At 42.3% G+C, this 285,730-nt stretch overlaps 9 protein-coding genes and 4 long non-coding RNA genes across 31 annotated transcripts in view; 6 read left to right on the top strand and 7 right to left on the bottom strand.

Moving 5' to 3' along the window:
* The window catches only part of LOC134175611 (uncharacterized), a 14,143-nt gene extending 5,014 nt beyond the window's left edge, over nucleotides 1-9,129 (top strand). The window contains exon 4 of the long non-coding RNA XR_009969074.1: nucleotides 7,993-9,129. This is a non-coding gene — a long non-coding RNA (uncharacterized LOC134175611). The remainder of the gene's footprint in view (nucleotides 1-7,992) is intronic.
* Nucleotides 9,130-16,973: 7,844 nt separating this feature from the next.
* DLL1 (delta like canonical Notch ligand 1) lies at nucleotides 16,974-25,986 on the bottom strand. The gene is made up of 11 exons (XM_062641653.1): nucleotides 24,872-25,986; nucleotides 24,344-24,655; nucleotides 24,000-24,060; nucleotides 23,470-23,727; nucleotides 20,986-21,046; nucleotides 20,383-20,513; nucleotides 20,089-20,258; nucleotides 19,733-19,949; nucleotides 18,225-19,017; nucleotides 17,993-18,107; nucleotides 16,974-17,612 (listed from the first exon to the last, which is right to left on the bottom strand). Exons 1-11 carry the CDS (start codon nucleotides 24,929-24,931, stop codon nucleotides 17,607-17,609), a joined length of 2,184 nt encoding a protein of 727 aa, XP_062497637.1. The 5' UTR covers nucleotides 24,932-25,986; the 3' UTR covers nucleotides 16,974-17,606.
* A 6,116-nt stretch (nucleotides 25,987-32,102) lies between these two features.
* Nucleotides 32,103-84,766, top strand: FAM120B (family with sequence similarity 120 member B). Of its 8 annotated transcripts, none has more exons than XM_062641913.1 (11): nucleotides 32,103-32,160; nucleotides 35,109-36,158; nucleotides 39,154-39,330; nucleotides 45,973-46,065; nucleotides 52,174-52,346; nucleotides 56,445-56,537; nucleotides 73,237-73,443; nucleotides 76,379-76,487; nucleotides 77,733-77,846; nucleotides 81,323-81,401; nucleotides 83,563-84,766. In XM_062641913.1, exons 2-10 carry the CDS (start codon nucleotides 35,135-35,137, stop codon nucleotides 81,382-81,384), a joined length of 2,052 nt encoding a protein of 683 aa, XP_062497897.1. In that variant the 5' UTR covers nucleotides 32,103-32,160; nucleotides 35,109-35,134; the 3' UTR covers nucleotides 81,385-81,401; nucleotides 83,563-84,766. The 8 variants fall into 8 exon arrangements, with proteins under 8 accessions (XP_062497897.1, XP_062497900.1, XP_062497898.1 ...); XM_062641914.1 differs by lacking the exon at nucleotides 32,103-32,160 and adding an exon at nucleotides 32,215-32,234; XM_062641910.1 differs by lacking the exon at nucleotides 32,103-32,160 and adding an exon at nucleotides 32,276-32,528 and having other exon boundaries at nucleotides 81,323-81,380.
* Nucleotides 84,767-113,339: 28,573 nt separating this feature from the next.
* LOC134175619 (uncharacterized) lies at nucleotides 113,340-124,233 on the top strand. Its single transcript, XR_009969078.1, has 4 exons — nucleotides 113,340-114,406; nucleotides 114,508-114,610; nucleotides 117,024-117,185; nucleotides 124,064-124,233. It is a non-coding gene; the product is annotated as an uncharacterized LOC134175619 (long non-coding RNA).
* LOC134175620 (uncharacterized) lies at nucleotides 114,259-115,225 on the bottom strand. Its single transcript, XR_009969079.1, has 3 exons — nucleotides 114,935-115,225; nucleotides 114,488-114,588; nucleotides 114,259-114,318 (listed from the first exon to the last, which is right to left on the bottom strand). It is a non-coding gene; the product is annotated as an uncharacterized LOC134175620 (long non-coding RNA).
* Nucleotides 124,234-141,874: 17,641 nt separating the features above from the next.
* PSMB1 (proteasome 20S subunit beta 1) lies at nucleotides 141,875-148,491 on the bottom strand. The gene is made up of 6 exons (XM_062641760.1): nucleotides 148,296-148,491; nucleotides 147,178-147,285; nucleotides 145,810-145,891; nucleotides 145,254-145,383; nucleotides 143,636-143,742; nucleotides 141,875-142,151 (listed from the first exon to the last, which is right to left on the bottom strand). Exons 1-6 carry the CDS (start codon nucleotides 148,394-148,396, stop codon nucleotides 141,966-141,968), a joined length of 714 nt encoding a protein of 237 aa, XP_062497744.1. The 5' UTR covers nucleotides 148,397-148,491; the 3' UTR covers nucleotides 141,875-141,965.
* Nucleotides 148,492-149,213: 722 nt separating this feature from the next.
* TBP (TATA-box binding protein) lies at nucleotides 149,214-159,076 on the top strand. 4 transcript variants are annotated; one of them, XM_062641756.1, is made up of 8 exons: nucleotides 149,214-149,344; nucleotides 151,058-151,300; nucleotides 151,945-152,282; nucleotides 153,628-153,715; nucleotides 155,715-155,806; nucleotides 156,938-157,105; nucleotides 157,396-157,490; nucleotides 158,405-159,076. In XM_062641756.1, exons 2-8 carry the CDS (start codon nucleotides 151,247-151,249, stop codon nucleotides 158,482-158,484), a joined length of 915 nt encoding a protein of 304 aa, XP_062497740.1. In that variant the 5' UTR covers nucleotides 149,214-149,344; nucleotides 151,058-151,246; the 3' UTR covers nucleotides 158,485-159,076. The 4 variants fall into 4 exon arrangements, with proteins under 4 accessions (XP_062497740.1, XP_062497741.1, XP_062497742.1 ...); XM_062641757.1 differs by lacking the exon at nucleotides 149,214-149,344 and adding an exon at nucleotides 149,421-149,545; XM_062641758.1 differs by lacking the exon at nucleotides 149,214-149,344 and adding an exon at nucleotides 149,889-149,998.
* A 1,646-nt stretch (nucleotides 159,077-160,722) lies between these two features.
* On the bottom strand, nucleotides 160,723-167,037 carry PDCD2 (programmed cell death 2). Of its 3 annotated transcripts, XM_062641753.1 has the most exons (6): nucleotides 166,704-167,034; nucleotides 166,372-166,629; nucleotides 164,366-164,551; nucleotides 163,212-163,327; nucleotides 161,832-161,948; nucleotides 160,723-161,150 (listed from the first exon to the last, which is right to left on the bottom strand). In XM_062641753.1, the coding sequence occupies exons 1-6, from the start codon at nucleotides 166,999-167,001 to the stop codon at nucleotides 160,953-160,955; spliced, it is 1,173 nt and encodes a 390-aa protein (XP_062497737.1). In that variant the 5' UTR covers nucleotides 167,002-167,034; the 3' UTR covers nucleotides 160,723-160,952. The 3 variants fall into 3 exon arrangements, with proteins under 3 accessions (XP_062497737.1, XP_062497738.1, XP_062497739.1); XM_062641754.1 differs by lacking the exons at nucleotides 160,723-161,150; nucleotides 161,832-161,948 and adding an exon at nucleotides 164,095-164,200 and having other exon boundaries at nucleotides 166,704-167,037; XM_062641755.1 differs by lacking the exons at nucleotides 160,723-161,150; nucleotides 161,832-161,948; nucleotides 163,212-163,327 and adding an exon at nucleotides 164,111-164,227 and having other exon boundaries at nucleotides 166,704-167,037.
* A 726-nt stretch (nucleotides 167,038-167,763) lies between these two features.
* On the bottom strand, nucleotides 167,764-188,033 carry GNPAT (glyceronephosphate O-acyltransferase). Of its 2 annotated transcripts, none has more exons than XM_062641718.1 (16): nucleotides 187,773-188,033; nucleotides 183,982-184,173; nucleotides 181,327-181,503; nucleotides 180,346-180,475; nucleotides 178,332-178,459; nucleotides 177,804-177,879; nucleotides 177,073-177,224; nucleotides 176,852-176,982; nucleotides 175,966-176,189; nucleotides 173,897-174,142; nucleotides 173,135-173,214; nucleotides 170,578-170,718; nucleotides 169,570-169,669; nucleotides 169,383-169,476; nucleotides 168,156-168,217; nucleotides 167,764-167,849 (listed from the first exon to the last, which is right to left on the bottom strand). In XM_062641718.1, exons 1-16 carry the CDS (start codon nucleotides 188,016-188,018, stop codon nucleotides 167,806-167,808), a joined length of 2,223 nt encoding a protein of 740 aa, XP_062497702.1. In that variant the 5' UTR covers nucleotides 188,019-188,033; the 3' UTR covers nucleotides 167,764-167,805. The 2 variants fall into 2 exon arrangements, with proteins under 2 accessions (XP_062497702.1, XP_062497703.1); XM_062641719.1 differs by having other exon boundaries at nucleotides 183,982-184,170.
* CUNH1orf131 (chromosome unknown C1orf131 homolog) lies at nucleotides 188,025-195,812 on the top strand. Of its 2 annotated transcripts, none has more exons than XM_062641728.1 (7): nucleotides 188,025-188,133; nucleotides 188,277-188,536; nucleotides 191,779-191,835; nucleotides 192,932-193,027; nucleotides 193,681-193,767; nucleotides 194,770-194,816; nucleotides 195,481-195,812. In XM_062641728.1, exons 1-7 carry the CDS (start codon nucleotides 188,073-188,075, stop codon nucleotides 195,608-195,610), a joined length of 738 nt encoding a protein of 245 aa, XP_062497712.1. In that variant the 5' UTR covers nucleotides 188,025-188,072; the 3' UTR covers nucleotides 195,611-195,812. The 2 variants fall into 2 exon arrangements, with proteins under 2 accessions (XP_062497712.1, XP_062497710.1); XM_062641726.1 differs by having other exon boundaries at nucleotides 194,767-194,816.
* A 5,578-nt stretch (nucleotides 195,813-201,390) lies between these two features.
* On the bottom strand, nucleotides 201,391-241,987 carry TRIM67 (tripartite motif containing 67). Of its 4 annotated transcripts, none has more exons than XM_062641656.1 (10): nucleotides 240,759-241,987; nucleotides 234,395-234,490; nucleotides 230,553-230,675; nucleotides 229,172-229,282; nucleotides 226,914-227,073; nucleotides 219,704-219,861; nucleotides 216,522-216,660; nucleotides 215,181-215,484; nucleotides 206,715-206,877; nucleotides 201,391-205,204 (listed from the first exon to the last, which is right to left on the bottom strand). In XM_062641656.1, exons 1-10 carry the CDS (start codon nucleotides 241,659-241,661, stop codon nucleotides 205,139-205,141), a joined length of 2,223 nt encoding a protein of 740 aa, XP_062497640.1. In that variant the 5' UTR covers nucleotides 241,662-241,987; the 3' UTR covers nucleotides 201,391-205,138. The 4 variants fall into 4 exon arrangements, with proteins under 4 accessions (XP_062497640.1, XP_062497642.1, XP_062497641.1 ...); XM_062641658.1 differs by having other exon boundaries at nucleotides 219,704-219,849; XM_062641657.1 differs by having other exon boundaries at nucleotides 226,920-227,073.
* A 10,190-nt stretch (nucleotides 241,988-252,177) lies between these two features.
* Nucleotides 252,178-268,255, bottom strand: LOC134175609 (uncharacterized). Of its 2 annotated transcripts, XR_009969072.1 has the most exons (4): nucleotides 266,033-268,255; nucleotides 258,423-258,574; nucleotides 256,030-256,098; nucleotides 252,178-255,061 (listed from the first exon to the last, which is right to left on the bottom strand). It is a non-coding gene; the product is annotated as an uncharacterized LOC134175609 (long non-coding RNA). The 2 variants fall into 2 exon arrangements; XR_009969071.1 differs by lacking the exon at nucleotides 266,033-268,255 and having other exon boundaries at nucleotides 258,423-258,710.
* Nucleotides 268,256-268,509: 254 nt separating this feature from the next.
* Nucleotides 268,510-274,817, top strand: FAM89A (family with sequence similarity 89 member A). The gene is made up of 2 exons (XM_062641979.1): nucleotides 268,510-269,085; nucleotides 272,852-274,817. Exons 1-2 carry the CDS (start codon nucleotides 268,525-268,527, stop codon nucleotides 273,008-273,010), a joined length of 720 nt encoding a protein of 239 aa, XP_062497963.1. The 5' UTR covers nucleotides 268,510-268,524; the 3' UTR covers nucleotides 273,011-274,817.
* Nucleotides 274,818-285,730: the final 10,913 nt, after the last annotated feature.

The following is a 285,730-nucleotide window of genomic DNA, read 5'->3' as shown; positions in this document are numbered from 1 at the left end:
CAGAATTTGGGTGAGCCTCAGTGAATATTGGGTGAGCTATGGGGTTTAGGGGTTTGGAGTTTTGCAGTAATTGGGAATTACATGAGACCACCTAGTTCATTAAAACAAAATGAAAGACAGAGTCAAAGCCAGGCCTGCAAAGGTAAACAGTGCATGAATTCACTGCCTCCATATTTAAAGCCTTCAAAGCCTTTCAGTTAAAATCCTTTTCCGCTCTGGATCTCAGCATGAGTCTGGCTGCGGGGAGGTTTTGTGTGGTGGCCTGTCAGCTTCCATCTCCAACACAGTGAAATTCAACTAATTGTAAGTGCACATTGCTCCAGGCGCATACTGCACACTGCCACTCGGGCCATGCACACGCGCTGTGACCCCTTCTACCTACTGTAAAATATGGTATTCTCTCACCACACACACTCTTTTCTTGATTTTTACTTGTAATCAACAAAAAGGTGGGAGGCCAGCGCAAGGAGCAGAGATCTCATTGTGTTCCTGCAAAAGTCGGTGTGGAGGGATTCAGTCCCACCACTGCGTGTGTGCCAAAAATTGCAGCAATCATTGGATTGTGCCTCCATTAATGAAAAAGGGTTGGCCAGAGAGCACAGTGTGGGACTGCATCTGTCTTCAGACTTTGACCTCACTGCCACGTCAGGCTCTCTGCATTGCAGCTGAGGGTCAGAAAGCATCAGGAGGAAAAGAGGAATAGAAAAATAGGAAATACCTTACAGTTGAAGACCCTCTGTGACCCAAAATAGTCTCTGCTAGTGCTAATCCTCAATTTCTTGTGAGGTTCTGCAAGGTCAAGCCTAATTTGCTCCTTATGCAAAACTGTTTCGTTCCTGAGCTTTCATGGCACATGTGTATAGTCACAGATGACTGGCATGTGATGTTCCCAGAAGGCTTTTTTTTTCAGCACATTCTCATTCTTCAGAATTTGAAATCTGAACTTCACTGAAGTCATCAGAGTTTGTTTCTGTTTCTGGTTTTGGTAGGCCAGGTTTTACTTCCATCAAACTAGGGCTTGTTTTCTTACTCCTTAAACTATTATTTTTGGCTATCAGCTTGTCCATCACAGATTTTTAGTGATGTACTAGTAGCATGAATGCCATCTTCTTCAACTTGACTCTCTTCTGGAGGTGCGATGTAGGAGTATGTTTAGCTTCCCCCCACAAATTTCCTAACTTCCCAACTGAGAGGATAATTTGCATCACTTTTGCTTCTGCCAGTTGATCGACAGACTATTATGGCTGCAAACCATACATTTCACCTTTCCACACTTACTTTTGTTGTCTGTCTTTGTGCACTCAGTAAGGTGTGCAGTCACTTGCTCCACCACACCTAGCATCATTTTTAAGGGCCTTGATGCTCTTCAGTGCATTATGCACAATCCAGATTCACCAAGAGATCAGCTCTGTCAGGGTACTCAGGCAGAGCATAGATGTCTCCAAAATCCAATGAACTTGGCCTGGAGGCAGATGCCTGCCCCCAGGATCCTAAAGCTCCTGTGGTGATGAGGGAATTCCAGGGAACTTTGTGATCCAAAGCTCAGAAGCTAAATGATTCTAGGTGCTGCCCCAGAAATGGGAAACTAGGTTTCTGAATTAATCTCTTTGTGCCTCAATCTTGTTTAGCTCTTGTATAATGTTCTGAAGATGTTGTTTCAATCCCACCCTGTGTTTTTGTTTCAATCCCACCCTGTAGCACTCAAGGTGCTACAGCTAAATGAGTCATATAAATAAAGATTAATATTCAGTTAGTTGTTAGCACAACTCACCTTTCAGGCTGATCCTCATGAAGTTCTGAGCAACCTTCCTGATGTGACTAGCTTAATTTTCATACTGCGGAAGTGTTTCTTGTCCTTCAGATCACCTGCTAACTCTGCTCTCATGTTCAGTCAACCTATGAGACTCTATAATTTAATGCTGCTTCAGTGACAATAACATTGAAATTCAACTGCACAAGATCAACAATTTAAATAAATAGTTCTGACTGCTCTCAAAGAACTTGTAATCCAAAAGACTTTCATTGCCACTCACACTGAACCTCACCACTTAGGCTCACCTAATCATACAACACTTTTCTTCCCAAGCCATTGCTCCTGAAGTGCTGGTTATTACTGTAGTTGAAGTGCTGTGTGCTCTGAAGGGTTGTTTGTGGTCTCTGTGAGGTTGCCACTTGGTTCTTGATAGAAGCAATCCCATTGCTATTTCTACTTCATTTTGGAGGCAATGATTGAGGAATTCATCCACACCACCACAAGAAGCACACCAGTTCCCTTTTTGGAGATGGATACGTTAAAGGAAAGCAATAGCCAAGAATCATATCCTCATTTCTGGGCAGTGTGAAAATTATGATCCAGGAGTGCCAGACCCCTCTCCTGGCTGTGGGAGTACCCTTCTCGGAGAGTAAACGCTAGGCAGGGGAGCCCAGAGGAAGATAATAGCTGCCACTAGCTGCCTGAGGAATTAATTTGTTAGAGAGAAGACAGTCTCAAAAATGCTTGAAGGAACAATTTAGTTTCATTAAATAATTAAAAAAATCTTAGAAGAGTTAATAGAAACAGAGTATGATGATGTATGTGGTATATGTGTGCATGGGTGTCAGATATAGATAAGGATACACATATGGCTATAGATACAGATATAGATGTAAAGAGATGTATATACAGTTTCTTCCTAACTGAAGTATTCTCATTAGTTTTATTACTTCATTTCTCTATTTCTAGGTGTTTTCGTAATTTTTTTTTTTTTTAAAGAGGTCATTTCAAATAATAGAGTCAAGGGGGACCTTTCCTTGGACCTTTTAAGGTTGATTCAGAATGCACTGGCTTTTTCTAATAGAGCAAAGGCAGCAGCTGCACATAAAGCCAGAAGAAACCAGTGTGCCAATGAAGTCCTTTTTTGAGGACTTAAATGAAGAGGAGATACGGCTTTTTACTGCTCTTCTGCAAGACATTGATTCCATCCACAAGGCTTCACAAGGTAAAAAGTGGTGCCATAGCAAACTGGAGGCACAAGTATACCTCTCCTCACTTGGCCTTAAACGTCTTACACGTTTGAACTCGCATTTCCAAGAAGAGATTACAGCTAGGAAGAAGCTGATTAGATAGAATTGAGTGTCTCAGCTGATCCTGACATGTATTCTGATACGTTTTGTGTTTCTGGAAGTAGCTATTCAAGAGAGTTGGGGCTTCTTCCTTTAATGGAGACTGTAGGTCTGTTGTATCAGATGCGTTGTCTCAGAGCACCTCACCCACCTTGTGGGCAGAGAGCCAGTCTCTAACACCAAAGCACAGAGGGAAATGTTGGCAACATGGCCCAAAGGAATGAAGAAAATAAATAGCGCGTCCTCACATGTCCTTCCTTACAGAGGGACTCAAGAAGGGCCAGACCCACAGTTCTCACAGATTTCTGAGTCCTGGCTCCCATTTCCTGCCTTCACACTGTTTTTTGCAAAGGAACATGACATTTTGCCAGCCAGAAAACTCTCAGAGGATGTCCTCTTCTGCCAGCTGCGCCACTGCTGGGGACCAAATGGATTCCCACATTTTGAATTCACAGATCATCTGCGTACAGTATAGCCTGGGTTTTTCCTTGAGCATTCTGGATATAAAGTCAAACCATTTTCTCCCAGCAGTATGAATTTGCTTGCCTCTTTTTCCCTGCAGTTGCCCTATGGTTTCTCTGAGGAACCAGAAATGCTTAGAGCAATTGCTAGGATGGTTGATTTTTGCCATATTGCCAGTGATAGTCATTAGTAAGCAAATACTGGATTCCTCATGTTGCAACTTTCTCTTGCAGCTTAAAGACATTACTGATTTCCCTGCTCTCTTTCCTGCTATGCTTCTTCTAAGTTACGTATACGGTACAAAACTCACAATTATTCTACCATTCTTCTATTCCTCATGTTAATAAGCAGTAGCAGCTGACATGTAGGGATTATTTTTGAAGAGTTACTGACAAGTCAGGAGGAGCTGTTGGTTTGAGGTGGAGCAGAAAATCGTTAACCTTCAGCTAGTCATTAATCCCCAGGAAATGTCCACCCTGCAAGTCATTACTGCTTTTAGGATGAAAAGTGTGATATAAAAGCAGAGTATTATTATGAGGTGCGAAGAGAGAGGAGAGGATGTTTTTCTGAGGGTAAGTGGCCTCCTAATTTTATTTGGGTTTGATTTCATTTTCCTTACAGTTAAATTTCAGCAGAATGAGCACTGAGTTGCTTTAAACCATCTCTTCCCTCATATGTAACTCAGTTTGCGCAGGCATGTATATTTTTATTTTTTCTTTTTCTCTGAATACTGTTTATTTAAGTAATTGTTGGCTCTTTTCCTGTCCTTTGTTGACCCCAGGAAACAACTTTTTTTATGTGTTTCCATTCTGGGATTTCTATTATCTACTGACTTGAGCTGGGTGTACCTCCTTGAAAAGGTCCAGAAGAGGAGAGAGCTGAAGTTACTCTTTAACTGAAGTCAACCTGTCGTCCAGTCTGAGGCCCGAGAAAACCATCATTTAGAAGGTAGTTTACAAGTCTGTTCCCCAAGAAGAAATCATGGTGCAACGTTATCACCTTCATGAAGTTCAAGGAGGTGGTTTTACAATTTAGTGGAAAGAAGTCCTGCTGTTAATTAGTCACATTTATTTGACGAAAAAAAAAAAAGGTGGAGGGTGAAAAGGGGAAAGGAAGTTGGGAAAGCAAAACAGAACAGAAGGGAAAAAATCTTTATGATGAGGTGCTCGGCAGGATGAAGGAACAAAAGGAAGGCTTTCTGCCTGTCTCCTGATATTTTCCAACTCAGCAAAAAAATCCATTGTGTAGCTTAAGGGGAAAAAAATGTTAAAGTTGAAAGCTTAGTGTGTGAAAGCAACTGCTCAACCATTGTGTAATATGGGCTAATGTAATGTCACTGTTTCCCCATGATGTAAGTTGCAATTTTTGTTCCAGTTGCTGTGGTCAATGTTATCGCTTTCACTTTTCAAAAGGGGGCAAAGGGGTGCGTGGATATGGTATTTCTTTATACCCCCACCACCCCTTCCCCACCCGAAACAAATACTTCTGTTAGGAAATATCAGTGCTGACCAGATGTCACTGACTTCTCCTTTTTTTTTTTTTTTTTTTTGCATGTGTCCCTTAACAGCTGGCAAGAATATCAGCTCAAATTATTCACCACAAGCACACTCTTTCTGTTTGCCTCCAGATAAAGGGATTTGAAATCCTGGTTGTCAGGGAGGGATGCTGAAAACTGTGGAATGGATTTCTTTGGGCAGAGGGAATACTTCTTGAAGATCTTGAAACCAGTCAGGGATGGTCATGTCTAGTATGTAAAACCAAACAGATCCATTAGGGTTGGCACCTCATGTTCTCAGAATCTGTTTTAGCTCAGGATGTGTTCTTGGAACCTCTGTGAAGTGGCTTGCTCATAACAATCGATAAATCTAAATGTAGAGGCACTTTCTGTTTCGGTCATGTCAGCTGAAAAAAAAATTAGATGTGGTTACAGATGAGAAATACAGTAGGAGGATGATAAAAACAGACTGCTGTGCATGGATGCTCTAGAATTGCTTAGGACCATAGCCATGTGTCTGTGCTACCTTGAACTACAATCTCTACATCTGGCAAATGGGCTGAGGGCACAAGACAGCCCTAGGTTTGTAGTGGGAATGCTCCACACACTTCGTTCTTTGCACTGAAGGGCTCAAGAGGATGGCAGTGGTGATGCAGTAATTGGCACTCACTGCACACCCTGGAACCACACTCAGTGGGTACCACTGTCCACAGTGGAGAACAGGAGGTGATTTAACCTCATAGTCATAAGTTAATGGTCCTTGTCACCCATGTCAGTAAGGACCATTACCTTCTGCCTAACCATAACTTTCTCCTTCTCCCCCCATATTTACAGTTATACATGCTTTTCAAATCTATCAAATCTGTACAACTGGTGTTGTGTAGAATACTGCTAGGTTCTTCCCCAGTTATGGCTCCATTGCAAAGTGTGTTTTCCTTATATGAGCAAAGAAAGATAATTGAGGAGCTGGGTACATGGAAGTCATAGCATGATAGCATTATTTTTAACATCAAACGAAGACAACTCAGAATTTCTGACAACTCCCAGACAGCAGGGAAGCAAATCTCCGTTCTTCACTTCAGTTCTGTCTCTAAACAGTAACAAATCAGTGTTTATTTAATACTGGTTTTAAATAGTCACTTTAAAAGAAAAAGGCAAAGATTTTTAATGACCAGTAAGGACGGCAACTAACCTTGGAAGAGTATGTAACACATGACATGGCCCAGGTATGTCAATGCTATGCTTCGCATATTAAGGTTTGTATTCTGTTACTTATCATCTCTAATGTAGCTGCAGAGATCCTCATTACTATATGACCAACAATGCTCATCTAAACCATACTAAGGTCTTTAAATTACATCACTGGCACTAAATTCCACTGGTGAGTAAACCGCATGTATTCAAATCCTCTTATTTTGCCCTTTTACAGCAAGCAAGTAGAAGCCAATTTACTGTTCCATATTTATGATAAGAAACCCTATCATTTTATCATGACAAGGAAGCCTTTCCATATGCCTCATCACCTCCACTGTCAGTCTCTGCAATTCATTCAGCTTTGAGCCTACCTGTTCTGAAATGCAGAGACAGAAACTGACTGTGGCTTTCTCTTCAGTTCAGGATGCAGGGAAATGGGGCTCTAGACTAGTGGAAAGGCCTCTTTGGGTTGCCTTGATTTCAGTAAGAAATCCTTGCTCCGAGTCAATACCAGTATTGCCATTGACTTCAAAGGGGCCAAGATAGCATCCTCCTGTGCCTTTATTTTTGTGCTGAAAAATGGGATATTATGCTACTTGCCATTGTTTCTGAAGTGGGTTAAGATGCATGTAAAAAATAAGCTATTAAATTTAAAAAAATATATAATTATTACTGCATTTTCCATATTGTTTTCCATCATACTATTTTGTTTGCTTCTCTGATGGCCCCAAGGCACAGAGCAGATGTTTTCATTGAGCTGTCCTCAATTACTTTTAAATAACTTCATCATTGAAAAACGGCAACAGTGCCAGTCTTTCTGTAACATTCAGTCTCATCATCCCTCATACGCTTATAAAAGGCAACTTCGGGGACATACATACATGGCATCAGAATCACCATCTTCAGATAACTCAGGCAAACAGTAGGAGGGAGATGGAGAGGTAAAGGTAGGCAGGGTAGACTTAGAGAACACAAGATGGAAATGAGCAGAAAGAAAGAAAGGGACAAAAGGCAAGTCATTTGTACAATTGAGAAGCATTATAGTTTGGCTTTTCCTCAACTATTGGTGGCCTGAAACCCAATATTGATTTAGCTTGATTCTTGAATCTGTTTTGCCTTAGAAATAATGAGGGAGCACTTTATTAGAAAAAGGAAAAATCATTCCTCAAATGTCTGACAATAGAGCATTACTGAAAACTTCTGATTCCCCCCAACAGAAAACCTCCTTTAAAAAAGACAAGTCATTAATCAGTAACAGAGGCTCCCAGAACCTGTTATTTATTCCCATCATTAACACTTCCTTTAACATTTCTGACAGAAATGGGTATCTTTTCAATCTAATAGAAAAGTGCTCTTTGGAATATCCCCAGAACTTGGTGGCTGTGTTGGATCTACACTGTGTGTTTACAGCTTATCCCAGCGTGGTATCGTTTCTTTTTCACTTGTGGGTTGGGTTTTTTTCTTTATTGTAACTGCAGATTTAAAAAGCACTGAACATTCCATATCTTGTACTGGATGCTTGTGCAACCTCTAAACTTTGGTATACCCTGGCCAAGTGGTTACACAGGAGCACACAGTGACTGTGGGGTGTGTACAGGTGCCAAAGGACTCCCAGGCACCACAGCTCCCCTATGCCTAAATCTCACGGAGGCAAATGGAAACTCAGAGGGCTTACAAGCTGGGATTTCCGTGCTACAGGTCTTGTAATGTTTCTGTGTCAGTTTCGCCTTCTTTTGCAGCCTTCATCTCCCTGCTGAGATCAAGCCAAGCCATGGTCCCCTGCAGAGCTGGCGTGGAGGTTTCTCATCTGCCTTCACCCACCAGCACAGCTCTGTGAGCCCCTCCCCAGCTCCCCACTGGCATCAGTGGATCCATAGCGGCATCCCCAAGCACAGCCATGCCCTGCCTTACATCTTCCTGCAACAGCTCCTGGATGCCTCTTGCCCCTTCCCTTCCCAGTGCAGGAGGCACCCAAACCTCTCCCTCACGTAGCAGAAGGAAACGGAGAAGATTAAACAGCAACAAGCATTGTTTAGAGGCACCTTTCCTTTATATTAATTACCTGCAGGCTTCCAGCACCAAAGATCAGTGTGGGAAGTCCTGCTTTTCACCATCATCCAAAACCCTCCTGTGCACGTGCAGAAGTGAGCTCGGAAAGGCCAGCTGGTTCTAGCAATCCTGGTTTGAAAACCATATGATAAACACTAGTATATAATATAAAAGACGTGCAGATGTGGTGCTTAGGGACATGTTTTAGTGGTGGATTTAGCAGTGTTAGGTTAACAGTTGGACTCGATGACCTTAAGGGTCGTTTCCAACCTAAATGATTCTATGATTCTGTATTTCTAAATATAGCTAAACACATCAGCAGCAGTGAAGACATGCAAGCATATCTGTTATATTGCTGCTCATTGTTTCCTTTTTTTTTTCCAACTCTCTCTTTCTGCTTAATAAATATCTGCCAAATCTGTTTCATGGTTATTCACACTTTAAACATTGAGATTTGTAGTGGTTTCCTACCACTGTTAGATGTTTTTCATCTGAAAGCCACTGTTCTCATTTAGGCCTGTTGAAAGTGTGGCAACATTTCTGTTAGTCTTGGGGTTTATAATGTTGTTTTAGTGAAAAGCATGCATGGGTTTGGATTTAGGAGAACATTGTCTCTTTAATACAGATAGATAAAGAAAGCAGTGTATTGTATTTATCAAAAGGAAATGTCAGCAGAACTTTATAGTCTGGTAATTAGATAACGCAGATAAGTCTGCTGAGTTTGTGTGCTCACAACTGCCGTTCCAGATAACACTTCCTGAAGTCAATTATAAGAACTTACTTACTCAATATGGTAAATTTTTTTGTGGCTACTTTAAACTGTACTGAAACTGAGAAAGAAAGAGAGAAAGAGAGAAAGGAAGAAAGAAAGAGGGAGGGAAGGAGAAAAAAGAAGGGAGGGGAAGGGAAGGGAAGGGAAGGGAAGGGAAGGGAAGGGAAGGGAAGGGAAGGGAAGGGAAGGGAAGGGAAGGGAAGGGAAGGGAAGGGAAGGGAAGGGAAGGGAAGGGAAGGGAAGGGAAGGGAAGGGAAGGGAAGGGAAGGGAAGGGAAGGGAAGGGAAGGGAAGGGAAGGGAAGGGAAGGGAAGGGAAGGGAAGGGAAGGGAAGGGAAGGGAAGGGAAGGGAAGGGAAGGGAAGGGAAAAGAAAGAAAAGAAAAGAAAAGAAAAGAAAAGGAAAAGAAAAGAAAAGAAAAGAAAAGAAAAGAAAAGAAAAGAAAAGAAAAGAAAAGAAAAGAAAAGAAAAGAAAAGAAAAGAAAAGAAAAGAAAAGAAAATAAAAGAAAATAAAAGAAAATAAAAGAAAATAAAAGAAAAGAAAAGAAAAGAAAAGAAAAGAAAAGAAAAGAAAAGAAAAGAAAAGAAAAGAAAAGAAAAGAAAAGCACTGGGCACCTGACTTTTCAAAAGACGCCCACAATCTCGGCAGCAGCAGCAACAGCAACAGCTGTGCCAAACCATCACCATTGCAGGCAATGGAGAATTCCACGGGCCCTTTGATTCAAACCGAGGTAAAACCAGACTGAAGCAAGGGGCTTACATTTTTCAGACAGGTGGCCTTTGTAAACACCCATGTTTGCATGTATGGGAAAACTTGTAAAGGAAAATCTTAGTGCCTTGAGCAGGAAAGTACACAAAGCCAAATTATCTTGGATGCAGAACTTGGATCCACAGTTGGAGGCCTGATTCTGCTCTGTACAATTTTTATTTTCAATGTAGACAAGGTATTTTGACTCTATGCCTATAAAATATGTTCTGAAGAGGTTTAATTTTTTTGTATTAATGGTCTTAAAAATAGCCTTTTATGCTAGGAGTTCACATTCTTTGTGCCTCATTTAGTTAGTTGTTCTTGAGGATACCAGTTTTCTGTGTGCAGGTCACCATTAAAAGTATTTTCTGACATACAGCCAAATCCTGCAGTTTGCTTGTGGTAAATACAACCTTCCTCAGGCCACTAAAATGCTACTTAGGGCTAGAAAATGGGACAAGAGGGAGAACTTACCCTTGAAGATGTTCACATTCTAAGGCAAAATCAAAAGTAAAATGCACAAAATTGTAATGACATGAGATTCCAAGATAAATTCCATTTCTGCGAAAAGTAAAGAAAAGGAAAGGAAGTTTTCAGCTAATTTGCTGTCTGCCAGGAAACACACACTTGTGATTTTGCTCTATTGCTTCACAGAGAAAGTGAAACTCACAAGAGCTTTTCAACATGGTATTTCGGTTTACCATAGCTGAAAATCTCCTTCATAAATATCTTGACTTTGAAGTGTTTTGAAAAAAAAAAAAAATGTAGTTTTCTGTTGGGTAAAACTTCTGGATAGAAACAATCATCCATTGTGAACATCCAGGCAGCGGTGGGAGCTGGGTGCAGAAATGGCTTTGCAGTACATGTCCTCCCCACATGAAGCGCTGGTCAGAGTTGTCTATCTGCTCTGTCTTTTCCCATAGAATGCGCTGCCCTCACAAAGTTCTATTTTCATGTTACAAAAGAGAACACAGGAGACCCCCATCCTGATCCTTTCTCCTGCTCAGTCTTCAACACCCTGGGAAATTACACTGTGGAGATACACAAGCTAACCATGAGTCCCGAGCCAGCACAGCTGTAAGTGCTTGAGCCTTGTCCAAACAGCTATGTATTTTCTTAATTATACCTGCATGTATATAGCCACATAGCCATGCTCTGCAAAACACAATGGTATAATACTGTGTGTGGAACATGTGAGAAAACGTGTGGAGAACACAGCAGCAACATGTGCTCGCAGCCCAGAAAGCCAACTGTATCTTGGGCTGCATCTAAAGAAGCACAGCCAGCAGGTCAGTGGAGGTCATTCTGCCCCTCTGCTGTGGTGGGACCACACCTGGAGTACTGTGTTCGGTTCTGGAGTCCTCAACACAGAAAAGACATAGACCTGATGGAGTGGGTCTGGAGAAAGGCCACAAAAATTATCAGAGGGATGGGGCACCTCTCCTGTGGAGATAGGCTGAGACAGCTGGGGTTGCTCAGCCTGGAGAAAAGACTCTGTGAAGACCTCAATTGCAGCCTTTTAGTTATTAAGAGGGGTCTACAAGAAAAACAGGGACAGACTTTTTAGCAGGGCTTGTTCTGATAGGATATGGGGTGATGGGTTTAAACTGAAAGAGGGGAGATTCAGAATAGACATGAAGAAATTTTTTACAGTGAGGGTGGTAAAAGGGTGGTGCAGGATGCCCAGAGAGGTGGTGGATGCACCATCCCAGGAGACATTCAAGGCCAGGCTGGATGTGATTCTGGGCAACCTGGTCTAGTTGTAGATGTCCCGGCTCACTGCAGGGGGGTTGAAATAGATGACCTTTGAAGGTGCCTTCCAACCCATGCTATTCTATGAGTCTGTGATTCTTCTACTAGCTCGGTTTGGATAAACAAATAAGGGAAGGTATCTGCACTGATGTACATGATCTTTCTTTTGATGTAGCTGCATCTACACGGGCCGTTTAACTGGTATAGTTTTATACCATGTAAAAAAGAAACTTGCCTGGACATATATAACCCATGCACAGAGGAGGCTTTAAAGTAAGCAATGCTAGTTTATATAGTTGCCCCTAGTAGGTGACATGAGTCTGCACTGACACTCACAGTTACCCCCACAGCTAACACATGAGTTCCTCATCTATGCCAAGGAGTAAAGCATTCCTGAACATGACACTAAGATGCTCTGGATACACCTGTGCTAGGAAATTAAACAGCTCCTGGCCTCAATCATCTGTATTATTGTGTTGCTACAGGGGTCCCTGCCATGCTTTTGTCCCCAAAGTTTGCAGTGTCCCAGGTTCTTCCTAGGCACAAAGCATGGGCCATCCCCAACAGGCAGTGTGGTTGTGAGCAGTCAGTTTGGGAGAGTAAGGCAGTTTAACACTATGGACATAGACTGGTCCATACTGACTGGCTCTGCAGGGCCAGAGAGCAGCCCCAACAGCCTCAAATGTATTGGTGCAGAAGATGGGGCTGCAGCAGCAGGAGAAAAGACCAGGGATGTTTCTTTCTAAGAAAAAACCCAGCCTGTCATGAGGATGCTGTGGCCTCAGCCAGATCTCCCTTGCCTCCCTGCCCCATTGACCAAGCAGCAGCCCCACACAGCAGTGGGGCTGTTGTCCACCTCTGCCCCACTGCAAGCAGGAGAATCAGCCATCAAATTTTTACAATAGGCCCCATGATTCATCTGCAAATCTGCCTCATAGAGCACATTGAGTCTTTCCTGGTCAGCTTCTTGATTTCTCTGACTTGCACAGTAGGTAGCAGAGACACAGTCAGGTGAAGGTAGTGGCTCCTGAAGAGGGGAGGGAATGCAGAGCTTCCCCATTCATCTGTCACGAGTACATGTCAGCATCAGGACAGGCTTCTACTCAGTCTGGAATCTGGGCGAGAAGTAGTTCTCAGGTCATTTTGTTTGAAATACATGACTTTGAATGTTAAGCCATACAAAGGGAGGTTTCCCAAGGTGTGTATCATTCCTGCAGCTTTCCTCCTTGTCCCTCATAGTCTTAAACCAAGTTGTATCTGTATCTCTACCTGCAAAATGGTTTTCCTGGAAGATGGATGGCTACAGCAGAGAGCCAGCTATAGCAGAGAGCTTGAGTGCTAATCTGTGGGAGGAGGCTGACGGCACCATGGCCCCCCATGTCAACACTGCCGTGTGTGGCATCCTTTCTGTGCCATTGGCCTGCAGCTGCATCACATCCCCCCTGCACACACACCAACAGAGCTGCCTCGCTCCGGGTTGTCTCCTTGCTGCCAGTGCAGGGTTTGCATATCCTCCCTGCAATGATGGATGTTTCAATTGTGAGAGGGGTCTTCATTCCATACAAACATCTGAAAGGGCTTTGCAAAAAATAGCTCCCCATCTCGCAGACAAGCAATCTGACATGCAGAGATAGGAAATAGCCTTACTCGCCTTGGAAGGTATTTTAACATTCACCACCACCACGGTATCCTCTCACACACACACAGATGACCTCCTCCTGTTAGCACAACCAGGAGGCCCCCACTTTCCTAAGGTCTTGGAAAGATTAAGTGACACAGGTCCAAGGTCGCACAGGAAGTCTGGAGGGAGAGCTGGAAATAGAAGGTGGCCCTCCTGAGTCCCTCAACAGCGCCTTGACCACAAGACCATCCTTCCTCTCCCAAGGTTATACATTAGGTCTGTGATGGAGACAGGAATAGTACCCAGGTTTCCTGACACCCAAATTGTCCTGCTGCACTGTGTACAAAGTAAACACAAATATCAATTTAAACCAATTTATAAGCCTGTGTCTTGCAATTAAAAGGAAGACATGCTGTCTGAACCCAAAGCTTCCTATGTTTCAAAAGCTGTAGCACACTTCAATTAAAAAGTCCCCTTACACAAGCACAGCCGCTATTATCTCCCCACAGCTAACCTCTGCTGCTGTTTCAGTGCCTCTGAGTTCCTAACATGTCCCATGCATGCCAACTTTTCCAATGCCACTTGCCACAGAGATACTGATTTGCAGGCGGAGACATGGGGTGATGGGTGCCCTCTCCAGCCACCCTGTTGAGACCTGGCACTGAATGAGGCCAAGCCCTCCCTGGCTGCTCCAGGGCGGAGGGAAGAAGATGTTGCACGTCAAGGTGGGAACATGAAGGGATGGTGCCACAGCAATGGCCTGGGGAGGGACCCCAGGCGCCTGAGGTCCTGGCACAGTGGACAGACTAGCACCGGGGGTATGATCCACCCAGGAGGCAGACCTGGGTACACCAGCCATGGTCTTTCACGTCTCCTGCTGCACCAGTATGTGCAGCTTTCCCGGGGAGAGCCAGAGATGTGCTGTGTCAGGAGCGGCACGGTGCCATGTGTCCCCGCAGCTCATTGGAGTCTTTCCATTAACTTAATGGGCTTTGGATCAGGCCCGGAATTCTCAGCTGTCCTGGCTAAACGGCCTCCCCAGGCAGGCTCTCCTCTCATTTCAGAACCAAGAGGCCTTTCGGAGACCCTGCTGACAGGGAGGTTCCTGCCGCTTTCTGGCAGCAGAGCTCGATCTGCAGGCAAGCACTGCCCTGTCAGGGCTGAGGCAGGCAGGCACCCTCGCTGCCCCTTGCCCATGGTGTGCACCTCCTGCATCACAACACGGTACCTGCACATGCCACTCTACCTCAAGCGAACACACACGACTTCCCCCTGCCAGATCATCCATTTTTTTTCCCCAGAAAGGCCCAGGTACTAAATGTGAGGAGTGTGGATCCGTTGCTCCACACTACATAATTAAGCCTGCTATGGCCACCAAAAGCCCCTGTATACACACACAAACACACTAAGGTTTGGGGGAATTACTATTTCTGTGCAAGAGATAAATCCTGCAGTGTGGCAGTAGCCTCAACCGTGCTCATGACAGAAATGCGAGAAGCCGTTGGGCTCATCTGTGTAGCAATCATTTCAGAAGGTGCTCTAGGAGGACAAGACAATGGATTCATAGAATCATAGAATAGTTAGGGTTGGAAAAGACCTTAAGATCATCAAGTTCCAATCCCCTTCCCGTGTGCAGGGACACTTCACCCTAGACCATGTCAGCCAAGGCTTTGTCCAACCTGGCCTTGAACACTGCCAGAGATGGAGCATTAACAACTTCTTTGGGCAACCTGTGCCAGTGCCTCAGCACCCTCACAGTAAAGAACTCCTTCCTTATATCTAACCTGAACTTCCCCTGTTTAAGTTTGAACCCATTGTCCTATCAATATAGTCCCTAATGGAGAGTCCCTCTCTAGCATCGCTGGCCTTCTCTTTGCCCACAGTACATTTTCCTTCACTCACCAAGCTCAGCACTTCTGGTAATTAGCACACTTGGACAAACTGAGCTTTCTGAAGCTTTTATATTTTTAAGCAAAGTTAGACAGATGCTAATGTTGTGCCTCCAGTGTGCTTTTCCAGACCTTTACCTGACTTCATATTAAAGTAGCACTTGCTATAGCACTGAAGACTTGTATTATAGAAGCACTCAGCCATCAATGACCTTCCATTCATTACGGCTATTTCTACAGAAGCAGCATTAAGAGGGCCCAGCTGAGACCATGGCACTGACTGCACAAAGTGCAGTGCATCATAGGAGGCAAGCCTGCTCCAAAAAGCCTGGGAAGAAGAGGAAAGAGGGAGAAATAAAGTGATTTGCCCAAGGTTCAAGAGCAACTCATCTCTCAGCAACAGAGATGGCAATAAAGCCTGCCAATGCTCCCTCATTTGTCCAGCCTGTGAGATTATGTTGCTGTGTGAACACCTGCTGCCATACACACTGTTGTGCCTCGTTTAATATATGATGCATTGACTGGTTATCAGCAGATTGTTATGTTACTGCTCAGGTGGAAAGCGCTGTTCAGACCATCACTGACAGGCTGGTTTTTAACACCTCGCATCACTCTCATGGAAGCTTTCCCTAAACAGACACTTTGGGATAAATGAAGAGGCTGACCCTGCTGGGTCACTTCATGAGAAGTGAGTTAGTAGATCTTGTCTAAGGTTTGGCTTAGCGAGAAAGCTTTATAGGCAGACAAGCTCCTGCAGTCAGTTTTCCACTGACCTCACACCAAAGTCCAACTTTAGTGGTTCATGCACTTATATATGCTGGAACAAGGGGAGTACATATATACTTTACAGTTGTAGATCACCAGCTGAGATAATAGCTTGATTATATCTGCTTTCTCACTCTGTATTTTGGATAGCATCCCCCTCTCCTGAAGTAAATGGGAACAGAGGATTTTCGTCTGCTCCCTGAAGCTGCAGGAGGTGGACCACAATGTTTTGGGTTCAGATTTAATGGGGCAAAAAGGAAATTATTTCCTAGGTTTTCCTTTTTTTTCCTGAAGTGGAAGAACACTTTGCTTGTTTCTGAAGAGCAATTAATGTGCAGTGCAGCCTGAAGGACTTAGGGCAAACTAAATTGGGGAAATTGCCTTAGCATTGGAGCCAAGCCACAGGATGGGATCACCCTGCCCTTATATGAAAGCAGCAGGCACAAGGGGCAGAGTGAAAACCAAAGATGAAACTAATCCTTCAGACAGGTATCATAGCCAGGAGAGTTGTGGCCACCATTCAATTAAGTGTCAGTCTTTCCTGGAGAAGGAAGAGCCGCCCCCCAAGCAGGCGTGACTGGGGGAGCTCATATCCCATGGGCATACACTAAGGACCTGAACCAGGGACACTCGCTGGCATGCCCTGTGTGTCCCAAACTTGCCTGGACTCCAGGCAAGTGTTTGGGGTTGGAAGGAATGAAGAGCTGAGTCATGATGAGCCCTACATCTGGACTGTGATGGAGCACACTCCTATGGCTCTTCCTCTGGAAGTGAAGCCTTATATTTATACATACACTGCTGAACACGAATGAGCAAACATTACTGTGGGTTCTAACAGGCATTTGCCTTTGGGGTAACAGGGAGCACAACCTTGGGGTCAACAGTTTAGAAGGTTATGAGGGGGAAGAGCAGGGTCTACACAGAGCAAGTTGTTCCCCACTCTTTATGATAGGTCTTGGTACTATCCCATCCACCTGCAAATCCATGGAAGTCTGTCAGATGCCTGTTTGCAAGGTTCAATCAGTGCACCATTGGTTACAGAACATACAGAGCACTCTGGTTATCATTAATAATATTTATTTTGGAAAAATATTTTAAAAATGAATCTTCATTAACAAAACGGTAAAAAAAACTCAAATAACATTTGCACAATATTCCATAAATACATTTATATACAAAAAAATATAGTCACATAGACCCGAAGTGCCTTTGTACATATTTACCAAAAAATTTAAATTATAAAAAAATGAACATCACAAAATACTCAAACTTTACAATTATCATGAAAATATTTTTACAGATTCAAAAAAATAACACACTTTTTCTCACCTAGTAAAAACACATTTTAGTATCAAAAAAGACAATAAAGGCAGTGTTTGTGTCTCTAATTCAAGAAAAGACTGGCTCATAAGAATCCAAAATATACACTTCAGGCAGTGCATGCTTCTTATGTAGTAATTAAGTCCATTCATTTAAATATATATAGAAAAGCAACTGACCATAGTGCAATGATAAAATTCATAAAAGGCAGTGCAACAGTAATCTTTGAACACAGACCCTTGCCTGGTGTCCATCTTGTTTCTTTATTTTGCAGTCACTTTGCTAACTTCAGTAGAGAACCAGCTCAAGCCTGAATTTAGTTTCTCAGCAGCAGTCAGTGAAGGAATCTATATCCCATTCCTCTTTCAGCAGCATTCATCGGGGCACATCTCCTCTGAAATTGTTCTGAAAAACCACCTTGCCATATCGCCTCTGGTTTACACCTGGTGGGACAGAACATGAGCAGAGGTCATGAGATGGTAACAGAAAGTAAGAAGAGGGCTGTAAGGCTGCAGAGCACTCTGTCTTTACACAGGGCAAGAATGGACCAGGCATGAAACACACTAAAGGGTTGGTCAGAAGACCGCAACCACACTGTCACTGTACCCTTGTCTGCAAAGTCATTGTACATGTAACATCCACAGCAGCAAGCCACTGAGCTTGTCTTTATAACATCCACAGCACGACAAACTTGAGCTGGCTAGATTTCAACAGGTATGAATCACTATGGTACGATGGAAAAGGGTTTAGCTGCCCTGACGTGTTAGATGAGGTCTGCACATCAAGACTCCTCTGCTGCTCAAGGGCAAGGCAGTATACTAACCTCAGTTGCTATGATGCACTCATCTTTCTCTTCTGATATGACATACACCGACTGGTACTTCGTGTCCTTTGAAGTGGAATATACTGAATCTGGTCTTTTCCTTTCAGAAGTATCACTATTGAAGACAAAAAGAGACAACACAGGTCAGATGGCTGCTGCTTAACGCTACCTCTGAGACACACACACATCTTTCTGAGTCAAGCCACCCCACCTGCTCAGATGTGAGACATACCTCTTTAGTTGTACTGCACTTTTCTCCTCTGCCTCTGAATCATATGTTTCACACTTGGCTTCACATTTGCTGTGCTCCTCTTTAACAGAGTCCTCATTCTTGAGTTCATGCACCAAATTGTAATCCACTGATGGGTATCTGACTTTGTAGCCATTTTTATCAGAGTTATCACTGTGAAAGTCTACTTTCTTATTCGTGTTCTTTATCTGAGTGGCACCAATGACACTTATGGATATGTCCTTCTCGCGCTGGCAGTTGGCTAGGTTGTTCATGGTCTCAGTCTCACTCCTGCAGGCATCAGGCTGGTGGTGCCTCTTCTGCACTCTGAGCCTGACGCAGACGACCATAGCAGCACACCCCAGCAGCAGCATGAGGACCAGGATAATCCCAGCGCAGACAGCGATCCAGGGGAACTGGGCATTCTGGCCTTCCGTGTACTTCTCAGTGAAGTCCACAATGACCGGTCCCTGCGGCGGCTCGGGGAGCAGGAACTGGCAGTTGAGCCCACCGTACCCCCGGGCGCACTCACAGACGTAGCGGTTGTTTCTTTCATGGCAGGTGGCCCCGTTGTGGCAGGGGCTGTGTTCGCATCTGCTCACTGGGGTGCTGCAGTTCTTCCCATTGTATCCCGGGGGGCAGGTGCAGGAATAGTCATTGATGCCATCCTGACAGGTCCCTCCATTCACGCAGGGGAAGGAGGCACAGTCGTCCACGTTGTCATCACAGTGTCGCCCAGTGAAGCCAGCCTGGCACTGGCATATGTAGGAGTTCCCCAGATCAACACACTGGGCTCCTACAAGACATCAAGGGGACAAGTGCTGAGCAGTGGACAGAAAGACCCAACAGCCTCCCACCTGCTGCTTTTCGGGGACTGTCACAACCAGCAGCTGAGAAAAGCTTTGGTTTTAAGAGGTTAGCTCAACCATGGCCAAATCTGATCCACCATAAAAAGTACAGGGTGTTTTTTTTAAGGAAGATATTTGTTAATCAGATCTATGTTTCATTCTCCATCCTATTCCCTTTTTAACATTTCACTTATCTCGGACAACAAAGCTAGTCCAGATCAGGTTAATATCACAATCTCACATTAGAGTTTGAGTGGCAACGAATAAGGAAGACTGCTGTAAAGAAAGTCTTCACTAGTTTAATGAGAACAGGAAGATTACTGTCAATAGATTACAAGTAATAATATTTAACGCTTGCATGGCATTTTGCATCCACAGACCTCAGAGTCTTTGCAAAACATCTGCAAGTATAATCCTTCAGGGTTTTGTGCAAGAAGCTTCAGCCCAATTTACCTGCCCAGAGCCACATTTTGAAAAAATGGGATCTTCACCAGTGGCCCAAACAACACCATTACTTTTAAAGTACAGATCCTCCATCAAGTACACCATCAACGTATCATGGGCCACGATTGATCAGTGGGCCTGGTTATCAACTCCAGACCAGAAGCCAAAGCAGCTGGATGGTCTCCTTTTAGAAGGTCACTGTAGAATATTTGACCTTACCATTAGCACAAGGGCTGGAGCTGCAGTAATCGATTTTCTTCTCACAGTTGAACCCAGAATAACCCAGTGGGCAGCGGCAGCTGTATCCCCCATCAGGGTTGTCGGTGCATCGCCCACCATTGAAGCACGGTCCATCAGCACAAGTCATCGCGCTCAGCTCACAGTTTTTACCATAGAATCCTGGGGGGCATGTGCAGGAGTAGCTGTTCTCAAGATCCTGGGGGAAAGAAATGAGAAATGGTCAAAACATTTACCTGAAGCTGCTCTGAAATTCACAAAGGGATTCTGAAAAATCAGTAAAACTGATGTTAACTCCTCCCTTGGGGGTTCAGATGTCACAAGCAACTCAAACTTACAGTGCAGCTTCCACCATTCTTGCAAGGGTTGGCATCACACTCGTTGATTTCAATCTCACAGTTGGAGCCTGTGTACCCCGGTCGGCAAGAACATGTGTAGCTCCCCTGTCCAGTGTTGGTGCATGTGGCACCGTTCTTGCAGGGCTTGTGGTGGGTGCAGTAGTTCAGGTCTGTAAAAGAGGACAGTCAAGACACTTGCTAGTCTATAAGGCTAGCACAGGGTGAGGGAGCTCAAAAGAGCCACTTGCTCTCTGTGTGTTAAAATAGACACTCAGGCAAGGGCTGAGAACTCACCTTGGTTGCAGAAAAGGCCACCCCAGCCTTCCTGGCAGTTGCACTGCCACGGCTGCTGACAAGTACCATGAAGGCACCCTGGGTATCGGATGCACTCATCACAGTACCGGCCCTGCCAACCCACTCTGCATCTGGAAAAAAAAAGACCAACAACAAAGTCTCGTCAGATTTAGACTTCTCACAGTTGGAAACCCTATCGGAAACTCTGCAAACACACTGATGCCAGGAATCAAGTTTCTTAAAAGCCCTCAGTGATCCTTCATGTGAGAAAGTCACCAAGTCCAACCATAGCATCAGCTTTCATCAGCCCCAGCTATTTCTTCCATTTCCTTAGATAGAACCATGGTTCCAGGTAGTTCATTTGTTTACTCTAACAACAAACAGCTAAACCTTACACACAGCACTGTAAACTCATCAGGTTAAGCACTGTTGTTTGACTTGTAGATTAATACTTTGATCTGGCATCACCTGGATTTCTCAAATTACCATCTAATATGAAGAAAGGCATTTAAACCAACCCTCCAAATGACCAATAGCTTATTTAACACCATAGCATCAACGTTACAGACAAAGAAGGGAGCAGGAGGAGAGTGGAAAACTTACTTGCATTCCCCAGGTTTGTCGCAGAAGCCATGCTGCTCATCGCATCCAGGCAAACAAATCGCTGTAAACAAAGCAAGCAGGGAAAGACATCAGCACTGGGGCCAAATACCGCCCTTTTCCAAGTCCAATCCTGAGAGCACCTTGCAGGTGGGGAGCGAGCCCCTTTTACTAGGTCGGGGCAGTTAAGCACAGCTGAGTTAATCTCTGGAGTCTGCAGGAGTATTGATCTCGCCCTGTAACTGGGTACTTTACTTATCGCCAGGGATGAGCATTCTTCTTAATACAGTTGCACACAGACAAAAGAGGGCTCACAATTGCTCCCTTCCCCACAGCCCCCTACCCCCCTTCACTTCCCAGTGAGGGTCAGAAGTCCTTTTTTCCAATTCTATGCACACAGCTCCACCTCTTAATATCCCCCAAAAGTGTGTGTGCAGATAAGAGTGGACAGCTGGTGTGCAGGGTGCCAGTGCAAGACAGCTGCTCTATTGTCTATTCTCTCCCAGCAGCTGCCCCACTGCAACAATACCCCGGTCCCAGAGCCAATGGGGCCAGCGGCCGGCGGCCGGGCAGCCTATCCCTGCCCACAGCTAATCTATGGCACGCGCGTGATTTCGCTGCAAAAAAACTTTTTTTGTTGTTTCGTATTCAAATAAATAAGTCTAAAGTTCTTCCTCCCTCCTTCCCCCCCTCCTCCACCCCTCTCCGAAAAGGGGCGGGCGGCTGGGTGCAGCCCTGTTAAAAGAGGTAAGCGAGCCAGCGGGAGGGAGGATGAGGGAAGGGAAAAAAGGGACTTCTGCTCATTACTTCGCCTGGTTATGGAACTCATTAAGCAGGCACTGCAAAGTTTTAATTCAACAAAGCCAGCCGGAGACAATGGCATGCGAGGGAAAGAGGGGGAGGAGAAAAAGAAAGAAAGAATCAGTGCTGATAATCAGATCGCCTCCAAGTTAGAAAGAATGGAGCTGGGGGCAAGGCAATGGGAAGCAAACTGCGACTGGCGGCTCCGCTCACTAACGGCAAAACATTCTTTTTGCATGCACACATAAACACATCTCCCCTGCCTAGTATTGCTCCTATAAGCTGTTTTGTTTTTTTTTTCTGAGAGGAAAAACAGAGTGAAGAGCCTACGTAACGAATCAAGAAGGACAGACAGCCTTCTACTTTTCCATGGGAAGAGCAGCGATGTACAGGCATCCAAAAGTGCTGACAGCCCCGAAAGAGCTCATTATCAAAATGCTTCCTTTTTCCCCACCCCTTGACACAGCTGGGCTAGGCACTTTTGATCATGGAAAAGGTTATAGTTCCTATTTAAAACACTATCAAAGGAAATGTGAGCCTCTCTGCCTGCTGTTTATTGTGCAGCTCTGTACCTTGAACTGCTAAAAGCATCCTAGCAGTCACTAACAGTGTGAATAGTCAGTTTTGGCTCGGTTGGTAGCAGCTCAGCTGAGACCACAGTGTAGGTGGGCTTTAAGAAAAACAAAAACACAACATGGAGAAAACTGAGAGGCTGCTTTACAGCCTGTAACAGTTTCCTCCCTGCCTGCCTGGCTCTTTGGTGACTGAGAGGAGCACTCACCCAGTACGTCATCCATCAGCGTACTTCAGATCCATGTACACACACAAATAGAGAATGCCATCACACACTGCAGCAGGAGCTGTGTGCGTGTTTGGGTGTACACCGCTGGGTATCTACAAAGGGTATCTGACAACCCTGACTATCCTTGCTGTGATCTGTTCACTGTCCCAGCTTTTCCTGCTGTATCAACACATCACATTCCTCAACAACTTCAAGCTCAGGCATACTTTGAAACTCATATCCCTCACTACTTTATTAGTAGTAATGATCATGGCAATCGCACAGAAGAGAGATGGGGAAGTAGCTGAATGTTCTCGTGGCTCCAGGTGCAACAATGTCTGTTAGTGACAGTTTATGAGTACCCCAAATGAGAAATGTACGGTCTAGAGGCCACAGAGATTATCTTGCCCTCCCAATACTTTTCTCAGCACAAGGTGACAAGACATCAGACCATAATAAGCCTACCAGTAAGCCTGCTGCATGGATGTTTCCACAGCCTACCTCCCTCTCCTGAAGCCATGTACCCTGTAGATAATAATATTGGTGTACCATGGTTGAAGGGGTGGCTACATATAAAAAGTAAGCCTGATATATTTTAATAAATCCTTGAGCAACTGCTGAACATTTTGCTATCAGATTTGCTGTCTACAGCAATGAGCAGGAGTGTAATGCTGGCACTGACATTTTATTAGCTTGAGAAGGGGCTGCCTAGGTTAACTTCCTTTGGCAATGCTGAAGGCCTCCTGTCCCCTGCACCAGCAAAGCGTGTACACAGCATCAGACCTTCACTCACTGTAGCTTGGTTCCCCTCTTCCATGGGGCCTGATGTCAGAGAAATACCCCACAAGAACTCAGAGAACACTGCTGTAACCAGCACCCAGGGAGACAAGAAGGTAGACACTCACGCTCAGTGCAGTACTGGCCTTTCCAGCCCGGGTTGCAGACTTTCTCGCCGCGCTCTCCACAAGTGAAGTGACCAAAGGCATCATCTCGGGGGCGGCAGAAGACAGAGCAGCCTTCTCCATAGTAGTGCTCATCGCACACAAAGCGATAGGAGTACTTGAGGTCTGTGCGGCCACTGCTGTGCAGGTCCTGGGACCACTCTTCCCCTACTGCCAAGTGCCTCTGGGTGGCCAGGCGGCTGATGAGGCGCTCGGGGTTTTCTGTGTGGAAGTGGAGAGGAGAGGTGTGATTAGGGAACCCGAAGCAGGCAGGGGCACAGGAAGATGCTCAACTGGGGGTCCTTGGTTGGAGGGGAACAGCAGAGGCAGGATGATAGGGCTGTGTGCCAACAGGTTGGCCTCTTTTCCCACGGCCTTCTGAAGTGGAGCAGGGATGGGATGAGGGGAATACGCTTTATACTGCAGAAAGAAGGGGAAAGTAGGACTGCAAGGCTGGGATTATTCTGGGCAAGAGTCTGTTTCAAGATGGTTACCTGTGGTGAGGTCATCAGGAGAGTCCGTATGCAGAGCTTCAATGATGAGTGAGAAGGTGCCCTGGGGAAAGGAGCAGAGATAACCCACCAGGAGAGCATGAGAGCAGGTAAGGCCAGAAGGCAGCATCCCAAGCACCCAGGAACTATCAGTTCCCACCCCTGGGGGGATCAGTGGTCCCTTGGAAAGGGTCTTACCCAGCTAGGGTGGCCCAGGTGGATGGGATGGGATGGGATGGGATGGGATGGGATGGGATGGGATGGGATGGGATGGGATGGGATGGGATGGGACGGGGTGGGAGGGGATGGGTTGTGGACCGTCCCCTCCCTTGCCACCCCCCACTTACGGGCCAGGTGAAGCCGAAGGGGAAGCGGATAGGGTTACTGAAGGCCGGGTCCGCGCCCCCCGCGCCGTCGGGAACGCTGAAAGAGTTGGCACCGAGGACGGGGGTGATGGCGCTGCCGTAGGTGCAGGGCGGCTCGGGGGAGACGCTGGCCTGGTAGTGCTTGAGGCAGACGCGGAAGAAGGTCTTGCAGTCGCACTGCTGCAGCCCGCCGCCGCCGGGGCCGCCGCCGCGGCAGCAGTTGCGGTTGCTGAGCAGCCCCTTCTTATTGACAAACTCCTGCAGCTTCAGCTCGAAGACCCCGGAGCAGCCGACCTGCGGGGCGGGGACAGCGGCCGTCAGCCCTCCGAGCATCCCGCTCCCCCGGCCCGAGCCTGGGCACCGGCGGGACAGACACCCCCTCCTCCCCGCCTCCTCGGGAGCCGGCTGCAACAGGCAGTGGTAGTGCCCTGCACCGCCTCAGGACCAGCTCCCTCCGGATCAGGGAGCACTGAAGGTATTCCTGCCTCCCCTTTCCCCGCGGGCACCTACCTGGCAGCGGCTCAGCAGCACAGAGAGGAGGGCGAGTGTCAGCAGGAACCGACCTCCCATTTTGGAGGGGCAGCTCTGGTGCCCTCGCTTTCCTCCCCCTTGTCTTCTCCTCAGAGGGGAAAGGGGACAGTGTCTCTCGGGGGAAGAGTAAAACACAGCGGCCAGAGCCGCTCGCCCCAGCAGAGCTGGAAGAGTTAGTGTCACGGTCTCCTCCTTTCAGGAGAGCCTCTGACTTTTTGTCCTCCCTCTGTCGATAGCTCTAGGTGTAGCCTGTCGGCGGCTGACAGCTCTTTGGGATAGCAAAAGATTAAAAAAAAGGAAGAAAAAAAAGAAAAAAAATTGTTACGATTAATCTGCTAAATTCTTTTTCTTTCCCAATCCACGATGCTCCTCCTTTTCTCCAGGAAGAAAAAAAAATAAAAATAAAAAATTTGTTAAAAAGGCAACTTAATTCCCAAGAGAGGCAAAGAAAAGGCTTCCCAATGAAGATCAAAAATCGGCGATCTGGAAATCCCTGCGGCAGCGGCGGCAGCGGCGGTAATTCCCGGTGCGGTGCGGTGCGGGAGCGGCTCTGCGCGGCTGCGCTCGCCCTGCGCCCGTCGGGGCTGGTGGGTGTCAAACGGCAGCAGGTCACGTCGGAGCCTTGATCCCTTTTTGTGTTTTTCTTTTTTTCCTTTTTATTTTATTATTTTTTCAGAAGCAGCGGAGCTCTCTCCTTGTTGTGGGCTCACTTTTGTTTTTAGAGGAATCCCAGCCAACAAAAACAAGCTCGTGTCTCAACAGCGGCGCGCTGAGCGTGTCCGGGTGTGCTCCTACGGGGGACTGGGGGAGGGGGGGGGGGGGGAGGGTTGGGGGCTGCTCCGCGCTGCTCCGCTCCGCGCCGCGGTTCGGCGGCTCTCTCCGAGGGGGAAGCGCTAAGGATCTGCCTCTCCTTGGGTGCCTGCCTCCCTTATATCCCGCCGGCCGCCTGCATGCCTAATGAGATGCAAATGAGCAGCCCCCCAATCTGGCTAGCGCTGTCACAAAGGAGCCACTTTTCCAAACCCTCCTCTCAATGGATCGCCAAATGGTCAGTGAGCTGTAAAATGTGCAACCCTCCTCCCCCTCCCCTCCTCGCTCACAAACCGTGCTCATTTACATTCCTGCAAATTTGGTAACCGCAAGAATCCCCCTTCTGCTCCGGGGAGAGGTAACACCGCGCCGCACCGGGCAGCGGCAGCGCAACGCGCTCCGCCGTGGAAACGGCCCCGGGGACGGCGGCTGGAATTACCTCTCCAAACGTGCAAAGCTACCGCCGTGCCCCCCAAAAGTAACTCGCTGACTGTGACCACTTCCAAGGGGCATCTTCGGCTTTAACGGGAAGAGGGAGGTGGGAGCCAGCGAGCCGCAGCAAGGGGGATCTGATCCCTCGAAATGCACGCCGTGTTTCCCTTGGCATAACCGGGATAATCGGAGGGGAGTGGTGGTGATGAATTTGGGAGAACCGAGCAGGGGCTCGGTCTTCCCTTGGCTCCGCTCACACCGCCAGTCCCGCCGGCGGAGGGAAGAGGGGTCCCGAGAATCGCGGCGGCGCGGGAGGGTGCGGGCTGGTTGGCGGGTGGGGGGGACCCACGGAGGGGACCAGGCTGCGGGGCTCCGCGGGTCCCGTCCCCGACACCACCACTGCCGGAGAGAGTCACCGCTCCGCCCGGGTCTCGCACCCCTCTATGATTATTATCATCATCATCCCCACCAACCTCTCCCTCTCTCTCTCTTTTTTCCTCCTTCAGCTTAGTAAAAAGTGAGTTTGGTGTGTGTCGTTCGCGTGGCTGTCATTAAGGCCGTTTGTTATTGTGTGAGGGCTGAATCAGTTAGCTCTTTGTGCTCTCAGCTGTATGGTAATGTAGACAGCACCTGCTCCCTGCACAATGCGAGGGAGAGAAAGAGCTCCCCTCGGCGCACGCTACTGCCTCTACAACAATGTCCGCACATTTTTTAAAGAAATCCCTTCCAGCACTTCCCCTCTCCGTAGAAAAAAAAAATAAAAAAAAATACCCCCACCAACCCCACAACTTTGCACAAACCGGAAACTTATTATTATTTTTTTATATATCACACGCTAGAACTTTTGTTTTGATCTTCAAAACGTGGAAAGGAGTACACTGATGCGGTGAAAAAGGGATACAGATGATGACTATTTGAGTAGTATTTTAATGCTGGATGGAAGCGGGGGATAAAAGTCGGAGGGCGACTCTGGCACGTCCCTCCAAGCGGGGTTTTCCATTTTGCTCGGACCCCCTGTTTAAACACCTTCGGTAGGCGCAGGCGGATTCATTAGGATGCAAGGTGTAACTGTCTCTGTAAATGTCATTTTAATTGTAACAGATCATTTCAGCGCAGATTAAGCTTGTGTGCGAAAGGAGAGGATTTGGCCACAATAACCTCACTGTAGGTATGCCGTGCTAAAAGCCTTATTATGGCGACTTCATTGGGTTGAAACGTGCATTTGCATGGCAAAATGTGACTTTCATTGAAGCAGATGTCTTGATCACAAATTATCTTACAATGCGCTAGGAAAAAAAAAATATCTTAAAGACTTCTTAAAGTAAACGCATTGGGTAATACCAATTAAAAGAAAATCACTAATGAGTTCATTCAGCCCAGCTCTTCTTGACTGTTCAGGACTGTAGCTGCCAACGTTCATTTACTGCGTGTTGGTGGCATATACCCCAAACCCGAACAGGTACCCTCGGTACTTTAACAAATATACAGACTTCTGCAACTCAATGTGTGATCCTCTACATCTAATTTTGGTCGAACCAGGGGCTTGCTTACAGGTACTCTTCTCCCTTCTCCCCGCCCCTCGACGCTTAAGGGAAATCTTAAATGTACAGGAATGTTTGGGGGTTGCGTTTGGGGTTTCCCACCACCCCTGAGGTATATCTAGGCAAAGAGGGGAGCAGCGATCCCGCAGGCACCATGCGAGGGAGAGGGGAAGGTGGCGGGTCTAAGGCGGACCGGCCGCACCGCGCATCCACCACCCCACCTCCCGCCCCCCGCCCCCCCCCTCCCGGTGCCCATCCTCGGCTGCGGCGGGGACCGGGACACACAAGCACGACACCCGGGAGCAACGCCGGATTGAACTGTACATTACTTTTGCCACCTAGCGTCAGCATCTTTACAAGTGGCTTGCTGCTGCTTCTCAAATTTGGCTGCGGCGTTATCCCCGGGAAAGCGGGGGGGGGGATCACTTCGTATAGGAGATACAAAGCGAGTGGAGGGGAGGGGGCCTTGATATTTGGGGGTAGCCCCTCGGTGGAGGAGAGAAATGATATATCACGGCGAATCTTTTAATCTGCGAGATGGGGTCCATTAGCATCTTCTTGCTTAAAAAAATGGAAATAAAAAGTTACACGCGCGAGGGCTTTAACCCAGGGATAGGGAAAAAAAAAAGAAAAGACCCGAAAAAACTTGCCCCCAAATCCTTAACAACCCCCCTTCGGTACCGGGTATTTGTTAAATTGACGTGGCACAGATTTCTCGATTACCGCTGCTGAGCGTGACTGAAAGGCGCCGTGAGAGCCGGCAGGATCCTGCCCACGGCGCTCATTCTTCTCCCGCTTAATTTATGCCACGCGATTCTGTATTGGGGAAATCAAGCAGAAAGCTCCTTTTTCTGCTTTTTTCCCCCCTCTCCCTCTCTCTTTCAGATGCTGGGCTAACGGGGAGACTGTTTAACTTAAGTGTTTCTATAGGAGGCTGTTGTAGTTTAACTCCTGCCCACCAGTAGCTGAGGCGAACAAAGGAGGGACTCGAGGTCCAACTATTCATCCATTCTCTGCACTTTAATTTTCATTGATTTCGAAGACAAGGGGAGCCCTTAGGGATTCTCGCTGAAGGGGGATGACACGCCTTTAGACGCGATCAGCCCCCCAGCCAGCCATCTGCTCCCAACCAAATGGCGCTTTTTCGCTCCCAACCGCGTGTCTCCGCACCGCGCTCGCCCGCCGCCCCCCGCGCCTCCCTGGCGCTGGTAACCGCGCACTGACACCAACCCCCACGCACGGTGATGGGCCATCTCTCCCACACCGACGCCCGAGGGTCGGCCGCGCTAGCCCCACCGGGGACAACCGGCGGCGGGACCCCCGGGGGCAGAATGCTGTGACCCCGCACGGCCGGGGTACGGTGGGCCCGGCCACGGGTGGCAGCGACTCGCTGGGGCGGGTGGGGTATTGTGCTCTCCCTCCTGCCCTAATCGATACCCTCCGTGCAACCACTCCCCTGCTCTGCCCCGGGCGCGGGGGATTTACGGTGCGCCGCGCAGCACCGCGGCCGAGAGCGCCCGGCCAGCCGAAGCCCTTATTTCTAAGCGAGCCAGATGATGGGAAAAGTCACTTCAAAAGGATGTGCGTGTATGTGTGTTAATTAGGGCGACGCTCTGCCATCGCTGGCGCGCAACCCTGATTTTTCCCGGGACGGAGGGCTCCGGGCATATGGCGAACGGTGCGCCGGCGCAGGGACGTGTACGTGTGGAGCTATGTGTAGTCGAGTGTGCATAATATTTTAATTAGGTCTATAGTCCCTACGGAGGTATGTGTGAGCGGCTGCCCCTCCGCCGCAGCCCTCCCTACACGCCCCCTTCACCTGTCCCCCCGGGACGGGATGGGAGTGGAGGGCAGGGCGGGGCAGGCGGGGCGCCGCCGGGCCTGGGCTCTGCCTCCCCCTCGGGCCCCGCGCTCGGCGGCGTGCACGGGGTGTGGGCTCTGGCCGGGGCCCCGCCGCCGAGCGCCCCAACCCGACCCGAGTCGAGAGGGCGGGGAGCGCGGAGGTGCCGCAAGCGAGCTCTGCCGGCCTTGCCGTGTGCAGGGAGGGGGATTAAGAAGTTTAGCGTGTAGGTTAGCCCAAAGTTGCAAAGGCATGTGCTGATTAGAATAAGAAAGAGCAGTCGCGTGGCTCAGCTGGCACACAGCGAGGCCAGATGATAGATAAGCAGCTCTGGGCCTTCCCTCCCCCCCCCCCCCCAGCCCCCTTTTTCAAACCGCAAATCATCTGCTCAGGCCCTATCCTAGCCCCTCATTTTCATGACAATGGTTGTGTGTTTACCTGTGATCCTGGGACGGGGCATTCCTTTGTCTCCCGAGGAGATTACCGCAGCCAGCTGCTCTGCAACCCTGTCCCTGGGCAAATCCCGAAGTGGCCCCTATATGTGTTTTACTGATTGCACACGAGGAGAACGCGAAAACCCCCGTCCCGTCCCGTCCGGTTCCCCTGCGCTACTTGTTGGGGTTTGCTCCCTGGCTTGCTTCCGACGGGATTTTCTTCGTGGGAAACTACGAGGGATAAAATTGGTCACTCGTTTGCGTAAACTGCCGTTGCTCCGGGAGCAGAGGAGCACCGCCCGCTCGAGGAGGCAGAGCCGTGGGGCCTCCCCGCGACGAGGGTACATCAGGGGCTCGGGGGAAGGAGGCTTCTCCCGCCTTGCTCCCCTCGGTCAGGAATAGCACCCTGCGCTGAAGCCTCTCGTGGGTGCCCCCGGCCGGGCGCTCCCGCCGCCTACCCCACTTCCTAGTCTCTGCTCTGGGATGCAGCGATTCAAACGTTCCCAACACCCGCACCCTTGCCCCGCCAGGGAGAAGCGCGGCCTCGCGTTTTGGGGAGCTCTTTGCCCCCCTTGAACTCCAAGGACACCAGCGATCTTCTGTACAGTAGAACCCACGGATCGCGTTTGCATTCCTCCCGTGGTCCTGAGATCTGCCCTGTGCCCCAGCACCCATCACCCCGTTAGGCAAGCCTGGCAAAACCCTGTGCAGCACAGGGGACTGGTTGGTCTTGGCCATGGTGTCACAGCGCAGGAAGGGTGAACAGTCATGCTCCCGTCATATACATGGGATAAAAAATAAAACATGACGACACTTCTCAGAAAAATGTTTTGCATTCCGGCAATGAGATTTCACTGGATGGCTGGAAAGATTCCCTTCTGCTACTAACCTTGGTAGCAATATTCACTGTGTTCACCAGTTCACCAGTTCACCAGAGGGGAAACCCCTCTTCTCTTTTCCCTGGTTTTATTAATCATCATTTTAAGCCAGAACTCTATCATCGTAGCTTTAAACTACCACTCCAGAGAGTAGCTGCACAGGCCCCTCTCATTCTGCGACACCAGCCCAGCATTCTGCTGTACTGTACTGCTTTTCATGCGTGAAGGGGTTTTCTGTTCCCCTGTGGCCCGCAGCCCCCTTGGCATGGTGTGCACATCTTGTTGCTGTGCAAAACCTGCTGCTAATAAACTCTGGGGGTGGAGGGTGCAGTCTGAGTGTATGTTTCCAGGGCTTTCCAAGCCACTTCCAATTTGAGTCTTTTTTATCTCTTTCCTCATCTCTCCGTGTGAGGGGAAGGGGGGGGGGGGGGGGAAGGAGAAGGTGGGGGTAGAAACTCTTCTGCAGAAGGTGATTATAAGAAAGAGGATGGGTATGGATGGGGCGGGCCCAAGCTTTTGGAAATGCTCTCCCCTTTTCTGAGAGCATCTGCCCGGAGATGAACAGATGTGGGCACCTGCGGTGACAGGCCACATATGCTCCATCCTATTCACAGGCATTCAGACACGGCCACAATGGTGAGGCTTTGTGCACGCCAAGTCACCAAATATATTAATCTGCACTCCCCAGAGTACTGCTCTGTTTAATTTTTCACCGGCAATAACTTCTAATCCCCCACCGACTCCCCTGTGTCCCTCTTCCCCCCGAGAAGATGTGGAGTTATTCAGGTCTCCCCACCTGTTGCTGGCGGGGTGGAAGCGGGTCGTGCTCCCCGCATGCCTGCAGCCAGGCCAGTGCCCGGGGGAAACGGGGCGCCCCTCCGCCGGCGGGGGCCGAGCAAAGCCAAGCCAAGGCCCCGGCTGCCGGGGCAGCTTTGTCTACCCGATGCCAGCGCCACGGGGCCACATAAACCTCCGCTGGACGACTCGGTGGCTCGCAGTGTCGGTGCGCGACTCTTTCATCTCCCCCCGTGTGTCTCCCGCCCGGTCCCGACATGCTCGGTACAACGGTCCCTCCGGCCCTATTGTGGCCATACAAAGCCGAGGGACACCGGGTCGCGGGCGGGGCTCAAACCATCCCGGCCACCGTGGCCCCGCGTCGCTGCCATGTGGAGGGACCCGCTGCACGGGGGTGGCTGGGACTGGGAAAGGCCGCGGAACGGCTACCAGCACAACTGTAACACCACCTACAGCCCTGCCGCCTCAAGCACCTCAGAGCCCTGCCGCCAAGCGCATGCGTAGCCCCACCCCGCGGGAAGCCGGTGCGCAGGCTCGGGTCAGTGTCGGGGTGCTGTTCGGAGGGGCAGGCGGCTGCTTCATGGGCACGCAGGGCGGGCCCGGGGGAAGCGGGTGGGAGCTGGGGCTGTCTGTGGGTGATGAGGGTCACTGGAGCCCTGGTTCTCGCTCGTAGCGTGGCCCGGGTGCTGCATGGCCTCGCGGGGTGCAGGCCTCGGCCCACGCCTGTGAGGCTGCCCGGGACCGCAGGCTCCGGCCCTTCAAGGCAGCGGGACCGCGGGCCTGGCTGTGTGTCAGAGGAGAGGGCTTTGCTCCTCGTCCCTTGTGCTGTGGGCTGTTGTGAGGGCTGAAACTGTTACTGTGAACGTTGCTGCTAACAGCCCTTCGCAGTACTGTGTGTTCCCATGGGTGTAATAAACTTTGTGTTGTGATGGTTGGTTGCTGACAAAGTGAAAGCTAAGGGTATCATGAGGTAGGGGTCATCTCTCCAAAGTTTTGTGTCTGTATAAAACTGGGAATGAGAGGGAATGTTTTTGGTTATTTCAGTTCATGGAGAAAATACACCCCCCTTCCCCACTCTTATGCTTTCAATGTGTTTGATAGTAATATTAAAACGCAAGTAGTGGCCAAGGTGCTTGCTTATTGTTTGGATGTGAACTTGCTATTGACTAAACTAAAATGGATTGTTTTTTTTTTCCTGATAAACTGTATCTATAAACTTGTTTAAATTGTTAGGCAAGAGGACTGCTTCAAATACATGTGTGAGGACGTGGAAAAATGTTTGTTTCCACTTATTACAGTATGGTAGGTAACTGTATAGTAACTTACAGCTGGTAGTTGTTTACCACACTTATTGCTAGAGTCATGTTGCCGCTATGGGCAGAATCATAACTAAAGTTTGCTCAGACATGGCGTCTGATCATTTCATCTGACAGCATGTGTTAATGTCTGAAAGATGATGGCCTTCATACCCACTGCTAGGTCTCCATGAAAAGTAAGAACCAATAGCCTACCAGTTTTGAGTTAGAGGTGCAGCTTTCCTGGAAAAGCAAGTGTCTGGAGCCTTAAGGACACCCAGGTAACACTGAAAGTAACATTGTAGAGAGAGCAGGGTCCTAGGTTGTATCCATGTGAAGCTATGAAGTGCATTCGTACCTGTTTAATTCTGATTTTGTAACAGTGAGGTCTGCTGTACACTCTCAGCTTTATTTTGTATTTATTTCGTATTACACTGCATAAGGAAGGCATTTTTTTTATGATGAGGGTGGTGAAGCACTGAAACAGGTTGCCTGCATTGCCGGTAGATGTCACAGCCTTGGAAACATTCGAGGTGAGGCTGCACAGGGCTCTGAGCAACATGATCTGGTTGAAGGTGTCCTTGCTCATTGCATTGGGGGTTGAACCAGATAACCTTTAAAAGGTCCCTTCCAACTCAAACTGCTCTATGATCCTGTGATTAAAGACGATGGTATTCAAAAACTATCTGGAGATTATTAGTTGTTTAACCTCTGCAGGCTCAGGAATACCTTTAAAAGCTATCTGTTCACAATGTTTTTGTGAATTCAGCTTCCTTTTTTTTCGCTTTCTGAAAACCGTAAGTGTGTATCTTGTAATGTAACACTCTGGAGACAACCTGTTCTTCAAATGTCAGAAATTCATAGTGTGAAAACCGGGAAAAATCTGACCTGTTTAATTAAAACGTAGTGAAATCCTTCACTGTTTAGCTGAGAAAAGGATTTGACTTTTGAATAAAATCAAAATAAGCCCAAAATATTTTCTGAGAATAAAGAAGAAAACAAAGCTTGATGGAGCTTGTTACTTCTATTTTTCATTGGAAGGACCTGTAAAATAAAATAGTGCTGTGGTAGAGGAGACTGATGCTGTGGTAAAGGGAGGAGCACATCTGTGGTGGAGGTTGTGCCAAACTTGTGTTGTGATTTCTAGAAATAAAAATGGAGGTCATCAACATTTTCATTTTATCCCACAACTTGCTCTACAGAACCCATAAATTGGTTCATTTGGTACACTATTAAGTTTTACCACAGAATTCAGAGACTCTCTTCGTCAGTCTTTTGATATTTCCCAAACTGAAAATAAGCTTATTCCATTTGTAATTGTTTAATGTCTAGCTAATGTTTATATGCATGTCTTTTAAAATAGATTGGTTCAAAATGCTGTGTGTGTTAGAAATCCCATTTAATATATTAACCTATTAATTTTATTATTAATAATAACCAGATTTGTAGATTCACAAAATATAGGTAAACGTCTAATTCTTTAAACAGGTCTTGAAAATTATGTCTTCAAATGACAGAATGGTACAATGGATTGAGTTTCTGATTTGAAGCAGAACTGATACTACTAAAACCATTGCAGAAGCAGAGGTATTGCAACTAGTGCCATATCAGTGGACTACTGTCTATAAACACAGATGGTAACTGAGCCATTTGCATAATCAAGGCACAAGACTGATTACCAAAGCTACTAGTATTTTCCCACTGACTTCAGTTAAAGACATTTGTATCCTATTTAGTGTGAAAATCAAGCCGTTAATTCCTGTGTTGTACACTCAGGTAAGTTGTTATATAGCTTTTAATTATGTCTGTACTTGGTTTTCTAGCAGTTTCTATATTTCTGAATTTCTATTTTTTTTCTATTAATCTGAATTTGAGTTGTACGTAAGAAAACCTTTAGATATTTATAGTCTTCAGTGATAGAAAAACAGAATTGGAAGGCAAAGTGAATGGGCACTTACATCCAGTTTGTTGATTGGAAGAAAACTGGTTCAAACTGTTTAAAGGCCAGGGCAACAAAGCAAACTATCAGCAAAAGCAGAAAAGTAACAGTTCTGTTTCTGTGCTGTTTGGTTGTTATTTTTTGTTTGTTTGCCTTGTGTTTTGTTTTGCTGTATGTTTTTGTTTGTTATTGTATAATTCTGTTATGTTTCTCAGTATTGCATTTAGAATATTGTTTTTCTTCTTCTTTCAGACTGCTGTGAGTTTCAGATATCAGCCATGGGCATTAAAGGTTTGCAGGGATTTGTGGAGAGAGTTTGCCCTGATGCATGCAGGACTGTAGATCTGAGAGAAATGGCACAAAAACATTGCATCGATCATCCTGATTCTCCGCCTGTTATCGTAGTAGATGCCATGAGTTGTGTTAGATACTGGTACACACCAGAATCCTGGGTGTGTGGTGGCCAGTGGCGGGAGTTCCTTGCTGTTTTAGAGGATTTTATTAAAGTTTTCATGGGAGCTGGTATCAAGTTGGTGTTTTTCTTTGACGGAGTGGTAGAATCAAAAAAGAGAGATGAGTGGATCAAACGGAGGTTGCAGAATAACAAGGAGATAGCCAGAGTATTTCAGTTTATCAAGACTCACAGAAAACAACCAGGGCGAGAAATGTTTGTGATGCCTTCAGCTTTGCCTACTTTTACACGTTTTGCCCTGAAGTCACTTGGTCAAGAAACAGTATGTACATTGCAGGAGGCAGACTTTGAGGTGGCTGTATATGGTTTGCAACATAACTGCATAGGAATTCTTGGGCAAGATAGTGACTACCTCATCTATAATACGTGCCCCTACTTTTCCATTGGGAAGCTCCGTTTGGACAGGCTGGTCACTGTTATGTACTCTCGAGAAGATCTTTGTCATGCATTGGGTCTTAGTTTGACACACCTCCCTCTCTTTGCTTGCTTGCTTGGCAATGATGTTGTTCCAGAAAACTTGTTGGAAGGCTTTTGGCATAAATGTTTGGTCAGCAGTCCCCATAAGAATAACAGCTACAACAGAAGAACAAACATATTTTTTGCTGTAGCAAATTACATCTCAAAAGTTCCACAGTCATACAGCAGCCTGAAACACTTGGAAGACATTCTGCCTCTGGGATCAGACAAGACATTGCTTTACAGAGGAGTGGAGTGCTATCTTTTACCTGGGCAGCAGTCTCCATGGATTCCTCCCAAAGTAACAAGTTGCCAAATGTTTTCCCTTCAACAAGAAACAGCCATGTGTCAAGATGAAGTCTTTCAGGTACCTTGTTTTTTAAAGCTTCATGGTCACTTGATGCCATGACTATTTAGTGGACGTCAGTATTGAGTACACCGAACCTATTGATTGAAATTTGCTTGAGCAAAATCTATTGTCTGTTAAGTATAGCCATGGTTAGGACTGTTACATGCATCACCATGAAAGCAGATGATTCCTCTCTTTTTGAAGCATCAAGCAGTTCAAATAATGGGGAGCAGCTTCTGTATAGGCCTATAGATGAGCATAGGGAGTACTTCCCATGTATTGCACAATGTAATGATACAGTTATTCTTTGAGCATCCACAAGTCAGCTACAGCTGTTTAGTGGTCTGCTTGGCTGTACCTGGTACATGCAGTCAAAATACCAAAGGGAGCTCTGCTAAGAATGCAGAAGTTGAAATTGTTCTTGTGGAGGAGATGAGGAGACTTCCTATAAATCTGTATTTTGTGATTTTTGGATCAGGTTAATGATCATTCAGATTTATTGTCCCTGAAGGAGCCAAAAGCACTTGGAGGGGCTTGTTAATTCTAGAAGGACAGAGATGCACTATCAAGTTTCACTAATGGCTTCACATATGGGCAGAGATGCTCTGGTGTATTTTAGATCCTATATTAGTCACCTGTTGCTCCCTGTTTTGTTAGGTCCCTACAGACTTCAAATAGAGCACCTTGTTTTTCTGTCTGTTATGTTGAATATTTTCTTTAAAATTAGTTTTTCTGTTTTCTCATATTACTCTAATCTTAAAATTTACAATTTTTTTTCTAAAAATATTTTAAAACTGCATTGTAACTTATGCAATGCTCATTTCAGCTAAGCTGCAGATAGATTTGGGTGTTTTTATTAGCCACACATAGGCACAATACATGTCACTTTCAACTGAAATCGTTAAATAAAGATGTTATTAAAAAAAAAACCAAACCCAAGCAACAGCCCTGCATCTTAATAAAGTGTTGAAAAATACTGTTTACAATTGAAGTGCAAGGAAAATTTGGCCAGAATGTAATTATCTAGGTTGGATTGTGGCTAGAACAATAGTGGTAATATCCTTACTCCTTAAGAAAATGAGCCATGCGGTCTTTATGACAAGTGGTCATTATTTCTAGCCTTGATCTTTCATTTGAAGACTACAGTTCTCTAGTGTCATGCTGAGCTACTGCTGTAATAAAATAATAATGTTTAGAAACTCCACTGAAGAATGCCTCATAGAATGCATAATTCCTATGTTAAGCCAATCCTTTGGCCAGGGAAATTGCAGGCAGAGTTGTAAGCATGTTAACTTGTCGTTTGGTTTTGTTACAGGTGGTTAAATATTGTATGTGTAATGGGTGTGCTTTGCTGCATATTTTGAAAACCATATGTAGTTCTGCTTACCTTGCACATAATCTGAGCTGCATGTAAATGACATACACAGCTCAGTTCCAACTTTGAAGACACACTCCTGCTTCTCCCTGAAAAGAATATAACTTTCCGCCTGACTGTAGGTGTAAATCAGAAATATTTTTCAAGATACAGGATTGAATACAGCAGTTCTTCTGAAATCAGCTTGTATTTTTTCACTACCTAAGGATGTGTAAATTATTGACAAACTTGTGTTTTCAGATGATGATAAAAACATCTCATGGTTTATATGAAATGGTTCAATGCTTCCTTCAAATGATGCTTAGAAATACTTAACTATTTGGTTTTTGGTTTATACAAAAGTAGATTTGAGGGATTATATTGTTTACATATAGTAAGAATGAAGAAGTATTTATTCCACAGCAACCATTAATTTATTACTATAAAAAAAAGTTTTGTTGATTGGCATTATGTACGGAAGCCTACAATTCATTTTATGTGAGAATTTCTTCTGAAAGTATGACATTTCAATAGAATAAGTTTTGATCAGTAATGACCCATTAATCGACTGCAGCTTTGACCTGCTGGGTTCTCAGGTTTGCGGATATTGGATTTCTGCAGAAATGGTGAATTTTGAGCTGGCCAGTGGTCTGGTAATTTCTAGTGGCATAGCTGTATGGATGGCACAACCCAAATAATTCAAATAAGGTGACACATACTGGGAATGGAGAGCAGAGAAACTTCTGTGCCTGCTCACCATATAGCACGGGTCCTGGAGAATTTATTAGTGGTACTCCATGGAAAAAATTGGCTCAGCTCAACTGTTTGAACACTCCCATGGTTTTGGTCTGAGGTTGTGAAATAGCAAGTCTGGCTCTGCGCTTGGCCAGTCCAAGTTACAAGTGTTCTTGGTTGAAATTCTGTGCTGAGAGTAGCATTGTTGCTTCTGCGCCAGTGCCGCTTCAGACCAGCGGTCCCTGAGGCTGTAGCCAGCTGCTGTAGCCAGATGTATCTGCATGCGGTGCATGGTTAATATGCAGCCTGGGTGATGCTACAATTCTGCTTTTCAGCAACAGCCTGCAGGCCTGGTGTTCCTCACTAGAGTAGATTGTATTTCTTTTCATGGGGAAAAGCTATTGCAAAGTAAAAGTGTGGTGAAGGTAAGCATACTAATTTCACCACAATGTATACTATGCAAAGTCAGCTCAGGAAATAAATGGAGTTGTCTTACGTATTTCATCTTGCAATAAGTTTGGGTGACAAATAAAAGTTTGTTGTGCCTTCAGTCGCTATTTAAAGAGGGAACATACATTTTCAGATGACTAAAGGAGGGCAGCTCATTTCTCTGTGTCTGAATTCAGAATTCATTTTAAGAATAATTACTCTTTAAAAAAATGTCATTAACTCCCCCAAGTTTTAAGAATTCAGGGAGGGCCTAAGAAAGGCAATGATGGTTCTCCTGGGGATTCCTGTCCCCAGAAAGGTAGATGTCTGAAAGTATACTATACTGGTGTTACCTCACAAAGCACTTGTTCCAACCCTGGCCATTCGCTCCATTTACACTGCTAGAAAAAGTACTGTTTCCTTGAATAGTGAATACATTTTGTTAGTTTTTTATCCTCTTTAATTTTGGAGATAATGCCTCCTTCTTTCTTTGAACAGTTAGCTAAAGAACAGCATGTCCAGTCTGAAAATTACACGATCTTCAATATCCTGAGTAAGGGAGAGATTGAATGCAGCAACTCTTTGGAAGATGAATCTGATACAGAAATTCCTGGACAGGCACTTATCTACCGCCCTGCTCGTCAGCATATTTATTCTATCTTGTTGGAATCTAGAGAAGGTAAAGATTAAACTACTTATACCACTATTCAAGTATACTTTCAGTTTTGAAATATGAAATCTTGAGTTTATTTTTTCAGTGGCTACATCAACATGGAATTTAGGATAAAAACTGTGGGCAGCTGAATGCACTTATTCTTAAGGAATAAAGAGAAAATGTGACAATGAGATTGCAGGTTTTCTAAATGCTGTTCAATTTCAGTGATTTTAAGGAATTATTTTTTTTAAATTGGGTTTTTTTTGCTTGTTAAATGGGAAGCTGTCAGTGTTGTTAATGAGCAACAGATTGAGCAGAACAGTGACATTTAGAAGATTTTAAAAGTTTGAGAGAATGTGAAACCTTATGTTGTATTGATAAGTGTAGCTCCTGATGAATTAGTGAGTTGTTTGCACTTCTGCAAAACAGTAATGCACTGATAGAGTCTTACCTTCTGTTGATTTTAAATCTGCAATTTTAAGAACAGTGGATAGTCAAATATAGTTACTGTAGTAACACTAATGCAAGTAGTCAGGCCAGTGATTATTAATTCTTTTATCAAAGTACAAGAAAATACGGTTTCTTTATCCAGTGGTATAAGTAGCAGTTTTGTAGCAGTTGTGTGTATATGTGTGCTTCCATTCTTCAGCTTTAAGACAGAGAAACCTTTATTCACATCTTGAAGAAATTTTATGTTCTTAAGACTCCCATTAGTTAAATGTTATCTTTACAGTGTCTTTTAGGCAGTGAGTTGAAAATTAAAAATGCACTGAACTTTTATTCTTTTGAATATGTTGTTTCTTCTTGGTAGTCACTTTACATTTTATTGATGAAAGTGCACTGCCATCAAACCTGATATTCAAACTATGTGCTTAGAAAGCCACAGAAAGGTAATTAAATACCTGGCTTGCTTCAGCAGCTAGAGGTTGAAGTTTTTCCATAATAGGAAAAAAAAACACCAAACCCAAACAATAGGAAATACTGAATCAGAGTTTACATAGTAGGGATCTTGGTAGATGAGAAGCTCAACATGAGCAGCTTCCAGTACTTAAAGGAGGCCTACAAGAGAGCTGGAGAGGAGCTTTGTATAAAGGCCTGTAGTAATAGGACAAGGGGAATGGCTTTAATCTGAATGAAAGTAGATTTAGATTAAATACTAGGGTGAAATTCTTCACCATGACAGTGGTGAGACATTGGCGCAGGTTGCCCAGAGAAGTTGTGAATGTCCCATTCCTGGCAGTGTCAAGGCCAGGCTGCATGGGTCTTTGAGCAACTTGGTCTTGTGGGAAGTATCCCTGCCCATGACAGGGGGGTTGGAATTAGATGAGCTTTAAGGTCCCTTCCAAGCCAAACCATTCTATGATTCTATGATAGCCATTTGGAGAGAGTAACAGAAATCGCAGCAGTAATCATGCACATCTGTCATTTCTCATTTTTCGGCCTACTGCCTCTAAATTTTGTAGATAATTATAACTTGGTTGGGTTTTATTTATTCTTCTAAGTAGTAGGATATTCATTGATGCTTTCAGAAACATCCACACCAAAACTGCCAATTAACAATCGTTGCTGTGAGATGGCAGGGTAGTAGGCAGATTTGCATTTATGTTATAGTGTTTGTAGTACTCAGATAAAGAAGATTAGAATTGAAATACTGAAACATTAATTTATAATCTTGTTGAAAAGAAATTTGAATGGGAAAGAGGTCTTCTTTTATGAAAGTGATTTTAGAATAAAACCACAGTTAACATGTATTATTTGTTCTCAGTTTGCTTCAAATTCCAGAGTTAATTTTCTAAAGTAAATCATACTTGTGCACCCTCAGTCCTTAACCCTTCCCAAAAGGTAGGTAGAGTGTGTCTGCATGGGCACTCCTATTAAATTTGCATTTTTAGTGCATGTATTTACCTCTAACTGTTTTAACGACATCAGTTCCTAGGAGTTCATGGGTTGTTTTTCTGTTCCAGTGTATAGTTGTTTCTAAGTCAAGTGTGTATGTCATTAATCAGAGCCTGTGTGAGAATTCATAAGTAAATGTAATCATTTTTTATTTATGAACTTGCTGATGGACCTACATGGAATTTTTGTTCTTAAAGTAAGTAGAATCCTTTGCCAGTTTCCCTTAGATGAGATTAAGTTGACTTTTGTAATTCAATGAGGGGTAGGAGGGGAAGAAATAATTTACACTGTATGTAGGTTGTAGTATAATGTAAAAATACTTTGGATTAGCATTAAAAGAAGCTTGTTGGAAGGAGTCAGCCAATTAAATTAGTGCGCGTGGAGTCTGCTGCCATTGTGATAGAGTTGCTAACATAGATCATTTGAAGCTATCTTGGCTAACTCTATACAGTGTTCTAGTTTGCAGTGGAGATGTGTTAGTGATCCTCATTTTTATTCCTTAAGATTCCTCAATTACAAGATTGCAGTGCTGGAAAATGACTTCCTTTCAGTTTGCAAGTCTGCTTATTTACTGTTGAGTACTGTTGAATAGGGATAGCAAAGCAAGATAGTAAAAGCAGCAGTTACAGTTTTAGTAAGAACAGGCTAAAAGTAATGTAAACTGTTCCCTCTGTCCTGAAACAAGAAACCATTGGTTTTGAATGTCTAGGTTGAGAGTGCCTAAGAAACCCAAAAATCCACAGGAGATGGTTGTTGTCATATCCTTTGAAATCACCCATCTAGATCAAACCACATTGCCTGGAGCCATAGCTTGATACGCATTTCTATTGCTGTCAGTGCCACTGCTGTCAGTGCCAGTTTAGGTAAGTCTTTTGCACAGACACTTCAGTCTCCATGCAACCTCTCAGTTGTGCTGGTGCAGCTGTTTGTGCAGCTATGTGATAGCCCAGTTTGAGAACTAAAAATAGTTCCTCTCCTCTGTCTCTTCTCTCCCTTTCTTGCAGTCAGGTAACTAACATGCTTCTGTTGCCCCGTCTGACTCTGTGTAGCCACAAACAGCTGTGGTGAAACAGCCCAAGGGAATGGCAGGGAGTGGGAGTGAGCAAATCAGTGTCAAGTCACCTATAAAAGGTAGCAGTGCTGCTGAAAGAATTGCTTGTGAAACTATGCCTTTAGTGTAGTTTGGTATATGCTAAGCATGTGCATACCTTTACTCGTGGAAATGCTAGAATCACAGCTTTATTTTTGATCCTACAAAAATAAATAAGGGGTTGATGGTGATCCTGATAACATGGTATTTGTTGCCTGTGTAATTTTAAAAGTATCTTCAAAATGAATTGAGTCATTTCTGATCATTATGTGGAATATTGCATATAGTGATATATAAATTGTCAACTTTTAGCATCTTTCCTAGAAAAATAGTACTATTAGAAAAGTTCAAGAAGGACGGGAAAATAACAGTAAATAATGCACCTTGATAGTCCAGCCAGGCTTGCTGTTTTGTGTACGAAAAATTCAGAAGAAAGCCAGCAGGTTTAGGCACTATCGCAGTCCATGGAAGAAATACCTGCGCCTGCATGAGTGGTGCCAATCAGGAGGTTATGTAATGCCCCTCATGCCGCCATTGGCTTCTCATGGCCAGCTCCTGGAAGTTCTGTCATCACTCCCAGGTTTAATGTTAGCAGGCCACACTGATCCTCACTTGGACACTGTCAAAACCAGTCCATTAGCAGAATTTTTGCCAGTCACCACCAGTGACTTAGGAGGGTTTCAGGTGTAGAGGAGCACACATAACAGTATTTCCAACTTCCCGTGTCTGGATTTCTTCACATGGTTGAAATTTGCAGCTTCCACAGGTAGTTAGTTTAGAATCTATTTAAAGAAAGGAACTGATGGTTTTTGAATTTCACTGGTGATAACTCCGTATGTGCATTGTAGGAAAAGAAGTTTGAAAAATTGTTGAGGTTTTTTTTTTTTTTTTTTTTTTTTTTTCCCCAGAGATATTTCCATGCAGGGAGGGTTGGCATTTAGTAGTTGTGTCTGTGTTTTGTTCTTGGTATGTTAATGTGCTGTCAGTTTGCAGGACCTTGCTTTCCACTATATTTAATTGGCTACTTACGTGAACAGTAATGTACTTTTGTTACTAATGGACTGTAATAGTGAAAAGCACTCTGCTGATGGGGTGTTATGTCCTGTACCAATATTCACATACATTAAAAGAGCAAAACTAGAGGTTTCCTGCTGACTTCTGTATTGTGCTTGAGCTAAATGGTGATGTAAAAATAGCTGTAGGAATTTGGAATTGAGAGAAATTTTGATAAGTTGTTCTGAGTTGTGGAACTTACAAAGAGTGGCTCTCCATGCCAGCTTCCCCTAGCCAGTTCTTCTTCCTAGCATCATCTTCCTAGCATCATCTTCCTAGCATCATCTTCCTAGCATCATCTTCCTAGCATCATCTTCCTAGCATCATCTTCCTAGCATCATCTTCCTAGCATCATCTTCCTAGCATCATCTTCCTAGCATCTTCCTAGCATCTTCCTAGCATCATCTTCCTAGCATCCCCATGTCTTTGACAAATCCCTCCAGCAATATATGGTGTTTCTAAGTATGTTCCCTATTGCCTTCTGCTCTCCCCTAATGCCACCTACCTTTTTACTCAGCTCTATAACTGCTTGTATATTGATTTGCCATACATTCAGTGCATTTGGATTCAACAGGTGACTTGACTTTCCTATTTTTCTTTCAGTTGCTGTTCTAACAGGATCTCTGACAGCTGAGTCACCAGTTTCACAACATGTTTAGGATTTTAGTACATTTGAAATCTCTTCTCCTCTGTCAGGCTTAGTTGAAACAGAGCAGTGCATCCATGAATTAATTATAAGACAGATGTCCTAATTGTATTAGGTTTGCTTCTGTAAGAAGCCAGGCTAAAATTTGAGAGGCTGAGTGAGCTGAATAGATTGAATAAAGCAGAATAATTTACATGATAAATCTTAAACCAGAATGCTAAAATATCAAAATGTTTCTGAAAGTGACTTCAGGGTATTAAATTGGAGGTTTGGTTGGTTTTTTTAATGAAATGGCATTATCATAGGCAATGATTTATATTCAAGATGTGAGACTATTCAGCTACCGAAATGTGCCATTGAAGGCTTTTTTTTTTTTCCTCAGTGCAAGCGTTTTTCATTTTATTCTTAATGTCATCAGTTTTTGAACAGTGAAGCATGGCAAGCCAGGTGTAATGCTGTCCCTTAGAGTCCAGCAGTTGGTTCTTCAGCCCTCACCTTTATTGGGAGTTTGTGCTGCAGGTCAATGGGGAGGGAAGAAGAAGCAGGGCTGTAAACCAGATTTTGTTGTGTTCTTCTCCTCTGCCTCTTTTATCCCTTACACTACAACTCCATCTGAGGCATTTCTGTTTATTCATTCATGCCAACAGTCATTTGAGGTGTTGAGCTATGAATGAGATCAGGAAATTAACGTGACTGAACTTTTTGGGTGGTGGAGGGAAAGGAAGGAGAGTGTTGGAGAGGTTTGGTTTATTTTAAGCTAGGTGAAGTTTTTCATTAGGGTTCATAATGTGGCATCAGAAATAGTTGTGCAATAAAGTGCAGGGTGGTTGGAATTGATGATAAAAGGCAGAAATTGTAAAGAGTGCCCTCAGCACTGGGCAAGACCTGGAAGGAATTAGATACAACTCTGTGAATCTGGAAAGTGACTAGGGTGGGAAAGCTTTAAGATTTGCCTGGAAAAGATTTGAAAACACTACTCCAAGTGCCCAGGACTAGCTAAATCTGTCTGCTTCATACTGTTTACCAGACTACAGAGAGTGGAAATTTAGGGCACTGTAACAAGGTTACCATAAGCAGTATCTGTACAGAATGCAGAAGCACCATTCATAGCAACGATAATTATTCTAGGGTTTTTTAAGGGTGACTTGCATTGGAATGATTATGAGCTGACTACTGGAAATTAGGTAGGTTGCATTTCAAAAATTCTTAAATGTTTTAGTTTTTTCTGAGGATATTTTCTTTCCTTTTTTATTTTTTTCTTCCCTAAGCATCAAATAGTTAGATGCACAACTCAAGCAGTGAAATTTTTAATTTAAAAGGCTCCCTACTCTTTACTGGGGGGTGGGGTAGAGTTGAAGTTAGGGGGTAGGAAACCACTTGAGCTATTATGCATAAACGATCCCTTTATACTAGATAAAAGGTCTGGAACAATGAGCTGTAAAAGCTCTGCCTCTGATTGTGGGATGACTCCATTGCTGTCAGATTTCAAATAGCCATCAAGGCCTTATAAAGATTTTGTCTTAAACCCTGACTCAGGAAACGTCAGGGCAAGTTGGGAGGAGAATCATATTAAGGACTGACTGCAATATGTGGCAGTGTGACAGCCCTGAGAGACTGAGACAGCTCACATAGGTCCCTAAGCTATGTCAGATGCCTCCATAGCTTCCTGAACTGTCTTGAAATGGGTAGGCCTAAAATTGGCTGTAAGCTGTTTTAGAATGTTTTCCACAGATTAGTACTTACATTTATGGCTACAGTTCCCAACTCCAAACTCATGTTTATAGTGCATAATTCAAAGTTGCTTCATTTGTTCTGATCATTTGTTGCAAAGATGCTAAAACTATTTTTTTTTGTTTTTTAAGCTGAGCAAATAATTTCAAATGTCTTCCATTACTTTCGAATCCTTATCACTACTGCTTCCGACTTTTACACTAGTGTCAATACTTGCATTTGACTTACTGATCCAATTCTGTCTTTTTAGGTGGAGCCTATTCTTTCGTGAAAGAGTGGTTTGTCTTTTTTGGAAATCCTCTCAAACAGCCAGAGCTCATACAGCCTGTACAACCTATTCCAGGTAAAATAAAATGTGTTTAAATCTGAACTGAAATAATGCCATCACTACAATAAGGTTAGGCAATCCATCATCACATGTTTGATACGGAATCCAAAACATCTGTGAAGAACAAGGAGCTAAAGTAGAAATGCTGCATGCCTGTAATTGCTTTTAATTACCCTGTGTAATTGTAACAGGATTCAGCTTTGACCTACATGTTATTACTGTGTCCCGTCAAATCCAGTGCTAATTCAGACATCAGTTCTAAAATGCAAACAATTTCTTAGAGGTTCTCAATACTGCTTTGACGCTGGGATAAGTGGTATGTGGGGCCATATGAAAATTCTTCTGTTAAGCTGCTTGAGAGAATGTGTTAAGAAGACTGGCAGAGAAGATAAAAAGGGTCATTTTTAGATCACCTGTGACAACCCAGAAGGAGAATCCAGCTTTCAATAAAAATGTAACTAGGCTACTGAAGCTGTTTCTACTGTCTTAAGCATCAAGTGTTTTGTGTGTCTTTTACCTTCTTTCCTTTGGTAAAGGATGCATGAACACTCTTAATGAAATTAATGGAATGTGTTGCGTTTACAAGGAAGTATCTTACACATTAGTGAAAAGATTTGGCACTGTATACGTCACCAAATTGTATCATGCAATGCAAATTTAAGACAGGAAGTAAACAATACTGTATCAATTTTGTTATTTCAGAAAGAAAATTGTCTTAATTGTTCATTTGATCATGCTGTTGTAGTCATAACCCCTCTACCTCTACTGTTGCAGTACTCTCTGGTCATCTGCTTTTATGTGGATCAGGAGCTCAGAGGTTTTTAGTCTTTCATATGAATTTAATTAATTCCATTGATACACAATACCATTGATGTTAAGAAAAAATATTAGCTATTAACTTTTTGAAAGTAATTACCAATGCTTCTTTCTTCATTATCCAAATCTTTCTGTAGCAGTTCTTATTCTGATCTAGTCTAAATCCAGGTTTAAAAGAAGGTGGGTTTGTTGTTTGTTTTTTTTTGGGGGGGGGGAGGGGGTTGTGTTTTGGTGTGGTGTTTTTGGGGTTTTTGTTTGTTTGTTTTTGTTAGGGATTGCTTTAGAACCTACTTAGTTTTCATTTTCTAGAATTCTAGTAAATTTTTTTTTAAGGTACCCTAAGATTGTACATTTATCTTCATATTTGAAACTTGTATATTTAATAAGAGTCTTCAAATTCAAGGCTTAAGGAAAACCAATTGATCTTTAGCTATCAGCCTTTTCAAAATCCTTTTGAAAGAAACTGGAAAGAAATGAGTTATGTAGACAAAGTACAAACAAGGTTTCATTTGATATACAGTAGTTTCCCTGTCCAGTACCCTGATACAATATGAAGAGAGTGATTATCTAATTGACTTGATGATAGCATGAAATTGCTGTGAAATTTTCCAAATGGATATGAATATGCAGGGTAAAAATTAATTGGTCTGTGCTTTTCAACTGTGTTATTTCAGCATACAGTGGTCTGGTAACATGCATTTGTAAAACAAGCAAGCAAAACCCAACATAGTATAAACATGCCTAAGTAGCTGCATTTCAGTTTACGTAGCAAATATATTTTATTTGTTGTGAATTTTTCCTTCCCAGATAGTATAGTACCTTCCTCCCTTGCTGGAGAGGAATCCACTTAGTCTTATGTACTTTGTACTGCTCTGCAAACATGATACACATAGAACCCACCCTCATGTTGACAATAAACAGGATTTAAAATCACTCTGCGTGTTTGTTTATAGCAACCACATAAGAAGAGTTTATAAAAACAGCATCTTCTCAGCCATAATCTTTACTTACTCTGCAATGAAAGGCTATTCAAGCAGACTATTAAAAAAGGGGAGGAGGACTTGTAGTGTTTATTTTTAGTGCTCTGTTGTCATTCCTTCAGTGCACAAATATTTTTCTAAAATTTTTACAGTCCATATTAGTATGCCTTACATTCACTCATGCATCTTTTATTTTCCACAGCAGGACTTTCTAGTTCACCAAATAAGGTTCTCAACAGCACATCAGATTTTTCAGACAGGGATCATATTAAGAGCTAAATTTAAAGAAGTTGTTATAGGAAGTTAGAGTTCAAAGCTGTCAATCAAGATCAGGTTACTCAAAAAGAGGAAAAACCTTACCAGAAACTATTTAAAAAGTCACAGGTGCAATTAATCTGGGAAGGCTCTGCTTTATCTTTTGGGGAAAATATAACCTCATCGTTGCAACTACTTCACAAATGTGCTGAGAATACATGGGAAATCCTGACTATTCAATTTGATTTAGATTTAAAAGTCTGAAGAAAGAATATTTGATCTGAACTTCAAACTGCAGTGCACATAACCATAACTATCTTATATTTTGCATTGATGTAAAAAAAAAAAGCCAGAAAAGTAGAATTCCCACTGATTTTGTGTGTGTGTGTGTGCGTGTGTGTTTGTGTGTGTGTGTGTGTGTATAAACCAGCAGAACTGTCTTCCATCTGAAAAGCTTGTGGGCAATAGATTCAATGTTAGCTTTTCTTAAAAACGAAATATCGAATCCTAAAGGCTGTAAGATAATAAAATATATTTAAAATACAGTGTGTATTATGTATATATTATTTTTCTGGAGAGACAGTCTTCTGAATTGGCATCTATGCTTGCTTGCCTTCTCTCTGTTCTTCTCTTCCAGAATGTTTCTTTTCAGTTGAATGAATGTGATTGTTATGCTTCCCACACATTGACAGAGCAGCACTTAAATGATAAAAATGTCTCTGAGAAGTGAAATTTGTTAGAAGGCCTATGAGCCAAGAAAATACTGTTCAACATCCATATGTTGTGAACATAGCAGATCTGTTTGTTACATGTGCAGTTTATATGGAACAGAAGAAGTTTTAAAGTAAAGTATTTACTGGAATTGTGTGAATTCTGGTTTTCATTTTTTTTCTGAAAATGTGTAGGATGTTGTAGCTTCATACCACAGGACTTTGGATGTACATTCACTGTTTTAATCATTGCATCTTACAGGAATATGTCATGAATATGCTTATGTTCAAAATGCAGTTTCTGAAATACTTCTTTAAAGGTCAGATTTAATTGGCATTTGAGTTTATGGCATCTTTAAAACTAGCCACAACTGTTAACAAGTTAAGGTTCAGTGTTCCTAGCAAGTACATTTTTATAAACTTATTTTTATTGCTCAGTATTTACATGAGTTTGTAAAGCAATGAAATATAAAAGTTCTGTTCCTGGTGTTATAAAATGGAATTTCAATAGTCATTATTTTAACTACGCATAAATAGCTGGTATTATACTTTTATATCTATGTACACAATGATGACATAAGTTGGTATACATGTGAGGATCCCCTTTGTATAAGCCTTGAGTTCAATAATATCCTAGTATTAATGCATTCCACAACTTTTGCATGCATTGCATATTCATAAATCAGTAATTGAGGCTCAAACAAATGAAATATTTATGTATTCCGTTGAAGTGCTCATGTTATCATGATGCTTTCTATATGACAGTGTCTCTAAATGTGAGTAAAAAGGAAAATGCGGAAAAAAAATAAATGTTTTTTTCTTTTAACTTGCTGGTTATCCGTTTTTGTTTTTAGGCAAATAATATCTCTTGATTTCCAATGGAGGCTTTTGTGATGCTGCTCTTCTTGGAGTTCCCAAGGACTACAGTTTACATAGTACTGAACACAGTTTACAGTTTTATGCATGTTGAGAATGACCATAAGCATATGCAGTGTTTGAGGTTCTCTCCGTAATTCATAGGAACGTGTGGTTTCTACAACCCCAGTAGGAAGGATAATTTTCTCATGATTGATCTTTACAGTAAGGGTGTATCAATTATAAATATCTAGTATGTTTAATTCTGTTTCCCTTTTGGTGCTTAGTTTGGGGTTTTTTTTAGGTTAATTTAGTAAAGTAAATTTCTCTCAGCGATTTTCTAATTGCTGTAAAGTGTATGATGAGGGAACTAAAGCAGAGAACAGTTTTTGAGGACTACTGTAGGTCTCTTGTTGAGAGGAGAGTCATTTAACAGTGTAATTATTTGTTTTACTTATCTTTCATTTAAGGGTTAATATAATGTATTGATCTTAGTTATTACATGAAATTTAATTACTTGTAGAAGAAATCCTTTCAGAAAAACACTTTTGGTTGGTATGTTCCAAGAGGAGATTGTGTTAAGTCTTCTTTTCCAGAGTAAATAACTCATAATTCAACAGTACCTCTTTTTCCCAGGAGCAAGTAGATGTTGTTTCTGAAAGAGTAAGAAACTGTTTATAGAAGAGATGTCTTGAATTTTTTGTTGAGCTCTCTCTACATAGATATGTAATGTTGATTATTGATGTGGTTCATGGTTTTATTCTGAAAAAAGAGATCTATTATTAGGTATATGCCTGGATGCAAGTCATTTAAAGAAACAGCTGTACAGATGGAAAAAGTACTTTCCTTTAACTGGCTCTTGGCATATCTTTTCATATGCAGCTGATTGGGAAGCTTCTAGAAAGCAGAAACCATCACAACTATATGAGTTTACATATATAAAAACTCATATATATATAAAAAAATATAAAAATATCTAAATATAAAAATTGGTTCACACATTAAAGTTGCTTAGCCTTGATAGGAAAAGTTGACTTTGCTCTGCTTTTATGCATGTTATGTTTACTTTTCTCCTTGGAATCAGTCTCTGCTTTTCTTTTATTAAAGCAGTAATTACCAGTATCAAAATCAGTAATCTGAGTCTTACTGTGCTGTCTGTACTGGACCACTCACTGCCAATATTTATGTTATCACTAACCTGTATTTCGAATTAAAATCAAGCAACTCATATTTTTTTCATAATATATATATCTCTCCCTATAAAAGAATGTTTGAATCTCTTACAGTTGTATGATGGTGGTTTTTTACATGGTTAAAACTTTTGATGGGAGAGTTAGACTTAAAAATAGTAAAGGAAGCATCCATCACGGGGATTAAAAAAGAAAATCCTATCTTCTAGTTTCCCCCTCTCCAAAGAATTAGTACCATTTGGTTAATGGGCTTTCTTGGCTAAATAAACATTGTCTATGTAGATTTCAGCACCTTGTCACTTTAACCATTTATTATCACCAAGTGTTCCTAACTGGGCTACAGCTGCTGCCTGTCACACAAAAAAGGAAAAGGTGTTACCAAATGTAGCTTAATTAGTCCACATTTAAAATTCACACCTCATTTTATTAAACTACAGAAGCAGCAGTATTTTATGGGAGGATTCTGTCTTTAATTGGGATTCTTAGGCATAAATAGTTAGCTGTTCTGTTAATTCACGTGCATTAGTGTTTATTTTCATAATGGATTAAATGTAATTTAAATGGGGAGCAAATTTAACATTTGTTCACAAGTTGGGGATGGCAACATGGGATAAATATTAAGGATTTAGAGACCACCGTGAATGATACTATAGGAAGTCTGGAAGATATGTTGTACATAACTGATGGCAATTCTTCTGTGTGTGTTTGCAGCAGTGTTTTATGCAGTAGCCTAGGGAGTGCAAAATACCAGAGAGCCTTGTTTTCTCTTCCCAAACTGAAACCTACTGCAGAGGAGCCATACAAGCACAGTGTTTTGTGTAGGATGTATTTGCCAGCAAATGCCATAGGTGACCAGTTGTTCATTAAAACAGGTGGTTATTAGGGAAGCAGTGTGAGGATCCTCAAGGACCCCTGAGAGAGAAAGAGAGAAGAAACGTATGGTCGTTTTTGTCAGGTTTTTGCTGAATCGCTGTTTTATGATGAACCTAACCTTATTTAATGCTGTGAACCCCCAAGGAAAGAGTACACTTGTGGGCAGACTTTTTGCCTGCTGTCTCAAAGTTGTCTGCGTCTTTGTAACAATTGAATTCAGCCCACTCTGCTTAAACATGCCTGTATTCAATACAACTTGTTTAAATTACAGGCCTTTTTTTTTTTTTTTTCTCCACAAATGCCAAGTTTTGTCAAATACATTTCATTTTCAATTCTGTCGTTGCAAGTGCCAAGAGCAGATCAGTTGTTTCCTTTCAGATTGTAATGAGGTAGGCATGTTTTATCTTGTTGCTGCCAAGATAAAATAATGGATTTCTTTTGTAGGTGGAACACCTAATTTGAAAACACTGTGGTTTGCCAAAGGACCTGACGTGGAAAAGCAGCGATATAGTACATTTCTGGCATGCTTTCACCTTCACGATGGGATGGAATATCTCCAAGGTCTAGAAGCACCTGTTGCAGCATTCTGTTGCTTGCTGGTCTATCTTATGATGCAGGTAACTGGGACAGTTGCTTTTTCTTCAGCTGTCATCCCTGATAGATGTGATTGACTAATGAATTGTTTCTTGCTAGTCTGTGATGGATTTTTCTCTTAATCTTTACCATAGGCATAGATGCTCAAGTATAATAATACTGCATTACAGTATTTTTAATTACTTCATTTAACATGTGTCGTCCTGTTCAAGATGTGTTTTTTAGTAGCTTGTGTTTTTTAGTAGCTAATCATAACTTCCACATGCCCATGACAAAGCCCCTTGGGCAGTTTAACAAAGAGTATAAACTGAGGGATTTCCCCTGCGTTTGTGGTCCTATTTGTAAATAAAAGCTTCTCTTTTTGTGTTTCCTTTGTGTCATCCAAAGAAGACATTCCCTCAGGTGACTATGCAGTCTGTGCCAACAGACTATATAAATATTTAGTCAGCTGTCACTACTTTTTCACACCATCTTGCCAATCTACTCAGTTTCAAGCCAGAATTGAGGATATGGCTCTTCTCATTAAATTCTGAGTAATAGGTGATCATTAGGTAGCAGTTCTAATTCCAAGCATTTGCCAGCCTGCAGACTACCTTAATTGTAACATAAAGGAACACTAGGTGAAATAAAATATTGCTTCATTATTTACATTTCTCTTAGGTATTTAATATATTGTCTGTACTTGCCACCTTTCAAGTGTTGATCTCACAAGAAGATTTTCCTCTTTAAGGATGAGAAAATTATAATGCCTTTATCAAATCTGATAAGATCTGTTGTACTTTTCCTTACACTGCACTGCGTTTTGTCTTTCTGTTTGTTTTTCTCTTAGACTTTGCTTTCCTCAGATTTATACTGGTATATGTTGCATGACAACAAGTTCTCCCTGCCTTTTCCTTTCTTCTTCCTTTTTACAAGTTTGCTCAAAGTCAGTGCATTGAGGAAGTATGTATGGGAACTATACAAATTATCTATATAGCTCTTTTTTATTAATTATTATTTTTTGCATAGCAGAATATAGACGGAAAGTTTTTTAAAGATAAAACATAATTTCATGGCTTGCAGTTTCAATTCAGCAAGATATGTATCATATACTAAGCTTTTAAATTCCTCTTAACTGTTTTTTGTATTTGGATATGAAACCATAGTTTCATTTACCTATTTTCAATCTTTCATTTATTTATTGTGATACCCTGTATAACCTTTCATAGTATGATTGCTAAATTATTTTGGAGGGGTTTCTTTAGTGGGATTAAGAAGAAGAGTAACAGGATAGAACACCTACAGAAATGTGGATTTACTGAGCCTTGATCACAGCAAAATTAATAAAGTAGAAAAAAACCCAGCTTGTTAGGGATTTGGTTTTCAGAACTTAGTATTTTAATGGTGAATGCTAAAAACAAAGATGAAAACAGTTTTGCAGCTGATATTTTCAGTAAGAATAATAGCAGAGGACTTAGCAATAGCAATAGCAGAGGACATGCAATGGACTTAGTTTCATGGAAGATTTTTCATGGCATTGCCATCTTCTCAACACCTGTTCCATTTTCCTGAGTCCCTTCTGCCCTCTGAATTTCACTGATACCATCTACCTTGTGAACCAGACTAGGGAACTGATTTGGATTAAACTGTTTCTCACTGATGAGTTGTTTCATGTGTTGCTTAGTTGTCCATTTGTTTACTTGGGTGTTTAAGAGGAAAACGTGAGAGCAAGCGTGCCAGCATCCACGTTTCAAGCTAGCCATACTGCTTCCATTTGTTTTATAGCTAAGAAAACAGTGCTTGTCTAACTGTGGCCTAATTCTTGTCTTTACTTAACACTTTAGCCTTACATTTGTATTAGAGAAGGAGGGCAGATTTTTACCCCAAAGGTGATTTAAGATGAGCAACTGAAGGTTGCCTTGAAGCAGGCTAACATTATTTCCTTCAGCTCATGTAAGAGAGAAGTATGCTTCTTAAAAATGTCATTACTTATCATCTAATGTGAGTTTTGCAGGAGCCAGCATACTGACCTACCCATCTGGCTTCCTCAAAATTCATGTGCAAGTATTTAATGAAAACTTAAGATGCAAGTTTGGGGTTTTTTCCAAACAATAAAAAAATGTGAAATAAACAAATCTTAGCAATGTAAAGAAAGTGTCATTTTGAAGAGTAATCTTTTCCATGAGGGTTCTTTTCAAATATCCTCCAAATTAAGAACAGAAATAGTGAAAAAATTACAAAATAATAGGTCTATCTTTAAAGTTGTTGAAATTCATTCATTCAAATACCAAACTGTGGAGCCTGCAAAGAAAGGGGAAATTTTTCTTTCAAGCTCTTGCAGTTTTGGAAGAAATCTGACACTGGAACTACGACAACCCACCCACCTTGGTGACTGAATAAAATATTTCTCAAAAGAAGTGTTTTGGTATTTGTAAGTCTTTTGGCTTATCTGCTCTGTTAGAGGCATTTCCTTGCTGTTGTACTTGCAAGCAGTCTTGGACTTATTTTTCTTAGGACACAATTGTACGGGTATTAAGGGTTGTTTTGTGAGGAAAGTCACTTTTTCTGTTATTGCAATGCATACAATGTACAGGTTTAGTAAACCTCTCTTGTTGCCATCTACACAAAGGTGACATCTGACTTAAAATACAGGGTAAAGTAGGGCCATTATCAGATCTTAGCAGCCTGGTGGAGTTAATGAATACCAAGAAGCATTTAGAATGCTTGAAGTTTTTCTGATACCCCTCACATTGGTGTGCTTGATGCAAATTTTAACAGCATTGTAGAAGGGAAAGTATTTTACAGTAGAACAAGCAGCAAGGTATGATTTAAAAAAGAATTCTCAGTAATGGCCGAATAATTTTTGTCTTCAGCAGGAAAGAATGGGTCACTCTTCCTAAACAAAGTGATTCTAGATGTCTGCTTATTGTCTGGGGCTTTCTTGTTTGTTTTGTTGTTGTTTGGTTTTGGGTTTCTTGTTGGGTTTCTTTTTTTCTTTTCCTACTGATCTACATAATTTTTTTTATCCCCTTCATTTTTTTCTGTCACTTTTTGATTTTTAATAGCCTCAATAGAAACTCTTACCAGTTTGAAATGGGATGTACATAACATTCCCCAAAAATAAAGTAAGTGCAGAGTTTTAGGCAACCTTTTAACTACTGTAAGCCCACAATGCACATTTATGCACTTTGCAACAGAAACCTTCCCTCAAGTTCCAGCTGATAAAAGAATTGTAATGCTTTATGGATCTCACTTAGAGACCTCTTTATAGCCTCAACATTTGTAACAGATCTTTGGTCCTGGTGCACATGTATTATCTATAGTGTTCTTGGTAGAGGAAGCAAATGATCAGAAATGGACTGGTAATCTCAGGGAATCAGCCCAGCTGGTCTAGAGGCACTGTCTTTCTCCTGAGTTGATAATGTGCCTCTGTAGAATCTCAGACTACTTTTTCACAACAGTAAATGCCTCCATTCTCCTTTTTCTTATAGAAGTATTAGAGCGAACTGTTAATGCAAAGTTAGGATTTTTCCTCATGTTTTTCCCCTTGAACATTTTAGGTTTAGTTTTCTTATAGTTTTGACTTCTTCCAGCTTAAGTATGCAGCCTAAAACCTTAAACAAATCCAAATATGATTTTTTATATTTTAAAATTTAGCTTAAAGTGGGTAAGTGAAATATTTTAGATTATTTTAAAGGTTCCAACAGATAACCACGTAAACCTTTGAAAAAAATCCTAAGGGTGGTCGCGTCTGTGGTTCACTGAGGTGGTTTTCATTCTGAGTCTTGATTATAAAGAAATTTATATTTTTTTAACTGTGCTTAGTGTTATGGAGATGAAGAAATTTCTTGTCATTAAGAAACTCCAAGGGAAGAGAAGGGAATACACGAAGGTGGGCATTTTGTTTGCTGAGTGGCAGTCCATGTGTACGCACTTTACACAGGTATTGGGGTATGTGCTTTGTTCAAGTTGTGAAAGTATTTTGTTCCATTTAAGTGTCTTCTTAGATGATGTATTCATGGTGGTCATAATTTCATGAGGTTGTTGATTTATGTTTGATGTGCTTGAGCAAGAGGAGTTGATTTTCAGAAAGTTCCTCTTCAGAGCTTTCAGATAATGTGTTATTTTTTCATCTGTTTTAGGTCAGTAGCCTCTCTATGGAGGACTTAAATGCATTTGTGGCACTCGTTCTCTGCCTCAAAGGGAAGTCAGCTGCTGAACTGGCAAGTTTGCAGGTATGGACTGGATTAATTGAATGGCAAAAAATGTTAATGGTAACTGTGCGATAAATATCTGGGGGGGAAATTCTTCTACACTATGTTTTTTTCAGATACAAGAACTCGGTGTCGTGGTAAATATGTAGGCTTTTAATGTGCTACAGTTCATATGAATACTTACATTTGTTGATCAGATAAAAAAAGTAAACTACAAATGACATTGTCTGGTGATTGCAGTCCTCTCAGATTTTTTCCTGACTTGGCTTCCAGACTTCCAGCTGATGGAAAATTTGTAATGGTGAATCCTGTCGTGCACCATTGCTTCATTCTTTTTTTCTCGAGGATAGTGTTTGGGACATAATTTGTATGAAAATCACTGTATCATAAGGTTTAGTACTACTACTTGTGGGAGAACATAAACATAACAGAAACTAAAGCAAAAAAAATGTCGTTACCTACTGTGGCCTAATGTAGTGAATATCTTTTGTATCACACTATTCCATAATTTTTCAGGAGTTCTTTTTAATATTTTTATATACTTCCTGCAATCTGGTTCTTTTTTTCATTTTCTGTCTTCTTGAATCCATACGTGGAAAAACAGGTTCCTAGTTGGTTATTGCAGTAGAAACATCTAAATAGTTGTTGTTGCATATCTAATTATACGAGAGTATTTTCAATTGTATTCAAAGTATTAGCAGCTTACAGCACAGAGTGCACATGTCAATGGCTGTTTGAGTTGTAGGCGTACTTAAAAGTAAGGGGGAAAGGGTTAGAAATGGCTGGAACCTTAACACATTTTCACTCTGAAAATCTTCCTCAGCTTTCCAATAAGTTCTCTGTTACTTTGAAGAGTCCATGTTAAGAGTTGTAAAAGTACTTTTTGTTGATTGTACTTTTTGTTGATTTTTGTTGATTGTGGTTGGTAACCCAACCACTCCCATTACTATCAATTCATTTCTAGGGCACAGGAACCAAAATAACAAAACCAGTCTGATTCCCATTTCGTTATTTGGGGCATTATAACAGCCAAAGTCCAGTCTCCTATGAATTTTTTCAGAATTGATCACAAATTTATTCTACAGCTGATCAAGTATTAGGTCTGTGTAACAAAAAGAAATGAGTTGAAAGCAATATGGAAAACAGCAAAAATGTAAGATTTATTTCTGTTGTAGACATTATTGCACAGTGTTGCACTAAACATTGAGTATGTCATCATTTTATCAAGTCTGTAATGATAGTCATTCAGTAAAAGCATAAAGGAAGGCAAGAATAAGCAGGAAGTGTTGAAACAATTTGTTTATAAGTGCACTCACAGGTACTATTTTGTAAATGTTTGCAATGCTTGGAAGTTTATTCTGTTTGAATTATATGTCTTTGCATGATTCATTTGTGTTGTGGTTCTATGAAATTATAAATCTGAGTGTTGTATCTGAACACATAATATTAATCCATGTATACTGCTTATCAGCAGTCATTCTGTTAATTCAAAGCTGTTCACAAAATTTTGTAAGTTTCCCAGATTGTGAATAGGGCATAACACTTTCAGAACTTTCCCCCATTGCTTTCAGATTAACCTCGCTTTCTGTGTTTTGGTGACCTGGATGTCCCAGAGGAGAATAGTTGCTGTTTCTCGGTTGTGTATCTCTGGCTTGTCGAGCTATATTAAGAGAAGATGTTACATTGTATTAATTGTCATAAAAATACTTCTTTTTCTTTATATATGTCACCTATAATTTTGTGGTAGCACCTGGATTAAGTTGAAGATTCATATGAGGTTAATCTCACTTCACAAGAAGAGTAAAAAGTGGTTTATTTCTTGTTTCTGTGCTTCTGAAATGTGTGGAGGTGAAGTTGATAATGTCCTTTGAATTTTGTTTTGGAAAGGCCAGAGATTAAACTAATAGAATAATTTATATAAATATTCTAAAAATAATGATCAGTAAAGCAAGTTTTCTGAGCACCGTAATTCAAGCATCTCATTTTCATGATTCCATCCCAGAATAGCTTAAACTGGTTTTATTTATTACTATGTTTATTTGGTAGTTTTATAAAATTGAGTTATGCTGTTAAATTATTTTAATAATTAGTAAATATGGTACCAGTAGGTATTTAACAGCTTAATTTTCTATGTATTTGTGTTTAAAATTGAAGGATCCAAGTGCAGTTAATTACACTAACACATATCTGATTAGTATATTAGTTCTATAGTAGGAAAATAGAGGAATAGTCTGTTTACCATACGTGTTATTCTCCACTGAGAAGTTAAACTTGATCCCTAGAACTTAATAACTGAGCTTTCATGGAAGTTATGTTAAACTTAGTAAGCATCTGCAAAATTTTCAGTGTATGCTTCCTCATTTGCAGTTTTGGACTTAACACTGCATTATTATTTTAAATGTAGGAAAAAATGTTTACTCCTTGTAGACAGTTCTGTGAAGAACATTGATTTGATAAAAAAGTTGTTCTGTTCCTACAAAGGAATCCATTAGCAAATATGTTTTAGCAAAAGAAAACCACGCTTCCACTGTGAAGTATGAGAGAAAATGTGAATAGAGCCTGTTCTCCTGATAAGGCTGAACAGTTCTCTTCATCCTCACTTTCAAATCTACTTTCTGATGTAGTATCCATATTTCATAGTTAATGAGATCAATAAACCTGCAAATTTATGAAACTTAAATGTTCATGGTTTGAATAAAGTGAGTTGAAGCCAGAAAAATCCGTAGTTTAAATCATGCTGAAAGAAAGTGGGCTGTGGACATACAACTAAAATTCACATTAAATAGTATTTTCTGACAATAACATAATGTATATACATGAAGATTTGATTAGTTTTCAAGACTGACGGTTTCGAAATACCAAAATGTATTTTTTCCCCCCTGGTTGCCCTGTGCCTCCCTTATATGGTAGATTAACATTCTGCTTTGCCCAGGCCTCCCATAGAGCTTATACATAAGGTCAGAATGAAATTTTAGACCCCAGGTTGCCTATTTCCCTCCTATTTTAAATTGGTGTGTGGTGTTGGCAAAAAGCCCAGAGAGCCATCAGTCTAACTTTGAGGCCATTGTTGAAGAACAGAGACACCAGCAGTCACGCTTGCAGTCGTGTTTCTTGTACTGTGCTGGCCCTGGTTGTTTACAAGTGCGATTATAGATCATCTTTACCTGTAATGAATGTAAAATACTGGCCAAACAGGACAGACCATAATGACTTATAAACACAAGAACATTTTTTCTAAGGTTTTTCTAAATACATGAATATAGGAGAAAATTGTATTGGAGGTGCAAAGCTGTGAGTCACATCTTTTCTGAAAGTCGTGGCCAAAGATGAGATGGAAAGATTCCGTTAAAAAGGAAATATACCTGGAAATTGGTAGATGAAATTTGGGTCCAATTAAATGCTTTTAAAAGTAAAATGTATGTCAGAAAATATGAACTCAAAAGTTAACAGCAGATGCATGGTTGGACATAAATATCACTGCTGGAATTTATGGCATTTGCAAGATCTTTATAGCTTTGCCATAAAAAATAAAAATAAAAAATCCAGTTATGCCAGAATATCTGCTTTGGAGTAATTGCATCTTTTGTGCCACTTGTAAAAGGAACAGTTTGGCCATATATGCGGTATAAGAAAGTCAAGCGCTGAAGTGTATTCCTTCAAGTTTTCAAATGCCTTCAGTTATTTAAAAAGTATTACTGATGTAAGATGAGCAGTCATTTTAGATCTTAAATGGTAAGCTCCAGAGAGTCTTTGCAATTTGATTGTGAATTAACTTTCACAAAATACGTGTTAAGTATTACTTAGAATCATAAAATCATAGCATGGGTTGGAAAGGATCGTCCTTTCCTTAAGATCATCCATTCCCATCCCTTCAGCCATGGTCAGGGACACCTTCCACTAGAACATGTTGCTCAAAGCCCCATCCAACCTAGCCTTGAGCACTCCCAGGGATCGAACATTCACAGCCTCTTTGGGCAACCTGTTCCAGTGCCTCACCACTCTCACAGTAAGGAACTTCTTCCTTATATCTAACCTAAATCTCCCCTAGCTTTTGGAATGATAATAATAGAACAAATACTCAGCAAGCTAGTTAAATAGTTTCATGGGCAGAAATAGCTTTAGAAGAGTTGTAGTTCCATGGGATATTCAACTCTTTTGCATTGTACAATGCCATGGAAGCAAAATTAGCTTGGTAGTAGCATTATACTAATATTGCACAAGATTTTTTCTTTGAATATTTTTCTGAGGGATACTTAGCCACATTCATGTAATAAAGCACAACATTTTAGAGCAGTGTGTGGGTATCTTGGTTTGGGTCCCTCAAATTTCAGAAAGATTCTGCTAAATCTATTCTGTATTTTTAAACTTGATATCCTTTATTCCTTGCCTTGTGGACAGAAAAACATAAATAATACCCAGATTCTGAACATTCCAGAATTTCAGTCTTCTGACCTAGATAAGATAGCCAAGATAAGTTTGTCAACACTGTTAGATGGGATACTTTTAAGACAGACTCCAAACAGCCTTTGTGAGTTATCTGTATTTTTCAAAATATAATTGCGTAAAAAAAAATAAAAATCCTTTCTTCCCCAGGGAGTGTGTTTATTGTGCCTGTGTGACTGTTTCCTAATAAATATTTGCTTAAAGTCTAATTGGACTGGGTAAAACAGAAAATACAGGTAAGAATATTGTAAAGATCTCACAGATAAACCTCTCTTACATACTTAAGACCTGCTTCTGTGATGTACATTAGTATTAACTAAAGTGGAATTCAGGTGCATTGTCAATGCTTTATTGAGTCAGGATCCGTAATCCCACAACATCTGCGTCTGTGAAAGGTGTTTTTAAAATGACAGGTGAGATTGTAACTGGCAGAGTGTTGGAAATGTCAGGGATCAAAAATCAGTGCAAATACAATTATATCTTAGGAGCTGAAGTTACTCACTGCTTACAGCATTGCTGAAAGTCCCATCTCTACATTTGTGGCTATTTTCATAAGCATCTTTTGAAGTTCTGAAGAAATCCAAGTTTTCTTGGTCTTGTTGCATGGACAACTGTTCCTTTGCTGTCATTGGTTCGTAAATATATAAAAAGTATTTTTTAGGCTTACATATTCAACTTCCAGACAAAATTGCTGTTCTGCCCATTCTCCCCCATTTTTGTCTTTACCAAATTTGGTATATTTATTAGTATTGTTACAGTGTATTTCCCTGAACATTTTTTACAGTTGACATATACTCTGGTGTCAGGATTCACATAACTGTGTGAATTTTGTTATGTGTCACTGACACAAATACAAACCCCAGCATGACTAGATCAGCTCATTTACTTTCTGAGAAAAATGCATTCATTTAGTTGGATTCAGTTTGCTTATGGCAAAAATTTTGGGCAAGAGTTTGAGCAAGAGCCTTAAAAGAGAGGATTTCTATTCCTTTTGTGGAGGATGATGTTGCATTTTTCCTCAATAATTGTGTAAATTTGCTCTGCTTTTTTGTGAGTTTCCCCTTTTACTACCCTGTAGCTCATTATTAACAAGGTTTCAACAAGGAAATACCAGCAGTGTTTCAGTTATAAACACTTTTACAGTTTATATAGCATAAAGAATTTTTCAGGACGTTTCAGGTAAAAGACACTGGAATTTCAGATAACAAAATTACTGTTAATTTTTAATCCATACCTAATAATATTGCAGGAAGTGAAACATAATTATTTAATAGTGAAGATAATAAAGTGCTCCCAAAATGTTAAGCAAACTGACAGCTTTGAAAAAATCAGAGATCACTTATTATAGAGAGGAAAAATAAGAATAATTTCTGGTATCAGCTCACATTTTCCTGCCAAGTTTGTGTTGGTCAAAGTGTGTGTTTACTCCTGAGATAAGTAGTTTTCAATTCCTTGCGTATTGTATGTTAGAAGAATCAAGCAGTACATGACAGTTGGAGGTGGTGTTTGCATGGTGTAGGTGGGCTTGCTCTCCATTAAATTTAAGGGGTGACCTGTATCCCCACAGGGCAGGTGACGTGCAGGGGCTGGAGCCAGAGCGGGGAAGGGAGCATGCCATCAGGAAGCGGAGGCACGCATGCACCTGCCTGTCATCTGCTCAGGGCTGCCTGCACCTGCCTCTGTGCCCCTGTCACGCCTGAGCAGGAATGTGAGCTGCACATCTGTCTTGACTTTCCCTGGAGAAGCAGATGGCTATGTGTAACTTCAGAGAAGCAAAAATGGTTTCTGAAATGACCTAATGAGCCATTTATAGGTGGATGGAGAAAGAAGATAAAACAAGCCTTTAGGCATATGGTTACAGTGCTTTGTAGAATGTACAGGAATTTTTCAAATTGCCATAGTAGAAATGTTCATCTAGAAGATATGAGAAACAGCCAGGCTGACTAAGAACTGATTAGTTCTCTTTCTTTTCAAGTGTATTCTTGACTGACGTTATCATTGTCCAGGGGTTAAAAGTCAAAATGGTGTCCAGTTCCTATTTGTTGCTTTCTTTGTGGCTTTGGTCAAACTGTTCAGTTCTTCGTTGTGTGTTAGTTCTTACTTGTAACACTCATGCACCAGTACTTGCAATAATAGAAGTTCTGTAGCAAAAAGTGCTGTATAAATGTGATTTTTTTTTTATACATTCTTAACATTAATATTGATGTCACATGAATATTTTCTTCCCCTTCACCTCTTTTTTTTGGATTATTTCATTTGACATTCACTGAACAATAGCTGAGATGTGGTTAAAGTAGCTTTCTATAAAGAAATGGAACTGTGTTAGGAGGAAAGTGGTACATGTACATTGTAACATCTCCTACCAGCATTATATCTTAGCACCTCAAGACATCATTGCCCGTTAAGACAATCCTGTCTCAGTGTTGGAAACAAAACACAGGGATGATAAGCACTAGCTGTGTAAAGGTGGTTGTGTGTTATTTTTTCAAAAAGAATAATTAATGATTTATGGGGACATTTAGTTAATTGTTTAGGAATCTAATCAGATTGTTTATTGTCACTCCAGCACAGGCACATGTAGGAAGCATAAGCACATTAACAAGAAAGGTATATTACATTTAGCTAGGCTGCTATATATTCCCTGATAGATAAAAGAAGAGACATTCAGTTCTTTGCCAAATAGAAAGTTATGTGTGTATTGGTTTTAGTAAAGGCAGTTAATGAATACCTAAGTATAATTTCCTATTTATCAGTAGTTTTCTATTTACTTTCTGCATATAAGACACAAAAATACATCTTGGCAGAAAACATTCTATGCTAGGACTGAAGTCCCATAAATTCCTACTAAAGTCAGTGAGAGCTTTGCTACTGAATCTCGTAAAAGCAGGGCTGTGCCAATACACTTTTGTAAAACCATCTCTCAGTCTTCTCAGTGTTACTTACTTTTTAGCAAAATTATGGAATTATTGTATGTTGTATTTGTACCCTGAGGTGCAATACAACAGAGGCATGCTTTGGTCTAGCAACAATGGCAAGCAACATTTTTCTATTATAGGAGACTAAATGCGCAGTGGTTCTGCAGGATGTTTGTTTTGGCACAGCATCTTGTGCCAAAAAAAAAAAAAAATAATAAAAAATGGGTGCCTTTTGTTTTAAAATGGCTGTGGATCAGTTCCTGGGGCTGCAATGTCAGTAAATGCTTGTTTCATCAGCAAAGTGCCTGCAGAGTCCAGTGCTGGCTTAAGTGCTGCCATCCCAAAGTTTGGCTGATTACAGAGCGTGCATTTTCTTTTAAACAGCATTCTTCATTTTAAGTACACCTTTAAAAATGGCTGTTACTCTCACATATACCAATTCCCTGTTTGTATCAATTTGCTCTGATAGAGTGCTGATACAAGGAAATGTAGAATATTACACATAAGTAATGATATTTTCTTTAAAACCTTTATTTGTAGTTAGTTCTTGAATGGCTCAGAAAACCATCTGTATGTAATAGCTGTGTGCACCAAACAGGGATTCTCTGATTTCACTGTATGTGTTCATCTGAACTATAACAGAGTTGATGTTCTTATGGCAAAAGATAGCAGCTTTCAAGTATGGCAGTTTTCCCTTCCAAAAGAAATAGGTATCTTGCAAGTGGTACTCTCACAACCTAATTACAGATCAGTTCTTCGTGTCTTGAACATACCTGATCACAGATTGCAGGTTGGCAGTTCTTTTCATAGGTCATCTGTGTTACTACTTTATTGATTCATGTTTGATTTGTCTTGGAACTCGAGATTGTTGTGAAATAGAAGCAGACTGGTTCTTTTCTTCCTCAACTTGTGGACTTAACAGCTAGAAAACTGCTTAGCCAAAACTGTTTACCTTGGACCATATCACTTCAAAAGGTGAACTGTAGTATCAACAATCTTATTGTGCAGCTGCTTTGCAGTACAAAGAAACCTGAGAAGGAAAAACAAAACCAACAAACAACAAAGCCTATATTGCAAACAGTATTTGTTCTCCTGGATTTCTCTGTGCTAACCATCTTCACACAATGACGGTTTTATTTGAAGAGCCATGATAATATACCAGCCATGACATCAGTAACAGTCATCATAATGTTTCTGGAAGGTTCAGATATATTAAATTTTGCCTAATGTAGTTCTGCTGAGGTTTGCTGGATCAGGCTCTTAAAAAGTATATACTCAAAACAGCTTGAGAAAGGGAATGGTCATACATTAGGACAATTATATAGATCTTGAACAGCTACTCTGATTCTGGGGAGGAAAAAACCTCATTTTTAAGCTTGCTTAATTAAACCTTGGACAGTTTTAGTCATGAACTCCCATCTATCAAAATTTCTTTGTAGTCATAATGATGTCTTATTCCACAGCAGTGGTTTCATGGTATGCTATAAAAAATGTCCACAAGATAGTCCACCAGATAGCAGCACGCTGAGCAGTGGCACGCCTAACCAGCTACCGTTTGCCAGTATAATCTGCGGCTGTGAAAGGGCACACTGCATTAGCAAACGTAGCCAAGTATGGTCTGCTGAGTAGTTGTGTTGGTGCAAGGTTGTGTTGGTGGCAGGGTTTTTGCTCCCAAAACTTTTTTCCATGGACGAGTCCTGTGATTAAGGAGAAGGAAAGGGCTGAGCTAAGGTGTGGATAAGGACTTTAAATCAGGAGTATGGTCAATTTGCAGGTAGTGGCAAATGAAGCCCCTCATTTTAAAGATTTTGGTAAAGGAGCTAATCACTGTAGAGTAGAATACAGAAATATATATAGTGAGTGTCAGAAAGTAAAGGAGTGTGTTGTAGTTTAACACTGGCAGAGCATGGGAAATTGAAAAGTTGTTGACTTAGGGTACTTAGCAACAACTAAAACATCGGTGTGTTATCAGCATTATTCTTAGACTAAAGCAAAAATACAGCACTGCACCAACTACTAAGAAAATGATCCCAGCCAAAACCAGGACAGAGTGGAATAAGTTTGATATTTGGGGGCTTACAATGGAAAGTTACTGGTAATAAGAGAGGGAAGTGACCTTTTGCAAGCATTTGAAGTTATTCTCTATGTCCCCTAATAACTCTTAATATGTTGGCTAATCTCAGCCACATTTGACAGAGATGTGGGAGTCTCTGAGAGAAGTAAGTTACTGCCGGTTGTTTTAAATAGACAGCTGGGGATAAGGAGAAGACACTTTAAATTGCCTAACAGGAGGAACCTTTAATGTGTCATCATGTTATTAGGGCATCCATGTGAGAGGGACACATTGCTACAGGCATGGGAAAAAATTTCAGATAATTACTGAACCATTTCAGATGCCAATGACACAGCATATGCAGGAGCCCATCAGTTCCTGGTTCAGCCATACCAGGAGTCTGTTAGCACTTTGTCTTTCATCGGGGACAAACTTTATTAGCTGCAAGGCAGATGGAGCTACCGGTACTTCCCCCTCTCATGATTCCAGAACATTTAACTATGTTTTGGGGAAAAACAAAAAATGAAAAAGAAAATGTGATCTTAAGAGTTTTGAGAGTCCCAAACAAATTAAATGTATTTTGCTACCAAATAAATTCAGTATTATCTATATGAAAGAAGGGTAAGGAGGTTCAAAGGTTTGTCACCAAAAACACAAGCATGTATTTAAGACAGTAAAAATTAAAATCCTAATGAATCCATTCAGTTTTATAGAAAGGACAAATGGCTGCTGGCTGGGCTACAGTCAGATGTTAGACTGATGACTGTAGCTCAAAATTTATGCAAATGTTCTGTAAATATCCCATGTATTATCTACTGTAATTAGCCCAGTAATCATTTAGATCAGAGGCAGGCAGTTGTGGCTAAAGAAAGAAAGATAATGTTATTTTAATCTTTTTTTGCAGGTGCTAGTGTGGTATCTAGTACATAACTGTGCACAAATAAGCTGAAGGGACTAAACTTTTTAACTGGTGACACTTATCATCAGAGAAATGTCATTTATGCTGGGGTTCATTGTAGATATGATTAAGAGCTCTGATAAAGGCTGATATTTTTGAAAACCAAACAAGAAACGAGAAGCAGGCTTTTTAGAACTGAAGGAGATTTTTATCTGCTTGCAGATTGGTTAGCAGTAGTACTTCTGTGTTGTTACTTTCGAGGGTGCTAAAGGCAAAAGAAATTTGTAAGCTTTTTTTAGGACGACTACTTTGGAGTTTTTGGCTTAATATAAATAACAGTGTTGTTCCACAGAGAGGTATCATTTTACATCAAACTCCTGATAAAATCCAGTCAATAAACTTTCCTCAACATATAAATACTAAACAATTGGGTTCTTTACTGGTAAATATTTACTGCAAAGCCTTAGAAGTGTTTAAAAACTGGTTTATCTAGTTTCTGTTGCAGCAGATGCCCTCATAGGATCTCTTTTCAATCCTCATTTTCCTTCACACACACCTTGTTTAAGCAGGAAGAGCTTAATTTAAGCTGTAATCTTTTATCAGAATAAACCTTAGTTGTGTTTTCAAAATACTGGTGCTCTTCTCCCCACTTAATTTGCCAGGTCAAGGAAGCAGGTGATGTACTACACTCCCAGCAGCCTATTGCTTAAAACTGATTGATGCCAAGTAAATGTACTGTTTCACCAGCCTATCTCTGTAGGATAACAGTCCTTCGGTTTACCACCATTGCACTACTTTAGGTTATCTTTGCTGAAGAGCAAAGCATATAGCTCCAGTGCACAACATCTTTTGACAACTCACACCGGGAATTTGGTGGGGGGTGAGGGATTGGAACTAGATGATCTTGAGGTCCTTTCCAGTCCAAACCGTTCTATGATTCTTTGGTTCTATACTAATGGCTGAAGGCAGGAAGATTTGGAATACAAGAAAGCAGTCTGTATTTTGGTTGAAAGAATCTTTTTAGTGATACTTTCTATTACAGTGAATTTAACTTTAGTGAAGTTGTCATCAGTTGACAGTTTATCTCTTTATATTTGGAGCACAGTGTGTCTTACCTCTCCCAGGCAAAGCTAAGCCTTACTGTTTTAATGACAAGGTAGGATCTACCTGCTGCCTCTATTGCTCAAGCATAAACTGCCTATGGTTAAATATTTGATCATTTAAAATACAGGTGGGTTTGGGGAGGTAATGTAAGAAGTAGTATACTGATAATAAACTAACTGAGTTCAAATGAATCTAAAATAAACTGGTTAAACTAGAGAAGTATTCACATTATTGCTTGGGTCAGCTTTCATTGATTTTTAATTATTGCTCTTCAATTTATTAATTTTAATAAGAAATTAGCAAATAATACCCTGTCCTTAAGTGTTGTGTTTTGCTTTTTGTAACAGAGGGTGGCTGGGCTGAGGAAGGGGGGGAGTGGGATAAAAATACCTTATGTAATTTTAAAGTTATTATTTTAAAATTTGTATTTCAAAATGTTAGTCGTAGTCATATCTTCAATATTCAGCTCAACCACAGGCAGAAGGCAACAGGCAGGGAAAAAAATGCATAAAACCAACTTTCACCTAAGTAACAATTATTAATCCAAGTTTTTTTCATTGATAAAGTGTGTCCCCAGAATGTTGTTGAAAATCTTACTAAGGGAACCAGTTTTAAAGTGAATGTGTTCAGTGCATCAAGGTATAGATGATGTGTGAAGTAGCAGAAGTAAAGAACTGTAAAATTATTGTCATATATTTACCTTTCTCCTTGGTTTCTAGAAATGAAGACAGTGAGGTAGCTTTGCCAGTGAGTATGGTTCTGGCCTTCATCTGTGTCTGCTGACGGTTTAGATACTTGCCCTCCCATTTCAACTGTGGTAGAATCTATTAATCCTTTAACAGAATTTGAACCCTCTGAACTCCCTACTGTAGAGTGGTGAAGAAGTTGTGGGTTTTTTTAGTATGTTCCTGAAAGGAGGTTGTGCATCTTTCAAAACGCATAGGATAAAGTTTACACCTCTATCAAAAAATCATTTGTGAATCCACAAAGTCTTGGAGGACCAGTAGTATTGCCTTAAAGCATAAAGGTATTTTAACATCCTGATTTTTTTTATTATTATTATTATAGTTAGATGTAATTTGACCTTGAAATTCATGTTTTGCATACAAGATTTAAGTATTTTCTTCCTGTAAGTAAAATCTCTTCAGCAGGATATAGAGTCTCTGGGTCTAGATTTGCGAACTGCTCCTGGAGCGAACACTTTCCTTCTTGCAAAGCCTCCTTCTGCAGTTAGGGAGAATGCAGTCCAGCCTGAACTTGTGGTCGACAAGCTAAAGCCTTGTGTTTCTAGAGCAGAAAAAGGTATGATATGTCTATGAGGATGGCTCTGCTAGCAAAGACATTTCTCAGATTGATAGGATAGAAACCAGATATATTAGCGTGCTGCAGCCCTTCTCTCGCTCTTTTCAAGTGGGCTTTACCCAGTTCAGTTCAAGCCTTCTGTGCACAGCGTCACTAACCTCTGCTTCAGTGATACTAGAGGACTGTGAAGTTTGAGTTCTCTTCTCAGTCTTCAGTTAATGTTGGAAAATAGGAAAAGTAATCTTTTTCCCCAAATCCTAGGAGGATGGGGAGCTGCTGCTGTACAATCAGCAGCAGGGGCACAGTGCAGGCAGCTGGTGCAGGAGGAGCAGTTCTCACGCACTCCCTTGTCTCTCTCTCTCACAAATGTCATCAGCTGGTGGTAAGAGTAGCAGCAGCAGGATCACAGGGGTATATCTCACATGATTCACTGGGGTCCTGAGTTTATAAAAATAGTAGAAAGAACAGACACAATTTCCACTAAGAAGTAATCTCTAGGGTGTAATGCCCTGGAAGGCAAGCCTTCTTTTCTTTCGGAATTTTCCACTTCTCATCGTGACGTCTTTGCATCGCAGACACCAAGCAGTTGTGAGCATTCCCATGGCAAAGCAAGTCTGTGGTTTGCCATGTGCACAGACTCATTGTTATAGACTCACTGTGCTTTCGTTTTCTTTGCTTTTCATTGCCAGACGTGGAAAATAGAAACTGTCCTTTAGTGAATGTATTTCCTGTCTTATTAAAATAAAGAAATCACTGTTCATAGTTCTTGCCTTGGTCTTGCTAATATTGATTTCCATTGAAAAACAAGCCTTACCTGATAACCACTCCCCCACACGTGACACTTTAGTGCTTTAGGAAAGTTCTGGATTGATATCCCTAGACAATGAAGCCTTCTACCTGTAAAACCTGTCACCAGCAACATCACTCTATCTTCTTAATCAGTATGTCTCAAGTGTAGTTGAAAAGATCAGTGTTTCAGATTCTCATTTATGCACTTGTTCTGCAAAACCGCATGCATTTATTTTGCACTGACTTGAATAACGTTACTGGGGAAAGTTGCGTTAATCACATATTTGGGTTGGTTCTGTGCTTAGCTTTATAATAAAGATATGAAAGCTTTTTTTTAAGATTTGTGGTCCAGATGGCATTCAACATTCACATATAGTATTAGTAATCTGTTCTAACAGCTGTTTTACGTCCTTGGTACCAGTGGGATTAAAAAGGGTGGTATAAGCATCTTTGCCAATAAATGATAAAATGAATTAACAGTCATGTGGGTCACAGCCATTATATTAGAAGATGGGAAATTGCTTGCTGCATTTACTCTTTTCAACAGCTTAAATATTTGTTTTAATTATTCTTCATCAAAGTTTGTTTTCAGCAATTAAATCTTTTGATGTTATGCGTACTTGCTGTTAATTCAGTGACAGAAGATACTGATTTGTTTGACACGAAATTTCAGTCTGGTTTTGTACTGATCTATAACAAAGAGGCTACTGGTGGTATAAATCATATTGATATGAGTTTGGTCAAGTTTGATTCAGTGTTGGTGTGCTGCTGTTGTTGACCCCTACTGCTAATTGTAGCTTGACATCCATTTTCCTTGTAGCTTAATAGGAAAGCTGTACTGCTTGTCAAAATCCTCTATTTTTTTGAAGTTATTTAATGTTCAGTTTATTGCTGCATTGTGAACAAGACCAGGATGCGTAAATTCTGAGAGAGTTCCCTAGCTGGATTAGTTAACAAAAAAAAAAAAAAGGCGGGGGGGGGAGAATTCTGAGGATTCCCAGCAGTTCTTTCTCTTTGCATTTCCTGCTTGTAAAGTTTCACTGTGTGATCACAAACCAATCAGATTCCATTTTAAAGCTTGTAATGATGTGGACTCATTTCCTTAGCAGGTCTTAAGGTTTGATCAGAAACAGTCTGGCTAGTGCAACATAAGCATCTTTCAGATGCAACGTGGTAACTGGCTGTGTGTGTTCTTGCAGTCTACTTTAGTACCAGTAATATTGGCTCACTTAAACCTCATTCCTCTTTCAAGTACCTTTCAGCATTGTTAAATGGTTTTCAAAGGCCTGCTTTGCTTGCCAGAGCAAGAGAGTTATGAGTGTGCATGTAGTTACTAGTGTCAGCCAGCAAAATGACAGCTTACATCTGGAGACAGTAACTTCCTGAAACTCAATAGCCTGATCCCATACTGAAAATACTTTTGTTTTAAAGGGCGGGGAGAAGAAGGTCACTTTTACTCAAGTGTGAAGTGTCACGGTCAGAAAACGAATGGGCCTTTCGTATTCTAAGTGGATGCACAAATTAGCTTATATTGTCTACATTTATCTGGATGTCAGTAGTTGTCTTCAGTTATCTGTATTGGGTGAATTTCAAGTATTGAGTGTTGTGTTGGGTCAGTGCCCTGGTGGCCAGCTTGTTGCCTTTCCAGGAATCACTAGAAGCAGAAATTCTTCCCAGAGAGCTCCTAACCACCCTTCCTGGTATCTTTTGCCTGCGTTGTCATCTCTAGGTCCTCTTTGCTTTTGCACAGTGGAAAAAACAGCCAGTGGAGGTACACCTCATATCTTCAAGTCACCTTAAAAGAACCCTACTGCCCCTTGCCTGTGGTTAGTGGGAGCCCTCTCACAGAAGCCAGTTTCACATAGTCAAATTATACAACAGACTTCAGCTCATTTAATAATACAGAAAACCTAAGTCCTTGACCAGGGTCTAGCTATATTCTCCAAATAATTTATTGTTTGTCTCTTTTGGTGCAAGCTTTGTAGCTCCATGATGGTAGCAAAGATTTCCTGATTTTATGCAGGCCTTAGGGAGGAAAATGTTCTGACAGTACATTTCCTGTTGTCTGCTATTACTTGCCATTTTTTTTTAAATAGGGCACTGGTGCTGTATGTGCATACCTTTAAGTCCTTTGGGGGTCTTTCAAGATACAAGATGTTGGTTTTGTTAGTAATGGGCCAACCCTTTCCAGTGCATTTCAAGCAAACACTTCACAGTTCTCCAGGAGTTAGGACTAAGACAAACTTGAGCCACATTTTTGTCCTTTCTGTTCCAGACTATTTTGAATGCTGTTCTATTCCTAGTATAATTTATACTGAAAGGAAAACTGTACTGTAAGGGTACAACAATTGCCACAGATGACAGTATTGATGGCCACACTGTTATGAATCCCTCCTGGTCTTGACAAACTGCTTCAGTACAGACTGTGGAAGAGGCATTCCCCACTGAGGAGCTTTGTACAATTTACACAGTACTTAAAATCACAGTTTTCCCCATATTGAATTCAAGGCTTTTATAGTTTGCTGTTCTCTGCCACAGCAGGATGTTAAATTCACCCATCAAGTTTATTTTGGCCATGAGTTTTAATTGTGTTGTTGAGTTTCACATTTTGTATTTTCTGGATGTCTTCACACTGTTCCAGTATTTCTTCTGGAGACATCCATGTTGAAGTGAAATAATTTGACTTTCAGACTACAGTCAGAGGAAATTTTAGAGTGTTAAAAAAAAAAAGCCTGGGCACAACAAACTTTGTTCTGTCAAATCTCATAATTTCAATGATCTCTAAGTTCTGTAACATTTCCTGCCTGGTCAAACTTTGGAAGGTCAAGTGAATCACTGTATACATCATTTTATACTCCCAGCTCATGTTTTACATTCTACTAGCAGAATTCTTCGGGGGGGAACTGCTAATTCTTCAGAAATGCTATGGAGAATAGCCATTTATTTGTCTTTCCATTTTCATTCTGACTGTTTCTGTCTTAAAAACTTGAATAAGATGCTGTATTTATTAAAACAAACTTCACTTCCATTTTATTAAATAAACCTAGATACAGAATCCTTTGATGAATTCTACTGTTCAGTAGAGGACCATCATTGTCACAACTTTGGGACTGTTTATCTTTGCTCTTCTGCTTGCATGGGTATATGTGGTGGTAGGTTTGCTTATATTTCCTGATTTGTGAGGTCTCCCTTTTTTGGTTTCTCTTATGTGCACAGCTTGCGCAGGTGGACTCCAGAGGTGTGCATCTTGGTGCTGTCATTGTTCGTGGCCTTTCAACTTTGCTGATGGCCAATAGTGCCTGTGGCTTTCCATTCAGAATGGATGATTTGATGCCTTGGCAGGTGTTTGATGGAAAACTTTTCCAAGAAAAATACCAGCAGTCACATCGAGGTTGCTCTTTGGAGGAGCTTTTGGAAGGCAATGTGAGTAATTGCATCCTCTTAGACAGTTCTGTATTCTTTGATAAATGTACCTGTCCATGTTCGTTTATTGTTTTAATATTCATGTTTACACTGGTCCACTTTCTTTGTATTTTTCCTCTCTTCCTTATTCCTTTTTCGTCCTCTCCACTGACAAAAAAAAACTAAGAAGATAGAAATACTGAGACTATGAAGGAAGCTATGATTTTACCTTTATTTTTGTTTCTGTTGCTCAGAAAAATAATATAAGGAAGTGTCAAAATGCTTGTCATATTTCAAAATATGATAATTCCTGTAATAGTTTTCTCATACTAAGATATTAAGAGATCTTTTTCCTTTAAGATTTTAGGCAACATACTAAGAATGTCTTTCAGTAAACATACTGGGTGTAATTGTTAAAGTGTTTAAGAGTGTTATTAAGGAGCCTAAAGTTCTAGTCGAAGGTTTGGTGAATTCAAAGAGGAACTGGAAACTGGAGGAAGGTAGGTATCTAGGTATTTTTTCAGAATCTCACCAGGTACCTTCTTGTACCTCCAAGTACTTATGTAGCTCTCAATCCTACTTTGACAGGCTAGAGATTTGTACAATTTGCATGCTATATTACCATAAAAACAGTATTATTTAAAACATATCTGCCCAGGCCAGGCCAGGGACATAGCAGCAGAGTCTTGCTGGATATGGGCCACATCTGGCTGTGTTAGGGTGGCATCCTGGCCAGGCTCAGAGGTAGGGTCTGCTAGACTTTGGGCAAGGTGGTAGGAATATGCTGGTGAAGCCTTGGACGAGACCTGGCTCATGCTCCACTGGCACAGAGTATGTGGAGAGATGCTTGGGTAGATCTGTACTCATCGGTGTAGATAGCTCTTAAGACCTTTGATTAATGTGACTCTTTTCAGTGTGGTACTGAAAATCCTGTATCATTTAGTTACTTTTGAAAATTTTATCTTTGAAATGTTTTTACCTGCTATTACATGTATCACTTGAGGTTAAAATAAATAAAAGTGATTACAGACACAGCATTTTTCAGTTTTCAATGATTTTAATCTCATGCATTCAATACTAGTTGTACAATTAGTTTTCTTTTCTAATTTTGTGTCCAGTTACATACCATCTGGATCTGCAATGATGAGTGGGACATGTGTGGGTGGGTGGAATGTATGTGTTTTCAGCATGGAGGAGAAGGAGGATAATATTTTCCATATGAAATCAATCATATGATTAGGACTATAGCCTCTACCCAGATCCTGTGGCTCCCATTAATTGGTCAGTTGATTTCAGTAGATTTTGAATTGGGCCAGTGCTTCCTCCAGTTTTTCATGTAGGACTTTTGCAGTGCAGTAGAGTATCCAAAGAATAAATGGGAAAATATGAACCTGTACAGATCTATGTGAACCTGATAATTCTTTTCCATTTGGGTAGAATTCAGGTTAGTGAATAACTTTTACAATATGTGTCTGTATCTGTAGAAAATTGATATTCCCTGAGAGGTTTTTTTAAATGTGCTAGATCGCATGTTTTAGCCAGCATTTGAAAATATCTTGATATGATCAGGTTAAAGGAAGGAAGGTGCTTAGATCTCTAGAACAGAGTTGGAAATTTTCTTGATCAACTAAAATATCTGGCTTAGGGTTTTGAAAGCCTGATACTCTAGTTTAAACAAACCCCAGATAAACGGTTCTGTTGTGGGAAAGAACAGCCTAGCCCTGTGAATTTTTAGAGTAGCTTAAATACCTTTTTCTTTTTTAGGTACAATTTTATGGTACATATATGGCAGAGATAGCTCCCAGACCAATAAAATAGCTTTCCGTCTTATCAGTTCAAGACAAGAACTGTTTGGGGGAGAATTGCCAAGAGATGCCAGTTTAGCTAGGGACACTGGCAAGGCAACAAGCATATGTGATTGGTTTTTCCTATTATTATAAGTTCAGCTGGTACTTAGTCTCTGGCAGAGCTTAATGTACTGCTGGAAGCCAAGATCTTTCAGCACTTCTGTGTTAACAATCTGCCCTTGAGCACCATAAATCTAATCTGATGATAGTGACAGCATTGTTTTCAGAAAACAGATATTCTACATGGGATTTTTTTATTTTAGAAAAGATAAGTAATAGGATAAGAAGAAATTACTCCTTTTGGTGTTTGGTGCTTGTCTTCTAACTCCTAAGGCCCCTTCTCTATGATCTGGATAGTTACATTACTTCAGGGAGATCTCAGAATCATTGTTTGGATTATGATGGGCTTAAATTCATTTTATAGCTTTATGAAAATTGCAGTAGAAATACAATCTTGGTTAAACATTTACATGTATACCAGAAATTTTGAACATTTTAGGGTTTACTTCCAGCAGATTCTTTTACCAAAAGAAGAAAATGTATAAATTATATGCAGTTGATATATTTGTGGACCGGTTTTTGTGTAGCTGAGCTCTTTGTAGCCTAGCAGCTATTAAAGATAAAAAATGGATAGCTTCTGATAAGAATCAAAAATAGAACCATCTTGCTTTTAAAAAAAAATATGCTAAGCTCATCTTATCTAGTTCTCTGTTTTTCATAACAGTAATCATATTAGTTTGTTTATCCACACAGAAAATTGGATATAATAGTCTCATAAAGCAGTGAGGCAATGATGTTATCACATTGTTAGCCTTCTTATTGTGCTTCTCAGTAATGAATATGTTCATGATCAAATTTTTTAAATTAAAACCGAATTACCTAATGGGGTCAGTGTAGATGGTATGCTTTCTCCTCTACTCATCTCTCCAAGAATCCACTTTTAATACAAAATATTTGAACTTTGTTTCCTGAAAAAAAAATGTGAACCAGATCTACCACTTTCATATATACATGAGTGTGACTAAGTTGTGGTATATGTGATTTATTTGTGCTGCACCTGAAGAGAGAAAAGCAGCACATCCATTGATTTTTAACCCTCTTGTCTGCAGGAATCTTTGTATACACCCTTTGAGAATCTGAAGTCTTTCATTTGCAAGGCTTGCATGGCAAAGAAAAGAACAATACACAGCAGACCAAGAGGGAATGGATTTATCACAGGTTGGCATTGTGTTGATTTTCTCAATAAGTCAATATATTGATAAGCTCAATTATCTTTCAACAGCAGCAGCATTTACATAGGCAGCCCATCAAGCCAATGAAATTGTAAGATCTTTCTCCAAGAAACCAAAGGAGAGATCTGGGAAAATATTTTGTGGTTTCAGGAATTTACGTGACTCGGATTACCCAAGTTTGAATAGAATAGTATTTCCATCTAGCTACACAGGTAGTGAGATATATGCAGTAAATAAAATATCTCTCACTGACTGAAACATCACTGCTATTTACTCAGTGGCTAAAGTTAATTTATAGAAGGAATTAGATGACTCAGAGGTTTTTTTTTCTTCTTTCCCTCAGGGAAGCTATTTTAATGTTGATAGTTGAAGGTCCAAGTGAGGCACTGAAGAGAGAATACTCTTTATTGGACTGACTGATACAGGCTTTTGGGCAACCTGGACAATGCCTTTTTTTTTCCCTCTACCCAAGACTTTGCTTCCACCCCTGTCAACTTTATGGCTCAGTTTACTAAAGACATTTGTTTTTCCCACTTGATCTGCCTGACTTTTAGGGGGGAAAAAACATCTGAAAGGTTTTTAGCACCATTCACTGATCACTCTGAATGTTAGGGATTTTGAGGCTTCAAAATAATTCATACTGAATCACAGTGCTTATGCTGCTATTAAGTTTATTACCTGCTTAATACCTGATCAGGTGTGTCTGTGAAGATAAAAATTACCCCTTCAAAATTCCTTGAGCAAATTAAACAAGAGTGATTTTCTGTTAGTTCAGTACTTTGCATTACGTGTCAGTGATACTTCTGCTGTGGTACTACACCATACTGGTGCTGGACATCCAAAACTAAACGTATCTGTTGGTAATTTATGATACCAGACCTTGTTAGCATCTGCTATTGCTTGAGAGCTGTACTTAACCATTATAGTTATGATTTGTGATTTCAATTTGGACAGAGATTTCTGTTTGTTGTAATGACTGCAGTCTCCAAATCTGTGTCATATAATTTTGATCTGGTTTCCAGATACACTTGTTAACAGCTTGTAATCATGATGTGCATAGACGGAAGGACAGACCCATGCTTATTAGTCTAACTTTAGTTTGGAGAAATTGTAATTGTGCATAAGTATTTTGGCATAAAACTAAGAAATGTTGTTTCCAAAAAAAGAATGCTCTCTCTTTTATTTCCTTTAATCTTACAGTTAGAGTTGCTTAGTAAATACTGTTTTTCAGGAACACTGCAAAGAGAATTTAATCCCAGGTTCCAACAAATACACAGAAGTTCTTTTGTTCCTCCATATCATAACCAGACGAGGGGGTTCCTGTGGAGAAATCCTCAACCACAAGGTAAAAAAAAGGTGTGCACATGTGTGTATTTCGAATTGTCTCTATCAACACTGTGACAGCTCTGTGTCTATATGAGATTGCATTTATATGTATGCAGTTATCCTGTGACTACAGCAATCTAACAAAACTTGTATCAGCTATAGTTGTGTACTGCCATTAGCAAAAGCTAACTATGCAAGGTGAGGAAGAGTGTAGCATTATAATCTGGAGTCATCTTCTACTCACAATGTTCTGGCAAAAAAAAACCTTTTATGTATTTAAACTTTCCATGCTTGGTCTCAGCTGAATTATATTTAAAATCATAATAGTTGTAAAGCAAATTGGTACAGCTGTATGGAAGTGTCTGTCTGAAGTCTTTAGCTGCAGATCGTAGTTCATACTTCAACAAAACATTGAAGCATGTGAATAAAGTTAAAAACATTCTGGAGTGGTTTTCTAGATCAGGGTCTCAGCTTCCAGATCGTTGCCTAAGTAGTGCAAACGCAAGTTCTATCTTATCTTGGCATTAATCTTAAATTATCCACCAATCTCACTTCTTGAACAGAACAATCATTTCAGTGGAGCATCACTGTGGATAACACTGTGGAGCTGTCATAATTCAGTTTTTTTCTCATTATTATGAGTTAAAGCATATACATATAGATTAACAAAAATAAAAGAAAGAGAAGTGTCTAACAAAGGTCAAATATTTTATTAAGTTTGTAGAGCCTAAATTTCTTCTGTGTTTCTGGGTGAAGTTTGCAGAGATTTATGATATAACTAAAGAAGGCTAAATGATAAAAAAATCCAATAAAGTTTAATTCAGCTGCCACTGTTGTAGACTTGAGAGATACTATCATTTGATTCACAGAAAAAGACTGATCATGTATGTAAAATGTAAAGCTAAAATACAGAGTATGTATGCTGACCAGGAGCAGAAACAAAACTGATCATTGGTATCATGTTCATCTCAAGAAGCCTGCTGTTCAGGGGTTGGGTCATCTCTGACCAGCTCCAGAGATATTATAACTACATGTATTTCACAAAGCATGTTCCACAGTAACTGTGCTGAACAGTGTTATGAATGTGTTTCAGTAGCATTATTAAAACATCTTGGCTTCTTCTACACTAGACCTATTTACTACCCTCAGGATACTCTTAAAACATGATCCCATAAGTGCAGTCAAATTGCCTCTGTTATAATTAACACAGATTTATTGGGAAAATGTATCTGTCCTTACAAAAGAGCCCTGCGATGTTTTAGAGCTCCTTTTAAGCTGATCTGCCAAGATGACTCATTTTGATGAAGTTTTTTTCCTGGGTTTGCTAATATTAAGACAGCAGTTGCAATGAGTTGCTTATGAAGCAATGAGTTGCTTCATTATGTAGCTTTTTCTCTGCTATATGTATGTGTCTCAGTAAAGAGAGAGAAAAAAGAATGAAAAAGTAGCGATTTTGTGTTCCATGATAGCTTATGTGATAAAACTTCCTAGTAAAATTACCTATCTATCCCATCCTTTATGTACATTCCCATGGTATATTGTTATGGTTCCTGCTGTTGCATAGTATACATAAATCATCGGATTAAATGCAGTAAAAATTAAAGGACGGGACCCATATCTTCTGTGTCAGAAGCGTACCTAACCATTACGCAGCCTTTGCTCTCTCTTATCTGTTAATGTTTAAGGATTTTGTGACATGGTCTCAACTTTAACAGTGGAGGAAAGAGAGCCTCCACCCAGAAAGCATAAAGCTAAGAAGCACTGGTATTTCTCTGAAATGATGTTTTGATTCTGCTTAGGCAGAACGAGAACTGAACATAGGCTTCCCTCATTTTATGGTGAATACTAAACTCTGATTTGTTGTAATTAACATCTCATCCTCTGCCTGTATTTTGAGAGAATGGAGTTCAGCTGTGGGATTTTTCTGGTTTCGGGTGAATGGGGTGGTTTGGGGGTTTAAAATATTTATTTATTGTAAGTTCTTTTCATAAATTTCTTGTATGTGTGTCACAAATGGAGAGTGTATCCATGTAACCCAGAGCAGAACATCTAAGCCTTACAGGGAGGTAGATTTTCCTTTAGTGTTTCTTGTTTGTTAATTTGGAAGATTTCCTATTTAGCATGTTGGCTGTTGTGTATCCTATTCTGAGTGTCTGTCCTTTTCTGATGCTTGTTAGACAGATCTTAGGTATCTAATTTAAATTTAAGGTTAGGCTTCTGTTACTGAGATATGAAACTGCATTGCAGCACTTCATAATCTTTGAGTTTCAAAGCCTTGCCCAAGGTAGCATAGACGTCTGTAGCAAACCATGACTTTACAGATTCTAGTTTCATGGTTGAAACACCACATTTTATGCCATATAGCCTATTGGCAGACAAAACTTCATTAATTAGAAGTTAAAACCACTAATACATTATTTTGAATCACATCGTTACCTCATTCTACAAATAGCTGAAAATAAACTGAGCACTAACAACTGTGGAAATCATGATATTGGCTATTATGTGTCTTTGCCACTCTTCCACAGTCCAGCTGATAAACACCTATAGTGTTTGTCATAGCATATAAATTACCCCCTAGATCTAAATTAACATAAAAAAGAAAGGGAAAAAAAAATTCATTTGCTATAAAAGGGGCTTATAAGAAAGATGGGCCTTTTGCAATAGGGTGAGGGGTGATGGTTTTAAACTGAAAGAGAGGAGGTTCAGACTGGATGTGAGGACAAAATTTTTTACAATGAGGGTGGTCAAATTCTGGCACAGGTTGCCCAGAGAGGTGGTGGATGCACCATCCCTGGAGACATTCAAGGCCAGGCTGGATGTGGTTCTGGGCAACCTTATCTAGTTGAAGGATGTCCCTGCTGATTTCAGGGGGGTTGGACTAGATGACCTTTGAAGGTCCCTTCCAACTCAATCTATTCTATGATTTTGTGTATTTAATCAAGGCTTCCACACTTACGCTGCATACTCTGTGTTCAAGCATATTTCTGGTTAACAAGATTTTGATGGAACTGGAAAGTAGGTGGGACTTGACAGAATTTTGGTGCTGAAAAAAGATTTCATTTTGAGTTTTGAGTACTGCTTTGCTTATAGAAATCTAACTGAAGCAGCACTGTACACAGGCACACTTAAACCAGTATGAAAACGTTTGTTAATACAGCTTAAGTCTGACACTAAATAGTATATTTTACTTTACTGAATTCACGTGGTCTGATCTATCAGCCACACTGTATGACCTGTATGATTCACTATCCCGACCCATGAGTTGGACTAGATTTAACAGTTGCAGTGGGCCAAGTGCTTTAAGAGCAATGCTGCCAGGGACTGTGCTCCAACATCTCAAAATATAGCCATAACTATACATGAACTGGAAAGGGACATGTTCTTTTTTTAATATTTATATAAATGTAGTTTTTCTTTCAGACTATCTGAATAAGCTCTTATATTCTTGCTTTAATCTTAATTAAAAACATTTAAATCCTCCCCTCCCTCCAGGTAGAGAGTATAGATCATGTCATCCAGACCGAAGGAGAAGATTCCATGTTCCTTCTCGGTGAGGAGTACAAGTGTTCAGGTAGCAAACTGAGATGATGGGGTAGTTACCATTGAGATATTTTTTGTTTATGAGATTGTCTTTTCATGGACTTTACAGAATAACTGAACCATGTGATTGTGGAGGAAATAGCTCAAAGCTGAGGCTATTCAGCTTGTTAATCACTTGTTACATTAGGTCTAAGCTTGCTATGAGATCAGAATCATTAAAACTGAAGTTAAAGGCACCAGCTGAAGCAAAATAGCATCCCAGTATAGCTACATTTTTTTGTCCATTTGGCACTTCAAAGTCTGAAGTGTTTTTATATTGTTAGATATTCCTGATTACAAGCTTTAAGACTTAAACTATAAGGTTTGCATATTTTTGTTATAGACGTGTATTACAAGAGTTTACTTACCATGAATATCCCTGCTGAATTGTGGTTCATGTTAATTCACAGCAGTTTGTGTCTTAATTGTGGATTATATCTTTAAGTGTTACACCATTGTTACCGAAACCCATTGAAAAATTTGAAACATGATATTACTGATGTCAACATCATCTACCAATGAACCAAGATCACCTTCCTGTTAAATGCAAAAAAAAAAAAATTGCTATTACTTTTGGCACTTCTAGTTAAATACCTTTGTCTGTGTATCTCAGCTGACTGAGAACCACAGGGACCCACATCACTGCTGAGGAGAGAAAGAATCTGTCATACTTACTTCTGTAAACTTACTTAAGAGAGCTAAGTCTTCTTTCCTGTCCAGAATTCTAATTTAAACACCTTCAGAATTATTTCTTAAAAGTTGCTTTATTTCACTTTGTGATTTCATTTCATGGATGTGTGTGTTTTATTATAAAATTAGTTCATTATAAATGGAGTTATATAAATAATGCTAAAGAACTGTAAAATAACAGAGCACATGCAATTTTTAACAGCACCATAGGATCATATGTTGGTAAATTGGTACTACAAAAGCCCCTCTTCAAGTCATTACTTGTATTTATGAAGGAACTGTTTTAGAGATTGCAACAACGTTCTTATGTCTTCCATTTGCATACCCATTCAGCTAAAAATAATCAGAGGTACTTTACTTAATTATTATCTTCAGGCTAAAAATATTAGGCAGTTATGTAGAAATCCCATTTTAAATCATGAAGTATAAAAATTGTACTAGAGGAAGACAGTGTCAACAACACTTTATGTCACATAGAAAATGGGTGACACACTTAGAACTGTGTTTATCTCTTTACTGATCTTCATCTCAACCTAATTGATAATTGTCTCCATCTAGGTAATCTTCAACAATTTCATGCTTTTCTTAGATTTTTAGCAAGCTTTGAATGGGGTTGGCTCAAGCGAATGTTTATGGAACTGATGGGGTTTCAGCTATTTATGTGCTTTGGAATTGCAGTATCTTTAGTTTTGACTTCAGCATTTTCAGTGCGTGAAGTTATGTAAGAACATCTCTTCTTCTCATACAGGAGGTATAAGATGAAAGAGAAATGAAAGTTTGGTGTCCCATTCCTTCTCTCAAAAAAAAAAAATATATATGCAGCCGAAAAAGGGGATATCCAAAGATAGAGGCAAAATGTTAAGAGCAAGATTTGAAATTTGATACAGTGTGCAGATTTTCCTAAGACCATGTTGAGTCACTGATGATGATAATTCAAACGGTAAAGTCAGTGGTGTTGCATGTGAACAAAATCTTGTATTTCCACAGAAAACTGTGGCCTTAATGTTTATCATGTTGGAAAATCCACTCTTTTGGACTATTTTTCTTTTGAATAATACTGACCAATATCTTGTTAGTGTAGCTCTCATAATGATCATTCTAGATTTTACTGATACAGAAACTGTATCTCACTCTTAGCCTTCTTATTGTATATAATTGTATTTATTTTTATAAGCATTTGAAAATTAAATCTAAAAACTATCTCATGACCAATCCTGACAGAGAGTAGCAGATGCTGTGAAACTTAGTGCTTGTGTTAAGACTTGCAGAACTTCAGATGCTGATTTGGATAATTAATACATTGATCACTAAACCTAGAATGCGTCCTTGTGGTAGTTTAATCAGCTGTGTAATACGGATCACTAAATCTTACACTGCAACAGGCTATAACTTCTAAAATTGTTTCAGTGTTGATGTTCATGTGTCTTGTCTCCTCACAACTGTTTGTTTTTTAAATCACCCAGGTGATCCTGCTCATTACTGGAAGTGGATGAAAATGGCTAAGAGAACAAGATGTGTTATGAATTGCTGTATGCTGAAAATCATTAAAACTTCATCAGTGTTTCGAAACTGGTAGTGGGAGAGTCTAATCAGAAGTTTATCATGCCTCATTTTCAGTTCCATTTTATTTTTATACTTTTTGCTTCTAGCCTGTAGCTTAGAGAAGTAAATTATGGAGTGTTGTGAAACAATTATTATACAGTTTAAGTTCCACAAAGTATTGTTTGGGGCACTTTGCAAAAACCTGGTTGACATGCTTATAAAAAATGATCATCAAAAAGTTACATGTAAAAAATAGAGGGCAGTCCTAGGTATTGAAGAAGGCTACAAAATTTTAATCAATTCATTTGGTTCTGTGGTGAAAACTGTTATGCCTCTTCTGTTAAACCTTTATGCTATTCTATTAACGGTTTGAACAGACACCATTTTTACACAGCACAGTGTCTGATTTGCATTCCAGGGATTTTGTCGTGAAAGGGACATTCCTGCTGCCTTTTTCTATTGATTTAGAATTTCCTCCAAAGTTATACTGGCCAGAGGCTTAGTCTAAGTCTTAGTGTGTCTTAAGACACTTAGACTTTGAGGCTAAAGACAGATGTAAGGGCTGGAATAAACCTTAAATACTTCATAAATGACTCACTGCATATGGAAGAGAATTCTAGGTATTCCAGAAGAGGACTATCCATTTGAATCAGCTCTGAAAGGCCCCAAAATAATAGGACATTAAAGCTATAGCAGTTTTGTACATAGAAACTGATTTTATAACTTTCTGGAATCTTTTAGGTACCCTTTTCTCATTCTCTGAGACTGAGAAACTATGAAAGTAAGCCACATGGTAGAAAAGTAACATTTTTTAACTGTAACATGATTGTAAACACTTTAGAAGAACCCCTTTTTACCCAAGACTGGGCACTTTCAGCCTCAAATAGCATAAAGGTTAATTGTACAACCGCTTTTTTCTTTTTCTTTTCTTCCCCCTTAAAATCTCTTAGAATAATGTGATCCGACTTTTATGGAAAGTTCTCTAGTTTCAGGAATCTCATGATGTATAATAGTGTATTTGAAAAGAATGTAATTGTGTGCCAGAATTTGTTGGTAATTTCCCCTTCAGGCTTTGATACGAGAAAAGATTTTGGTTGGCCTCAATAAATAAAGTTAAATACTGTTGGAGTGGGAGTTTTGCTGTGCTAGTTGTGGTATGTTATGAATTGTTGGTAATAATTACCCTGACTACTGAAGAATTGTTAGCTTCTCTGTGAGGCTTTTTTTTTTCTTTCTAATGTTAGACCATAAGCAGAAGCTGCTTATTATTATTTCCATGCCAAAGGTTTTTTTCCCACCAGGAATCATAAAGTGAAAGGAGAAGCATGAAGTCAAAACAAAGTTGCTACTTTCCTGTCACCATGAACCTTAAATTGGTCACAGTACCATAAAGCTTATGGACTGTAGAAGGAAACAATATACAAGAACATGACCTTAAAGGTTCCATTCTAATAGGGTTTCCTTAATATGTGGACTACAGGGTTACTTTGCATGGGCAGGTGGATTTGAAGTGAAGGAACCTCCATTTGTGAGGAAAAACTTTCTTTCTTCTTGTTTGGCTATACTGCTTACTGTCTTCTGTATCCAATGCACTGGGTAGCTGCCTTTCATCAAATGTTCAGTAAAATTGTAGACTTATATATTAGCTTTATTTCTGGAATGGGATTCAGAGAACATTCAGTAACATCCATAACTTTGTCAACTGTGACTCAACAGAAACTGTGACATGGTCATTGCAAGAGTGGCTCACAGAAAGACATTTATCAACTTTCATCTTTTTATTATGTACCCTTCATCTTACATTACTTTGCTCATTTGTGACACTATCAGGCTGGGAATCTGTCTGAGTTGCAGAAAACACTGAAACACTGAGTTAATCTTATGATGCTATGGCACTGTAAGTATCAAAACATACAGATTATGTTTGTTTTATATAACAGGAAACAACAGTTTTAATTGCTGTGCTAGCTTAGCAAGTGCTATGCTGAGGTGGAGGGGAACAGCAGTGCCAAAGCTCTGCAAATAATTTTTCACCACGCTTCTAAACGTAGGTCGTTCAGACTTGCTGAGGTTGCTCAGAACAGGGCTCAATGATGGTGAATATACAAGCTCCAGTGTTTCCTGGTGTCCCAGGTGCACAGGTGTTTGACAGCCACATGGCTGGCTGCACCCTGTATGCTCTACCAGGCTGTCCTCCTGCCCCCGATGGGGTATAGCTGCCTGCAGCTGGGTGACCCTGGATTCAGCTGGTGTATAGGAAAGATCTGTGTGAGAGATCTATAAAAAGTCTCATGGGAGGCCTCTGCCCCCCGGCTCAAGTGTTCCATTTAAGCTCAGGTCCCTGCCTAATCTGCTTTGCAGGTATGGCTGTGTCCAGCCTGGCACCTTGGCTTCCTGATTTGACTTCCTGGTTTGACTTGGAACATCCTTCATCTCCACAGACTTGTCCAGTGATTACGGGACTCTTGTGTGAACCGGGTTACTGTCATCAGACCTGTTCTGCTCTTGTTCAGGTACCATGGGACTGGGCCCTCACAAGGAAAGTGATGCCCTACCTGTGTTGCCATTCAGATGCTGTCTTGCCTTCCTTTGTGGAGCAGCCCACCCTTCCTGCTCCATGACAATGGGTTATAAGGCCCTGAGAGCAAGGTGGTAAGAAATTTTAGCTGGAACTACAACAGTAATTGGACAGTGTCAAAACAATAGATATGGTCCATGGGATTACTTGCTGCTGGAAACATAGTTGAAAAACTGAAAACAGCTACAACCAGCACAGTGCCTTTGTGTATCTCTGTGCAATTAGGACCTTGCATTCACTGATTTCCTAGATCTCACAGCTGACATCCAGGCCTTTCTCACCCATAATCAAGCTACTGAGAGCAGAGAGCAGAGCTCAGAAAAAACACACTGTATTTTAATACAGTGTATTTTAACATTATAATGCACTGTATTTTAATGTTAATACACTGTATTTTAATGTTACACACCACAAGTGAGAAGCTGCCTCTGAACATGGAAGATCATTTGTTAAAGAATATGTTCCTACAAGTGATACTCCTACAGCTCTGCTGGCTTCTGCTGCTTTTAAAGTCCTACGTAGGACATAAGGTGTTAAGTGTTATTACAGTGTCTTGGCTAGGGCTTTTCACCTGGAAGTATGTAGTCCTCTTAGGGCTCTGTAGTTGAGACAACACATGGTGAGTTGGTTATCTGTAAAAGACAGAGAGGCAGCTGACAGTATAGTCTGTCTGAGTACTCACCAGCTTAAATGTGTTATTTAATCTTATTACAAAATTAAGGATTGATGTTTGGTATTGAAGAACCTATTACTAGTAGTGGTCAAATGCATGAAGGGATATATTCAATGATGTTAATACATTTTATCTAGACATGAATTTCAGTATGAAATATGTTGATGTTTCAGATGTATTCATCATCTCTTTTTCATGCCAGAAGACACAAGAAATACTAGACACAGAAACCAATTCTGGATATAAGCCCTCTGAAAATGCTTGAAAACTGAAGTTTTTTTTAATAGAGAGTGATGCCCCCAGTCTTAAAAATTAGGTAGCCAAGTATGCAGCTGGCCTTTGGACTCTTATTAAAGAGCAAAACTATTGTAAAGAGCTGTTCTGATCTCATATATGATTTCTAAATATGCTGTAGGTAACTCAGGAAGTCATTCTTCAGTGAAAGAAATCAATTTTTTAGGAAAGTAATGAGAGATTTGTATGCTGTTTCTGGCATTTGGAAAATTTAAGTCAAGGTAACCATTCAGGAGTTAGGTTTATCAGATCCACCTATTTTAGTCAAGGGTTTCTTTGTTTGATTGTTTGTTTGTTTGTTAGTTAATAGCACAGGCCCAGCAAGCTCTCTTTACTTTCTGAGACTACTTAAATTTTCATTTGTGATGATGATGCAGCTCATCTGAAAGGACAATTCTGTAATGTGCTGTTCTGATACTCCTCTGGTTTAATTGCCCATCAGATCCTCTAGTTCTCCTGATCTGTATTCTGCTGGAGGGGTTTCAATTTAAGTGAAGTTCACCCAAGTCTGAGGCACGCTGGTGATAAAGCCAGGCCTCTTGTTATGTAATACGCATATGAAAGATCACCACATTTAAATATGGATAAAAGGCTTACTCTGAATCTTAACCATCTTTGGGCAAATTGCAGCACTTCTCTCTTAAACAAAGCCTTCCTTTTGTAGGTGTGATTTAATTTCTACTCTATGTTCCTTGTGCAGAGGGGAGATTCCGCAAAGGAGCAAATATGAGGGGTTAAAAAAAATCCACTGGTGACATTGCATTGTTAAGCAGAAGAGGCATTGCAGCTACACAGTTGATGCACCGCAGCACAGAGCATTACAAAGGTGGACAGTGCATCTAGGCTAAAAGTTCCAGGTTTTAAAAATGATTCAGAAAACTAGGGCATACTGTGCTTCCATCATGGTTGCAATAACCTTAATGCAGTTGTATTTTTTTTATTGACTACCTGCATATCTGGGCTCATTTTGCAACTGTGTGCCACTTCTACAAGTCTATACAGTGATTGTGGCTTATGCTTTGCATAAGGTTACATTTTCAATGATTTCCTGAAGTGGCCAAGAAAAAGAAGTAATTATTAACATGCAAATTCATCCACCTGTTATTTTGAAGAGCGAATTCTTTTACTTCTTCGCATTACTGATTACTACATGAAGTCCTGGCAACAAATAGTGCTGTAAGAATCTTTTGGTCTAAGCAAGTTACGAACTAGCATCAAAGAGAAAAATGCTAAGTGCTGTTAAGAGCCAGTTTGTGTGTCCTAACAATTACTTGTTGGGAGTAGGAAAGAAATCCCAAATTTGTCGTTGTGCATTTGTTTACCCTCACATGTTACTGCTTAATCAATCCACTATCCCTCTCCCTGATAAACCCTCCATATGTCCATAGAGGGAGCCCAACCTAGCAAGGCTGATCTTGGTTTAGAAATTAGGATTGGAGGATGATGGGGCTTCTTTTCTGTTACTTGTGCTCCAGGAGTGCAGTGCTTCAGGGGATTGTTAACTGCCCTCTGTAATGCTCACTAGGGCTACAACTGGTGCCAGCCTGCAGCATTTAGATTTTGAGAGGATGAGTGTCCAGGCTGCTGGAGGATGCAATGCATTTGCCTTTCTATGTCCTGGATATGATATATCCTTCAAGAAGGAATAGTTTCAACCTCAAAATAGTTGCACTTCTAGGTATGTGAGGGTAGTGTGTGTGAAGTTTCTGCAAGAGACTCTGTAGCATTTTTCTCTTAAACAATTTTTTTCCTCTTTGTATGACTTCAGTTAAATCTCTGAAGGGCCAGAGGGAAGGTTTTTTCCCCTGAATTCTGTTGGTTTTAAATTGGTCCCACCAGAAAGGGAGATAAATCGGTTTAAAGGTAACTTTACAGAAGATTAAGAGGATATGAGAATTGCTTGGAGAAAAAAACAGAAATTAAGGGCTATGTTTTGTCTTAGGTGGCTTGCGGAACTGATTTCAGATTAACTGCACCCTTTTAGAAGTGTTAGACTGACAGTGCTGGGAAATTAGCCCAGGCCTTCTGACTTCTGGTAGCTTTCCTGACTGCTGGACTACAAACTTGCATGACAGATTGCATCCAGCACAGTAGGCTGCAGAAAATAGTTAATGGAAAATAGGCTGCTTTGATGTTCACTTCTGGTGGGCCGATCCTCTGGTTTAAAGGCTAAACATCTATTGTCCTCAGTAGGAGTTTTTGTTACAAAAAACTTTCACAAAATCTGTAATTTCCCATTTTGTTTTCTGAGTCTGTGGTTTGCTCTATTTCTACATTCAGTAGCCAGCAAGTATTTTCAAGAGCAATTTGCGATTTTTGGGTCGCTATCTTCAGATGCCACAGACAGGACCTTATTTCTCAGAAATTGCTAAGCATCTGTCCTCTACTGCTAAAGCAGATGTCTCTGAAGTATTTCCATTAGAGCACCAGAAACGAAGGCACCTAAACACGCTGCCTACTTTCCTGAAAAATGGATCTAAGCACTGCAGAGGTGCACCTTAGAAAACAGGCTCGGCTAGAATTAAAACGAGGAGGGGGGGGGGGGAGGAGAGTGAGAGCAAATACAGTAACAGCCTATGATTAGAAATCTGAACAATGACAGTGAGTTCTGTTTAATTTCTAACTGCTTAAAAGCAGGCCTGGGGAAATGCTCTGCTTAGAAATGTCATGGAAAGTGCAGCTGGTCCATGGGCTTTATCTTGAAAAGCAAAGTATCTTTCCCATTTTGCAGTAACACTGCCATTTACTGGGCCATACCACTAGCAATTTGCAACAATAGGAGGGAAAAAAGCTGCCATTTGACCTAGAATGCAATTTTCAACTAATTAATAAAGTGACCATTAGTGCCCGAGGGGATAATAACAGGAATAAGAACAAATTACTGTGGGGTGCAAAGGAGGCTTGGGCATTGTATTGCAAATTTCTTATGGCACTATTCTTCTTTTTTTCCTCACTAATACTTTTAAAGTGCCCCCACTCAACACTTGCTCCTTGTAGGACCCTTGCAAACCACATAAGAATTAGCCCTTCAAAGATCAATCAGGATCTAATTGTTGTTAACAAAGTGCCACCTGGAGAGAAATGTTACAATATACCTTCATTACAAAGCATTCAATCTCTCTCACGCTCACAAGTCCTGGCTACAGTACAGACAAAAAAGAAGGGTTGCTAGCATTAAGATCAGGCACCTGCAATGGCTTGTAAAACACTGCCAGCCCCTGCACAGATATGCTCCTAGCATTGCATGAGCCTCATTAGAACTGCTCTGTTTCTGCTTCCTCTGAGCAAATTTTGCTAAGGTCTCTCTATTTGTGATGCTTTAACATATCACTGAAGCGCTCATACTGATGGGGACATTAGGCAAAGCGACTATACCATTTGCTGTGCTCTTTCGTAGGCTCCAGGATCTGCTCTCAGGAAGCATTCTTCTGTATTTTTTGGGTCCTGCTCTCCATGCCCCAAAGGCAAATGTTCAGGAAGCCCCAGTGCACTGACTTTATGCCCTGGTTTTGTTTCTCCGCCCTGGTTTTGTTTCTCCACCCTGTCAGAGGTTTTACTTGTATAGAGCATCTGCTGTAGGTCCTACCTGTGCTAGCGATTTGCAGCTTTGATGGCTAAAATTCAAAATAATACCCACATTGCCCAGTGTCTGCCACTTTATTTTTGGACACTTTTGTGGATACATGTCCACAGAAGTTGAAGTCAACTGATGTTACTGCAATTTGTCCTGAAAATTTCCAGTGGACTGCTTTGTAGCAAATTGAAAACTGCTGTCCACAGACTTGCTTTGCTCATGCCTTGTTTACAAAGTCAAGGAGTTGTCTGGACTGAAAGCTAGCCTGCTCAAGAAACTACAAATAAGTACTAGATTTTGCTCAGTTACTCAGTCTTCTTGCTGTGGATGCATAAAAGCTAGCATCAGGACAAAGGAGGGGCTGAAACTGGTAGCTGGGAGCAGGTATGGGAGCACAGAACCTTCCCTTTAATGGTAGGACTTGTTCCACATCAGGGGGAATCCAGCCTCTCTTTCTAAAAGCATTTTTTAAGCATTGGGAAATACAGAATCACAGAACAGCCCAGGTTGGAAAGGGCCTCAAAAGATCACCTGGCCCAGCCTTTCACAGGAAAGTCCAGGTGAGATTTTCTAGCACCCTCTCCAGTCACATCTTGGAAACCTTCAGTGATGAGACACTACCATGTCCCTGGCGAGGCTGTTCCAGTGAATGATCTCTCTGTAAAGAAGAAAACTTTCAACCTCTTTATAGCTGCCCTTTAAGTACTGGAATACTGTGATGAGGTTTCCCCCTGAGCCTTCTCTTCTCCAGGGAGAAAAGACCTAACTCCTTCAGCCTGTCCTGTTCTCCAGCCCTTTGATGATCTTCATGGCCTCCTTTGGACTCTCTCCAATCTGTCACTGTCTTTCTTGCATTATGGGGACCAGAACTGGACACAGAACTCGAGGTGTGGCCTGACAAGTGGGATGATCGTGTCTCTGTTTCTGCTAGTAATGCACCTGCCAATGCAGCCCAGCATCAGATTAGCCTTTGTTGCTGCAGCAGCATACTACTGACTCCTGTTCAGTTAGCTGTCCACAAGGTTCCTTTCAGCAAGGCTGTGCCCCAGCCACACACATCCTGGTCTGGACTGTGTACTTGGGTTATGTTGTCCCAAGTGCAGGACTTTGCTCTTGCCTTTGCTGAACTTCGTACTGTTCTTTCAAGCCCACTCTTCTAGAGTGTCCGAGTCTTTCTGAAAGACATCTCTCCTTTATGACACGTCCATCTCACCACCCAGTTTAGTGTCATCAGCATTATAGATTAGCATTTGACAAGCAAATGCCTTACATTGTGAATGAAGACTACCGTGAGTTGGAAAGAAGGAAGCAAACAGGAAAGAGCATAAACTTTATTTCACCAAACATGAATGAGGTAATTCTGAGGATAAGGAAGTTGGAGAATAAAGGAGAGGTAGAAGCTATCTCATCTGTTCCTTGCTCAGATTAGCTACCTGTCCAAGCCTTTATCTGTAATATTGCAAAGAACTGAGGCAATCACTGGAAGGGAGTGCTCAGGTACCTTGGCCAGGTTGACTCTTTAATGGATATACATGGATGCAGGAATCTTGTGGAGATGTAGGCAATGCTAAACAGCCTGAGACTGCTGGTTTTATTAGAGAAATTGCCTCTGTCCAGGTTCTGTCTTATATATACACGCATGGGGAGAAACAGCACGCTTAGTACCTGCCTTGTTGGATAACTAATCCCAGTGCCCTGCTTCCCTCATATTTTGGAACATATGTAGTGCAAATAGAGGTACAGAATATATTTTTTCTGATGAATAGCACATTATACAAAACCAGACATTCTGGATCCCGAAAGGCTTGATTTGTTAAATTAATTCCAAATGTCCTTAACTGGCAGATACTAGCTGTATGTTGTTCTACGACCAGCCAGCGTTATTGCCACAATTAAAACACATGCTTTGATTTTTTTCATTTTAACTTTGTGTATCTTTGACCATCTTCAACTTCCACAGAAGAAGACCATTAATCATAACGGATCTGTGCTGCTTGGACCTCGGTGAAGATTTGCTGAAGAACTAAATGGTGATTGAAATACAAAGTCTTTAGTGTAATCAGGACAGTGAGGCTGCACCAAACTAGTAAGTGTGTATAAGCTTTGTTTAAATGTGCTGAAGGAAAGGAACAAACATCCGCTATGACTGGAAGAGTGTCCCCCAAACATCACTGAAAGAGGTAGGCCCTAAAAGCACAGTCCCAAACTTGCAGATTGTCTATTTGATACACTAAAAGTCATTGAGGGCATAAAGCAGCGCAGAGCATAAATTGGGCACCTCTCAGCAGCTGGGCATCCTTGTGCTGGAAATGAATCAAAAATGGTTTGGATACTCAGTCTTTTCAGGTTGAAAGTGTTCTCAATTGGCTTTATTGGAGTGACACTGCTTGTCTGCAGAAGTTAACAAGTGTGCATGCCTTGGGTGCTTTGATACTCAGGCAGAAATCTGCAGTTTGAGTGTGATTGTCTGTCTGCTCATTGACATACATCATTAGTTAGGGAGTTCTCACTGAATGCATGTTTTCAGTTGATGAGTATCTAATTTGGTCCGCTGTAAGAGGGTTCTGTCTAATTGGTAGGGTATGGGACAGAGTTAGGGAACCTGATTAATTCCCCTGCACCTTCCTAGGCCTGTCATTTAGTAACTCTGTGACCTTGGTCAAGACATAACGGTATCTTGTGACACTCATTGTCATCTGCTGGAGCACAGCCTGCCATCTTTAGAAGTCTTTATGAAGCTTAGCTCCTTTGGGCAATTGCTGTAGTGGGTGGGCCCTAAATGTGTGCAATATTACCCCTAATAACTCTGTAATGCTGAGGCCAGATACCAAGGTGTGCAAAACCAGAAGCTGCTTTGAAAATATTGACAATTGACCCCCTGTGCTGCTTTTTGCTAAAAGACAGTTGATGACATTCCCCTCTCAGAAAGATTATAGTTTGAAGAATGGCAGGAGAGCCTTACGTCAATGGGCTATGGGACTGCATAGTATCCAGGGTAAAGCTTCAGAGAAAGGACTCTGTGAATAAATTGGGGGGTGCACAGGGGATTATCCAGACTGCAAATCTCTGATCAAATTCACACTCTCCAAAGAAAGGCGCAGGGAACAGAGATGGAAGGGTTTGCCATTCCCAAAACAGCTTGGCAGTCCCCCAGGACTGTAGACTGGCTTCGCTGGAGGGTCTGTTCTGCTGACACGAGAGATGGATGTACATATAAGTCCTATTAGCATTGAAGGGAGGTGCCTGCTAAACTTTCCCACGGGTTAGCAAAGCAAAAGACTTCTAAAGGTATCTCACGAGGTAACAGAAGGTTGTTGCTGCACATGTTGCATTTCTTTAATATTTGCCTGTCATACAGCTATATGCTTGCATCGTTTGGATGCATCTACTCAACATCTCGTTGTCTGTTACAAAGAGGCATTTTGGAGGCGTCCTGCATGCTTTTCCATTATCCTCAATGCAAGTCTATAAATATACAACTTGTCTGCAACCTGTTTGCATACTGATTCTCTGTGTCCCAGATCAATCTGTTGTTGATTTCCAAGGACTATAGTCTCCTTTGATTCCTAGTTTTTATTGAATACTCATCAGCGGGGATATATGCTTGATTTTCTCTTTTTTTCCTTCTGTGGCTGTCTTTCTGTCTTTTGTAGCAACCATTAAAGTTTATTTGTGGGCTGAGAAAAGTTATACCCTTTGTGACAATGTGTTGTAGGGCTTTATTTAATCCTGTGGGGTATTTGGGTGCATTCTGTTGGGGGAGGGCTGGAAGGAGGAAAAGAAAAAGCTGTAGAAATCAGTGGAACTGGAGATGTAGAGTCCTAGAAGGTGGCAATCTGTTAATTAGTGTTCTTGGGAAAACCCGCCTGTGATGAAAATAAAGCCCCATCGTTAAAACCTACTGCATTTTCCTTTTCTGCCCCTGAATGTTGTTAACAATGTTGCACTCTGGTTAAGTAAAAATCTAAAACTGCAGTGAAGTGTTAGTAATCAGTTCCTGAGCAGATTCCCTAATGCTATTCACTTTTCCCTGCTAATCTTCCTGTGTGAGTTATAACAATGCAGCACCAAATGAGAAGGAAATGTCAGGTTATGTTTCAGGGCCAGCCTCCTGCCCACCCTCCATCTGTGCTGATGTCAGTGCTTATTGGAACATATGCTGCCTGTTGCTCACTGACCATCTGTTAGCTGAGCTGATGAAGTGTTCCCGTTGCTGGGACAACCCAGCCCTTGATTGCCAGTGGCACCGCAAACATTTTCCGCTCAGGTTTCACTTTTATCTGTGCTCTGGAATGGCAGCCCTGATGTCGCATGGGTTACCGCAGCCCTGCCTTTTCCCTCTCTCGCAGGGGGAGCAAAATACAAGTTACAAGTTTTAGGGCAATGTAAAAGGCTGTTGCAGAGTTAACATGCCTGTGATACACTGTTGGCAGCACAGGCTCAGACATAGCAGCAGGCATGTTTTCTGATGGGATCCCAGGGTCGAGGGAGCACGTCTGGTGGGGGTTAGAAAGTCTGTGTGATGAGACTGTGACTAGCATCATGCAGAAATACTGATAGCCCTGAAGATACATGAGGCTACAGAGAGATTTTTGGAGCTAAGCAAAAGGCAAGAGATGGGCAACTTTTCCCTTGGTTAAAAGTCACTTACTCTGTAATTGCTGTGTGTTGTAGTTGTGCCTGAGAGACACAAGTCTTTCAGACATAACTGAATCGGAATGTAACTCGTCCTTTATGGTGCAGGCCTCTGTGGAGTGAAGGTGATGCTAAGCTCTAGAAGTGCTAATAAAACTGTTTGCCTGCATGCAGCCTTTTTGCAGCTCTGTCTGGTGAGCTCTCCAGCTCTCTTAAAAATGTCCACAAGCATTAATCAATCCTCATGACAAGCCTGTGGGGCTGGCAGGTGGTATTCCCATTTTAAAGAGGGAGAAGCAAAGTGTGAGAGCTGGCACAAGAAGCATGGCATGCCCACATCCCAGCCCTCGCCTGCTGAGATCACTAGACCATATTGCCCTTCGTTACACACCAAGAGCCCCAGCGCAGCCATGGTGCCAACAGGAGCTGCATACCAGACATGAGGGCTGAGTAGACAGTGTCCTGTGGTTCTTTCCGTGTTACATGTGAAGGGAATAAAGCAGCATCTGATAAATGAACTTTGTTGGTGAAGACAACCACAATGGGTAGGGTAATCAGTGGCAGCCTTTAGGATGCTCGGTAGTGTTAAATCCATCCTGGCTGATATCTGTACCACCTTTTCATGAGGCTAAGTTGCAATCTCTTCAGAAAAAGGGCTATTTAGTTTTCACCCCATGCATCAACTATTGTTTTAATGGAATGACTGAATAGTACAATAATCCTGTGTGCTCAGATGCTAGATGACGTGTGTGGTAGAGCTGGATGAGATATGATGCATACTGACATAATCCTAGGTGTTAATAATAACATACATACGACTTCAGCATATGTTGGTATTTCAGGATGTTCTGGCACAACAGGCTGGTTTTATTCCCCCTGGGGATGAGTACACGAACAAATAAACCACAAGGCCAGAAGGGTGGGGATTTACATTGCCTCATCTGTTTTGTGGCGTGTGCCTGGGTGTTGGGCCTTTTCCGTGGCACGTGTGAGGTAGTGTGCTGTGCTTTTGTCGAGTGGCAAGTCAGATCTCTTACCTTGGCTTTATTGTGGTTGTGATAAAAGCATTTATCTGCAGTTTATCACAATTACCACAACGGAGCCTGAGCGCTACAAATTTATACCCTTTCTTGTAGCAACTCGTCTGATGCCAGTCTGCCTTTAAAACCACTTTGGTGTCCTTGTTTGTTGCCAGGGTGGTGCAAATGTGCTAGTATGTAGAAAATTGGGCCAATCTTTTCTTCCCTCCAAGAATGTCATAGAGCTTGGGGGTTTTGCTGTCTTTACAGGCCTGGACTACTATGTGTTTTGAATCAAAACAATGCAGAATTCAACACTTTGCTTTAAGATCTGACAACTTGCTTTTCCCTCAATCAAAAAACACGAAGGAAAACTGGTAGCATGAGCCACCATCTGCCCAGCCTCCAGCAGGATTTGCAGTTCCCAACTGAGAGTGCTATTTTTACACAGGACAGGACTGCACGTTTTGTACAGTTCTTAGATGAAATGGTTGTGCTGATTTCTGCATGTGGCTGAGAAGATAGATTACTATGTCGTGGGGCTTTACTGGGTGGCATTTGAGCAGTGGGAGTGGTAAATGAAAGTTTCAAAGCTTTGAGGTGCTACTAAGAAGATGAGCTGAGGCACATGCATGTACTTTACCAGAAGTTTGTAATGTCTGTGCATTTCTAGGGGAGTGTAGCAACTAAGGGTCATGTTGAAATTCTAGATAGTGATGCCTTTGTTCATGGGTAGCTATGTAACAGTTACTCTCCTCATCTTAAGTGGTGATGGAGGTCCCTGGTGCTGTGCCTGTCTACAGCACTTGAAGGCAAACTGTAGGTGTTTCATTGCAAACACATATACAGGCTTCTGAGATGGGTACACATAGCCCCAGCTTGTAAAAAATAGAAGGGTGGATATGAATTGCCTGTTTGATGTTGCTTAGACAGGGGTATCAGAAGTAGTTACTGAAGACCTGTTGGGCTGCTGGGGAAGTTCCTCAGTGGGTTGATGTCTATTGGCAGTGCTAAAGAAACACTGATTTTTACCAGCCAACAGCCTGGTATCTGCTGTGGCTGGAGTGTGAGGCATTTGGAGTTCTGTTTCATCACAGCTTTCCTGAATCTGGATCACTTGTAAGATCAATAAATAGTTGCTTGTTCTGCCGTGCTCTAAGGTTTGCAAAAGCAGGGCTGTTGTGTGTGCTTTGTGAAAAACCCTGTCCTTGCCGCAGTGCAGGGGGCAGGCTGCCACTAACATTGGTTGTGTGAGGATTTGCTCTGCACTGCCTGGGTTCTGAAGATCACCCTCTGCACAAATTAATTAAAAGATGCCTTAGGTAGGTGTCTAGCCGGCACAGAAGGACCCCAGCTCTGTTACTAGTCTGCAATCCCCAGTTTTCCAGCTGTCACTATGTAATATGGTCTCCCCCTCACGTAATTCCTTCCTGTAGTCCAATAGAAGTCCTTTAAAGAAGAAAAAAAGAAAGAAAGAGGAACAACAAGCAAGTAATCCTGTCATACGATCTGCCCCAGTAGTTTGGGGCCTGTTTCTCTTTCAGGGGCTGTGAGCATGCTTTGAGGTGCACAATAGAGATGCCTTCTCCATTGACTGTGGAGCTCAATGAGCCAAACTGGGCAGCAGCCCCGGTAACAGCAGCAGCAGCAGCAGTGGTGCAGCGCAGTAAATGGGCCCAACTGTTAACTGATTTAACACTCTGCCAGCTGCAGTCCCTGAGCTCAGAGAGGAGCGGCGGGCCTTTGAATATTACCTTTCAGCCAATTAGACATATGTCACTTTCATAAAACCTTCCGTGTGTGCTCCCATCGAGGGGAGGATCTGCTGGGTTGAAGGAGGGCACTGCGTTACCTGCCTCCCTCCCAGATGCACCATCCCTCCCTTGAGCAGGAATTTCTTGTTGTTTCTGGTATTATTTTCAGCATTGATGCAAATGTCCGGAGCTGGGTGTGAAGGAAAAGGAACGACTCTAGGAGACCAGGCAGTCTTACAGGCTGTTTGGGGTAGGAAGCTTTTACACCAAAGGCAGTTTGAGTCCCTAAATTGAAATGAGTCCTTTTTCATCACCTCAACACTGCGAAGGTTAACATCATTATTTGCATCAGCCTGAGTTTGTTTCACATGTAAAAAAAGCCCTGATCTCAAAGGAACTTTGGATTCAGCTGAAGCGAGTTTGCAGACCCCAGAGGACTGATGCTGAATGTGAAAGTTCTGGCACAACAACCAATTTCACAAAAATAGTTTAAGTAGAATTATTCTTCAAGGAGAAGCATTTCAGGCTGTGTGCTTTGCCCAAAGGAGCAACAGCAGCACTGAGTAAGCAAACACAGGTCTGGGGTACCCACCACTGCTCCACACTCAGTGTCTTTAGAGGTGGGAAGTAAGCGGGAAGTGAGTATTACGGATGCTTATTTTCAGTACCACTGTGGAAAAGGTATTTATGTCGGTCATAGAAGAGATATGCCACTTCTTGTTCCTTCAGATTCATTATTTTTATTTCAGTAAGGCTGAAGTTCTCATTTCAGTCAAGTCAATTTCTTTATGCTTTTTATATTAAATTTCATAAAAATGCAATATTAAAAGGCATATTAAATCATGATAAAATATGGCAGATTATGGTAAGTTTTTAAAATAAAATATTTAGTGTAATGTATTTAAAGTATTTTAATGACTAAAGTCAATTTGTTTTAATTACAAGTGATTTGAACCTAAGAAGTTGAGCCAAAAGGAATAAAATGAAAGGATAAGACAAATGAAGGGAGTTTTTTTCATAGCAGTGTAGAAATCAAATCATCTTGGGGATAGAAGGAAATGGACAGAGAAACTTTAATTTCAAAATCTTTCAGTTTTGACCTAAAGCTTTCAATCTGGCACTTGCTGCTGACACTGTTGATGAGCAGAAATGAGCGATGTAGAGCTGCATGAAGACTGCTTGTTTTTCCCATTGGAAGGAAGAGAGCTGCACAGGTTTTGCACACTATCAGACCTGGGTAACAAACTGTGTGTGGTATGCAGGAAAAGAGGGGAATGGGTAATGGCTATCACTTCTGTGGGGAGGAGTGCTGAAACTAAGTCAGTCAGCTGGGCTGGTCTCTGTGTGTGATCAATTTATACTGTTCTGGCTTTTCGAAGTATACTCTGGGTTTTCCACTTCAGTCTTTTCAGTCATCTTCTCAGTAGGATGTTCTCTGATCTAGACTTTTGGTGCTTGCTAATTGGGAAGTAGTGCTTGTCAAGGGCAACTTTGGGGTGAGGCTCACGCTGGATCTGAGTGCGCAGGAATAGTCTTCAGCTACCCAGTCTATTTTTACACCTGAAAAAAAAGGCTTGAGTTTAGTTTTTGAACAAGAAACCTTCTTTCTCAAAAATCTTTTCCCTTGCAGTGTTTTGACCAGCTTCAGGCAGTGATGATGGGATAATGGAGTGGTAATATATAAGCTGAAGTGAGATGCTATTTGGAAGATTCCAGGGTTCCAGTCAGACAAATACTTTAAGCTGGCAGAAGTTGTCAGTGTTGATAAAAGCAGCAGTTCCACACTTTGCTTCTGGGTGCTTGTTCTCACCCTTGTACTATTCTCTTCCTTTCACCATGCATTTCCTAGCTTGATGGTAAACTGGAGCAGATTCAGCTGGAGTTGGGGAGGAAAGGGAGAATGTAGCTGGATTCATTTTCCCTTGTGTCAGTAGGCTGGCCGTGGTACCACCAAGGATGGAACTGAGCAGCCGGTGCAGGGAGAGAGCAGGACCACATTTTTGTGTGTTAGCACTATCTTATTTTCTCCATTGAAGTCTATTTTCCTACTAATGGGCAGAGTTTTCCCATTTTTAGCAGCTGAATCACCTGCCAAAAGAAGCCATTTGAGATCTTACAAAATACAAGTGAGTGTCTTTGTCCAGCCAAGAGCCAGTAAGCCAAGGTCAGGCATTCCTCTTGCTGATGGCGCCTGTGGTCAAAATGCTTATGAAGCTCCTTGCCGGTGTTGCTACCTCTAAACTTTGGATGTAATGGCTTTCTCAGTGGGGTAGTTCAGTGCTGCTAAGCATGTTTCTGATGACGACCCTCACTTATCTAAATGCACAATTTGTAGGTAAAAAAGAGACTCTGAACACAAGTATGGAACTCATAAGTTTAAATACACCATCATTAAACAACATGATACTTCCCTCCTGTGGAAGCATGTCAGATACTTACTTCACAGGTCTTGTATAACATGATTATTCTTTTTTTTCATCTTTCTATGCCTAATCTTCACTGAAGTGATCTTGCAAACTCTTCACCGTCAGTGCTGTAGCTGGTATGGCTTGGAACTTACACATCTTTGTGCATTTAAATCCATTACTAATGCATAAGCATTCATCAATTTGGCAGGAATGGACATTACACATCTGTAATTCATAAGCTTCAAGACAATTTTGGGTGGTGATGATTCAGGCATCCACTGGATGTCCAAATTCCCTTTGGCATCAGTTGTCCAGCCATAACTTGTTGGATCCAGCAGAGTGGGTTTACATTGCAGGAATCATCTCCAAATTCCTGCTTAATAGTTTGCACACAGTTCATGCTGGAATAAGCAATCTTTGCGTGGGGGAAGCTGGCTGGAGTCTATTTCATCCCTTTTGGCAGAGAAGGGTTGATAATGGCATCAGTTGTTGCACTTTTAGGGACAAACAGATGGCATGTGAATTCTTGTAATTTCTGAAAGAAGCCTGATGAAAGCTCCCAGGGTTGTCCAAACACTGAAAAGTTATATTGATAATGGCATTTTCTTTGCATGAGTTCTAAGGCTCCCAGTTTTCCTTTGTCTGAAAAAAACACTAACAGCATTGCATCCCAAAAAGACACGCAGGCCAATCAGTACTCTGCATGTGTGGGTCCCGGGGGAGCATGCTATTATATTACTGTCAGTGAGTGATGTTTTGTGTCTGTTTTCTGACTTTCTCATGCATTAGCCAAGATCTATATTACTGCTGGATTTCACCCATTGTTAGAGCATGCAGTATAACTCACATGTTCCTTCTTTTACAGTACTTTGAGAAGTCCTGTTTTCTGGTGGCTGTCTCTTGCTAGGAAGAAGGAGAGGATCACAGCTGAATAGAGATGTGATGTACTTTACCTTTGTGATTTACACCTGACTCCCCCCATCTTTTAAGCACGAATTTGATGAGGTTTGGCTGGCTGATGGGACAAGAGAAAAAATTCTTTTATTTGTACTTCGTGGCCTGCAGTTGTGTCCCTGAAATAAATGCTGGTACTGGATCCTCTTGGATTTCTCACTACCTTTTGTTGTTATTGTCTGGTAAATGTTTAACAATGTATTACTTTATGACTTTCTGCACCTTCGTATGGTTCAAACGAACAGAGATGCCTTGTTAACACCACTCAGCCTTTGGACAAGTCTTTGTTAATAACACAGACAGATGGGATAGTGATGGTTTCAGGGGGGCTTTGGTGGATTGTTTTTTTTCCCCATCTGACTCAATAAACTAAGTCTTAGCCAAAGAGGTTTATCCGTTGCTCTGTTCTTGCTGATGGGCTTAAGTCTTCCTTCTATCCTGTTAGCATTGTATGAAGAAGCCATGTGCATTTGACTTAATTCAGTTCTGAGCACTGAAAAGGCCACAGCTCACTCTCACTGCATACTTTGATGTCTGTTGTCCTCTATAAAACTGCTCTACACAACACCACTTGGATGCCTATTGATTTTTTTACTTGGTTGCTTTCAGCTCTGTGTTCAGCACTAAATTATCTTTGGCAAGCATATCCATCAACAAGTTGTCTGGATACGTGATCTGTTTTCCCTTTGTCACCCTGGCTGATATGTGCCTAGTGTCTCCTTCAAACCTGGACTTTTGGGCTCCAAAGGTTTTGGTTTTCAGTTGAAATACTATTTATTGGTTTACATATTTTCTCTTTTTTTGATAGAACCACTCTTGCTTTGAGGTAGAAGTTGCTATCGTATCTGGATTAACAAAGACAATTTATGACAAATGCAGAGATCGCTTGGTATGCAAAGGGTTATTTTCCTGCAGAATATTCAGAATTTGGATTGTCCATCTGGTATTCAGTGCTGTTATTTTGGCTGCCTTTACTTTAAAATACAAATAACGACACCAGCAGTGATTAATCAACTCTTGCAGCCACAGTTTCTCTGTTGAATAAATGGCAAGGCTCCTGGTTTCTGACTTTCTTTGCAATACTCCTTACTTGTGCATCAGCACATGGTGTATTACATTTTACAGGCAATTACTAGTTCTTTGTCTTTTCAAGTATTTGGGGGGAGGGTGGTGATTGGAGGGTTGGATTTTTTTTTAGGTTTTGGGTTTTTTTCTGCTGGAAGACATGTTTGTACTCCTTGGATTCTGTTTCCTTGTTTTCCTAGAAGTCACTAACTAACTGAGCCATTGTCGTCTTACTCCTTTGAGCCAATGACATCCTAAAAGACCTATTTTTGGCCATGGTTATTCATGCTTCTCATAATCCTGAATTTGTGATGCTTCGGTTTTGTTCAGGCCTTTGGTAATATCCAAAGGCTAAAGGAATCTGATAGCAAATTTAAGCAGCTTTCAGAGGAGTATTTGCAAATGTATGCTCTGATGTGGCTTTATATTAGAGCTTGATCTTCCAAAATCATGTGAAGAGTGTGCGTTTTCTGTGTTGTTTCAAAGATATCCACTCCTCCTCTCTTCACTGCTTACTTTCATTGATGTGACACTAATATTTTAAATCTGCAATAAAAGATACATGTATTGGAGGCAGCAGCAAAGTTCACTGTTGTATAAACATTAACAGAATGAGCATATGTTTAATGAAAACTGATATTGTGGCATTCAGTTTTCATTTATTTGGTGACCATCTTGGAAAAGCTAACCAGATTGACAGTAGTAATTTATCATCAAGCTGCTAAACCACATAGATAAGTTCTGTAACAACAGACAAACCATAGAGATAATGAAAAGTCTGACGAAGCATGCAGATAAATCCATCCTAACTCAGACTTTGGCCCTTCAAATGATACCACTTAACTACACAGAGTCATTGATTAAAAGTGCTGTATTTCCACCCCAGTGAGCACTTAAACAGTAATAAGAGGAGGAATACAGATATTCTTTAAACTCTCCCTGACTTTCTTTAATGAAGCAGAGGGTGTGAAATTTTACCAGAATTCAACTCTGTAAGATGAAACAGCAAAATAATACAAATATGGGTTCCTCTCAGAACAAATTGCTTTCTTTCATTGCTTTGTGTTATTAACTCGCATAAATTCAGATATTACTATTATTTTTCTGGTTTCCCTTCAGAACCAGATGGACAACTCCCTTGTTACTAGATTTTCACATATATATCCTTGAAAACTCAAACCTTTTAGTTCATTCTCCACTCTCTCTGTAATAAGAAGTGACTAGATGGATCTGGACCAGAAAATTGTTGAAATGGATATGTTCCTGGGAAGCATCTCATCCGTAGCAAAACAATATATTTGGCTAAATTTCATGTGGCTGCAAATGCCTCCAGCAGTCCTAGCCAGCAGTATTTGATAATGCCGTAAATGAAATCAATATTACTCTCAGAAAGCAACTGCCCATGAAGAACACTGCTGATACAGTTCTCCCACTCACCTTTCTTTGATATTCTGCATTTAGATGGTAAAAGGAAGGAGCAGACAAACGTTCAAGTGGTAACAGACTAAGTAATCTGATTAATAAGGTGGATCGACTGCCTTTATAATGCTTTGTATTTTTTCCTCTGATTTGTATGCTTTAAATGGCCCATAATGACCAAGACAGGGAAACCTGAGAATCATCTGCTAGGAAAAATTGTTAAAAATGGAAGATGAGAAGTTCCATGGCAAAAGTAGAGGAACAAGGGGAGTGTGATCTCTGCAGGATTTCTGCTTTGTGTTTGTATACTCTGGTGTTTAATAACATGTTGGCTCTAGTAGAGGATTTTCGCCATGACTGAGACATCATAATGTTTCCCATATGATTTCTTACACCCAGTAAGGTTAGCTTCTGCTAAAGACTTGTCTTCAATAAGGGGATAAGCAGAAACACCTTCCTCAGCCCAGGTGTCCATTTTCATGCGACTTGCAGGAATTTAATGTCTTGGAGTGTCCTTTCAGCCTCCATTGAACTTGGTAGAAACTGGCTAGTTAACTCAAAGGCCATTAAGAAGGCTGAGTATATATGAAGAGAGGCAAGTGTGCAGAAAATTATTGAACCAACCTTCTTTTTTTGGTAAAATTGGCTTAAAATGGTTGTTGAACATCAGGGCTCTTATCTCCATGCAGTAACATTCCATCAGCTCCTAGTGAGCTCATTGCAGTTGTGAATCCTGATGCTTTGGGCGCTTTCTTATCTGCTGATGTGTGCATTTAGGAATCTGATGTGAAGGTCACTTTTTCTAATGGCTTATCTCCTTTGAAAATGTAGTGAGGTACAATGAACATGGACATAGCTCTTCAAATGTGACGTTTTGTCCTATTTAAAACATGCAACGTGTGTTGAAACCATTAGTTATTCTTGCCTTTTTTTTTCTTTCCTATGCCTTGGAAAATGAAAGTCAAACACGGATAGCATATCTGTCTTTGAGCAGGACAATTAAGGTGCTTAGCCAAGGCAACTACTCGGTCTAGGCAAAGCAGAGATGAGGAAAATAGGAAGAACTGCTCCCTGGAGAAGAGATACTTGAAGTGACCTCCAGAGCCTCAGTAAGCAAATGCCAGCATGCAGACCAAAAAGTGCAAAGCCTGAGCAAGAGCAAAAGGGAAAACAGGGCACTTAAGACTATGCCGGAGGAGATTAGGTGAAGATCCCTCTACAGGAACTCTCGACACTGCAGACACAAGAGACTGCCCTGAATTAGACGTGTCAGAAAGCAGAGCTACCAATAGCCGCCGGCCCAGCAGCCTGAGCCGTGCTTCCCAGAGGCTGCACGGGCCATCAGAAGTTAGTCACTGGGCCAGAAGAGGTGAAAGAAAGGGAGAGTCAGAAACAGCCACCATCCTCCTCTCCGACCCTGCCCTGCGAGCCAAGTGAGAGACATGAGCTGGAGGTCACATTGTTGCTTGTGGATGGCTGTGATAAGCCCCATTCAGAGAAGTCTTGTGAGATAACTGCTGCTGTGAGGTGTGCAACAATTGAAGACCTTAATCTGCCACAAGAAACTATAGGTGTTACTGCACCTGAAATAATCAGTGAGGTACTTACAGATGGTGGAATAAATATCAAAATTGTTTGGCTGTAGGGAAGCAGTACGGCAACTGTGGAGGGTAACATCCCTGGTAATTTTACACTTGTTTTTTTTTGGCTCTTCAGTATTGGAGTATTGGTAGTTCAGCAGTGTGTTCATCTGGCAGGAACTGTATGGGTAGGTTAGGGCAGGGTTTCTGGTAGAAGGGGTTGGCAAAATGTGTAACTCAAGAGATGAATGCATTCTGCTCAGTTTGATCCATTCTGTGTGTCACTCCTTTTAAACACACCGTAATTTAACATTCAGGAGCCTATTCTTCTTGTCATTAACTTCATCAGCTACTGGTTTTCTAACCCTTCCCTTCACCTGAGTGTCAGATTTTTCACTTGCAAATATCTCCAGAACAAGCCTTCTCATCCAGAGGATGCAGAAGGAAATTACCCTCCTTTAATGAGCATGGACTAAAAGAGGAGGAAAGCTTCCTGCCTTCTGTGAACACAGCTCAGGTCCATCACGGATACTGTTTGATGTGCCTGAACTTCTCCTTCAAAAACACTGTAAAGCCAGGGTTCTGACTCTCTTCTTACTGAATGTCTCCTGGTACTTTTCACCTCTGCCAAATGCCAACTTGCACATTGCAGCTGAATTCCAGTTCAGAGTAACTGGACTTCTCTGTCTTCCTCATGAGGTTTCAGCTCTTCCCTGTATGTATTGACCTAAGTTGTTGTTAGGCTAAATTGCTTCCTTGTGCCACACCAGCTCGTTGCTGAAATGAGTTAGTTTTGCATGGTGTTACCTACAGACTGAATTCAAAGGGGTCCTTACTCCTGCTGGTGCTTCCCTTGAATTCAGTACAAATGTTGTGAGGAGAAGTTTAAGGACTGCAAATGGCCTCCAATCGTAGGTCTAAACTAAAGTAGGCTGCAGTGCCAGTATTGAATTTCATTCCTTCTCTTCAGCTCTGAGACACTGAGAAGGCTTCTCTATCAGCAGCCAAGTACAGCAGTGGGGTCTGAGTCTATATTTCCCTTGGGTAAAATGGTACTGTGGAATTCAGAGTTAAAATATCTTGTTTATTGATATTGTCAATGTCATACAGTATCTTTAATATACTAATAGTAAGGCTGGTCAGAAAACTCCTGTGTTTTTTTTTTTTAATGACCAATGGGTCACATTTAAAGAAAGATAGTTTCAAAGGTTTCGGTGAGAGCCCCCAAAGATCCTGGGGACAGGAGCACTTCTGAGAACTCCAAGTGTGAAGCTGTAAAGTCCCATATGCTAAAAAAGGATTCTTTAACACTTGAGCATTTGTCCTTTATTCAGCTATCTTGGAAGTGTTGCTGCAAATGCAGCAAGAGCTGAAAACAGGCAGCCTCTTAACAGTGGCTTTTTTTTCTTTTGGCTGTTTAATAAACATCCACGAGATACAAATTTAGCCAATAAAGGGTTCATGTAGTATGTGTGTATGTATAATACATGCACAAAAGGGCTATTCAAAATGCATAGCAACCACTCGGCGGGGTTTAATTTTCTTTAACAGTTTTCCATTTTCCTTTAAATTTAGGATGGGAGTGGGGGGTAGCAATCAGAATCCTTGGCATAAATAGGATAATAATAAGGAAGTTCCTGGTATTGTTGATGTTACAGTTTCTAACAAAGCACGCAACTGAATTCAGATAAAAGAAAGTTTCTGATTAAAAGGGACTGTATGAATGAAAAGTTTGAAAAGTTATTGGAAATCTTTCCTAGCTGTTAATTGCTGTCATATGTTAATCATATCAGAAATCAAAAGCCAGCCAAGATCTCTAACAGGTTTATTGATTCAGTTAGCACTTTTAAAGGAATTATGTTTAAAACTATTAGCATTCTGTATGATAGCACACATAAATAATGTCAGCCAAACAGTACAGCAGGTTACATCATTGCCTTCTGTGCCATTTTTGAAGCCAGCATCTGCTGTGCATGATGGGTTGGCTTTTTCCAAAGCCTACCTAAGGGGCTTACAGCTGGCTTTCCAAATATATGCCCTGCCATGTTCTTAAAGTGACACACAGAGAGAGAGATGGTTGGCAGTTTAGATTTTAATCCAGTTTTCTCACTTATCCAAGCCTGCTGTGGTGTCAGTTCTCATGCACGCTTGCAGTGAAGACCTGAGTGTTAAGTAGATGTTTCTGTTACAATAACACCTGGATGCACAGATTGAGACTGTGATCTCATTTTAGTACAAGTGAAGAATTAGAAATTTTTAATAGTTGCTTGTAGCATAGTGCAAGGGCTGAGACTGCCGAGTGCTGCAAAGCCCTCAAGAATACAGAAGCAGGCATTATTTAAGAAGCTTTTGATGCCTAATAGTACAGATTAAAATTGATTTTTTTACTCACCCTGCCCCCAAAGAATCTACCCACCTAACTCTCACTGAAATCTGGTAGTTAGGTGCATTTAATGGTCTAGGGTTTGGGCTCTTACTGCCTTTTTAGGCACTTTGACAATGTATCCCTTGCCTCAGAAAAGGCTGGAGATGTGCCTGTCGGGTTTTGTGAATGCAAGGAAGACAGGGTTATAAAGAACTTGGAATCTAGACATATGTAAAACCAAGAGTGGTCCTGCCAGCCTCAGCAGGATGCTGTGTGAGTCAGTCTGCCTGGTTTATTTTGACCTGTTAGGTTTTTGTTTTGTTTTGCTTTCTGTGTTGAACAGCACAAGCCTCCTGTGATGTGTTACTGAGTAAGTGGAAGAGCCTTCCGCTTGCTTCTTTATCTTCCACTGCTACAAAAAACTTTTTCCTATCTAGATCGACAGAAAAATCTTGTGATAGACAGGTGAAGATGCATGCATATGTGTGTGTGTGCACATACATGAAGTGCTCCACCCAAACTCCTGAAATCAAACAAAGCCTGAGACCCCTGCAGTGCACCAGATCCTCTTGCAGTTCTGATACGTGAGTAATGCAGGCAACTAGTACTTCTTCCCCAAAAGGTTTCCTATGCCTCTCTATCTGTTTTTTGAAAAGCAAGCAGAGGTGAAATCCATGCTACCAAGAGGCATCCCAGTTTCTCTCACCTGATTGAAGTGATCGGCTTCAGATTCCCTTGCAAAACCCACTAGCAAAATGCAAAGCTGTCCCAGAGCCTTTTTTTTCCCCTCTGAGCTCTTCAGTGGCCTGAGATACCTTTCCTTGGGGCAGCAGTTCTGCTTGCAAAAGCCAATCATTTCATCAAAGCCCCAGACTCTACAGAACATGGGCTGTGCCATCACAGGGCTGCTTTTCAAGGAGGCATCTGTGCTTAGCATATGGCAACTATTTATTATAGCTGTTGCATTGAGAAACAACAATTCCCATGATAATTGTTTCTCGTATATCAAGATGCTTCAATCTCTGTTTCCCACAACATTCTGCTTGTCTGGTATGTGTGTGCCAATGTCACCGCAGTCCTAGCAGACAGTTGTCTACGTTTTGTCATTACAGAGGGTAAACAGACATGACTTGAGTGGGAAGGAGAGCGGGGGAAGTGGACTGCTAATTTAGTCTGGCTTTAATACTGCACTGTGAAAGAAGTGCTGAATGATTTGTGGGCAATATTTACAAACCTCCCCTCCCTCAATCCATCCGTCCTTTTTCTTCAAGCACACATTGTTTAAAAGCATTAATGCTTATTATTTGACAGAATGAGTACAGACGATGCTTGGTTTTGCAAGGGGGTGGGGAGACTTTTCTGTCACCCCCCATCAACTACTGCTCTGTTCATTATTCCAACAGAAACACTCCTGTGTTCCCTTGAAAATACGTAACATTTACTCATGCGTGCATGTATACACTTTCAGCACCTCTATACAATATATATCTTTTTTGCCTTTGTGTAATCACATGGCTACCTTTCATATGCTAGATGTCAAAATCTCTAAACACATAAATTAATAAGGAAAAGAGAAAGGAAGGAAGGGAGGGAGGAAGAAAGGAAGAAAGAAACCAGCCTATAAGGCAGCCTCCCACTCTCTTATCACCAGCAAGACCTTGCCTTTTACTGCCTGACCTGGCTGTTATGTTCCTTTATGGGCCTTCAGTTTTGAGAATGGGCATGCCATTGCAGCAGTTCAGCATCTAGGGTTATTGTTTGCATAAATCAGTGCAACTCCATAGACTTTCAGCATCAGTGTTTTGGTTTATGCCAGATGAGATTTTGATCCATGGCATTTGATGATGCTTCCAGTTTTCAATTTTCTTTTTTTTGTTTTGTGGGGTTGTTTGGTGTATAGAGGGGGTAGGATGTGCCATTTATTGGTTAATGAAATCACATTACACCTGGAGATGGCTGAGCAAAGCCAGCATCTCACAGTTCAGTGCAGTAGGTTGCACTCATTTCCTCAGGTAGCCAGAGCCACTCCTGAGAAACTGGAAGCATTACAAATCATGATTTAGTTTAAATAAATAAAATGTAGGGTTTAAATTAAAAATCAGGTTTGAAGTTTGATGCAGCAATCAAGGTTTAGGTGAGAAAGGTGTTGGCTTTTAGAATGTTTTAACATAGGTCACACTACAGCAAAACTCAGACATAATTAAGGTTTGATCTCAGCTCAGTCTGTGTGTACTAAATCAGAGAGAAGAGTCTATTAGGTTTTGAGAAATTAGATCCTGTTCAAAACACAGCGTTACTCCTTTACAAAGGACGCAAGCTCTTCATGCCATGATGAGAGCTTTGATGGTGCTCAGCATTTGTGAGTCTTCCTTTTATTCATTTCTGTATCACTGATGTCTTTACATTAAGCAGTGGACATGTTCATAAGCTCATCTGATTTATCCGACTTTTCTACTTTCATGTTAAAGCCTGAAACAATTTTGTTTGTGTGATGAGGTGGTACAACTCCGTGAAGTTACGTGACTGCTGCTTTAGACTCTGCTAGCTGGGTCCTATATTTGCATGTAAAAGTCTGACTTCATAATGCTGCTTTATTTTTGGCTTTGTGCAAGCTGTTTTCTAGTTGAATCAATAGTAAAACTGCTCCTTAAGGCAGATAAATATGTAATTAGTAGAAATAATGGAGCAGTAGTCAGTCAGCTGCAAAAGTGATGCTTCATCTAAATGTGTGTAAGGCACTTTATTTAGTTGGCATGTTTCTAACATCTATTAAGTTAAATTATGAGAAGTGTTTTGAGGCTTTTCACACAGAATGTGAAGCTTTTCAGTCCTTATTTACATGTGTGAATATATATGCATGGAGATTCCAACCCATGAATTAACTCCAGAGGAAAACAAACCACCAGACAAACACAAAGCCTGGGTTTGTGTTTGGGTTTATTATTTTTTCCTTTTAGAAAGCAAAGAAGCATCCTTACAGAATTTTCTGATTAATTTATTCAAAGAACTTAATTGATGTATCACAACACAGAAGTATAATTTACATGGCATTAAAAAACGGAATTGCTCAGTTCTTTGCCTGACAGCAGCCAGCTGAGAGAGTAACAAGAAATCAGTCTTTGATGGTCATTTGTATGACTTTGAAATGTGTTTTTATTTAAATCTCATCTCATGCTCTTGGGCTTTCTGTATGTTTAAATATTATGCAGTTTTATTAGCACCAGTTAATACTAGTAGCTCTGGATAGATAGATAGATAGATAGATAGATAGATAGATAGATAGATAGATAGATAGATAGATAGATAGATAGATAGATAATCAGTCAAGATAGATAATCAGTCAGTCAGTCATCTCCAGGTCCTGTTGGAAGTCACAATGCATCCCAGATCTTTAATGAAAATACAAAACCTATGCAAAGCCACTTCTGCATTGGATATTAAATCTTTGCAATCAGAAACCTGTTTGGTAGTTTGCTTCTGGGAGGCAGGTACAGAAAGAAGTAGTTTATCACAGTAGTGAAGAAGTGCAACATGACATACGCAGGTATGTAAGGGTTTGGCTCCAGGGACGCCTACACCTCTACAACCAGGCTAAATAGGGTAGTGTGGGTCATGGCTGAGACATGCTCAAAACCTGTGCACTGTCATCCCTCAAATAATATATGTCTCTGCTCTGCAGCCCAAGGTCCTTCACTACCAGCTGCTCTGCCAGGAACTGAGAGAGAGATGAGTGGTGGGAGGATAGGTAGGTGAGGGGATTGTACCTCCATATACCAGGGTGTTTTACTAGTAGCATAAGAAAATCTGGGAAAAGTTACAGATCTTTGGTTTTCCACCTCCCTAGAAGCACAAAGTACCTTGTCACTCTGTCTCATAAAGATTTTGAGGATGGTTTTAATACTTGAAACTTCCTCCGTCTTCAAAGAACAACAAGACCTCGAGACAGATATGTGGGAATTCGCTTAGCCAAGTAATGCAATTTGAGTTTGTCTGCAGTGATCTGCAAACCACAGACTCTGAAATGAGCAAGGGGTTATGTGAATGTTCCACATAAGTATTTATTTTTATTTTCCTTAGCAGAACCTGTCAAATAAAACATCTCTTGCCCTTCAGAACTCTTGCAGTTTTTGCAGAGCTTCTGCAAGCCAGGGCTTTGCTTAGTACGCTTACTTTGAGTTTACTTATTATAACAGTGCAAAATACAAGCTGGTTTTGCTCTGGGAATTGAGTTCTGCTGCGTTCTATTCCTGGTTAGCATCAGTTGCTTCCTAGCATTGGCAAGGATGGTCATGAAATCTGGGCATGTCTAGTGCAGGAAAGGTTAGTAGATTTAACAAGGAGGCATTAAAAATTGATTTAATAGAGCAGTAGCCTGGACTTTAGCATGTAACATAATTTCAGCATTGCTCCAGGGTAAGTATTCCATTTTTACTTTTTTTTCATTCCAGACTAAATGAAACAGATGCCTCTCAACTTCTTGGTAAACACACTCTCAGAATCCTCCATCCAATTGTAAGTGATTCGATGGCTAAAAATGCAGTCTGTGATAGAGAAAACAGATGCAGTGATAATTATCCCAGTGCCCTTCATATCAAACATTAACTATTGGCGGTGGAAAAAAAGAGGCTGAAATCAAAACAAAGTGGGATTTGCTGCATCAGATCAGACTATCCCTTCAGGTTGTGACATAATCTTCAGATGTGGGCTGAGCTTGTCATAATTTATAAAGAAATCATAAATGCTTCTTTATAACACTGAAAAGAATGTATAAGGCTTCTCAGGTTCACTATTAGTTATTTGCACATGATTCTTCCTAGTCAGGCATGGAACATGCACATGGAAATTTGAGTATTTCAAATCTACAGCCTGAATTTTCCATGCAGTTTTACTGCCCTCAAAAGCAGTTATCCAGCTGTGTTCTGTCTTCAGTAATACAGGATCTGAAATGCCTTGATAGGAAGTTTGAGGTTGCATCACTGAAATAAGTTTTGCCTGTGGCTGTTGTGGAAAATTCCATGTGGATGTGCAAGCTTATCATCTGATCTTCCAAGATGCTGGTAAGTATAGCACTAGCCAGAGTGACCAGCATGTATGCAAGAGCTTAGTCCAGGCTGGAAGGTTTAGTCCTTTGACTAAAATCATTGCAGCTTCTTCTGACTGCTCTTGTTTTGCTATCACATAGCTGATGATGGTTCAATTTTAACATATAAATGTCCAACAAATAGCCTGCAATATGATCTAATCACTTCTGCCGTTTTGTTTTTTCTTCTGATTCTTTTTCAAAGGGTTTCAATGGTGAAAAGGTGAAACTCCTCTCTGAAGATGACAAAGGTATTTGGCCCAGATTCCCATCAACTAACTGGAGGCATCTAACCTGGAGGCATCTAACCTGCGATGCCTAAGGGCCCTCACCCAGCATTAGCTGTCTGAAAGCTGGGCTGCCCCAGATCCAAACTGATAGTCTGTCTTCCTTCACTTGACAGTCAGGACACAACAGGCATTTTCAGAGGGTAGTTGAGCCCCTCCTGAAATGGGTGGGAAAATTGTCTCCTGCAGTTGCCCGTTTTATCTCTGACTGTAAAGGGAGCCTAAAGTGGTGACATGAACTAGAAGCCTGATTTTTGGTGGCTTGGTTACCTGAGGTGAGTGTTACTCCAGTCTGCCTCATTGTTCCTTCACTTCTGCTCAAAAGAGAGGAAAGACAGTGCCTTTCTGAGGGTTAGTCAGTTCAGCTGAGATCTGAATCTGCCCTTGGGAAGTGCTGTTTTTCCTTTGACTATTAGAAATGGACAGCTCAGAGAGAGTGTTAGGATGGAACCAGGTTGTCTTCCTACAGTCTTATTCTGGAGAAGAAGAGAGCACTTGTTTCAGAGCCCCAGAGCTCTGCCGGTTCACTGGGTATCAATCTCTCCCAAATAAGGAAGACTGTAAGCGTTACCATCTATGGGACACAAATGCCTTATCAAAAGGCTTTTGACTTACCAAGCTGTTTTCTTCATGAAGTGAAAATATATGCTATATTGATTAGGAAATAGTCTACTGTGACATCTGAACACAGACACTCTTGGCTGGAGACTTAACAAAGTGGGCTGCTTTTATTCTGAAAACTAAATGTAATAATATCTTGTCAGTTGCCAACATATTTCTCCATAGAAGTGGCCTTGCTTATGTTAGTCCTAGTCACATTAACACAAGTTAGAAGTATGTGCCACCATCTTCTGATGTACAAATGAATGCGTTCATGTCATTCAGTCGTCCTAAAAGGTTGGGCAATAAGATTGAGCTGCTGTGCTAGGCCTGTTCTTCCTCAGCTGGTCCAGCTTTGGTCAGAAGCATGCTCATGGGATGGACTCATCAATCTGGAGTAGAGAAACATAATGCTGTAACACAAGGTATCAAGAGGCTGGTGGTTAAAACAGGAAACTCATGTAAGCTTATCATTGACAGGTAGGTAAACTTTGGAAACTGAGTTGAGTTCACCTGTGTGAAATGTGTGAGAAATAGGTTAAGGCCGTGCTGTCTGTTTACCGGCTTTTAATCTCCACCAGGGCACAGCAATTTATCGTCTTTCCTAAGTGAAAACCTTGCTCAAAACAGAGGAATGGTCTGAAGTCCCATGGCCAGGGATGCTAAGGATACACAAGTGTTCAGGTCAGAAAAATCTAATGGGCTTTCTGGGTTTGAAATATACCTGTCTAGATACAGTTTGTACAGATTATATTTGGCTGTCATTCTGCATATGTCAAATATACTCATGGGATGGTCTGAAGGTAGCTCCTGGGGCACAGCTGAGACCAGGTCAGGCTGGACCCAAACACAAGACCCTTCTCTACATTCTCTTACACTACACACTGAGCGGTAGCAGGAACAGCCTCTGCTTTGGTTCAGCAGTAATTACTGGGCTAGCCTTTCATTAGTGTCTGACACTAATTAATATGCCATGTGCTCTTTCAAGAGCACCAGATAAGTACTCACAGCTTTTGCTAGGCAGACGGTAACTTCCATTACTTGACCAGATTTGCTGACCTGTTAGATATCTCACCCCTTGCACAGCTCTGTGGCCATATCGTAGCAGGCTGCTAAGCATTCCCACCAACAAACAAGAAGGACTCTGATTTTGAAAGCCACAGCCTGCGTAAAATCCCATTGCTCTTTTCTGATCCATCTTCTCCTGACATAAACTTTTTGTCTGAATTTGTCCAAATGCAGCCAGAAGGACAAGCTGCAGGTTTAAGCTCACAGTGGGCAGCAAATTCCCTCCCTCATCTTAAAAGCCTTTTGGTTTCCCATGACTTTGTTGCATCTTTCAGGTCTCAGGAGGGGAACCACAGATTGTAAATTTCTTTACATGTCCTCTTTTCACACTCCTAGGAGTGAAAAATAAAATACTGCCCAGCTAGGCCATCCCTCTGCCTCTGAATAAACATTTGTGTCAGGGTTCCCATTCTTGCCAAGGTGTTAGGATAACATTCTCATGCTGATTCCCCTGCCCTCCTTCAGCATCCCAGTGCTGGAGGTCCACTTCCGAGGCTTTGAAATGGCCATGCTCTCACCTCATCTCATACACATGGAAATCAGATCACCAGAAGGAGTAAGCTTGGAAATCCCCCCTGGGAAGTCAACAGGGCAGGTTAGGAAGTTATGACCTTCAGTATACTAATGGTTCACTGAAGAGCTCTGTGCACCCCAAAGAGGCTGCAACGAAAATGGAGGAGCCAGGGTTGATAGCACTGCTGAAGGGCTTGGGCCTCCTTCCACTGACCATTTTGCCATTATTTCAGTAAAAGCCAGAGATGAGCGTTTGAAACTTTTAACTGTTTGCTTGTTTACATACACTGAGGGCAAAGGATCTCCTATCATTAGCAACTGTTTGTGTAAGGGTTCAGAAGCAACTGATAGGGAGCCATGTTGTACCAGGCACATGCCCAGATTGTCCTTGCCACAAACTTGACAGACAAGAGATGAAGGGCTACAGCACATGAGTAGAGTGGGTATTGCAGCAACACATTTCTGGCATCAACCACAAGACCAGCTTGTCTCCTTAGTAGTTGTGTAAGACACAGAGGGTGCTTCCTGGTTGTGCAAACATCTCCTGCTTATGCCGCTTCTAACTAACCAGAGGAACATACTGCCATGTGGTGTTACGGAGGCAGATAGCTCTGGTGACTGCACAGCAACAAGGAAAAGGCCTTGTCTGTGCTTCAGAGGGGATCCTGAGGTAGTTACGCCCTGAATCATGTTGGAAAGCCCTCCAGCTACTGGCCATCACATACTCTGTCCAGTATCGATCCTGCTCATTTTCTGAGCAGAATTAGCAATGAATCCTCCTGTTCATTTACTTATACCTAAACAGGGGATTTTTCTAGCAAAATCACAGTGGTAAGAGAAGGAATATTCTCTGTCTACTGACTTCCATAGCTGGTCTAGGAGGAGTTTCCAGTGCAGACCTGGAAATGAGTCTGCAGGCAGGAAGAAGGTTCTGTCAGTCCTCAAGTTTCACAGCTGGGACCCAGGCACAATTTTTCTCTTCATTACCTAATTACATAGGTAGCTTTATTTGTGAAGGGGATGTATCTTTTGAATTTCCTTCCCTTGTGTATGCCAGCCATGCTCAGGGAAGCACCTAGTCTTTGGTTTGGTTGCACCACCAGTACCACTGTTTTCTTTTCCATAGATGCAAAGCAGCTCAGAAGGAGCTTATGTGTGAACAGATAAGCGTGTTCCCAAACCCACACCTCTGCGAGCTGAACTGAATGCTTCTGTTCCCTCCTGACCCGTAAGCCAGTGGTTACTTTTGAAGTGTCTCTTAGTGCCTGATGATAAGGTCAGTGTTGCTTGTTTAGGGTAAGGCAAATTAGGTACAGTGAAAGACCTGAAGGGAAAGAGGGAAAGCTGTTGTGAGACAGACCATGCATTCAGTATTGTTCTGTCTCTGTAAAAGAGAAAGGGGGCAGTGACCAAAGCCCTGATCTAGATTAGATCCAGAGGTCTTGTTGGGACTGCAATAAGATCATCTTCAAAGCTTAAGCACTGACTTAAATATTTCTTTTCTAATCTTGAGTAGGAGTTGGTTTGAGGATATTGCTTCAGGCACATCTTGAATACAAAATACCATGAAGTTCATATTTATCAGTGATCGAAGAAACAGAGAGAAATAAGTTGTTTGGGAGGAGAGTACTTCAACCAACACTGAATGAAATTATGCAGAACTCCTGATATTAATCAAGTAGGGTATCTTAACCTACAACTTACTTTAACATAGTTAAATGCCTATTAGTGTGGGCCTTCTGAACAAGTGTCTTTTGATACATTAGGAAGAATCAGCAAAAGAACAGTTCTCTTGGCTCTTTGAAAAACTTGTGGGTTTTAAAAACTGAAGTAATAGTTGGATTTCTGCCTGAAATCCTGTGTTATGGACTGTCTCTTCCAGGTGAAACCCTGTGTTCAAATATGTGCACATCTTTGCTGTACCCAAGCCCTGTTATGGTTTATTTGTTTTAGAGGTCCCTGAGGGCTTTTGAGTAATTTTCTTAGGGGACACAGTGAAGCATGTGCAGCAGCACTTGAAATAGGAATGTTCCTCTTTCTGTATCAGCTGGCACGATCCCTCCAACGGGCATCTGGTTTGGGCTGTAGGGTTTTTCTACATTGTGTTTGTAGAGCTGTCTTACATCAAAAGAGAACCTAGAGAAAAGGGAACAAAATCTTAAAACCATTCTCTTTCCTCTACCACTACTGTGAAATATGCTCCCAAGAATGAGAGCAGGTCACATCATTATTCAGCGTTGGTATATAAGTGCTTTGGGAAGGGTTACGAGGGCATTTCCATTATTTGCTGTGGTTGTTTGGTGGTTGTGACATTTAGAGGGTACTTTGAAGAAAATAGCCTGGATGGTAAATGACAGCAGAGAAAGGGGAAAGAAAGCAAATGGAGAGGAGGGAAGTTCACAGAGATTTCCTGACAAGATGAAAGGATGAAGAAAACCCAGTGAGTTCTCATTCAAAAACCGTTTTGGTGGCCTCTGTTTGAATGAGAACTGTTTCTTAGCACGCTTAACAGCTACTTGGTCTTGTCCAGGAGTATACTTCACCAAATGTCTGCTGTGTTTAACACCACAGTCAGCTTTGTAATGTGTGATGAGAATTATTTTTACAGCTGAGCTTCTTAAGAGAGACCCAAATGTGGTGTGTAAATCCTGGTGAGTTTTAACACACCTCAGTTGCGCTAAAGAGGGAAATGCTGATCTTCATCGGGATTAATAAGGTACAGAAAAATATTAATGTTTAAACCAAATTAAAAGCAGCCTGGGAATCTGGTGTCTTCTACAGTCTGTGCATGTGGAGGGACAGGGACAATGACAGGACTTTCCCTCATGATTCACAGCACAGTATTGGTCAAGTCATCTTTCCCGTATGTCCTGCAGTGTCACAACCTGCAGAGGAGACAAAACAGTAACCCCTACTCCAGATGCACACTGTGGGGAATCAGTGTTTGTACACAGTTTTAATTAAGGATTTTGCAAGTCTCAGTGGCTCTGATATCAGGTGTTGGCATAAACTAAATATTGATAGGTACTTAACTGAAAAAGAGGAGTTTGGAGAAAAAGTCTGGCATGAGAAGGGAGTCTTGTGGACAAGCACACTCATATTTTGACTGTGACCTTGGGAAAATTGTTTAACCTGTCCTCTGTGTCTTTATTGCCAAACTCTAAACCTGAGTCCATATGTTACTGCCTTGTTTGAAGGATTGCAGGAGCAAATTAGTCAGCCTCTGAGAGACACTCAAATACTACATTGATATATAGAGAGCTGGCCAGGAAACTTCTTAAATCCTTCAACTTTATTGCACATCAAGATAAAACAATCTTTCAAAAATTGGTGGGCAGATTGGTGACTGAAACAAACATACATAGAGCAAACATCATTTTGGTGGTAAGCGTGTTCCTATGGGATATAGATTCACATTCAAATTACCATTAACTTACTTCATAGAGGTACTTGAACCTGGAGCTTTCCTCTCATTGAAAACTGTTCAGAATGGGGGTGCTTGGTTAATAAAAACCTGTTTGTGTTGAAAAAAGAATAAATTAATTAAAAATCTGACCTGCTCTAACATAGAACAGGAGGAATCTGACCAATAAGTGCAAAATTTAAATATGGAGGAATCCTTTTAGAGAAGACAAGGCACAAGAGGGAAGAAGTGAAGAAAATGAGAAAGAGAATATGAAAAGGCCTGCATATCTATCACCAAATGTGTCTTTTCCAAAGCATGTGGAAAAAAGCATCATGAAGGGTGCAACACAGCAGGCTAGGTGTAGACTGAATCCATAAACCTGTCCCCAGAGCTCTGAATAGTGCAGTGGTAAGGGATAGTGAGGTGTGAAACAGAGCAAATTTAGAGAAAGAGCTATGTCAGCAGCAGCATCAAAACCTAGCCTTGTTTAAGAGAGATTAGAGGCAGGGAGAGAGGGGAGGGAGAAAGTGTTGGTGCGCTATAAGATTATCACACATTTCTAAAGAGGTCTGAAAGAGCTGACTTCCTGCTGTGGGGTTCCTGGCATATTGGTGTGAACAAGCATCGCACTATCACCTGCAAAGTCTTTAAGTGCAAGTGGTGACACTTCAGCATTCACAGCCTGCCTTAGAAAATCCAAGGGAAGCAAAAGAAAGATGAAAACCATGCAAATCAAAAGGGTGCTGCTCCTATTGTTCATCCTGCTGCTTGGCTAACTGGAAATCCCTTTGAGCAACAGAGGTTGCATCTCTGCCCACACCCTAGGGCAGGGCTGCACTGCCACTGTGGAAGCAGCTCCCCGCAAACAACTCTAATGATAACAGTACAATTATATCACTCTGCTAGGCAGGACACAAGTTGTCACCATGAAAGCATACTTTTAGCAGAATATATACCTGCAAGCACAAGTACCACTAGAAGATGATTACCCTGTGACATGGCAGCATAGCCCCTTTAACAGTATAGGCAGGACTGAAACCACCCTGGACTGTCTTGAGCCAAACTAGGACTTTATGGGCACCTGAGAGTGGGTCTGAGTTATCAAAGACAAGAATGGTGCACCTAGACCTTCCCCAGCTGGGACCCTGGGAATGACTACTGCACCCCTGTCCATGAGCTCCTGCTGGTCCCAGCTCACTGGCTTAAGGGCTGAATGTGCTGTGAAACACATGAATACCTGAAGGAAGCAGGAACTTCAGAGACAAGTCATGCACCAGAAACTGAGGGGGAAGGAAAATTAACCCAAGATTTTGACACCAGGTAAAATAGTTGATCAATAGGGTCACTGCAGGACCATGCTGAACTCAAGAAAAATGTTAGGCATGTCCACATGCTCTGCTGCATGCATTTCATACCCTGTAGATGATGTAGCACCACTGAGCTCCCTCAAGGAAAGGGTTGGGCTTCTGTCTCCAGCATGGAGCAATGGATTGCCACTGCAGCCTTGATATTGTACTGTGTTGCAAATGTGCAATGAGAATCTGGAATAAGCAGGGCTAATCAAAGTCCTTTATTTAGATTATACAATAGGATTAACAAAGCCTGGTTTATTTTCCAAGAAGGGATGTGTGGGAGGGGTTTTGGGGGGGGGGTAAAGGGAATATGCTCTGAGTATATGTTTGTCTAGTTTTAATACTTGGTTTTGGTGTGGATAACCTTATTTATTTGATGTCCAAGCCTATAAAAAGGACACAAATAAGATGAGGACTAACTTCGTGATCTGCAAACCCAGAATATCCCACAGCCATTTTCGGCAATAAAGAAACTGTTCGTGTTCTTGGTTCTTTGTGGGAGACAAAATGCCTATAACTACCAACAAAAAAATCAGGCAAATTCCAAATGCCTTATTTTTCACTATTACTAAAGCCTCCTCAGCAAGTCAATCCATTTCTCTTTTGAAACAGTGAGATAGCATGCCAGGCTAACACTTAACTAGAGAACTCTTTGAGCTTGCCTTCCCCACATATCAAGAAAAAGTTTTTTCCTTCTTTAATGAAAATTAACTATTTTTTTGTCCTTCTTTATTCACTTATTTTTGAGGTTTTCAACCTCTGTTAACTGTGGGAAAAGGCTTCACTTTGCCAGGGTACAGCATGCATTGTAAAAGTAATTCAATTTTACACCATAGCAATGACATGATCAAGGGAACTTTGAGCAGGCTTTGTGACCAAGAGCATTTAACAAGTACGTGAAAAGCTTTCGAAGGACCTTCATGAAAGAAAGAAAGGTTATAACAATAGGAGAGGTAGTTTGATAGTGGTAAATTAAGAGTCATAGGAGTGACTCTAATCAGGATAGACTTTAAAGCAAAGCACCTTTATATCTCTTGGATATAGGCCTGAGTACGTTAAGAATTGTTGGGTTTCTGTTGGTAAGTACACAAATGCCTGTGTCATTCAGCACTTGCTTCTCCTCGGGGCTGATGAATTCAGCCATGCAAGGACAAAGACTTTCTAGGCAAAATAAGTAAAACTAGGAATTTAGACTGAGTACCTTGGAAAAATAATACTGAATTATTGTTGGGTTTAGTCAATATCTAGACTTCTTTAGAGGTTTTTACCTTCCGTTTTGTTCCCTGTGGAAACCTCCTGTCAGTTCCAATGCAATCATGGAAATAGTCTTGTGTACAAAAGCAATGATGAACATGTTTCTTGAACATGTTACTGGTTTATAAGGTCTGTGCAGCCTCAGCTATATTCTGTCCTCAGCTATACACCAGTGAAGCACATCAAAGGCCATGCAAATGATGAATAGTTATATATACTATGTGTATTCATATGCACATTAGGGAGAGTTGTTCTGGGCATATCATTAAAACTTAGGGTTGGCAGGAATATGTATAGAGATGTATGCTTTAAAGGAGAACCCAGCTATCTAAAAAGATAACACATATCGAAACAGAATTCCAAGCTGTTAGGGCTAATATTGTTGTTTCTCAAATGTGGCTTAATCAGCACCTTTTATATAACTGTTACTGTGAAAAATGGCCAGAGTTTATTTTGCCCAGGCAAAAGGTTCCAACTTGTCTTTTTCTCTGCTAGCAAAAAATAAGAAATGAAAAAGTAGGTCCTGACTCGTTTTTGCAATCGACAGGGACACCTACAGGAAGACAAAATTAACACATTGGCATATTGGGTGTTTTCTGCTTTATTTGTTCACAGCTTGAGCCTATTACCTAATAGAGACACAAGAAAATGGCCCATCTGTTTGCAGTGGGCAAATGTGTGAGTACTACTCTCTGGGGCTGCATGGGAGAAGTGTTGCTTTTCAAGAACGTATTTACTTTACTCTCTGTTTTCTCAACGGTGTGTATAACTCAATACTAAAAGGCTAATTTGTTTAAGAAAACCAAACCTGACTTCTTCAGTTAATTGCTTACCAAAAGCTGTAGGTATTGCATGGATTCTGTGTGCTTTTCTGAGTGCACTGGAGTGGCCTTCACTACACAACTAGCGAGGAAGCAGAAAAGCCAACTTGATGGTAGCAAACCACCCATTGTTCCTGGCCTGCTTGGTCTGGTGGGGCGGCAGCTCTTGGAAAAGATCAAGGATGTGTAAGGAGTAGGAGAGAGATGAAAGTCTGTCTGTCAAGGAATGGGGATGAGGCAGCTGGGAGAGAAAGTCTGCTCAGGGGCACAAGGGATTTGAGATATGATTAATGCTTTGGCAACATGTTAATGAAAACAGGATCTGGCAACAGAGAGGAAATGCCTATGTGTTCGCTTATAACCATCCTCGAATTGGAAGAGGAGCCTACACTCATGCCAAAGTCATTCCAAGCTTTTGCATGTACATGAGCGGAAACGGGCTGTAATAGAACAAAGTGAAATTTGGAGACCTACATCCTGCTGAGCCCATTCCACCAGTGGGAGCTGGGTCTGCTTTGTAGCTCTTTTTATAAGAGGGACAGGGATCATTTTGGCAAACATCAGCACGCTCTCCCAACAGTGTCAGCAGTCTCTGCACCTTCTCCCCAGCTCCTTTGACACTCAGGCTTTCAAAACTTTTCAAAACACCTTAATCAACCCCACTGGTGACAGAGGTAGCCTTTACTTCTCTGTAGTCTGCAGGGACAGAACTGCTTGAAGGTATTAGCTATGCTAAGCCTCTTAAATAACTATTAAACACATAAAACTCTTAAATGCACACAAATCCTGTGTAACAAATGGCAAACAATAAGGAAAAGCTGATCAACCATTATACAGCAATTTAATCTATGCAGTTTGCATAATTTTGTCTAACAGAAGGAAGCCATAGCAGAATTGCTTTCTGAAGGAAGGCAGAAATGCTGTGCAAAACAGGTAAAGAACTAGGAATGAGGATTTTGCAAGTTCTTGGCAAATTCTTGGCATACAGACAAAGAAAGCGTGATACAATTGCAAGGAGTGTGATGTAGATGGACTGGAAGAGATAAAAGGCAAGTTGGGAGCATGAAGAAAATTTAGGTTTGCAATCAAATCGGGAAATTTAGAACAAAGGTTGAGCAAACATTTAACTGTGTCCCTCTGTGTCGTTTCAGTAGACTGAGGTGTTGGCATCCTGTATCTGAGCTACAGTACTCATAACTACGACAGGCAAACTGCAGCTACCTGCAACGCTTGTGCTTGTTTCATAGCACCTTCACATTTGGAGAGATCAAAGAGTGGTGACTTCTGAGCACTGTTTTACACATGGCCACAAAGCAAACAAGCCACCGGTACCAGAACTCAGGGACGCTCCATGAAATAGCCTGTAGCTCCTCTGGGGCTCCTGCAGGAACTGTTTTCTCTGGTTTACAGTCTGTAAGTGGTCTCATGTTTCTGGAAACATGCCTAGCACATTGTGGGCTCTGTCATACTGATCTAAATTCACATACTGGGCATGAAGGTGTGTCAGGGACAGGAGATGCGCAGGAGCTTACTTCTAAGGAGGGAACTGGAGGCTGCTTGTCACTGCAGAGCCACCTGCTTAGGTACAGCCCCTGCACCCTATGAATTTACACCAGGAGCTCATTAACAACTTAGTGCTGAGCTGAAAAGCACTTTTTTTTTTCCCTCTTTTTTCTTCTTTGTTTTTTTTTTTCCCCAAGAATGTCCTCTATTATGTTCCCAGCAATCTGGTGGCCATCAACACCTTGCCGATAAACTGGAAATCTTCACCTTCTTCCATCCTCACCTCTCAAATGACACATGGAAGGGACTTGGAGATCAAAGTAATCCTCTTCCATCCTTATCCTTCGGAGAGAGAGACTGATGGGATTTAGCACCCATGTGGGAGTATGACCATTGGTAACTGGGGAGTGGGAGAGGTGGAAAATGATTGGGGGAGGTGGTGGTGGAAGAGTGCAGAAGATGAATTGTCTGAGGAGGAGGTGCATACTGAATTGTGGTCTCCATAGCAAGCGTGAGAAGACAGAAGAGAAATTACTTCCTTCTGCCCCAAATAAAGATCAAGGAGTATTTGCATTCAAAGGGGTTGGGTTTTGCACATATCTTTTCAGTCACCTTCTTTTAACTGGAAATCCTCACTAATGAATTGTTCTGCAAATTCTGCTCCTGCACATCATGTGTCTGAAGGGCTTGCTTGTTTTTCCACTGCTGACTGCATGTGTTCTTTGCCTTCACATTTTGCTGTCCAAAGCCAAATAAAAAGTATAAAGCCAATTAAATGAGAGAACTAGGGGAGATTTTCAAAAGACCCTGCAATTTCAATATGTTAAACTATAGGTCTATGTGCTACAGATAACCAAACGAAATGTTCAGTAATGCTGATATTTATCCTTTTTTTTTTTTTTTTTTTGTTCAGCAATTTTAGTCTTTATCTTGAATTCTTGTTAGCAAACTCAGCAACCTGGGAGCTTTTCACAGCACCTTAAGGCAGACTAAAGTGAAGCTGATGAATAATCAGTGATGGAACAGCTGTTATCCAGAGATAACAGAGGACTTCAGGCTGCAGATGTGCATGAGGTCAAGGGAGACAATGTTGTGCATGAAAAAGTCGTACAATGGAGTTCTGTGTATTTTCTTCAGATTTGAAGAACAAAGAAGCATCGACCTTTTGTCTGCTGCTGTCATCCCCTGCTTCACCATTAAGGTAGTTTTCTTTTCTTCTTTTTTTTTTCCCTAATGGGAGGTATTTTGTAATAGACCCCTGTCAATCATGCCCTGAAAAAGATGAGCCTGTCCACTAGCAAAATCTTTTGTAAAAGTTTAAATATTCCGAGGGTCAAAACACACTGCAGGAAGGTTAACACAGCGCTTTGGATACCTGTGATTTGGATGTATTTGTTTCAAAGTCAGGTTCATTTTAATCACTGAGTGTGCCAAGTTTCAAAGGACAAATGAAAACCAGAAGAAAACAAGACTATACTTTTGGGGTCAGTAAAGATCTTTCCAGCCTCTAACAGTGGTCAGTATTATGTACATGAACAGTAGTGGCAATCTGTGATTCAAGGACTTTCAAGTTGAGGTTGTATCCATGTCTTTGTGTTGAATTGCATTTATGGACTATTCTTATCTACATATCTGTCCTTTTGTGGTTGTTGTTAGTCCATCCAAAGTTTCATAACTGACACATTATAGGAAGACGTACTTCCTGTTTTGACCTCGCCATCACATCATTTCAGGTGACACCAGTTAATATTTGTATTGTGAGAAATGGTGAATAACTCTTCCCTTGTTGCCTCTCAAATCTGTCACTATGATACATGTCACTGTTGTTGCTCAGTTAGAATCTTTGACTGCTTAATGTCTCCTTCCTCAAAAATCATCTCCTGCTTTTAAGCCTCTCTGTGCAGTATTTCTCCCAGCTTCCAGGGTGGCCAAGGGAGGATGCATGGAGCATTGTGCTGTGCCCTCGTCCTCCAGCACATGCTGAGCTCACCTTCGCCACAGGCAGGTCCCTGGCATCTGCAGGGGAGCAGCAGCTCCTCCTGGCCCCTGGTACAGGAATGCTCAAACCTCTGAAACACAGCCATGCCAGGTGAAGGCAGGCGGGGAGGAGCACTGCAGAATGGTGTGCCATGGGGGCAGCTTGCCAGGGAAGTCAGCGTGCCTCACCTGAGGCTGAGCATAAACCACCCTCTTCCCCTGGCAGGAGCACCGCAGTGAGAGGACAGGAACCCGGAAGGATTGCTCTGTGCCAGCTGCATGCCCAGGAGCAGAGCATGCTGCCACCTGCAATCACCCCAGCCCAAACTTTTCCCCCAGCACTGGCCCCAGCCAGCAGCCTGCCCAGGGTGTTTGGCTGCAGGTCCCTGTCCCACATGCCCATCACCCTCCCATGGGGCCCTTATTCACTCCTCACCTGAGAGCCTGGATGAACTAACCACGTTCTAACTGCTGGGATTTTCTTATTTTAAGGAAGGTGAGTGTTCACAGATCTCCCGTCTCCCCAGCCAGACTCATCCTCTGTGATGCATCCCTCGTGTTCGGTACAGAGAGTGAGTTGGGCTTAGTTGAGAAATGCGAGTGAGAGCAGACAACAGCTATGTTCCCAGCCCAGCCTGTTATTCTTTATGGTTCCCATCCCCAATAGAGGACAATGGCTTCTGTTGCTCTTAGTCCATGGGAAGCTGGTGTTTGACAGTAGTCTCCCAACACTTCTGTTTTGTTTTTCTGTTTCTGTTGTTACTTTACTGTTGAAGTTAAGACTCCAGTTCTTTCTTGTTGGGTTGGCTCTGGGGATTTTTTGTTGGGGTTTTTCTGTTGTTTAATTGCTTTTTCCCCTCCTCCACACTTCATTCTTTTGGCATAAGGCTGCCACTCACCAGCTGTTCACAATTCCTTCACCCCTTCTGGTTTTCAGTATCACACTACCATGACATAGACTTAAAGGACATTTTCTTCCTCACAGGAGGCTTCCCATGCCTACTGAATAAATGTAATAAAAATACTTTTCTCTCTTTCCTACCTTGGAGGAAAGTAACTAAATTTGTACTCCTCATGTAATTCAGATTGGACAATCTGTCATCCTCAAATTGCCTGAGTTTGATTTCCTGGCTGGTTTTAGATTCTAGAGTGACTGATCTTCCTTTCTCCTTGATAGAGCAAGCTCATCCACCAAGTAAGTACTCTATAATTACTTTTCAACTAGAAGTCCAGTCATTAACTAAAAATCTGGACTCCTCTCCCCTGCCCATTCCATTTTGTTTTGTGTAATTGGATTTTTTTTTTCCTAGGCTGAAACTTGACCAAAAATCAGTGCATTCCCACATATCAGCAGCTGGTACCCAAAAGAGGCAAACTGGAATGACGTTGTGAAGCAATCGGTTACAGCAAAGTCATCTGCTTGAAAGGAGGGAGAATAGCTCTTGCTGGGCAAAGTGCAGAGCATGGCAACTCTCACTGTTGCTAATGGGAGAAGAGGCTCCCGAGCTCCTTTCAGGAATGTACTGTTTTAATTTCTAATAGAGTTATTTGTTCACTTGTTAAAGAACTCATCTCTTAGGGTGGAGGCTCTCAGAGACAATAACAGTGGCCACATGCAGCCACCAGGGAATTCATTGCAGCCACAGGACAAAAATTTGCTCTGATTGTTCAGTTCTATTTTGACTTAAACTGTCAAAACTTTGGCCACCATTAATTTACTTTGATGGCACGTGTCACAGCTGCTCGCCCGAGAGCCACTGTTTAGCCCTGTCTCCCTTTTAGGCACTGGGAGCAGGAGTTCCCAAGCTGCAGTGTAATGCACCAAGTCAAGTAGTCTGCAAAGCCCTGCTAACATTGCACACTGGTATTGTCTCTGTGATATTTCAAAGTGCTTTGAGGTGCAACAGTCTGCAGGAAACACCAGGTTACTCTGTGGCTCCAGAGGAAATGGACCATCAAACTGACAGGTCAGGTTTGCTCTCAGAACACATCTCTGCCGGTCTCCACTCCCAGGTGACCAGTGCCTTCTGCTGGTCTGTCCCTGGCTTGCATCCTTCAGATCCATCCTTTGCCTGGGGAGTAACCTCACAGGCACCAAGGCAACCCCAAAACCTGTTTATCTAAGTAACTGGCCATCTCAGACAAAAAAAAAGACTCCTCCAAAGGCTCCTAATCCAAGAGCCTCTCACAGCCAAACTGACTCAAAACAAATCCCCTCCAGAAAAGTTCCTATTGATGAGATGGCTCTTCTTTCATTGCTGGTAGACAAGGACAAAATTAAACACATCAAACATGCTTAGTTTCCAAAGGCAAAGTTGCAAAATGTCACACAAAAGATGTACATTTATCCATTACTTTTACTACTTACCTTCATATCTTTTCTTTTGGTCCTTATCCACTTTCCGGAGGAGCCCTTGTACAAGGAGAATAAAGAGCAGATTTCTATGGTAGAAAGTAAAGGATGAAGTCTCCCCCGTTTTATTGCACAATACTGTTTCCTTACGGTGAATCCTTTTATAAGGACACTGTTCCTCACAGGAAACAGTTTTCTCTCCTGTAAATGATCAGCTTTACATTATTTTTTAAAATTTATTTGCAACATGACATCAAACCCCTTGTTTAAACACCCATCCCTCCTTCCAGCTTTATTTGCTTGTATGGCTTAGGATAGTACCTGCATGTGGTTCAAGACTTGCAAAAAAAATAACCAAAAAGAGCAAAAGAAAGAAACTCAAGTGCTTTGGCTTTAAGGAAAAACTTTGACTACGGACAATTATTAGTAATATCCTAACCATGAGATAAGAAGGTATTGGTTTGCTATTGATGGTCCATATAAGAACTGCTTGCAAAACGTAAATAAGGGAGCCCTGAAATTCCTGAGGCATGAGCAAGCAGTCAGTTAGAAGTACTCTTTGCAAAACACTGCAGCCCAGGCCAAGCAGAGGCACCCAGGAAGGGCTCCAGGTGAGCTGAGTAACTGCTGACCAAGGAAGGCCAACAATGCTGGTAGGCCAACAGCAGCAGTGGGAAGCAAAATCTGCTCCTGGGTTTGAGTTTCTTCCCAGGGGGAAGCTGGGCTAAACGCTGTTTAGCCCTGCAGAAGAGATAACAATCTGGGACCAGTGAAGCTTGGATAAGGAGATGTCAAAGGTTGGCATGTGAGTTACTTTGGTTTAGGAAGAGAGTTTGATCTTTCTGGCCTCATGAGTCCTTCAGTATTCAGAGAGGTAGTCCAGGTATGCATGTGTGATCTGTATAGGACATGTGCAGGGGGATGGATATGTTCTCCATGCACAGACCTGTGGTATGTGCAGGCTGTGTCTGTTGCTACTTGAACCTCTGTCTTCTCCACGAGTGCTGGGGAGTATCCAGGGGTGGCTGTAGTGAAGATACCCGGGTCTGCAGCATCGGCAGTGACTGATGGAGGTTCCTGTCCTGTCTATAAGCAATGAAATACTCATGGACCACTCAATGGATAAAGACCTGGCTGGATGGCCACATGCAAAGAGTTGTGGTCAATGGCTCAGTGTCCAGCTGGAGACCAGTAACGAGTGGTGTCCCTCAGGGATCGGTGTTGGGACCGGTCTTGTTTAACATCTTTGTCGCTGACATGGACAGTGGGATTGAGTGCACCCTCAGCAAGTTTGCCAATGACACCAAGTTGTGTGGTTCGGTTGATACGCTGGGGGGAAGGAATGCCATCCAGAGGGACCTTGACACGCTTGTGAGGTGGGCTGATGCCAACCTCATGAAGTTTAACCATGCCAAGTGTAAGGTCCTACACCTGGGTCGGAGCAATCCCAGGCACAGCTACAGGTTAGGCAGAGAAGAGATTCAGAGCAGCCCTGCAGAGAAGGACTTGGGGGTGTTGGTTGATGAGAAAATGAACATGAGCCGGCTTCAGTGTGTGCTCGCAGCCCAGAAAGCCAACCGTATCCTGGGCTGCATCAAAAGGAGCGTGACCAGCAGGTCCAAGGAGGTGATCCTGCCCCTCTACTCTGCTCTTGTGAGACCTCACCTGGAGTCTTGTGTGCAGTTCTGGTGTCCTCAACATGAAAAGGACATGGAACTGTTGGAACAAGTCCAGAGGAAGGCCACAAGGATGATCAGGGGACTGGAGCACCTCCCGTATGAAGAGAGGCTGAGAAAGTTGGGGCTGTTGAGCCTGGAGAAGAGAAGGCTGAGTGGAGACCTCATAGCAGCCTTCCAGTATCTGAAGGGGGCCTATAAGAATAACAGAGAAGGACTCTTCATTAGGGACTGTAGTGATAGGATAAGGGGTAACGTGTTAAAACCTAAACAGGGGAAGTTTAGATTGGATATAAGGAGGACGTTCTTTACTGTGAGGGTGCTGAGGCACTGGAATGGGTTGCCCAGGGAGGTTGTGAATGCTCCATCCCTGGCGGTGTTCAAGGCCAGGTTGGACAGAGCCTTGGGTGACATGGTTTAGTGTGAGGTGTCCCTGCCCATGGCAGGGGGTTTGTAACTAGATGATCTTAAGGTCCTTTCCAACCCTAACTATTCTATGATTCTATGGTCCACCTGAATAAAGCCTGTCTGCCTTAAGTCAAAAGCTCTTCCCATTCACATTCCTCCCCCAACCCAAGCATCATGTAATAAAATGAAGCTGTCTCAAAATAACTGTGTGTTGTTCCATAAACTGCCTCCTAAGGCCCCATGTCTTCTATGGTAAGTCACTTGCAATGCTGAGACATATATCTATTTTCCAGGATGTTGTGGGCTAGCATTTGACTGGTGGGATATCCTTGGGTATGGAGCTGCCAGGTCAGAGTGTGAATCTTCAACTAGGCCAGTTCACCTTTACCCAGAACAGCTCCTGCATTGAAGGCAGGTAAAATACTGTGAGTATGTGAATAAAACCCAAACCTAGAGTTTTTTTTTCCCTAGTAAAATTTAGGTTTGAAAATGCACCAGCAGCGGCATAAGGGCACAGAGCACCAGCGCATGAACGCAATGCAGGGAAATGTGAAATGATTCAGAAGATGAAAGTCTTTTCTTTCAGAAAGATGAAGTTTCCTGATATATTAAATGGAAATCTGATTTTATTTAATCTGTTTCATCACAAATTCACTTTTTTGCACCTCTTTGTAGCATGTATATGACATGCTGATTAGAAGAACAGCTGTGCTGGAGAAACCAAGCAGCAAAGTAACGGTGCCCACTGTCTAACGCCAAGCAGAAGGGAGAGGCATGGCAACTTGTTGCTGAGGCTATCCTAAATCCTTCACCCCCCAGAAGTGCTGGGGCTGTGGGCAGCTCTGGGCTACCACCAGGTGAGGAGGGCATCAGGGTGTGTTTGCCTTCATAAGCGCAAGGTCTGCAGTGACTCTACCCTTCCATGAAAGGAAGGGAGCTGGGGGGTGCAGCCTCAGTGCTTGTGAATCCATAGCTGTGCACCATCTATTTCATTCTCCTGTGGCCGTTCTGATACGACCAGCTTTGTTTCCAAGTACTGCTGTGGATATTTGTCATCAACTTCTTCGTTGCAGCGTTGTGCTGTCCTCCCCTCCCATCCTCCACCTTCCCCCTGCTCCATTGCACTCAACAACACAGTCTGGATTTTCCGTATCTACTTTTTCTTTCCTTTCTTTCCCCCCTTCTTTTGTCTTCTGGTAACAGCGTTTGGCATTTCCCGGACAGCCCATACTCCATAAGGCCTCAGTGTCTGAATACGAGGACGGCTTGAACGTTGCCTGCTGAGACTGAAGAAGAACTTGAGTTAAAATAATCCTCTCTTTTGTTCCGCTTGGGTTGCTTTTTGTTTGCCTGACAGATGTTCGGCCCCTGTGCGTGTGCACGGAGCGGCTCCTCCGCCGGGCCCTCTGATCCGCCAGCTTATTGATTTCTGCCTATCTGTGCGGCTTGTCTCCAGCCCTTACAGATGCGAGGGCTGCAGCCCGGGCCGCAGCCCCTCTCCTTTGCACACAAATAGGGCAATCCTCTATTGTGAGGGGCGAGAGCCGGCCCCGCTCCCTCTTGAGCCATTGTGACAAATTCAGGCGGGTTTTGGGGGGCAGAGGGGAGATGCGTGTCAAGCACCGAGCTGTGCTTTGACATGTCATGACACACTATCGCACAGGTGCCCAATGCAATGGGAAGGAAGAGGCTGTGGGCAGAAAGGCCTTGGAGTCATGCACCGTGCCTGTGTGTTATTTTAAGTTCATATTTCAGTGGCTTGACTGATGGATGTAGGGATCAAAGCTGTTGACAGGGAAAGCCTTGCAACCTATAGCACTTGCTATTGCCCTGCTTCTTCTCCATGGCTCCGCTGCTCTGAGTTTCACTGACTGGCTTAACCACACCGTCGCCATATCTGAGATTTTCATCTTGCAGTTAACAGCCTTGTAAGACACTTGTAATGCTTTTCTTCCACCTTGAGCTTTTAGTTTTGGCTTGACTTTCTGCCTCCTGAGTAGTGGCACAAAGACTCCGACAGCAGGAAGATGTCAGGGTGCTCTGTGAGGAGGGCACGCTGCAGACCTGCATCCACATTTTGGGATACAGTTGTAGGGTCACTTTGCTGTTGACAGCAGTTTGGCTTTTGTTTAACCCCTGACATATGTCTGCAGAGGTCTGACCCACCACTGGCACTAGTTCTTTAGATGGAATGTGGAAAATGAGGCAGTTGTTTGGCCACACTCAGCTGTCTCCTCTGCATGCCCCTAGAAAGCAGTCGTCATGGGCACTGCCCACAAAAGTCCCTGTGATAGCAGCTCTTCACTGGTGTCACTAACACACATGGAGCAGATGCACTCTCAAGGTGTACCCTTAGAGGGGCTATAGAGGGGCAGCTGCAGGGTGCATGTGTCCCACGCTGCCAACCCACTACACACCTTGCACCTACAGTGAGCTCGCTGTCTGCAGACCAGCTTTTCTGCTCTGTGCCGTGCTGCCCTGCCTTATCTCCTGTCTCCCTCCTTATCTCCTCTCTCCCTAAAGCGTATCTTGTATTGCTGTGCATGTCAGAGCCTCCAGAGCTTTGACTGCTCTGTGGGAAGGAATGGGACATCCTTTGATTTCACTGATGCTCTTAGGCACTAGGTTGTCATTTAATACCACAGTAGTTGGGCACCAGTTTATTGAAAACTGGCTATATCTCCGTGTTAATGACCTGTTGCTTGGCAAGGTATTCTACCCCGCAGAAACAAATGAGGACACAGTTTGCAGTGCTACAGAGTTCATCTGTTCTTCTCCTGAAATGTTGCTCTTTGTTTGCAAGGGTTAGGGTAGCTTGGTTTGGACTTGTTAAGGCAAAATTCCCGCTGACATGTTGTAGTCTGTTGGATCTTCCTGAGAGGCTGCCGGAGCTGGCAGCGATGCTTCACGTGGTGTCAAAGTGATTTATGCTAACATGGAAAGCAGGCAGGGAGTTTGCAGCCTGTGGTGGCCTGCATTGCACCTCCAGCTATGTTAGTTACTGGATCTGAGGCTGAAACCACAGTATGGTGCCTCCCAGTGCTCAGTGGAAGCTTCCCACTGACAACTTACTGGGACAGGGCTCAGTCAGTGTCGATGGCAAAGGAGGTGTCTCTGTGTCATACTTTGAATAATGACTAGCAGTAGTCTAGGAAGAGAACTTTGGACAGCATCTGTAGGGTAGAGCAGATGTTCCACACAGCTGCTTGAGCCCCCACTGCCTGTATCTATCTCAGTGTATTACAGCAGCACCATAGGGGTGTCCTTCACTCTCGTGGGTAAGGTGAACAGATGCTCCTCTCAGCATCCGCTTAAGTCTTTCCTTCTCTGATGTGCATGGCATGCAGCTCAAGCAGGGGGTGTGTATGAGTCTTTAATTTGGGGAAAATAACACTGACAAGCCACAGTAGTATCAGTAGCCAGCAACTTTCATTTACTCTCTTTGTTAGTCTTGGATCTTCCTTGACACATATGTAAAAATAAGGAAAAGGGAATCATTTGGAAAGGAGAGGAGTTTTGTAAAAGGCTCTCTGGTTTGACAAGTGGGGCCTTGCCAAGCCTGCTGGACCTTCTATTTGGCCTCTCTTTTGGAGGAGAGGACTGTAACTGCACACTCTGCATCGGCAACTTTGTCCTTTATTAGCTGGCTTCTGGCTTAGTGGCTCTGTGGCATTTAAGGTGTTGGGCTCAACCTGCTAAATACAAGTGGTCTGGGGCTAAGCACTCACAGAGCTTGCCTGTAGCAAGTTGTGGGGTTGGCCAGTCTCCTAGTTCATACCAGGAAGTACAGCAGGTATGTATGAATAATTCCTGACTGGAGGACGAAGAGGAGTGAAAATTCCAAAATCCAGGTTCATTGATCCTCTGAAGTCAGAGGTTGAGATGATAAAAACTTCTTCTGGCTTTCGGGTAGGAAATGCCTTGTGGGTATGGGAGGATCAGTGAATACAGCCCTGTGAATCAGTCAGTACCTATAGGACAGGGTAGCGCACCGCCTGGAACAAGTGATTTTGTGCTCACATGGTTTTGCGAAGGCCACATTCTAATTCTCTGTAGGCACTGTTAGACCAATATCGTGGGAGTTATGGAAGCGGTTATATTTCAGGGATGGTACCTGAAACATAAGCTGTGCCCATGCTGAGTTATAGAAAGGGAAAACCAGTATTTGGACTACTTCCTTTGACTTGTTTCTGCCTTTACTCTTGCAGCCCTTCCCTTGCTCTGCACAGCCTGTGGGTGATGTTGTTGTTTTCAGGGCTGTGTGCGAGCTATTCTGTGACTTTTCTTTTAAAGCAGTTCTTTGAAATGCTGCTGCTTGTGTAATGGGGTTTGAGCACGGTTGCGTCACTGTTGTGATGGTCTGTCAAGCCATCTAATTGGTTGTCTCATTAAAGCTTACAATCAGAGCTTACAAGGCAGCAATCCTGTAGTCCAACACTGTAGCTAGAGCCACACTGGCTGACCAAGCGCCTGCACGCGGGGTGGGATGTGAGTACAGAGGGAAGCTGCATCTCTTGTGAACTAATTCTACAGCTTCTAGGGTGAAGCTTGAATGTATGAGACCACCTCTGCCTTTACCTTCTCTGTAATGAGATGAACTGGAGCAATGCAGTTAAAATAAGCTTTAGTTTTAGTCACCAGTTCAGACTCAAGACTACTTCTGGGATCTCCAACTGGACACTCAAGTTGTCCAGTTCAAGATCCACTAGTCTCTATAGGTAGCTTGGCCTCGATGTTCTTTTTGTTACCAAGAGTGTGAGGAGGAAATGGTGCAAGAAAAGGGCAGATTTGTGAGGTCTCTAATAGAAACTAAATTCTTGGAGTAGCTCCAAAATGCTTTAAATGGAAAGAGTTTATGAAAAAACCCTCTACCTGTGCAAGTGAAAATGTTAAATGTTAAATCCCTGCAAGTGCATTCTCCTATCAGAAGTCAACTTTTTATTTTGTTTTAATCTGAACAAACAAGGCAAAAGGACCTCACTTATTTCAGGAGTCTGATTCACTCTCCTCTTTTCACTGTAACTGCAATGGTAACTTCTAGCACCGTAGTTAAATTTATCTGGGAGGACGAATTGGAGCTCTGAGCTCCAGGCTTGTGCACAGAGTAAAAATGAGCGCAGCTTTCTGTCAACACCAGGTTTAAACTCAACACAGGGTTTAATCTAAACCGCCAGAAACCTCTCAAATGTTTCTGAGGCATTTTATGGGTTAAATAAGGCATGTGAATGCCAGTATATATATGCTGCTTTAGCCACTGTGACTCCCCAGATGCTCAGAGAAGTGCATCTTGGTGCTTTACTGAGTTTGATGGAGAGCATCCCTTTGACAGAGAAGCATCTTAAGAGAGAAGGGCATTGCAGTCCCTGATTTTAAAGGCTTTAGAGCCAAACAAAATACATTTGATGGTTTGTATGCAATAACCTTCACTGAATCAAGAGCCACCTGTCTATTCAAGGCTGTGAGCTCCACAGCTCTGCACTGAGGGCCTGGAGAAAAAAGATGGGAAACGGGGGCTTTGCAGACCTGTGGAAATGCTTTCAGCTCTGATCAAGTACGTGCTCTGGGTGAAACAGGACAGGAGACACTGGGCACCCAGGTGACATCTTCAGAGATTTAAGGAATGCAGATAAACTCTGTTATACACCAGTCTAATGATCGTGTAGCCCAATCTGAGCCACATCACACTGGTCTTCATGTAAGTTTGTGTGACTCCTGTCCACCAGGATCACTTAACATGCCTTACAGTGTGGAAAGCAAGGTTTTCCTTCTCCTATCCTCGTGTTGGAATTGTATGAGACAAATTTGAGTGTCACCATTGAAATGTTCTTGTTTGGTTGGGTTTTTTAAAGAGCAGCTTAATGTGAAAGCCCCACTAAGTACCAGCTGAAAACACTTCACATCACCCTTTAAAGTGTTTTTACTTCAGATTTTGTGGGTTTGCTCAGGGTGAGCACTTCTCTTGACTTTTGTGAGAAGCCATAAAACCCCAGACTTTGTGGTTTATTGAACATCAGAGAATGGAAACACACTGCATGGCTCTTCCAAAGACAAATTATCTCTCGTTTTTAAAAATCCCATCTAATTGTCATTAATCAACCCATCCCCTGTGCTAATAAGATGGAGGCAGAGAATGGAATGCCATTCCGGCTCAGGCAGCTGTTGTGCATGTCAACCGGTTTCAAAATACTTGGCCAAAGTTGTAAATGCAGTTCTAATGAGATCGACTTGTCTGCAACTAGCAAACAAATACCAGCCTCACCAAAATGTTTGTTTGCCATGGGACTTAATGGAGATTGTGTTAACCATTCTGCATTCAAGGGTATATGTCAAGAAAAGTTCCGATCAAGCATAAGGCAGCGACACTGGAATGCAGTTTTCTCCAAAGAGGTTGCTTATATAAAACCTGGGAAAAAGACACCCCCTTCTCTTCTTTTCCTTTTTCTCCCTCCATCAGGCCTTTTAACTTTTTGGCATCTCAGTGCATGAGGTTCTTTGCAAGGGCTGCATAAGCAAGTTACAAATAGCAGTACGTTTTCTACTGGAACACTGGGCTACTGTTAGAAGACAGACTCCTGAGGCACTCTACAGTACCTCTCACCTCCTAGGTCCCCTCAGCTGGGTACAGCTCCATCAGTAGCCCAGTTGGCTGTAGAGAAGGGAACAGCATTCAGCTGAGTCACCCAGGGTGTCCAGTAGGAGAACACAGTATTGGAAGATCAATAAACAGCTTGATCATCCACCAGGCCTGATTGCCAAGCTAGTTACAGCTGGTTTTCAACTAAGCCTGGTTATACAGAGCATTGGTCCAGAGGGGCTGTGATCCTGTTCAACTAAGCCACTTCAGTGGGCCAGGCACTGCAGATGTCACATATCTACACTTGGGTGGGCACCCAGGTAAACCAGCACATCAGTGTCTTCTCGTAGAACCACCAAGGAGATCACCGAACTAGTGTCTCAATTTCAGAGAAGTCAGGTCTCAGGTAAACCTAAAGCATTTTACTCCAGCCATGAAATATCTATAACACTGCAGTACAACTTGCAATCTTCCACTTCTTGTCCCTCTTCCTCAGTAAAAATGGCAACACTGCTTTTTAACTTTCCTTTTAAGCTTCTTTGATATAAAATGCAGAGGACTGGTTGAATTTCTGGTACTACTCTCTTACTAGTACCCCTTTATTGTGTGTCTTGTGCCAAAGAATATTAATTATCATAAACTACAGTGAAGTCCATCCCTACCCCCACTTGAGCCTACTAAAATGAACAGTGAAGTTGAACTTTGCCAGCAACTATTAGGAAAAGGGCCAAGAACAGCCTAACAGGAAAGATACTGAAGATTTTTGTTTGTTTTTCTGCTAAACCATGTTTTTGTAATTATGAATACTTTGTTGAAATTGCTTACAAAAGGAAGTGCACATAAAATGGTCCATACAATTAAACTAACTACATATTACAGTTGAAAGTATGTAAAGCTGGTCTCACTGTTGCACTCACACAGGCAAAACCTCTTCTTCAAAACTAATTTGGCTTGAGAAGGCAGATCTGGAGACAAATTGTAGTTAGCTTCAGGCCCATGTGCCATATTGTCTGGGTTATGACTGCCCCAAATGGCCTAAAAACAAAGGACGTTCACACTGAACAAAAGCAATAGCTGAAAGAAAGAGGAATTCGAAAACTGTCATTTCCAAATCCCTTCTACTCAAAAGCTGGTTCAACTCTGATCAAGAACCCTGACCAATGCAGCAATTACTTTATGCTCCTAAAACTATCTTCTAGTAGGCTGGGGAGAAACAGGACTACTTTATTTTGCTCAGAATCACATGAACACTGCTTTAATCATCCCCCACTTGCTCCTGCTGCCTCTCCCCAAGCATAGGTTTGTAAAATCCTGAATTACTAAACTGAGCTCACTTGCCAGGGCAGCTTTCTCTTGCTTTGCAGGATAAATGATTCTGGGGTATCAAGGACATTTTTCCAGTGTGGGAAAATACAACTTTGTCCTCTAAGTAAATAAATAATGTAAAAGAATAAGTTGCAGCAGGGCCATTTCAAACTGCTGTACTTCAAATAGTGTTTTATGATTTCCATTTAAATGGTTTTCTCTTGGAAATGGCAATTAAATAGAAGCAAACTGCTCCTGACTCCCATCACACTGAGGCATATGTAGTATTACATGCATAACTCACTGTGAAAGGAAAACGTCATCCTAGAGTGAGCAGCCTCAGTATTTGGATTATAAAGCAACCATTTTCTGATTCAGAGTTAATAAAGTTTTGGGGTTAACTGAAGGAAAATTAAACTTGTCCTTAACTGATATAGCTAACTAAACTTTTAGAAGCACATATGCAATATTTATGTCCTATCAAGCACTTTCACTTTCCATAGTAACAAGCCCTCTCTCTTGTACACAAAATGGATTTGATGCATAAACAATAGGGCTGAAAACATTCAAAATCAAACCTAGATCTACTTCAATACAAACCTAGTTTTTAAGACTGATTCTGACCTTGTACAGTCCCTTATATAAGCAACAGTGTGCTGCCATTTGGCTGAGATCAAAATAAAGCCTCCCGTCCCCTCAATAAACAGTACTGCAAAGCACATTATAGTGGGAAACTGGTAAAGTATGTATGACTGGTTTTACCCACACAGTGTGTAATTGCATTGAAGCCTGTAACAGCAACTAACTAGTGCCATCTTAAGGTGGCCCTTACTATTGCTGCAGATGAAGCTGAGCTAGCTGATGCTGCTACTGCACACACTCCTCATTACCCACCCTGTCACTTGCAAGTTCTTGAATGAGATGGTTAGAAGTGCTCGCTCCAAGGTTACTCAAGTCCTGCAGCACAGTTCTCCCTTGAAAACACACATCATTAATATTAAGAAAAGGTACTGCAAGATACACATTTTCTCCCTTCTTCCTCTCTTACATGAAATTGTATTAGACATCTGATCCCCGGCCAAGTAGATCTGCCAAACCCAGATCTCTGCTTCTAGTGATGCTGCCTAAGTGGTATTGTTGCATTTGTTCTGCCTAGCTGTACCTCTACAGCATACCTGCCTAGACAGTTCTGTAACTAGATAACACTCAAAGTGATTCATAAACTATTAATTTATATTGTAGCCATGGTGTGAGACAACTACTGGCCTGATTTATACATAGGAAGTATAGGTACAGCACTGAGTTACAGTCAGGGCATTCCTACCTTCCAGCCCTTGGCGATGACAGTCACGAAGTAACTTGGTGGATTTAAAAAACCCCTCCTTCTTATGCCTTTTATTGTAAGACACATTTGACATTTGTAATTTAAAAATGTGTTCTAATACTATTGAACAAGCCCTAACTTCTAGCCGAGCAACCCCTGAACATTTTGGTACTCACACATCTTCTGCCACTCAAGCAATTCCCAACTGAGCATGAACTGTGATGATGCTACAAGGGCAGGCCATAACTGGGAAGTTAAAAAACAAATTGATGACCAAAGCTTCCTATATCACTGGTTCAAAACCCATTCACAGAGTGAACAAATGCAGTGCTACCTGCTTCTGTAAAAGAAATCTGGTACTTTCAGTCCAATGGGCCTGTGAAAAACCTTTCACCCCCTGCTGGTCCTTCAGCCAGATGGACTCTGCAGGGAAATGGGAAACTGAAAAGGGTACAAAACGGCCATCTCATCCACTGCAAGTACTCCAACAGGACAGCAGCACTGACACACGGCAGCAGGAAAACTTGCATTCCCCATATCTGAGGCTGTATCTCTTCTGAGATTGAAAATGAGACCTAACACTTTAATCACCTTGTATTTCTCCCAAAACATCTTACAGAGAAAAGCCTAGGTGCCTCAAACTGGAACAAGTAACTCCTAAAATCTGTTGGACATACATTTGTTTTGGATGTAAATGTTACCCTTAAATATAAAGGCATCCAAAATTCTTTTTCATGTGTGTTTTGTTTGTTTGGTTTTTTTACTGAATCACTGCAACTCTCCTAGACGTTTGGCATCCTGTATGAACATTAAATTAATTCAGGTACAAATTAGATAGTTCCCTTTGTTTGCTGCCATTCTCTTCGCAGTTTAGATCTTGCATACTGCAAACAGATAGAGCCCAAAGGCAGACATGTCAATTTGTTGCCTTCAGCTGCTTTTCTTTACCACTTAAATAGTATTTAGTTTCAGCAGACTTCACCACAACTTTGCATGAAGCTGTAACAAGCTGTTGTGAAACACTTGAGTAATTCAACACAAATATGGAATCAAAGATAGCTGGGGTCAAAGTGCTTTAATTGCATTTTATAGAAGTGAAAGCACACATTTCATTTGTACTTTAGGTAGATGATAGCTTTCCGTTCTTACGATTATTGCAACATGTGCAGTTTGCTCAGTACAGAACAGCACATAGCTGCACAGTCATTTATACAACTAACCATGTCTATTTAAGATGACTTTTACAATTACCTGAACACATCTGGAAGTTCTGACTTGTGTGACCAAGTGAATTCAGCTTCACTAAGCTCCACTCCTCAGACTGTCCGAATACCCAGGAGATGAGGCGTTCTCTTTACTCTGCCCAACAGTGGCACCCAGTGGTCAAGTGTTTTCATGAACATTTTGGGAAATGGCTGCTCTTCCAAGTTCCCACTCACTGGATTTCCTTAACACAGCTAGTCAGTTTAAATGCACTAGGTGTTTGATTACTAAGGTTCCAAATACTACCCACTATTTAAACTGTCCAGAAAACCTATCTTTGTCGGTGAAGAGCAGCCAGAGCTAGGAAAAATGCACAGCACCTGAAAAAATGCACAGACGGCAGACAGCCATGCCCAAACCAAAGCCAGTTACTATATAGTCGAACATATCAGCAGAATTGTTCTTTTAAAAACTAAGTATGCCACCTCAAGTAATAAGATATTTTATATGTCCTGATACAGCTCTGGTTTTCTAAAGGTCCCAGTACTCAAGCCAATTTCCAGAGCACATTAGACAAAATCTACACTTGATGTGATTTCCCAAGAATTAAGAGCAGTTGTATGGCTAACAAAGCCCCCAAATATTAAAGGCATTCAGAAATCCCTATACTAAATTATTTTCCATCAGTAGCCAGAAAAATGCAATGCTCCAGAGTTTTTGGCATTAATCAACAGAAACACGTAGAGGTGAGCCAGGACTAAATTCTGGAAGACTCCATTTAGCATTCTTCCCTCTTACACAGAGAACTTGGTTTCAGGCGACTCATATTTATAGTCTCTGCAGGTACAGGGAGGTCAAATGTCAGGACAGCATGTCAGGGAGGTAAAGGAGAAGATAGGAAAAGCAAGTTACAAAGCACAAAGAAGGCAGCACAAACAGAACAATGCTTTTCTCAGTAAACCAAGGCTGAACCAAAAGCATTATCAGGCAAGTCTGTGAACCTAAATTTTAGTAAATTAAACTCCACCATATTGTAGCATAAGGGATTGTGAGATGGGGATTAAACCGAGACTGGGATTATATCGATCAATAGATGAAGATGAGATGAACGAAACTGACTTGTAACTCTTAGCCGCTTCCCTATCATGAACTGCTCTGGTTTCTAAAACCACTATCCCTTCTAACAAAGAAAATATTCACCACTACAGCAGTCAAGCTTCTTGAAAAATTTTAATAAGACAGATGTCTCCATAATACAGGTAAATAGTACATCACAGATTACATGTTTATAAGCAAGCTGAATTAGTCTTTTCGTAATTGGACAATTTCCTCTTTAATTCCATCTTTTGTGACAATGCAAATCTTAAGTGCATCCCCAGTGTACACATCTCTCTCAGCAGCAGAAATAAAGACATCTTTAACCAGCTGCAAAGCCTTTTCCAGGGTCAGGGGTAGATGTTCCACATTTTGCATGTTCTTGAAGCCAATCTAAGAAAAGACGAAAATGCGTTTTAAGGGAAGTATGATCCATCTAGCATGAAAGCTGCTTCAGTCTCCACTAGACTGAGCAGATTTAGACAACTTCAAAAGTAGAAATGGTTGGTCTGTTTTAGAAACCCAAAGCTGGTAAACGTATTCCTCAACACAGTTCACAGCTGCATGATCAGCATCAGAACTCTGCCACTCCTGATACTCTTACAAAAGTAACTAGAGGCAGATTAAGTATACAGCCAGTATTGCTCCTCCCGCCCATTCAGCATCTACAAGATCACAATGAACATTCAGAACTGAACCCACCTAATTCTTCAGACACTGCTCACTGGGTTAGCAGTATCAGAACTGCACCCAAGCCTTTTATCTGGTCATTGATAGCTGGGAACATTTCTTAAAAGCAAATATTCATCAACATACCTAAAGTTCAAAAATAACAGACTGGAGGATAACCGGTCCTATTAAACTGCGTATCCTAGCTGACAAACTCAAGTGTCCAACTTAAGCACCAGAACAGGAAAAGAAAGGGAAGAGTCACTTACTTTGCCTCAAACTCGTTAAGTAAGAAAAAGTTACTATGACAACTTTAATTCCACAGAAGATACTTTATTTTTCTCAGTCAATGAAATTCAAAATTAATTCAAAGCTGAGAATCTGGAGTTCTTTAAATAATAACAATTAATAATAATAATAATCATCCTTTCTCAGCTAATAAGAACTATAAGAACACTAAAGTTGTGTTGGTATCAGGCTCAACTAAGTACCAACACCAATGTCAGCAAGTAAAATTTGTAAAACAAGCTTTGGTATTTCTCTCACTCAACAATTACCAGCTGCAATTAACTGTTAAAATATTCAAGTATTTTAGACAAAACTTTCTATCATCAGTTTTGTGTAAGAACATACTTAGATAACTGTGTCCAAGTTGTACAAAACTTAAGACTTCTAAATAAGTGTATGTTAAGTGATAAAATCTGTTATATACACCTATGAATTCTATCTTCATAAATCAGTATTATTTCATGCTAAGTAACAGGCATACTTACACTGTAAGATAGGAAAAAAACAAAACAACAACCAAATCAAACACACACCACCTCCCAAAACAATCCCAACAAACAACAAAAACCCAAACAAAAACAAAACAAAAAAAAAACACAAACAGAAAAAAAACTGAACAGCTTGAACAGCTTCTATGGGAAACATAAATCCCCAATTAAAATATTTACCTGTATGTTAAACACACAGCCCACTGTTTGCAACCTATTAGAAACCTGAACAGATTCTAAAGCAAAACTTCGATTTCTGCTGAGAAGGTGAAGCCCCAAAATTTATAAATGTATGGAGATTAACAGGTCCTACCTGCAACACATTTAAAGCTTTTCCCAAAAGTAATATCCCCCAGAATTAAAGCTACATTTGAGTGTCACAACTGTTTACTGAAATAATGAAAGGGGTGGGGGGCAAGAGAACTATTTTACCTGGTTATCCAGCAAGGGTTGCAGCATTGCACTTGCTGATCCAGCTGCTTTGAAAGAATCTCTCTCATATGAGCCCACTGGATCAAAGCTATATACTGCTCCCTTCCCTGGGAAAAAAAAAATTAATCACAATCCAAACATGTTCTCCATAAGCAGTTTCTGGAGTACCGCAGATCTCATCGACCTTCAACCAAAGAACACTACAGTATGTCCAGACTGTTTTCTATAGTAGGCTCACTATGGTTTTGGCCTGGTACTATATGCAAGGTTATTTTCAACATTTACATCACAGCCATGCTCTAACAGACGTTTTCTACAGTACTTACCACAGAAAAAGTGATGAATAATCAAAGCAGGAGAATATGCTAGAGCACAGGGCTGCACAAAGGGCTCTGCTGGTTCTAAAGCAAACAGAGGCAGTTTAGCCATCTATACTATTTAGCCATTTAACTATACATGTCTTGAATTACCTCCAGAGAGCACGCTCGGATGTCTCTGCACTGCCTTCCCAGAACCTGGGATGATGCTTTGGTCTCTTATACACTCACCTCTGGAGTCAGGCCAAGTTGTCCAAAGTTTATTAGCTTGTGCTTACATGAGAGATGCAGATGCACTGCAGCTCTGAAGCCATTAGGGTTTGACGAGGACATGCTAGCCAAAACACAGTACCTGGCCAAGCTCAGCTTTTCTATTCAGATGAGCTGCACCCTATCTAATAAACTGGCCAGGGCACTTGGCAGCACAGCACAGGTGGCTGCACAGCCCTGAGAAAGCTAGCAGAGATCCAGAATGTAACACTAAATCAAAACAGTTTTGCTAGACCCAAATTAAGCCCACGCACACAAATCTGCACTCTGATTCTTATCAATTGTTCCAGCACCCTCATGATCTGAAATTTACCATTACACAGTACAGACTAATCCCTTTCCAGACTACATATCATAGACATGTCTTAGCAAGACTGGGAAAGCAGTGAAACTTAGTAGCAACAACAAACTGAGGAAGAAACTGTGTAAACAAGACCACCTCTGAGCTTCGGCTCAAATGCAGAGACCAGAGTATTTTAGCAATTCAACCAAATCACTGGCCAAGAGCCCTGTAGTCCGACAAGATCTGTATGTTAAACTATAGCTTCCACGTAAAAGTCATGATTTCATTAAAGGTTAGTTAACATTTAAAGACATCTCTGTAGAAACACATCTCTGGAGTAAATCTTCATATTTAGTAGCTTCTACCACACTCAGAGGCCTGAGTAAGATATATACAATTTTAATACTAGCATCTCCTTTGAAGACATAATTAAGAAATCCAGAAGCTGCTATACTGTTCCAGTCTACAATAAAGTATGAGAGATTAACAAACTTCAATTGTTATCAAATAATAGTTTTTAGACTTTCAGACCTTCAGAAAGGGAAGATCCAGTTAGCAGCAGAAATTAGGTAACAAGTCACAAGCATAACTTGGATTTGACCCAAGTACTGTAATGCCTAAAGGCAGGTGTTAGGAATAGGACCATAAACTTTGTTATTCCATCAGTACACCACCCAAGACGTAAAAGAATAGCTATTCACCCACAGGAATTTAGCCCCTTTTTCTTGTTTTGTAATTAAAGTCCTACCTTCTTCATCAAGTCCACCAATTATGTTGTAAACATAGTAAGGGAAGAAACGCCGAGAATACAGAATTGTAGACAGCATTGCTGCAATAGCTCCAGTAGTCATGGTCTTGTTATTGGAATGCTTGTACATCTGCAAGTGGGATGGCATGTTCAAGAAGAAAGTCAAACATTAAATCAAAATCACATTTCTGCAACCTCACTACAGAAAAGTCTTGTGTTACGCAAGATTATTAACTAGCATGATGACTGAAAACACACCGGCTTTCTTACAAGCCCCAAATTAACATTAACATTTCTCCAAAGTTTTGCAAAGAATATACGTTGCCTCATTAACACTTTCCTCTCCACATCTCCCAGTCTTTCGATTTGTGACGTTACACTTGGGAAGAATAGAGCATCTACCTTCCCTGCCTGATCTTTCACCAGAACACAGTTGTGACACAGACGCTTGAAGAAAATCAACAAAACTTGTATTTTAAAACATACCATACTATTGGTCTCAAATGTGATAATAACAATGTAAATTCTAAAACCAGTAAGATAGATAGTTACCTACCTTTAATCTTGCTTCAATGATTTTAGTGAGGGTAAGGCAGTCACCATGGAAACCAGTGCATCCAATGACCGTTTTGTCTGTTCTATAAAAGGCAAAATTTTGTTGTGATTTTAGATTTAATATGAACCATGCCACTTACTTACACAGTAGATTGCTATGAATACATCAAATGTACTTTCAGGTTCTCTAATGCTATCAAAAGCAGTTGTCTAAAATGTAGTAGTAACAAATACTTTATGAAAGGTAACTGCAACCTACATCTTGGACAGGATTTGTTAAGTGCAGGACTTCACCGATGTCTATGGATGCTGTAGGTATTTTTTTTGTGACACCAAACAGAAGTTACCTGATTGCGGCTGTATTACAGAAGGTCAGTTCATTGCTCAGTTTCCAAATGTTGCATGAACGTTAACTACAGGAGTGCATGTTTGTAATTTAATTTCTAGTAAATTGGTGAGTCTACAAACATTCACACACTTGTAGACTAACACAAAGCAGTTATTCAAAAAGTTTAAATTGAAATGTTCTCTCAGCCTGTCACTAGAATTACACAAAGCCATCATGTGCAGTATACAGACTGTACTGCAGTAATGTCCACCTGGACAGAATCAGAGGCAAAGATACAGTAAGGAGTTAGCCAGGAGAAATATAAGTTCACATGATCTTGTATCATCAATAAAAAACAAAATACAAACATAACCAAAAAATATTTACACAGCTGATGGCAGCCTAGGTAAGCACCTGCTACAGTCAAAAGAATGTAAACAACATTATTTTTAACTATGTGGATACTATCTAGGTGGGTTGAGATAAACACAGAATGAGCATAAAACGTTCAACAATGGAACTACTGACAGGTTTACCTCTCCTAAAACAAACACCTCTTCAAAGTGCCAGATGATTGACTAGAGGCACAGCACAACTGGCAGCAGTGGGCACATTTGTGTACCAACACCAGCTGTCCTGATGAATCAGAATGAGTTACCACAGTATGAAGTTTTGCTACAGTTAAGACAAAAGTACTTCTGTATAACCAGAGCAGATAGACAGATAAATAAATACCAACCAAACAAGAAACCTACTAAGCTTATGTGCTTAGCATCGTGCTAAATACCCTGTATCATGCTAAAAATATTGTGTTATCAACTAACTTCAACAGCATAAAACAAGAAATCTGGCTGTGTTTACAACACCACATCACATCACATCTTGCATTACAGCAAGAGCACCCATAACTCCAAAATCAATTTCCTACCATTTTTTTCCTGAAAATTCTGCTTAAAGAAAGCAACAGATCATTCCAGGCAGGTGACATGCTCAACACTACAGCTCTCTCCATGTTTCAATTCTTACAAGATGTGGACTTACAGTCTGTAGCATTTTGGACTGTCCCGGCAGTGAATTGCATAACCTTCACTCAGTCGTGTGTCAGAGGCAACTATAGAAAAGTCTTCTCCAGCAATCGCCAGTACAGTCCTTGAAGGAGAATATTCATATAATCATGACTTTTAGCACAAATATTTTCTTAGGCACCAGAGGAATACACCTTATAGTAGTTCCATACACAGACTCACATTTTGTCATACATCTTATATTCCTTGCTTGTTTCCCACTAAGCACATCCCCAAACATGACTCAAGACTGGAGAAAGAAGATACTAGACACTGAAGAAAATATATGTATGTGATTCGCTACTTGAACTAAATACTGTATGGAAACTTGATAAAACAGTTTTCTATACAGTGCAAAAAACAGACTCTGTGGACTAGTAATTTTAGATGCTTGCTAGTGAAAGATGCACCCTTCTAAAACAGTTTGCCTCTCCAAGCAAAAACACTCTAATCAAGTAGTGAACATCAATATCATTACATTTATCATCACTTTTTAAATCCGATGTTATTTATTTCCAAATAACTCATTTTGCTATTGCCACATGTTGTGCTACCATTAAGTAACAAACAAATGTCCTAAAGGACAATTAGGCATTAGAAAAAAAAGAAATTAAAAAAATCTAAATAACACTATCCTGGCCAGATCCTGTCACCAACTCATTGCAAGTGCCTGTAAAACATCACCTACCTTTAACAGCTACGACAAGGCAGTTTTCAACCCAGTTGCAGGTTTAAAGGCTGGTAATACCACCAGTGCATGTGTTTCCTGAGCCACTTACAAACAACCCTATGGGGAACGGAAGGTGCTTATTTTAGCCCACAGAAGTTCAGGAAGCCATAGGGCCAAGCTAGAACGTGCCCAAGAGCTGCAAGAACTCGCAGGACGCTCTGCCCAGGGCAAGGGCGAGACCAGCTCTCCCCGGCACTACCCCTCCTTCTCTACCAAGAGGCACTTGTAAGGGGAGACAAAAGACGCAGGAGAGAAGCAAGAGCAAGACAAGGAAGACCAGGTCTACTGCCACCCTCCTCAGGGCCCCTTCCCCCGGGGAAAAAAAGTGCCACAGCCCGCCTCACCCCCCGCCTGCGGCTCCTCACCCTCCGTTAAAGGTGTAGGGCGAAAAGCGATGCTGCACGGGCGCGCCGAGCTCGTAAGCCCTCTCAGGTCTGAAGTCCTCATAACCAACAGTAGACAACATCCCGACGCCGCCGCTCGCTGCTGTCTCACGGCAAAATGGCGGCACCGGAAGCGGAAGTGGTGACACACCGCTCTAGGTTGGCAGCGGCGGCCACCTCTCGTCTGCTCTGGAGGACACGCAGAGGGAGCAGGGGGGCTCCCTGCCGCCGGGCGGCTTAAGGGGGCCGCGTGGGCCGGGTCCCACACAGCCTCTCCTGGGTAGGGTTATCGCCTGGTCCAAGCGCTGTCAGCCCTCGTCTTTCGAGTGCCTAGTCACGGAGGTGACAACAGTTGTGATGAGGTGTTCAAGGAGCCTCGTGTGTTTGGGCAGATGAGGAGCAGCGTGTCTCCTGTGCTGGAACTAGGGGAGCGCCTTGAGAAACACTGGAGAGCAAGGGTCAGAAAGCACAGGAGGTCCGTGAGGAGGCCTATGGGCGCGGTGCCAGGCACCATGACACCGACGGAAACAAGCAGGAAGGGCTTAAAAGCTCCAAATGGTGCCGAGGGAGCAGAGAGAGATGCGTGCGGTCCTCCTCTGGAGGAGAAGCGTATCCCCCTGCCCGGGAGGAAGAGCTGCTGTTGCTGAAGTCTCCATCGGAGCAGTGCACAGCGAGCAGTGGCGCCGCGAGGCGCGCGACTGCGGCAGAGAGCAAGAGGCAGCGATCTGTAAAGCTAGAAAATGGGGCACACCCTTCCAGCGCAGGAGCCTGTGGTCAGGCCTGGCACCGGAGCCGCGAGGGGGAACGACAGCCCAGCCCTGCCCTGCCCTCCCCTGCCAGGCCAAGGAAAGGCGCCAGCCAGCCCCGCTCCCCCGTCCCCAGCACATGGCCCCCCCTCGCCCTCACTGAAGATGGCGGCGGGTAAGGCGGTGGTGGCGCTCGGAGGAAGTGACGCGCTCGACACGCGCCGACGGCAGCTTGTGTCCCGCGGGCGCTGTGCGGCGGCGGCAGGGTGGCGCCGGGAGCGGCAGGTACTAGACCGCGCCGCGCCTGCCTCTCCTTTGGCCGCCGCTCGTCCCGCTGGCGGGGGTAGAAGACGACGGGTGCCAGGGCCACTGGGCCGGGCCTGGAGGGTGGGGGCCGCTGCGCTGGGCCGGGCTTGGTCTGCATCTCCCCGCCGGCGCCGCGGCCCTCCCCGCCGGCCTGCGCCGCGAGGGGCGGCGCGGGAAGCGGTGAGGGACCTGCTCCCGCTCGCGGGACTCCGGCGCGTCTCGGGGTCAACGGCGGCCGTTGGTGCCGGGGCCTGGGTGGCCGCGGGCGTCTACGCAACTGCAACGGTCACCGCTGCCCCGTGTGAGGGTGTGCAGGCAGGCCGGGGGGTCGTGGCGGTGGCGCGGCTCTGCTGGCGGGGGTCTGCGCGCTGCTGGGGCCGGTGTGAGGGCGGGCGGGGACCTGGACGGCGCAGAGAGGCGGGAAGGGTGACCTCACCCCCAAATTGGCTCTTGTCGAGCGCTGCTGGGTGTTACGGGAGAGCTCCTGGAAACGGGCTCGGAGGTAGGGGCCGGGCCTTCTCTGGGGTCTCTTGCCCCTGGACTCTGTTCCCGTGACAAACACCACCTCCAGCTCTTGTGGTGGATCTGTGAGCGAGGCGCGGTTAGATGGTTACAAGATGGAGCTCTTTGTAGGTAGTGTCCTGGCTGCGGGTTCTGGCATGCCTGGTATCTAGACTTACTACTAAACAGCCGGGTTGTCGAGGAGTTTATTTTAACAGGGTGATGTTCAGGCTTCTGTTTACTCCTGCTCTAGGTTATAAAACCTGGATGCTCTGTTTGATACCTTTGGTGAGGGTAAAGATGATAATATCATATTATGATGGGGTAGAAAGCACGGTTTTCAGCTGCAGTATATTAATGTAGTTCTGAGCTCTCATACCTCACCAAAAAAAAAGAAAGTGTAGGCTTTCTTCAAATTTTGAGGTGGTCTATCTCTGGCCTAATAATGACCATGACTATTTCTGGGCAATAGGTCTAGTTAAGAAAACTGTAAATTGATGGAAAAATATTTTATTTCAAGGTGTAGCATTTAAATTCTCCACTTGTGTTGTTCATTTCTGTAACACAGCAATAGAGGTATAGTTAAAAAGTGATAAAAAAATCGTGTACATTTCACTTGTGTGCCTGAAATTGGCTTTCACATATTTTTTTCTTCATAAAGTGCATGTCATTATTGTTTGAAAGCTGTTAGTGCTTTATCTTATGGAAGTGGATGGAAGAGGGTTTCCTAGTTTGGATTTGATCAGTGATGCTTTTCCTATGGAAGAAAACATATTTCTGTTTTGTAAGCCCGAGCCTTAAAATTCCTGGGAAGAGACTTCCAAGCAATGTGTCAGTAAGCTTGTTGGTTCATAGTCGGGGGAACTAAATTCTAAAAACATCAGTGCTTTTCTGGCTAAAGCAAATCTTGGACAAGAATGGGCATTAACAGCTTGAGTTGTTTGCGGAGGAGGGTTCAGTTAGACAGAGGCCTGCTCATGTGTCAGGGATTTCAGCAGAAGCACACTGCAAAGTTGCTATAGAATGTGCCCGAAAAACGTTATATTTATGGATTGTGCTTGTGTGTGTGCATGTGTAAATGTTCTTATATGTATTTGTACGTGGGTGTCTCTTTTGTGACTTGGCAGCTGATAGTTTCTTTGGTTTTGTGTTTAGACATTATACTCAAAATACTACTTTTTCTCTTTTCAGGTTTTAATTGGTATCCTAGACTCATAACACACATTTCTCTGGAGCTCATGTCTTCCTAACATTTTCAGCTTGGCCTAAAAAGCTACTTTGCTGGAATGTTTTAAAGGGCTAAAAACCCTCTAGGATTTGAAGTTAATTTAAACTAATTGAAGAAGATACTTCTGGACATACCAAAGAATAACTGGAATAATGGATCAGAACAACAGCTTGCCACCCTATGCTCAAGGCTTAGCCTCCCCTCAGGTAAAAACGAATGATTTAATACATAACTATCATCTGAATTTCTTTGTGAAAGTGTTTTCTGTTTCTTGCATGTAATTTCACATTTTTTTTGTTTGCACATCTGAAAAGTTGTACCAGGTATTGAATAATACTAGTATAAAGCAGAATTTTGAACCCATCAGTTTGTATGTCCAGAGGTGTAAGTAACATGAGATATATAGGGTTCTTTTGAGTTGAAACATGACTGACAAGTTGGAAAGAATAATTTAATTTTGGTGGTTGTTCTTTAAATTAACATACATAATGGAGTGACACTGTGCTATGAATGCATTTGATAGGATGGGCACAGTCTTTGTTGTAATAATCGTGAGTTAAATTGTGGGTCAGAGTTGAAGCATGATGGCAAGGTAGTGTGAGAAGCATGTTGCATCACTAGCTTGAGATGAACAATGCTAGAACTGACAGATCCCTAGAAATAATGTTATTCTGTAAAATAACTGCGTTTCAGGAACTTTCTGGTTGTAACTAGTTACTACTACATGCCTCAGGTTTGATGTGAGTAACTTGCATTGGTTTATTTTTAGACTCCTCCTGAAAACCTTTTTTTTTCTTAAAACCAACATGGTGTCAACGGGATCTGTTGTTTTTGTTTCGTGCTTCTGTAGGGTGCAATGACTCCAGGACTTCCAATTTTTAGCCCAATGATGCCGTATGGCACAGGACTGACACCACAGCCTGTCCAGAGCACCAATAGTCTGTCTATTCTAGAGGAACAGCAGCGGCAGCAGCAGCAGCAGCAGCAACAGGCAGCGCAGCAATCTACATCACAGCAAGCAACACAGGGAACATCTGGTCAAACTCCTCAGCTCTTCCACTCACAGACTCTTACCACAGCCCCTTTGCCGGGAACCACACCTCTCTACCCCTCTCCAATGACTCCAATGACTCCAATAACTCCTGCAACACCAGCATCTGAGAGCTCTGGAATAGTGCCACAACTACAGTGAGTGCCCTGTGTGTTAGTGCAGCATGTTCTTTCTCAGATAGCCCTTTAAAGGCTTGGGACCAAAGCCACATCAGGAATTGGGTGCTGCATCTCGGTGGGAAGGGAGGTCCTGAGAATTTATGTGACTCCTCTATCAATATGAGTAATTTTTTGCTTTTTTTTTAGCTTAGCTTTATTACTAAACCACTTAGTAATATAAACCGTTTCTTAGTGATTTGTCAACATACCTCTTTTAAGCATATCAGTGGAGGATGTTGTCTGTGTCTTCATTTAGCACAATTGTAGCTTTCAACTCCTCTGTGCACTTTAGGAGTTCATTATGCTTTAGCTATGAAATAGTCTGGGTTGATAATCTGGTATTTCAAAATATGCATACTTGGAAACATTCTCATTTGTACTTTACCGGATACTTGCAACATGTTCACAGAAAAGCAAATAGCTCCACTTCACTGTGCATAGAACTTTGTTAGTGAGATATTGAAGCAGAAGACAGGAACTGTCACAGCTGAAAGTAATTGGAAGGGTAGAGGGGAATAAACCAGTCACTAGTCTAGGAGCTAGAGCTGAGTTGTACTTAATACTCTATGTCCCCTTTTCTAGTTCATGGCTATAGCTGAGTTTGTAATGAGAGGGGAAAAAGCTAGAACTAATTCTGGGTTTAAGTGTGAAAGTACTTTTACTGGACTTTAGTTTAAAGAGACTTCTACAGTCATTTATGCAAGGCCCAAAGAGAAGTGGTTGATAATGTGAATTTGTCACTGAAAGAATAGTTCCTCATATTTATTTTTTCCCCATTAAAGACCTTTATATCTTAGGGTTTTCCTAGAAAACAAGTTCCCAGTTAAATTTTGCATCTAGGAGCTTCTGTTAAACTTTCTAGAGACCTCCTACCCTATTGCCTAGCAATGGGTATACTTCCCAGGTTGTTACCACTTAGTCATGCAACCCTTCTTCCCATACCAAGGAAAGTTCCAGACTGTACTATTGCTACCTTACCTTCTCCTGTCTCCAGCCACTTCCCTGATTGTGGTGGGGGCCCTTAACATCAAGAATTCTTCCTGGTAAACTCAAATAGAGATTCTTCTCATGAGACACTCTTCATAAGAGCTGGCAGATTATGAGGAATCAGCAGTCATGCCTTAGGAGCTACTGCCCTACAAAAGAAGGTTCCTGAGCCAAAACACTGTTCAGTACTGCTATCAGTAGGAAGGATGTCATTCAGACCCACTTGGAGAAACAAATAAAAAATAGATACCTATCTGTAAGAATCAAGCTTGGTTAAAAATGAAGACACATTAATTCTTTACTGTATTTTTAATGTATTTCTCTGAACTGTCTTCAGGAATATTGTGTCCACAGTGAATCTTGGTTGCAAACTTGACCTAAAAACTATTGCTCTTCGTGCCCGAAATGCTGAATATAATCCCAAGGTAAGAGAAAGGTATTTATCTTATAAAACCTATGTCAAAGGTACAGGTTGTGGGTGTACTTTGCTGTAATAGATGGAAGAACCTTCCTGCTGTAGGTGCATTTTTGTACTATAGTTAAAAAAGAAATCTGTCACAGACTTACAATATTCTGTCAAACTGGTAAAAAACATTTTAATACTGGTGTGGCTGTGTGTTACACCACGTTGTAATTTGGTAGATTTAGACAGAACACAGCACACATTTAGGAAGAACCTAACCAACAGTGTCATACACTGGCCAGATTGCTTGTTGAGCTGGCCTCTGCCACTGTTCATCTGGATATGTTTGTTTTGTGGTGCTCAGAAGATTACTTTTTCATATTATTGTAAAATGTCTGATGATGAAGTCTTGTTTCCTGTCTCCCAGCAAGGAGAAAGGAAGGAAGAATTCAGCTCCTGGGCTCCTGTCAGGGCCGTGGTTGTGGCTTCTTCCACTGGGCTGCTCCCCTGGAATTTCTGTGGTCCCAACACGCTCGCTCATGTTTTACAGTCTCACTTCCCCTCTGAGCTCTGTGCCTTTGTGTTTTCCCCCTGTACTCATGGCACCTCCTTACTTCTGATGGCTAGGTTTGGTGGAACGGCAAAATTCAGTTGTTGGGATTATTTTGTTTGTTTGCTGACTACTAAGTTGCCTGCTGATTCTAAAGAGTAGTTTGTTAAACAGAGGGATTTTTCTGTCTTTGAAAACTGAGCAACAGCAGAGGACCTGGAGTGTTGATTCAAGAAAATTAAGTCACTTAATTTTTCTTTTGGGTGGCTCCTCTTTGCAACCATGGTAGTTGGACACTATTTCTAATAAAAGTTTAGATGTTGTGTATGGAATTGAATTGACTCTTCTTGGGAAGGCTTCGGTTTTCCTCAGCTGTGGGTGGATGGCTTTGTTTTAGTATTTTGGATTTTGCTGCAGTTTATCTAAACTCTACTCTGGAAGATTAAAGCATGTGGGCAGGCATATGTGATAAATAACTGTTACTGTAAGTTTGTATCAGCAATACTGTTGGATAATTGCATGTAAGATATTAGCATAGCAAAAAATCTGAACATGCTATGGTAATTTAAGGTAGGGGTAGGTGGCTATAAAACTTGTAGGCTAGAATAACCAATACAAAATGCTGTTTTCCACAGCAGAGAGACAGAAGGGTTATGTAACATGCTCTTGACATTCAGTCAGTACATTCATCTATCAAAGATGTTGCTTGGCTGTATTATTTCAGCCATATTTTGACAAATGTGCTGGTAGGTAACCCACGCTACCACCTTGGTTGTGTCAGCAGAACAGCTTACGGGGCTGCATGGTGAGCTGGTCCAAGTTAAATATAACAGACAAACAGGGGTGTGTCCACATCAGTTTCCAGTATCTCTTGCTTCAAAGAGTTTAAGAATGTTTGGAAATGCAGGCAGAGATATTACAGCACTTGGAATAAACAGCTAGAGCTAACCAGGCTGCTGTGTTCTCCTGTGGTGGCTGAGGTGGCTTTCGTTTACACAGAACTTTGATCTCCAGCTTGTTCTGTTTGCTGGTATTTCACACTGGCCTTTTTTTTAAGACACAGAAACAAAATAGATCATAAAATATTTGCAGATAGTCTTCCATCCTGCTTATAACAGATCTGATTTCAGGAGATGTGGAGGAAATTTTGATTTATTTTTAAGATTGTCTCTATTGCTCTGTTGCAAATGTTAACATTATTTATATGTTGCATATACCTTAATGAGAGATGAGCTTAGTAAAATAGGAATGCAATAGTAAATATTTTTTGTGTCTGACTCTGCCTCTCGTTTGTGTTTGAAGCTACTTATGATTTAAGCATTTCAAGTAAATTTTGAGTGATCCGTAAGTATGTTTGAACTTAGTATTTCTTGGCAATGCAGTGTAACGTGCTACTTAGATTATGCAAATTTAGCTTTAATATAATGGTCACATCAGTGTATCACTAATAGTCTCAACACTCGCATTTCAGCGTTTTGCTGCTGTTATTATGAGAATAAGAGAGCCACGTACTACTGCACTTATATTCAGCTCTGGAAAAATGGTTTGCACAGGAGCAAAAAGGTATGTTTAGGCATTACAAGTAAACTAATTTAGGCTGTCTTTTCTCTTGTACCATGGTGCTTTAGAAATACTATCATTTGTATAAGTACTTGTATATATACAACAAAGTTGTGCAGGTGTGACTGAGCTTGCTTCCTAGCTATTTCAAATAGACTCATACACATTGCCACACAAAATGTCCTTTCATGGCTGAAAGGGCTTCATGAAAGGGGGAAATGGTAGTTCCATTTCTGAGGCTCTTTCATACAGTCTGAACTGGTTTGTGGAGGTTGTTGCATTCACTTCTTTGGCTTTGCAGTTAGCAAATTTTTCTAGTTTAAAAATTGCAGTGATTCCGCAGTGGAACTGCGTCAGCTGTAGGGCTGGTGGCAGAAGAGTGATTTTTGTATTTGAATTGTTTAATTCATCACAGACCAACAGCTCCAAGTCTCTGCTCCATGTAGTCTGATCTCTTAACATTACCACTGAAGCATAAGAATTGAAAACTAAACATAAGCTTAACTCCAGTGGGCAGAACAGAAATACTGCTCTGAAGAAATCCGTTAGGAATGCAGAAACAATAAGCTAATTAGCAGAGATGAATGAATAGAGCTGTACAGGAAACACTTTCTCTGCCTGGTGATACTTGAATTTCAAGTTGTCTTATTCTGTGTTAGAAACAACTATATCCTGAGCTGTTTACAAAACTGAAGCAAACTGCAATAACACACTGTGTTAAACGCATATTTGAAAGCCTGGGATGAATGGAGTGTTTTGGCAGTTCACAGATTCTTCTGGAAACGCATATTTTCAAGCAGTAGTAGTTCAAAGTTGTTCTACTTTGAATATTTAAGTAACAGTTTTCAAATCCCATTAGAAGACTGGATCAGTATTTTAAGAGTGTGAAATGTGTGGATTTATAATGCTGTTTTCTGCCTCAATGAACAGTGACTGTCTGCACCCTAATACGAAAATCAGCATGCAAACCAGTGCCGGTTGTTAATTTTGGATGTAAAAATTTTGCATGTGACGCTCCCCTCCCCCTCAACACAGATTGTTTTTTTTCCCAGTTACATATTTGTGGTTTAATGGTATTTGCTTTGAGTAATACTTAACTGAGGAAATAATATGGTTATCCTTTTCTCACTTCAGTGAAGAGCAATCCAGACTGGCAGCAAGGAAGTATGCAAGAGTTGTTCAGAAACTGGGTTTTCCTGCAAAATTTTTGGATTTTAAGATTCAGAACATGGTGGGTAGCTGTGATGTGAAATTCCCCATCAGATTAGAAGGATTGGTACTCACACACCAGCAGTTCAGCAGGTAAAAAAAAAAGGCTTATGTTTCATTCTTGTTGCATATTGACTGTCTTAGAGAGTGGCATCTGCTCAGATTATTCCTTTGCACCAGAGGGAAACCTGCATCTTTGTTTCTGTCACTGCTCTGCCTCAGGTTTAACTGAGGTTGCCCAGTAGGAACTCATCAACATGATCCCTGCTGTGTTCTCCCAGGTTTCAGTGAAGTCCCCATCTGCTCTGCCCATTCCTGCAGATGACAGACTGGAACATGTGTGTGCAAGCATGTCTGAACACTGTCACTCTTTTCTCTTACAGCTACGAGCCAGAATTGTTTCCTGGCTTAATCTACAGAATGATCAAGCCAAGAATTGTTCTGCTTATTTTTGTTTCTGGAAAAGTGGTTTTAACTGGTAAGAGAAGACATTATCTTACTCCAGTAGGTTAGACTGTATTACAGAGAACACACGATACCGAGAGATATATAGGTTATTTCCTTTTGAGGTGACAGTACTGAGAAAGAACAGATAGTACAGCATTCTGTGGATGAGAATGCACAAACCAAAAGATGCGTTTGGCTAAATTCATATAAACAGCAGTCATGAATCCTCATTAAGCATTCAAGTGCCCAAAAAACTGTAAGAGTGCACATAGTGTTTCTGGCAAATCTGAAAGTCCATTTCTCTGGGTTGGATGTTTATGACTGCACTCAGTGTTCTTTGACAGCTTGGCTAGAGTCTGCTGCCATTCTCCTTTGATATGGCAGCCAAAGAAGGAAAGATAGCCATGCTGTAGGACCACCTCAACCTCAAGCAGTCCACCTCCACCCTTCCTTTTCCCCTCATTCTGAATCTCACAATGGAGGAAGAAAACCCACAAGACTCTCAGGAAAAAGGAGCATGTCCCTGCAGTGTGGCCAGTGGCAGGCCTCTGCAGTGGTCTTCACAGCCAGAGCTTGCTTCCCCAGGTTTCACACTCTAAAAAAAAAAAAAAAAGTTCCACCAGTGGAGTCTTTTTGCAGCAATGTCCTGTGGGCTGCGCTTTGTAGTTGGGTCTCCTGTGGAAGTTGTGCATGGAAGAATCCTGTTTGCAAATGCAGGATGCGCACAGAGATGCTAATGAAAGCTTTGCCATTTATCAGCATAAACAGTGAGAAGGATGGTATTACATGCTCTATATGTAATGTGTGTTACAAACAAAGATCTAGTAAAACCAGGGACTTATGGATATGCATCAGTTTTATATAGTTGTGTACAAATAAACATTCTCAAAGCTAAAATTATTTGGTGAAAGATACAAGCTAACTTGGTTCCCCCTCTCCTTCTAGGTGCTAAAGTACGAGCAGAAATCTATGAAGCATTTGAAAACATCTATCCTATTTTAAAGGGATTCAGAAAGACAACGTAACAGTTTCTGCATCTTTCGGAGAAATCAGGGGTATATTTTACAAGGTATTGTGTATGGCACGGCAGTAACAAGAGATGGACTTCCACTGAAGCTGCAACACCAGGACTTGGACTATTTCCCAGTTAGTGCCTACTTTCCCTGATGCTCAAGGGGAACTGTATTCTTGATTATGTCTACTGAGTTACTGTGAGTTGCTTTACTGGGCTGTTCCTGGGGCAGTCCCTCCAAGTTTATTTATATTCTAGCTTTTAAATAGTTTTAATGCCAGTTCTATTAATAGGAAATCCATAAGTTGGTTTAAAGACAAATACGACTGTGTCACTCAGCGTGTAAACCACTTAAATTGCCATGTATATATGTTCTAACTTCCTTCCATAAGACATGGTTTTTATAATTTTAAGAACGTAACCTTTTAAATTTCTTCCAATTTTAAATTTCTTTGGTGCCAGACACATTCCCTTTATCCAGTATTAAGCAAGACAGAATAAATTTATTAATGAAAATGGCTCACTGTACATATTATATAATATATACCTTCCTTCTCTTTCCTCCTTCAGCTCCACATGTACAATAAACCCTGTTTATACAACTATGGGAACTGTCTTAATGAATTTTAAAATTACCCAGCTGGTAGAGTGAAATACATTGCAAACTGTTTCAGGGGATTTTTTTATTTAATTTAACCTGGATCTTTCACTAGCACATACACTACTCCAAGTGACCTGTCATTTTGAGAGTCTTCACAATGCTCTGGCTTGCTTACCAGCAGTTACATCCTTGGCAAGGTCTAGCTTGAATATTTCTAATATGCTAAAGCAAGAGATGACTGGTTGAAGAAGTGTGTGTTCCAGTATGTGTTGCCTTATCTTCAACACATGGGATTTATGCAAGTCTTAAATAGCTACACTTGACTGAATTGAACAAAAATGCCTGCTTAGCTTCCAGAATTTCTTTAAAATACTTTTGTATTTTACCAACTATGACAGCCTCACTACATTAGTGTTCCTGTACAATGTCAAAGACTAGTCAGTATGTACATGATCTTCTCTCTGAACTGTGCTTGAAGCTTATAGGCTGAGAACTAAAAAATAAACTTTTTCTCCAGTAAATTTCCAGTAATAGTAACCTCCTTTCTATGACTTGCATATTCTTTCAACAGCTTTTACCTAAAACTAACCCAAATGTAACCATGGTCTCTTTGTTTACTAAGTTGGTGTTATATTCCAGACAAAATGAAGTTTTGGTTGGCTTTGCTACTGCTGCTTGCAAATCCTAGTGGACCTTAATCCATAGTCTTCTAGAACTACTCCCCCCACAGCAGTGTACACAACTGTTTCTCCAGGTGTTTTAATAATTGGTTTCACAGATCTTACCAGAAAGGTGCTGTTTAATAATGTAGCTTTGCCAGGGTAAGTTCAAAATAGCCAAACCCTGTATCACCTCTAGTGCCACACTGTTGTGAGCTAGTGAATGTTACTAAGTGCTCTTGAACATAGCTGTCCATGCTTTTGCAGGAATGGTTTGGGCAGGACGAGGGAATACCTAAATGCAGTAAATTCTATAGAAAAACCACCCCACCCCCCAACTCTACCCTCTCCCCCTGCCCCAGCCCATCTTTTCTGCAACTATAGCTATAGCCAAAGGCATAAAGCTGCTGCCACAGTAATTTCAGTATTATAATTTCATTTTTTCTTGCCTCAGCTATATTGCAGTCAAGTAGCAAAAGAATCCCTGCAGAGGACACTTACTTTTAATCTTCACCAAAGATGGCAGACTTAAGGTACCATTCCGCTTGAAAATCTGCTGCTACAGGCAATAAGTAACAACACGGACACATTCTGATAAGGCTGGCTGTGTTTAAACTGCTTCTGCATCAGACAGACAGTCCCATACAGAAATAGTTTAGCTCAGTTAATAGTTTTAAGTCTGATAAAACACTTAATTTTTGTGCATTTTACCTTGAATAAGCACTCAATCACAACATGTAATAACTGCCAAGTTACATTCGGTGTACTTTCTGAGAAAGAGAAGCACATTTACATCGTGTAGTGAAAGGCTACACATCTTTGTCTTAGTTAATGACTTCCATACTCCTCCTGAGCATAAGCATGCCAGGGATCTTACAGTAGTCTGCTTCTCTCTGTGAATGAATGTTAATTTTTGAGTAGCACAAAGAAAATCCTGGCAGACAACAACCTAAGTTCTTGAAATCCAGTCAGAATAAAAGATACTTTGACCAATCCAAAAATATTTCATCTTTATTTAAACGTTCAGAACTGAGATTTGAACTTGCCGAACAAATGCATCTGGCTTCATTACTAGGTTGAAGTAAAAGCTCCCGTGGAGTGCAAGAGAGAGGCTGTCAAGGTATTACTTTTAGTTTCTATCAGTCAAAAGATCCACAGCCATCAGCAACTGTAGTTCAATCTGTCTGCAAAGCACAGATGCACTGAAACAAGGCAAGTATTCTATTTAGAAGATTTGGCTTTGTAACCTGAGGGAAGGCAAACAGAGGCTGCAGAGAAGTCTTGTTTCCATATGAACTCCTCCATGTATTTATTTTCCTCACCGCAGTTGTTAGCACAGGTGTACACCACCAGTGTTCCCCAGTCAATGCTCTCTCCAAGGCTGTCAACCTGAAGGTGGTTCAGGAGCTGTGGCATAATCTTTTATAAAGGAAAAACAAAGGTTTAGAGGTAGACCACAGGTCTCTAGCCTCTCCCTGCATGTCTTCTCAGAGCCAGTGCTGCCTTTATTTACGTTCTCCTACACTAAAATCCCAATCAAAGCTACTTGATAACAGAGCAGCTCAAATACACTAAATTTGGAATTCCCAACACAGTATAGTAGATACACAGGGAAACAAAGGCATGGCCCTACTTACTTGAGACACAGAAGTTTTATCTAAGTGCTGCCTGACTTGCAAGCCTCCTTCCATTTGAAATTACCTTCATAATTGTTTTCTCTTTGCACTACATTAAGTGTATTCACCAAATATACACGTTCAGCATTCAGAACTATACAGCTGAGTGTTTCCAGCCAGATGTATTTCTAAGTCACATCAGGAAAGCTTTTTTCTTTTTTAATACACAATACCAGACTCCTATGACTTAAGAGGTGGCTCCATATTCACCAGTGCTCCATTTTATAGATGGTGCAAATTATCAGATGGGAACCTACCTACTGTATGTGGAAGTCTTCAACGAAAAAGCAGTTACAGTAGTAAATGAGGGCTCTGTACCATTTAACGTAGTTAGCTTGTAGCAACTGCAACCACCCCACTCTAACTACAAGTCAACACCTATACAGTTAGATTCTGTTAATTATCTGTAAATGGATCTACATACCTGGAATTCAAAAATCCTTTTGGCACCACATAAGCAATTTGGGATATCTTTTTCTTTAGGTATATTTTCACCTGCTACCCAGATTGGGCCTTCTCCTTCTCTGCAGTATCTAATAATCTGAAATAGAGCAGAAGTTAAGCTCTTGAGGCTGTCTTTTCATCTTGATATAGAAGTGATACTTACTGACAAAGCTGTAAGATGGTGCAAAAAAGGTCATTTCCTTTAAGTAATACCCATGGCAAAGTCTATCAGTTGTAAATGTGGTACTTTAAATAAGACATGCCCTTTATATAAATTTTCTTAACCAACTGAATGATGGAAGTATTCATACATCTTTTTTTTCAATGAACCAGGGATAAACTGCAATGATTTGTACTGCTCTTATGATTCTCATTAAGGGATGCAGAAGTGTGAGGTCATGTATATTATAGTCTTGGGACAAAGGAAGAGCAGATTGATAATTAGCATACACAAGTGTGCAGAAAAGTCAGGAACGCAACCCAGCTCTTCCTGTTAGCAATTCTGCACCTAAATGAAGGGGACTCTCCTGATGTCCAAGGAGAAGGTACTTTCAGACATTCATATCCTTTGTTGTTCTGTTACTAAGGATTTATACAGGAAATCAGGCATTATCAAAGATCAGTCAAGATGGGGATGGTAGGAGTGATGCATCTACTCCAAGTAGAGGAGGGAACAAAGTCTCCTACTTTCTGGGTGTACACCTTAACCCCTCAGCTAACCCCAGGTAAAACACAGAGATATCTTCCTTCTCCACCATGTTCATGGATTTAGGCCTGTTTCCTCTGAATGGAAGGGAGACATGTTTCTATTTGACAATGAGGCTTTTTTTCAGCCTCTTGTGTTAGCAAGCAATAGCATGGGGGGAGATTTCTGGTTTAAACAGTTGACATTTTAGAGCCATCACTAATTTCTTCAACCTTAAAAAAAAATCCAAACCACCCCTCCATGCAGCTGGTGACAGTGACAGAGCTCTTCCCTGCAGTTTTGCTTCAGCTGAGAAGGGAAGCCAACAGGGCCAAAGGCTGGGGAAGGGTGCAGTGGCTCACTACCTCCTTTGGTTAAACCACCTCACAGGATGGCAGGTCCCAACCCTGCCAACGTTGGCTTCACCCCCCCGTGCCTTGTCATCCTGACCAACTTCTGTTTTAGACAGGTGAGTAGGTGCTAAACTCTTACTTCAGCATGAATCAAGTTCTCCCCATAAGGAAGATGAGGGAATGCTTCATGAGGGTTAAGGTGTGGGAAGGATGAGGGGGCCCGTATCTAACGATAGGTACAGAAGGCAGTGAAACATTGTCCAGGTGCAGCACGATGCTGGGCCAGAAACTCTTAAGCTCTACAGCTGCCCCATCTTCTGACCTGCTCTGGTTCAACAGCTATTCGTTCTTTAAACATCTGGAAAATCTTGTCATCTTCAGTCTCGTGTTTTGCCATAGCTTCCAGTGTTTCTTCATCTAAAGACTGACATGCTTCACCTAAAGAAAAAAACCCCAAAGGTTACAGGCTAATGCGAGACAGCCAGAAACTAAAAACAATACTGCACCTGTGAGTGCATTTTCCTCTCAAGAATCATTTCCAGTATTCTAAGACCAAAATCATTCCAAGACTCCCCTCCAGTCCGCTTTTTGTGACAGTCACACACAGATCCATTTACTAGTGTTAGGTCTGTTTTTAAACATAAATGTCCACACTGGAATGCCTGAAAGGGAAGGAGTTAATCTACAGCAGTTTGTGGCTCCTAGTGGGTATCACAGAGAATGCTGAACCTTCACAACGTGACATCTGGAAAGGCCATCTGTGCTGTGTGTGTGCCAGGCTTCAGTTTCTAGAACTGAAGAGCATGTCTGTTACAGTCCAACATTCACATCAACATGGTGTACTGAGCAGTCTCGAGATGGACGGCTGGGAGCCCAGCAGCCTTCCCAGTACCACCACAAACACTCTGCCTGGGTGTGTTCAAAGCTGCATGGTGAGCTGCAAACACATCATGCATTTTGGGGGAAAAGGGGAAAGTGCCTGCACTTCAGCTGCTTAATTGAAGATCAATTAAAATAGCCTCGGAACAGCTTTCTTTAGCACAGACAAGCAGGTTTGTTACACATTTTCCATAATTCAGACAAACTGAACTAAGTCAAGCCATGTAACTTGTCATGTCAAGCCATGTAACTCAGTCTCCTGATTCCAAGAGTGTCCGGCAGCCCATGCTCAGGGTCCCGTATTTCTCACTTGTGTTGTTTCTTACCTGCAGGAAGCACAAAGAGACACTGTAACTCCCAGCTACCTGCAGCTTCACTGCAGCGACAGCCACTTCAACAGCTCTTGGGGTTGGGGCTTAGTAAGTCTCTCCCCTAAAAGCAACTTATATTATAGGATGTCTACAAAAAACGTAAATTACAGATGACTGTAGATTTAGCATTTTGGGGCGCCACTAATTTACAACGTACACTTAAAAATTACAGTATTTTGTATTTTAAACATGTGATGCAGGCTTCGTTAGAATTACATCTTCTTACCTGCACTGCTTGTGACACAGAATTCCTCTTGCTTTTTCAGGTCCTTTGATGTCTCTACAGCTACTTGTTCATCACTGGGATTTACAGTGCTGTCAGCAATCAATTCTGGTTCCTCAGGTTCTATCAAAATTTCATATTCTGGAAAAAGGAATTCATTATGCTCTGGAATTGCATCTGCTGAGCCATCTACAAAACAGAAAACAGATACTATTTGTTATCTCAGATTTCACGTCCTTCTCCCCCAAAACTACATAGCAAACTACGCAGCAAAAACAACAGTGCAAACACTGCACAAGCAAGTGTGGTTTTGTCCTGGGTTCAGCAGTAGCAGTCATTTTTCTCCTTAGTAGCTGCTGCAGTGCTGTGTTCTTGACTTTCAGCCCGCGAACAGCGCTGATAACACCGATGTTTTTAGTTACTGCTCAAATGTTTACTCTGACCAAGGACTTTGTGAGTCTCATGCTCTTCCAGGGAGGAGGGGAAGGCAGGAGGAAGCAGAGACAGGACACCTGACCCAAACTGACCAAAGAAGTATTCAATACTACAGCACATCATGCCCACTATATAAACTGGGCAGTTACCCACAAGGGCTAGACCACTGCTCGGGTCAGGCTGGGTATCAGTCAGCAGGTGGTGAGCAGTTGTATTCTCTTCCTTTGTTATTTCCCTTATCATTATTATTATTGGCAGTAGCAGTAGTGATTTGTGTTACACCTTAGTTACTGGACTGTTCTTATATTAGCCCACGGGAATTACTTTCTTTTGATTCTCCTCCCCATCCCTCCAGGAGCTGGGGGAGGCATAAGGGGGGGGGAGTGAGCGAGCGGCTGTGTGGTTCCGAGTTACTGACTGGGCTTAAACCATGAGAGGTTTACATCCCCGACTTGACTGAAAGACAGGAAAGATTTTACATTAAGAACAGTAGAAAACCACAACAGGTGGCACATTGCTCTGAATCTGTAAATCCAGGAGACAGAGAAGACAGACTAAACAGTGTCAGCAGACACATTTTAAAAAACAAACCCTGCAGTTCAACAACTCTGTGTATCACTCACTCTAACCAGCATATGCACACTAGTCAAGCGTGCAACAGGTGCCCCCAAGCCACACTGGTTTAGTGCTTTTCAACTGTATACCCCAAGTAGGCAATGCTTCCACAGACACATCAAGTGTTCCTTCTGTGACAGCAGTGTTAACTATGTGCTGGTACGTGCTTCAAGTTTCCACTGTTTCAATGAAATGTTTCGACTGTCTGCCCCATACCTTGATTTGCACAAGTCAACTTCTTATGTTCTCCTTATTTCCATTTCCTACAGAGTCTTCAAGACTAGCATCCTTAACAATGCAGGACAGGGGCTACATTGCACACACCAAGTTTCACTGCCCTGCTAATCATACGATACTTCTGAAGACAAAAAAAAAAACACTTTAAAGATCCTGTACTTGTCCTCTTAGCAACCAGCAATCAAACAGGTGTATGAATGAGACATGACAGCAGCAGAGGGGATAGTGTACAAAAAGTGTCTCTAGAAGAGCATCCTCGTGGAAACCTCTCTTTTCTATTAATGGTATCCTGTGAAGGCAGCACCATTCTACATTCCTTCACAATTTCCGAGTCTTAAAAGTAGCCTGCAAAGCAAAAAGATTGGTCTACATCCTCTCAGCATTTTAAGGCAAACGGAAAAAGATCATTGGAAGAGAATAAGAGTCCATCTTACATTTATCAGCCTTCCAGGAACAACACGTTCTTAAGCTAGATGCTAACTAAACATCTAAGAGAAAGAAAAGCATCTGAAAGAATTGCTGAGAGCTTCCTCACAGCTCAAACACCACAGAAGCCACAGCCACCTTTCCTGTCTCCTCTGCAGGCTCATACCCCAGTAACAAGGTAGGGTATCAGCAGCGCTTCTCGGCGGGCACCCTGCGGCCAGACCGCGGGCCACCACAGCCCGCCCAGGCAAGCTGCGAGCGAGCCCCCCCGGCTCGCTCTACCGCCGGTAACCCACCTCCGCTGGCGGCCTGCTGCTCGCAGGAGCGCCGGTGCCCCCGCCGCCAGTCCAGCGCCTGGTGCTCTGGGCCGCAGTAGCTGACACGGCGGCAGCGCCCGCATGCGTGCGGCCCCAGGCAGCCGCAGACGCGACAGAGAGCGGCGCCGCCGCGGAGCCTGCGGGGAGGCCCGGCGGCAGCAAGCTCCGGCGGCGGCTCCTCGGGGGGCGGCTCCTCGGGGTAGGTGCTGTTCCGCCGCGGCAGCTGGTTCCGGAACACTGCGGGCGACAAGCGGCGGTCAGCGGCAGCCGAGGGGCCTCGCCCCGTCCTCACCCACCGCCCCTCGCCTCACCGCAGAGGGGCCCCTGCGGGCCCGCCAGACGGTAGCAAGCGGCTCCACGGCAGGCGAAGACGAAGAGAGTCCGGTGGAAGGCGTCAGGGCGGTCGCGCAGCGGCGCGTACAGCTGAAGGAGGAAGGCGCAAGGCTGCTGGCAGCGGCCGCAGCGCAGGGCGGCGGGGCCCGGCAGCCCTGCCTCGCCCAGCCACGCCGGCCGCCCCCCGACCTTACTGGGGAAGTAGGCGCTGCGCAGCCGCCAGGCCTCGGCCGGCCCCACCGCCGCCGCAAAACCCAGCTCCACGCCGGCCGCCATGCTGTCGCGGGAAGTGCCGCCGGCCGGCTTCCCCTCGCTCCGGAAGCGGTCGCCCGCAGCGGCCGCCCCGTACCGCCCTCCTCATACCGCCCCGAACGGCCGCGGCGGGCGGGGCAACCGCATTGAGCGCGCTACCCGCTGCGGGCCCCTGAGGTGCGTCAGGGAGCGAGGCGGGAGGGGCGGCACGGATTTAGTCAGGTTTTACATGTAACAGTCATGAAGTAATTATAACAATGCCCAATTGCCTACAAATAAAACAACAGAACCTCAACCAGATCCATCCCAAACAGCAAAACCCAATTAGCCGTTCTGGTTATTGCCAAAGGTTTGATTTGCGCTGTTCATAAGGGCTTCACATTACATTTAGCCAGCCAGCAACATATTTTTCTAAATATTAATTTTAATAGCAAGTCTTTTAATTCCCCATTACATTTTCATATCCATTAAATACTTGAAACCAATCACACTTTTTGTTACAAGTCTAGAAAACTGTATTGAAGTACCCATTACTGTGCACATTTCTTCATAAATATTTATCAAAATGAAAGAAAAATACCAACAAAAAAAAAGAAAAAAAAACAAACCAGCAATGTTTAATCCGTTTTAAAAAACAAAACACGGTGAGGATACAAATACAATCTAAGCCTCATGGCAACAGTTTCTAAATGACAACGGTGCTGAAGAACACCTCCAGACCCCTGACACTCGCAGGCCACGGGGCAGGAGGCAGCCTCACTTCCTTGCTCCCATGCCTGGTCCCTGCTCCAGCAGGCACTCCCATCTACTCACAGCATCAGGAACCACTCAGAGTCGTGCAGCCACAGGTTTCTGTACAGGTATCCTGGCATCTAATGAAAAGAGTTAACACTCATCAGCAAAATGGTGTAAATACCACCCCATTAAACTACTTCTTGCCTTATTTTCCTTGATCACTGGGTTGCACAGTGTTCCAAATAAAGAAGGGAGATTCAAAGCTGCAGTCAATGACACCAGAAAAAGTATTGTAAAACAATAACAGAAAAAATCATGAGGATTTTTATACAGATAAATCTAAGGAACTAGTAGGGACAAAACACTGCATCTAATCTATGTGTATTGTCCAAACTAATTTATAACTTGAGGAGCTCTCTTCAAATTGAACAGAGAACACTTACCAAACATATCCAGGATTTTATTAACAGCTTCTTGATTTACATTGTAAGTGAACCCATTGGACCTACAGTTAAAAGGAGAAAAAAGTTTCCTCAATTGGCATTTCTTATTCCTGTCGTTTCTACGCAAATAATCTGAATTAAACATTTTCATAATTCCATCATAATTTTTCATCCTACCAGCATACATATTAATTTTAATGACATGGCAGACTCCTAAGCAGATTGTACTTAAGGACAGTTACAGGTTTTTTTATCCTTCCTCTTGCTCACAGTGCTCATGTCTCTCTCTCCTCTTGATTTTTATTAGGGACAAGTGCAGGAAGAGAATCTTTTGTTTGTTTTCAATCATACAATTTTCAAGACTATCTGTGAAATTGAACCAAATCTTCAGATGATGACAAATTCTGTTGCACTTGATTTATTCCTTTTACTTGAAAGGGGAATTTAGCTACAGACATGTATTTAGCACAGTCAGGCAGCTGGGGACATAACAACAGAACTTGGTGTACTTTTCAAGAGCACTACAAACCTTAACCAATTCATTTCCTTAATAGAGGCACAAGCAAATAGCTTGGGGTCATCAGCTGCCAACTACATTCTGTGAAACACTCAAGACTGTGGACTTGTATCAGGAGCTTTCATGGTCCTACTTTTAAATACAGTAAGAAGGTCTATGACACACATTAATTTGATAACAGGAAATTGTGTCACTGTACTTTTGTGTAACAGTTGGTTTTTAATCTTAGGCCTATAAACTATGAACTGTGTTAAAAGACTTTAATGACTAAGCTGTCAAATTGCTTTGAGATGTCAGTGCTGACACCCCCCCCCCCAAATTAATATTCCTGATTATTGCCTATATTTTCTGATGAGGCTTATTGTAACACAGAGTAACTCTTCTATTTAAAATAAGCAGGACTGTTCTCTTTGCTTATCGAAGCCTTGGGAAAACCTTTGAAAACCAAAAGATAAAGGGAGTCAGAAGAAACCTACTAGTGAGTTAGATGGGTCCCATGGGAGTCTTTTCACAATGAGGGGATGCCATTCTGCTTCTACAGCACTTACAGAAAGTAAGGACCTGGGTCTTCATCGTGACTCATGTGAATCCAATAAACCTTCAGCTGACTGGTGCTCAGGCAGGCACTTCACACTAATTGCTCAGCCATCAAGAATTGCCAGTAAGACCACCCACTGACTTTTATACACCGAAAAAACAATGTTACTTACATTTTCTTCTTCTTTGCTGCACCTAGTTGTACAAGAGCTGCTAAGGCATTTTTCTGCATGTCAGAAGACAATGCTTCATAACACTGTGTATTCCCTACAGAGAAAGCAGAAGCATAATTAAAAGTCTTATCACTGACCATTAACAGGCTACACTTGTAATACCCTATTGCAGAACAGCTGTACACACCCTTTTCAAGAAGTTGAAAAACAAAGTTGCGGACTCCAGGTATAAACTGCTTCTCCGTAAAGGCTTCTTTTGCTTCCTTTGTGAGGTATCTGAAAATTAACTAACATTTAAAAAAAAAAATTAGCACTTCTTTCCTTTTGATTATCAGCTTGTTATGAATTACACACAGATGTGTCTTCATTGGTAAGTAATAATTACACTTTGAAAAGTGTAGGAGAGGAACTCAAAAGGTATTATTGCACAGAGCATGAGAATCCTAACATTAAAATAAGGTTCCGTACTACTGTAATAGTTACCTTAGACATTAATTTACCATCCCTGTTCTCACAACCAAACCTGTGTTGTTGTCTGTTTTTTTTTAAAGCAACACCTGTTTTACAGATGGGAAAAAAAAAAATGGGCAAATCACTACAGTTCAGCCCAAGTCTTATACCAGATCATTAACAGTTTCCACTAGGTTCAAATAGTCTACAGTCTCACCAATCTTACATGGACATACCTGAGGTTTTAGCCTCCTGTTAATTAATAAGCAATATGCATTGCTTATTAGAGGAATGTAAGTGCTTAGTCTTATTAAAACCTTGGAAAACCAAAACAATTAAAAGATATGGATGCAATTAATGAGTCCTCAAAAAGCTATTAGATAATGGATGCAAACTAATTTCCACACCGAATAGGACAGCCCACACAAAATGAATTAAGCAAGAGCTCGTCCTAAGAAAGCACAATGAACCTATTAGCAGCACACTCCCCATGAAGCTTATAAACCCACAGTGGGCCAGCACATAACAAAGCAGTTACTGTAACTGGTAAAGTTTAAGCCAAAAGCTGAAATCAGGATCCTGGAGAGAGGGTTGTGTTTAAGATATTTATCACTGCTATTTCTCAGCTCTTGCACTCCCCAGCCATGAAAACAGTCACTATTTATACTCCAGAAGTATCACAGCTCTCCTGCTTTCCCTATAAAACACAGGAGAGAAAAAAGAAAATTTCCAAAGAACAGCATACCTGATAACCTTCCACAAAAGGTCTGAACATAGTTGACAAGAAAGATACTATAACACTTCCTTTGTTCGTTGGGTAGATTTCCTGCTGATTTGTTTGAATGGCATCACATTTTGTAAGTAGAAAACATCCTTCCTCAAAATCCTGGGGAAGAGAAGCATAACTGAAATTTTAACATCTAAAATAAGTGCAGTTGCCTTTTCGCATGAAATCAAACCACAAAAACTATACAACAGGACACCACTTCCATTTCTGAACTCAGTTCTCAAGAGACTTGAACCAAAATGTTCCTACATACCAGAAATACCCTTACAAAAAGGCAGTGGAAATGTCTTCTTAAATACAGCTCTATCTTGATGCTCAACAAGCCTAGGAGCAGAGAAAGTGCCTATGGCTGCTATTTTAACAGCCACACTAAGCTCCCACATGATTTTGTCAGAATAGGGTCAGGTTCTCTGGCTTAAGGGTTTTTGGTTTTTTGTTTTTTTGTTTTCTGTGAGTATTTTTTATTTATTTTTCAAGTCAGGTTTGCCCTTATCTCATGTCCGCTGTTTGCAATAGATGGTAACATAGTTCACTGACCTGCCTTCTACAAGAGAGGCAATGCAATGGCCAAAAGTTAAAAATTACAGAAACATCAATGACAGAATCATTTTACTGCCAGTATTGGCATAAGGGGGAGAAGGCACAGGACACACATGCAGAGAACATGAGGGGATAGGACATAGACATGGCAGAGAACACAAGGAGTTTGAATGCAGACATGACAGACACATGGATGACTAGAGGAGCAGACTGCTCAGAGATTGCTAAGAGATCCCTTAACATAATAGCAACTCTTTCACTTGAATGCAGTAAAGTCAGTCATAGCCAGTCACCTTCCTGTTCCCTGCTTGGTTTTGGTACTTAAGAAAACGTGCAAAAGGCAACGATTGCTAACAATGAAAGCTAATCATAACGGTGGCAATAAGCCTTTTGAAAAAGGCCCCATTCTCTTCAATATAAAACAAAAATCTACAAGATTTTAATATAGTTGCAAGTCTTGAATATTCCTGTGAAAATTATACTTATCTCTTTCCTAGTGCAGGAAAGATCACAAACCTTACCATCAGATATTTGGCCTTTGCATTGATAAAAGTCACATTTAATCAGTTTTAAATCCAAATAAAAACTACACATGGACATACCAGTTGATATTGGGTATGACATTGAAACAGGGTTTTTACTGATAAACTTGTGCTCACCTGCAGTTCCCTCTGTCTGGACTAGAGCCAGCTCCAACCCAGCAGGATGTGTACAAACCAACTTAGCAAGTTCTACTGTGCCCTATAATAAGGCAGTATGCAGGAACAATACTGGCTTTGTCTGAGTAATGGTTGTATGGGGTGTGGGGTGAAAAGAGGGGAAACTCTTTTCAAGCAAATAAGATACAACTGAAGCTTCCATAAGACTCTCATAAGGAACACAGTTATGCCATTAGGAAAGTTCTCACTTCAAAAACCTTCACAAGCTGCACCACCACAACTCTGCAGAAGATTGTGGCTGCAGAAATTTAAATCAGGCTTTACTATAAGCACTTCCCTCATAGGGCTTACAAAGTACTATATACATCTACACAAGATAAATGCCAGCAATAAAAAGCTACAAGGGCTCAACACCATGAACATCAAAACCTTCAGAGTTCAAGGTATCAGAGGAATGTTAGCCACAGAGTGGATACTGCCATGCTGAGTAGTCAAGAAGTGGGTATGGAGGCACACTTTAACAGATGGGGCACTGGGTGTTGGCAGTCCTCTGATATCCCTACCATCAAGACCACACACATGGAGCTACACAAAACAACTGATCACAGCTGCACTAGGAGGAGTATAATCAACCAGAGGACAATAGGTACTTAAATTTCAAATTGCATACTCTGTCTGTCAAAGATAACAAGGGCACACAATGGTTGATCATTAACTGGTATAATACCTACAGTTTAACTTTCTGAAAGAGCAGCAGTGCCCCTCTGCTACACGGTCTGCAAGAGCTTTTAGGAAAAATCCTGGTGTACACTCAATGAGAATTCCCATTTTCCCTGTTTTGTTTCTGCATTGACAGAACATGTCCACACTGTGACAGAATTCAATTAAATCGCTTTTTTTTCTTCACAGCCTAAGGTCTCTTACATAACTGCAGAGCAGGAGGACAGTGTTTAAACTTCATTTAAAAGACTGCTTTTCATATATTTTAAAATTTGTGCCGGAAGACTGATAGCTTTATGAAAAAAAACCAAACTTCTGCTACAGTTAATTTCAATAGTTCAGAATTGGGCAGTTTCAGGATTTTTAGGGTTTTAATGGAAGGGATGGGAAGATTGCATATGCAACCTTGTGGATTCAGTCAGTGTTTCACAACTAACCAAATGATCCCCCTTTAAGCTCTTCCTCCCACTTACAGATCAAGCTGATATCACTTTAGGTGTTTATCACAAAGCACTTGTTTGGCAGAGGCCTGCAATCAGATACTATTTTAGTTGGCTGTATTACTATCACTGTTTTTGTATAAAGGATGCTTTTACCTTCAATGAAATGCCAGGAAAGAAGATGAACTCATCAGAAAAAACATCTCTCAAGAAGCTGAAGTAGTTATAGACTTCCTCTGAAAAAAATATTGTAAAGTACTATTGTTTAAAAATCTAATTTAAAACACACAAGTGAAAAGCCACTTAGTCCTTATTTTAGTACCTATTTCAAATAAAATGGACTTGATATTAAAAGCATACATACATATACAGCAGAAACTACTACAACACAACAGGAAGTCCCGTAAGCACTTGATTCAATTGTTACCAAGCGGAAAGAACTGGGGGTTGTACCTTCTCAAAACATGCATTAAATACCACATAATCAGATGCTGCACAGAACTAAGGTATGTGTTCTGAAAGTTTCTTTAAGAGCCAAGTATTGGAAAACACTGAAATACTTCAGAAGCAGTAACGGGAAAAGAAGACTGAGAACTAGCTGCACTATGCAAGTGTAATTTGTAACCCAGAAAGCTAGCCTGCTGAACACCAACAAAATTAGACACTTGGGAACTGGGACCTGCTCCTCTTAACCCTACCCTCTCAGGGTACTTTCAAAAATACCAGAGGGTAAACAAACAGAAAAGCCAAACAAAATACCTCTGTCCCTTCCCAACATATCCACCTGGTGCCATGGGACCTTATCCAGGGTCCTAGGTAGCTGCCACTAGCAGCTGCAGGAACCTTGTGCTTCTCTGACAGCTGACAGTACATGGAGCACAGCCCACAGACTGTCAGAGCTACCTACCCAAAACATACCTTTTCTGAAGCTGCGTGTCATCTGCAAGGCAATTGCCACCAGAGAGGGACGCACAAACACATTCAGCAGCTGGTTTCTGTAGGTGGCACACATGAGGATGGCCAGGGCATGCTTGAAGACGATCTCCCCTACAGCTCCATCTTCCACTCGTTTGTCATTTAGGACCACATGGCCATCGACAAGGCGAGCAATGTTGGAATGCAGGGTGAGGCCAGACATGACTGCTTTTTTGGCACACAGGTTATCTAGCAGGAAAACACAATACTTGGGAAGATGCAAAAGGGGACATAACTCTATTGAAGGAATCTAAAATGCACCAGTATTTCATCAAATTTTATGATCGAAGAGTAATTATTACATCAAACATGTTCAGTTAGAGAGATGTTCTAAAATAACCCACACCAGGAATTTGCAGCCTATGTGTAGTATGAGGTGGAGAGAACAAATTTCAGACATTTCTGTAATTAAATCACTTTAAATTCTTTCGCTTGCTAACACAGATTTCACATACAATCACCTTGAATTTTCTTTGCTCCTTCAGCCTACTTCGTTCCAGTTTTGCTAAAGCTTCCAAGTTTCTCAATGCAATAAGAAGCAGAGTTTTGAGCAAATGATTTTGCGGTTCCTGTTTTTAATATAAAATTTCTAACAGCCAAGCAAATGTTCCGCCTGTAAACACCAAGCAGCATGACAAAGGCAGAAACAACGAGCTGTTTGGAGACAAGAATGGACAGGGTACATGTAGTTGCTGACTTGGTGATATTGCCAAATTAGCCTTTAAAATGTATTTATTCTTTCAAGTTATTGTCAATCCAAAACAAAACAATGAACCCTGTTTCTATGCAACCGATACCTAAAGCGGGGCCAGCACACTCCAACAAAATCTGCTCAGTAGTTGTCATTCCTCTATTTTGTTACCATGCCTGTTTGCTATTCCATGACTATAGCACAATTCTACTAAAACAAAAGCTTATTCATTGTTGCTAAGAAAATAAACACAATATATAAGCAAACCCAAATGTAGTATGTTTTTCAGTTTACTGTGCAATAAGATTCAAAATGATGTTCAAATATGGCCATTAAATTCTTCCTTTTACCAGTCTGGCAGAAGCAGACCTTGTCTGCACTTAGTGCAGAGCAAATCCCTGAAAGGAGAAGTGGTTTTCTTCCAGAAACAATAGAATTTTGTTGTAACTCTAGCCTGCTCCTATTTCTTTATTGCAGTAGTGAGAGAGAGCCTTGATTATACACAACTACAGAAGCAAAGATCCATGGATTAAGTCTACCTGCGCTGATAAGATAAATGTACTTGCACTACGCAGTATTTTTACTTTGCTGTCTTTACCACTTACGTCCTGAGGCTCTAAAATTAACTATCTGTGTCACCTTGGCTCACACAGGGAAGTTTAAAACAACTGTTAAGAAAGTTTGGAAGGAGACTCAACCCTTCAGCAGGCAATATGCATGTATACATTGTGTATATTAAAAAGAGTGTATGTGTGTAGAAATGTATAAATAAAACCATCAAAGAAGCCTACTTCTTTGAAGAAGATCTACTTCACCACTGTTTCTGGGGATAAAGTAAAAATGTAAAAATAAACAGATAACTTACAGTTTTGATTTTCTCTCACCCATTTGTTTCTGCTAGTTCTTTGCCACAGTAACAATTTTTACCACAGTCAATATCAAGCAATAACTATAGTGTTCCACTAAGTTAACTGCTGCAGATCATGGAATTGCCTGGGCTGACGTAAGGTTCAAAAAGACAAACACTAGGCAAACCTCATACTCTAATACAAGCACCTTTTAATTTCTTCCTCATTCCACTCTTTGGGATATAACAATAAAACATCTGTTCTGCTTCCACCAAGCTGGTTTTTAAAGTATGATCTTCTACAAACTAAGTCAAACCTTCCATGTTTTAGCATCATTTTTAGCATTTCATAAAATCCATTTACAATTCCAAGAAAATGGTCTGTAAAGTTGTCACCATACACTGCCTCCACAGAAATACAGTTTATCCTTCACGAGCAACAAAAGCAATAGAAATAACACATATTTTGCATACCAGGCCATTCAATGAATCCTCCAAAAGTCTGTGTTAAGCCTTTAAGCCACACGGTCTTTTCTATTAGAAGCTCAAAATCCATGGCTGGCAAATTCTGGAGCAGGACAGCAGCAACTAACACCCATGGGCTCAAAACCATGTTTTCTATTTGCAGAAGCTCCATTTTATAAGCTACGTCACTGACAAATTCTTGGATATCCTCAGATGGCTTTTGGGGAAGATGCCTGGAAAGAACAATGCAGTTCAAGGTAAAGAGCTCAAAAAAACTAAATATAAATCACACCCATCCTTCTTTCTCTTGTATTGCTCCCATACCCATAACTACTTCATAGCACCCAGCATCTATACTACTGAGAAGCACAGAGAAAAACAGCAGTAGCTTTCAGACAGTATTTGAAATAGATCTCTCTATTGATAACTGTACACTTGCTATTGTCAAATAAAATTCAAAAGCTTAATGTTTTATGCAACAAATTGCAAAAAGCACCCAATCCAGTCATAGCTACAGCTCCCTGGCACACGATCACCTAACTGTTTGCAGAAATAAAGCAATAAGGGAGAGAAAGACGGAACTTTTAAGTAGCAAAACCACTGAAATCTCAGAAAATGGAGTTTTGGTTAGCTCATGCATCATCATTAAATTTAAAAATGGCATCTCCTCAACACAGTACAAAGCTATGTCAGCAACAACTTGTTTCAAAAACACTCAATTACAATCATGATAAACCTCTGCCCAGACAAAACAGGTTTGGCGGTCTAAATAGTCAGATGGAGGGGAGGTGACAGCAGTTGAAAACAAAGTACAAGAGAACACCTTAATTATTTTACATAGGTGAGGACTAAACAAATGCTTTTCATGTGTATACACTACAGAAAGATGTGGTACCTGGGAACCAAATTGTATGGGCACCGATTTATTCTCCCAGATGCCAAGGTTCTAAGTGATACTGGCTGGCCAATGTAGATATGTATGGTACCAAAATTGTCACTGAGGATTCTTCTGGCTTTTAACAACCCCTATGAAAATGGGAAGAGCAAAATTCAAATTTTGGTGCTACAGGGTGTGTATACATTCACCTATGTGCCATTCTTAAGGAATTTACATACAGATGTAGATTCTTTGGGCTTTGGGACTCCTAGGAGTTCATATGCATAGAGGGATTCTTCTAATATCCTCTCATAGCTGATGCTGATGGGAACAAGGTACGTATCAAAGACTTCACGTTTAAAAAATGGTTCCATCACAATGCTGAGAAGACCTGCAAATTGGAAAGAAGTCACTCGTCTTTTTCAAGGAGGGAAAAGCAAATGCAATTCAACTTTGAAAAAGATTATCTTCAAATTCTAAAACTGCTAATGGGTGTGCACTGTGCCTGTTCTCCAAGCAAGCAGAAACACAAGACACTGCCCAAACTTTAAACCAGAAGGTAAATGTAAGCCATATATCTGGACAGCCATTTATGCTCTTGTCAGCAGCACTGCTCTGTGCTCTCTCAGCATCTTCCTTCTAATGATTCCCCATTGCTTTTACAGTTAGCTTACAACATTTCTCTGCTTCTCAGGGGACACCTATTTTCCATGAAGAAAAGGGTGAACAGTTATGCAGTTAACTACACAATGGAGCAAAGGGGGAGAAAGCAGTAGAGTGTAAGAGAATTGTATTGCCTTTCCCTGTATGGCCTTGGAACTCCAATCACAGCATTTTCCACTACCCTGACAGACCTCACCAATTTCCCACCACTTTAACATCCCTTCCTGTCTGAAGGACTTATGAAGCACATAGCCACTGATGAAAACACTAATAATCATAGAAAGTTCTGAGTTTTCAACAAACGTACCAAACTTTGGAGTCAAAGTCTTGGCGGTGCGGCTTCTAGTCCCTTCAAGGAAAAATTCAACTGGCGCATAGCCACTCTTCAAAAATAAAACAAAACAAAAGAGCTGGTCAGAAAAAAAACAACCATGTCTTCTTTACTTCCCTCAAATAGTTTTAAGTACTTAAAATGCAAGCAAGGGTTGTTTTTTTTTAATGGAAGCCATGCCTGTCTAACTCCAGTCATCTCAAAGCCTATATTCAGTCATTGTATTTGCCACATACAGTTAAAAAAATATTGTGTCTGTCATGATATAAGCACATGATCCAAAGCAACTGATGAGCAGCAATTTATTTACTGCCTACTGCTGAACCATACCAATAGAGTGCATGCATACGCTTCATCCTCAGCAGTTCTGAGGTAAAATACATTTAATCAGATCACAGTGAAGAATTTCAATCACACAGCTATACCATTTTGCATATTTCACATGCATCATTCCAACAGAGTATTTCTCAAGAACACATTTTGAGAGTTCAGTAATTTATTTACCCTTAACATCATTTTAACATATTCAGAAAACACTGCCCAGTAGAGTCTGTTTCCACCAAAGGAACGTCGCATAAAAAAGGCACCTGCCCTTCGTAGCAGCTCACCAACTATTTTCATTCCTAGGAAATCTGAAAAACAATCAAACAAAAACCAAAATCACACACACAAAACTTACTGATTAATATCAACCAGCAGAATCAACCACTTTCTCTAACACACTGATTCAATTACCAGAATAAACCTTTTTTTCCTTACTCTCCTAAGCTCCCTCTCTCACCACAACATAGACTCTAGCCTCTCCCTTACTTACACCCTCCTGCTGCATACTCAACCTCCCAGCCAGGATGGTGGCTGCATGTCCAGTGCTTCCCATCACCACCCCACAAACAGGAACTGAAACACATCCTATCACAGACCTCAAGCCTACACCACATCTGTGCCTCTAATCTGATTTGCTCCTGAGACATAAACACAATCACAGCATCAACTAGATTCCTGCTAATGTACTATATAAGCATGTACTTTGGTGTAACTGACAACTGTTTATCTTCCCTTAGCTAATCCTCATAGATCTATCCATACAGTACTTGAAGCCAAGTGATAACTAACAAAGCAGAGGCACCTACCACTGATATTAGGAGAGCATTTCTCCACTCAGCACAAGTACCACTTTGAGAGTTAGTTTGTAAAACGCATCTTATGAACCTGTAACACAACATGCAGCAAATGCAACTACAACAATAGAAAAGCGTGTTTTCTCCAGATGAATTTAAAATACACACATGCAGCAGTATAATCAAGCTGCAAGTCCCTAATTCTGAAGAACTCTGACCCCAAAACACTTAAAAAAATGTTAATCACTAAAAAAAATCCCTCTCAGCTAAACTAACAGTATCTTAAGAGACTGTTTTGAGGCCCAAAACTCAAAACGACTCTAATCCAAAATTTAGCAAAAGATTACACCGATACCTATGACAGCATGTGAGCAGATTGTGAACAACATGTGACAGGTAAGCAGCTGTGACACATTGACTGAGGAAGCTGTATGACATCAGCTTCTGAATTCACCAGAATCTAACCTTCATCACACAGGAAAGACATTGCTGAGTCAAAGACTGGCAGAATCTTGTCTCCCCTAGAAAGCACATTCTCCCAGCTTCCGCTGATTTTCTACTGGTCTTCCTAACCTCTTGATTCCTCTTCCTAACCTATCCTAACCAACCAAGAGACAGAGTAGTAGAGTAACGGGCTCCCGGATCTTTGCTAGTATGCCTGTGCACGTTACAGTGCTACACCAGACCTGAGCTTGTTATCTGCCTGCTTAAAAGACCTGGTTTGATACCCAGGAATTCCAAGATCAGGAAGTGCTCAGTTATCTCAGTTAAGTGCTGCCAGAGTCTGGATTTGCGAAAAGCACATTAACTCAGAATATATTTACTCTTTAAGTCTTCACAAATTGTTTCCCGCAAATATTCTGGTTTCATCTGCTTTACAATTAAGTACGTCCAAACTTGTGACCTCTGATGTGAAATTTCATTTCCCAGCCAGCTCTGCGCTCAGCACTTCATGTAACAGAGTTTTGCCAATGATTCAAGGGAATCAATTGCAACAGCAACAAGCACAAGGTGCTGGCACTTCATATCTGGCTACTATGAATGCACTTACAAGTGTATAAAGGATCACAAAAGGTTTGCATACATGATAGCTTTTGGGCAAATTTTTGCCTGCTCGCAGGCCAAAAAAGCTATGCACACATTCTTCATAACACCTGTCTTTGCCCAAGCCTTGGGTCTACAGATAGGGTACTTCTGGGCAAACTTGCTATAAAAAAACCTCATCTTGATTGGACTCAGCACCAATGAGAAGCTTTCAGACACTGTAGGAATCTCATCCAAGGAGATCTTAAGATGACATATTTGGAACAGAAGTTAAACACAAATACCTATAGCAGCTACCAGGCCCCTTGCTACCAATTGTCTGAATCCTGAAAACATTATTGAAAGAACATACTTGCCTATTCCTGCAGCAATGACAGGCAAAGCCAAGTCATACGTATATAGCAAATAAGACAGCATCAAAAAGTCTACGTAGCTTCGATGACTGGGCAGCAGTACAACCGGATGCTCCTGAATGGCATGTTGCAACTAAAACCACAACCAAAAAAAAAACAGAACAATATTGTTTCAATATTTACTGACTGTTGGAATTTGCAAATACAGAACTTCACAGGGCTTAAGACAAATAGAAATTAACATGTTTGAGGGTAGTTTCTCTGTCCACATACCTTCTACCTGTTTCAGAATGGAACCATAGGAAGCTTGGAGCAGTAGTTTCCAGACTAGCAATCTGTGGTTCACAAACATCAAAGGACTCAAATGCCAGGGCCACCTCATTACGTGATAGTCTAATTCAAACCCATTTTGATGGGAATGGGAAAGCAAATAGGGACTGTCAAGGCTGACACTGCTGTCTTCCAGGGAATGCATTGCACCTTCCAGAACAGCAGCATTCTGCAATGACAACAGCTCCACAGGAAACTGATGGAAACTTAAGGCACTTCCTGCCTCAGAGGCACACAATGTTTCACCACTCTTAGCTGTATGAAGGTTTTGCAGAACAGCCAACCCACTCAGCCACATAGCATGAGGTTTTCACTCTCAATTCAGCAAAACACATTATTAAATATATAATATCAGAGAGAAAAGCTCTCTCAGTGTCTAACAGAATCCCTGACACATGGTATTCATTACCATAAGAAGCATTTGGAAAACATACAAAAAGTCTTGCTGTTTGCCTTTAAAATACTTATATATCATCTGTCTTCCCCCCCCCCCTTATTAAGAAATACAGTAATAAACACAAGTGCAGTCTTTTTTTCCAAACGATGCTTTTCATGTTTGTTACTTGGAACAAAAGTTAAAGTGTTTGTCCAAGTGACTGGTATGAAAATATTACAACTAGAGTGTTATTTCCTCCCCCCTCCATGAGTACTCACTCTCTGCATTCCTTCTTCATTCACACAAACTCTCTGAAAAAGTTGTTTGAATATTTTGCTCAGAGTAAATGCAAAAAATCTGACAGCTCCTAATTGCATGTTGTGCCCCATCTCATCCAGGATTTCCATGGCTTCTTCTTGAATAATATCGGGTGATTCTCCCATCTCTTTTGCTAACTAAAGAGAAACAAACCAAACAAAACAGCAGTGAGATGTTGATCCCTTTTAATTGCCCATGCACACCATTCTATGTGCCACAACAATTACAGAACTACTGCAACAGTCAGCAAGATTTTATTTTATATGACAGGCATGGATAATATATCATACAGAATCCGTTTAGTGTCCGCCAACAACAGAGCACTAATTTACAGCTATTTAAAATAGAGAATGAGCTTAGATATCAGTGGCGGGGCAGGGGTGGTGGTGGTATGTGTGTGCAACAATTTCCCTCCCCTAAACACACCACCTGGATGTTTTAACCTCTAGCATCTTCAGAGGAGATTTAAGTTGGAGGAATATTTCCTGCCTGAAGAAGGCTGTGTGCCATTTTCTTTGACTCGTAAAATGAAAGCTGTGTTTGCAGAGGTATTCACAAGTAAATCTCTGAAGTGCACTTGGGTTTAAGTGCATTAGATTTTACTACTTGGCTGAAAAACCTCAGCCCTATCACGCTTCAACTTCTTTGTAATGTATTACTTTGGCAATGGCTAACTGAAGCATACAAAGCACTGTCTCTACAAAGTTTGCATATCAATGATGTTTTTTCTGTTGCTATGCACATTCCCTTTTGAAGTTTCTGAAAACAGACTTAGACAGTGGTCATCCCTCCTATTTGATGCTTTGAATCTAGAAATATTTAACGGAAAAGTTAGTCTTTTACTGTTACGGAATGAGGAACATGCCTTTTACCAAACACAGAGGAAGAAAGTGAAGGAATGGCAGAAGGAAAAAAACTTCCAAAAATCACAGCTCTGTGTAGAGGCCAGCAGTGCCTAGATATTATTTCTGTTTTGTGAGCACAGGAGAAAATCCATCTCCTCCAATCTACCTTTATACGCTACCCTAGTATCATATCTAGTGGTTTAATTGTGTTTTAATAAATGTGTTATCCTTCATCCTGCAGAGCTATAACTGAGTTTCTAAGGCTCAAGTGGACATGTTTTTTTTTCTTCTTAAAGTGGTTAAAATAACCACTCTCTCTTAGGAAGCAAAAAAACCTTATTCTCGTTGTTCAGTAGGGAGACATTGGTCTCATTCACCAGTAACAGGATTACCACACAGTAAAAGGCTTACCACATAGTTGATCCTGCGTGACTTAAGTGCACATCCACTAGAGAGCTAAGCATTTACTCCCCCAAATCAGAAATCAAAAAAAAAAACCCCAAAATAACAGGCCAGTCACATACAGCAAACTAAACCAAATTCACTTTATTTCCCATACTGAACATTAGTAACCCCAGCAATTTGTCACAAGAACAAATTCTAGTATGCTTTTTTAAACCTTGCCCAGGCAGGAGGCACACTTAATTGCAGTGTTAGGCATACTGCCCAAGATCCTCTCAGTTAGGTACTTCCAGTAATCCCTAGTGCAAAGCTGGTAACTAGGTTGCAATGGCAGGTCTGCTAAACTCCCTTCAACCACTTGATGCCAGCCAGGAAAATACCCATCAAAATCATTTTTCATCAAAAAAGCAGCACTTCAGAAGAAAAGAAGTCACACAGATGTCTTTCTGTCAACACCTCTGTAAAATATGTTCTTTCAGTAAATGTTTTAGTACTTCTAAAGTTGAAAGATTCGGGTTTTTTGATCTCATGCAACTTAGCCATTCATGATGGCAACAGGACTACTTTGTAGAACATGGTCCAGTTTGTCACATTGTAACAGGCTTTGATAGAGCATAAGTAACACTGACCATTTAAAGAAAAAAAAGGAAAAAGAAAAATGTTATGGTAGCCACTCAGGACTCCCCACAATATGTTACATACCTCTACTGGCCTGGAATTATTTTTCATTAATATTGGAAATAATTACCCTGCTAACTAACACAGTTATTGCAGCCACTTCAACACAATGTAAAATATACGCCTGTTTGACTATAAAATATTTTATTAATTACAAAGTAGTAGCTGCCTTTCATATTAAAATGAAGCTATAGTTACACCTTAGTGTTTCTAACTTAAAGAATTCTCTATGAAATCTAACTCTCATTTTTTTGGGGAAGGTGCATTCATGACTGATTCATAAATGCATCATTAGCCTATAAAATTCCTCCAAGACATCCTCAAAGTACAAAAGCATCTACTAAGACGGAGAGTGCTTATGTCTTTCATAATGCTGATCTGTGCAAAGACAATGGAGAAGGAAAAATACCAGTCGAGCACATGGGATAAATTAGATGGTGAAGTGTTGCAAAATCAAAACACTATTTCATAAATCAGCTATCTAACAGCTTCAGTGGCAACTCCATGGTAAATGAACATTTGTTTTTCCTGCCAAAAGAGCACAGCTCTCAAGTTACTGATTTATTGGACTGTCTTTTGAAGTACAGCTATCATGCTTGACAAGGTCAGCCATAATCTTTTTCCCTGCTGGCACACAAAACTTGGCTATGTTAAATCCACCACATCTTGCAGCTCAGTGTCCAGACTCACCTGCTTGATAACATATTGAACTTGCTCTGACTGGAGAACAGCACTTTTAATAGCGTTTGGCTTGCAAGGTGAAAGCCCCTTGTAGATCACAGGAGTATAACATTTCATTGCGTATCTCAAGTCACTGGACAATCGTCTTTCCTCCAAGATATCTTCAAACTCATCTCTTTTCTTTGATGTGAGCTCTTTCTGCTGGGGACATACAAACAAATAATGAGACACTGTCTCAATCCATTCAGTGGTCTGCTTGGCTGCAGTACCAAAATGATCACAGAATAATAGAATGGTTTAGGTTGGAAGGAACCTTGAAGATCACCGAGTTCCAACCCCTCTGCCACAGGCAGGGGCACTTCTCACTAGACCAGGTTGCTGAAAGCCCCATCCAACCTGGCCTTCAACATCTGCAGTGATGGGGCATCCACAACTTCTCTGGGCAACCTATTCCTGTGCCTCATCATCCTCATAGTAAGAAATTTTTTCCTAATATCTAATCTAAATCTCCTCTCTTTCAGTTTAAAACCATTCCCCCTTATCCTATCCCTACATGTCCCTGTAAAAAGTCCTTCTCCAGATTTCTTGTAGGCCCCCTTTAGGTACTGGAAGGCTGCTATGAGATCTCCCCTGAGCCTTCTCCAGGCTGAACAAACCCAGCTCTTTCAGCCGGTCTTCACAGGAGAGGTGCTCCAACATGCAATACTTTTGCAATGTTTGGGGTTTGGTTTTTTTTTTAGTTTTCTATAAGTGTCTGCATTCCACACTCAGAGCGCATAACAAGTATTACCTGCTTGGAACAATGATGCAGACAAAAACTAAAAAACCCACCAAAAAACAAAACTGCCAAACAAAACCCCTAGCCCTTTTCAACTGCAGATATCCGCAACACCCCACGTCATGCTTCTTAATTCTGCCCAAGAGCAGGAAGTTGAGAAAATACCTGGGCTTGGAAAGCTAAAGTGCCTTGCCTCCAGCATCTCCATGATTAATAGGTATTAACTGAATCACCTTTGATTCCAGCTTTCACAACTTCATGAATACAGTGCCACAAATGACCTTATAAAAACATAATCATCAACACAAAAAAATAATCCCCGCTACTTTAAGTTATATCTCAGATCTCGGTGATTTGCGCTGGCTTTCAGCAAGGTATATAAAACACAGCCAGTCAGGAACAAATAAAAGAGCATTATCAGCCACTTGAAGATCAAAATGCAACAGGGTGCACACTTAGGTAAAAACAGAGCACGGCCTCTGAGTAACCAACACCACTAAGCAGGAAATTAATGGTCAAATGATCAAATGGTACATCAAGAATTAATTGTAGATCTGTCCTGCTGCAGGTGTCAGTCAGTATTGGTTATGATCAAGCATACTCATTAGAAGAACACACTAAAACTAAGAATGCTGATGTCTTCTGCAGCACCACCTGAAGGGGTAGTACATGCATCCCTTTCATTCATTCTGCCTTGCCTCCCCTCGCTGTATACAACCTGTGCAGAACCAGTCTGACAATGAAGGATAAACCCTGCCGTTCCATGAGCTCTGACCTTTTCTGATGCCGAGAGGAAAGCCTGGCCTGCAAACACCAGGGAGAACACCGGGAACAGAGAAGCAAAGAGCCCAGCAGTGTTTTCAGCCTTGGGAGAGGGAATCAGGTTTCACTGTCAGCAGGTCAGTGCAGCTGACATTTAAAGTAGAGAGCAACATTCAGTCCCTGGCCATTCATCAGGACAAGATAATTTGGCAAAACAAAGCCCCAAAAGCAGGAGTATCTCCACTCAAGAACCACAAAAAGTCCTTCAAAGCCTCAACTGCATTGAAAGCCAATTTCATTTTATCAGAGAGCATACATCCTAACATAGTGTTTGACCTTCTCATATTATTTTTCACACACAGTATAGTAAATTTGGATACCATCCTTATTCTCCAGTAGCATTTGGTAGATCATCTAATGTTTCTTTGCACTACTGTAACTTAGAGAATTGTCCCACAGTAGCAGCAGAACAAACTCCCCAGGGACTTTTAAAACAGTCCTATAAAAGATATTAAGCCCAGGCCAATATTAATTCAAAACTTTAAGGTTTGGGTTTTTTTTCCACCTGTATGGTTTAGTATCAGTTTTATATCCTTCTTCTTCCACAGCTTTCAACTAGTTGGCTTTGCAAGCGCCAGGCATGCTAAGAACTGTTAAGAAAACTGGAAATAGTTTGTATTAGCCATCTGTTGGCATGGACACCTTGTATCAACCACCTTGATTAAAAACAAAACAGAACAACAAAAAAAATCCCTTGTGCTCTGTAATAGCAAAAAAAGCATCTCAGAAGAGTACCAGAAAACATTAGCTGGCTCTAAGAACATACCTACTTAGTTCAGTATGTGACAAGTCATTGCTCAGAAAATCTACACACCATTTGCATCAATTACCAAAGTTTAAATCCTGCAATGTACAACTACACAAAACCCAGCACTCAGCCCAGCATTCAGCACCCAATCAGCCGTCACCGTGCTGCTGTAGCCGTTCCCTAACGCAGCTCTGGTGAGTGGAGGTTTGACAAGGCCATGACCAACTGAAAGGTCACCTAGCTATCACTGCTCTTCACTCGATGTTTACAGATTTTATGTGCAACTGATTTCTCTCCATGGCAATAGTTATTTTCACGCTCTGTCCTGAAGTAGGGCTGAGGGAGCCAAAACACACACTTTACCAACCGCAACGGAAGAATTAGACTTTCACGCATTACAGCCAAGTTGCTGTTCCAGCTTCAGGTGCTGACTGGTAGAGAGAGCACACTGAGAAAATAGGCTGCTGGAAGCCCTAACATCAGAAAATCCAGTTATGTCTACTGTTATTGCAACACCGGTTAAGTACAAAAGACAAACAGCAGAAGCCTGGCACTCCTCTGCTTCTGAAGAAGCTTTGAAAGCAACAAAACAAGGGTGTTCATGATGCACTTGGGATACAAGCATACAGACAAGAGACACAAGTTTAGGAATCTTTGGTTAAATCAGGAGCTGTTTCCCTCTCTTCCCAGTCCCCTCCTCCAAATGCACGCACCCACACCTCCTTCTCCGAGGCTAGCACAGGAGCTGTGGTGAAACGGCAAGGTCAATAGCCATTTCCATCATGTAACACGGGAAAACATGCTTCCGCCACTCCATCTCTACTGCAATTTTGTAGCACTGAACTCATGGCTTCTGGCAGCTTTGGTTCCCACAGGGAGCCCCCACAGCCCCGACCAACCCTTCCTCCTCCTCCAGGTCTGGCTGCAGTGCTGCTGGACACTGCTGCTCCCAAGAAGAGCCCAAGCCACCACCAGCCCGACCTTCTTTAAACCGGTTGCCGTTTCACAGCATATATATGGGGGGAAGCAGCGCTCGGCGTCGGGCTTCGACTGTCGCGACTGACACTACAGGTACTGGGGAAGCAGCCAGAGAGGAGAAGCAGGCCGCCTAGTGAAGGTGAACTTGCGAGGGGAAATGTCCGGTTCCTGTCTAGCCACGACCTGCCCCAGCTGGGGCCCGGCAGAAGCTCGGACCGCCCAAATCCCGAAAAGCGGAGTCCTCTCACCGAGGCCGCGCCGCCGCTTGCCCCCTCCCCTCACCGGGGGTAAGGCCGGGGAAGTCGTGCGCGACACACCCGCAAGCCTTCCTCCGGAGCGCGGCCCCCAAGCCGGGAGCAAGAGGGGTTGCGCCACGCACCGTTACTCCGCTTCAGAGTGAACGGCACCGGCACGGGGGCGAGCGGGCAGCCCCTTCCCCGACGGCACCGCACCTCGCTCCTCGACGCTGCCTACCGAGTACATGGGTGCCCCTCGTCGCCCCCGCCCGGGTGTCGCTGCCGCTGTAGTCGCTGCCATGGTCCTGCGCGCTCCTCCGCGCCGCCCCGCGCCCCGCTCAGCCGCCCTACCCCGTCGCAGTGGCCTCCCGGCCGCGGCCACCTCCCGCGGTACCCATAGCCTCGCACCGCCCCGGCTCGGCTGCCCGGAGCGCTGCGGCAGGCGCGGAGGAGGGCGGGGGCACCGCGCGATGGGCGGCGCCATCTTGGGGGCGACGGGAGCCGCTTGGGATCAAACGCGCTTCCGCCCGCCGCTGCCATGGGGTCGCGGGAGCCGTGCCGCCGGTTGGAGGCGGTGCTCGGTGCCCTCTATGACCTGGGTGGGTGAGCGGGCGGGCGGGAGCGGCGCCCTCCCTGGAGGCTGGGCAGGGGGGTGAAGCGGGGTCGCGCGTTCTCACTCTGGAGCGGGGTGACGGCGGCCGCGCACAGCACAGCTGACCCGGAGCATGTGTTCCGCCCGCAGGTGAGGAGACCGGTGCTCGGCGCGCCGCGGAGGACAGCGGCGTGAGCGCAGGGGCGGCGGCCGCGGAGGAGAGCCGGGAACCGCAGCTGGCGGTGGGCGGGCGGCGCCGGGCCCGCGACTTCTTCGGGGAGCTGCGGGCGGAGCTGGGCGATGCCGCCGCCGTCCCGCCGCCCTCTGCCGCGCCGCCGGCTGTGGAGGTCGTGGTGTTTCGGGGCAGGAAGAAGAAGGGGCCCCCGGCGCCCCCCATCGGCGGTACCCAGGTAGGGCCGGGCAGAGGGCGGGCGGGCGGGTGAGGTATTTCTTTTTAAGCCCCACCGGAGCCTTGACCCTGAGCCGGAGCTGGACTGGGATGCCCTTTCCTCGTGACAATTGAAAGGAGGCAAGCGTTTCTGTATGTTTGTGATTTAGTTTTTCTGTTTCCCCGGTCTGACACTGTAAACTGTGAGATACTTTCCATAATTCCACTCCCATGCCGAGTTTCTTCCCTCCTGCTAGTACAGCTAGCTGGAAATCCGAGATCCTTTGGCAATGTGTGTGCAAGGCTTGACAGCATCCAATCCTGAGATTTGCAGTAGTGCTGCTGATAGGGGCCATCTGAAGAAGGGGCAGGACTTGAACACTTTTTTTTTTTCCTTCCAATTTTAAAAGATCTTGGAATAAGTATCCTATATTTGAAATAGATTTATCCCAACAAAATAAATCAATCTGCAGATAGACTCTTAATAAGAGTCCTGTCTACAGCGAGAAATCAATGAACAGGAAGCAAAGCCTCTTGGCTACTTCTGTGCCTAAGCACTTTGTGTGCTGCTCTGTTCTTGTCAGTAGGTGTGGATGTGATCTGCCAAAGCGTTCTTTTCTTCTCTAGTATCACACCACCACTTGGCTGTTCACAAGGAACATGCGTCTTGGAGGCCCAAGTGCAAGGTCCTACACCTGGGTCGGAGCAATCCCAGGCACAGCTACAGGTTGGGCAGAGAAGAGATTCAGAGCAGCCCTGCGGAGAAGGACTTGGGGGTGTTGGTTGATGAGAAAATGAACATGAGCCGGCTTCAGCGTGTGCTCGCAGCCCAGAAAGCCGTATCCTGGGCTGCATCAAAAGGAGCATGACCAGCAGGTCAAAGGAGGTGATCCTGCCCCTCTACTCTGCTCTTGTGAGACCTCACATGGAGTATTGTGTGCAGTTCTGGTGTCCTCAACATGAAAAGGACATGGAACTGTTGGAACAAGTCCAGAGGAGGGCCACAAGGATGATCAGGGGACTGGAGCACCTCCCGTATGAAGAGAGGCTGAGAAAGTTGGGGCTGTTGAGCCTGGAGAAGAGAAGCCTGTGTGGAGACCTCATAGCAGCCTTCCAGTATCTGAAGGGGGCCTATAGGGATGCTGGGGAGGGACTCTTCATTAGGGACTGTAGTGATAGGATAAGGGGTAACGTGTTAAAACCTAAACAGGGGAAGTTTAGATTGGATATAAGGAGGACGTTCTTTACTGTGAGGGTGCTGAGGCCCTGGAATGGGTTGCCCAAGGAGGTTGTGAATGCTCCATCCCTGGCGGTGTTCAAGGCCAGGTTGGACAGAGCCTTGGGTGACATGGTTTAATGTGAGGTGTCCCTGCCCATGGCAGGGGGGTTGGAACTTGATGATCTTAAGGTCCTTTCCAACCCTAACTATTCTATGATTCTGTGATCACATTTGGCTGGTCAATGTGAGAAGGCATTAGATCTCACTCCTCTGGTTTGGTTTGCTGATGCTAAATTCCCATTGTGCTACCAAAACCTGTGGCTGAGTTTCTTCAACAGCAGGAGGCCTGGGGAGGCTTTGCTGGAAGCTGAGCTGCCTTTCATGCAGAGCAGAGGGTACCTTGCTGGTTGATTGGCCACCAGATTTCATAGCTTATGGCCATAACATCAGAAGCCTAATTCTAAAATAAGCTCTGAAGGGCCAACACAGCTGTTTTGAATTCAGGGAGACTTCCTGATGTCTGGGGTTTGACCCTTGGAATTGGGAAGTTTGAGAGACTGACCAAGCAGTTGGCTGAATCCATACACCTTTGTGGTTTTTTGTTTGGTTTTTTTTTTTTTTTTTTCTGGCATGTTTTCTTCTCAAAATTGGCCTAGATTGTTATTTTTATTAACAATTTTTACAACTTAATTTTTTTCTCCCTGAAAAGACTGGCGTTAGGCTTGTTAATAAAATGTTTTCAAAATAGCTTTTTTTTGTGTGTGTGATCGAAATGGACAATTTTATGTAGAAACTTTTGCAGAGTGGAGAGAAGTTTGGGTTTGCCTCTGGTGGATGCAGAGGGAAGAGCTGATACAAGCCTGGGATCTGAATATGTGACTCAATGTCCTGGAGAGTGAAAAGGAAATGCATTAAAAGCCTTTAGGTTCAGTTTTAACACATATTTAATACTCCTGCTTCCTTAGAGAGGATAGTGCCCTTGAGAGCAAGCAGGGAAAGACAAGTACATGCTACTTTTGAACAGACCACTGTTTCTCCACCTGGCCCAGCCTGCTTGGGAGCAGGCAGAGCATCTGTTCAGAGAGGTGGTTCAGCACATCCCCCTTGAAATCAGGAGCTGGGCACAATCCAAAATAACCCTGGTTGATTTGCTACTGCTCTGAAGTGTCCCATGTGGGATGTTCTCGTACCAAGCAGGTGTGGAGCTATCCCTGGGGATTTTGCACTTCTTTTTCTTCCTAGGATAAGGTCTGTCCTCCCTGGAGAGTTCCTCTCCAAACCAAGTACTGCTGATGGAAGGTCTCTTTTTAAATCAGGGAGTAGAAAAGATGTAATTTTCACTGATCTCATTTTGAGCAAGTAGTTCCTTTAAACAGCATTAAGTGGAGTTCACCATTTGCTGACAGTGCATCATTTGGAGCTGTTTCTCTTGCATTAGTTGAGCTGGATATATCTGGATATCTGTCCTTGCAGTTACAAACTAAGCTTGTTCTGCATGTCACTGCTAGCTATCAGTACATGAGCTATTACCCCTGTGCTCTCCATCTCAAAGAGAATGACTTAAAATTCATGCCCTGACTTGCGTTAGCAGTTTGGTATGGATTTGGAAATGGGAATACGTGTGATGCTTACCTCATATATGTCAGTTTTTCTCTCATAAAATGTAATTTGTAATTGAAAGTATAAAAGTTAATTATAGCCGTTAGTATCTTTCTGAATTATGAAATGCTTTGTAAGTGTTAGCACATGATCCAGGCAAGAAAATGCAGGACAAAGCTATATGCACTGTGCTATAATAACACCCTATAAATTGTGCAAGTTGGTTTCAGTAAGACCCTAAAATATCTATGTATTAAAAATGCCATTGAGACTGTGTCTTTTGATAAATCCAGGTAGTGAACCCAGAAGAAGGTACTGCTGGAAAGCTGTATACTTTTCCCTACAAATCATTTAACATTTCACTACTTTCCAGAAGACTATTACAATCAGCATTTAAACTGGTGTTAATAGTTATGTTAATTCAAAATTATTTATTTTGTTTATAGACCAAACCAGTGGATGAAGAGAAAAATGCAGACAAACAAGAATTTAACTTTGAAAAAGTAAGTCAGCAGGGCCTATCTAATCTCTCTATTTTAGTGTGCAGGTATATGTATTTGTATCCTTGGAGAAGCCATGGTGGGACTGATGGGAAACGCTTCCAGAAAAGGTTATGTCTTGTAGGTGAGGATTTCCTTATAGGTAATTTTGGATGCATGCCATGCCAAAGGGTGCATGCTGGCTATTGTCAACTGTTCTGTTTGAAAAGAGGCATGTTACAACTTTGTGTCCTTTCTTTCTCATCTTTCTATGAGAATTTGCGGAGGATCATTCTATGTTAGATGTGAAAAGCTGTGCAAGTACCGACATGTTTAGCAGAGCTCTTTCAGGCCATGGTGTTAATCCTGGATTTCTGTTCTCATGTGTGAGGGCGCAAAAGTATATTTGCATCTCTTTGTGAAACAGCAGATGACTTTTTTTCCATTTGTCTTTTTAGTCTCATCTGTTCAACTAGCATTGTCCTTCTTAGTGATTTGTTTGCAGATCTGTGCAAGTTGTTTTATATACCTGATCTCTGCAGGGATGTGCTGTGATCCAGTGAAATCTCTCACTGGAGATTCTGTATGGAGCTCTGTACTGCTAAGAACAGCAGGGATTTAACCACTGACTTTAAAAAGATGATGAATTCAACACTGGTTTTGCAAGGGTATTCTTGTGCAGTGTCAGGTATATGTATGTGCATAGTTAAACCACTTCACCCTCTGCCCATCTATGTTTCTCACTGGTTAAGTGCTCTCCAGCCAAGGAATGAGGACATTGTTTAAATGTTGGGTGCTGTGGGTAGAGCATTTCATTGTTCTTTGTGCAGCACAATATAATTTATTTTTATATGAAGGAGATACATTCCATGTTATTTTATGTGAAATGAGAATGGAAAATTGTCCTGACAGCCCTCACCACCCAGAGATTAGATAGACAGTGGTTAACTGTTCTGCAGGACAGCTTTAAATTTAAATTCAGTTGTATTTTATAGCACATTGATTTCAGGTGTTAGCCAGAGTTTCTTTGGGAGTATGACCTTGTTGTAGTCTGTCAAGAGTTATTTTACAACAAGCTGGACAGACTGTGAAGTGCTTGCAATTTTCTGTAATGTTTTAGGCTCGTCTGGAAGTGCACAAGTTTGGAATAACTGGCTACAAGAAGCAGGACCAACGCATATGGGAACAGGAGCGTGCTATCATGCTGGGAGCTAAGGTAATTGTCACTTGGTTTGTGCTGTCACCCAGCTGTTAGAGTGCAGGAAAGCAGTAAAAGCACTGGAGAGCTTTGCCACTATTTGTTTGAAACAGAAGATCCCCTGCCCTGACCCTTCTTCCACTCCATCCTTACTTTTGTATTTTCTATTCTGTCTTGTCTGTTTTATGTAGATGCTCAGAAAATGAGTGTGGCTGTGTTATCAGAGATGTTGTATAGATGAAATATGAGTGATGGGGCAGAAACCAACACTTACTAATTTTTTTTATTTTTATTTTTTTTAATCAGATCATTCAGAATTAAATTGTTGGAGAGAGGGGATTGCGCTTTAAAGCTTCACTCTTCTGTTGAGTTAAAGATGGGAGAACTTTACAATTTTATTTATCATCAGTAGTGTAAAAGAAAAAATAAAATTGTAGAGTTTTGGGGGGTTGGCGGGTGTGGGTTTTCTTTCTAGTTCAGTGTGTTATGTGGAAGCCTTGTAGGACTGATATAAAGCATAAACATCCCTCTTTACTGTCTCTATGTGTCTACCTTGCATTCCTTAGTCCCTTCTTCTCACTCAAAAGGAAATTGTCTGTGCAAGTGTGTGAATACTTTTTGAACCTATTTGAAAATTTCATCAGTGGTATCCCTCCCGTTCTTTATTGCAGCCCCCAAAAAAGGAACATTGGAACTACAAGACTTACCAAAAGAAAATGAAAGAGGAAAAACCAGCAAAGGATGATGATAAGGGAAAGGTTTGTGTTACGTTTTCTATGTAAAAAGGCAGCATGTAAGAGCTAGTCCAAGACCCTGACAGATAACGCCTCAGGCGCAGGAGGAGTGCCCCAGCTTGACACTGGCTGCTCCCCATGGAGTGGGTTCCTGGCTGCAGCAAGACTAATCTCATTAGTAAAAGCTGCCTGTATGCAGTGTGAAGGCCATGGAGTTAGGCTTGTGTTGTGGTGGGTTTCACTGCTTAATCCTTTGAGGCTGATAGACTGATGACACAAAATCACCAGTTGTTGATTTGTTGTTGTTTTTTTCTCTTGCCTCTTAAGGGGGAAAAAGTGCCCTTCAATGAAAGTTTGTTGCATGTTGTCTGATCACAGAGAGACAGATCTTCAGCTGCTTTTATGTCAGCACAATTCCATCTAGGATCTTGCTCATTGTTTAAAGCAAGGGTGAGGTTTCTATTGCATCTGTCCTCTAATATGGCCCATCTGGCTCTGAGCCTACTCCCTGCCTCTCCGTGGAGCCTTCTCATGTAGGTGGGAGCAGAATGTGGGGCGGGTAATTGCTCAACCAGCCTGTTCCATGCCACCTAGGGGACCTGCTTCTCCTCTCTCATGTGGCTCAAAGTGCATCCAGTTCATGACCAGACATGGTTGAACCCTATTATTTGACAGGTATGCTCAGTCAGGTGACAAGACACACCTGCCAGGGAGCAAGTCCATCTTTTGACCCAATGATCTGTCACATGCCCAAAAAGCAAGCCTCTTTCCTCACATAGCAGGGGCAGCATGTTAGTCATGAGAGGGCTGTACTTTCCATAAGGTGACAGGAAGGCCTCTGGGCACTCCTAGCAGTGTCTTTGTAACGTGTTGCATCACTTGGCCTATCAGAAGGTCTCCCAACCTGCTTTAAATGTCTGCTGCTCCATGATGCAAAGGCTACCAACTATACGTTGTCTGTGCAGGTGGTTGTTTAGCCAATATGCTCTGTTCCTTTTCCATTAAAATATGTATCTTTAAAAGCAGGAACGTAAAGGTGATACTCTTAAGAAGAAGAAAGAACAGAAGGAGAGGTGAGCCATTTTTAACATGGTTAAAAATAACTTGCGTTTGTATAGCCTCCCCAGTGTATTTTCCTAATGTAAGTATGCACAGTCTTATACCAGAAGTTATGCAGATCACAGTGGAAGGAACTTCTCCAACTGCAGAAGGACTCAGTCACAAAATGGTGATGTTGCTCTGTGTCTTCACAGTTTCAGAAGCTTTAGTTATGCAGCTTAACTGAAAATACATCAGTTCTGTGCCAACATGTCTAAGACTGCAGTCAGAGGTGAGACGGATGGAAATCCTTGAGTGCAGACCCAGGGTATGCCACTTACACAGAGCATTCACTCTGAGAATTAATTTGTGCAAAACACAAGCTACAGTATACAGAGGCTTGAAAGGTGAAGTGACATTCTTAATCGTAGTGTAGCAGGTCCACTGAAATGCACTTTTCTTGCTCTTTCCAAAAGTCTTTGTGTTTCTAAACCCTTTAAAATATAAATCACTTGGTAATGCGCTGCAAATTTTGAATGTCTATGCAGGCAGTAAACGTTCTGGGGTCATTACTTGCTTTGATGTGATATTCCATAATACCAAACACTGATTGCTTGAATATTTTTCACCATACTAAGAGTTTTCATGAGTTTCTGTTGTTTCTCTTACTCCTTTTGTGTTGTTGTTCTCCTATTTCAGGAAGGCCAAAAGGAAGAAATCAGTGCCTAGCATTTGGCCTGCAGGACAAGTCGGAAAATTCAGAGATGGGACCTTGATTTTGCAAAGCCGTGATATAAAGAAGATTAAATCATCTAAAGTTATCAAATGAACTTACAATACAGAGTAAAATGGACAATATGCATAAGAGAGAATTCACGTTGCTACCAACACAGACTTATTAAGCCTCTCACCTTCCCACTATTTTTTACCTTATTTGTTGTTGCAGGGTTTTCTATATTCCATTCTGCCTTGGGAAGAATATGAGAATGCACCATTTTATAAATAAAAATAAGACTTTATTAAGAATGTAACACAGACTATTTTTATTAGTCAATACATGCTAAAGAAAGAATTTCACTTTCTAGAATCGCTGTATAGACTGTAAGTAAAATATTCATCCAGTAATTAATGAAATATATAGCTCTTTGCTTTCTTCTGGAAAAAAGTATGAAAAAAATCAATACCTTACTTGCTCTGAACCTCAAGTGGGTATTGTCAAGCATTTATCAGGCATGTATCTGTGTCTGTATCTTTACAGATTGTTAGTGAATAGTGGAACTGCTCAACATTCTTCTTGTCCAGCAAAACCTCTTACGGTTTCCAAATTTTCTGCTTTAGAATTAAAATGAGATATTTTTTTCTGAAGTTTTGTCCCAGGTAGAGTTCCAGACTCAACTTGTACATCTCTGCAGAGATCTCTAAATAAGCACTGTTTCAAATGGTGGTGTGGTGGCTTGGTTGGTTTGGTTTTGAAAATGAGATCATGCAAGACTGAACCAAATGAGGCATAGACACTTGATAGTTTCTGGTTGTTCATGCTTGGCTCATGTTTGTTTTGATCAGTGTTCCCATGCCTCGTAAGGCTTTTCTATGAAATCTTTGTCAAAACTCAAGTTTGGATTTCAGATGTGGTATTTCTGAAAGAACTATTTTGTCCTCAGTAGCTATTTTTTGTTTCTTTGTTTTCAATGTCATGTTTCCATTAGAAATGGCAGTGGTTAGTAGCCTTCCAAAATGTCCTCTTAACCACCCTCATAGTAAAGAATTTCTTTCTAGTATCTAATGTAAATCTATCTTCTTCCAGTTTAAAGCAATTATCCCTTGCTCTATCACTCCATGCCCTTGTAAAACATCCCTCTCCAGGTTTCTTGTAGACCTCCTCTAGGTACTGTAAGGCTGCTGTAAGGTCTCCCCTGGGCCTTCTCCAGGCTGAACAAACCCAACTTTCAGCCTGTCCTCATAGGAGAGGTGCTCCAGCACTCTGAAGCAGGTGTATATGAGAAGGGAAACAACCCTTACTGGAGAAACATCTTCTAGGTACATTGGTGAATTTTGGTGTACCCTGCAGTCTGCGGAAGCAAGGGATGCTTCCTGACTGCCACCTGGGAGCCCGAGTAAGATAGACTCTAACCCTGTGCGAGCAGCAAGGTCTGTGCTAGCTTGCAGCAAGAACAGCAGCATGGCCCTCTCCCCCAACAACAGTATTGGAGGCTGCCCCCTTCACAGGATAGGGATGTATTCTGGGGTAGGGAGAGCCACACCACAGAAAGGGATGTTTTCTGGTACACTCCTTCCTGCACACCTTCTACCTTACTTTCAGATCCTGAGAAGTGCCTTGCCAGTACAGAGAGGATTAAGAGGAGGGAGACAGCCCAGGGAGAATAACAGCTGGGTGAAAAATGGAAGGGAGTGTTTCTGGAGCCATATGGGAAGAGGGCTGTGCAGAGTTTGGTTGCTAAATACTGTTATCACGTTTCATAATTGCATAATTTGATTTATTACTGGTTGCAGATTCAAACCAGAATTAACAGTCCTATCCGGTTACCAGCTTAGAGAAACACTAAATCATAATTGCGTGTGAAGGTGTAATCACTAAGTAGAATTGAGTACAATCAAGACCTGTTGAGGCAACAGATGGGCTTTGGATGTTGTGGGATAACCTGTATTTTTTAATCCCTGGTTAATCCTTGAGCTTGTGTTTTCACTGCTTGCTTCTAGATAAAGTTTTGTTCAGCTGGCTTTGGACATAACATGCTGTGGGAGTTTATGTCCTCAATCAGCTTTGGTAACTTAAAGGATTCACTTTCCACATCGACAGCTCCCAGAGGCTATTTAAGTGTGAAACTTGGTCAGAAGGAAGTGTCCCATTTTTGCAGTCTCAAGCTTTTAAACTGTGTTAAAGAACAGTTGAAAAAACATCAGTTCTTATAATAAAAGGTTGAAAACTGCAATGCAGAGCTGGCAGTGGGACATGGAAGCTTGGGGGAGAGGGGGAAATAAAAGCTTATTCAAACTTTGTATTTTCTCACTCATTTAACATATGAAAGGTTTCTCTTACAGGGTGATAGGTTGGGGGTTTTTATATCAAGTCCCCAGAGTGCTCAGGTAAACTTGGTACCAGCAGACCTGTTTTGTTACTAGATGGATTAACAAAAACAAGGACAGTAGACATTTGGCAAAAAACTGCTGAGAAGCTGTTGTGCACCTCCTCTTTCTTTGGACTGGTGTGTGTTATTAATTAACAGGGTATGAAATGCATGTTCAGGCAGCAAGCTGTCTTGCTTTTGGAGCATGTACTAATAAATTAAAGCCAGTGTTGACAGAGTAACTGATTTCGGGTGAGGGAGAGCAGGGACCATCTTATTTTGCCCTCTATCTGAGCTGAATAGAGGAATGGGGGATAAAGGAAGAATATCTGGTGTCTTTCACATGCCTTTTCCTGTGACAGTTTTATTCCTGTTTCCCCATATTCTAAAATCATTCTGATTATCTTTCCTCACAGTCAAACCCTTTGCCATGAAGGAGTTGACACCAAATTGCTGTCTCTCGTAGGAAGACAGAAAAAAAAAAGGCCATGATGGATGGTGTCTCCTCATTCTTGTCTGTACTTACTCCTGACGGTTTCGGCCAGGTTTCTGTTTCTTACCTGGTGCTGCTGTTAGTGCGTTGGCATGTTTTATTCTGCTTTATTAACAGACATTTATGAAGGTTGCAAAGCTCTGATGAGTGCCTTTTGCAAAGGGGAGTGTGCTGCGTCTAGCATTGCTCAGTACCTCACGAGGCATCTATCTGCTTAACAGAGGCCTGCAGCTCCAAGATGGAATGTCTTGTTAAATTATCTCACAAAGTTTTCTCTTTCCTGCCCTGACAAGCTTTCTGTCCACTCTGACTTTTACATTCATCCGAAGGCCTTTCCAATCAGTCACAGTTATTTCCAGTCTCTGCTTACTCCAGCATCAGAAACTTCTGGAGACTGGGAAATCACCTGAAGTGCCTAAGATGGGTTGGAGCTAAATAACATCCCCAGGTATGCTATAACCGACATGAGCCAGATTTAATGGAGTGGTCCTGAGGAAGAGAGGTGTTCCATGTGTCTGAAGCTGAGGCACAGATGGTTGCTCAGAGGGAGCACTCTTGGCTTTCTCCAAGTACCGGGTTATTTTTGACTGTGGTAGCAAAGCAGGTATCAACAGGAGTTATGTTTGCAGCCTTGTCGTGGTTTAAGCCCTGTCAGCAAGTCAGCCGTGGAGTTTCTACTCCCCTCCCCCTTTCTTCCCTTCCCACTCTCCAACCACCCCACACCCCCTCCCCCCAGGCTCCCGGAGGGATGGGGAGGAGAATCGAAAGAATGCAACTCCCACGGGCTGACATAAGAGCAGTCCAGTAAGTAAGGTGTAACACAGATCACTGCTGCCGCCACTGCTACCACCAATGATAATGATGGTAAGGGAAGTAACAAGGGGAGAGAATACGATACCACCCACCGACTGAGCTTGACCGAGCAGAGCATGCCCTTTCGGGTAACTCCCAGTTACCTCCTGGGCATGACGTGCTGTGGTATGGAATACCTCTCTGGTCAGTTTGGGTCAGGTGTCCTGTCCCTGTTTCCTCCTGGCCTCCCCTCCTCCCTGGCAGAGCATGAGGCTCACAAAGTCCTTGGTCAAAGTAAACATCGGTGTTATCAGCACTGTTCCCAGGCCGAAAGTCAAAACACAGCGCTGCACCAGCTACTAAGAAGGAGAAAAATGACTGCTACTGCTGAACCCAGGACAATCCCACAGAAATGCTCCATCTACATTACGACGTAATATTCTTTTATAGTAATTTTGTAATAATAAAAAGGGTATTGATGCTGAATTTGTTGGCAATGTTATAAGAATTTATTTAGAAACTGTAAAACAGCATAAACTCATAGGTCAGGTTTTCCAAAAGGGTAATAATAATAATAACAGTACACAAAGTTTTAGTTGGACCAAAAGACAAAAAGCAGTTTGTTTCTAATTCAAAAAATACAAACGTTTGCTGCAGGTACAAAATTATAAAAAGTTTGTATTTTCCTCTTGATCTGGTGACAGACACATACAGCAGAGATGTATATTTCACCAGCTCCAAATTCATATAAGCAATGGGAAATGATAAAGAAAGAAATGTTGTGGTTAAAACACAGGAACAACTTCTCATCTTTCGTTTAACCAGAAGTAAACACCGTTATCTTATTCCTTTGCGCATTTTTGGTTGCCAACATTTAAATTAGTGTTATTCATGCTTCATGTAACAATCAGAAATAACAGCAGGTTTACCTCATGCATTTATTTTTAATATTCATCACATAATTCTTCTCACCATGCTACCTAGAAAAGTTAGTGGTTTTATTGACAACATTTAAGGGAGCTGAAGGATGAAGGAACGCAATCAGGATCCAGGAATATTTCTATCTACTGTTTCATAGGAAAATGTCAGAAATCTCCAATTAGCATTAAGAATAATTCTGTAATGAATTCTGCTTGGATCAGTCTGCAGTAACAAATGTAACAAAAAGGTCACTTTTACCAGAAGGGGGAAATGCTGCTGAGTGCCTCTGTCAGTAAAACACACACTTACCCCCTCTATTGTGCAAAGACGCGGAAGCCCCACGCATCGAGTCTCTGTGGCTTGCATATGGGCTTCTGCATGTAAGAAGACCAAGTGTGTCTTAGTTATAATGGATTTGTGCTTCAGGCTGTTACTCCAGCCAGCTGTGTGTGTGTGTGTGCAGTGTTCAATAGTGCTGGGCAGGGGAACCACCAGAAATGTTGTCAGTAAAAACCAGAAGCAGCTCATTTGTTCATTAGAAAAAAAAAAAAGAAAGACTCTCCATCTTTGCTTGGTAATTCTCAGTGACAAGTGCCCTTAACACCTGCAGTGTGGTTGACTTGTTACCATAACCTGTTGGACTTGAAACTGTAATCTCCCTTCCAAAGCTGATCTAGCCAAGATGCTTGGGGTTTTCATATTATCTTGCCTGGTTCAAAGTTGAATCCCTGACTTTGCTATTGAAGCAGAATGCTGCAAAGCTGGTCTAATTAGGTCTAATGACTCTCTTTCCTCATCTTCCCGTTTGTGAGCAAAGAATGTACTAGATGGCACCAGAAAGCTGCCAGATTGTTGGTACTTTGCACCCCTTCTCACAGGAGTAATTGGAATTTTGGTCCAGAAATGCATCACCTCTTGTTGGCAGTTGCAATCAGAATGTTTTTCATACGGTAGTAGTGGCAGCTTAGCCTTGATCTCATCTCTCTCTTACCTCATTTAAGAAATATTATTATGTAAGGAAACAAAAAGCTGCATCTCACATTTCTCCTTGCTCTAGAACAACTCAGAAACCAGAGTATCGGGTGCTCTCTGGCATCCTTACTAACTAGACTTCGGGTGGGGGAAAGAAAATATATATATAAAACACAGCACTATGACAGAACTCTATCACCAGCCAAGAACAAACTACGGCAATACACTATCATAGCATTATTTACAACATGATGGAACATTATGGAACATTATGCATATAATAAATTACATTTAATACTTTTCCTCTTAAACTGATCTACATAAGCTTACGTCTTTGTTTGGGGGTTTGGGGTTTGTTTTTTTTTTAGTCCTATATATTTTCCCTTAGGTATCTTAGCTGAATAGGCAAGTATAAGAGGTCACAATGCTGTTTGCCTGCTTTTTCTGTTTTTAGAAGCCAAATTGCTTTCCAAATTCATGATACATCACAGTGTGGTACTCTCCTCACTGACATCTGTTTTACAGCGCATACCTTTCCACAGCAGTAGTAAGGGACTGTCAGCTAGGCTTGTGCTCATATTTACGTCAAGTCTTGTAGTAAGAGATCATCTTGTGAGCTCTTTCTGAGTTGACGAGGGAAAAGAAGGGAGCAGAAGTAGTGTAGGATTGCACACCTTGGGAAATCTGACAGTGCTCCTGTGGCACGTATCTTCTGATTGTTCCCACTAAAATTAGCAGAGAAATTGGCAGCAGAAAGAGCCAGGAAGAAGGTTCATGAAGGCTCTGATCCCCTGATTGGGGATCAGGGGGTCGATAAAAACTAAGAGTCCCTTGTTGCTTTGCCAGACAGAGAGTTTGCCTGCTGTATTTATTTAGCAGCTCTGCAGGGGTTCCAGATTGGTGTATGCAGAAGTCAAATATTATGTTTATTAGAAAAGGATTTTTTTGTTTGTGGTTTGGGTTTTTTGCTTTTAAACATTAAGTCAATTTACAGCTACCTTATGTGGGCTTTGTACCATAGTTGTTGGGAATCACTGCAGTGCAAAAGGCTCTGCTCTCCGGCTTCTCAGGAACAGCCTGGCCTTTAGGAGCAGAAGTCCCATGAAAGGCAGCTCTGTGCAGGACAAGGTGACAGAAGATCTTGGAGTCCCAAAGAGCTGCACAAATACCCCAAAGAATCAAAAGCAAGCAAGAACATCCAAAGTGCTCCCCCTGGGGATCTATGCCACTCTTCAGGCCCCTGGGTTCTCCCTGGACAGTCAGCAACACAGTTCCTGCAAGGACCATGGTGTGAAAGGCCGAGTCCCTCCTAAAGAAGGGATTTGGAGGAAACAAAAATTGGCACAAGAGATGCTGTAGATGAAGAGCATGCAAACTGCTGGGTTTATAAGGAGAGACACCTCTGGGAAGTTACCTGCAGAGAAGCAAACTACCTCCAACCTGAGCACAGGAGGGAGTGCACCAGTTCTTCCACTAGATGCTGTTCCACAAAAAGAAAATTCTACTCTGCTTATGTTCAGATGGCCAACACCATCTGGATGCTCTGCATACATATTCATGTGTGGAGTCATTAGTTTCCTAGCGTAATTCTAACTACTTGAACATTATTTCTTTTAATCAAACTGTCAAAATGCATCCAGCTGAAGTCATGAGACTACGCTCTATTGGGGTAATTAGCTTATTGCTATGAGCCACGTCAAACCCAAGTCCTTGAATGTGCACACAACTAACACATAAAACCACTTTGTTTAGTTTTTGACTTGGGCTAAATTATTCTTACTAATGCAGGTTACCTACTTCTAAATGCACTCCTTTTATTTTAAGTGCATTTCTCCTAGGTTCAAAGAAGACTCATGGTAGCTAGTCTGCACCCTACTTTTATAAACATGTACAGGGTAACAAATGAGCTTCTCCACAGCTCTGAAACATGTCTCTCCTTGCTGTCCATACTTCCACTAGGAATTAGTAACCTGTATCACTCACTGTGTTCTCCCCAAGGTATAACATACCAGGAACTGGCACCAAAGCAACTATGAAAACCAAAACCAAGTACTGCAAATATTTCTGAAACCCATTCAGAATTAATTTTAAACATCTGGCAATGGTTGAATATTGGAAAGATTCATTTGAGTTTTCTTCACAGAAGTTGGGAGTAAAGACACAGGTTCTGTCCCAAACCTAACAGTGCCTTTTTGGTTTTAATACCAGTGAAAGTGGAGTGCCATTTGCATTAAAATTATCATGGGATGTTTCCCAATATAAAAATCTATGTGCAAGTTATGTACAGTATTCCCATATACCGCTCTGACTTACAATACTCAAAGCCAATGCTATGATTACAACTTTTATGTTCATAGACGAGCACACGAGGAAATTCAGGGTCTGGTAGCGTTCTAGCTGAGGTAGGTTAAAACAGACCCACTAATCAGAAAATCCTGCACAAGTTCATATGGTACTAAACAAAACTGAACATCACAACACAGTCAATCTCTGCTATTCTTCAAGAAACCAAGATGAGCCCAGCACAGTTATTCCAATGTCTACAAGTTTACCAATACAATCTGTTCCAGACTTTGAAGAAAGTACCGTTTCTTTCCCACTTAAAAGCTTATGTTATTTTTTCCCATCATGGGTATATTTCCTCTTTCAGTCTTGACATCACTGAAGGTACACTGCTTTCTGCAGGAGAGGTGGGCTACAGGATGCTTGGTTAGCTACATGCAGCACGATGGCAGACTGCTTTTTGCCTGTGCAATAGGCTGGGACTGTTTCATTCTGGGCTGCTTCCCTCCTCCTTTGCTTACATATGTTAGCTGGGTTTAGAGGAAAAGCACACACACAATCAGTGTGTTATCTGACAACAGCACGCAGGTAACAATGCCATGGCTGGGGGAAATGTTCCTGTCAGTCAGCCTCCAGTTTTCATGGGCAGCACCAAAAACGGCTGCTTGTTTTCATGGGAGATCCAGACACAGGCAAGTTTTGCAAAAGATTTACGCCCCAGTGCAAAAAAAATTCTTAGGGACACATTTCACAATAATGCTGTGAATCTGTCTCACTCAAGTGCTTCATTAAGCAAGATATTAATTAGCTCGCACTAATCTAATAGAAAATTAAGGCTTGTGATCTCAAAGCTACATTAGAACTACAGTTGCCCAGGGCTTATCAAGGCTAGAAAGTAGCATTTCTCTACATGGGACACCTTGCACATGCTGTATTAAAGTACATCTCTTATCAATTCAATTGAAAGACCCTGCAATGTTTTTTGAGAGTTGTGCTTATAACCATGATGAGAGCGTCTGTATGTGATAGTCTCCACTATCACACCTAAATATCAAACACTAAAATGCATCAAGGATATTTTTCTCTCTACTTTTTGTGTCTGAATTCTGCATGTATCATGGTGTTAGCTAAAATGAGCACTACTATTACATGGCAGTGTTTGGAAACCAAGCTTACTCTTGTTGAAGACAATGAGATAAGTTCTGCCACTGAATCATAGGGGGATGTTATCCCATGGCTAACTGCAGTCTAGAGGCAGAAGGAATAATTAATGGTCATCTGAGCCCCTGAATGTAATGAACAACCAGGAATTCTTGAGCACACAACCTCCACTTCAGCTGTCAAAACATATTCTTTCTTGATTTAAGGACTTCAGGTGGCAAGGGAATCCAGTTCACCTACTGGCATATTGCTCCAACAGCCATCAACCCTCAGGTTAGTCTTTTTTCCAGCATCTCTAATATCTTTTAAGCACAAATACAGCCATAAGAGAGGAAATACACCTATTTAACCTTTTGCTTTGTAATGCACGTGTGTGTGTGCACATATGTGTACATATGTATGCAATGCAGTGTAGATATGTTCAGGTACCCATCTGCAATTGAGTGCCAGTTCAGTGGGTACGCTTGCTATGGCTGTTAAATTAAAAATGGAGTGGGCTAGCTGTAATCAGTGGGTTATTCAGTGAGCAACATGCTATACAGTATTTTAAGTCAGGGAAGAGAATGCTTTTTTTACTGACTTACTAAAAAGTGCCAAATCACACTGAGAAAGCTTACAGAATCCAGGTCAAGGTCAGGCAGGGATTTCATTAATTGTTGGGCTGCTTGGGCTGTTTCACACATTGTGGTACTTCCAGTCCTGTGTGTAGGGTCACCTGGACAAAGAAGAAACAACATGTACATTCAAAACTGGGACATCCTCGGCAGAACGCATTTGTGAAGGCTACGAGCAAGTAAATGACAGGGGAAGGGCTGTGGGATTTCAGGTCCAGGTTTAAGTCATCAGTAATATTCATGGGGATAATACTGAGCTCCTGAAATAAACAAGTCTCCTTCCCCCTTCCCTTCTTAACACCTTGGGGGCTAGAAGCCAGGTGTCCGTATCTCTTCCAAAATCCAGACACCACCTGTAGGTCTCCAGCAGTGCTGCTTGCATGCCACAAGGTGGATGGAGTCTTTGCGTGAGGGACCCCTGAACACTTCAGGACAGGGATCACACAGTGGAGCCCATGTACTAAATATAAGGATATCCTTTTATCTTTGCTGTCTTGGTAGGACAGAGCCCAGGACGTTTGTGTACTCCTTCTATAACCTGATGTCTCTACAAGATCAGAGTTCCCACACAGACATACCAGAGCACCATTCAAAGACAAAAACAAGCTTAGTTTCAGAGTTCCCCCTGCCCCTTTGTTGGCCACTCTCAGCCTTAACTCTGTTGTGGTAAGAAATGAAAGCCAGGCACTTAAAGGATGTAGGTAGCTAAAACCGAAGGTAGGTTGTGAGTAAAAAATCTTTGTTAAATATGGCAGTGAGGTGCCCCAAGAAGTGCCCACATCTTCCACATTGGTTCATCAAATACAATAAAGCTATGGCAGCCTCTTGAAAGTTTTGGATGCCACCAGTAATGAACGCTAAATGCTCATGTATTAATAAGGCCACATAAGGTTTCTGTTTTCAGTTTGGGTGTTTAAAATGATGAGTGTTCCACCCTGGCTGCATTGGACCTTCCAGACTTAAGCTGACCTCCCTCAATCCTCAGGCTTCAGGGTGTTTCCATAGGTTCTCCGTTACACTACATCCTATTTCTAGCCATATGCAGTGGTCTTCAAGTAAAAATGCATTTTATTTAAAGAGGACTCTTCCAGGAGGAGATCATCTTATGAACAGAGACCAATCTCCAAAGTTCAGAATGAGTAGGAATGATGTACTGAATCCTCTCTGTTGTACTAATATTCTGACCCGTCTTGTCTTTGCTTTCATCGCTGCTGTGCTGCACACATTTCTGCCTCTTGACAATGTTAATGATCTCCAAATATAAGATCTAAGAGGAATGAGGGTACTTACAGCTTTTATCCAAACTGGCAGAGGAAGCCTTAGCACTACTGCTTTCCAAGTGGAGCACTGCAGCAAAGTGTAGGGATTAATGTGTGCAGGCACTTTGACTTGTTTTTTTACAGCATTACTCCTCACAGCTGCCAGACAAGGCAGGTCAAATGCAGTTTTCCAAAAAGCATGAGTAGCCTGGGTGTCGGTCTGAGAAGGGAAGAGCCCCCACCCATATTGACTGCCTACAGAGGACATGGTCAGCCTCAGCAGCAATGGCTGGTAGCATACATTCTCCTTTAGCTGAGAAGGGTAAGTGGGACTGAATTGCAGAAGATTTACCTGGACGTTTCGATTGAGGCTCAGTGCAGGCATGAAGACACCTTCAATGTTTTCAAACGCTGGAGGCCCTTGCTGCTGCCCATTTATGTAAAAGGTCAGGTTGTGCTTGTTCAGATCCAGGAGAACACCAACAGTGGCACCTTTAGAAACTCCTCCTTCAGTCCTAAGGTAAAAGGGGACCACGCTGTTAGCGAAGGCAGAGTGTTACACTGCTGCTGCTCTCTCTCTAGGATGATGCAGTCTTACTAAGGAAAGGGAGAGTGGAGCAGTATGGTTAAGTGGTTGTCCCTCAGTATTTGGCAAGGACTGATCTACACCTTCATATGAAACATATATGCAACGTTCATGGGAGCTTAACGGGGGGATCCTAAAGAGAAATTAGGTCCACCTCTCCTCCCGCTGCAATCTGTAAGCTGCAAATTGGGTCCAGAGCTAACAGGTTCCCACATCTGATAACAGATGGGGAGAGGAGCGGGTCAGTTTTAGGCATGTGGAACAGGAGTCCTGGAGACATGGCTTCTCAGAGCATCCCTGCTATAGTGAGTGATGCACAGAAGAGAATGAAAACACACAAAGCTGGTTTTCTAGGTGTTAATTTCTAATCATTATCCCTGATAACAGCTGCAGTTCAAGTACCCACTTTGGCATTCCCCAAGAGGACTCAGCTTTGCAGAGATCAGTGAGCCAGCACAGGCAAAACTTACAGTGGTTTTAGGGAGACAGGGAATGTGGAGCTAGTTAAGGAGAAATGTAACTCTCTGAGAAGTTGCTCAGCTATAGGCCTGGGAGCTGCTTCAAGTGTGCAGGCATGGTTATTAACACCAGTGGTAATTGGTTGTGTCAGGAGCAACTGCTGAGAGATACTGTGCTATCAGGGCTTGCCAGGACAGACTCAGCCAGCCATTACACGCTTGAGTGACTTGACATTAATGCACTTTGATTTGGGGGTCAGTCAAACCCAGTATTACTTTAGAGAGTGCTTAGCAAAAAAATCTACTAGATATGAAGATTGGCCACAGGCACTGCTGCTCTGCTAATATCATGGGGGCTCTGTGATGGATTTACAGCCTGACACAATTTGTTCAGGGTAAATCAGATCTCAAACAATTTGCAGTAGGAAAGGAAGCAGCTGTCTTTTGTCCTCCCATCAGGCACAAAGATTCATAAGAGTAATGCAATTTTAACATAGCATTTATCATAATAGGTAGGCAAAACATAAAAAACCTCCAAACAACAACAAAAAACCCAAACAAAACCAAACACCAAACAAAAACCCCAAACAAACCAAACAAAAATCCCAACAAAAACAACCCAACGAAACGGAAAAACGAGCGGGGAGATCAAAATAGGATTAGGAAGAATGTAGTGCAAGAGTGCAGGGTAAGAAATTCTCATCTTGTCCACTAGGTGTCATAGACTGGTTTCCTTTGGACCAAATGTGGCACATGGCATTTCCTCCGAAGATAAAGGCAGTTTTGTCTGTGATATAATAGTATAGCATACCATTATACTATTCTGACTTCCCCATTTAAAGCGCTTCAAACAATAATAGGATAGCTGAGAATCATGAGCTGTCTCTGAGATGCATTAGATGTCAAGCTTTACTGTTCTCAGGTTCCCTTTATTTGTTTTCTGATCCTATATGTATTAATAGGGTCCTCTTCCAGCTCTTCTACAAAACCATAATGTAAATTATTTTCCATCAGTAGTTAAGGTGTTTACCTGCTCTCAGTATCTCAGTATCTAGACTGTTTCTGTTAAAAGCACTCCATCATAAAACTCTTGATGAGGTTGTGGGAAGCAACAGTACTATGATCTAGAGCTATTTACACAGAGATTTATTTTTCTCTGTTTAGGAACAGCTTTGATTGTAGGGCACCATGTGTTATATCCTGCAGTGTTTTAAAATAGATTTTACGACATCCTTTTAAGTGACATCATTGATTCTCTTAGGGAAACAGGAATAGCAACTTTGCCTTTTTGAGATTATTATGCTCTTTCCTATATGATAAACTAATTTGCTTCTTGTGGGCTAATTAGCTGTGTGCTGCACAGTGACATTGAATGACTCCTCTGCAGCCCCTGGGGACAGCCCACTGCACAGGAGATGGATGCTGCCTGCAGAGCCCGGGCAAGGCTAGGGCAGGACCCAGCTGCAGAAGCCACAGGGCACTGGGGGCAGAGAAGAGGCATGGGGACCCTCTCCCTTCCTTGCTGCCACAAGTCTTGCAGCCCTTCAGCAGGGAGATTGCCTGTTACTTGGTTGCCAACTCCCACAGTGAGCAACCAGCTCTGTCAGGATGAAGTCGGGGCAAAGGCAACCCGGGGCACTTTGCCATACTGCTGCCAAAGAGGCTGGGTTTTTTCCTGAGGCTGAACAGCTGCTCTTCCCGAGCATCCCATGGTTTCCTTGGGAACAGTACTTTGAGGACTCCAGTGCTTTTTGGACTACAGTCACAGTCACATCCTTTAGGAAGAGAGGTGGGAGAGTCAAAGTTTCCCACGCCTCTTTTCTCACAGTCCTGCACTTTTGTTTCTGTGCGCAGCCATACATCTTGAGCGTGGAAGTGCTGTGCAATGCCTGGAAGGTTGGCTACCATGAAAAATACCATTGCCTGTGGCAGTGGAGGCTGTTACTCTAAGGTGCTAGCAACATCTTGGACAATATGCAGAAGAGGATGGCATGGATTAGCTTGAGGAGTTAAGGATAGTAGTAAGTTTCACTAGTACTGAAAAATAAACAAGTGTTTATGGACACTAACAAACTGAACAATTGGCTTAACTCTTTGTTAGCAGTGTTTTAATCATAAGCCTTACAGTAACTTAACAACTTTACCATGTCTGTTGTCAAAGACAGTATTTTTTAGTCAATTATAACATTTTTGTGTGATGAAAACCTGGCCTTGGTAACTCTGAAGTCAGTGAAGAGAGTCTCCTGATAGCAGAGTGCTTTAAGACTACACTCCAAGTTCTCCAGACTTCTACTTCGCGCTGTCTTTCAGTATAAAACATTTCAGTGCGAGTGGAAATTTCATTCCATCTCTTTCTTTAAATAACTATGTAGTGGCTAGAGTATCGCCTACAGCATCAGGTACTCCTGCTCTTGGCAGCTTTGCCAAGGAAGGGATCTATTGCAATGAATGCCAGTGCCTCTTAGCAACAGGCATACATCTCTGGTGTGAACTGATTACTTCATAGACTCATAGAATCATTTGGATTGAAGGTATCTTTCACGGTCACCTAGTCCAACTCCCCTTCAATGAGCAGGGACATCTTGAACTAAATCAGGTTGCTCAGAGCCTCATCCAGCCTGCCCATGAGTTTCTAGTGATGGCACATCCACCACCTCTCTGGGCAATCTCTTCCCCAGTGTTTCCCCATCCTCATTGTAAAAAATGTCTTCCTTATATCTAGTGAAAATGTACCCTGTTTTAGTTTAAAAACATCACCCCTTGTCCTGTTGCAACAAGCCCTGATAGAAAGTTTGTCACCAGCTTTCTTATAAGCCCCCTTTGAGTACTGTAAGGCTGCAATAATGTCTCCCCAGAGCCTTCTCTTCTCCAGGCTGAAGAACCCCAAATTTCTCAGCCTTTCTTCACAGGAAAGGTGTTCTATCCCTTTGATCATTTTCATGCCCCTCCTCTGGATTTGCTCCAACAGCTCCATGTCCTTCTTATGCTGGGAGCCCCAGAGCTGAATGCAGTACTCCATGTGGGCTCTCACCAGAGTAGAGAAGCAGAATCACCTCCCTTGACCTTGTGGTCATGCTTCTTTTGATGCAGCCCAGGATACAGTTGGCCTTCTGGGCTGCAAGTGCACAAGGCCGGGTTGCAAGTTGTGTTAAGAATCTTGCAAGTCGGGTTAAGGACAATAGAAAGGGCTTCTTCAAATACATAGCGAATAAAACTAACACAAGAAGCAATATAGGCCCACTGCTGAATGAGGTGGGTGCCCTGGAGACAGAGGATATAAAGAAGGCAGAGGTGCTGAATGCCTTCTTTGCCTCTGTCCTTACTCCTGCAGACTCTCCCCGTGGGACCCAGATTCCTATAGCCCCGGAAGGAGTCAGGATAAAGGAGGAGTTTGCTTTGGTGGATGAGGATTGGGTTAGGGATCAGTTAAGTAATCTGGACATCTATAAATCGATGGGTCCGGATGGAATACACCCGCGGGTGCCGAGGGAGCTGGCGGAGGTCATTGCTGAGCCACTCTCCATCATCTTTGGTAAGTCGTGGGAAACAGGAGAGGTGCCTGAGGATTGGAGGATGGCAAATGTCAGGCCGGTCTATAAGAAGGGCAAGAAGGAGGACCCGGGTAATTACAGACCGGTCAGCCTTACCTCCATCCCTGGAAAGGTGATGGAACAACTTATTCTTGACACCATCTCTAGACATATCAAGGATGAGGGGGTCATTAAGAGCAGCCAACATGGCTTTACCAAGAGGAAGTCATGTTTGACCAACCTTATAGCCTTCTATGAGCAAGTAACTACGTGGATGGATGATGGTAGAGCGGTAGATGTGGTTTTTCTTGATTTCAGTAAGGCATTTGATACTGTCTCCCACAGCATCCTCATAGATAAGCTAAGGAAGTGTGGGCTTTATGATCAGGTAGTGAGGTGGATCAAGAACTGGTCGGAAGGAAGAAGGCAGAGAGTTGTGGTCAATGGGGCAGAATCTATCTGGAGGTCTGTGACTAGTGGAGTCCCTCAGGGGTCGGTGCTGGGACCAGTGCTGTTTAATATTTTCATCAACGACCTGGATGAGGGAACTGAATGTACCCTCAGCAAGTTCCCTGATGATACTAAACTGGGAGGAGTGGCTGACACACCAGAGGGCTGTGTTGCCATCCAGCGAGACCTGGACAGGCTGGAGAGGTGGGCGGAGAGGAACTTGATGAAATTCAACAAGGGCAAGTGTAGAGTCTTGCATCTGGGGAAGAACAACCCCATGTACCAGCACAGGTTGGGGGCTGACCTGCAGGACAGTAGCGAAGGGGAAAGGGACCTGGTGGATAGGAGGATGACCATGAGCCAGCAATGTGCCCTTGTGGCCAAGAAGGCCAATGGCATCCTAGGGTGCATTAGAAGGGGGGTGGTTAATAGGTCAAGAGAGGTTCTCCTCCCCCTCTACTCTGCCTTGGTGAGGCCGCATCTGGAATATTGTGTCCAGTTCTGGGCCCCACAGTTCAAGAAGGACAGGGAATTGCTTGAAAGAGTCCAGCGCAGAGCTACAGAGATGATTAAAGGAGTGGAACAACTCCCTTACGAGGAGAGGCTGAGGGAGCTGGGACTCTTTAGCTTGGAGAAGAGGAGACTGAGGGGTGACCTCATCAATGTTTACAAATGTGTAAAGGGTGAGTGTCAGGATGGTGGAGCTAGGGTTTTTTTCAGTGATGTCCAGTGATAGGACAAGGGGCAATGGGTATAAACTGGAGCATAGGAGGTTCCATGTGAACATCAGGAAAAATCTCTTTACTGTGAGAGTGACAGAGCACTAGAACAGGCTGCCCAGGGGGGTTGTGGAGTCTCCTACGTTGGAGATATTCAAGGCCCACCTGGACAAGTTCCTGTGTGATGTACTCTAGGTTACCCTGCTCTTGCAGGAGGGTTGGACTAGATGATCTTCTGAGGTCCCTTCCAACCCCTTGGGATTGTGATTCTGTGAAGGCCGGCTCATGTCCAGCTCTTCATTCACCAGTACTCCCAAATCCTTCTTGGCAGGGCTGCTCTTGATCCTTTCATCCCCCAGCCTGTGTTGATATCAGGGGTTGCCCTGACCCAAGAGCAGGACCCTACATTTGGCCTTGCTGAACTTCAAGTGGTTCACACAGGCCCACTTCTCAAGCTTGTCCAGGTCCCTCTGGCGTGTCCCATCCCATCCCTCAGGCGTATCAACCACACCACTCAGATTGGTGTCATCAGCAAACTTGCTGAGAGTGCACTCAATCCCAGTGTCTATATCATTGATGAAGATGTTAAACAGTACTGGTCCCAGTACAGACCTCTGAGGGACACGATTTGTCACTAATATCCATCTGGACATGGAGTTGTTGACTGCTACCCTCTGGATGTGAGCATCCAGCCAATTCTTCATCTATCGAACAGTCTATCCATCAAATCCATGTGTCTCCAACTGAGAGAGAAGGATGTTGTGAGGGACTGTGTCAAAGACCTTACAGAAGTCCAGATAGACAGGCAACATACATAGCTCTTCTCTTGTCCACTAATACAGTCACTCCAATATAGAAGGCAACTACATTGGTGAGGCAAGACTTGCCCTTTCTGGAAGCCATGATGGGTGTCTCAAATCATGTCCCTATCATCTGTGTGACTTAGCGTAATTTCTAGGAGGATCTGTTCCATGATCTTCCAAGGCACAGATTTGCAGGAACAATGAGGCTGAAAGGTACCTAAACAGACCTAAACTGTTTTCTTAAACACTTTGCTCAACCTGTTCTCAAAGGTTTTTAATAGCATTAGAGTCTTCTGTTCCTGCATATTCTTCCAGTATTACAGAAGTCACGCTAGTTTTTAAGAATATAGACAGGTCCAATTTTGCATGCTGTGAGTGAAAGGAAAAGGAAAGTACTCTGAACATGACAGGTCTCATGAACAGGTCTTTCAAGCTCCACCTCATCTTACCCTTGAAGCTAGTCATTTATTTATCACCCTAATTTATTCTTATGAAGATCAGGAAGCATGAAATGATGACTAAGACATAACCTCTATCACAATAACATCTGAGAGGCTAAAATCTGACAATAGATTTCCTTTGGACCGTGATGCTGTGCTCTCATGCACTTGTCTCCAGTGGGGAAAAACAACTAGGCAGAAATAAGTTTCCACAAGACTATTAAAGCTAATGAGTTAAAAACCTGACCTAGTTGACTGTCACAGTTAAAAATATAATGCCTAGACCTAATTTCATCGAAGCGCACATGATTTCAGAAGACTACATATCCTGTAAGAGTGTACTTCACTTGAACAGCTATTTCGTGGGTCTATCCATGCCTTGAATGCGCATGTGAAGCCCTTGTGTTTTATCGTATGTTTAACTTGGAAACTATCATCAACAGAAAGCACTTTGTTTTCTTGTTTTAGGAGGATGATTGGAAATCCAAACTGTTTCCATTATTTGTGCTTCCCAGAAAAAAACCCAGCTTTTGCTCGTGTGTTGCTTACTGGTAGGAGCATGCTGAGGACCAAATCCTTAAAATAGGCTTCTGGGACAGTAGTACACAGAATGGTTGCCAGTTTTTTCCCAGGAAATATAAGCTGTTGCGCAGAGTATTAAAATTAATACAGCTTAACACTACTTCTGCCCTAAATCAAATCAAGATATTAAAGCCACAGAGAAACTTTTGATATATTTATTATACTGATGTTATTTTATTGTGTATTATCTTAAGATCTTTGGAGTCATTGAAAACATTCCAATTGACTGCAGATAGTTTTTGATCCAGCTACAAGGTTCCTCCACCTATCTGTAATGAACTACAAAATCAAACTATGCTTCAAACAAAAATTCACAGCAATTGCAGTATAGTTATTTAAAATACTTTAGAGTATAACTGCTTTACAGCATAAATGACCATTCAACAGGAGATATTACAACCAGCTTTAGGATATAGTGCACGTGGGCATAAACTTACCTCTTTAAGGAGATGATACCCTGCATTTGAGCATTTGAAAATCACTGCAAGCCTTTGTTTTAATTATTTGCTATAACAAACAACACCTGAGCTAGTGAGTGTGGAATATTTGCTGGGACAGGCAATAGGAAACTAAATCGAAATTGATTTCCTCTCTGCCACAGACCTGCTACGTATCCCTGGTCAGTCACTTTATTTGTACATCAATCTCCCATCATTGCCCTTAATAAGCTTTCAGGACTGGCAATAAACACCTGCATTTTGGACAGGAGATCTCCTGTGTTTTGCCTAATTATTCTGCAACCCTGAAGCTAAGATTTCTTCTAAGGAACAGAATCACAGAATCATTGAATCATAGGATGGTTTGGGTTAGAAAGGGCCTTAAAGATCATCTAATTCAAACCCCTCTGCCATGGGCATGGACACCTCCCACTGGCCTAGGTTGCTCCAACATCTTTCGTGGAATCCAACACCTTTCTCCCTGCACTCCTCCAGCAATGAGAGAGAAATCCCATATCCCAGAGTGCTGCACTCCTGTCTGCTGATGCCATGGGTGGGATGTGCAATAATGAGTTTAAATCACAGCAGGGGGGATTTAAGCTAGATCTCAGGAAAAGAACTGCTAACAGTGAGGATAACAAACACCAGCACAGATTGCTGAAGTGCGATTGCTGTCACTAGTGATTTTAGAGAAGGAATAAAATGACTACATTTAGCATGGAGATGGACCACGTGGCTTGCTAAGACCCCTTCCTCTAATGCAAAGAAGAAAAAAATGATGAGGAATGAGAAAAGCATGCAAGTGGCACTTACCTATTGGTGTGAGAATTGCAATGCATGAACCAGCTGCGGTTGTTGTCAACATACATAGCCCATGCCTTGTCGTCCTTGCCTAGCATCATGTCCTTGACAACGTTAATCCTGGCAATGCCAAAGGCTGGATCTGGATGGTTGTCATACCTATCCACATGCAGTTCCCAGTAATGCACACCCTTGGAGAATGCTGCTGTGCCAAGAACAACCCGGTCATCATAGCTGTTGCAGGTGGCAGTCTGGTTGTCGTTCGACAGCACTATGTCTCTGTGAGCTGAGGAGGGGTCGAAGGTGAACCATGCCACTATGAAATGGGAAAACAAAAGGCAGGATTATGGCAGAACAGGCTGTGTTCAAGGGTTGTCTGCTTCACTTCAATGAGGAGGATGAGATTCTGCCTTCCTAAAGGCCCTGCTGCACTTTCAGGTAATAAAGACAATCTTTCCTTGTTACTGTAGACAGCTACATAAGATTGCTTTGAGCCATTACCCTGCTGGTTTTTAGCTCAGAATTGCTTTATGTTATCTGTGCTTGTTCCTCTGAACAAGGGCAGTGACTTTCTGTTCTGACACAGTAACAAGAAAGTCGTTGAGGAGACAAAAGCTTCTTTATGGTATGGAAACTGCTCACATAGATGAATTGGTTCAGGCTTGCCTTTAATGGAAATGGAATTCCACTGTGTCCATGCTGGTTAGGACTCACTTTAGCAATGGGAGAAAAAGAAAACAAAAACCAAACAAAAAAAACCCACAGAAAATGCTTTTAAAGTATAAATATTTTATACTGGCCTATTTTGGCAACATAGCATGAAAGTGGAAGTGATAATAGCATGCACTTCTCGATTCATTACGATATCATTAATAAAGATGAACTTCTTGTAATGCCCACATGGATGTCAAGTATAATTACAGAGGAACAAGCATGAATTCCCATCTCTGTATTATCAAACCCTGCTGTGAAATTGAAGGAGTACTGAAGAAAAAGGTGAATTCCAAAGATGCATAGAGAAGAGGAGATGGAGTGGCATAAAAATATTCCGTGTCTTCCATAACTGTTTCTGTATGCTAAAACAAATAGGAATCTTAGTTAAACCCCAGACTCCTACAGCCAAATAATATTGCATGATTTGAAAAGTAAAGTGTTACTGATAATGGAAAATAACAAATTGCTAGGAAGAGAGCTCAGTCTCTTTGCACCCTCAGGTCCTGGCCTCTCTGCTCAGATGATCCAAAATCTCCATGCCAGTAAGTGCCAAAGATACTAGTGGGTATAAAGGGATGCAAGTGTCTTGTCACTGACACCTGCAGCTTTTCACTTAGAAACTGGCAAAACCCAACTCACCATCTGACGTCTGTAAAATAACCATCTTGCTGTAAGGACCAACTCCCGATGAATTGAAAGCTTTGACTCTTGCATTATAGGTACTGTTGAAATGAAGGCCATCGATGGTGCAGAGAGTCTCCTTGCCAACATATACTTCCTAAACATTCCAAAAAAAAAATAAAAAAAGAAAAGAAGAAAGGGACAGAGAGAAAGAGGGACATAGTTTAACTGTTTCTCTGTGCCTTGTGAACATATGTTAAGACTTCTAAATATAAGCCACAAGTGGACAGTTTCTCATTGCTTCCCAGGATGTAGAAGTTATGCTGTTATAATACAGCCACAGCACCGGAGATGTCAAGGATAGTTAGCAGTAGAGACACTAAGGTGAAGATGAAGCTGGAAGGGTACAGCAATAAAAAGAAATGAGGAGGGCCATGAAGATGATCAGAGGGCTGAAGCACCTCTCCTATGAGGACAGGCTGAGAGAGTTGGGCTTGTTCAGCCTGGAGGAAAGAAGACTCAGCAGAGACCTGATAGCAGCCTTCCAGTACCTAAAAGGGGACCTACAAGAAAGCTGGAGAGGGACTTTTTACAAGGACATGTAGTGATAGGGAAGGGGGAATGGCTTTAAACTGGAAGAGGGAAGATTTAGATTAGACATTAGGAAGAATTTCTTTACTGTGAGGGTGGTGAGACACTGACAGAGGTTGCCCAGAGAAGCTAGAAGTGTTTAAGGCCAGGTTGGACATGGCTTTGTGCAACTTGTTTTAGTGGAATGTGTTCCTGCTCATGGCAGGAGGGGTGGAACTGAATGAGCTTTAAAGTCCGTTCCAACCCAAACCACTATGATTCTATGAAACACGAAAATATCTTAATTTTTATCTTCCTTTCCTGAATATCTAGTCCGGAACACTGGTTTGGATAGTTGTCCCACCATCTGACTTACTGTGGCCATTCTTATATTTATGTAGCACCCAAAAAGGGGGGCATGGAAGAATAAGTAAGCACAGTTTTATTCTGTTGGAAAGGTTGTCTCATGCCTGTGTTAAAATACAAATTCGAAACCTGCAGACATAGACCAAGAAGAAACTGATCTCCTAAAGATTAGGATCACATGCATGACATGATGAAACAGCAACCAGGCAACAGAGACATCATCAAGGTCTGCAAAGATTAAACAGCAAGCACTTGCCTAATATGAAATATTTCAGGAGGAGGAACATCTAAGCAAATGACTGAAGAGGACCAGTCAGATTATTCAGTCTATAAGGAAGGGAAAGAGCCCAGTAACATAAAGTTTGTTGGAAGACTGAAGAGAAAATAACAGAAAAGGAAAAAAATCCTGTCTTGGCAGCAGGTTGAAAGCCACAATTCCTTTCCAACTCCAATTTCTCTGTTTCTGTGAAATCCATAGATTTGTGGTAGCAAAGGCCCTAAAGAGCTTATGGCTGTGACTATGCAGACTGCACAGGCTGCAGTTCAGTTAAGACTCTAAAGTATATGCCTATGAGTAGATCTTTTGACTGAGGCTCTTTGATATGAACCTAAAGTGAATTAAATATGTGATGAATAAGAAAGGGATTGCTTAGCTTACAGTGGGTCATGTATTTGTCCACTTTGCTATCATGACGGCTGCTACAAAGAACAGAAACTCTTGGGTCCTGAATTAGCTGATAATCTTTCATCGAGAAAAGAAGAGCTTAATTTAGAATAGCTTAATTTATTTTTTGATGTTATAACTGATGCTCTCCGTGAAAAAAAAATTGTACTTGTAGAACTCTCACGTTTTCTAATCCATTTTATATTTTTACCACTGTTCACATCTTGCATTTATTCAGACAGATGCTCTCTGCTACAATGGAAGATAAAAACCATTCTTTAAATCCACCCATCAAATACTGATAAAGTGCAGTTGGTGTAATTGCTTTTAGATATATAATCCTTCGTGAAAAGGTTCAGCAAACTCTTATTGAAATGGCATTGCTAAGAAGCCTGCAGTTTATTGTTCAGTGGGTAAAACTGAGGGTCTATCTACCACAGCAAGCAAAGCCTTCCCCTAAGAAGCTGTCACCCTAGATTCAAAAAGGCACCTTTTCCCACCTAAAGTAGTGAAGACCAGCCTCTTCAAAACCCATGTGAAACGATACTTGGACCAGGGAACTGAAGAGACCTGCCAGAAACACAGTGCCCTCTTCAAAATGTCCTGCTAATATCGCTGTCTCTTCTTATTAGGTGCCTTTGCTGGCTATGGGTGTAGTGGTTTGGCACAAGGAGGCAGTTCCTTAAGTGGACCCATGCCAGGCCATTTTCAGCTTGCGAAACCTTTAGGTTTCCAGTGAGAAGCTCCCAAAGAAATGCCATCACATGTTTTTGGCACAATTTCCCATTTGTGAAGAGAGCAGCTGTACTCCACAATAATCTCCAGATGCTTTTAAAGCACTAGCCCCTAGGGAATGCACTGGGCCAACCTGGTCCTGGAGCAACAGGAGCATGAAGCCTGCCTGAGAAGGAAGGGACACAGCTTCTAGAAGGACATGGCTGGCAGAAAGTTGACTGAATTATTTCTGTAGTTTGTTTATTAGGCCATGTTGAGAAAGCAATGGGAGCCTATATGTATCCTGTAGCTGCAGCCAGGAGCAAGCAGTCTGGAAGAAGAGCACTCAGGATGCCATCCCATACTTACCAACACCATCATGGTGTACCTGGGGAAAGCTTCTACGAGCCTGGTCTCATCCACTCCCAGAGAAAAGATCTAGAAATACCATATTTTTATGCAGGATCCCATTTTTATTCATAAAATCAGGAAAAACTGAGTTGCACTTCTGAACCGAGAATCTCAGCCATTGAAATGGACAGACAAGAGTAGGGGTTTTAAAGAAATCTCTGTTTTGTGGAAGACACCACTTCCAAGTCTTGTAGGCTAGTATGGGATTTTCTGTTCTGGTACACCCCAGGGGGACCTCAAGGCTGTCTTTGCCAGAGCCCTGATAATAACCTCAGCCAAACCTCCCACCCAAGTTTGGTGTCCTTCTAATAAGCAGCATCTGCACTGCTTTCTACATCCACGTGATGGAAGTGGGGACGTTTTGACAACCCATATTTCCCTACCCCATCTCCCAACCCTCAGACAGACACAAATCCATATCCTGGGGAAACTCACATACAAAGAAACACAAACAAATGCTGAAAGAAATCCTCACTCGGAATTGGCCTCCATCTCCATCATCAAGTTCCAAGATATAACCCTCCACCGGGTTGTGGGTCAAGGGTGGCATCCTCCAGGCCAATGTCACACTGTTGTTTCTGGTGCAACACTTCTCCAGCTGCAGTAATGGGACGGGTGGCACTGTAACAGGAACTGGGTACAGATTAGTGTAACTCTGCCCTTCCCCATCAGTCTGTGCCTTGAGCAGTGTGGCAACAGCTCACCTCCCTCCCCTTGCAGGAGAGTCAATATTCATTAGGAAAAGGGTCTGTTCTCCTTGAAACAAAAGGCAGTATAAATGATACAACAAAACATCATTACTTGGTTAGACAAATCATTTGGCTGAAACACGTAAACAGAAATATATCTGGACATGCTTTTGGTGCCTCGTAAGAACTATAGTCTGGGGATCTCCTGTCTGGTTCCCCTCCCAGGGGTCACTGGCTGGAAAAGCTTTCTCTCACCCTAGAGCACTTTGCTCCTGCTGTCCCCCAAAGGAAAGAGGGAGCAATGGTGGCAGGGGGTGCCTTGGGCCATGGAGCATCATGGGGGTTGCAGCGCTGCCAGGAAGCCCAGCTCATTAATGAAAAATAGAGTTATAAACCAACCTCCAAGCACAGTGGCAAGATAGAGCCTGAATTCCACAGACAGCAGGAAAACAGTTCTTCACAATAGGGTTTGGTTTTGTTTGTTTGTTTGTTTTAAATCTAATTTAATACCACTCACCCAGTTTTCAATCAAAACCACCTCGGATGTGGTATCTTTATGGCAGCCGTACTTAAAAAAACTGGTTGAAGAAGATCGTCCAATTTGCAAATTTTATCTAAATCCCTTGATTCAGGTAGAAAAATGAGACTGCTTGTGGCTCCCAGAAAACTGCAAGTGCAAAGTTATCTACCAACATCCCTTTTTGATGACTTTCTTAGGAGAAACACCAAGAGACTATTGACCAGACCGGCATCTTTAAAACAAAAAAAAAACCCCACAATAAAACATCCATTACACAGTGAAAATCCAGTCTTCTGGAGATGTATCTTACACACAGCTGAAACTGCACAGGTTAAGTGGGGATGTAAGTGATGCATAGACCCTGCCGTATCTTCTGCCCAAGGCTGAATTTTACCAGTCAGGATCATTTCTGCAGAGCTCAACCGTGTCTTACAAGGAAGTGAGTGCTCTGAGCATTCATTGACTTAGCTCTTAACAATGTCAGTTTGCTCTTCTTTTATCTACTCTGCTTTGAGCTTCTAGTTTATTTTCCTCCCTCTGTCTGAGTGAGAGTTAAGCCCTTGAGCTGTTCCTTTTGTCCTATTTTACCTCTCTGAATAAAAGAGGACTGTTCGCGTTTTGTGTAGCAAGCAGTCTGTGGGAAAATGGATGCTGCTGTGTGACAGGGCTAAAGCTGCACCCCCACTTTGGCAGTGACACAAAAGTCAACATCACACGTGATAAACAGTGCAGAAGCTACCGTGGCTTTCTGCTAGCATTATCCATCACTGCAGTGAATGCAGATGGTTGGTAGCACAGAAGAATAACTGTGGTCTAAGCCAAAATAGCTTTATAAATTAGCCCTTGAAAGTTTTTCTGTGGAAAGAGAAAAAGAAAACCACCTTGTTCCTATGCTTCATATTTGATGATGATTCAGAAGGTGCCATAAATAAAAACCTGTTTGTTTTTCCACATGGAAAGTTCAGTCTTTTCTCTAGGAGACCGTGTGTCTGGAGAAGTTAACAGAAATGTGACAAGAGTCGAAAACCTGAAAAGGAGGAGTTCAGAGGTAATGGGATTTTTTAAGTGAACCACTGTAAGTTTAGGGTTTTGTCTGTGTTTGTTAGCATCAGTATTTCCAGTGATTGATGAGCATAGGAGAAGGTTGGGCTGTATCTTCCATCCACACTCCTGCCACTTTACCTAACCAGTTAACCCTCCCAGGAGGCATGCACTGGGTCCTCCCCCGTTTTGAGACTCCCCCTGGCAAAACTGGATGAGAACCTAATTCTCAAAGTTTATAAAGTACAAAACACCCCATCACCTCTGACTAAACCACTAACCTCTCCAACTCCCTGCAAGTCTCCTAGAAATACTACCTGGAGGCATTCAGGGACTATTTACACAAAGCACAATGCCAAAAAAAAAGGATCAGAATTTTTTGGGGAGGGTAGGTACATGTTTTAGGAGTCCCTTTTTACTGAAACAGGAATGCCATCTAGGACATGGACAGTGGGATTGAGTGCACCCTCAGCAAGTTTGCCGATGACACCAAGCTGTGTGGTTCAGTTGATGCACTGGAGGGAAGGAATGCCATCCAGAGGGACCTTGACACACTTGTGAGGTGGGCTGATGCCAACCTCATGAAGTTTAACCATGCCAAGTGCAAGGTCCTACACCTGGGTCGGAGCAATCCCAGGCACAGCTACAGGTTGGGCAGAGAAGAGATTCAGAGCAGCCCTGTGGAGAAGGACTTGGGGGTGCTGGTCGATGAGAAAATGAACATGAGCTGCATGGAGACCTCATAGCAGCCTTCCAGTATCTGAAGGGGGCCTATAGGGATGCTGGGGAGGGACTCTTCATTACGGACTGTAGTGACAGGACAAGGGGTAACGGGTTAAAACTTAAACAGGGGAAGTTTAGATTGGATATAAGAAGGAAATTCTTTCCTGTTAGGGTGGTGAGGCACTGGAATGGGTTCCCCAGGGCAGTTGTGAATGCTCCATCCCTGGCAGTGTTCAAGAGCAGGTTGGACGAGGCCTTGGGTGATATGATTTAGCGTAAGGTGTCCCTGCCCACAGCAGGGGGGTTGGAACTAGATGATCTTAAGGTCCTTTCCAACCCTAACGATTCTATGATTCTATGTTTTCATACAGTAAAGCACTGTTGTTCCCACCTCCCATGGGCAGTTTGAATTTTGGCCCTACATGTGAGAGTCACACCTACTACAGGGAAGTTCCTGGGCTTCTTTACTGTGTCACTGGACATTTAAATTTATCAGCTTCCTACTGCCCTTGGGCAGGCACTGCACAACCTGCAGTAGCTGAAGGAGAGGTAAGAAGCTCCCACCAGGCAGCTGTGCAGCTTTGCTGGATGGCACTTGCTGCGGCTGCCCTTCTGCCTCATCATCTGGATGCAGATGGGCAGAGATTTGCTTTGGTCTCAGATTCCCTCTGGGAGAAGAAAAGGTGAATACTTGTAAAAGTCATAGGAAAGTGTGAAGTGAGTTGAATAACTGGGACACTGGCATATACTTCATAGTGAAGGGCAATGGGACAGGACTAAGAAAAGAAAAATACAGGCTAAGTGTCAGGAAAAAAAGAAGACTCAGATGTTAAATTACGGTGCTGTCCCACTTCTTGTTTAACTAAAGGTCCTCTAGAGAGGTTTTGAAGGAAAAGATTAAAAATATAAAGGGACAAATGATGCTGCATTGGCACAGCAAGATCTATTAATGAGTCTGAATGATATCCTGCTATTTAAAAGTGCTGCATGCACTTAGCTAAAAAATGTGATACTGATGTCTCATGTCAACTCAGCAGTTTCATAAACACATTGCTCAATGTGTCTCACAGCTGATCTCTCAGGATAGAGTAGGGCTGCTCCAAGATGCTGTCTGCTGTTTGTCCTCTTGACAAGCAAGTTGTGCAAGGATGCCCTCCACTTTTCCAGGTTAGTTTTTAGAGGACTAAGTGCAGTGAAAGGATGGGACCCTCAGAAACGTGAAAACCTCCTCCAAAACTGCCATATGAACCCTCACATAGCATGAGTCACTGCTGTAGGAAGCACCCTACAAATAGTGTTATAGAGAGAGAAGGAAAGACCACAGGCAAAGATGTGTGTCCATGACACAATGCAAACAGAACCAGGGACAAAGCCTACAAAGGAACGGTTACTCTTTCATTGTCAGGGCTGTGCAGCTCATGGCTGGAAATGCAAAGATCTGCAACAAGAGATGTGTCATGGACTGGTTTGCAGAAGGAGTCACTCCTGACAAGGAGAAGTAGTATATCAGTGAGTGTTCAGAGGTGGTATACAGAAGTAGAGAGAAACTGTATTTTTTCCTGCTTTGTACCTAGTCTCTGTTTTGCAGCAAAAGAAGGTTGTATGACAATGACAGTTCCAGCTGTTTGAACAAAAAAAACCTGGAACACGTATTTGCCTGTGCCCCTAGTTTGAACTGAGGAACTGTGCTATATGCATTCAGCCAGCCATCAAAGAGGACAGGAATTTTGTGCCAAGGCACTCAGAAAAAGCAATATAGAGGAGAAAACTTGGACAGAAGAAAGGGATCTGGGAAAGCTTATAATGCCAGCAATTACTAGAGCTGTGTATGTGTCTCAGCATGTCAGCTACCCTGGTGAGCATGAGGCTCTTGCCAAAGGGCTATCAGTAAGACCCCTTGGTCAACATAACTGCTTAAATGTTACTTCTGCATCAATCATATTTCTGCACACTTAATTTGTTACCAGATTGCTTTTTCTTTCTATAAAAAAAAGATCTTTATTTATTGAAATAAGCTTTAGATAAGGGCTTATAGAGTCCACCAGTAAGGTACATGAACAAGTCATCAAAGCAAATGCAATGTGATTTGTTCTCATTTTCATTCTTCTTTGTCTACCACAGTGAATCAATGTTTACTTACAAGCATGCTTTCACTCTAAATGACCCATGCAAGCTCAGTGAGGTTGAATGAGGCCAGAGTTTGGAAAAAAATAGAGACATTCACTCATGCACTAAGCATCGATAACAATAGTACAGACCTTATATTGCAAAGCTTTTGGAACAAAGAAGCTTGCAGATGGAAAGGTCATGCTGGTCCTATTCTCCTAGGCTTCCCTTAAACTCCCTTTGCAGATAGTCTCGTATGTCTTTAATTCATTTACTCTTATCAGATGAACCAGTATAGTGACTTAATATCACTCCCCTTGACACCCAACATTTGGCAAAGACTGATGACCTGTTGGTGTGCTAAGGTAGGTAGGATTGGAGAAAGAGGGGCATATGTGAAGGGACACATAGATTTTTCTTTCTAAAATTGGAGGCTAAGAAATACACAAATTCTGATGGCAATAAATAGCAAAACATCACCTGCAACACCAGCTTCTCCTCACGGTCAGCAAACTGGTGCTCCCAGTAAGTCTGGTGCTCACTGCTGAAATGGTGAGTTCTCTGCTGTACCTGTATTTCTAGATGCAAGACCACTACGCATGAGAAGATAATGCAGGGCTAGTTGAGGCCACAGAGGCAAAATTTAGGAAAAAAAGTGCCAAATTTCCAGACTAAGTAGTGCAAATGCATATAGATTCAATGACATAAACTGAAAAAAATATAAATACACCTTTATAGACTAAACAATTCTCAATACCTGTGAATGTAAGCTTGGGACGCGTTAGTGGCTTGTTCTGCTTGGGCACACAGAGATGCAAGGGGAAATAATGCCATCCCTTACACATCTTCAGGAATTGTGGCCAGGTTAACGCCATTTCCACCATACTTTGCATTGTGTGTACATGGTCACACCAGTTGTGCTGATCAATTGGATGGGACATGCAACAGGCATGGTCAAGGTCCCTGGTCAAGGCCAAGATAGATCAAGGAAAAGCCCTTCATGAGGGCTGTTAAGGTGCCTCTGGGGAGCAAAGCCCAATGGTGTTCAAGCAGTCCTGTCCTCTCTTCTGCTCTTCAGATTGTGTCTAGCTTAGTCACAGAGCTTCACTGTGATCATATGATAAATGAGAGTGTAGCAAACAGCACTATCTTTCATAAAGCTCCAGTGAATCTGGCTCAATTAAAGCCTCATAAGTCTTCAAGCTTAAAGACAGATGAATGTCCAAAAGCCAAATACCTAAGCTGCTCTCACCTCAACTGGCCTCTGGTTAATTAGCAATCTAACTGGATAGTTTAACTGCATTTTTATACTTTCGGGAAGGAGAGTGGTGGAAGATTAGTATTAAATATATTGAACAATTAATATGGTCAACATGAAATCTAAACTGAATAAAAAAGACAAGTGCAGACAGTATTTGGAGAAGTTTCATCAGTGACACTCTTTTTCTCTTGACTCTGCTTTCCTGGCTGTCAACATTTCAAAGGAACCGTTTGCAGGTGTTTTTTGAGTAACTTTACCACAGCCTGTTTATGCCAAGATGCAAACCATTCTCTGTGAGCAGACTTTGGCTCTTAACGCTTTATCCATTGTTTCTCCACATATTCATCTCTCAAATTATCCACCCTAATTACTTCATCTTGGGTCCCGTAGGTTCAGAATTAGGCCCAGGGAGAACAGATAAACTGAACAGAAATCTTTATGCTTGCTTGGAGTCAAAAAAAAAAAAAGGAAATCCGACATCACAACACTATTATCCTTAACTCATTCATTGGCTTCTGGCAGCCTCTACCCTGTCACCCGATGTATAATTAAGCTTGAATCAGCACTGGGGGAAGCTAATGGCATCATTCCCAGGGACCACAACGGTCTTCAAATCTAGCTGGTCTATGGATCTATCTAATTCTGATGCAGTTCTCATCCTGCTCCATATAAAACCAAGCTTATTACAAGTGCATGCTGTTAGTATCTTTTTTCTTTGCCAGTGGCATTTACTGTTCATCAGCTTCTGCTTTTAAATGCTTTTGAAAATCTTCTTTCCCCTTGGAATTATTCAGATACCTGGAATCAAGGAAAGATTTAGCCATGGAGTTACTTTCCCCTTGGGAATCTCTGCCTCATTATTTGTTTTAAGCTGGGCACTGTTTACAGCACAGTCCAGATATAAGTCAAAGGGTTGGGGTTTTTTTTCCCTATTCAAGCATGTGTGTGTGGGGAATATTTATTTACTACTTCAGCTGTTTCTAACAAGATTGGGGTAATTGGTATTTTGAATTAACCGTGTTAAATGAAAGAATGCTGTAGAATGGCATAAGCTTTCATGCAGCTGATGTCTTTTTAATCTTCAAAGCTGATAAACAGCCCTTCTCTGGAGAATTTATAGATATTCTCAAATCTTTAACGGCACCTGGTATCTCTGATGAGCTTGTTCAGTGAGGTGAGCACACCTTTTTAGGAAACACCCAGTAACCTGAATTTGCTTGAAAACCTTTTACAACCACCCAGCAATTTCAAGTCACTCCTTTCTCTTCTCTTGGCGCCCCGTCCCTCCCGGCACCAATTCGACATATGCATGAAAACAAGAAAAAAGAAAACAATAAAAGCTCACCCCTACATTTCATCTGAATAAAATCCAGCTGGTGAATTGACTGCAGCAAAGGTTCACTATCCAGAGTCAAGTCAAACTCAGCAGACACTTTTGGCTCCAAGGCTCCTTTGACCCACTGTTCCTGAGATACCTGAACACGCTTGATTAAAGCATCTGAAATCTGAAAGAGAGTTATCAGGCTTAGGTATTTATATTATTTATAATGAAATGGCAGATGCACACATTAAAAGTGACAGAATGTCTGGGAGATACAGCACAAAGAAAGCAGGAATACCACAGAACAACTGCTGAGATGGGATTTGGTTATTTTGGTGTAAGGTCCATTTGTGTTGCATCCTTTCATCTCATCTTTTCAAAGCAAATCTCATCTTAGGGTAGGAAAGTAAAAATCACATTTATAAAGCCTGTTAATATTGTGTTATATTTCATGCCTCTGAATGCCACATATACTTCTGCACTCTGTTCTCTGATCTGCACAGTCTAGTTTTGCTCTCCTGTTTAAAACACAGTTGCACAAAGAGAGGCTTAAATGTTAGAGGGTCTCTGCACTCAGTACCCGTGATTCAGTGCATGAAAGCTGAAAGGTATTAAAAAAATCACACGGGAAGGAAGGCGTATATTTTTCACAGGGAGGGTGCTAAGTTGTCAAAGAATATGATGGGTTTTCTATGATTACATCTAAACTGAATTTCATTTTTAAAGCTTTACTCTAGCTAAGCCCACAGACAACTAGGCCAAACATCAGACTAAGATGATTGCAATGGACTCTTCTGGAAGTGAAATCCTGGCTCTGTGGAAATCAGGAGCTCAACTGTCCTTGAATTCAGTGAAGCTGCCATTTGAATATCTGGAGACCTTCTCAGTGAGCTCTGTGTAAGTCACAGGGAGCAGAATTTTCTTCTGGCTAAGTCAGAGACAGTTTATCGTAGAAGTTCAGATACGTTTTCTTATTACTGTTACTGGAAGGCACTCCTGTCTGAGCCTCTGCATCAACAGCTCCTAATTGCATAAGTGAAGGAGCTTCTCATAGCATTCTTACATCCTTGGAGTCACTTACAGGGATCCCTTAGCTGTGTTCAACATGCTGGCTGCAGGAGTGGTTGCTTTAAGTAATGCAGTGCCTCAGTGTTTGCTTGTTGCCTTGAAAGCATCATTAGATAAACCAGGCGAAGGTAAAAATTTTTTTATAAAAGGTGACTGCAAAGAATGAACCCAAAAAGGTTACAGGAAAAATAAGCTGAAGTGCAAAAGAAGCATGTATCTAGTCAGTACGTAGATAAGACCTAAAGGTTTCATTTGCCCTGCAGTATCCAACCAACAGCCTGCTAAAATCTGTGTAAACTTGAGATTAATATACACCACACATTCCTCACTCTTGCTTGAGACCAGACGTGACAGTAACAATCAATCTGGAGTGCTAATCGGTTTAAGTTGGCTAATTCTCATTGTGGTTTTTAGGGATGCAGTGATAGCCCCCAACACTCATGCATTCATGTATGCAGTGTGCCCTGTTCAGCTGACAGCCACAGATCATTTTGTCTGATGTGCCTTCCTTCTTAGGCAATTAATAAGGCAACAAACCTAATGGGGCAAAACAGAATAATTAATAAAACCAAAAGTATTAATTAGGCAAAATAATTTATTGGATTAGTAAAACTGTTACGTTTTCTCATCAATAGACAGTTTCACTGCTTGCACCTAACAATATCCTGCAAACTAAGACAGCTATAGGCTAGGCCATATTTTGCAAAGAGGGGGTAAGTGAATCTTCCAGCTACAAGACAGGTTTTGTTGCCCTGTGAGGTGAAACAAACCCAGTAAAGCAAAGCTACACGCAAGCCCTTAAGGGCTTTCCACGCAGGGGAGATGTTGAAGGGACTCTTTCTCATGGGAAAGAGTAATGAAAAGGGGAGAACTGAAAAGGGGAGAAATACTATTTGCTGAGTCACAGATCTTTCCAAATTGATCAGAGAGCTCTGTAAGGCCCTGTGTTGAGTTTCTCAGATGAGAATAAGATAACATGCTGGAGAAAGCTGTCATTAACTGTGCCTCGGTCAGAGTGCGCCTGTTCAAAACCATCCCTTTGCTGGGACATTCATGCAGCCACCAGGCTATCAGAGCTATTAGACAGTACTAACAGGAGTTAAGGTGAACCTGCCTCAGCTGTGGAAGAGGCAAATTAGCAAAGCTATCCTCTTTTTAGATCTAACTTTAGCGTCTTTTCTTTTTCCTCCCCAGAACATCAGAAAGAAAAATACCTGTAAAAACCCAGAGGGATCATTTTCTTTGATAACTTCTAGGCAGTACTCCATAAGCCCCGTTGACTGGCGTAGCTTCAGAGTACAGTGATTTATCTGGTCCCAGACAACCTGGAAAAGAAGCATCAGTACAGCTCTGATACTGCCTCAGCTTACAGAGAATTGTATAAGATTATTTCAGAAGAGACAGCAAATGGAAGAGTGTGTTAAATCTATGCTTAATTTAGCTGCCATATGGCCATTGCCATGTCTCCATCAGCTACACTCACTCGTTCTGTGTTGTAAATACTGATAATTAGCTTGGCAAAATGTGCACAGGGAATCTTGATTTTCAGAGCAGATTAATTGCTCAAAGATCAGGCTTGCTTGGGGCAAAAAGAGCACAGAACATGTTTCTGCATCTGCAGGATTCACATTTACAATCACACTTTCACTGAAATCTGAGCTTTTAAAAAATCCTTTACTTACAAGGCAAGTATTATAGAGGGTAAGTGCAGGCGTGGTTTCTTGTAGATTATACTCTACTGTTCTTTTCACAATTCACCATTGATCCTGCTCTGCTTAAGAACGCATTGCTGGGATTAAGAAATAAAAAAGGCTACGTCTCATTTTTCCACATATTGGACCTGATTGTGCTGCCACATGGCTGCAGACTAGGCCTAATAGCACTGCACTCAACAGCACAAGTCCTGGCAGGAATAAACTGCAGGATTAGCTGTGCCGTTATCAGTGTGTCCTAAGTGTTGGTTCTTGTTAAGCATGAGTGTTTTCAAATGCTGATCTCAGGTAGATTTCATTCATTGTTTGACATGTTAGATATTTCACTTCAATTTCTCCTTTTGTCTTAGACATCATTGATGTTTCTGGCACTATAATACCTCAAAGTCACATATGCAGTTCAACATTTCAAGAAATGTGTTGATTTAAACATTTCTTGGCTGCCACTTTGTTTAACCATTTATAGCTTTCTTCTCCCCACCGCTCTTTAATGCATTCCTTTAATATCTTTTGAGTGGCACGTGGATTTCTGGAGGGGGCTTGCCTGAATTTCAAAGATTTAACGAGACACCAAAATCCCAACATTTTACTTGGGCAGAAGGTCCCTGAACGCAAACCACACACGTTTCACTCTCAAAAGATAACCCCAAACCATCAAAGAAATAAAGACTGATGGCCTAATTCAAAGAACTGCTGAAGTACACACCTCATTTTAAGTGTATAAATTATAATGTTCCATTAAACTGCTGAACTGGAACCTGCTAAAGGACTTTAAGATTTGGTCACTAAGAATTTTCATGGTATAAAGGGCTGGGGACCTGACAAAACACAGAGTAACAAGAGGTATCAGCAGCTGTGCTCAGCTGGTGAGACTTGTGCTCACCTTCAGCTTGTGCTCACGTTCTTTGGTCACCTTTGTGAGCAGTTTTGCTTTCTGTCGCGTTAACGCATCAACCAAGGCATCACACTGAGCAACAAGGCAGGCTTCATAATCCAACCCATTCTCCTAGAAGGAAGTGAGAGTTATTATGCTCATCAGAGAAAGCGTATTTCACATCTTAAGCTTTTGCTCATTCTTACCTGTTTTTCTATTCAGAAAAGATTTCCTTTCAAGACCTCAGCATTTCTGTTGCCTTGCTGATTTCATTACAGCTGTACCAGTAATAGCTGCATGCTATAAAATGAAACAGGAGGATGCTATGCCACAAATAGGCTTATTCAAAAACTTGATTTACTGGCACTTCGTGGACAACAGACATAGTACAATATAATGCAAAAGCTAAATGTAACGTACACAGTGCATGCATATACGTAAGAAGATTCTGCCCCATTCTGTTTTAATTATCCCACTGTAGGAACTTTGAAATCACTGGTTCTACACCATGGCAATTAGAATAGAATTATGAATCTGGTCTACAGGTTTATTACAAGGAAATCAAAGCCCTAAGATTTGTGTACTGCTTCAAGTACTTCTTTAAAGATAGTCAGCACTTGGCAGTGGAGACATGTATTTCATTAGCTTTAAAAAGAAAAAAAAAGGAAATACATGGCAGTTTTTTATTCATATTGTGGTCAAACTCTCTGCTAGGCAGAGGCCAGCATCTGAGGTATACAACACTGAGCTTTGAGTAGCTGGATATCACTTATCACTACATAAACCCCTGTCCTATCAATCGGGAACAAACCATACTACCACAGAATCCCATGCAGCTGTAGGAATCTGACCAGATGGTACTACAAGGTGCTGAGCCTTCCCTCCTCCCAGGGATTCCTTTTTCTGGCCGTGGAACTGATGCTGCAGTTCACATTCTGGGGAGGCTCTCCCTCGCTTCCTCTGCTTGTGAGACCAGAAGGAGAAAGCTTTCAAGCTCCTCTTCAGAGGAGATGTTAATTTTCCTATCAGCACTGCATTCGCCTCCCTCACTGCAATCCATGCATGCCATTCTCCAGCTGAGGGATGTAGGGTTGCTCCTCCTTGACAGGTCACCATCACAGTCCTAGACCTGCCAGCAAGATGGGTGGGTGCAGAGGCACCAGACAGCTCAGTTACTGTTCACAGGTTTGTCTTAGACTCTTCTTGTTTGCATCTCTCCCTCCTTGGCTTATATCACACTCAACTCCCCCTTAAGCCCATTTCCATCCAGCTACCCTTGAAGTGCAGGTTTGCGTACAGAGCCCAAATTAGTTGATGGCTGTAGTGCATAATTTCTCTCCTCATTTTCTATTCACACATCAAACATTTGGCAATACGCCTCTTCAAGTGAGAAAGGATGAAATTGTTACAGCAGATGGGAAAATGTGAAAATCAGATCATAACAGCAACAAGGAGCAAGGAAGCAACAGGAGCAACGAGGAACAGGCAGCTTCTGAAAAGAAGAGGTCAAAACATTTAAAAGTGACCTCAGAAAGAAGAAGGGAAGGAAAAAAGAGGGGGAAACAACAGGTCTACAAAGCATGGAAAAGAAAAGTAATTATGAATTTACAAACTGCTCCCAGCAACACAGAAGCACAGCTCCTTGTAGCTGTGGCAAACTAGAGAGGAAATAGAGTGCAGATGGCTGTCTGGTCTGCTGTGTGTTGAGACAGGGTAATAAAATGTACAAATTACTCCTTTGTGTAAGCATATATTTTAAAGACATTTTTGCTGAGGGGTAAATGTTAGGCAACCACCGTAAGACTTTTATTAGAAATAACCTGCTCTGAGATACGTGATTCTGGGTATAAATCTATGCACGAAGGCTAAACCTATTCCTCCACAAGTAACTGTCCAAGAATTGGGTTTTTTGGCCCAGATGCCAGAAGACACCAACTAGTTCATGGACAGGTCTTAACCGTTTCCCCTCAAACAGTGTGCTTGTATCGAACCTGCCTACCAGCAGCATTCTCTGGTATGTGCTATCACCAAATGCTGCTTGAGCATCACCTGAGAAGAGTGCAATTTGCCATGGGAGAAAACCATGCCAGGGAGCTCACCAGGGGTTAAAGTGTGTGGCTGATGGTTTCAGAGCTCTGCCTAGCCTTGTTTTACTTAGAAATACATATGCAGTTGATTAGTCCTGCTGTTTCCATCTGCTGAAATTCCATGTCCTTACTAGACTCGCAATGGTGTCTGGTTCAACATGTGAGGGCCAGATTCAGCTTTGTGCCCAGACATGCCTAAATGTCAGTGGGTGATATTGCCTCTTCTGACTACTCTTTTAGCAATCAGCAGCATTAAATAAATGGCTTGCTTTTTTGATCTAATTGTAGCAGCTCCCTTATGCAGAGCAATTTGGCAATGATTTTATTGGAACACTTTAAAGGATTTTACAGCAAAGTCATAAACAGTCATAATAGACCACCTTTAGGTCTCAGGAGGGAAAAATAGATTTTTAACAGAGCTAGATGACCCAAGACAAGATTGGTGATAGACTACCCTTTTGAATGAGCTATTCAATCCTAAATTAGCTGTGCATACCTATAGGAAGAACTGCTCTCTAAAGATGTCCATCTTTCTCCTTCAGCAAAGAAAGAAGTCTAAATGACTAGGTTAGATCAGCTATGTAACTTTTAAATAAGTCAGTACAGAGAAACCTTACACTGTGTCCAAAATATAGCACGTGACAGGTACCAGCTGATGGCTTCACGTCGGTTTCTTTCAGTTAGATGTGCTTTTTTTCCCACCAATTTCTCAGTCTTGGTTTGTTCCCTTTCCCATTTGTCCACAGAAAACTGTGAGGGTGGGTAACTATGCTGCCCTGTGGCAACCTGAGAGCTTGGGCAGCATTTGTGATACAAATTCATCATCAAGGGTATTAAGTGGAATATTTTATTGATAAAATTCTAAACGAAATACAGATTTTTTAACTTCTACTTCATTTTTTCTGTTACTAGTAGGCACAAGACTTGTTTGTTGATGGAAGATGAGTGAGCAGCAGAGCGAGCATGTCATAGAGCAGATGACGTATATCCCACAGAAAACCCACCACCACAGAGCACCACTACTGTGAATAGCAAGTGTCCTCTCCTGGGCACTGTGCCCATAGCTCAAACTATGGTGGCACATTCCCAGCCATGTTCTGCAGGGTAAGAAAGACCTTGAGGATCATCTGACCTCCAGCAGTGATGAGTCTAAATTTGGTTGAAAATAGGACAGGTTTCGTTTTGGTTTTGTGCATTCAATTACTGCACTCACCATGAGCCCTTTTCTGACTATTAAAGCTGGACAATTACAGGTATGAAAACACCTCTACTTCAGTAAATGACCACATTGATTTAGCAGCATTTCTTTGTTCTGTTTTTTACTTCCTACAAATACCCTAATATACAGGTTGACTGGATTTTGTCCAGAAACTAGTACATTTTTTAGAAAATGAAAGATGGAAAGCAAGTAGTAAATTTTGAATGTGTTAAAATGAGAACTTATCCTAAATGCTCAGTTCCAGCAATTTTAGTCAGGAAGAAGTCCAGACACATGACCGATGGATTCAATCAAATACTAATCAACACAGCTTAAATGTCCAGTATCGAGTACCAGCTTCTTGCAATAAACAACAAACAATTTAGAAGGTAAGAGGGGCTTGCAGGCATTAGTTGTTGAATAATTTGCCTAGAAAATCCATTCAAGAAAGCTTAGATGATTCCAGGAAATATGAGAATAGCACAGGAGACAAAGTCATCAAATGAATTATTCACTCAGTTCTATTGATTACGGTATTATCAAAACAGCTAATATTCTGCAGTTACCTGGATCTGCTGCAATAAATTTTTCAGCTGGACCAGAAATTCTTTTGCTTCCTTTGCTTTATCTGAAACACCATTTAAAGCCTGAGAGAGCTGTGCCTGCAAGGAAGGAAAAAAAAAGGGAAAATTAGAGATAAAATGCAAATGTGTTTCTTAGTAATCCTTGGGTTTGATGATTAATAATGTGCTAAAAGGCTTACTTGCTGTCGCATGTATTCTTAACGTGCCATGTTTGTGCTAGAAAAGCATAGCTAAGATTTTCATTGTAATAAAATTTAATAAAGGTGAAATTTGCGTGTGGGGGCAATCAAGTATTGTGTCTGCACATTCCATTTTATTGCAGTAACTTGGTAAGTCAAAATACCTTTTTATAAGACAGCTACCCACGTATATAAGGAGCTAATAGTCTTACACTTACACAGTAGCATCTGTCATGCTAAAAAATCCCCAAATGCTTTCCAAACCGTCACTAATTTTTTTTTCATCAAAGCGTTAACTCTTTCTAAATGTGGTAGACCTTACCAAATTTGAGATACACTATAGGACTTCAAGCATAAAGCTGCATTTTCAGACTTCATAGTAATGTCCCTTTGGGGCTCCATTTTCCTATGCTCCAATCCAATAAAAGGGTGAATATTCCCGGAGAAGTTGGAAAAAACCCTTCCTCTTAACTTTTTACTGGTGAGACATACGGAATATGACTTTTGTATGTACACACTGAAGACCTAAGCTCCCCTCTGCTCAGCTGGCACCTGAGATCCCTAAGCCAAACCGGAGGCTCTCAATGGACTTCCAAGACAGGAAGGAAACAGTGGTTCTGTCCCCCGGCAGACCCAGAACCACCATGGTCTGACTAGAGCAGCCCTGGTGCAACTTCCCTGGAAGCCTGGCTGGGATTACAGAAACCATACTGCTCTGCTTATCAGCACATGGCAAGCCCAGCTCCAGCATTACTTCTCTGTGCAAATGTAAGTGACCAGATAGGTCCCACTGGGAGTGCCCTGCTGGTTAGACTCTTTGTGGGTCTACCTCTCAGGCAGATTTGGCAACTACCAGATTGCCAATGCCTACCTACTTAATTATCCTCACCAAACAGATACAATAATTGACAACTGGAAATGGAAGATGGAGCATCTTTGCTATCATCAGGCTCTCAGGAGGTTGCCATCTCTAGTTTCCTTAGGACTAGGGTGTGCCTTGAGACAGAGCCTTTTAAGTAGGAAGGCACAAAGGTTATGAGCCTCTAAGAGGAGACCTGATTGAAATTCATTAAGTCACCACTCATTCCCTGTTTTCCTCTTGCTCCTGGAAGGCAGTAAATCACCCCTGAAAAGGGCACAGCTCACTTCTTCAGGCTGCCAAAGTTTTGAGCTTACCTTCCACTTGAATGTCTCCTACTCATCCTTCCTTTGTGCTCACTTACTCATGCAGGACAGAAAAGAGCAGACCCTGGCAGCTCCTCATGGGCATTTCACACCCAGCTCTGAGGCAGGCAGCCTTATGCAGGCAGAGGTACTGCCTAACTCCACACACCTCTCTGGCAAGTGGGTACAAACCCTGAATGGGATCTTGGATTGAATTAGAAAGAAGCCATCCTAGTGTTTTTTCCTCATATTCACACAAACTTTTGCCTTTTAGCCCAGTTGTAGGTGTTACATTTGTGCTAAATTTGAAAACAAAATATGCTCTACTACAACTGATTTGTAACAAATGCGATGGGAGGATACATTACTGTGTCTGTTTCTCGGTATTCGAATATTTTGCATTCTCTTAAACAAACTCCTGTCACTGCACAAAAATACAAAGTTATGATCTTTGGTATGAATGCTACTGGAGATCATGGAAGCAAACTCCAGGTCCTTGAAAGGGTTCCAGTCATGGGTGGGGAGGAAGCGGGAAAGAAATAGGTAGCAAAAGCATGATATGCCCTGCCATCAACTGGCCCAGCTAAATTGGAGGCAAGGGTTCCTTTCTTTCAAATCGAAACCAAGGGCTGGTCCAGACAAAAGTAATACTTCCACTTTTTCCACATCTACCTTAGCTCTCAAATCATCTCAAAGTGCTTTTCACCAGACAAGAAGAGCCAAAAGCAGTATGTAGGCCCACAGCAGCTATAGAAAACTGATCACCACAGGCAAATTGTAACTGGCATATGTACTGTTGGCAATCCATGCAGTCATTCCTGGATCCCGGCACGCTCACAGCACTCCCAGCACAAATTGCTGCAATAGAAACTCAACAATGTCATTGCGCAAAGGGCTCATGAGTGAATAGCCGTGTTCATTAAAACCTGTGGCTGCATTAATGCAACTGCAGCGTGAAGCTGAGGAGAAGACCAGATCTCCATTTGTGAAACCCACTTAGAGATAATAGCCTTGTTTTTCCAAGCATTTGTAACGGATACCTTACAAAGCAGTGGAATTTAATCATGCACTCTCCATTCAAATCAAATAGAGCTCCATGACTAAGCCCTCGGTAAACCAACCAAACCACAGAAAATGCCCTGTACCCTCAGAGCAATCTTTCATACTGCAGAAATATTTACTGGAAGCCAAACTGAAAAGTTACTAGCTCCACTGACTGTGACAATTAATAACTCCTGACAAACAGTATTCTAGCTGGTGTTATCTTTACCTGAATACCTGGTCTAGGAACAAACAGTGTGAATGCTGGAGATGGGTACCAAGTTTCTACTTCTATCAAATACAGGAACACAGAGAGAGATAACAAGGGTGAGTAATTAAACTCAGGTAGGCATGGAAGACAGACGCTTCCTTTGATTTTAGAAAATGAACCAGATAATGCCCATGTCCTTTTTCAACCGAACAGTTCATGCTCATTTAACTTGTTTTCCTTCCGTCTCTCTTTAGTAGCATATTAACTATTGATTAGATAAGCTCACTCTGGTGCTGAATTCTGAAACAGCCCGCATTCTGGGGGGAACACAACTCTTTAGGCCAGCAAATAATAACAGGTATTTGGACTCCAACACTTGCCTTCAGTCACCTGCTTGCCTGCCTTTCACAGACCTATTCAGCTATGACTTTTTTCAGTGTTTCAATAGATCATAAAATCACAGAATCATAGAACAGTTAGGGTTGGAAAGGACCTTAAGATCACCTGGTTCCAACCCCCCTGCCATGGGCAGGGACACCTCACACTAAACCATGTCACCCAAAAATACGTATATATTTTAGCTTTGCCCAATCTAAATGGGCAATATGTGACCACTGTCTGAAATGTGTCCACTGTCCTGAAGGTGAAATGTGTCCGCTATCATTCCTGTTACTGGTAGATCAAAAGGCCTACCAACTTAAATCTGACAATGGTGTCACTGTTCCTGCTTATGAAGGCATAAAAGGACTTATCTTTGGCAAAAAAACTTACACAGTCTTAATTGATAACCTTAAACTGGTGGTCCAGCTGCACTTTTCAATACAGATGAATGTAATAGAATCCAGTTGAGTTAGTGGATTTTCACAATTTTATGCCACTGGAACCCTGTTGTTATTTTACATCATTTTTAATTTCTCTGTAAGAGGAGTTACATACAGCAGCGCCATGGGGAACCCGAGCCATTAATGAGAGACAGCCAGTCGAGTTCAGCTTTCATGCCAGCACTAAAGCTGAGGGTAAATGACCATTTCATGGTGAGACACTGGAACAGGTTGCCCCAAAAAGCTGTGGCTGCCCCATCCCTGGCAGTGTTCAAGGCCAGACTGGATGAGGCTTTGAGCAACCTTTGTTAGTGGAAGGTGTCTCTACAGAGATGGCAGAAGACTGGAACCAGATAATCTTTAAGGTTCCTTCCAACTCAAACCATTCTATGATACCATGATTTCAATGCATGGTCTGCAGCACTGTACAGACAAGGCAAAGCACTCTGCGATTTGCTACTAGATCACTATATAATGCCCAGACAAAGAAGTTGTCAAACAGTTTGAAAAGGCTAACCGAGAAGTGGAATGGAAATGGATCCTGAAGCTGAAGGTGACCAAGGCTTCTGGAAAAGCAGTTCCACACAGTCAATAGAAAAAAAAGTTTGAAGTTTGTGGCTGTGGGATGAAACTGTGGTCTGAGAAGTGGGGAAATGGCTCTGGCAGTCCTTCTTATGTGAAGAATACCAGTCTCTGGCCTCAAAGGGAGGTAAGCAGGTGCTTATCAGCTGATGGTGAACAACTGTCAGATCTACTGAGCTAAGAACACTCATGGTCAAGCCATTCCAGCTGTCTCTACCAGCTACACCTGGAGCATCTGGAGAGAACACATAAAAAGTGAATTACATTTGGCAGGCCACTCAATGTAAGTAACTTACGGTTTGGATGAAGTAACTACAGGTAATAAACTTGTAGGAACTGCTGTACTTGAGAACAATTTCTAAGCAGAAGTATGTAATTCTAAACCAGTTTATCTGAGTGGATGTGAGCTGATGATTTAGGCTGTCTGGTTATACAGTCCCATTATATTTATTTTCTTCCAAGTGCATTGTTCTGGGAAAAGTAATAGTCACAAGAGCACAATTTCAGAGTTCCCAAATTAGTTAATTTTGAGTATTTTTTTCTTTCACTAGATTTTTCACACTGTTTGAGTCTGTAAATCAGGAGAAAATTACATTCTATGATACCTTAGTCCCAGAAAAAAGTACCCACTGGGGGACTGTTCATGCTTTTGACAATATTTGATAGTGGGAAAGAGAGAAAATGACTGATTCTGATTACACCAGAGTTTATCACATTGTTCAGAAAAGTGTTAAACAGTTTTAGCTCAAGGTAGAACATAATAAGCACAAGCTGATCTCTCACACTCTCCAGAACATCAGCCACACTTGAACAGTGAACTCAGTCCTTGTTCATTGAAATAACTCTGCTCCAAAGTGGGTTCTGCCGTTGGCATAACCAGCAATAGCTACGAATTCACAACCTGCTCCTTCTGTGCCCAGAGAACTTCTCCTCTGCACAAATACCCCTCATGTTAGGGAGGAGATGGCTGAGCCCTTGGCAGAGCACTCAAACTGAAACATGTCCTGAAGAACTTTGCTTTCTCAGATGGACAAACTATGCAAATAACCCAAGGGGCATATTTTTAATATCTTAAAAATCAAAAGTCAGTTTTCTGCCTTGACAAATGTCTTAGCCTAGCTTGTGCCCGACCACCCCAAAGCTGAGAGATGGTGAGACTGCTCTTGATTTCATCCTCTCCTGCAGCATCTGAAATGATTTCTTGGTGCTTCCTTTACACCTAACTGCAGCAGGAAGTGAGAAGAAGGTAATCCTGTGGGCAGCAGCACTGGCCAGGTGCTCTTTGCCCAGCTGTGGGGGAAGTCCTTTTGTCCCAGTGCAGCGGGATGCTCCAGAGGACTGCTGTCAGCACTCAGGTATTACAGTCCCCTCTGTACATTCACATGTATTAACTAATCATTTTTCCAGAGACCACCATTTTTAACCAGAATGTTAACTTCATCCACTCTTCCAACGCCTAAGATCATGTTCTGCTCTTCATTCAGGTTGCAAAGTTTTATTTTTAACAAGGAGAGCATGGCCAAGTGACCCAGCAGCTCTACCAGACCTTGGCAAAGCTCCTGTGTAGTGAAGCAGCAGGCTCTGGTGTCTCCTCAGGGACTCCAGGTGGGCTAAGGTGCACTGCTTCAGGGAGGCATGAATCAGACTATGATATTATGTGAATCAGAGAAAGCTCTGCTTGTTCCCAAACCCCATCCACCCCACGATTCCTTACTCATCTTTGTGTCATGAAGGTCCCTCCACCCACTCGTCTTGGCCCCTTTGGAAACTGAGGGGGAAGTAAGACCTCTTTGAGGCCCAGAAGACAACACAATATCCCACTATCCTTCTTATCATGCTTTCCTGCCTAAATTCCTTGGGTGGTTCTGGGCCACTCTTCTTCCTTGACATGTGGTGGAAAATGCTTGTGGCAGCTTGCGCTGAATCCCAGGTGAAAGGGAGGTGGTGCAAGAAGAAATGTCCATTCCATCTCCTCACAGGCAGCTGCTGCCACCTGGGAGAGGATGGGATGGCTAAGGACCCTGTGGAAGGCAAACAAGGTAGTGAAACAGTTGCTAATCCCAGGTCTCTGCTTGAGTCCTGGATGAGCCTAAAATTTCCTGGCTACGGTGAGGCCAACATGGGAGGGATTCTGGGTTTTTTAACACTGAGCAGGGGTTGCAGAGTCAACGGGCAGGCAAGGAGGACCAGAGACCTAAGAACACCACGCCAAGGGAAGAAAAGTCAGGGAGGGTGAAGGATGTGAAGTAACCTTATGTCCCACAAGCCGCAACCTGACATCGGGGCTTTGGGACAAACCCCAGTGCCAAGCATCCCCCGGCTCCTCCGGGCTGACCGCTGGGTCTCACCTTGTGTTGCTTCCACATTGCGCCCAAGGGTTTGACGTCGTGCTTGCCGTGCTTGCCCTCCTCCAGGCACTGGTAGCACACGGGGCTGCGGCAGCTCACGCAGTACATGCTGTAGTTCTCCAGGTCGTGCTCGGCGCACGTCGGCAGCTTGCGGCCGCCGCCCGCCCCCTTCCCGCCGTCGCCGCCGCCGCCGGGGGCGCCCGGGTGTGAGGGCGGCGGGACCAGGCGGTGCTTGGCGAAGGGCCCGCGGGCCGGGTGGCAGCGGAGCTGGCAGGCAGCGCAGTACAGCACCTCGCACTGCTCGCACAGCACCGCTGCCGGCTCGGGCGGGCTGCGGTCGCAGAGCTGGCACTTGGCGGCGGCCGCGGCGGCGGCGCGGCCCTGCTGGTAGCGCTGCACGATGGCCTCCAGCAGCCGGTTGCGCTGGAAGCCGCGGAGGCCGCGCTGGTCCAGGGAGGCGCTCCTGTGGCACTGCGGGCAGGTGAGGGACGAGCTGGCGGGGCCGGCTCCCCGCGGAGCTGCAGCCGCCGCTCCCGGGGGCGCCGGCACTAGTGGCAGCACCCGCACACCGTTGGGGGACTTCAGGCTGGGGGTGTAGGAGCCGTACCCGCTGTCGGTCTCGCTGTGCAGGCTCAGCTTGTCCGCGTGGTCCCCGCCGCCGCCCGCCGCGCACTCCGAGTCCGGGCAGGCGGCGGAGCCCGCGGCCGCTCCCGGCCCCGGCGCGGCGGCGGCGGCCGGCGCGGGGCTCCGCGGGTGAAGCAGGGCCGGGAGGTGCTGCTCGCTCTCTGGGGTCTGCACGGCGATGGTGCGGGCGCAGGGCAGGCAGACATTGTGCGAGCAGGGCAGGATGATGGGCTCCCGGAAGAGCGAGCCGCACACCGGGCACTTCAGTTCCTCTTCCATGGCCGCTGCCAGGCTTTGTGTGCGGGGCGCGGGCGGGCTCAGGCGGCCGGCGCGGGGTCGCCGCCGGCTTCCCCCATCCTCCGCGGCGCCCGCCGCCTCCTACCTCGGCTCCGGTCGCCGGGCAGAGGCCGGGAGGACTCCGGCCACCGCTGCCGCGTCGGGCAGTTCAGCACCCGCCGTGGGTAGACAGCTCCGTGCGGCCAGGCCGGGGCCGGGTCGGGGAAGGGGCCGGAGGAGCAGCCCGGCGGGTGCGTGCGGCGAGGGCAGGGCTGCCTCGCACCCGAGGCGCGGGCAGGGAGCGCGGTGGGGCTGTTTTAACGTTGGTGGCATAGAGTAATAATATACGGGGAAGGGAGGCGGGGGGAGGAGGGAGGGCAGGAGTAGGAAGGGGCGGGAAGAGCCCTTTCCAGCAAATAAGTGGTCGGTCTCTCTCTCCGGCGAAAACATTTTTTAAAGGATCTCTGTACAGCGATGTCTTTATATGTTTAAATAAAGCCATTGTTTGGGTAGTGGGCTGAATGCAGGCGGGGTTCCTTATCCCTAGTAGCGCCTTTTCCCTCCCTGGAGAAAAGAGGATGCTTGCCAACAGACTCAGAGCGTGCCTCTCCTTCACACACATCTCACCATGCAGGAGCACAAACGGGGTGCGCTAAATGTCAGGCCCTCTTCGAGGGAAGAACGGAACTAGGGTTACAAGAGAAGCACAAAGCCCGGGTACAAACGTTGTGGCTGGAAGGGAGGGAAGAGTGGCGAGCTGGGAGACGTGCCTCATCGCCCCAGCTTGGAGCCGGGTAACCCCGGCAGAAATTTGTGGTGGGGATAAATCAGGGATGACAGCTGAGAGTTTATGAACTGAAAATAACCATCCTTAGAAGAAAGGAACCAGCAGTGGGAAATCCTCCATCTGTTTTGTTTACTCTACATATGCTTAGCGTAGATGTAGCAGTGGTTTATTTTTGTAGTGGAGAGAGATTACACGTAAGAGTGATTTCACTGCTTTATTTATTTCTTTCTTCATCTATCTTGTTTAAAAGCCCCTTCTGTATTAACTTTGGTTCCGTAAGCAGATCCTAATTTTTTATTTGTTTTAAAATGCAAGTTGTTTGTTTCAGAGTAGCTATTTTACAAATGCAGAGCTAAAGAAAGAGAGAGAACATATTAAATGCATTGCCTCTCATCATAATGTTTCTCAGTATATGATGAGCATTTTGTGACACTGGGTAGGAAAGGATTTTCCAGTTTCAGGTTTTGCTTTTTCCAGATTATTAAAACTGTTGATGCATGGAAAAGGAGAAACGGAGACAGAGAGTAGGAATATATTAAAACTTCCAGTTTTTTTTCAGTCTCTCTGTGGTTTTCCTTCCTGTATCTTGCCTAGCCACCTTCCTGACAAGCTGAGGGAGAAAAAGGTTTTGAGGGGCTTAAAGCTTTATAGTTCCCCAGTTGAAGGTGGAAAGGTGTCGTGGTTTAAACCCAGTCAGGTAATTCGTTCGCTCACTTCCCCCCCTTTTCTTGCCCTCCCCCTGCTCTCGGAGGGACGGAGAGGAGAATCGAAAAGAATGCAACTCCCACGGGTTGAGATAAGAACAGTTTAGTAACTAAGGTATAACACAAATCACTACTGAAAATGATAATAATGATAAAGGAAATAACAAGGTTCTGACCGATAACTCGCCCCCCAAGCCCGACCAAGCTCTGACCGATACCTCCTCCAACCCTGCAGTCTCCCAGCCCTTCCGGCTAACTCCCAGTTACATCCTGGGCATGACGTGCTGTGGTATGGAATACCTCTTTGGTCAGTTTGGGTCAGGTGTCCTGTCTCTGCTTCCTCCTGGCTTCCCCTCCTCCCTGGCAGAGCATGAGGCTCACAAAGTCCTTGGCCAAACCAAAACATCGCTTGTTATCAGCTCTGTTCCCGAGCTGAAAGTCAAAACACTGCTGCACCAGCTACCAAGAAGGGGAAAAATGACTGCTACTGCTGAACCCAAGGGCAGGCAGGGCTCGTGGCACAAAAAGAAACGGCTCTGACCCACACAAACCTGCCTGTCTGCTGGCTAGGAATCTTCTTTTGTGTGACCTCTGTGCCAAGACTGAGAGTTTCTAGACTGTGTGTTTGGGCTACCTCCAGACAGAAACCTTGGCAGTGCAAGAAATGTTCTGAAACACCATTGATTTCACAGCAACCTTATGCTACTACAGTGCAAGACAAAGCTGTGGGTGAAATGCTGTTATCTTCATAGTCGTCCTTCTCTGCTCTGCCATCTGTCAGCAGCAGGAATGGATGCATGCTAAAGATTCCTTCAGACCTATAGGTGAATCCAAGTCACAGATTTCAAGTCTATGTTGGAAGCCATAATCCTAAAAATTATTAGGAAGGCACTGTAGCTTTTTCCTCTACTTTCACTTGCTTTCTCTACCTGGCCTGTGTGTTAGCCACCAGTGATCATAACATTTGTAACGGTAGCAGCAAGTCTGAGACATCTGAGCAAAATGAAGTATCAGACAGAAGGTGATGGAAATGTAAAGATATGAACACCAAAACAAACCAGCTCTCCTTTATACCTACTTCTTAGCTGGGGCTTACAACTTCTAATATACTGAATTTTACATTTCTGTTTTGAGTGCTACTCTAGAGTTTATGTAAAGACCTGCAGCTGTTTGTGCTTGACTACAGAGGGAAATGAGAAGAGAAACACCACCTCTGAAGGACAACCACCCTCTTTCAAACTGAGCTTTACTTGTCCTCTCCACAAGCCTCATTTGTCCTGAGAGTACATTGCCATAACAGGTGACATTTGAAACAGAGACAAAAAAAAAAGCAATCTGGTCTTTTCGGTACTATGGTTTGACTTTTACTTCATTCAGGGTCTTTTTCACCTACTTCAGCAGTATGTCTGAAATGTTTATGCCCATGATTGCTGTGGCTCTGAGAGAAGGGAGAGCTGCGTGGCCTAGTGCACTTGTTTACTTATCCCACTCATCCCAGAACAGCTCGTTTCCAAGGAATTACAGTTTGAATGCAGAAACCTTCATCCCCATGGCACCAGGTGGAGCTAGCACCTACTGTAACAATACTTGATGATCTGATGGGTTTAAGTTGCAGAGCACAGATTTCACTCCTTATGACAAATATTTATCTGTATAACAACTGCACTGCTGATGACAATGGAGGTGACCAGCCAAAAAGCTGCTGTCATCTTTACTGCTCCAGAAGCCAGAACAGAAACTGACTGAAGTGTTGAAAAATGCACCTGAGCTTGAGCAGACTGACTTTGGAAACCCTTATTCTTGCTGAGAAACAGATCACACAGAGTCAATCCCACTAATTTTAATGGATCTATTCATAAAACACCAGCTCAGTCTGAGCCTGAGAGAATCAGGCCTTTACTGTGTTTTGTAATCAAGCCATTTTTATAATGGAGATGATCCCTACAATTTTTTCATCTTTTTATGTTCAAATGAGTCTTTAATCTTTTAGAGCTGTAATGGTATATAGATAACCTAGAAACCCTATTCTGGCAGTCCTGGCTTTGATCTTTATTTTAATACTTCAGGATCACTAGTATCATCCCCTTAAACTATTTACCTTCTGTAAGAACTTATTAGCATCTTTTATATCCCCCCTGACAGGAAAAAAGCTAATGAAATATATTTATAAGTTCATATAAAAAAAGATAAGGCAGTATAACCCCTCAGTAAGGAGAGAGATTTGATTCATCTTTTTACGTCTGTTGTTTCATTGCGTATGCTTATGTTTGTTTGGGTTTTTGGGGGGAAGGTGCGTGCTTTCATGTTCCATTTTTTGTACCCTTTTATAAGTCATACTGCCCTCACATGGGCAACTTTCCAATCAGTTTTCCCTGTTTCTTTTCTCATTTTTTTCCTTCAATGGCTGTCCACCAAGGTCACTTCACTTTCTTCTGTTTTCTTCTTTTACCACCACTGTTTCCCAATGGGGAACTTTTTGATTCTAGTATTCCAGCATCGCTCCTGCTAACAGGCATCATTCCAAGCACACATCCTCCCATTTGAAGGGTAACAGAATAAAAGGGTCTTCTCTCCACAGGTGCTTATCCCATTGCAAAAAGGAGACCAAAGAGATAGTTCACAAGAGCAGAGAAGACAAAATGGGCTAATGTCATCTGTTTGTGTGGCAGTGGAAGGTGAAGATTCTTGCTGCTTCCTGATAAATGCATAGTGCTCAGTTACCCTTGACAGCCACTGTGGACAATGCAGCTGCTGGTCATCTCTGAATTTTAGACTGGAGCACTAACCAGTGGCTCTGTGTTTTGATACATGTACCCCCTCCAAATATTGTTCTTATGCATAACAAACAACACACCACACTGTGATCTCTCCCCTCTATTTGTTCTTCATCACGTTCTTTACCCAGACTCTTCTTCCCAACATTACCAGCTCTGGCTGATGCTGGTGTTGCATGTTCTGTTTGAGCAGTGATGTGGCAAAGAGGCACGGGAAGGTGGGGTCCCACCGTGGCTTAGAGGAAAAGCTGATGTATACAAACTGTGGGGCAGGGCAGCTTTGGAAATGGTAGGTATGTGCAATCGCTTTCCCTTCTTTCCTTGGTTTTGTAGATTTGCTTTAGGTACATTATGTTGGTGTAGCAGTGTTGAAATCAGTTTGGTTCTGGGGCTTTTTTGGGGCATGCATTCAAGTAGCTATTATGTTATTTAAGGTTTTCAGATGTTTGCACATTGATCTGTTCATGAAAGGAATGAAGGCAGAGCTTGGCAGGAGCGCAGAAGAGTGCCACAGAAGCATAGCTGCTGATAAAAAGCTTATCTGTTGGCTAGCAGAAGACTGTATCTATAATAGAAATACAGCTACGTATTGAATTTTCTCTGTCAGAGGCATAAATCTGCCATAAAAAATATAATTCATAAAGGAGGACGATTCTATACAATGGAATTTTATTCAGACTGTCTGCCCAATATATGCTTGTTATGATGGTTAAATGGCAAAAAATGATGCTTGCTCCTAAACATTGCTTGACAAATACTCCCACTTTTAAATCTATTTTAGCCATCTATGAACAGAATTCGATACAGAAGAAAATACTACTTTAAACAAAAAAAAAAGTGGTAGGTTGGCACAGACAAACTTTAGTAAGAGGTTGGTTTCAACACTCCTTAACAAATTTGTGTTGAAAAGAAAGAACAAAAGGCACTAACCTACAGTGAGGACTATTGAAAAATAAGATGTCATGTTTCTGTGATGTTGTAAAACTACCTCAGCCTGCAAGCCTCTGGAATTACTCCAGGGATATCTTGGCTTTTCTCCTGTGGAAGGAGCCCCCTCTTTTTGCTGTGCTTGCAGTGGAGTGAGATCCTCTCCTTTGCTTCTACAGTTCAACCTGAGGCTGCATCCTCAGAAGGGTGCTTTCTTTTTTGGGAGGATGAGAGTGCTGGACCCTGAGCAGCTGCGTGTAAAGGAAAGCAGGAAACTGTGCCCTGCTTTGGACCCATTTCAGAACACCACGTGGTCAGCATCTTCACAGTATGATTATAATAGAGAGCTCTTGTTGAGTTTGCTGCCCTTTTCTAAAGTAAGTGTGTAAATGTCTCACAGAACTGATTTGGTTTCAATGGTATTATGGCAGAGACTGGGTTATGCTCCTCACTTCGTTCCCTGTGCACACCGGAGGAGAGGGTCATAGGAAGCTGACCTGAGCAAGGACTCGTGTTCTGTCTCAACCTTCTGCACCCATACTGCTGTGGTTCCTTGCCCTCTTCAGCTGTCCCCATGGTCATCCCATTCATGCCTGTAAGGAAAAGAAATTTATTTAGCTTTTTAAACCAAGGATTATATAAAATCCAAACCAAAAATCAAAAATCCAAATTGATTTTTTTTTGATACAAAGGCTGGAAGAACTCAGGAAAAAATCATGGCACCCTAAGCATTGCAGGATGGGAGGGAAGAGAGAAAAGGGACAAACACCTGCAACAAAAACAAAGGAAGAACAAGTAAGCTTAACATGGAAGTGCCAGCATTTCCTAAGAGCACAGGATGGGCTGAAAGAAAGCAGGACTGTGGAAAAGAAGCTCGACTTGTTTAGGAGCTTGTATATACAGTTGTAAAGTGGAGGTAAATTGCCACCATGTGGCAATCTCTCCACATGTAAAGAAAATCCTTACATAAAGGGCATAGAGAAATTTTGTCCCTGAAAGAGCAGGCAGTATTCTGTGAGCTGCACTAGGGAGCTGATCCATTTGTGACTCACTGAGAAAGGTCTTTTATTAAGGGGAAGCCCACTTAGCTCTGCTACAGATTATATAAGAAAAAAAGCACTGTCGTTGTTTAGCAGAAGACAACTAGCAAGGAAATTTCCCTGAGCCATGGAGGATCTATAAATACCCTAAGAGGTGGGCTTTGATTTTCTATTCTGAGCTCAGAACCTCTCACAAGGTCTCCAGAAACCATGCCCTGAATGCATATTTGAAAGACCAGGATGCCTGTGAAACCTGCCTTGGCTGTAGCTACCCAGACAAAATTTACATGGAGTTCTAGTGGGTTTGACCAAAGGCTCCTCTCTTTATTTTAATGTCAACCAGGAGCATCAAAAATCAAGATACTTGGCAGCTGCATGGAGAAACAAGGGGTAGGAGCCAAGAAGAGGATCATCCTTTCTGCTCACAGTAGATTTCACACAACCACAAGAATTAATCCAGCCCAGGACAGTTAGTTTTCAGCACCAGTAAATAGATTCAGACATGCCCATGCCCACACAGGGACAGGAACAGGGAGGAGCGTCTCCTTGTAACACCACTGGGAATTTGTACCTGATCCAAAAAGCAATGTCCATAGCCTGAGACATCAGCATCAATCAGGTGGGGAGGGAAGTCCACAAGATGCCAAGCTTTACATACCTCTTTTCATCAGCACAACACCTCACCTACCCAAGATTTATGCATCCCTCTCTTCAGCAGCTCATTGAGCTGCCCAGTAGGAGGAATAAAATAGACATCAGCCAAATCAATCGTACTCTCACCAGCAATGTATCTTACTGCTTCATTTAGCATTACATTTTGTGATTTGAAAAACAACTTGTTTCTGCCTTTATCTTTTACTTTAGTAGCAGAGAAGGAAAACAAAGATTTTAATATTCTTAGACAAGTACAGAGATTCTACTTTCCTCTTCCTTGTGTTGCTTTCCCTTGCTACTCTCCACTCTCTTGTTGCAGAGAAACTCCCTTGCTCCTTCACCTCCTTCTTCTGACACCCACTGCAGCCTTTCTGCCCTTATCCCATCACTGGTCTCACAGACTGACACCTCCTCCTTCCCACTGAGCTCAGCTCCAGGTCCACCTTTGTTTCCCTCCATGGACAAGATCTGGAGAACATGATTCCTATGCAAGGGGTGGGGTGTGTGTGTGTGTGTGTTTATCATGTCACTCCTCTGTATTGGCTATGGCAAGAAACCCTCATTCAAGATAAGAATTTGCGTGCCTGTCCCTGAGGCACTAAAGGGTTGCCCTTTTCCTGCCCTCACTGCAGGGGAAGGACCAGCCTGGTAATGGGGTACAATGCTGATCATGAGGTTTTGTTTTGCATGTTGCTGTGATACAAGAAGCAAAGGATCCTCCCTGGGCAGAATCGCTCACACAAGAAATTTCATTCATTAGTGTGCATTGTCTAATGCCAGCCCCCAAACAGAAGCACAGCAGAGAGGTTTGCATGAAGAAAGCAGCATCAGCTGACTTCTGTGCACCTCCACCAATCTAGGTCATCAAGAGACATAGGAAGCTGTCACCATTTAGCCTACTGGGAAGTACTAACCTAAAAAACATTCAAGGCCCTCTCTGGTGCAGAGTCAGAAGGTACAAAGGCAACTATGAATCCCGCAGACTCACCAGACAGTCTGGTCCATCAGATTTATATTGTTATTTATGTCAATTTTGTGCCATTGTAACCACTGATTTCAATAGCTTGAGCTGCTTTTTCACTGTGGCATGTATATAACATGAAGTAATCACAGAATCAAGTATATACACTGGCTGGTTCTTTATGCCTCTGCTGTTGCCCTGTAGGAATGGCTAATCCACTTTCAGGCCTCCTATTCATTCCCCAAGCTTCATCATTTCCCAGTACTGTCATTTCCATCATGTGGGAAACCAGAATTCCATAAAACCCACTTCTCCAAAAAAAAAACAACCCCAACCATTACCAACCTGATTTCCATTTTCTTCTTATACTTGCTTTGATACCCACAAAGATAAATAAAATGGCAATGTTTGTAAAATACCCGATCTACTGCATGTGTATTTAAAACCAAATCTATCAGCACATTAGCCCATATGCACAGAGATTAGTCAGAATCTTCCTCCTCAACTTTTCCCTCCTAAGTCTCTTGCTGGGCTCCTGCCTCCTCTGAGTTGATTCCACTTTTAATGTTTCATCAATAGCAGAGAAGTAAAACAGCTGAAGGGGACAGATAAGGGACTTAGCCCACTACAACCACCATCCAGCTCCAAATGGGATTGACTGGCTGAGTGCCCCCAAATCCTCCATGGATATGCAATTTCATAGAAAGAAAAAGCTCCACACACAAAGAAAAATACGCAGAAGATAATAAAGCCACTTTACGAAAAGTAACAGTTTCAGCAATGTGTGTATGATTATAGCCTTAATTCAAACAAAATATAACACACACACTCTTATGTTACCCAAAGAAAAAATAAGATGATGATTTAATTTGTCCTTTTACTAAATGATTTAATTTTTAGCAAGCCATTACCAAAGGAAGAAGAAAAAAAGGCAGTATCACCTGAGCCTAACAATGAATCTGGTCCACTTGTCTTTCACATCAACCAGTAATGGATACTGGGGAAGACTGCAAAATAGGAGTGCAACAAAACAGATAGGGAAAAAGTGCTAAGGAGAATTTGAGGAAGGGCAAAACTAGGTTAAGGCAGGCGGAGGAACTAAAATAATACCCTTAGTTTTGCAAACAGCTGTGTATGCACCATATCAGTGACCCAAGGCTTTACTTCCGTGGGTGAGCACACGTGTTTCTAGGGAGGCAGTTCCAAGCAGCAGCAAGCTGCTCCCTGTGAGCACTGCTCTTGGCTGTGGATGAGTGCTCCATTACCTGATGGCAGCAATGGAGATGATTTGCTGCCTGCAGAGGCAGAGCAGCGGTGATTTGGCCGATCTTTAATTTTTAATATGTTATTTAGTTAACGGGAGGATTAAGACTGTAACAGCGCTACCAACTCCTTTGTCCCAAACCAGGCAGATCTCTGCCTCAGTAGCATGCAGTGCTGTCCTCATCTCTCCCTCTCACTAGCTTTCTTTTAAATTATTCCATTTGCCTTCACAACTTGCTTTTCCTTGATCTCATAATAGGATGATGACCCCCTGATCCCTTTTCTGGAGCTTTGCCTGCAACCTAGCCTTTCCATCCCAGACTGCCAAACTTCCATTTGCTCCTTATTTCCCTCCTACTGTGCCACTGCTGTCATCAGTCCCTTTCTGCATCTCGAACTTCCCATTTTCTTTCACTGTTTTTCTGCTAGAAAAGCTCAGTTTAGGCTATTCACTGCTGAACCACCGCAGCAGTTACTGAGTAACAAAAAATCAGTGGAATATTACATTTGCAGCAGCTCAGTTAGCAGCACCACAAATGTTTTGCATGAGGGGAGCACAGTGATTTCTATTTGCTCCTAACAATTGGACTGTCTCCAATTTGAATGCTGCTGGGTTGGGTTGTGGGTTTTTCTGATTGGGTAAAATCAGAGTCTTCATTTGTGATCTGTGCACAGCACAGGTCTGCAAGCAAGAAGTGAAGGGTGGGATCACTTCACTCTCAGAGCATGGCTCATCCCACTATGGGCCAGGCACCTCCAGCCGTGGGGACCAGATGCCCGTTGCCCTGACTGCCGCTCCAGGCACCTGGCCAAGGGTAGATCTGACACCCACCCTTCACGTGGGTCAAGCTGGATGAGGAGGATGCTGTCCCCGGGGACTTTGCCTGCTCAAGTGACCATAGCACCCCGGCTAGGAGCGGGAGAGGTACTGCAGAAGCAAACGCTAGCGGAGCTGGGGAAAGGGGGGCGCATAATTGTTTTGGCAAGATTCCAGTTTTACAACGGATTCCTACTCTACTCACTGTCTTGTCTGCTTCTGGGCATCAGGTTACTTCTGGCTCTGCTGACAGCCGTTTCTGTTCCTACAGTAACTGTGGGTAGCAGTGCTAGCTCTGACATTCAGACTTTAATTGACTCTCATCCCTCAAGGACATAATGCAGAACAAAGAAAGGCTATGCTATAAATACCCCGAAATAGGCCACGCACCCTTGTCTGGAGAGCCCTTCATCTCTCCTGTCACGGTCGTGCCCGGGGGCTCACTGAGACCGTAGGTTCTCCATGGTGCCTCTCCCAGGCATGTGGCCAGAAGCAGCTGCATGACTGTGTAGCCTTCCTCCAGCCCATGGAGATGCTCCAGCCCCCTCTCTGTTATTGCTTGCTTGTCAACTCAGAAATTGTTACTAGTCCCAGGTGGCCCCTTCGTGGCTTTTGGGCAGGGCAATGTGTTCAACCGTTTCTTCAGTGGAAGCCAGAATTACCAATGCTTTATGGTGCAACTGCCACCAACAAACATTCCCCACTTGGGCAAAAGATGGGCATCCTAAGCTAAAACTTAGGTTATACACAGGCCTGTACAATTACCCACATGTACTGGCATCATCAGTGAAGTCATTACTTGAGGCAACAGAGGTCTCAAAACAGTAGTTTGGGTTGGGTTTTTTTTCCATGCATGTAAACCTGTTCTATGCATGTGTATATATACATAGGACATACCTGTTGATTACTTCAGTAATTTCAGCTTGCTTTCTGTAGCTCTGTCACAATCCAGAGAAGGTGGATCGGAATCCAGGGTTTGAGGATTGCAGGAATTCTGGAAGAGGCTGCTGGGTGACTGCAGTGCCCCAGAAAGGCACTTGCCTTCCACTTGCTTCTTCCTTTTTAATATTTAAAGTTTCAGATATTTTTACTAAGCTGTTTTTCAGTCCACTGCTGTTAATTACAAGGATAACCACTGTAAGTATTAAAGTGTGGCTTTGTGATGTCTTAGCCACTTAGTTGAACAGTATTATATATGAAATTCAAACTATTTTTACTGTGCATTATTTTTATTTTACATCTCTATTTAATCTGCAATATAAAAAAAGCATCTGCCTTCACATTCCAGCACTACAAATACAACATGACAAACTATATACATATATACAGACACCCACCCCTCAGCCTGCACAGCTGTTAATAAATATGTATTTTACATTTAGCCAGTAACTGCTGTTCAGGGTTTCTTTCCAGATGCTCAGGGGCGAGTTAAACATGGCTTTGATTAGAGGGTGATGCATTCACTGTATCAAAAGCTAGCAAAAGTTGCTCCTTTGATAACAAAAGAGACAGCCAGTGGTGATTAAAACAAGCAAATGTTCTTGGGGAAGTGTTTGAAGCAAACAGCAGACCCTGATCAAAGCACACATAATGTAAGCCACACAAGGCTAGTAGGAAGGAATCCTGTTCTTTGTTAGACCTGCACACACTGTCAGAGAAAATGGACAGCTTTTGATACAAAAGCCTTTCTTCAGGTCTACCACTTGCGCTAAAAAAGTGTCTCCCTACCTATGTTGCTTTGCTAAGCCAGTACTCCTGCTGCTACAGCAGAGGTTAACTTTTGCTGTCAGACACGACTGATGCCACTCTGCCTAACAGTTTAAGGGAATCATCTCAGATCTTAATTATTCCAGTACAGAAATGCAGCTCCCAAGGATAATTTATCTGAGTTATTGAAAGAGAGCTCTGTCAGAGGAAGAAGAAAGAAGCAGTTGAAAGATGTATTTGTTAAAGCCCAACACTTCTGTTATGACAACGGCAATAAACTATTTTCTGACATGGTAAAAGTTCCCATAAAGTGAAGCTGTCTGAGGTCTGTCTCTCACTCTCTGGCTTTGTGCAACTTTATTCCAGTGACTTCATTTATTTATTTGCTTCTTAATCTGTATCTATGCATCCCTCTGCCCTATCTATCACCTGCCTGACTGCTTGCCTGTCAAATTGAGATTAAAAAAACCCTTCTGCCACTTCCTTCCAAGAGCTGCAAGACTGAGAGAAAGCACACCTGAGAGCAAGCAGAGAGCTGAGAAGGGCCCTCTCCAGCTCCCATCTGCAAGGGTTTCACTGCTTCCCAGCTCTTCCTCATCTCTCAGCAGCAGCTTCCTCCACCCTGAGAATTTGGGGTCTCCCCTGGGAAGGAGGCTGAGCTGATGCTAAGAGCCTGAGCCACATGTGGAATGGCAGAGAGGAAACCGTGGGACAGGGAGGAGAAGGAGAAGGTCATTAACCAGGGTGAGAATTTCTGCAAGGGGAGCATTTGACATAGAGATGGGCAACAACTCGGAGAAGAAGGAGCCTCAAGTTCTTGCTTGGGCTATAAAAAGACATAAAGCAGATTTGGAGTTTGGAATTGATTTATGCTGACCATGAGTTGGGTACCTTGGAGAACTGTGGGATGGGACTGAAGTGGGGAGAGGCATGTGCAAGTCCTGGGAGGGGAGGGTGGCTCTTCTGTGAGAAGCTTGTTTGAAACTGCCTCCCCTTCACATGGGTGTGTGTGTGGAAGAAGCAAGACAAGGACAAGAGGGACAAAATGTTAAGCTAAGCCTCTATTTTTGTGCTCCTGAAGTGAATTTTGAAGCATTTTGACTGAAGGTAATGCTGACACATGCTCCAGTTGCGGAACTACCAGTTTACTTCCAAACCGTCTGTGATCAGAGAACATTGTCACCAGCCTGCTCTGCTGCCAAACAGGGTAGCAGGAGTGTGACAGGGTGGCTGACTAACTTCCAAATGTTAAGGCTTGCCTCTAACTTACTCTTTTCCTCCAGTTTTACAGAAGCAGGCTGCCAGTTTGTGATGGCAGTGCCTTGAGCAAGAGGACTGTTACTGCTCTTGGGATGCTGGCTACTGATGCTGCGCACTGCTCCCAAAGTCTCATCACATAGCAATCCATGAGGAATGCACCTTCATCTGTTTCCTCAGGGGCTGTGTTTTCTCAGTCTGTATAATATTGTGTGAGAAGCTGCTGCAAAGTCCTCTGCAAATGTCACTTGCACTTTCCTTGTCAATGCAGAGCTCAGCTCTTGTTACAGATCCCGGCTGTGTACCAGCACGTACCTGTTTATTCCTCTTACAGACAGATACGATACATTACAGTACATTGTGTACAAGACTCTCCAGAGAGCACATATATAGTTTAACAATAACACATCACCAAATGTATTCCCTCTCAGAGACAGAAGAAGAAACAGTATTTCCCAAAACAAACACAACCCCCGTCTATCCAACCCTTCTATATTCCTGCAGCCAAGAACCTGGCGAAAGAGATGAAAGCCCCTCACAGACCTTGACTGACTATGACATGGCACAGAAGGGGTTTTCACTGGGAATGTTGCATAGCTGTGGCACATCAGACCTAGGCACATGGTTTGTAACCCCTCAGAAATGTCCATCAGTTACTGCCCATCAGATTGCTCACGCTGCAAACCATCAGATGGTTTTGACAGCTGTGTTCTGCTGAGACTGTAACTTCTCTGGAGACTCTCAGGCGTGATGCCTGAGTATGGGTGGGGTAACTCACGTATACATGGGTAAACATAGAAAAGCTCCAGGTAAAGGTGCAGAGAGATGTGAATGGAAAAAATAAAAGCTTCTCACTACATACATTAACATAAGTTTGAGAAGAAATGGGGGTATCAGACACTCCCTCCTCCTCCACCCCCGAATGCATTTCAGGATAGCTGTTCTCATTTTTCTCTTTTCCCCCTTCTTTTGGCTTCTCCCTTCTGCCTTGTTCACCATTTCCATAACTGTTGCAAGGGTGCTATTTTTCTCAGCACTGTTTCCAGCAATTTTTTATTTCCTTTTGCCGCATCTTTCTTTGTATTTCTTTCTTTATAGCCTCACTGGTTACACACCTCACCCTACTGCTGGACCAACATCCCCCAAACTCACACTGCGTATTTGCTTGTTCCTCCCCATTATCTTTGCTCCAGCCAAAGCCCCAGTGACCTCTGAACTCCGCTTCTTCTTCCCTGCAGAGGTCTTAACCTCAAAAGAGCCTTTTCTTCTCTCATTACCTTTTTATCATTACACTGCAACTTCTTCAATGTCATTATCTCTCTTTTCCACCACCAACACAACCATCTCAAAGCTACCCGTATGCTTTTAATTCCAGCCTCTCCCGAGACTCTCCTCATTGAGTTTCCCATAAGGATCCCTGCAAAGATCACAAGACCCATAGGAACCCCTGCCAAAGTGATGAAATATGCATTGGCTCTACCTGTGCTGATGCTGATAGCCCTTTGGAGCCTCCCATGTCAATCACAAACTCTGCTGTTCACATGGTATCCTGCAAAGATGATAAACTAAGCACAGACTCCTGCAGAGAAAATAAAAGCCAGAAGGGCTCCCCTGGTGCTTCACATTACACTGGAACTTCAAAAAGGCAGGGATAAATACATTCAACCTTTGAAGGCATGGAAGTGCAGCAAATTGTTGCAGAATGACTCATTTAAAAGATTTTCAGAAATGTGAAGGAAATACACAGCACTTGGTTAAGACACAAGAGTGATGCGGAGCAGAGTGTTATAAAACTTAGGAAACTGCATAGGGAAAGGGGGAGATCAGGTGTCAGAGCCTGGAAATTCAACGTTAAGTTACCACAACCGCTGCGTACATAGGCAATCAGGACCAAGTTGACTTAGAAAGGCTTAAATCTCTCTCAGCACCTTGCTGCCTCAGGCTTTCTAATAGTCAGTGTTTGTCCCTAGACTATGAAGTATTTGACACCCTAAACCCTCTGTAGCTTTACCAGTTCTTTGGCCCATATTGCCAATACCATCCTAAACTAGGTCTAGCACAATTTAAGTTGCAGAAGACACACGTAAGGGAATATTCTTGCACACAGGGCTGCAGTCTTTTTGCAAATTGTAAAAGCTTAAAGGAGTTAGCAATTTCCCAGGCACTGACATCAATAAATTATATGAGGAAAGCAGGTTGGAAATTAACTGAAACTTTGGATGAAGTACAAGAAGAAAAGGAGGGCAGGCACTGCTGCTCCTTATCAGAGCAAGGACAGGAGTAAAGTCTGGGATCTTCTCATGGCACTTTGGGCAGGTTGTTGGGTACAGCCATTAGCTCGCCCTGGGGCAAGGGTGCTAAACAGATTTGAGCTCTTTCTCCTTCCAGCAGGAGGCAGCATGAACAAGCAGCACCTCCAGCCTGTTCACGGATGTGTCCCTCCTTCACGGTCTAACTGACCTGGGACTTAAAACCCCATGACACAACTACTGACGTTCATGTATGCACTTCATTTCACACTAGCAAATTTTGCAGGTGAAGCTTTTGCTCAAGACCAATGGATTCTGCTTCAACTGTCTTAAAATGTGGCTTGTTTTCTCTAAAGGTGCATTAAATAGGTCTGTTAAAAAGACCATTAAAGGTCTATTTAAACTAGATTTGCACACAGATTCATCCCAACCCTACCAGTTGGATGCCAGCACCTGTAATAAATGCTTGGAGAGATGCAGAGCTACTCTAGCTGCTCCAGCCAATAAGTCAGATTTATTAGAGGCTTGGCTCAGATGCCTGTATACAAATGCCCATAGTGTGGGGAATAAACAAGAGGAATTAGAGATGTGTGCATGGCTACAGGGATATGATATCATTGGCATCACAGAAACATGGTGGGATGGCTCCTGTGACGGGAGTATTGGAATGGAAGGTTATAGGCTCTTTAGGAAAGACAAGCCAGGCAGATGGGAAGGGAGAGTTGCTATTTATGTCAGTGATTGGCTGGAGAGTATGGAACTCTGTCTGGGAAGAGGTGATCAGTCAACAGAGAGCTTGTGGGTCAGGGTCAAAGGGAGAACTGCAATGGGGGACATTACTGTGGGGGTCTACTACAGACCACCCAATCAGGAGGACTGCGTGGATGAAGCACTCTATAGACAGACAGGAGCAGCCTCACGCTCACAGGCCCTTGTCCTCATGGGGGACTTCAATCACTCCGATATTTGTTGGAGGGATGGTATGGCCCGGGCAGGAGGTTCCTTGACCATGGTAGTTGTGGAATACAAGTACAAATGAAACAATGCATGATGATTGAGAAAAGTTACTATATGACCCATGTTTAAATGTATATAGTTGTACAGCACTGTAAACTGGGAGGAGAGGAAGAGGCAGGAGGAACAATCCTTTGGTCAGGCTAGGCTGCCTCTGCTATCTGAGAGGATAAAATTAAGACAGTAGGGCATTGCCAGGCTGCACTTCCCCTGCCATCTGAGAAGAGCCCAAGGGGAGTAGCACTGTGCTAGCTCAAGCTGTTTTCCTTCCCATCTGCTCAAGCTGATTTAGAGAAGTGCATTATGCAATCTAACTGCTCTGCTATGCTGAGGTTCAAATGGATGTGGAATTGAAATTAACACATCTAGGAGAAGTTTTGAGGAAAAAGAGTGATTGTATCAAACTGGGCTTTTCAGTCTGCAAGGGTAAAGGTATTGCTATATGGTTATTAAAATACTCCAACAAACCAAGAAACCGATAAAAAAGACAAAGAAAAGACCAGGGGAAAGATGAAGATTAATACTAAGAAGGCCTAAGTATGCTCAATTGTATCAGCAAGGAAGAGTAATAGCATGAAAACCAGTCAGGACAAGACTAAAAACACATTACCTGTACAGCTTGGGTGTGTGGCAGCAACATAGTGATGTTATCATACACCAACAATCCAGGGACCGGTCACCTGCATTCTTTCAGATTGTCTCATATCACTGCCAGTGTGGGAAGTACCATTTGTAAATCACACCTGAAGTGCTTGCCTTCAGCTAAAAAGTAGTTAAACATTTTACTGGCTATTTGTGAAATGTGATAAAACATTTCTATTAATATTTAGTTTAATGAAGTCCTTCCTCAAATTTCCTACATTTCCTGTGATAAAACTATCTGATGGTGTCCTTCACACACCATTGTCCTGGGTTTAGCAGTAGCAGTCAATTTTTTTCTCCTTCTTAGTCGCTGGTGCAGTGCTGTGTTTTGACTTTCAGCCTGGGAACAGTGCTGATAACACCAATGTTTTTAGCTGTTGCTAAGTCATGTTTACTCTGACCAAGGACTTTGTGAGTCTCATGCTCTGCCAGGGAGGAGGGGAAGCCGGGAGGAAGCCGGGACAGGACACCTGACCCAAACTAGCCAAAGAAGTATTCCATACCACGGCACGCCATGCCCGGGGGGGTAACTGGGGGTTACCTAGAAGGGCATGCTCTGCTGGGTCAGGCTGGTTTTGGCAGGTGGTATTGTATTCTCTTCCCTTGTTATTTCTCTTATCATTATTATTATTGGTGGTAGCAGTAGTGATTTGTGTTATACCTCCAGGAGCTGGGGGGGGTAGGAAAGAAAGAGGGAGGAAGGGAGGGGAGTGAGTGAACAAGCTGCCTGACTGGTTTTAAACCACGACAACCATCATTCTTGATCCTTGTTTATGTATTATGCACCTCCTACCTCTTTTTGGTAAATCAGTATTGCTCTAAGGACCTAGCTTCCCTACAGAAAAGGGTGAAAGCAAGTTCAACTCTTTTCTAACACAGTCAACATTCAGACACCACAGACATTCAGAGCAGGGAGAAGTGGCTGGTCACAGTGACCTGTGCTACGAACCGCTTCCAGCTCAATCTAGCCTTGTTTCTTCTGGAGGTGAACAAGAAACCCCAAACCCAATCACTACACTGATTCAACAGTACTATATGAATCTATCTCAGGCATTATGTCACAGGTTTGCATTGGTCCCTAAAAACCCAATTTTTCCCAAGAACAGTCTGAGTTTTAGTGCAGGAAGGTTAACTCTCACCCTGAAGGTAGTTCAGGATGAAAAGCTAAAGAGGCCATACCTCCCTAGACAATACAGTTGCATCTGGTGCTGGCTTCAAAAATCCCTCATATGCATTGATTTGGCTTTATTCTGTGCTGTGTTTATATATTACAGACAGCTCTAAGAGTCACTGCTGCTGCTGGGATGGATTTGACAACTAAGCTGCTGCCTACACTAAAAAATTACGTAAGCTCATCTCTGAGGTTGAGTATCACTTCCTCAATGAGCAGGACACGCACAGGCCTTCAATATGGAGCCTAGAACCCAACCCAATTCCCTCTGCAGCTGAAGTCAGTGGACAGTCACTGATGTCCATAAGATCTGGACCAAGCTTAGGAATGCCAGAGGTCTACAGAACATATAAGGAAGCATCCTCCTATGAAAATACAGGAAACTATCTTAAATTGCATGCTTCTTGCAGTTCTCACTAGCTAGGGCTTTGCTGATATTTCATTAAATGAACTAGAATTAAAAGCAATTAATTTTTGGAATCAAGTCTAGAGCAGAGACAGCAAAGTATTTACGTTCTGAAATGATTAAAAAATCATGGTATTTATAAGTTATTACTTTTTTATCTTCTGATCTGTGACTGCTCACCACAGTGATATGAAATTATCATCTTACCTCTCTGTCTCTCTCTGCCTCAAAGCAATATCAGAGCAAAGAATGACTCAACAAGAATAAAACTGTTAGATATAAATGGCCTCATCAAAAGAGCGAGTGCCACAGGACACAAGTAACTCGTTTTCAGAGTACTGACAGAATTATGTCAATTCAATTCTAAAAATGTTCATAATCATTGAAACATAAAAGAACTGGTTCTTGTTATTTTCTGCTTACAGTTGAAAATTTATAAGAATTGTAAGGTATCTACAAGTTATTTCAGGCCACTGATACTTAAAGAAGTTTTGAAAACTCATAATTAATTAAAAAGCAACTGCACTCGAAAAAAAGACCATATGAAACTGGTAAGGTGAACGCAAAGCATGCATACAAAGAAGAAGAAGGAAGAATGCATAAGGAAGAAGTTCTTTACTGTAAGAGTGGTGAGGCACTGGAATGGGTTCCTCAAGGAAGTTGTGAATGCTCCATCCCTGGCGGTGTTCAAAGCCAGGACAGAGCCTCGGGTGACATGGTTTAGTGTGAGGTGTCCCTGCCCACAGCAGGGGGTTTGTAACTTGATGATCTTAAGGTCCTTTCCAACCCTAACTATTCTATGATTCTATACCTTGCACTCCAAATCTTATTTCTTACACTGTAGGGGTTTGTGGCCTTATATAAATTATATTTGGTTTACTCTGTCACAGCTTCTAAACCAAGAAGCTGTGAGAGTAAGTAGAGTGAGAAGAAACAAGTTCCTTTTGCCTGTCAGACCTGTAAACTCAAGAGCTGCAACAGATTTCCACCACTTCTGTTTCACTAGCACTCTTTACGGATGCAAGGAGAAATCCAGTTATTGATGTGCCTTAAACCTGACTTCTATTATGTATTTTTCACTCTTGCCTACATTTATACATCAGTGCAAAGCTGGTAGTTACTGATGCACAAAGCATAGAGGAATAAACAGGATTCCATGAAACAATGAGCTTGTACAACATCATGTTACCAAAAGTTCATTTCCATGGCATGTGTTGGGCCCCTATTCAGGCAGTCTTTGTAGGCTTCCATCTCTCTTGGCCAATTCAGCAAAGGCAGACAAAGCATCCTTTAATTTGCCTTTGCCCAGGCAGAAGGACTCATAGTTTTCCAGACTTGCAAAAAATACTTTAGAAATCCCTGCTCTTTCCTTCTAACTCATTTGCATTCCAGTTTGCTCTTATCAGTGACTGATTATGGCTGCAGTGATCGGTTCGACCTGATCTCATTTCCAGCTGTTTAGTTTTCGCAGCTTCCTCTCTTTGTGGATATTTGTCGTCTCATTTCCCCTTGCAGAGGTTTTAGTCTTTTGTTTTGTTTTACTTTAGTTTTTGTTTCTTTTTGCAACCTTAACAGATACTTCAGGTTGCTTCTTGGTTTAGGCTTGCTCTGTACCATGCTTCAAACAGCACCGAGTTGTTAAATGGCAAAGAAATTACTTGATTATAGGATGGTTTGATCCTGCCGCATGTGCAAGTTGTCTCCAACCATATGACAGGTGCCAGGTATGCACAGGAATTGTTGCACTCCAGCATAATGCCCACCAGGCAGTGATGGCTGTTGGAATACATAGCTCTTCCCCAACAGCTCTGCCAAGGGACAACTGTGAAAAGTTAAGAGGGGCTTCAGGGAGGGAAGATGAACTGAGCCCTTGTATCCCCCAGTGCTCTGCATGTATATCTCTCAGTGTACACATCTGTCTGGGACAACAGTGCCTGGCTGCAATAAACTGAGAAGCGTGATTGTGCTGTGAAGCACACAAGAGCTCAGCACGTGATGAGGGGAAGCATCCTCCCTCTTGGCAGGCACAGCTTGCATAGGACTAAGAGAAGCAACCACACAGTTTGTGGGACCCAAGAGGGGCATTTCTAATAGAAAAGGAGGGAAAAGAGGTGGATTGGCTTTTGAGCTATTTGAAATGTGAACTCCTTAGATAGTGTTTCTCTGACAGGTTCACATCAGGTAAAAATCTGATATCTGAGGTACTTAGATCAAGAAGTTATTTTCAAATTTCAATACAAGTTTGCTGCATGTAATATATTTTATTTTTAAATATTGACAGTATTTTGAAGTTATTATTTGCCTATAGCCATTATAAAAGTTGATTGCCCATACTAAAAAGGCTCAGTCTTATTGCTGTTTGGGTGTCACATACTAAAATGCTGCAAGAAGCGATGATCATAGTTCAGCTAGTAGAACATCTGCCTCTGAGTCAGTAACTACCGAGTGCCCATGCACTGAATTTAGAGGTCACTGGGCTGCTGAATGTGCTGTTCTTGTATGAAATATGAAACAAAAATTCTAATCACTTGTTGGCTATTAAATAACTGATGACAGCTTTCATCAGAGACTCACAATAGCTTTGCTCCTCTAACTATGCCAGGTAATTATATTCTCTCTACCTAAATGAACTTTCAATTACAAAGAGTACTTTTCTCCTCTAAACTGTTTAGAAATAATGTTATGCACTGCTAAATTACTGACCTTGTCCCACCTCAGAGGAGGCTCAATTTCAGCACAAGACAAAAAGATCCAGGTACATACAAGGACATTCCACATAAGCTTTGTCCCAGCCTTGATTCAGCTTCTGGATGCTATGCTCCTGGGATTGCTGAAGCCTCATCCACCCTGTGCAACCCCAGCTGCTGGAAGGAAGAGGCCCTACTGAAACGTACTCATCGCTCTCCCCTTCTGAGAGCAGGCATAGGAGCACAGGCTGTTTGCACCACCAGGCAGTACTCCTGCTGTATGGGACAATGGTATTTGGCCCAGCTGAACTGAAGGATATGAACTGGGGTTATTTTCATGGCCTCAGTTTTGCATTTTATTATTCAGCAATTCGGTTCAGGCACAAATCTGTCTACTTCCATTGTAGAAGGTAATTTTTCAAGAACTCAGGCACACCTGAATGTAAAATTATGCCCCCTTCCCCAGCAAGTATTATAGCCATTCACAGCTGAAGAGAAGGGTTTATCCGCTGAGCAGTGTAATCTGCATCTATCTTATGGAAACATGTTGTCCAACAGATTTACCCATTCAGCCTCGAAAAAAAAACCCTCATATATACATTTACTAAGGGATAACACACAAGAAAGAAGTAAGAAACCTGATCTCTTTATTAACATTAGTTGAACATAGTAGTATATACAAACTCCCATGTTCACTTACAGCTGACCATTTTTCAGAGAAATAATTATTTCTTTTAAAACAATGATTACTACTCCTCACTCAATAAAGCTTCAAGGCAGATATCAAATAACTAGGAAATCTGCAATATTCTGCACCCTGCAAGCAAAAATCCTTCTTGCACACCCGCAGCCATCCCTGCTCAGTAGAGCTTGCTTTCTGCCATGCAGTTTTGCCTAGAGATTTAGAATGCCTGTCATTGTTACCTCAAACGACCTTGGCCCAGCTTAGACAGCATCCTCCAGATTTGACCCCGATGCAGCTCTCACAAAAGGAAAGGACCTGCTCAGTGTCACTAGGATAATGAGACAAATACCTTTAAAGCCTGGAGCTCTGATCCCGTGGCTATCTGCTTTCAGTAATCAGATTCTGGAAAGCTGTTACTGTAAGTCTAGTCGGTACTGGTAAGAGTAAGAAGCACAGTGTTGTGAGGCCAACAAACTGAACTAACGGCAGAGCAGCAGTAATAAACGTCCCCTCAAGTCATCTTTTTGAAGAGGCAAATGCTTATCAGAAATCTATTGAATCCATAGGAAAGGGGAGAAAATATCAAAAGGCACTTTGAAGTCCTTTTCTTTTGTACTTTTGACACAGTAAAAGGAGAAGAGAGAAGATGTTCACAGTCAGTAAGAGGTGTGGGTATGAAGCTAGTTTATTACATAATTATCTCATAAAACTCTGCTGTGTTCTTTCATGTCTATGAATTTTCACATACTACTGAAATTACTCATCACTAGAACCTACCATTTTTTCTCATTTCATTTTGGGGGGACTTGTTTTTACCAGTTGGTATGAAACACTAAAATGGTTTGCTTTCTTAATTGCCACAGAAATCCTGCAACAAGGACACATTGCAGGAATATGAATCTGGTGTGGTCTAATCAACAACTCTTTATTTTCTGCTAGAGTTCACATAATGGGGAAGAATCTATGAGACAGGAGAGGTAGGGGAAAAAGACTAATTTAATAATGTGAGAGGACAAAGTGAAGAAATTTTAAAACCAGTGTGGCAGAGCACTGAGTGATGTACTGTGGAGAAGATTCTGTTTGATCCAAGGTTAAACAGAGATGTGAACAAGCCAGACTTTGGCATCATCAGGGAAATAAATGGTTGGCTACCTTAACTGTAAGTCCCACCAATTTATTATCAGATCAAGCCCTTATTTCTCCTCAGCACGATCCTTCCTATAATCCTGAACCAGAATTTCTGCTATGAAAGTACAGACTTGACTCTTTATTTCCCCTTTGCAACACAGATAAGCAGCACTTGGTAACTGATTGCAATGTAAAATAAAACCCAACAAAATCAGAGAGAGATTGGAATTAGATCCTTCATCACTGCAGAAATGCTACGCATAAATTAGTTCAAAAATCCATAGCATACTCATTGTGAAAAGGAGAGAAGGAACAGAGCTCTGCTTTGAGTAGCTGCCACTTGCAAACAAGAAGGGGGAAAAAGTATCCTACATGCACATTATTGCTGGCTGAAAGATACCTTCAGTGGTGAAACAGATTCTCATACACTCACAGATCTCTACAGACCAGTGCTTCCATGTAACCCCTGATTCCTGCTTCCTTCTGAATCTACTGCCCTTGCCCTGTCCAGTCCCTTCCCTATCTAGATCCCCAGATTTCCCTATTTCTGTATTTCTAGCAGTTAGTTCTGGACCCTGCAGACAAAGGCTGAGGTGACCTTCTTGGCTATCTATGTGGTAGCAGACCTATAAAAAAGGTAACAACCCACTATTACTCCTGTTTACTCAAGTAGCTTAAATAGGAAGATCTCTGCTCTAAATCTAAGGATACAGCTTTTCTAGAGACCTAGCTGGAAGCCACTGTGATATGATATTGTGTTTATTAGAATTTATGTGGGTTTTCACCTTTTAGGCATAGACATGGAAATACATCTGGGGAAAAAAAAAAAAAGTGCCAAAATTAGGACCTCACCATTTTTACTTAAAACCACTTCTCTGGTGAAAAATAATGCCTAGGAATTGAATTACCTTTAGCCAAAAATCTAATTTATTTTAGGATATGCCACTATGTGGCGTTGTATATCAAGTGTCAGTTATACCCAGCATCTTCTAAATTCTCCTTAGCCAAAGGACCAAATTTCACATCATTCCCAGAGCACCACAGAACAGTGTAAGAAACAGTGTATGTGCAGGCATTCTGACTACAGCATTAAATGTAAGAGTGAAGCATGCATCACTGATTATTAATTTGTCTTGCATACACCCAGTTTGTGATGCATGGATCCTGACATGTCCTGGACAAACAATCCTGACTGCAGGTGTACCCAATGAGAAACACCTTGCAAACACAAAACTGACTAAAAAAGGCAGATGGTACTGATGGATGAGCTCTGGTGCATCTTGTTTGGCAAGCAAATTTTACAATACCCCTGCTGCACAGCAGACAAAATGTGACATAAGCCACATCACCACAAAAACCTGGAGCCTTACTTTAAATTTCTAATGGAAGTGGCTTGAAGCAGAGGTGCGCGTCCTTCTGTCAGTTCTGTTGGGTGGAAAATCATCCCTAGGAATCACAAACCAGGCACTTCAAATTACTAGGCTTTTTCACCATGACCTACATTTAGCTCCCCATGTGCTGATTCCAGTGTGGATAACAGTACCACCTTCAGGCTTGTCATAAAGAAGAATTCATTAACAGTTGTAGATATGTCAGTTGTTAGATGGGAAAGCATCACAGAAAAGGCTGTAGGATACAGCCTTAATATATCAATTCAAGATATGCTATAATGCATATAGGTCACCACATTTGGAAAGAGGAAAACTAGTAAAAGATGTACGAATGATCAACAGGCATTGTGCATCCCCCTTATGAATGAGGAAAGGAAAAGCCATCGCGCATGAAGATATAAATTAGAAATATATCATAATATATCCTTCATGTAAGGAAATGGTATGAGACACCTCTCTTCTGGCACTTCCTAATGCTTTATGACATAAACTACATGCATTTCTATTGTGGGTTTTTTAACTAACGCCCTTAACAAAGGACAGATTAGACAAGTAACAAGTTTCTGTAGTTCAATTCTAGGAACCAACAAAGACCAAGAGGTTTACCCAGTTAATGAAAGCTTACTCTGTAACCAAGACTCCAGCTTCCATTATCACTATGTTATAACTAGGCCAGACTAAATAAAGCAGTAGATTTAGATTTTAAAGGACAGTTATGAATTTAAGATGAATGAAGGCTAAATGAGGTTGCCAGCTGAAAGAAGGGTCACTGACAGCCCAAAAAGTCTTTTTTTTTTATATTTCAGATGATAAAGTTGGGCAGTAAGCCAGCATAAAGATTTTTGCAACAGTAAAGATATGGCAAAAAGGTGCCTAGAGGACCCGAGTGTGAAGAAAACACATTTAGAATCTAATGAGATCACGCAAGTTGAAAAAAATAATTAAGACAAGCTGGTCTAGATAAAATAAGAATATTCATAAGCTTTTCCAAATAGCTGTCATCTGGGAAAAAAAAGGGTGTGGGTTGGAAGGAAAACAATTAAATGTATATGCTAGTAAGCAGGAAGATAATAGTGCCTAGATCCTTAGGAAACGGGATCAATATTTTTGCTGTCAAGTACCTTTGGCCTGGAAAGGTACTTTTAATCTACAACAGGGGTGGTTTTAAATGCCTTTAGATTCATAAAAGCTCTCAGTACTGTTTTACTTTCCACAATTGACTGGGGCAAAAGTGGCATCATGAAAAACGGGGGAAAAAATATCTTCTTGATGCCAATGTACAAAGCACTGAAAAGCACATCAGGCTTTCTGAAAAATCAATCCCTAAAATAGCATGTAAACATGAGTAAGATTGGCAGAATCTTCCTCCACTGTTTTAAACTCCATGGTTTTAAAACAATTGTCACAGAGTCTGATGACATTTAAACCATGGAAAAGCCATGCAAGTCGGGGAACAAAACTGAAACCAGTGTAGAGGCTTAAATCAAAATCATTGTATCTGGTTATTTCTTGAAGAGAAAACCCCACAAACAAAGCATGGATGTGGCAACATGACTGCACCTTTAAACAATCTGGCTTTGCAATGACAGCATGTTCCCAGAACTCCAGTTTTATACCCTGCTTCGATTTGGATTTTGAATGATTCAGAATTACTGTAATTTACTCAAGAGACTCCAGAGATACAAACATGTCAATCAAAAATGGGCAAAAACCTAAAGGCATACATATGCACTCACAATTGACAGACCAGGGTTGTGTTCCTGTGATGCCAGAGCTGAGGCCACACTGGCAACTTCAGGGACTCCCATGACGCATCCCCCCTGCCCCAAACCACCACATCCTGCATCATGGCACCCTTCCTATTGTCTGCTCACATCAGCGTGTGGGAATGCATACAAGGGCATGTAGTGATAAAGACAAGGGGGAATGGCTTTAAACCAAATGAGGGTAAATTTAGACAAGATATAAGGAACAAATTCTTTACTATGAGGATGATGAGGCGCTGGCACAGGTTGCCCAAAGCAGCTGTGGCTGCCCCATCCCTGGCAGTGTTCAAGGCCAGGTTGGACGGGGCTTGGAGCAACCTGGTCTGGTGAAAGGTGTCCCTGCCCATGGCAGGGGGTTGGAGCTGGATGATCTTTAAGGTCCTTTCCAACCCAAACCATTCTATGTTTCTACAATTTCTGTAAGCCAGAGAAATAAACTGCCCTATGAATAAACCTGGAACAAAAAGAGAGCTGTCTCTCATACTGAGGTAGCTGACTCACAGAGCAGATACACCAAAGTTTGTTTAGTTGCAAAGCCTGGAGATACAGACTTTTGATACAACCTCTGGCTGTAATGATGCAACAAAGGGAAACACCGTGATAGGAAACGGAGAACAGTTGGTGTTACCAGGTGACTGAAATAACACCATCACCAAGGAAGAACCGGCTACCCTTTGCATTTAAGCAGCTTTCATGCTTCTTTCACTGCATTTCACAGTCCCCTTCATCCCGGCACCCCTAAAGGTTATGTCTCGTCCCTGCAGCAGCCTTCCGCTTCCCCAGCCCCAGGGCATACGGCTGCCTCGGGGTGCTTCTGCGAGGCTGCAGCTGGAGGCATGCCGGCAGGCAGCCGAGCCTTGCCCGAGGCGACGCGGCCGCCGTGCTACCTCGCCTCGCTCAGACAAAGCAGCCGTAGTGCGGCGACAAGGCCCGCCCCCAGCGCGTCCAGCACCCCGGCACCTGCGGCGCGGCCCGGCCCCGCCGCCACGGCATCCCCCCTCCGCCAGCCCCACCACTGGCTCCTCCGCCCCGCCCGCCGGGCCTCTCCCCCCAGCCTCGGCCCCGGCCCGGAGGCGGGGCGGGCTGCGGACGGCACCTCCCGCAGCGGGGCCGAGGCGGCTCTTTCCGTCCGTCGCCGCCGCAGCATGAGTGGGCCGGGGCTGCTGGGGCCCGGTGGCGGCGCGGGATTGCCGCCGCTGCCCAAGAGCCTGAGCGGGCTGCTGAACTCCTCCTCCTCCGGCGGCGGCGGCCAGGGCGGGCGCTGGCGGGACCTGGAGCGGCTCTACGCGCAGAAGTCCCGCATCCAGGACGAGCTGAGCGGCGGTGGCCGGGGCTCCCCGCGCCCGCCCAAGCCTCCCAACCTGGACGCAGCGCTGGCCCTGCTCCGCAAGGAGATGGTGAGAAGGGTGGGCTGGGCCGGGCCTCCGCGGCGGCGGCAGACGTGGCGGGCGGCGGCGGGGGGCGCTGCCGCCGCCCAACGGCCTCCCGGGGCCGGAAGGGCGCCCGGTCCCGGTGGCGGAGCGGGCGGCCCCGGTGCGGCTCCGCGTAACGCGGCTCGGGTGCTGCCGTTGCGAGGCCCCTGACATGCGCCGGTAACGGCGTCGGGGGGCAGCCCATTCTGGGTCTGTAATGGTGGGGCACCTCCGCCTGCGGGATGAGTGGCCGGTGGCGTCCCTCTGAAACTGACAGCCATCTGACAGGGCTGTCGGTAAAACAAATAAGTGGCAGCCCTGATTCATTCCGTTCAAGCGAAGCGCAATTAAACATAGTTTTCTGCAGGACCGTGTTTTGGTTCTGCGGTGCGGCTTTGCTGGTGAAATCCCTCTGGGACACGCGGCGCACCTTTTAGCTAAACACTAATTTGGGTGTTGGTGCTTTGCTGGTGTCAGCTGCAGTTGTAATGAGTAATAATAAGCTAAGCATTGTGCAGTCGGTATTCTGAAGCGTAAAATGTGATCTGGCTGAAAGTCTGCCTGGTTTAAGGCTGTTTTTCTCGTGGTAAAAAGGTGTTTGAGCAGAAGAAACTCTGTGGAAAGACTCTTCTGTGGGTTTGGCGGGACAGTGTAGCGTGCTGAAATCTTAGTCTGCACCAGTGTTTCAACAAGTAGCTCAAATATAGTTTGAGATAGTATTAAAACTGTGTATCAGAACTGCCAGTTTGCACTGAAGCACAAGTGGCTATCGACCGCTGGGGCTTTTTTCACCAGTGCTCAAAGGGGAAACAAGGATATGATCTTAGCTGTCTTAATCCTTTCCAAAAAAGCAGAGATATCTCATTATAAAAGTCTAATCTATTTTTCCTAATGGAAAAATCAAATGAGATGCTTCTTAAGACATTTGATAACTGGAGTTCTCCTTTAATACTTCTTTATCCTTGGTGATAATTTGCTAAAACTCTTCTGAAGAAAAAAATAACCCTTGAACACATCAAAGACTTTCAAGCAGCAGTCTCCTTGGTTCCAGGTGTACTTTTTTGTGGCCTGTACAAATTAGAGAGGCTCTTGTATACTAATAGGCTGCCTTTCATCAAGTAGATAATAGCACTTTATTATTTATACTGAACACACTTTATTGCAGTAGTCAGAGATAGCATTTCTATTGAGCTTGCTTTAGATTTCAGTAAGAGAATGAGGAAGAAATGCATAGCAGCATCTTTCCCTGCATGATCAAGCAAGGTACTATGTATGTAAGTTTTTAAAGATGAGAAGGTGGTGGATTTAGGCGCTTTGGAAGGGGAGGAAAGAAAGGAGAGGTCATTTCAGACCTGTGGTCCTGAGGAACAGAGTCGATTGTGTGGGGCTGTGCATTACAGGTTGTCTTTTAGGTGCTCCAGTATAACTCGACTCAAATGCAGGTTGGCTGGGATTAAAAACTTAACGATTGTGCTAGCAGGCTTGGATGTTTCTTGAGGGTTTTGCTACCTTGGGGATCATACTTGGAAGTTGTGAAGCGCTAGAGGCTTCATTTTTTCTCAATAGACTTCTCTTGTTTGATTGACACAGGTGGCAGCTACAGAAAAACAATGCATTAAATATAACTATTTGGGAACTATTAAGGCCTGCTAAGTAATTCTGCTGAGCAATTTCTGTCTTGGAGGTTGTGCTTGGCATAAAACTGCACTTCACAGAAAACACTGAAGTGCTTTATGGAGCTGAAAAGTGAGAGCTGCTGGTAAAAATGCTCCCTCTCCCTCAGGAGACAAAGAACCAGTCATCAGTCTCCAGGTTGAGTTTTCTGGCTCAACTCACTCCTAACTGCCCTTTGAACAGTTCTTCACCACTGTCTTGTCCCTCAGACATTTAGCTTTAATGCAAGTCTGCCTGGTGGGTCTCATGTTCATATGTCATAGCATTAAGTTCAGCTTCACAGCATCCTTTCTTACCTGAGGCAAGCACTTTGTTTAGGTGGGGTAAGCCGAACTTCTTCAACTGACACCTTCAAAGGCTGATGTTAAGACTTAATCCTTGGGCAGATAAACAGTCATTAGCCCAACGAGTCTGAAGAAATTACTTCACAGCCAGATGGAGGGGATGGGATATGGTACAAATACTTCCCTTTTATTTTTCCTCCTGCTATCTTGGTTGGTTCATTGGCTTTTGTTTTACATTTTTTTTTGCAGAAAGAAAGCACAAGTGCTTGTTTCCTCTTACAGAATAGAGAGCACAGAAGAGCAGCATATGCTTCCTGCTTCATGCTTAAGGGACAAGGGGAGAGAAAGTTGTGTTTGTGACAGAGGAAAATGGAAATGGGTGAGAAAGGTAGCATAGACCTGAAAGGCTTATCAGTAACCTCCTGGCAGCTTGCTCCATGGCTTGTCCTGAAGTCCTGAGGTTTGGTCTGCATGCGACATCATGGCTATGTGACCTCACTGAGCAATTTGTGTTGGTGTTGAAAGACAACATATCCCGTTTTTCTGAGTTGGAAGGCTGTTGTGGTGTATGGTACTTCTTGTTTTCTCTCCATCTTGCATCTTCAGAAAAAGGAGCTGGTACAGTAACACCAAAGGAAGATCTTCATGCTGGCTTCTTGTGGTTTTCTTGTGTGCTGAGTATATCTGTCCTTAGAAATCAGACATGTAAGGACACATTTTTGGGGTAAGAATCCTCTATACCCTAGTGTTCTGCTTGCAATAAAGGCTACTAACGTTATTTGATGAAACTGCATCTCACTAGTAACAGCCTGTTGGCTTAACACTGATTTGAAAATTGAGGCAGCAATGGCTGTTTCTTGAAATGTTGAAGTGGGTAGTGGTTTTACTGCAAGACAAAACCTAGATTGAATTTGATCTGACTTGGAAGGGTAACAATATCAAATGGACAATTCCCTCTTTATTGCTAGAGAGGGAATGACTAGCTTTATTTTGCTTTGCGGTGAGACATTCTGCTTTTATACCTGACATGAAGATGCAGGCTACAAGGTAACCTTTTTCTGAATGTTGCCCCAAATCTTTAATTAGCTCTGGATGTAATATTTTAGAAGTTTGGGGACCAAATTAACAGCTGCTTCATTGTAAATCAAACCTATGCTTGAGTAGCGCATGAAAATATTCTGAAGATTTGCAGGCTACAGTGCAGGCTCTCATCCTACTTCTACTTTACTTTTGCTGCCTTCAAGTAGCATGCTGTATTGTGCTAGACATACCTAGCAGTGTCAGATGTCTATGTATGTCAATACAGAAAAGAAAATTCTAGTAGAAGATACTTAGCTGGGAAGTGGAAAGCCAGTCAGAGCTCCATTTGCAGCTTTTAATACAGGCTGTTTTAAACAAAACTAGAGAGCCTATGATACTGTGTGAGAAAGATGTGTGAAAGTCACACAGTGTTACTAGAAAATTATGTCCTCTCATAATGAGGAATGTAATTTATGAATATATCTGTAATGCTTCAGATAGGAATGAACTGCTGGGCAATGTAATACAGCAAAATTCTGAAGAACACTTTGATCCTGTTTTGCTGTGTCACATTGTGTTGTTCCTTGTTGTGTTGCCCAGTTTATCCCACGGGGACTCTGTCACCTTAGGAAATGAATTCTACTTCCATATTTCGTAACTGTTCAAGGTGGAAAGAACTTTGATCCTTTTGTTAACAGTGAGAGATATAGAGCATTGTATTGCCAGGAAGCTCACAATTGTAATGCTGTTTGTTTGAATTCTTCCCCCCATAGGTTGGCCTTCGGCAGCTAGATATGTCATTGCTGTGTCAGCTGTACTCCCTGTACGAATCCATTCAAGAATACAAAGGTGCCTGCCAAGCTGACTCTAACGCAGACTGCACGTACGCTATGGAAAATGGTTTTTTTGATGAAGAAGAGGAATACTTCTAGAAGCAGGAAGATTCACCTCCAGGCTGACCAAGGTTCTTTGGTCCTCTCCCTGTAACACACCTCAGCAAGAATGATGGAGCCTGTATGGATCCCTCTTCCTGAGGAGGAGCACCCGGCTACCCCAAGTTGTGTTAAATTCGCTTATTTTAACAGGCTGTCAGTACAAGTTACTCATGCAAATACCACTTGAGGAAAGTGCTGTACTCTTAACTTTTGAAGAGTCCTCAGACATGCTTGACAAGAGTTTTCAATTTAATTTGCAAGGTGGGTGTTTTCAACTTCAAACCTTGGTAGCTTATAACTGGAATTTTAATCGCAGAAGGCAGCAGCAACTTCCTGAGTTGTAGTAACTTTTTAAAGGGGAGGGAAGCCTCTGCTGTGGTGTAAAATAGGTGATTTTTGTTTCGGTAGCAGTGTTAATAAATGCTTTTTGAACAGGCATCTGGATGTACGCACATCCTCAGCTCTGCTAAGCTAGTTCTGCTCTTAACAGCTGTATCCAGTTTTGTACTGGGTGGATTGTTTACACAGTTTTGTTTTTTTTTTCCTTAAGCTAATTTTTACTTTTCCTTATTTCTAGCTTACAAGCTGTACATGTTATCGGCAGGGTTCTTTTCTGTTGATCTAATTCATGTTCTTGGTACTGCCACTTGGCATCAACTTTTATACTGTTGTCTGGATTTCTCACATCAACATAGCTCTTTGACCTGCTAAACTCTGTTCTGAAATGGTTTGCTTAGCTTTTACTGAACTGCATAGTAAAAGCACAGATTCAAACATAGTCTGTCTGCCACTGTGTGGCTTGGAATAACATTGAACTCTTGTGCAAGTGTTCTTGATCATATGAAGAATAAGGAAACCTCTCATATGACACAATGGGACAAATTGCAATATTTTATACTGGGTGAACTTTCTTTCTGTAAGGTAGACTGCAGTTCTTTATAAAAATGCAAGATAAGTATTTTGAGCACATACTTTGCATATGTTAAAACTTTTTATACTAACTTGTTCTTTGAACTATAACTTATTTTTGTTTTCAGAAGTTGCTAAAGCACTCAGTTAAGTTTTTATTATTTCATAGTGTGTAGATATAATGCTTAATCAGCTTAGAAAATGAGAATTGCCAGCTATTCGAGTCTTCACCCTTCTCTTTTTTCGAAGTAAAATTGGCTCCCAATGCAATTTTCATTCCTTAGCTTTAATTCTAAAGATTGCTGTAAAGCACAGTGCCTGAATCTTGACACAAGCTAATAATTAAGGGCTTATATCTCAAAGGGTTTCTGCATGGTTCATGTCTGGCATGCATACAGGTTACAGAAAGAATTGGAGATCACATTCTGGGGTAGCGCCTCTCTTAGTTTTTAGCAAAGGCTAGGATGTTGCAGTGATAAAAGCCAAGAGACTTTTAGGGTGGAGTTTTTGTGCATTCCCTCTAAACCTGTCTTATTTTAGTGTAATTTAAAGGCCACAAGAGACTGTGCTATAATTGTGTATAAGTTCTTAATCTAGTCTGTGGCAATGGTTGGAATTTTCTTTAATGTTAATTCTGGTCTAATTACTTCACTCACCCAAAATTAGAATAAGGCAAACACAGATAATCCAAATGGCTGCATCTAAATTTAAAAAGTTGTGTGTCTTTGTGTGTATATACACACATGTCTGCATACAACTTTGACTTAAGAATGTATCAGCTTTGGCTATGATTTGCTGTGCTTTTTGTATTTAGATGAGGCTTTCTGTAATCTGTTGAAGTACTGATATTTTCTTGCTCTTCCCCCCAAAATAAAAAGCATGATGTTTAGCATAACTTTGTTGTGTGTATTTTAATTTACCATTTCAGGGAAACCAAACCCTCCCCCCTTCCCAACTTTTCCCTCAAAAACCAAGGACTAGTGTCACCCCTGGATTGAAGCAAGCATTTTAAATTACAGTGGAAACCATTCTACCTGCCCATATTTGGAATGATAATTTCATCCTTTTGTGTCTTAATTGGATTTTACTTTTTTTTTTTTAATTCAACAGAGAAATCCTGTCTCTAGTAGAATTAAAGATTCTGTTTTGCAAATCCTTACACAGTGCCATTCATTAATAGTCCCACTGGTGAGAAGGGATTTGAGCAAGATTCACGGTACCTCTCTTATATAAATGAAGCTTAAGAACATAAATAATTTTGCCTTCTAATTTTAATGCAGCATACTTGTGAGTTGGAGAGCATGGGATGTTTGGCTGGTATTTGCTGTACCAAGAGAAGCATAAAAGGCATCACTCCACAACATTATCTGCACTGGAAAAAAGGATAGATTATTAGGAACTCCTGAGTTTTTAGCACCTTGTCCCATTTAATAACATCTTCTTGCATGGGAGAGAAGTTAGTCCATATTCCAAAGGCAAATTCAAACACTGGGAAGGTTGGCTAGCTAGACGAAGGTTTTAAAACCAGTAAATTTGTTACTAGGTCAATAAGCAATTGTTCCAGAGGCAGATTTCTGTGCCTGGTGTTTCTGTTGTGAGCTCTATCTGTTTACCACATTATAATCGTATGAAGTAGGGAAATTGCTTTGAAAGAGAGGTGCTTGTGAGAAAGTATGACTTAAATACTGAGTAATTGTTACATGCAGCTTCAAGTCAGAGTTTGGTTGAGTGCATGACAGAACAAGCTGTATTACTAAAAAGCTTGCTACCCTGGGTCCAGACCACATACCAGCATAGCTTTCCCATTTTTACTCCATAACCCCAATTTGAATTACACATAACCTTTTAAGGATACCTTTTAAGGGTATAACAAAAGAAACTCTTGCAAACTTCCCTGCCCAGTGAATACTGCACAGTTCTTTCAGTCGCACAGCCAGATTAGTACTGAGCGGGTGCAGGAAAAAATGGGCTTACAAGGAGACAAGGAGTCAGGCTCCTGCTGCTCAGGGACAGAAAACTGAGTGCACAAGTTGAGAAGGCAGTCTTCCATGGATAACTCTTTACTGGCCTTTGTCCAAAGGGCCTACAAATGTGGTAAAGCAGTTAGAAATAAAGAATTATTGGGTCTGTGCTAGCTATATTTGAAGATATTTTTTTTAACAACATTCCACCCTTATTTTATTGCTATGACAACTGTAGAGTCATACAGCCACAATTACATTACAGTCTAGTCCCTTGGAAATGATCTGTAGTCTACAAAAAGAGCAGAGTCTGGAAGAAGTGCTCTACTCTGGAGAAGGTAGGTGTCATAAAAAATGGGTGGCTGATGCCCTGGCAGCTATAAAAGATGAACATTTAGGTTCAACTTTAGCTCCTGGTGTGTTCAGCCCTTTTGATTGCAATGGGGATGGACTTCGAAGCAGGGATCTTTTTCCTGAAATTGGAACTGATGCTTGAACCCTTATTTCCAAGACTGTGGAAGAGCTGCATGGTATCTATACTAAGATACAAGAGGTATTCAAATGCACACTACAAGTGTTTTCAAAGGTACCACATTGTAATGCAGTGAAACACAGTAGGTGATTGTTTAAATAACTTGTGAAAAAGATCAGTGTTGCTTGCTTCTAAGAAACAGTTTTCTGATAAAGGTGGGGCAAAATTACACTTTATGGATAGCTTGGATTCAGATGTTTGCTAAAGTTGAGTTTTAACTGAAGAGTTTAAAGTTGAGTTGTTTTACTAAAGTAATGCAAACTTTAGTCACATGAAATTGGAAGGTCAGGAGAACTGTTATGCAAAAATCACTATAACATTTATAATTAATTTAGACCCTAATCATAGGTAACCAAATCATTTTGTGTGAGCTTTTTAGAAATTATGTTGATGTTTTCTTGCAAATAATGTAGTTTGCAAAATTTTGAATTCAATGAAGAGAGTAGTGAAGGCCTGAGCAGCTGTCTAAAAAAGTTGATCCACTTAGTACCCATTTACAAACCTAAGGTTTTGTCTCCTATTTAGTCTGGTTCCTAAGAAAACAAAGCTTATGCAGCGAGACTGTCTTGTGCATTTTGTCACTTTGCTATAAACCACACCTGGTAGAAGTTGGAAAGTTGTTCTGCTTTTATAAACCATGTAAAAATTGGCAGCTGGAGGAGGAGAGTTACTGCTGCTTCCGCACACAGGATAAAACTCACCTTTTCATTGCTGTCTGGTCACCCAGCAGCCAGAAAGCAAAAGCTGGGTGGTCACTCAGCTGCTGGCAGCTCCACAGCAGCCGGGACACATGCCATATCTTCCATGGTGCTGAGTGAAGGGGGTGAGAGCCTTCAGCGCATCTTTTAGTGAGTGAGGGTGGAAACAGGATACAGCAGAGAGCTCATGGAAGACCCCAGGTGTTGCCTTTGGGACTAAATGGGATGCTGGAAGAGGCGAGTTGTGGTGAGGGATGTTAGTTTCTGAAGGTTGGAGCTTCGTGCAGTTTGGAAGGAGATGCCGAGGTCCTGGGACACAAGTTAAAAATCCTGTTTCACTCGTTCTGCTGCTACGACTTGGGGGATTTTTCATGTCTTTTTTTCAGCCTGCTTTAGAGTCTGTGCATGTGCTACTTGGCATGTATTTTTAATGTTGCAGTCATTTGTTGCAGGTATGCAGTTTTGTTTAACTGAAAAGAACGCGTTTTATTTGCCTTGCTGCCTAGCTAATACCATTCATTTTGCTTGAGGGATTAGGTTGCTTTGAGGGCCAGGGGAACTAATTCCCCCATTCTGTCATTCAGCTGACCGCTGGGGAGGAATGTGAAACGGGAGCATTAATCAGGTATGTGTCAAAGGGAACCCTGTCAACGGGTCTTGCCTTCTCCAGTGTGCAGCTTTGTGTCCTTCAGCCACTTTGAAAGAATCCACCCCTGTTTTCATGATGCCTGCCTGTAGAGGATACGTTACCACAGTGGTTTGAGGTTCATATTCCTTTTCATATACTAGATGCATTTGTACTCAGAAGTACATTTTTTGATCCATTGTTATCTTTGGTTTATTTGAAGCTACTAAACCTAACTAGACAATGCTGTGTGACCTAAGGAAATAACTGTTTTCTTAGCAAACTAGTTAAAAATTCTGTCTTATTTTGCAAAATCGTCTTGATCTTAATATTTTCTGGAAGTTTCAAAGCTCCCTAAGCTACATGATAAAGCTTTCTAACTGGCTGTTCTATGACCCTGTCAGTCAACACCCAGCTCCACAACTAGCTTTGCAAACACTCAGGGTCTGCTGTGAGGATGAGCTTCTGCCCAGGCACCTCAGGGTCTGTGTGGATGTGGTCTGTGCACTGTGACAAACTCTCCTGAGCCGAGGTTGTCTGGAGGCCCAGAGGTGGCCCTGCAGAATCCTGATGTGCTCCAGGGTAGATGTGATGGATTAAACAGTAGGTGATGCTCCCTGTGTGCTGGACTGGTGCCCACAACTTGCAGGGCAGTTGCACTTTGTAAGAAAGCGGTAGGGCTAGCAAGGGGGTCTTCACTCCAGATGACTAGCAGTGAGTTTGGCCATTTGCTTTTAAATGATGGAATTTGGGAGGGGATGAATATTCACTGCAGAAGTCTGTTTACTTTTCTGGCTCCCTTTCAGCCTTTGTATTCAGGAAAATTCATTACATGAATGTTGGAAACAACCAACCCTGAGTAATGAAGCCTACATCTGATTTCAGAGGAATGTGCTTTCAGCAGTAGAATTTACATTTTTCAGATAAGGTTGGTATGCATTCTACAGAGACAAATCCATTTGTGATCAAAATACACAGGCTTGGGACTGTTTCAGCTCTTTGCTGAACTGTTGTCATGGGGTTTAAATACATTCATGCTAAGACATTATTAAGAAAGCATCTTCAAGAGAATGTAATCTTTGAGAATTCCTCAATTTAAAATGAGAGGAGAAATCCCATAAAATCATGGATTTGTTGGAATTAAAAAAAAATGTGATTGGAGCAGACTGTTTAGACTTGTTCGTGCATAGAGAGTTCAATCCTGTGTCAAACCACTGCCTTAAATTCATGTTAGAAGTTCAATCTTCCTCATAGTTTTTACCGCTCTCTTTCAGAAATCACAAGCATTTCTTCCATGGGTCAGAAACATCCCTGTGATTATCTGGCTAGACATACCAGTAAGTTTGAGAGCTCGTTTTGGCTCAGGATACCAGGCACTATCACAAACAATGAAGTTGCCTGTCTGAGCCCTACTTGTTTAAACTCTTCTGACTCACCAAACAGCAGAACCTTCTATGTTGCCTTTTTGTAAATTATTCAGTAAGGTCCTTACTTCAGTTATAAAAGCACCTGGGCCACAGAGACAGTGCATTTCTTTATTTTTCCTCTCAACTCAATCTTTTACAATGTCTTTAGTTCGACTGCATCTGAAATTTAACAACAACCTGTAGCACTAATTACTTGTATTGAAAGCCCTTACAACCTACAATTTCATTATGGTTGCTTAAGATGATGTTAAGTTCAAGCAGGTCATGCAGAGACGAATTATCAAGTAGTGATGCAAAGTTCCAAACAGGTAAGTACAAGTGTAAACGGGACCACGTTTCTAACTTGTTCCATTACTACTAAATACCATCACAGCCTGTTCATGTGATGGCATAAAATGATTTTTTATATGCTACATTACACAAAAGGGTAAAGTGCTGAAATATTAAAATAGTAGTCTGGTATAGGGGAAGGATGTTTTATCAGAATCAGATGACAGAAAAATAATAAATCACAGTGAAAATTAATTTCTTATTGCACTAGAATATCAAAGTCCTCTTGCCACTTGGTTTTTATCCTGTATGAACACAGCATGTCTATATTCTCTGTAAGAGTCTCGACACTCCTTTTTCATCTGTTTACTATTGCACTAACTGTACACAATCTTGGCTTGTATCTTTGGATTACCTTTGCTCTTTCTGAGCAGTCACATTGCTCAAATTGCAGAAGCATTTCCTTAAATATTTTGCAGCATACAGTATAACCTGGAGAGAAATGGCATACATAGCACCTATTCAGTATATAATTTATACCTCTATTTGTGTGTGTTTTCGGAAGAGGAAATACATTTGTGAACAAAGCTCTAGTGTATTTAGGGACTGGCATTGCACAGTCTTTGTGCTTGCATAAAGAGCTGAAATTTAATGATAAATGAGAGAGGTAGAAATTTGTGTTAATCTCTGTGGGGAAGAAGGAATTCTGTTTTATGCATTTCTTCTATCCTGTCTGGTGTCCTTTTCTGTAGGATTTGCTTGAGGTCTGAGTTTTCATATGTAAATAGATTTGTTTTGTCTCCAGTGCTTTATGTGGTGAAACAATAGGACTTTCTTCTACTTATCACTAGCCATTCAAAAAGTCCTTTCTGTTTCTGTTGCGAATGTATTACTGTTCTAGGCTTTGAATGTCACTTCTCACCGAGAATAAACCTCTTTTCTATGCTTTCAAATGCAGGTGTGTATGGACAGAATACGTCAATCAGTATTAAAGAAGCCAAACACATCTCACTATTACTGCAGACGTTAATTTGTAAGTGTCTGCTTTAAAAGTGTGCTGAATATGGAAATTTACACTACAATTTCTTTTGCAAATTAGAAGGGATTTTGTACAGATGTGTTTATTCTCCAGGAACAGAGATCTCTATTCACTGTGCCCATTCTCTCATTCTCTGAATTAAATGATTTCATTTGTAGGCAGTGATCTTATTTTTGTTTCAATTTAATTCTGGATAACCAAGTGCGTAAATCCTTATAAGAAGCCTGTAGTAGATCTGAAGAGGTATAGGCTGCCTTATTTATGTAAAAGTCTTAAGTGTTTTGCAGTCCTACAGCCAAGGAATCTGTCAAATGGATTTTCATGTTGCTGGCTTTACAAGCCTGTTGCAGGGGGTAGCAGAGAATTGAATGCATGCAACCTGGAGGATAAAAGTGGAGGACACAAACTTAGTAAAAGATCAGGCCACTGTCTTCACAATGGATTTCTCAAGTAAAATCTTGTATTTTCACAAAATTGTATTGCTTGAATAAATGGTCATAGTTGAAAAATAAGTGGGCATCAAACTTCCACCGCATGGAATAAGAGCTGACAGGTCTCCTAATTTAGGAAAGGTGTTTAGGAAGATTTAATTTAATTTAGGAAAGGTGTCTCTCTGCGCCAGATCTCTGCCTGCCAATGAGAACATCTGTCAAGAGTGCCCATCCAGCCTGACAGCTGGAGGAAGGACCAGATGACCTCTGCATTCGCTTCTAACCCCATCCGATCCTGTGAAAACAAAGCTGTTCCCATGGGCGGTGGCAGAGGCAGCTGCCAGCTTGGGATAAAGAGCTGAGCCTTCAGGAGCAGCTGCTGCGAGGACCTTAGAAGAGCCAGTGCTTTTCGGTGTAACAGCATGAAATTACAGATGGCACCTTCCACCCTGCCGTTTATAGTGAGGGAAGGATGTGCACGCGAGGGCTTCCTGTTTTGCCATCCTCTATCAGGACATATTGTAGAGGATTAAAAACACCTCTCTCAATGTTCTGTCAAAACACTTCTGCAGCTGAATCAGATTACCATAACCATGCTGGTGGCTTTTTTAAATGAAAGCAGATGAGTAACAATGAGGGCAGGGAGACATGATCTGTACGTGTTTCTCATGCTGTTTTATCAGAGACACAACTTTTGGTTTTTTAAACTGATATAATCTTGTCCTTTTGCACAATAGTCAAACTATTGTGGGGATAAGGCGTCTTTCTCCTGGGTGTCTTTTTCTTTCAGTGTAGGACCTTTATATGGTCAGAAGGTACATAATTTCATGCACAGGTAAGGCCAAAAATGCTGTAAGAATAGGATTGACCTTCCTTTGCTCTCCATATATACACCTCCCACCACCACCCATTTAAATAAATTGCACAATCGAGCAGGAAAGATTTTAGGGAAAAATCCACTTAAAATGAAAGAAGTGTAAAATAAAGTTTGAAAATATGTGAGTTTTAATACAAACCAAGTCTTGTCATGTGGTTATATAAAAAACCAAATACCTACCACTGTGTTCATCCACAGCCGTGAATTTGCTTTTCCAAAGGAAAGGTTTTGAATAATCTGTCCACCCTTGCTGATTCACTAATCAGCACTGTTCTATTTTCATTTTGCTCTCTCCCAGGATGGAATGAGTAAGAGCTGGATTGTGTTTTCCTTGCTGTGCAACCCACCTGCCATTTCCACACTACTAAGTAGAGAAATATCCTCATAGGGAAAGAGATTTGTGTTGTTAAAAAAATTGATGAAGAGGATGCCAAAAGCAATACATTTGGTTTTGCTCCCTATTCTGCAATGTCCAAGCCATTTTTTCTGGCGCTGTCATGTGGCACTTCATTATTCAGTGGATGCTCTTGATGAAGAATGTTTTCTTCCCAGTTATCATTACACTTCTGTTGGCTTTTGATTTCTGGTGATCAAAAGAATGCTGTAGTCCTACTGAGAGAAAGAGATGCTATCTCTGCTGTCACCAAGACATGATACATCAGTGGCTTTGAAGGTTAGAATCAAAGCTGCATACTGGAAGTGAAGTGAGACACGAAAGAAAGGATCAAAGTTTAGAAATTATGTATGTACGACATCACCGATGGGCTACAGCATGCATGGCAGGGAATCACTGTAAAGGTAATGCCCACAGATGCTTAGAGAGTGAATTAGCAGTTCTGAAAAGAGTATGCAAGGAGAGTAGAAGGGTGTTGATGAGATTTTGTTTTCTTGTGTAAATTTGTGCAATGTTACTGGATTCATTTACTGGAAAGATACCAATGGCTTGTAATTATTTTTTTTTAAGATGATTTTTATGGAAGACCTGCCTGCGCTTTCTACCTCAAAGCCTCAAACTGCCAAATAAGATAGGTTAATTTTCCTTTCAGACATCTGAAAGTAAGATCAGTTAATGTCCCAGCTCCCTCCCCTATGAGTTTTTAAACTAATCTCAGATTTATTTGGGCACACAGCAGCTGCAGTAACTTGGGATTCATGATTTGCTGTATACATCCCTAAAATTCTTCAGATATGTATGTTATAGAACTGTATTCCAGCAAGGGTCAGAATTAAAGCTTCCCAACATAACGAAGACTTCAAACACATTACCTTCAATATTCACATTTTCTGGCTCCTGGCATGTCTGTTTCAGTATTTGCCATGTGTGGTGTTCACTGACTCCCAAAAACCTGTAGGTGAGAGAACTCAAATGTTCATCTTTTTAAGCAGACATGAACAAATTAGTCCTCCCCCAAATCCTGTTATGATGAAGGTACAATCATTTTATGGAGCCACATGTATGACTTGCTCAAGGTTGCAGCAGCAGTCTTGTATTATAGCCATGATTAGGCTTCAGGTCTTAATGAGGTTTCTACTCCTCTGCTCAGACAGCTATGGCAGGCACTTCTGTGCAGCTTGTGAACAACAGTTCTTTTGCCTAAAGTGTACTCAGAATTACAGTAAGAGATTATAAGATATTATGGGCGTCATCTGGATTTATTTCTGCAGCAGTCAGCACTTGTACTATGAGTTCACACTTATGTTTTATATATATATAAAGGAATTTAAACCACATTCTTATGCAGGCAAAAAAACAACAAACCAAACAAACCCAAACAGTATCTATCATCCTAATGAACAGAAATTGAAACAATATTGGCAATATTTCCTAACTGCTTTGCAGACCTGCCATTTATCTACAGAGGGCTCAAAAGAGCTTTACAAATTCAGGACAGCAGGTCATGTTTAGGAAAAAGATTTTACAAAGCTGCTCATGTTCAGATCTTCTTTCTAGCCACCTCAGCAATATAGTAAGCATTATTGGAAAGATTAAGAAGGTCAGAACAGCATTATAAGAAGCAGGAGAGAAAACAGGAATCTTGTTATGCACCTTCCTGCAAGTTTTAACTGCACCAACCTGGGTTTCAAAGTAATTCAGCAACAAAATTCCTATTGAGTTTTAGCAGCAGAGGAATGCATTCACTCTATCTTTTCCCATATGATTTTCTCTGAGTTCAGTGAGGCTGCTCAGAATAACCCCAGTTTACAGGATTGTTTGCCTTAAACAAAGAGATGCCATGCTAAAATAATTTGCATTTCATAGCCTTCATGGTGCATATATTGAATTGATCCTGATATCAAGTCTCCACAACAAGTATTGTGACCTGGTTTTCATCACTAACTTCACTCTAGCGGGTTTCCAAACTGAAAATGAGTGTTAGGTTTTAAAAGCCTGAATTTTGCAAAACAGAAATTAATCAAAGAATACGTATTTACAGTGCTTTTATATTCCTTCCAGTTTCGGAAACAGTGCTTCCTTTTCCATCTCCAGATGGCACTGTGGTGCTTACCACTACCCAGCTGGGGGAGAGCTGATGGAGTGCAAAAGCACGTGAGCTCCTGAAAAACAACAGCTTTCTTGTTTTACGAGAAATCAGCTGCTAATGGTTTTCCAGTGCAGATGTCCTATTTTACTGTCAGTTCAGAGAAGACTGGGCTAACAAATGGTGGTTTATATGCCTGAGATGCAACTTGTCATGGAAGAAAGGACTTGCTTGTCTGTACGTGCACAAGGTCACGAGGGTGGCAGCCCTTGGCTCCATCAACAAAACCCAATGCAACGCACACTACTGCTGAATGCAGCTTGAAGCTCTACTGTTGCACAGCTCTGCCTATTCACACTGACTTATCTCTGCAGTTGCTTATAAAAGTGTATTTTCAAGGATGAGGTGCAAAACATTGAAGTCATGAGTTTATCAGCAACTCTTCTAGGGAAACCCATAGACTTTACTGTTTGGAAGACATCCTTTGCCATTTAATGTTATCACTTAGACAGTTACAGAATTGTCTACTTCTTCATGCTCATCCTTTGAAAACTTAGGAGTAGGACTTAGGAATAGAACATTCATTCACTCATACTCATGACTTACATATTTTCTCTATTCCCTTAGTTTTCAGTCTTCTCAACTCTTAACTCTGTGGAAGTCTGCCCGACACCTATATTCTCTTTTACGCTCACTCCTATCTTATATTCTAATTATCCAATTTTGTGTAATTTCTACGTATTTGGGATCTTCCCTATGGACCCACTTAAAACTCCCAGCTCCCACTGTGCAAATGCTAAACTGCTACTCAACCCAAGTCTGAATGACATCTTCCATGCGTTTAATCCGACAGAAGTCTGGAATTTGCCCCATAGGCTCACAAATCTCCTATAGGTCATGATACCCCCTTTGATTCCAAGCAAATCTCAAAAGAGTTTACATGGGTTCATTTGCAGGCTGTTATATTTTTAACCCAAGTAAATAATCTCCTTAATGAAGCAACTGAACATATATATATATATATATGGGGCAGGCTATTTGTCATATATCTTCCATCACAGATGACTTATGTCATTACAAAGAGTTTATGAAAGAGGAGGAGCTGGAAATATAAAAAGAAATAAAAGCGAGAGAAAGATGACTGTTTTAAAAAGGCAGTACCTTAAAATAGTCTCGGTTCTCTCCGAAGCACCATATGGAACACTTTTCCAAAGGCATCAAAAATGCACACAAACCTTCCCCCCCCCCACAGAGGCATTCTTGAGTTCCCCCAAGATTTATCACATTTTAATGTATTTGTCATGTTAGTTCTGGTAAATAAGTAGCCCTAAAACCACACAAGGCAGAATGTCCTACATCACCAGAAAATGATGCCTCTGAAGACTGAAAACCTGTATACCACCAGTTTTCATTTCACAGCTCTCTAGCTATTAATTTTCTCCTCCATCCTCAAAATTGCATAAGGACA

Source organism: Pezoporus occidentalis, unplaced genomic scaffold, assembly GCF_034315485.1.
Source record: "Pezoporus occidentalis ecotype Australia unplaced genomic scaffold, CSIRO_AGI_Poc_V1 ctg7, whole genome shotgun sequence".
NCBI lineage: Eukaryota > Metazoa > Chordata > Aves > Psittaciformes > Psittacidae > Pezoporus > Pezoporus occidentalis.
Note: the sequence above shows the minus strand (reverse complement) of the source record. Positions and strands in the feature narration are given on the sequence as shown.

Coding starts and splice junctions, on each gene's coding strand:
- DLL1 (XM_062641653.1), bottom strand. CDS start 24,931: ATGGGAGGTCGGTTCCTGCTGACACTCGCCCTCCTCTCTGTGCTGCTG. Junction 23,728..23,999: donor TCCTGATGACCTCACCACAG/GTAACCATCTTG, acceptor ACTTCCACACAG/AAAACCCCGAGCGCCTCATC. Junction 19,950..20,088: donor AGAATGGTGGAAGCTGCACT/GTAAGTTTGAGT, acceptor TCTTTCCCCCAG/GATCTTGAGAACAGCTACTC.
- FAM120B (XM_062641910.1), top strand. Junction 36,159..39,153: donor TGAAGTCTTTCAGGTACCTT/GTTTTTTAAAGC, acceptor TTGAACAGTTAG/CTAAAGAACAGCATGTCCAG. Junction 76,488..77,732: donor AGGGAATGGATTTATCACAG/GTTGGCATTGTG, acceptor ACTGTTTTTCAG/GAACACTGCAAAGAGAATTT.
- PSMB1 (XM_062641760.1), bottom strand. CDS start 148,396: ATGTTGTCTACTGTTGGTTATGAGGACTTCAGACCTGAGAGGGCTTAC. Junction 145,892..147,177: donor AGTCCAAAATGCTACAGACT/GTAAGTCCACAT, acceptor TGCCTTTTATAG/AACAGACAAAACGGTCATTG. Junction 145,384..145,809: donor TCATTGAAGCAAGATTAAAG/GTAGGTAACTAT, acceptor TCCCACTTGCAG/ATGTACAAGCATTCCAATAA.
- TBP (XM_062641756.1), top strand. CDS start 151,247: ATGGATCAGAACAACAGCTTGCCACCCTATGCTCAAGGCTTAGCCTCC. Junction 152,283..153,627: donor GGAATAGTGCCACAACTACA/GTGAGTGCCCTG, acceptor AACTGTCTTCAG/GAATATTGTGTCCACAGTGA. Junction 155,807..156,937: donor GTTTGCACAGGAGCAAAAAG/GTATGTTTAGGC, acceptor TTCTCACTTCAG/TGAAGAGCAATCCAGACTGG.
- PDCD2 (XM_062641753.1), bottom strand. CDS start 167,001: ATGGCGGCCGGCGTGGAGCTGGGTTTTGCGGCGGCGGTGGGGCCGGCC. Junction 166,630..166,703: donor CCCGCAGGGGCCCCTCTGCG/GTGAGGCGAGGG, acceptor TGTCGCCCGCAG/TGTTCCGGAACCAGCTGCCG. Junction 161,151..161,831: donor AAAGGATTTTTGAATTCCAG/GTATGTAGATCC, acceptor CCTTTATAAAAG/ATTATGCCACAGCTCCTGAA.
- GNPAT (XM_062641718.1), bottom strand. CDS start 188,018: ATGGCGCCGCCCATCGCGCGGTGCCCCCGCCCTCCTCCGCGCCTGCCG. Junction 181,504..183,981: donor TTCAATATGTTATCAAGCAG/GTGAGTCTGGAC, acceptor GTTTCTCTTTAG/TTAGCAAAAGAGATGGGAGA. Junction 169,477..169,569: donor TTTTCAACTTCTTGAAAAGG/GTGTGTACAGCT, acceptor CTTTCTCTGTAG/GGAATACACAGTGTTATGAA.
- CUNH1orf131 (XM_062641726.1), top strand. CDS start 188,073: ATGGGGTCGCGGGAGCCGTGCCGCCGGTTGGAGGCGGTGCTCGGTGCC. Junction 193,028..193,680: donor CTATCATGCTGGGAGCTAAG/GTAATTGTCACT, acceptor TCTTTATTGCAG/CCCCCAAAAAAGGAACATTG. Junction 193,768..194,766: donor AGGATGATGATAAGGGAAAG/GTTTGTGTTACG, acceptor TATCTTTAAAAG/CAGGAACGTAAAGGTGATAC.
- TRIM67 (XM_062641656.1), bottom strand. CDS start 241,661: ATGGAAGAGGAACTGAAGTGCCCGGTGTGCGGCTCGCTCTTCCGGGAG. Junction 234,491..240,758: donor CAATGTGGAAGCAACACAAG/GTGAGACCCAGC, acceptor CCTTCCTTGCAG/GCACAGCTCTCTCAGGCTTT. Junction 205,205..206,714: donor GCCTCAATCGAAACGTCCAG/GTAAATCTTCTG, acceptor TTCTTTGTCCAG/GTGACCCTACACACAGGACT.
- FAM89A (XM_062641979.1), top strand. CDS start 268,525: ATGCCGGCAGGCAGCCGAGCCTTGCCCGAGGCGACGCGGCCGCCGTGC. Junction 269,086..272,851: donor CCCTGCTCCGCAAGGAGATG/GTGAGAAGGGTG, acceptor TTCCCCCCATAG/GTTGGCCTTCGGCAGCTAGA.